The sequence below is a fragment of the Dipodomys spectabilis genome, unplaced genomic scaffold, assembly GCF_019054845.1.
Source record: "Dipodomys spectabilis isolate Male_0828 unplaced genomic scaffold, ASM1905484v1 ptg000352l, whole genome shotgun sequence".
NCBI lineage: Eukaryota > Metazoa > Chordata > Mammalia > Rodentia > Heteromyidae > Dipodomys > Dipodomys spectabilis.
In genome coordinates this window covers 356,593-644,950 of record NW_024871029.1, presented here as the reverse complement: position 1 = coordinate 644,950, position 288,358 = coordinate 356,593, and positions in this window count along the sequence as shown.

The following is a 288,358-nucleotide window of genomic DNA, read 5'->3' as shown; positions in this document are numbered from 1 at the left end:
ATATAAAAAGGGTGTTTTCTGTTTAAAATAAGGGATTGAATCTGTAACAAAACATTAGAAATTGTGCTGGCCTGCTTAACTGAAGCAGCAACTTCAAGGGAAGCAACGGCATTTACAACATATAAGGAATCAGAAAATAAGTTAAAAGGTTGATCAAATCTTTTAAAAACTTCAAGCACAATCATTCAACAGCCTGCAGAACATTTGGCTGAAAATGAAGGACCACTGGTTGTTGGTGTCCTTGAACAAAAAAGGTGCCTTGTCCAGACTCTGATCCATCCGTAAAGATGGTCAAGGCATTAACTAGGGGTTCCTTTGAAGTAACAACAGGGAAATACACTAAATTTTTACTAATAATAGCAAGCAAAGGATGTTTAGGATAATGATTATCAATTACATTGGGAAATGAGCAAACAAGAACCGCCCAAGTATCCACAGTAGCGGCCAAAATCTCAACTTGTTCACGGGTGTATGGAATAATTAACTTATCTGGAACCTTTGCAAAGTGTGTTAAACAATATTTTATGCCCAAAAGTGCTTGTTTAGCCACTAATTCAGGAAAATATTGGACTGTCTTTGCTCCCACCGAGTTGCCATGAAGCCACCACAAGGGGCCATTTTGCCACAGAACCCCCGTGGGGTAATTTTTTGTTTTTAATATACACAAATCAATAGGTAATTTTAAATCAACCGGTAAAAGTTGAGCCCTAGACAAAGCTGCCTCAACCTTTTGTAGGGAATTTAGTGCTAAAGGTGTCAGGGATCTAGAGGAGGTGACTTCAGGGTCGCCCTCCAAAATGGCAAACAAAGGTAACAACTCTGACAGAGGGATATTAAGAAATCCCCTTATCCAATTAATATCTCCGGCCAATTGCTGAAAATCATTAAGTGTTTTAAGATGACCAATTTGAATGGAAAGTTTTTGTGGCTTAATCTCAGTGGGGGAAACAACGGTCCCCAGAAATTGAACAACACTAGACTGTTGAACCTTTTCAGGGGCAATAATCAATCCTTTGTCAGCTAAGGTTTTTGACACCCGCCCAAACACTCTATGGAGAATCTCTATCGAGGGTGCAGCCAACAGAATATCATCCATATAATGGATAATCCGCACATTTGGGAAATCTTTCCTAACAGGGGTTAGTGCAGCCCCCACAAACAGTTGACAAATTGTGGGGCTATTGGCCATCCCTTGGGGGAAAACCCTCCACTGATAGCGAGCATCCAGGGTTTCATGATTAACAGCGGGTAAGGTGAAGGCGAAGCGCTCCCTATCCTTCTCATAAAGAGGTATGGAAAAGAAACAATCCTTAATATCTAAAGCTAAAATGGGCCACTCTCGAGGTAACGCAGAAAGTAATGGAAGACCCCTTTGAATGGGCCCCATAATTTGCATCTGGGCATTTACTGCTCTAAGGTCATGTAATAATCTCCATTTTCCAGAGGCCTTTTTAATCACAAAAATTGGGGTATTCCAAGATGACACTGAAGGTTCAACATGCCCCAGCTGCAGCTGTTCCTGGACAAGAGTTTTAGCCGCTTCCAATTTTTCTCGAGAGAGGGGCCACTGAGGAACCCATACCGCCTTTTGTATTAACCAAGGTATGGGTACCGCACCTTCAGTGGAAGCTTTGTTTTCAGAGGCCCCTAAGAAAAAACCCAAACCCTTTCTGTCCTGCTTAGGAAGTGGCTCCATCGGCTCCTTGCGTCCTTGGAGACATCGACCAAGCCCCAAGGCCAGAACAAATCCTTGCTGTTTCATCATATTCTGACTGGCCTCAGAGTAATCATTGGTTAAAGTTAGCTTCAGGTGTTGCTGCACATCTCTTCCCCAAAGATTGACTGGGACGTCTACCACAAATGGCTGCATTTTTCCAACCTGGCCTTCGTCTGTTCTCCAAGTCAATTCTTTTGCACTTAACTGTGGGGCATCAGCATAGCCCAGCCCTTGCAAGGTCTGGGAGGATTTTTGAGTTGGACATTGCTTTGGCCACTCCCCTTTTTGGATGATGCTTCTATCTGCCCCTGTATCCACCAGTCCCTCAAATCTTCTCCCTTCCACTTGGAGAGTTAGCATGGGTCTTTGGTCTAAAGTTATGGACAGGCATGTAAGGTCGACTCCAGTGGAGCCTAGCCCTTTATCTCCTCTCTTTATCTCCTTAGCAGGGAAGTTGCCATGAAGAGAAGGCAAAAGCAGGAGCTGTGCGATTCTATCCCCGGGAGAAATGGACACCACTCCATGGGGGACATGGCAGAGGACCTTGATAGTCCCCGTATAGTCAGGGTCAATCACTCCCGGGAAAATTATTAATCCTCTCATTGTGGAGGAGGAGCGTCCTAAAACTATTCCTACAGTGCCTTCATCTAGGGGTCCTGTCATGTCCGTCTCCACAATCTGGACTCCCATCTGCTGTGTTAATACCAGTCCGGAGGTGGCACAGAGGTCCAACCCTGCGGAGCCTGAGGTTGCTCTTTTTGGCTGGGGGGTTGTTGCGGGTGCTGTCCAGGAGCCGGAGTCTGAAATGCCCCGTAAATTTTTGGGCCCTGGGGACGAGGGCCCTTTTCCCCGTTTTTTGGCTCTTGTTTTGAATCAGTGTTTGGAATAATTTGGGGGATAGGATGTCCATTGATGTCTCTAACTGATCTGCATTCGTTGGCCCAATGCTTCCCCTTTTTACAACGAGGACACACTTCTGGAGTCCTTGGCTGCCTGAGCGTGTTTTGCGCAGGACCACCATTTTGTGGGCACTGCCGTTTAAAATGTCCCAACTGGCCACACCAAAAACATCCTTTTCCTTTATTATCTTTTGTGGCCCTGGCAGCCGACAAGACAGCAGCCGCCAGCCCCGCATTGGTCAGGGGGCCACCCACTTCTCTGCAGGCTCTTAACCAAGCTTCTAGGCTTTGGGTTCTTACTGGGGTAATTGCCCTCTGACATTCCTTGGTGCTTTGTTCAAAAATGATTTGTTGTACAAATGGCATGGCTGTTTCCAGATTTCCTAACACCCCCTCAGCTGTCTCTAGCATGTGGGCAACAAAATCAGAAAATGGCTCATTAGGGGCCTGAGTGATTTTTGTCAGATTGTCAGCTGTCTCTCCCTTGTTTGGGAGGGCTCGCCAGGATTTGTAAAAAAGAGTATTCACTTGTTGATACACTTCAAAGGGATATTCTGTTTGATCTACAGCATAGGGTCCCTGCCTGAGAAGCATATCTACGGTCCAGTCCAGGTGCCCGTCACGGACATTTTGTCTGTATTGGGCTTGAGCCTTGTCTTGAACAATAGACCGGAAATCGAGGAACTGCCCATGATTAAGACAGGTACGGGCTACCTCAAACCAGTCCGTGGGCGTCATAGCATTGACGGTCAGTCTTCGGAGCAGGGCAGTGGTATAATTAGCCGTTACTCCATAAGTCCGGACTGCCTCAACTAAATCCTTAAGCTGTGAGTAGGAAACCGGCTCAAAATTTCTTTCATTAGTAATTGGATTTTTAAAAACTGGAAAGGCGGCCGCCAGCTGCGACCAGGTGCTCCCTTTTATAAAGTGACTCCGCCCCGGCGGGGGGGGGGGGGGGGGGGGGCGACGGGTGAGGGCCAGCTCCTTTCCTCCTTTCTGGCTGCTGCGGTACTCTTATCATTTGGGGACGCCACCCCCCATATCTGTCTGCCTCATTCTCAGCCGCAGCCTCTTCTAAGTCTTCATTATCAGCTGGATCGAGCTGCTCTCCCTCCTCCTCTAACATTTTTTCCTCTGAGTCACTCACAGGATCACTGCGTTCTTGGTCCTGCCCTTCCACATGTAGGGCTGAGAACCGGTTTGAAAATTCCTTTAAAGAAGGGTACAGGGGTCTCCTTGAGACCCCCTCTTTGTGGTCATCCCCACAATGCAGACAGGCACAGAGAACCACCAGAAAGACAAACCACAAAGGAAGCAGCAATGCAAGCAACCAATAGTCCATAGTAAAAAACAGCATACCTAGGGATACTTACCGATGTCTCCTCTCCGTGTGTTGAGTTCTGGCTCCTGTTCAGCCTCTCGCGTGGTTCCCGGGTCTCGTCACCACTTGCGGCAAACGCCTTCTCGGCCAGCGAGGAAGAATGACCACCACACCAGGAGTCTTCTCAGATCACACTTTATTGGAGAGCCTTTGCTTTGATGGGAGAGCTTGAGCGAGAGACCCCGTACAGGAAAATGTGGCCGCTTATACAGGGAATAGGAACACGGGTCGTTCTATCATTGGTCGTCTGCCTTTCACTGTCACCAGGTGCCACGGGATTGGCTGGGGACTCTATGTGGCTCGCGCATGCGCAAAGCCCGGGACCTACAATCCCGCCAAGCATTGCCTAATATGGAGTTGTTTACCTCCAAGCTGCAAGGAAGTGGGCGCCATCCTGTAATGGCGTTCGCCCCGGCTCCCCGCAGAAATTTTTAACTTATCCCTTTCAAAGTAGTTGGATTTAGGTCGTGGAATAATTTCAGAGTAGGTCCAAGTGAAATTTGTCATTACAGTCTAGAATTAAAAAGATATTTGCCTTTTTACACCATTTTGTAAATTATAGTTTTAATATACACAATAATTTGCTTTGAAAATCATCATACCATTGCTACAATGCACCTTTCAGCCCTGAAACATACACATCTATAGAAAAGTTTGATGAGTTATCAAATATCCTAATTCTTTATTTCATACTACACATGGTACACACAAAATGAATCGTCATCACGTACAAACCTAAACAACATGAAAACACTGAAATATAATTACTATATAGCTAAGAGTGCTTAGGTTTCAATGATTTAGTTGACAATTTCTAACATTAAAATATGCATATAAAGCTGAAATGGATGATTTTAACAAAGTCAGAAATATCTGCAGGTGTTTGTCTTCAACAAGTAATTAAGAATAATTATCTGTATACTTACATATAAATTAATATACATTCATAGTCAATTTTATAGAGTTAATTGAGAAAATGAAAAATCATTCCACTGATTGCATTAACCAGACACTACTTTATTTCAATTGAAATTCAGGCAATGAAAAACACTTTAAAATCATGGGTACATTTCCAAGTGGATTAGAAAATGAATCCAATTATATTTTTTGGTAAAATAAGCTGAAATACATTTCTCTAGTACTGAAATGAGTAATAACAGTATTCGTGGGTAGATTGAAAGATATCTGAAAATTGAACATGACACTGGTAAATATCCTCAAATAATTACGTGCTCCAAAGACCTTATAGATCCATGAAAAGTTGGTAATTGCCAACTGAGAAAATGAAGAGTCATGATGAGATGCTGACTTTCCAAACAAGTAGCAAGGGAGTTGTCCATGTGGTATGCTTACATTGTTTCTGTAATATAGTTCCACATAATATCTATATGTCACATAACAAAACTGAAAATAGTATACTTTTTAACGCAATCATGTTCAAGTGTATATTTTGTCATGCAATGCAATTATTTTATTATTTATATGGAAAAAGTGAAATGTTATTTGAAATGCACAGTAATTCTTTTCAAAAAATTTTTTTTGTAAACATAGCATACAGAGGGGTTACAGTAAAATGAGCAAAGTATGAATACATTTCCTTGAGTATTGTTACTTCCTCCTTGGTTTGTCCCTTACTATCCTTTCATTCCCCACCTTTCAAACTTCTCCCTGCCCTCACCCAAGTTTTAAAGTTCATTTTCAAACCAGTGTCTTGTATATCTCATTGTTACAATGGGTCAACCTGTGTCATTCTTTCAGCTCCCTTCTCCTTCCAAAATTAGAAAAACTTATGTACAAGATGCAGGGCACCAACATCAAATACGGTTTATTCTGTGGGTAAAGTACATAAAAAAGAAACAAAAAGAATCAGACAGTACATTTTAGATAGGTTAAAAGCAATAGCAAGAAATAAAACACAATTAGTGTCCCAGTTTTGGGGTTCATTTCACTTAACATCATCTTACATGGTTATATGTGCATAGCTCATCCTTGATTTATCTAATTATTGCAGATAAGGGAAATCATGGGACCTATGTTTCTTTGGGCCTGGCTAACTTCACTTAATATTTTTGCAAGTCTTACCATTTCCTAACAAATGAGGCGATGCCATTCTTTCTGATGGAGGCAAAGAATTCACACACACACACACACACACACACACACACACACACACACACACACACACACACACAGAGATGCGGAACAATTTCTATTTTCGAGGGCAAATTGCTTTATTCTTTCATTTTAAACTCTTCAACATTTTTAAAATTTACTAACTCAATGCATGCTTAAGATGGAACGTGAATATACAAGTACTTGTAGAATCATTTTGTGCTTTTCTCTGATCAATATCTTTATCTTAATAGAATTAAAGAAAGATGGCTTGCTGGAACCAGCCGGCAACGAAAGGGACTCCTGATTTAGGGTCGAGGACGGAAAAATAAAGACATAAGACAATGGAAGGGGTCGGGAGGTCGGCAGCTCAAGACTGCAGCCCTGTTTATTTTTAACTCTCCTTATTTAGACTATTAGAAGTCAAGAGGTAACCTAAGGTCACCATAGTGCAGAAAAGCAAGGAAAATTTTAATAAAAACAAGGGTGCAGAAAGAAACAAGACAAGGTCAACTGATAGAAAGTAAAACAAATTCTACAGACATAGCAAGGCAAACCCGGACACCTGGTGTTTTTCATGAAAGCCAGTTCCTTGTACGTGCCTTTAAGTGAGCACAAGGGTCAAGATGACCTTGGAGCTTTACTGTTGGCTCCCAACATCTTCCCCATCTTTTTTTGAAGAAGCGAACCCGCCTGACTTAGGTTGGGTGGATCACCTTGTCTGCCTTACCCGTCATCGGGAACTTCTTCAGAGCACAGCTGAAAGCCCTGTCTTAGGTTGGTCAGACTGGCACCCCCTCTTACCCGTCTCTGGCTGCAGTTCCTCTCGGGGGGAATTCATTTATTTGGAGCTTGATCTTATGTAGCTGGCTGGCACTTAGAGAGTTTTGCAGTGCATGTATAATCAAGGAAGTCATAGAAAACCATCAACAAAAGCATTCCCAGGCCAAGCAATGTCATTAGCAATCCTTTAACATAAGTCAGGGAAGGGATATAGCAGTGAAATTGTTTAAACAGTTTTTTAACAGTTTTTGCCACTTTAGAGTACAGAGGTAGGGTTTGTGTAGTATTATGAGCAAACTGATTAAGATAATGGGCAGTTTCAACATTTTGTGTTAGTGCCACAGCAGCTGCCGCTGCAGAGGCAGCTAACAAAATAAAGGCCAAAACATCAACTACAAGTAGCCCAACAAATTGAAGAGGGTACATTAGTTCTTTCAATAGTTTTTAACACCTGAATACCAAAATCTTTATACCAAGTTTCAGAAATATTTACAGGAAGCATAACAAAAGATGGTTGTCTAACAATAAGTATGGATTCAGTTATGCTGCTATACAAGCAACTAGTAAAAGAACAATTAGAACAAGTAACATTAAAATAATTAGCTCCTACAGAGATATTAAACGGTCCATACATAATGACATGGGGTGGTGATACACAATTTATAATATTTTTTAAAAAGGATGAACTGGGCCAGGTTATGTTGTTGAGTGCAGCTACCAGCATCCAAACATGATGTTGAGGATGCCCATTCATCCACCACAGTCCAAGATTGTACTTATTAGTAAGATTAGCTCCAGACCAGTCCATTAATTAAGAATTAGTTCCAGAAATATTGGTAACAAATGGCTGCACATGCCTACACCATATTGGATGAGGCTCTCCTGTAGATTTTACTACTTATGAAGAATTAATGCAACGGGGTATCCTAAAGGATGGAGTAAAATTTGCATAAACTAAGTGCCTAGTTGGCAAAGATGTCATATGTATATTGTACATTTGATTTTTGTATGAGTCATGGATTACATAAAAGAACAGCCTGGAATGGAGCTTTTAAAATTGGTGGTAAAGCATAAAGGAGTTCCAATGTTTGAAGCTGAGATATCTCCCATCTTGGTGTGCTGGATGAAGGGATCAGGGGCTGTACTGTATGCTGATCTATTGACATGAATGAGTAGTTCAACTCCCTCCCAGATCGCTGGGTGCACAATCGGGGGATCCGGCATGTAAGCCCAAGGTGTCAGCGTTTGTGTCATCTGAGTGAGTCTCCACAATCCTAACACAGCGTTCAGGCAACCAGCGGGCGTCATTTTCTTCCTGCGAGAAAACACAAACATGTCCTCAACCCCATGTTAAAACCAGATCAGGCCCGTACCAAGCACCTGTTAAAGGATCCTTCCACTTAACATGAGCAAAAGCTCTTTGCTCTCTTTTTTCCCAAAAACGCTGTGCTGCAGAAAGGCATTACAATCTAAGTTAAAAAAATTTAGTACAAAGCAAGAGAAAGAATATTAACAGGAGAGATGAGGTATAATTCCCCACCTTTTAATTTAAAAATTTGATGTTTGAGCAAACCATTAGCTCATTCAACAATTCCTTGACCTTGAGGATCATAGGGAATACCTGTAGTGTGAATAATTTGATAAGATTTACAAAAATTTTGAAAAGCTTGTCAGACATATCCCAGACCATTATCAGTTTTACTATGTTTAGGAAGTACCATAGTGGCAAAACAGTGTAGGGAATGGGCAATACAGTGTTAGTCTCCCCGGCAAGAGGAGTAGCCATAATAAAATTAGAGTAGGCATATGGTAATATGGACACAGCAAAGCCATCCAAAAGATGGAATCAGGCAGGAGTTTAGTCTACTTTTTCCATGGAGGAGGTGGTCAGGGTAATGATGTAGTTTTTCTCCAGGTGACTGTCAGGCTGTAGCAGCAGCAGCAGTAGGGTCTCTCAGTGGCTCCAAGGGACTGTCACACCTCGTGCTGGGCTGTAAATTTCTACACAGACTGGTTAAGGATACAAGTAATACATAGGCTTGGCACACTGTGGCCCCACTAGTTTTTAAGACTATTTAGACAATAGCCCAGTACAATTTACCAAGAAGACAACTTTTTTAACTAAATAGTTCTGTTAATAAGGCTGATTTTCTAGGCAGATATAGAGCGCTCAGGCCTATACTACTATTTTTCATGTCTTTTTCTTTTGTGTGTGTGTGTTTGTGTGTGTGTGTGTGTGTGTGTGTGTGTGTGTGTATTTTGTCGCCCTTTTTTTTATGACTCTGGTTCCTTGTTCTAAAAAGGGGATGATGGGCGAAAATTCATCTTCTGTAACTTTTTTAAGCTGACTCAGGGGTGTTGATCCTACCTAGCCAGGAACCTATAACCTTAGTCTATTTTACAAAGAGGTTAGCAGGGTTAGATGTCTTTAAGAACAATATTTTAACTTTTGATAAATGCACAGACTTTTTCTTTCTTTCTTTCTTGGCTACAGTAGTGTAGCTTGTTTAGCACTTTGGTTTGTAAAAGCATCTTTAAGAATGTGACCTCTAGTGACCCTAACAATGCCTAAGTCACCTGTGCAGGCCTTTAGACAGATGTTAATAGAAACACACTCTCAGGTTTACAAACTTTTTTCTTGAACAGCTAAATTTTATGTAGCTAGTGTTAGCTCAAAAGTTACTGTCAATTAGGGCTTTTGGCACATACAGGGGTTGGGATTTAAACCATCCCTCTCATTTTATAGCTTTAGCGCTTCAGTACTATCATAGATTACTAACAAGTTTCTGTCCCTACAAAGTAGAGAGTCATGGATATTAGGCATGCTTACAAACTATCTTTCCATGACCTCCTGGCTCTGACCAATTTTTGAAGGGTCCTGCACAAATGACTCTAAGATCTGACATTTTTGCCAACCAAGCAGTGGCTTATTGTCTCTGGATGCTCCTCCATTGCTCTTGTCCCAGGAGTGTTTTCTCTACACTGAGATAAATGCCTCATTTGCATTTCCCTTAGCTGGTCGCTGGACTTGAACTCGAGGCCTGAGTGCTGTCCCTCAGCTCTATAATTCAAGGCTAGCACTCTGCCACTATGAGTCCCAAAGCAACTCTGCTTGCTCTTTTAGCACTCTGCTGGCTGAGTAGAGGTGACAGTCTCACAGGGACCTTTTTCTGTCCGGGCTGGCTTTGAACCAGTTTGCAGATCAATGAGTCTTATAAAAGGCCACTTTACTCCAAATAAAAGCAACAAGGTGGTCAACATAGAAGTAGCTTTTAAGCATGCTTTTACCTGAAACTTGTTAAGAGCCAAAGTTACATCTGACAAACTTATAAGAATCCTCTGTGCTTTGCTCTTGGCTTGCTGGAAACTTAAAAAACCTATAAGAGCAAACTGGATTAGCAATTAAGCAATTATTTTGCTAATCCTAATTTTTTCACTTTGAGGCAAATGTTAAGAACAATTTTACTTTTAAACTTTATATCCAAAAATCCATTCCTATTTTTTAAGCCTCCTATTCATCTCTTTTATTATTTTATATTTTAGTTTTTAGTTACATTAAAAAAAATCCTTTAAAAGCTTGAGGCCAGTGTCATTCATTGTCTCCTGGCTGCTTGTTTTAAAACAGATACACATTAAAACTTTTAAACTTAATTTTTTTTTAATGCAAGTATTACTATCACCATCACTGTACCAAGAAGTTAAACTTAACACATTTATGACTTTTAAAAACATATCCTAATTATAGAACATCATTGAAAGCAAGTCACATTATACAAAAACATTTTTTAACACTCTTTTTAAGTCCAAGGGGCAGTTTTAGCAATACTAATCAGATCATCAAATGACTAATTTTTACCATCATGTTTCTAGTATTTATCTGTAGAGAAAAAGGACAGAACAAAGCTGGGCCACTTGGCCCCTCCTGTGGAAAGGGCACGCACCTAATCTCACTCTTTAGGGTAAGATGAACTGCGTTTGTGCCGGCTTGTCCTCTTTTACCATGCGTGGACTCCTCCCATGTCCCATCCCACCATGTATGACCAGCTGAACTGCACTTATGCCTGTTTACCCCTTGTCCTTAAAGATAGGTCTTTTGTTGGCTTTTAAGTTTTTTTCCTTTTCTTATCTCTTGGTTTTTGAATGAAAATGCACAGTTTTAGACAGACAGAACAGGTAATGTCTTTGACAGTGTTAAACAAAATTTTGTATTTAAACTTTTAATATTTATCCCCAAATATTAGCCAAGGGAACTAAATTTTAAACAGCCAATGCATTTTTGTTAAGCCAGATAACTTGATTACAGTGTAAACAGCCTTATGCATTTTAAAATACCAGATTTTTTTTTAAGTTAAAGAATCCTTAAAAAGTCATTTAAAACAATGGGAAAATTCTTTAAAATTTTTGGTAATGTCCAAACCTCATAACCTTTTGAATTTTAAACTTAAACTCACCTAATTGTTACAGCATGTTGATAATTTTTATCTTGAACATGTTCACAAACACATATAAAACACACACAGATCTTAAAGCATGCAAAAATCAAAATCAGTTGTACGTACATTTAAAACTGGTACCAATTCTAAAACAGAACTAGACAAGACAACAACCAAAGGCTGAGTTGGGGGCTAATGGGCCCCCAGTTTATCCCTACCTCAGAAAACATAGCAGAAAACACACTGAAGTAAACAAGACAGACAAGTGGCCACAAAGACAAAATCAGGTCTCAGTGAGTGGGGCAACATCTCACCACCATTCACAAGTGAGACTCAAACCCACTTAGCAGGGGACTCAGACCCGGGGACTCGGACCCCCTTACTTACCTCCGGAGGATTTTTCTATTAGATTCCTGCAAACATTGACCCAGGGGCCTTCCAAGGTGGAGGAGAATTTGCAGTCATCTTGGGGCAAGGGAAAGAAGTCCCTAATGGCTGTCCCCTCAGATTGACAGGTTCTCCCCCATACTGAGACCCCCTAGGCCATGATGCGAGGCTAAGATCTTGCTAGTTTCACTTGCAGGTGGTCAGTGGCAGTTTTATCTGGCTGTGATTTCTCCCTGCCAGCCCTTTTAAGTTATTGTTAGATCCTCCAGGTTTTTCACCCCCCACGACTCCCCTACATCTGGATCCAGAGAGGGTGGAGGAGGTGGCAGTGAAGGGTAGAAAGGGGGTCAGTTTAAAGTGTAAGTAAAAAAGAAGGAGCTAGAGAGAACAGATATTGAGGGGGTGTTAGCCAGTCTCCTCCGGGCTCTCGCATCAGGATGAACCTGAGAGACGAAACATTCCAAGAATTCCAAAATATATACACACAAACATTGAGATAAAACACATTTACAGCATGTGCATTGTAGGCTGTCAGACAGAAGGTGCCAGACTACAGACGGGCTCAAATGTCCGCACTAGTGGATAATTTAACCTGATGGGGATCCGGGGGATGTCTCTCACCGGCCCAGTTGGCTGTCTTATAGTGCGTCTGCCAAGACTTTTGCCAACTCCAATACAGAACCTGCAGGCTACACAGATACCAGACAATTACAAAGCAACAATGTTTTAACTTACAGGCAATTTGCATCATAGTGTCCCTGAATCCTTTATTCCATTTTTTTTCTAAGTTTTAAAACTAATGGTTCCTTCCTCCAGGAACCAGGGGTATACTTCCTCAACAAAGTGAAAGAAACATTCTAACTGACTCTAACTTTCACTCCTTGAGCGTGAAGCATACCCTAGAGAGTCTGCACGTATAACGTGCGGCTGTTTCCTTGCCCCATAATTTCTTACTCCTGACTATACTATCACCCACTCTTTTTCCAGACGCGTCCTCTTACCTTAGCGGGGTCCTCTGCCTTGATCCCAGGTTTTCAGGGTCCCTTTTCGGGCTCACTTGTCGGAACCAGCCGGCAACAAAAGGGACTCCTGATTTAGGGGGCGAGGACGGAAAAATAAAGACATAAGACAAAGGATGGGATCAGGAGGTCGGCAGCTCAAGACTGCAGTCCTGTTTATTTTTAACTCTCCTTATTTAGACTATTAGAAGTCAAGAGGTAACCTAAGGTCACCATAGTGCAGAAAAGCAAGGAAAATTTTAATAAAAACAAGGGTGCAGAAAGAAACAAGACAAGGTCAACTGATAGAAAGTAAAACAAATTCTACAGACATAGCAAGGCAAACCCGGACACCTGGTGTTTTTCATGAAAGCCAGTTCCTTGTACGTGCCTTTAAGTGAGCACAAGGGTCAAGATGACCTTAGAGCTTTACTGTGGGCTCCCAACAATGGCTCATATAAAATTTTGAAAAGGCATCTAATTCCATTGTATGTGTATATACATACATACATATATAGATATAGGAATATACACCACATTACCCTGATCAGTTTCTATACACATATATAAATATATGTATATATATATATACACATATATATATATATATATACACATACATATATATATATTTATATGATCAGGAAAATGATCAGTCTATATACACATATATAGATATATGTGTATATATAAACACAAAAATTTCAACAGATGCATTGTTACTTAACCTGTGAGACAATGTCTTTGTATATTGTTATCTAAGCTATTTTAGAGCAAGCTCAAACCACTTCCCTAATCTCAGGAAAATGCTTGACTAATTGTTCATCTATACTTAAGCTAACAGAAGAGCTACTTCATCAGCTCCCAGGAGTCTGTGACATGTGGTTTGAGATAGGGAGAGAGAACATGTTCCCTCTCCAGCCCGACATGCCAAGAGCTTTTCACATACACAAACACAGTCCTCAGAAAATCCTGAGGTGGGAGCCTGCATCATTCTGCCCCTTCAACAGACACCCTAAGTCTTCACAATTTCCTTCTTTTTTCTTTTGTTTTAAAAGTAAAGTTCTTCACAGTCATCATAAAAGATTGCATTGGCTTTATAAAAATCAAATGTAACAGTACAAGTACAAACAAAATAATAATTATAATTCCCATACCACTAGCAGTATGTGAAATGCTTTGTAGTATTCCTTTCAGATCCAATCGTTTCAACTTTAATAAACGTATCAGCAATATTAGAAGCATCATCATTTGCAAATTGTTTACCAAAAATATCATGTAACTTAGCAATCAATTGAGCGGCAGTAGAATTTTCAGATAATGCTGTATTACATTCCAATCATGTATAGATTTATTATATTTTACATTAGTAATGCAGAAGTTAGTAAAAGTCCAATCACATTTCAATAATAACTGTATTTTCACAACCAATATTTTTTTTTCTGTCCAAGAACATTAATCTGTGTTTGTAACTAAGCATCAATTTCTACCTGCTAGACTCACAATTCATGTGAATCCCAGTGCCAGTCTTCCACAAAGTGTTTAGTTTGTAAGGAAGTGTGTAGGGCAATTCTAGTCACCGCAGCAACAGTGGTAATAGAATTAAGCTTAATTGGAGCCAGCTACAATGGCTCCAATTATACACTTTGTATGTTTTAGCAGTTTGGTAAAAAAAAAATTCAAAAACAACACTATCCAGGGGATTTGGGGACCATTGGCTTCCTAATTAAACAGGCAGCCAAATATGAGTTCTTTGCAGTAAAATCATGATACTATCACTGTCATTAAACTTAAGAGAGGAATTAATGCAAGAATACAAGCAACAATTAAAACAAGAAATAGTAGGAGAAAATGTAAAATTTCCTACTAGAAATACATAAGGCAGAGGTACACAGACAGTTACATCATAAGATTTGTACAAAGTAAAATTATCAGTGGACACAGAGTTCGCCATCCCCGAAAACGATCCATTTGATAGTATCATGGGTTTTAGCACTGCAGAGACCTTCCAAGGATGAGTTTGAACATCAGTGGGTGCAGCCATGAAAGTCAATCGAGCATCTGTAATGCCTCCATCTTGCCAGGCCATTAATCGAGCTCTGGTAAGTGATCTATTAATGGCATCCAGCATTGTAATAAAATTAGACAAATCACATCTGGAAGTATTCCATTCTGAACATGTTTTAATAAACTGTCCAAAACGTCCCCAATCAATAAAATTATTGAACATTTTCCCAAATGTTCCTCTACAGTCTTGTCACACAATGGGCTGATATTTTAAATCAATATAAGTAAAAGCAGGGCACATAGGTAAGGATAACTCGCCATCAAAGGTGACGCTTTCCCAGCTATTACTAATGGACAAAGTAGTTAATCGCTGTAGCTGTGTTCTAGAATTGGAAGTTCCTTCCTACGTAAGACCCAATGTTGCTAATTCGTAGCTAAACACAGAGGAGGACCCAGACAAACAGGGAAGCAATGAGTATAGTAAGTAAAATTAAAAAAGATAACCATCATCCTTACTGTTAAATGTCAAATTATTCCAAGGGGGAGATAAAACAGCAGGAACGGTATTGACGGTTATATCCATGTCTCCCCAAACTACAGGTTCCAATAAATGAGGGTTAGGAACAATGGCCCAATAACTTACATTAGCATTAGCATGGGCAGAGTTTACAGTAAGCAGGGCACACATGGCCCCGGAACAAGTTCTCCGCAGTGACAGGTTTACCAGGGCATCGTAACATCTTTTGTCCTTCTCCAGTCAATTTTTTAACCTGCCTTCAGGTGGGCAGCAGGGGAGCCAGCTGATGGCTGACAGCGACGTGGTCCCAAAGCCAAGTGAGCCATGGCCTGCACGGGGATTTCTTCTTCAACTAGTGGCTGATTCCTTGCATAATTCGGGGCTGTCCTCACTGGGCTGCGTCTGTATCCATCGGGCAGGAAGCAGTATTGTTTGCCATTCTGTGTAGGCACAAAACTATATCCTCACCCCTTATGTAATAATGTTCCTGGCTGCCATTCTGCGTCCAATGTAATCTTACTCCATACGGGAGCATTTAAATAACGTTTTTCTGATATTTGTTCAAAATGGCGCTCAGCTCTAGTTAAAATATCTCCATGTGGTAAGTTTAAAAATTCAGAACAAAAAGAGCATGATGTAAAATTATTTTAGGATTTTTCATGGAAAACCACAAAATATCCATAACGTCGTCCAATCTTTTCCTTCATTTTAATTTTTTAATTTGTTGTTTTAGTGTGCCATGAACTCGTTCAATAATGGCTTGACCTTGGGAGTTATATTCTATTCCTGTAATACGTACCACATCATAAAGTTCACAAAACCTTTTAAATTTGATAGTTTTATAGGCTGGTCCATTATCAGTCTTTATTTTGGCAGGCACTCCCATAATGGCAAAAGCTTCCAATAAGTGTTCTATTACATGGTTAACAGTTTCTCATGTAAGTGCAGAAGCCCAAGCAAATTTGGAATAAGTATCTATTGTAACACGTACAAAGGAAAAACGGCCAAAGGCTTGTACATGGCTTATATCCATTTTCGAAAACTCATTAGGTTGTAATCCTCGAGGATTTACTCCAGCAGGTACAACTCTCAAATGCATTGGTCTGCAAATAGGACTTTTTAATCATTTATTTAGCTTGAGAATAAAGTAATTTATAATGCATATGTAAATGGTCAGAATTTGTATGTAAATGAGCATGATCCTGCTCAACAGAAGCAAAACTAACTAATTATCAACCTGATTATTGCCATACACGAGATACCCAGGTAACGAAGTGTGAGCCCTGATGAAAGTTACAAACACTTAGGCATTACATTGTTGCAGTAATGCTTGTAATTGTTCAAATTATTGATTTAGCAGGGATATAGATGAATATGTAACAACAGTGACTATATTAGTCACAACTCCTACAGCATAGACAGAATCAGTAACTATATTAATATCTCCCACAAAGTCTTGCAACACCTTAATAATAGCAAAAAGTCCCTTCTGTGGAACTGATGCAAAAGTAGTTGTTTGTACCCAATATTAATTTTTTGTCCAATAAGCACTCTTTGTTTTGGAGCCATCTGTAAAAACAGTAAGAGCGGTGGGAATAGGGGCTTTGGTAATTATATCATTAATGACATATTGTTGTTTACGCAAGCAATCCCACAATCTACCTTTGGGAAAATGATAGGAAAATTGTCCAGTAAAATTTACGAATGCTATTTGTACCATTTCAAACATGTTTAACAAATATTCTACTTGGTCTTTTGGCAAAGGAAAAACAATTTCAAATAAACCCCAATAGATTATATACCCATTACCTGGCCTGTAGAATGATAATTGCTAACTGTTGTTTATGAGGCATAATAGTGTTCGTAAATCTATGCTGTGTATAAATCCACTTTAATGGTAGCTCATTTTGTCCTATAATTTGGGTATTTTTATATATCCAAAGTATATAAATTTATGGGTTGATCCAGTGTTACTCTATGTAAAATACATTTCTTTTATTCTCAGCTCTACAACTTGTAATTCTCTTTTAGCCTCCTTAGTTATAGTTTTTTTGCTATGTAAATCAGGCTCCCCTTGTAACAATGAAAACAAATTATGTAATTTATAAGTAGGAATTTCTAAGGCTGGTCCCATCCAATTAATATCTCCTAGTAACTTTTGAAAATCCTTTAATGTATGTAATTGATCACATCGTAAAGATATTTTTTGAGGTGTCACTATTTGTCTAGAAATATTTTACCACCGTATCTTTTATATTTTTTTAGGTGCTATTTCAATCGTGATAAAAATTTAACATAGGGTTTATTAGGTTTTTGAATTACTTTAGTCCAGGAGCCAGAAGGCTGTCCTACTGGCCGAATTCTTTCCCATGCCTCAATACCTATGTCTTGTAACTGCTCATGAATCTATTCAGGAGAGTTCACTTGCATATGAGCATCTGAATATTGATCTGGTCCACTCAACATGGGAAAGGTTTTGACCTGTAGGCGTGGATTACAGCTGTGTGCATTTTGTCTAGCCCTTTCTGTACATAACTCAGTAAACCACATTTGCCATTGTAGGTATTTAGGTTCCTTAAGCAAGGCTGTACAAAGCATCTTCCAATTCTCAGGAGGAAAATTATTATAATGTCGGGCAAGCCCATTAAGCAATTCCTTAACATTATGAGACTGAGGTCCGTATAACTCAGTAAACCACATTTGCCATTGTAGGTATTTAGGTTCCTTAAGCAAGGCTGTACAAAGCATCTTCCAATTCTCAGGAGGAAAATTATTATAATGTCGGGCAAGCCCATTAAGCAATTCCTTAACATTATGAGACTGAGGTCCGTATAACTCAGTAAACCACATTTGCCATTGTAGGTATTTAGGTTCCTTAAGCAAGGCTGTACAAAGCATCTTCCAATTCTCAGGAGGAAAATTATTATAATGTCGGGCAAGCCCATTAAGCAATTCCTTAACATTATGAGACTGAGGTCCGTATAACGTCAATGCCTTCTTAAGTTTACCAGTGTCATCAACAGCAACACCTTCATATCTGGCTGGTTGAGCTATACCATTCTCATATCTGGTTGGTCGAATTAACGGATAAGAAAAAATAGGCATTTCATCATCAAACTCACTGTCTGAGCCCTCTCTTTTGTGAAGGAGTGACGCTGTAAAAATTGCATAGGCAAGCAGAGAAGCCGAAGACTGCTTTACTTTCACTTTCTCAGATTCTCCTTTCACTCTGCTAATTTCTAACTCCATATGTTGTAAATTTGATAACATCAATTCCATTTTCTCATACATTCTATTTACTCTTTAGTTTGTTCCTTTTCAGCCTTCTTTACCTCTTGTTTTTTCTCTGTTAAATGCAATACATCCTTATCTATTGCGTCCTTAACCTCAGAGCCCAGTTGTAAATCTACAATAGAAGGGGCCGCCTTTTCTTTAAGTCTGCTATTAATCTTTCCTCATTTAAAGCTTTAAAAAGGGTGTATAAAATAGCCCAAATGGACCAAAATTTAATAGGAATCTTTTCCCCTTCTTGAACAGCTCTTTCTACATTATACTTGACTCATTTCCAATTATCAACATCTAACGTCCCTTTGTTGGGGAACCAAGGATTCCATTCCCTAATTACTTTAATGCACATTTCTATGTCAGAAGGAGAAATAATTACACCATAAGCAGCAAGTAAATGTTTAAGCATATGTAATTACAGAGTAGACTTAACTTGTCCTATCACCCTGTAATTAAAAGCACTTACCTGAATATCCCTTCCTGAATTCAACAATGCAAGATCCCTGTTCGGGCGCCAATTGTCAAAGTCTAAGGTGTTGGGGTCCCTGGGTAAGGGTCACCAAATCACCAGGACAGAGGGGATGCAGGGTGCAAACAGCAATTGCCACTGCATGCTGTGCTTTATTGTGAGTGGATATTTAAACATAAGCAAGCATTATATTTGACAAGATTTAGTCAGGAGACATTCACACAAAAAATTTCAACAGATACATTTTTACTTAACCTAGGGGAAAATGTTTTTATATATTATTATCTAAACTATTTTAGAGCAAGCTCAAACCACTTCTCCAATCTCAGGAAAATGCTTGACTAGCTGTTCATTTATGCTTAAGCAAGCAGAAGAGCTACCTCCTCAGCTCCCAGGAGACTGTGACATGAGTTTTGAGATAGGGAGAGAGAACATATTCCCTCTGTAGCCTGGCATTCCAAGAGCTTTCCACATATTCAAACACAGTCCTCAGATAATCCTGAGGTGGGAGCCTGCATCATTCTGCCCCTTCAACATAGACCCTGAGTCTTCACTATTACTATGTGGATTTCAAAGGAAAATGCAAGATATTCCATATAGGGAGTGAATAACGACTTAAAGGCTCTTATGTGGGCAAAAGTAATTCTTACACTTTTTCTAAAATGAGTATACAAGTGAAGTTGGTGCAGTCCCTGAGTTCTTCACTTCAAGGATAATCCTCTACTACTTGGGCAACAGTGCCACTTCCAGTTTTGAATTTCTTAATTGGTGATGAAAGCCTCATAGAGATTCCTGCAGGGCTGCCTTGAAACCTGATCCTCAGATCTCAGCCTTCTGAGTTGGTAGGATTGCAGGTTTCTAAACTATCTACATTAGGCTTTTTTCTCTTTTTCCCTAGTGTGTTGATAGTTTTTCGGGTTTATTCGGGACTTTCATTCACATGAATTCTATGAGGTAGTTATGATTTTCCTCAAGGATAATACTCTATAGTATTAGATTTTGTGGAGATTCATTCTAGAAATGAATTTCAGAAAAATTATTCCCTTTATGAATCTGTAAGGAGATTCTCATATGTCAAATGCTTGAGATACTAGATCACCATCATCTTCAACTAGTCTGGCTCATTTCCAAACCCAAAAATCATTTCCACTCCTATTCATTTTCTTCCGCATGGAGGATGAAAAACTCCCTAACAACAAGAATAACATAATGTTGATCATATATTGTATTGATCCATACAGTTGAAAGCAGTATGAGTTTTAGTTCTCCCTATAATCTTCATGAATGAGAAATTTAATTATATGATGGAAGAATAAACTTCCCAGTCCTCCTCAGTAAGCACATTCTTCACTATAGATACTGCCAATTCATTGTTTACATATCATTGGAATACTTTTGACATAAAACAGAGAATTGAATTCAATTTCTCTAGTATACATATTACTTTTAAAGGGATAGAATACATGAAGCCCCAATGCAGAGATAGGCAAACCTGTCTAAGTACAGGCTAACCTAAATAAAACATAGTCTGAAGTTGAATAAGCTTGTGTTTTTCAGCCTTGATAACGAAAGAAAATATTTGAACATATCAATGAATCTAGAATCCATTGTCTCACTAATAAAAGGATGAGGGCCAATATTGACAAGCAACACAAATTTCATGATTGCCAATGGAATAGATTTTTGCAAGAAATTCCTAGGACGACCAATTGCTGTTTATTGTTGCTGTATTTGTCATCTTACCATGTTAATGAGAGAGACATTGTTCTGTCATTCCACTAATTTGAAAATACAATCTATTTTGCAACCCTAGATGGACAAGTTCATTCTAGCAATTACAATCCTTTAATTTCCTAAGTACTCTCATTAAGATATTCAGTACTTTTTGCAGTTATATATATTTTTTGATTTTCCTGTCTTCATCATATTAAATGCTTTTCATGTTTTATTCAGAAATGTGAAATTTGAAATCTATATATGTATATTTGGTTAAAAATTAGCTCTAAATTAATATAGATCTTAGTCAGTAATATAGATCTTCTTGATATGCAAATTGTACATCTTCTCAACAATTTCATAAAATATTTTGTTTTGGTTGGTTGTGGCCTAGAACTCTAGGATTGGGAATTGTCCCTGTGCTCTTAAGCCCAAGGAAAGCAATGTACCACTTGCACCACAGCATCACTTCCAGTTTTCTAGTGGTTAATTGGAGAGCAAAATCTCACAGGCTTTCCTGCCCAGGTGGGCTTTGTACCATGATCCTCACATCTCAGCCTCCTGTGTAGCTAGGATTATAAGCATGAGCCAACAACGCCTGACTGCATCAAATATTTTTATAAAAGTGCTGTGAGAGAATTCAAACCAATTAGCTATATATGCAATATTTCATATGGCACCTATCCAAGTATATATATTGATCAATTACTAGGTGAAGATTCTTCCATTCACATTTCACTATTTATGAGATTTGTGAACCTGAAATGAAATGGGCATAAAACATTTTTATCCAACGTAATAGTGTCATTTATGCCTTCCCAGGATCGAAATTGAAGATAAGAGAATGAGAAGAAAATTCAGATAAGATAATTCTGATTTGGCATAGTTTGGCTGATGACATTTCTAGTGAATCCACACCAATAACAGTGTCACCAGGTCGTAAAGCAATCCTAAACTTCCTTTGTAGTGAGCAAAATATATGAGTATGTAGAACAGAAAGTTTGTTGTTCATTTATCCTATTTCTTTACATTCAATTTTGAAAGATATTAGTGTGTCATAGGAAAACCACCTTTTCTTTACATATTGTTGCCAGAGGATTTGGTTGTGCTCCAAACAAAACTTGGGATAGGATGTTCCAATGACAAAGAGAGAAACACACATTTCGTTGAGGTGTTAGATTAGAGTGGCTCTCACTTTCTACATGGATTTGAAAAAAGCAGAAGATTGACCAATGTAAGATCCATAAAGGGGTTTGTGTTCAGTGCTTATGCATTGTTTTGCTGTGGGTAGCAAATAGTGGAGATAAAAGACTGTATGACTCTTCATCCCTGGCTAGTGATAAAAACTGTTACACAGATCTCAAACTCACTCATACATTGATACGATTTCTACATGAAGAACAAATGCTAGGTTCTATAAAACTATTTTATCAAAGTTGGCCTCCATTTACTGAAATATTGATCCCTCATACATAATGTATAGAAAGGATGAGTGAAAGGATATTTGAGTCATACAAAATGGTCGATCATGGTCTGCATCTTCTTCACAAAATACAACCAAATTATCTCTCCTACAGCACTAAAACACAGGATCAAATTAGGAGAAACAATATTGTACACACAATTCTGTCAACCTTTAAATTTTGTGAAGTTTTTCATCAAACTAAGAGGAATAATTTTGTAATCAATTTCTTAAATATGCAAAAAGGTACACATTGAATCTCTTCATGTTACCAGTCTATTGCTGTGGCATGAAAGTTAAAAGATTCAATCTCAATTCCAAGTCATATGAAAATACAATCGATGTCTTAATGTGTTAATGTTTAAGAATAAAATTAATTTACATTTGGCCATTAGGCAATAGTCAGTAAAAGGAAACTACCACTAATGTTTGGGAAATATGGCATACGCAGTGTGACATAATTGCTCGCACAAAACATCTTGCCTATGCTCTGCTTGGAATAGAGTTCTAGAAATACAACTCTAGATATACACAAGTTGGAGTTCCATTGTCAAAGTTTCCATTACATTCTGCTGAGATTCCAAAAGAAATACAAAAATCTGTCTTGACATTTTTGCCCACATACTCACATCATTTGAATACATTTACAAAAATGATACCCAAACTTATTCATGAATAATACAAGTTTTGTACTTCCAACAATTTCCAAGGAAACAATATGTTTCTGAATTTCACTACACTATATGATCTTCTGATTTTTATCACAGGCAACTGCAGGATCCGCAGAATTCTGAAAAAGAAATTACCAATGGAACAAGCAATATACTGGAGAATATATAAATCTTTTCTATTCCTCCTTTTTTAACGTATACATTACTTTAGGAATCCTGATGAAAATGTGTACTTACTCAAATAGGAAAGGTGGTACATAGAGTGTGTGTGTGTGTATTTGTGTGTGTGTGTGTGTGAGTGCATGTATGTGTGTGTAACTGTGTGTGTGTATAAAATTCCAAGTATTTTTTTTAAATCTCCTCTCAAAGATTTTTCATATATTCTCAGGAATCTTTGGGTGTATTGAGACTTCAATATTGATACTGAATTTGTTATAATAGTCAGTGGCCTTTTCCTTTGTTGAAATATCTAGTGCTATGAACAAAGTACAGGAAATGAAAGTATTTGGTATCATATTAATAAGTATATCAATATAATATTAATATTATATCATATAATATATGATAATATTAATATATTAATATAGTATTAATAATGTGGGTTTTTTTCAACTCCCCTTATTGGAATTACTGAGGAGTTGAGGCATTTCAATAATACTCTGGGTAGAACAAGAGGACATGCTTTGAGACAATTTTCACAAGACCAACATGGGAGAGAATACTTAGAAAACATGATTTGTTTATAAATGTTAAAATCTGACAACATCTCAGCAATACAAAGAACATGGACACTTAGGTATTGATAAAAAGAGAGGATGTTTTCTAAGTGTCTTCTGTGAGAGACATCATCATTTCTTTGATATGACAAATAAAGCTCATGTTATCATGATCCTAGGACTTTCAGTCCAACTTTTTCTTCTCTCCATTGAGTCAAACTGTAGGACAATGTCCAACTTCCTATAGTTAAATTAACTGTATTTCATTTCAATTGTAATAAAATTCAGTACATTTGATCTATAGATTGGCTTTTCCCTGTTAATGAACAGCATGCAATCTGATCCTCATTCTCATACGTTCTGATAAGTCACCAGTGTTTTCTATTTCTTGCATTGTTTTCCAGTAGGCTATGACACACAAATTACTTTGGTTAACATTTTTCAATGCAACTAATAGACATAAATGTAGATGCCAGATTTGAAAAAATTAAGCAAATTGTCCAGATGAAGAATACTTCGATTGCATTCTTCATAGTTGATGCCTAATGATAGTGACAATTATAAATAGTGCCCATTGTAAGTATTGGGAAATTAAAACTTGATATAACAATGTGACCATGAAGAAAGAGGAAAAAAAAATCAGTGAAGTTGTATTCTATACAGTGACCTTCAAAGACTTATGAACAATTAGAATTTGTACGTAGAAAATTCAGGCAAAATATGCACACAGGCTTAGTGACAGGGAAAATGATTTAATGAACCTTTGTTTTAATGGAAATATTAGAGTCAGAATAACAGGGAACTGTCTGAAGCTTCTGCCTTAAAATGGATTCTCACCAATCACAGTTTTCTGAAGGAAATATCTATAAATCAATTGGTGATAGAAAATTTATGGTCCCTCAAAAATCTAGTGTACATATATTTCTCAGCAAATATACACATTTTCAGTTTCTTGTCCATTAGTTTATGCCTGGACAACACCCTAGCACAGTCACAAAATTTAGTGATTCATTATTGCTCTACTCACCAAATATAGGATTCCATTTTCCAGCCATGAACATTTGTGGAAAGTGTAGAAATTGAAAACAAATGCTATGTTCCTTCATTTGTGTTGGTCACTGTCTGGAAAGGCAGAAATAATCAATCTCTTTATATGGTTACATATTTCCATTTTAATATGGTATGTGATAGGTTTCTCCTTACTTTTATTCCTTGAGGCTTCTATAAGCTCTACATAATCCAGCAGGTATAGAAAATGCTTAGGTTTAGAAAATGCCTAGTCTGTTCTTGTCCAGGATTTCATGTAAGTACTAGTGTTGATATAATATCAAGAATTGTGCTCATGTTCAAATTTTTCTGCAAAAATTGCACCCAATATTTTATATAATTCAATTAGAAAAATACCACTGTCTTTATATGTACATCACCAGAAACAACCTGATTTCAAAATGACCATATCTGGTAATTATCTTCTGATTTCATATATCTAATATATTCTAACTACAGTCTTCTAACTTTCATTCACAAGTTAGAGCTTCATAAATTACACTTAAAAAACAATATAAGTAGCAGCCAGAATGTTTACATTTTATTATTCCTTCATGTGCATTGCATTTTCACATAAAAGATATGTATAACACTGGTTTGTATAAACAACGAAAGTCTTTATGGGAAAAAACAAGTATTAATTAACGATTTCCCTCATTTATAAAATTGATTGCTAAAATTGGTGTGGCATTGGGAAGTGTTTATAGCACATCAATACTTTCAAAAGGTGCAGGTAGTAGAGATCTTAGCGTTTATACTAATTGTATATTAGAAGATTGTAATTTATCTTTGACACAAGGTACAAAGAATGATCAAAAACATAATTCTAAAATTATCATGAAGTAGCATTTTAAAAAAATCTATCATTACACTGATCTAAAGCAAACTGATATCCAATGTGTATGGTTCCTGTTCCTGTGTGAAAGAAATGCTAAGTTAGAGACCCTTCCTTTATGTCCTTTTTTTCATATTCTTTATATTGTTTGTTGGCATATTTTGTAAATATTCAATAGGCAATTTCCATTCCTTCTTCATTCTTTCATTATTAAGGTTGTGGAGATATCAAAGTATTGGCCATGATAAATCTCACCTAACATTAAGCATAACAAAGAATATTTGAAAGAAAAATTTGAACACTAATACAGGTTAGTGTTCAAATTCAAATTAATGCCTGTTTTTACCTTTTATAATTCATTATCTCAAACGATGATCAATCAGTCAAACCATATTTGGGTCTTTTTAGTAAATTGATTTTGAACCAAACATATTTGAATGAAATTCCATGTCTTCAATATTATTCATCCAACATACAGAAAAGAAATTATACAAAATACATGAAAATATGAAAAAATGAATGATCTTACATTCATCCAGAAAATTGCATGACAGCTGTATTGGGGCAGGGAGTAATTTTATGTGCAGTATCTATGCTTCAGTAGGATCTGCAGAGTATGTTTCTCGAGGCAAATTTCAATCTTTCAATAAGTTATAAATTCCTGTTCGTTTCTCCTTTGTTCAGGCGTATTCGATTGTTACCTTCAAATAAATGATCAACACAAAACTGACCATTGCACGCAAATGTTTGATTTCTCTGTATGTGGTAGAGGTAGCTTTATAACAAATAATTTTTATATTGCAAGTTATTTGCTCCCTTTAAGTACTCAAATGAGAACACACAGTACACACACACATACATATACATATAAACATATATGTGTGTGTGTATATATATATATATATATACACATATATGTATATGTATATGTGAAAATTTGAGCAGGCTGTAAGAGTTGATTATTAGAATATGTCATTAGACATTAGCCTCTGGTACTTCCTAAATACTAAGTCAAACACTTTGTTAAAGTATTATATTTTTTTTTCTTGTGTGAAGGCTGGAATTGCATTGATTCACACAGAAAAGTGAAGAGCAATCGTACTGAAATAAAATTTTAACTTTTACCTCATGTTTATTGATATCTACAATGACTTAATAGCTCCAGAAAAAATTCTTATTAAATATATTCTGATTTGAAAAGTGAAAACAAAAATCATGAAATTAGAGTAATGGAGAAAGATGGTGGAGGATCAGCTGGAAGCTAAGAAAGATCTCACATAGAAACCAGTTTTAGGGGCTGGGAAGGTGGCTCAGTGGTAGAGCGCATGCCTTGCATGCCAGAGGCCCTGGGTTCAATTCCTCAGCACCACATAAGCAAAAAGAAAAAAGCCAGAAGTGGAGCTGTGGCTCAAGTGGTAGAGTGCTAGCCTTGAGCTGAAGAGCTGAGGGACAGTGCCCAGGCCCAGAGTTCAGGCCCCATGACCCGACCAAAAAATAAATAAATAAAAAAGAAACCAGTTTTAGGGTGTAGTGAAAAGTCGAAGTCTAGAGAGTCATACCAATCATGCCATCATAGTACAGAGAGATTGACCACAGATGAAATATCTAAGTGTTCATATCCATATCTGAGCAGTGTGTGTGGCAGTGGTTGCAAAGCTGCTGCCTTGGCCAACGTATCAACAGAAGAAGACTCTTGATAGTACATAACAAAGTGGTAAGAACCTAGGTAACTAAAGGAAAGGAACATTAATCTCACACATTCTTCATCATATGGAAACAGGTTTGTAATATGTGCTTGAGACTTTTTGAACAGAATTTTTAATTAATTGATTTTGAACTTCATAATTTGGAAAAGTTCTCTATACAATTCCATCGAAAAATGGCATCTCATCATTAGGCAGTGAATATTTAGAAGCACTTCTGTGAAACACTATGCATTGTATATACATATATATACATACATATATGTATATACATATATATACATATATATATATATTCAATGTTATATACAAATATTGTGAAAACTTCTCTTCTTGTTTTATTTTATTTATTTTTCTTTTCTTTTCTATCATGTAGTTTAGACTCTGGATTTGGGCACTTTCCCTGTGATCTTTAACTCCAGGCTTCATCCCTGTCACTGGAACCATACGGTTTTCTGGTGGTTATTTGGAGAAAAGGATCTCATGGAATTGCATTCCCGGCTGGCTTTGAACTGTGATCCTCAGATCTCAACCTCATAAATAGCTAGTTTGACAGGCATGAGTTACCAGCACTGAGCTATTTTCTTTTCTTATATACCACAGTCATAACTTTGAAATAATCCTCCAGTATTTAAACAACACAGAAGAAATTTTGCATCATTTCCAAAGAGAAGATTTGTATTGAAGTGTTGCATCCAACTTTCATGTTGTTTCCTCCTGAAGAGGAAACCTAGAAATCAATATGACAGCAAAATGAAAATTTTCAGAGATAGGTAAAGCTAAAAACCATAAAAAACCATAATCATGTTCACAAAATTGTTGAAGATATTGTGGGAAAGTCTTTTGAGTTGAACTGGATTCATTCATTTCAGTGAGATTACATTAGTAGACAATGAATTTCATTTTTATCCACTGCATTTCAACAACAGATTTACCTCTAAAATCTATCTATCTTAGTTATAAGATTAGACACAATGAACCATATTTCTCAATGAATATTCCTGTTTTGAGGAAAATTACTTCTGCAAGCAATTAGTTCTACTGAAAGGAGAACAAAATTCACTCTTTAACAACTTTCGCTATCCCTCACTATCCTCACATTTATCCTTGTAATCCTCCTTAAGACACTCGGAAGTAATTCCTGCTGGATCTTAAGTCCAGGTGGAAGAGCATGGTAAGTTTTGAATAAATAACATGATATTGATAAAGTACATGTCTTCAGTAGGCAATCAGGAATTTTGAAGTGTTATTATGATGAAGGCTCTTCTACTACCCTATATTCACCCAGTTGTAGGTCTAATTTATAATGAATAAATTTCTGATTTCTCCTTCTGCCATTAAAAATAATTTAATCTGCACTGGTACTGGATGCAGAAATTAAACCAGAGGGAAGTGTAGGCACAGGTAAAGTGATATAAACAGTAGTATCTTTTTATACATGAGTTAAAAGAGGTAGAAAAGCCACCAGTATTTGATTCAATTAAACAATAGCCTAGTTTTCAGGAAGTCTAAAAAAAGATAGGGCATGATGTGGTCTTCACTTTTAAAATTTGTTCCTACAGGTTGGGATTCAGGAAACTGAGTAATCTTGACAAAGAAATGATCATTATATTAATGATTTAGTAAATGTAGCCCCATCCCAAAGGCAAATGGAAGCAAGTGACCACAGCTCTTGAGATACCTACTTGATGTTAACCCTTCTCTCTCCTGAGGGTAAGGTTTCCTGCTCTGCATTGTGGTCTGTAAGGTTTCCTGCTCTGCATGGTGGTCTACTTTACTTTGATACACATCAAAAATCTCAATTTATTTTCACTATCCTAGCAGGTACTAGTTTATATTCTTCATTACCCTCCTGGATATAAATAACAAACTTTTTCCTCAATTTTCTAAAATCAGTGGTTTGACTTCTTAAAGGTCCAGTATCCTATACTATTTCCTATATTTTACTGAAAGTGCAACCAAGTACACCCTTAAGATGTTTTGTACCTAGGGAACTGTAATTGAAATCTCTGAATGTGAAATCTCAATATTCACTAGGTTTTCTCACATTTATATTAAATATTTTGTAGGAACTTGGTAAGCCATACTTCTTAGCAGTTCATCAAGTTACAAGATTGTGGTAAAATTTGAGTTAATCACATGATACTGGTCAAAGCACTTGCATAATTCTCCAATGAGAGATTGAGAATTTTGTGTGGTTAATGTTGTCACAAATAATCTAGAAATGTTTACCAACTTCTTTAATCAAAATAGATATTCATTTTTTTCTTTATGAGAGAATCTGTTGCACAGATCAAGCTAACATTTCTGTCAATTTGGCTATCTTCTCAATATTCTCTAGTTCCATGGAATCAAAGGAATAAGCATATACTAATTTTGGTGGAACAACAGTCTAATAGGAAGATATAGGTAAACTTCATTTGTATCACAAGTACCACCAAAACTTAGGTCCAGTAGATATTTACAAATGTTGATTTGCTATATCTCTGTGCATGTAATCAACACTACTTTGTGCTATATCAATGGCCTTTCTCTTAGAATGACTGAGTTAATTTAAAGAGCTCCTTCAGTTTTCCATTCTCTCATTCATAAATCTAAATGCAAATTATGATGATACCTTTTTCTGCATAATTAAATTTTCCACTAATTAGTGGAATATTTTCTTCCTTGCAAATCTTTAAAATCCGAGCCAACCCACCGGTTGAATGAAATTGAACAAACATATTTAAAAGGTACATAATTTTTATTTTCTCTTTCATTTTTTACAAACATTTGTTTGTATTTTTTTATAATTCACTAACTGTTTAATGACAATATACCCGTTCATATCCTGCTCAAAGAAAATATCACAGGATAGTGCCTGAAATCAAATGTCATATAGCATTTAAAATGAGTATGTTGTAGCCCCAAAATTTGTTGATACAATCAAATACTGTCACAAACGCCAGGAAAAGAAATGCAGCTTTCATCTGCAACTCACTTACTTCTGTGAAACCAAAAAACTAGCATTTTGTAATGACTAACAAGCATACTGTTCACAACAAACTTTTTCCTTCCTAACTATAAGCACAATTTGGGTTGAACTCTAACTCTCTAGTTGAAGAAAAACATTATACATGGGTTGATAATCACTATCACAGAAGATTTTAAATGGAATGAGTACACCAAATATCTTTCTCATGCTTGTTTGCATAATTTATATTTTCAAGAGGAAATAAACTATTTACACTTTAAAATTTACTCAATTCATGCTTAAGAAGGAATGAGAATATCTAAGTAGCACTAAATATTTTTTGGTTTCCTTTAGTCAATAAATTTGGCTTACTAGAATCTATGCAAGTATTATTCATATGAATTTTTTGAAAAACAATACTGTTTATTTCAAATAAAAAATTTAAGTGCTTTTCCATGTAAATGGTGTGAATGGCATTGAATGACAAAAAATTCACATGAATATGATCACCTTAAAGTAATATGCTATTTTCAGTTTAGTAATGGTACAAAAAGATTGTAAATGAAACAATGTAATAGAAATAATGGAAGGAGCACTGGCATATATCACATAGACTATAACTTCACTACCTCTTGAGAAAGGTAGTGTCTGATGATTACTCTTCATTTGCTCATTTGGCAATTAGCAACTTTTCATAAATCTACAAGTTGAACAGAGCACATAATTATTTGAGGATATTTCCCAGTGTCATTTTCAATTTTCAGATATGTTTTAATCTACCCATGAATGTTCCTGTTACTCATTTCCAAACTAGAGAATGTATGTCACATTGTTTTATTTAAAAAAACATGTAAATATGGCTTAACTGAATTCCTTTGTCAAAAAGCCTCGATTTAACTACTTTACTCATGATATTAAAGTGTTTCTCATTGCCTCAAGCGTAAGTATATGGTGAATGCAATCTTAAGAATAATTTCTCCTTTTCTATACTAACTCTATCCAATTTACTATGGATTTATATAATTTTATATCTAAGTAAATAGATAATTATGTTTAATTGTTGAACACACAAACACCTGCAGGTATTTCTGGCTTTGCATGCATATTTTAATATATTACGAATTGTTAACAAAATCATCAAAATATGTGCATGATTTCTTATATGGTAAGCTCCATTCCAGTGCTTTCTTTTTGTTTCATTTTTTTATGTTGAGGATATTTCATTTTGTGTGTAGGTCCTATAGTATGACATGAAGAATTAGGATATTTAATACCTCATTAGAATTTCATATGGATCTATATGTTCCATACAGAAAATGCACAGTGACTCTGGTATGATAATTTTCAAACAAAATTATTTTGTACATGAATATTCTAATGTACAAAATGATGGGAGCATTTAAATATCCTTTCTAATTGTTATCCACACCACTCAGCTATACCATGATATACTGTGAAGCCTGGCCATGATCTAAATTCAAATTCTTTCAAAGGAAAGTATACATGTCTTATGGATCACAGTAAGGTTGTATTGCTTCATGGATAGACACAATTATATTAGACCTAAATTTCACAATATTTTGAATTAATGTGTATCTCCTTCCCCCACCTCAATCTTCATCCATTGTAACAGTGGGTTCGTCGATTTGAATGAGTTCAGAGAAATTTTTCAAGCTGGAAGAGCATGTGAATAAGTGAGCTCATCAAGGTGGAATTCCATCATGAAACAACTTGTGTTATTTACACGCTGCATAGTCTATTCATTTTTTAAGTGTGTTTTTGGTAGGGCAATATATTTGTGTGTTTGTATGTGTTTAGGTATGTGTTTGAGTGTGTATGTGTGGCTAACATCTTCGAATCAAAAACTACATTACGAAATCATACTAACATATGTAAACACCATAATAGATCATTTGGTATAATTGTTTATATGTTGGCCTCAAGAATAGATTTTATAAGAAAGAAAAAGTTGACAAATTCCAGCATTAAATTCAAGTCTTTTTAATATCTTCCTCAGTATCATTATCTATTCAATTCCATTTAACCTCATATATTGTTACCTAATTTACAAGATGTAAATTAGATCTTATTAGATATAGTTATATGTAGTATGGCAAAATGTATTGATCTACCAGGGTTGACTCCATATCTTACCTATGGTAAGTAATGATACAATGTTTCTAGTCGTGTTGGTATATTTATTGTGTCCTAAAGTGTGATACTTTGGATCAATGCCACATCAGAGAGGAATTCTCTTTTTAATTTATGAGGAGCCTCAGAGTGCTTCCCAAGGTAATTAAACCTTTTCTACGTTCATACAGCAGACTAACAGTATTCCAATTTGGTCACATACCTCCATCTTTTGATATTTCTTTTCTAATTATGGCCTATTTTAACAGGAGTAATTAGGAAATATCAATATAGTTGTGAATTTCGATAGAAATGGTTTCAAATTTGCATACAAAATTGATGGTAAGGCAAGGAAGCCCTGTTGTTCTTTATTAGCAGTATGTTAAGTTTGATGCAGAAGCGACTTGAACAGTCACATATCCAAATATTATATTTAGTTGTTGATTTTTTCCTAGGTAGACATTTGTGTATTTAATAGTCATATTCAAGGATAACAATATATTAACAGATAGGACAATATATTACAAAATTTAAATACAGTATTAATATTGAAAATATATAATTCAAAATAAGATTCATTAAGTAGCACAAATAAAGTAAGGTTAAACTCACAAAAAGATCCACTGTGAGGATAGAATAATTATCAGCCATTATTCAAAACAGTTCACTGAATTTTTTTTTCACATCCCTTCCCAGCCTCCCCCTGCCCCCCCAATCCTCCCCCCCCCCACCAAAGTTGTAAAGTTCGTTTTCGACATGACAACTTGTACTTCTCATTGTTGCAACGGGTCCATCTGTATCCTTAAACGACTTGTTTTTCTCCTTCTCCTCCACAAATTATACCGAAATCAAATATAGTGAAAGCAGTTCACTGAATTTTTATTTCAACAAATATCTGACCAAAATTCAAGGAAAATTGAAAATGTGACTAGAAGATGGGCCACTGTAGCGGTGTCATAACGACTTTAAACAAGTTTATATTTCCTATCAAATTTTGTGTATAGAAATTCATGTTGTAAAAAAACACAAATGGTTTGATGTACCATGGAGTTATGTTGATTTCTATTATGAACGGAGATGTTAAACATTTCTTCATTCACCTACTTGCCATTATTATTTCATTCTCAGAGAAATCTCTTGGATACTTAACACCACATTTAAATTAGGTAGTTGTATCTTGGAGAATTTGTTTTTGTGGTGATTTAATTTCATGAGTTCTGAGGTCCTTTGCATGTTGTATAGTTAGATATTCAATAGATGGTCTCCTAAACTGTTGGTTTGTATTTGTATTTATCTTTCTACCTCTAGCTATTACTATGAAAAAGTTCTCTAATTGAAAGCCATGCCATATGTTCAGCCTTTCTTTGATTCATTGTGACTGGATTTTTATTTAGAAAGTATTGACCTGGATATCCAGGTTGATAGGGCATCCCCTATTCCATACTAACATATTTCATGATACATAAACTTACTTTGAGGTCTTTGATCCATTTGGAGTTGGCTCCGGTGCAAGTTGATATATAAATGTCTACTTTAAGATTTTCATGCAAGTATAGCTATTTCTGTATATGCCATATTTAGAAGAGTCTCCTTTCCCTCTCTGGTGATATTGGCTCGCTTATAAAACTTTGGTGGCTATACTCTCTGGGATGATTTCTGTGTCTCCAATGTTATTCCCTTGTTCTTTGCACCTGTTTATGTGCCATTTCAAACTATATATATATATATATATATATATATACATATATATATATATATATATATGCATGTATATATATATGTATGTATACATATTTTATATGTGCATATATCTGCATACATGTGTATATTTGTATGCTTTGTGAGTTTGTGTGTGTTTCATAATAGCGTTTGGTGTGTGCAGTACTGATATTCTTGGAGCAATGTTTTTCCTGTTAAGAGTTGCTTTTGTTTATTCTGGTTCTTTTTTTCTATGAGATTTTTTTTATTACTTCTTACTTTTCATTAAATAATATTGTAGGGATATTGATAGTTACTGCTTTGAATTTGGAAGTAGCTTTGGACAGTGTTCCAAATTTCTTGATGTGAATACTTCCAATCCAGGATCCTATGATGTTTTCCAGATTTTTAAATATGCTTAAATATCTATTTTCAGATGTTTAATGTGGTCCTCATAGAGGTCCTTCATTTCCCTGCTTAAGGAAAGTCCCAGATATTTTCGTTTGGAGACTATCATGAAAGATGTTGATTTTTTAGTTTACAATTTATTCTTCTCTTTGTGGGCATACAGAAACGCTGCTGATTTCTGTGAGCTCATTATAAACTCTGTTACTTTGCCAAAAGTTTAGAACAGCCACAGGGAATTAGCATTGTATCCTATAAGAGTTACTCAATATAGGATTAGGTTATCTGCAAAGAAAAACTGTTCCAATTTTTCTTTCCCTATTTGTATCCCCTTTTTTGTTCATGCCTTAGCATATTACTACAGCTAGGAATTCCAAGTTTAATGAAGAGGAGTAGAGAGCAACAATTTATTCTCTCATTCCTGATTGTCATGGAAATGTTTTTTTTTTCCTTTTCACGATTAAATGGAAGGTAGTTATAGCATTATCTACGGTCTTTATTATATTTAGGACTATTCCGTGTTTTTCTATTTTATCCATAGTTGTCACAATACATGTGAGTAAGACCTTATTGAATATTTTGTACAGCTACTTGCATGATTCTGTGATTCATGTCCTTCTCCCAACTGATGTTTGAATTACATGGATTGACGTGAATACATTGAACCATTTCTCCCCCTCTGTTATAATTTCCCATTTGTCAGAGTTTATGGATTTTTTTTATTCATTCTTCATGTCAGCTATCCAAAAGTTTACTGAGGTTTGTACTTATGTTCATGCAAGAAATGTGTCTGTAGATCTTTAATTGATGAATCCATATCAGGTTTTTAGTTGAACAGTATGTTGGCCACATACAGAAACTTCATCCAAAAGTTCCTTGCACATTTCGTCATTATACTGGGTTGTCATTTGAAGAACTTACAGAAATCACCTGTTAATTCTTTTTGTCCTGGCTTTATTTTGCTGTTATTTCCCAATATTCCCTTATCTCTTTTGAATTTTGACTCTACTGAGGTTAAATATCTCATCTCTGGTTTCATTTATTTGGGAGCAAGCTCTGTCTCCCTCTCTCCCTAATTCTCTCTCGTCTCATATATACTAAAGGTCTTCCAATTTTGTTAATTTTTTCACATAATCTACTGTTCGTTTATTCAATTCATGTTATGGATTTTAGGATTACCATTTTTTATTCTAATTTATTATTACTGTAACCATTTACTTTGTGAGATATATAGTGGAGAAAGGACTATATAAATTGTTTCAAAATCTCTATAATTAAAAAGATCCAGAGATGAAGAATACTCCTGCTGTAAATGTCCTCTACCTGAGACTAATTATCATTATTTCCAAGATACTAGTTCCTAGATAGAATAAGATAAGCCCCAGAAACCTATATTCCATATTGATCTATGCAGAAGAATGGGAGGAAATTTTGTTGTTACTGTTATCTATTTTTAACAAATAAAAGAAAAATAAAGGCATGTTATAACCAAATAAGCAAACACTATCCAACCGTGAAAACAGCAAATTTTAGTGTATATTTGCTTTATGTACTAATTTCTGATGATAGAAATTCACTTCTCAGTACTTGACCTACATCATTTCAACATGGTGTTTTGAAGTACAAACAATATATATTAAGGATTGTATTATAGTTAGTTTGAAATGTCAAAAAATGTGATTGTAGGTTAGAATGCTATATGTAAATTGAAGTGACAACAAGTAAAAAAAGCACATTCCAAAAAGAAAGAGGAATACAACCTCTACCTATGTAATTTACTATACAAAAAGTAATATCTGATTAATGGTTTTTGACTAAGCATTTTATATTGCTTATTATCTTGGATATTGTGATTCTTTGTAAGTTGTGTGTGTAAGGGAGTTTTGTTGAGAATAAATCTTTTGTTCTAATTTTCAGGTAATAAAGTGACATCTCATGCCTGAAAATGAATATATAAGTGTAGCTGCACATTAAAATGATAGTTTAGGCTAAAAACTATTCCAGAATGAAGGCATAACGCATGCATAAAATTCTGTATTCCAAGAAAAATAGAATTGGTGAAACACGTGGTAAATCATGTTCCCATTGGGGATATCATTATGCAAAAATTTACTTTCCATGTTCAATGTGCAGTGGGTAAAATAACAAAACTGATTGAATTTTCTAAATTCCCGACATAGGAATTTCAAAATTATTTGGTTCTAAAAGTCCCTGAGATGTATGCTCTTCTAATATAGCACAAGCTAGTCATATTTTTTCCTCTGTAAATGTCTGGTTACCTCCATGAAGCATTACAATTAAGAAGTTTTCTGCAAATTTAACTATAATTCCATTGAACATTTTAGCGTCAATGAGTCTGAATTACCTTTAATAATTTTTATGAAAATTTTCTACAATTAATCCTTAAATGTAATTCCTTGTAATTCCTCAATGACCATAAGAAGAAATAAAGCTCTAGCTAAAGTTGGGGCATGAAACTGACAACTCCTCCTACCTATGAGTACACATTTACAGTAGTATTTCAAAGTTTATCTGTAAAATTAATCCTATTCTTTATGAAGGAGTTACATGCTATAGTGAAAATGTTGTAGGCCTTATATTTTAGAGTTGATGCTATAGTTTTAGGACACTATACAAAGATTCCTATCTATTTTATATAAAACAAAGTTTAAAATAAAGTCAATTTTTTCATGTTACATTGCAACATAATTTTGGAATAAAATTTCTCAGAGAATGATCGTCTGATTTTATGATCCTAAAGAATGTTGACATCATTTCACACGAAAGAATTATGATTTTGTATAGCAGAACATTAATTGTTACCCTCTCAATACATAATTCCAATATACAATTTATGATGAGCAATAAATGCTATATAGGTAATGAGAGCACACATGTATATATATATACATGTATATATATTTCTTGAAAAAGGTATATTCTTTGTTACTTCTTCAAGTAAATTAGATTTGTTATTGGCAAGAAGAATGATATGTGTGTAGTGTGAATATTTAAGCAATATAATAGGGGTTGCCACATTTCCATTCAGCCAGTGCTATATATCTGCTGCTACAATTGAAGATACCGTTTTACATTTTTAGCTTACTCTTCCAGCCACATAAGAGAAGTTCAGGATTTCAAGTATCAACTACAGTACATAAAATTTTAGGCCCAACTGTTGGTTGACAACTTTCATAAAAGACCAGTCTACAGATTGTCTACACACACACTTTGTGACTCCAAACTATACTTTTCAAGCTTAAATTATTTTCTTGCTCGATAAATGGTAGTAACCCACTGTAAAATATACTACAATTTTATTGCTAGACAAAAAGGGGTGATATATACGCATAAGAAATGAACAACCTGAAGAAAAATACGTTTGGAGAATTGTTCAAAATACGGAAAATTCCAACTAGGCATAAGTGTCTCAATATTAGTAGAGTTGTCATGAAATTCATCATATAAAAGAATAGTAACAGGACATTAAACCTTGTCGGATATTCCGTCCCATATTTATGTTTCAGTTGACAAAAGAACAAGTTGATCTGAGAATAATGAGGTCATGAACTGGAAATAAGCATTCTTTGCCTTATCAGAATCACAAAGACAAATCTCAAAACACACATTCTAAAATGTGACAAAAGTTTTGTTTTTTTAACACTGGGAATATTTTCGTCCTGCTTTTGGAGGGGATCCTGCTTTACCTTACTGAATCTGATTTACTTTAGAGATACCAATGAAAATATATCGTTTTGTGTACCTTCAACATTCTATTTTTGTAAGTCAATTGGCTCTTGGATATTTCTAGATTATTAATTAAAGAACAGATATTATTCTTCTATTTCCACATTCTCATGTCTGTTTTGATGGTATGTGCAGCAACATCAGAACACTTCTCTTCATATCTGTTTTGAAACCAACATTATCAAACCATTATAAATACAAAAATCACAGCTAATCACCATATATTTTTGAAAACAAGAAGATATTCATATTTATGTTATTGTGCAGTTTAGAATCACTGCATATATGTATCAGAAAGTTGGTTACCTTTAGAGAGAGCATTCCAACAAGAGTCTTTGAGTGTCAATATTCTCAAATTTTCCTTTTCTTTCATTTAGGAATCTCCATTAAGATATTCTTGTATAAAATTTCCTATGAGCGTGCTGGTGCCTCACATCTCCAATCCTAGCTACTTAAGAGGGTGAGAATTTTGGATGTTGGGTCAAAGCCAGCAGGGGAAACACCAGAACACAGAATGCATCATAATAATTCAAAGTAGTAGAGTATTGCCTTGAACAAAAAGACATTAGAGATATTGGAAGGGTCCTGAGGTCAAGGCAAATTACCTATATAAAAGCATACCTAGTATATATCAGAAGATGACAGTTGAAAAAAAAGAATTCCAAAAACAATTTATTATCGATAGTGACTATTACACATCAGTAAACATTTCACAGTTTCAGACAATTTCAAATATGTGTGTGAATTTTTTCTCTGTCAGCTGTTAGCAAGAAAAGGTACTCAAAATATGGGTACTACACTCTAGGCCTGGAAAGTTATAAGAACTAAGTGCCACTTTATATCTCGTTTGATTGACTATATAATAAACACCTACAATGACTCTTTCCCTCTGTCTTGTAGTAGTTTGACAATACCATAGGGGATTTAACATTACATGAGAACTGGATATCATTTTCCCTTCACAATCCTTAAATTTCTTGGAAGATTTTTATGATATCACATACCTCGATGTCATAACTTTAGGCATAGCTTTTACATACTTTATATATATTACACATTGTAAAATATTTTCTAACTAAAGATACCTTTATTAAGATATTTATATTACCAAGGAAGTACTTCTTTTCTTGCTGCATAAATTTCATTAATGAGAATATTATTGTGCACTCCAGTCTCCCTGTTTTTGGGGCTGAAATGTAACACTGAAGTTTATTTTCTTGTGCTGGGAATATTTGTAGGAAAGACAATAATTAATTCTGTAAAACAAACCAACCTTCAAAATAAGAGTGATGTAAAACACTTCTAAGTAAGTATATACACTATGATCCTAGTTTGCATGAAATAGAGGTGAAGTAAAGACCAACAGCACCCCTTTATTGAAGCTTAGCAGAATTCCAGTGAATTTTATGATGAAAATCATAGTACTCAGAAGTGGAATCTTCCCTTCTGTCTTTGGACAAGAAGGGGAATTTTCACTTGACATAGGCTGGCTTGTTGTTGAAGGACCTGAGATAAAGAAAGGGAAAATGATTATGTCAATACAGCAATAATTGGCACCCCACATAGTGGAAAGAGTGGAAGTGACCAGCACAAATAACATGTCCATTTGATGGAAGGGCTTCCTAGTAACTTTGGTGTGTCTACTTATCTTTCACACAAACAACTTAATGTGCCCATAAGTTATCAATCTTCAAGTGTGTACCTGTTTATATTAATTTTACTTGGATCTAAATATTACTCATATTCAGCGTTTTTCTCAATATCAGCTGTTGTCTCCCTCAAAGTTCTTTGTCACATGATATTTTTTACATTTGATTGAAAGACCAGGCCACTCTACTCTGAAGTGTAGTATTGATTCTATAATGGAATTATAGCAACAATACCTAAATGTCTATCCTGATTTTCTGGCAACTCCCCAAATTTAAGCATTAATCTTTGTTAGGAGGCTCTTTGGAAATATTTCCTAGCAGTTATTTATAGTAGTAAGATAAATATCAAATTATACTTTGGAAAAATGATTTTATCTGGGTACAAGAATTTTCCTATAACCATACATTTCATTACCTTCCTGATAATTTTCAGGTATAATTCCAACTGTGATCCACTATGTAGAATTGCTCTACCAGATTCATTAAACAAAATACAGAAATAAAACAAATTTTTATTAAAAATTGTAAAAGTTATCTTCATATTTCTGTGAATTTGGCTGCTTATCATTCATGTACTGTGCACCAATTAATTGCTCTGTTTTAATTGAGAAAACAGTACTAAATTTTAAGGTTAAAATATATACCAACAAATATGGGAAAATCTTCGTGTCTAAAACAGGATTAAAAAAATAGTACACACACCACACACACACACACACACACACACACACACACACACATGTACTATGCCCTGAGATAATATTTCTATTTTCTTCATGTCAAAATAGTTTCTAAATATTTACCTAGAGGAGACATAACAAGACCTTTGATTGGAGGAAAACAGGAAAGCATTTAAACAGCTTCTTCAATAATCAGTCCTACCATGCTTGCAACAACTCTGGGAATAGGAGTACAGTTTTTATAATCATGTTGGAAATAAAATGGAAAATAAAATAAATAGTACACAAGAAAGTAATGAAGACAAAAATCAATTAGGGTTGATACTAAGGATTCACAATCACCTAATTTGTGAAAAATTACTTAATTATCAATAACCAAATAGCTATTGCAATTCTGAAAAAGGAAACATATTTCATGAATAAACACAATATGAGAACAACTCCCCAAATAAACTTGTGTTAACTACGTATTAGAAAATCAGTTACATTTTATATTACCTGTACTATTTCTTGAATTATTTATTCATTCAATTAATATCTTGCATGAGAAAGGGTAATCATTAGCTGGATGTCTACCAATGTAAATGCCCTAGGAGAGCACACACGGTGTTCAGATGAAATTCCATAGGATCAACATTCATGCAGTTAATTGTAATTATACTCACATATTGTTTCTTTAGTTGTACATGTTATGTGCATCTGACCTAACAAGAACAACAATGTATGAGTGGATACAAAATCACCAACTATTTTTATTTTCAGATGAAGCTAAATTTACTCATTAAACTTTATTCAAACTTCTAAGAGTTGGTTTAATTTGAGGCACCATTACATTTGCTGAATCTGAAATACTCTTGATTGTCCAAATTTCCTAGAGAGAAAATCCCCAAAGGCAGTTTGCTTGGGGAATATATACACACATATGTATATGTATACATACACACACATTTGGTATAATAATTTGGTATTATAATTTATAACATTTCCCAGTGATAAACTTGGTAACACTGTTTAATAAGACTCCATAAAATTCAAATATTTCATACTGATACCAAATATTATGGTCAGCTTTAACTGTTATTTTTTAGGAGGGAACAGTAACAATAGTCTATATATTTGTGTTGAGAGTATGTGTGAGAGTATGTGAGACTTAATTATTATATTCGGTTTTTTTCAAATATTGTTAAAATCATTGATTTGCTTCTTTTTGATGAAGTGTGTTAATGTGTGTATATTCAAACCGTTTGCTATGTTTGTGTCAATTTCTTCGTGTAATTCTCTCATGCATGTTTCTGAAGTATTTGGTTTGATATAGTACAATGTTGTTTCAACTTATGCCTCCTCGGTTGGAAAAACAAATTTTTTCTTGCAATAATTAGGGAAACATCAATGTTCCCATTATTTTAATGTAATTAACACAAACATACATAAGTGAAGTTTGGCACCTTGCAATATTACTAAAATCATTTTTTAAATGATTTCTCCCTACATGCCTCACTTCTTGTCATGCAATTAAGATAAAGATAAGTTCTCTAACGTCTACAGGGTTTACAAATATTGATGTTCCCATTCACTTAAGTTCTGATGATACAGGTAAGTTACAAACAGTTTTCAACAGGAGTCTCTCTTTAGAGACTCCTAATGTTGCACTGTTCAATTGTAATATTCATATCTATATATGAAATTAATACGTTTGTGAAAAAAATAATTCTACATCATTCTATATCTTTCCCTATTAACAATATGTACTGTGATTGTACTTTACAAAAGTTTGCATGTTTCATACTTCCAAATGGAAACAAAGCGGTTCTCTGATTAAATATAGAGGCAGCGTTATGCACATCTTTTATAATTATGTTTAAGATTTTTGGACCATACCATTTGAAATTTTTTTGATTATTGATATAATTCTTGAATGAATTCCTTAGTCTTCTCATCCAGAATATACATTGCTTCACACTGTGATGTGCAAGAGCTTAGGAAATGAGCAAATAAGTACAGAATATACATAAAATCATAAATAAAGTAATTCCAGGGTTAGTAAAATTGTATAGTATTTCTTCATCACATCCTGAATTTTGAAAGAGTGTAATCCCTGACAATACTCTCAGTTTTATCAATGTGATGTATTTCCGAAAGTTTTATAAAATTGTGGAGACTGTGTGATCACCAATCTGCAGGTTTGAAAAGTTAGCCCTAAATCATAGAACTTATGCAATGACTAGTATTATAATTATTCTGTGTGACAAATAACAACAGGGGATCCTATGTAACAGCAATACTCAAGATAATATGATTTGTACAACATTGGGGTTAATGAGTGAATAGGAAGGGAGAGAAAAATGAGGAAGGGGCTATCAATTTCAACAAGGACTGGACTCATTACTTGAGTAACTATATCCCCAACCTAGGTCACTATGACAATAAAATTTAAATAAAAAAGAAAAAAATTATACATTAATCATAGAAATGATGGAAAGACTAGTGTTACGTCACATATTCAACGAATTTTTAAACAGATGATAATGACAACATCTGTTAATAATTCTTTGAATTCCAATTTTACAATTAGTTTCTTTTTGCATATAGAAAATGAACAGAGCAGAAAAGAATTTTAGGCTAATTAAAGAACTGCTATTTTTAGAATTCTTATATCTATACCGACCTCTAGGTATATCCTTGTCAGTTATTTCCAGCAATCCCACTTTTGGGCATTTACCCAAATGATCACAAATAAGACCATACTAAATCTACCAGCACAGCTATGTTTATTGCAGCATTATTTACTATAGCTAAAATACGGAACCAGTAGATGAATGGGTCAAGAAATTGTGGTAATATATACCACACATGGGAATTCTATGCTTCCATCAGAAAGAATGACATCGGCCCATTTGTTAGGAAATGGAAAGACTTGGAGAAAATTATGTAAGTGAAGTAAGGAAAGCTCAAAGAAACATAGGTCCCATGGTTTCCTTTATGTGTAATAACCACTATAGGTCAAGGACCAGCAGAAAAGCTCAGAAGTTTATATTAAAAGAGCTGGGCACCGGTAGCTTACGCCTATAATCCTAACTACTCAGGAGGCTGAAATCTGAGCATCGTGGTTCAAAGCCCCCAGGGCAGGAAAGTCCGTGAATCTGTTTATCTCCAATAAACCACCAGGAAACTGGAAGTGGCGCTGAGCTCCAGTTACCTCTAGCACTAGCCTTGAGCTAAAGAGCTGAGGGACAATGCTCAGGCCCAGAGTTCAAGCCCCACGACCGACAAAAAAGAAAGAAATTAACCCCAAGATAGGGTCACAACTGTTGTTTTTTTTTTCTTCCTTGCTATTGTTACAACCACATTTACAAGGCCATGTGAATTTTTTATTGCTTTGTATGTCCCTCCCCCCGGTATAACCAGTGATTTCACTGTATTTAATGTTGGTATAATTGGGGGAGGGGAAGGGTAAACAAAATATTTAAATAGCTATAGAGGTTGACCCTTGCAACAATGAGATGTACAAGATAGGTGAGGGTGAAGTGTCGGGTTGGGGAGTTGTAGTTGAGTAAGGACAAGGAATGGTAGGCTAAAACAAAGGAGGAGGTAACAATGCTCGATAAGAAATATACTCATTATATTGCTCAAGTAACTGTAACCACTCTGTACAATATTTCACAATAAAAAAACGTATTTAAAAAATAAGTATGCTATGTGGGAATTTCATAAATTTTAGAAAAATATTCCACAGCACGATACAACTGTGGGCAAATTGCACTTCCACCCACCCACACCACCCAAAGAAATGGTATACAAAGCAAAGTTCTTGAGAAGTTCTTTTAGCCAAATACGAACCACAATTTTAACTCTATCTCTGTTACTTTCTTTCATTTTCTTGTCACTTGAATTAATTACTCTTTATATTAAAATTGATAATCTATACCTACTTTTGGATGGAGATGGTACTATAATAAATGTGTGGTGGTGTTGTTATTCTTATTTTTCTTTTTAGTTTTCTTTTTTTTTTTTTTTTGCCTGAAGGCACTTTCATTTCAAAACAACAATGTGAGCTTCTCATTTCATACCATTTTTCTTCTGGAAATAAACAAAATAAAAAGAGTCAATAGATTCAATTTCCATGAGATTATCAGATTATCATCATAGATTAATAAATACTGATTTTTCAGGTCCCATGTATCTTTTAAGTCTGTTAAAAATGTATTTGTTAAAAATAATAAAATACACATAAAAGATGGTCTTTTAGAGCAAAGATTGTCACTGTCTTTGTAGATCATTTGAAAACCAATTGTATACAACAAGTTTCAAGAAACTATACATATGAGATTTCAAATATTTGACTCTTACTTTGGTATATTTACTATCATGGTTTTAAGTCTTTTCTGATATCACATACAGATATTGTTTTACTCATGTTTTACTGTATTGGTTATTAAGAAGAAAAATAAAAATAAAAATATTAAATTAGTAAAAATTTTAATAGCATCTATGTACATATAACCATATAAGGTGATGCTAAGTGAAATGAACTCCAAGAACTAGACATAAGAGGTTTTAATTTGTTGTTGTTGTTCTCAATGTACTACGTGATTTCTTTTTTTTTTCTTTTGTGTTTCCCCCCTTCTACTTTATCCACTGATCTCACTGGACCAAAATCTAATGTTGTATATACATTTATCTGTATACATATTGTATACACACTTATCTGAACTAGGGAAGGGAAAGGAACAACAAAATGGTGAAACAAAGGATGAAGGGGGAATCTATGCAATAATGATACTCACAAGAGAATATGTTGGAAAAGATCTGTACAACTTTGGGGGTAAAGGAGGGAGAAAAGAGGGGAGAAAAATGAGGGAAGAGGTAACAAATTAGAAATGTACATATTACCTTACTTATGTAACTGTAATCCATCTGTATATCACCTTGACAATAAAAGAAAATGAAAAATATATCAATGCCCTAAATATTTCTAAGGAAGTATTTTTTGAAGTATAAACCCAAAATACCATTCACTTTTTCATTCAAGAAAAATTGAGTGTGGCTCTGTAACTTTTGGTTCTTAGTAATTTTTAACATGTGATATCAGCAATAGAGTGGTTTTTATAGCAAAGACTTTTTGTTTTTTACCATTATGCTTCTTGCTTATTAGTCAGCTGTCATCCTGTTGAGGATGCCCCCATATTGGACCTATGCACTGAAATTCCAGCTCTGACAGTTGATTTGTATGGAGGGACCTGCCACTCTAGTGCCTCAAAGTGGAAGGTAATTAGTTGTAGGTTCTCTTTTACTATTGTTATTTAAAGGTGTTATATAGAGGTGTTATATAGAGGTGTTACAGTTATATAAATCAGGTAATGAGTACTTGACTTTTTGAACAGTGACACTCATTCCCGTATTTCTTCCAAGATTTTCCTTCCCAACCTCTCCCTATAATTTGTATGGTTGATTTTCTATGTATTTTCTAGTGCGCATTACTGGTACATTTGCTCACCCTTTGTACCAACAATTCTGTGGGATACATACATTTATAATTGGTAACCAAGACAATTCACATATTCTTATCTGTCATATAATAGTTTTTAACACATATTATTTGTTCAAACAAGTTGTTGCTTTAGTGAATATTTAAAATATCAATCACTTCTCAAATGTCTTTTTTTATTGTCAAAGTGGTATACAGTGGAGCTATAGTTACATAACCAAGGTAATAATTATATTTCCTGTGGAACTTGTTATGCATTCCCTCATTTTTCTCCTACTTTCCATTCCTCGAACTACTCCCAAGCCCAAGTTGTACAGATCATTTCCAAGATATTTCCTTGTGAATATTTCCTTTGCTTTTCCCCCCAACTTTGTCATTTGTCTCACCATTCTGATTTTCTTCTTCCCATTCCTAATTCAGATAAACATATACAATACTAGGCTCCCTTATGACTCAGTGATCCCACTTCTGAGTATTTACCCAAATGACCACAAACAAGGTCATACTAATGCTTCCACATAAGCCACAGTGCCACTTCCAGTTCTCTGGTACTTTTTTTTCTTTTTTTTTTTAATTTAATTTAAATTTTCTTTGTGAACATACTGTACAGAAGAGTCTCATGGACTTTCCTGCCTGGGCTGGCTTTAAACCTCGATCCTCAGATATGATCCTCAGATATGCCACTGGCATCCAGGTTCTGATGTATTTTTGGAATCATATTCTATGCACATAAGATATGTCAAGTATATTTAAAACAGGAAAAACTTTTCTTCCCTTAGTACCATTATATTTTGTCTTTGAAAATATACATGAATAATTTTAGACTTCATTTTTTTGTAAATCTCATTTGACTCTCAAATACAGTTGAATTTACATCATGATAAAATTTCTCAAACCAGGGGTTTAATGTTGACTTAGTTTCAAGCCTTAAAGATTATTACAAGTAATGTACTTCAGGGGACAAAGTAGTTTCACAATCCAGAGTACTGATAGCCTTTCTTAATTATACCTCCATCCACAATAGGAGGCAGGATGATTTCTTTTAAATACGTTAAAGTCCTGCTGTTGCATATTAAAATTACTTTTCATTGTAATCAGAACTTTTAACCTCCTGATATTTAAGGCCACTTAAATTTTAGCTACCAAGCTACAATCTTCAGTGTGAAATTAAATTCTAGACTGTTATTCTTTTTTTGCTTAAAAGTAATATATCAACCAAGATGTACATAAATATAGAGACTTGCTTGTCTTGTTACATACTTAATATTTTGTGGAATTTGATTTTTTTTTAATCTTTAGGTATATTTTGTTTAGTTTCAGTTTATTTTACTGAGTAGTTAGTCAAACTTTAAGAAAAGTTGAGTAGAATGAGATTTAGTGAATTAGAAATTATTAATGGGAGCAAAATTCATAAGGGCATGTATTTTATGCAAAATTACTATGATAATTTTCCATGTTTATTTTTGAAAGTACCAACTTTATACATTTGGACTTACTGTTTGTCTAGAAAATATGAGGCCCTTGGTTTTTTCTCAGCACCAAAACCTAAAGAACAAAATAAAAGAAACTTCTTTGTGCTTTGCTAAAATGTATTTTATATAGACACACACGTATACTCAATAAAGGTACTAATAGGTATACAGAATATAGTTATACAAACAGTTATAAATAATAAAATAATCAGATTAATGAAAACATTAAAAAACATAATTATCTTTAAAGCTAACACTATAATTAAAATATCTTTTTTTTCAAATTAGCTCAGTCTGATTATTAATTTTGACTAGAATTTAGATAGAATTTCTTGTAAAGTTGATTTTATTCACGGAATGTTAAATGTCCATATGGAAACTGAAATTTTTTGACACATATCCAGATGATTGACTATATCAAAGTCGACCAAATTTTTACTTTGGATTCTCATTTTGTCAAGAAATTACATTTGTCATCCTAGCATATCTATTTTCAGCAGTTCTTTCATTCAGTGATAAATTGGGATCCAATTAATTTGACATATGTTGCTTTGGGTTTTCTTGACAAATTGAATTGCAATCTATACCACGCAGACTTAATAATAATGATCATTACAATATTTATTGCCTAAAGAGAAATGTTCAAATTTAGGTTTCAGGCCCATTGTTTGACAGAAAAGAAATCCAATGCTGCATGGAAGGGAGTAGCATATCTAAGACCACATAATTAACTAAGAACAAAACTGAAATGTCTGGTGACTTGCCTGCATGTATGTGCATGTGCTTATATTTGCTTGCCAGTGTGATAATATAATTTACAGTTCACTTTTGAAAATAAATATCCAAAACAGATTAAACTTAAGGTTTTCCAAGAAAAGTATCAGCAAAATTTCTCCACAGTTTCTACATAAAAGTAAAAACAGTCAGGCCTTTAATTTCTCTAACTTTTACCTCATTATTCATAAATTGAACTAATTTCTGAAGGATTATATAATTTATGCTATCCATATAAGTATGGATAGCACATCTGGGGAACACATTCACAGATGTTTGAAGACATTTCATAGTGTTGAACATGAACAGCAAATGCGTGCCGCTTTGTACTGTAAACTTCCTGGGTACCCATCACTATACCTTGAAAGATTGAAATTGGGGCTATGTCCATTTTACAATATGCTAACTGCTAATTCTGCTTCTGTAAACCTGCTTGCGCTAACACTGACTCTTCCCCTCCCAGAAATAAGTTAAAAAGTTACAAAGTCCAGATGGAGGCCCAGGGACAAGGTCTGCAAACATAGATAAAGAACAAACAGTATGTTCTTCTAAATTCCTGTTTAGAAACTCTCAGCAAGGGACTCAAGACAAGGACCATCTGGCGAGCCCAGCAAACTAGGTCAAATGTCAACCAATCACGAGCCTGTAACTATGTGGACTCCCCACCAGGGAAACCTCCCCCTAGAGAGCCAACCAGTTTACGACTAGTGTTACAAGACTTCCCACACAACAAAATGATTGCTGGAGTATATGATAATTTTTAACCTGAGCCAATCCTGGGGAGCCTGGGGTCTTATGCTAATCTTGTGGTTTTTGTCTTTAAAAGTGCCTGTAACCACTGCTGGGGCTTCCAGTCTGCCTTGGACAGGGAGCCCGTTTGCCCAAACGCCTAATAAACTCCTCTTGCTTATTGCATCTGCTGGTTTGGAGTCTTGGTTCTTGGGGTGCCCTCCCGTTGAAGAAAGCATCCCAGTGAGTCTGGGGGCTTTCAACCTGAACTTAGAACAAAATAGTAAGGCTTTGGGTACTAAAATAACTTTCCAATTGATTATTTTTCTGGGTGAAAGGATATTTTGTTACATTAGTTACCCTTATTCAGAGAAATAGTTAAGAGTACAATATGATAGACAGCTGTCAAACAGGTTGAGAAAGATACGGTGGTAAGTCTTTAAAAGTAGTATGGTTCAGTCTCAGAAATTATAATCAAGAATTTATTAGGAGAAATATATTAGTGTAAGGAAATAATTGTAGAGGAAAGTACATAATCTAGTAAAATCATGATGACATATGAAACACAATAGCTTGAATAAAGCTCTGTACAGCTTACATTCAGGATATAGTCAGAATTAATATGAATTGATCAACAAAGCATTTGGCCTGCACAAGAAAATTAAGTACTGTAAAAAACTTCCATATAATATGCATTCTTGTGTCCAATGTAAAGCAAAATTAAACCACTTGCCCAATATGTCCATAAGTAATTAGCAAGTGAAGGACCCATGAAAAAGTTCTGGAAGTTAATTAATAGAGATTACTAACTGGATTAAATTATTAGTGCTGGCAAATATAGTGTGTGTCTTTGTCCAAATACATATGCATGGCTTAATGATATCTAATTCTACTTAAGAATGATTCTGTAACTCTTGTTTCAAAATTCCTACAGTTTTTTACAAAGTGGAGAGAAGTCAGTACAATTAATCTGTGCAAGATGATTAATACTAGAATCCTCAGAATTTACTCTCCTGCATAGCTCGGAGTATAGGATTGAAATATGTATGTTTTAGTAATATTTATTGAAGATCTTTGAAAAAAATGAGTAAGATGATCTTGATTGGATAGTGGATAAAGAAAGACATTTAATGGAAAAGATAATGAAATAGACTTGCATTTTGATGGCTTCAATCTGGATTTATAATTCTGATGAATTTAGCCACATGTTTTTAGAGATGAACTGCTGAATCATGAATTGTGATGGGAAAGATGATGATTATGTATGAATGAAAACACACGTTTTCATTTCAAAGGTAATATTTGAAACTCTGGGAATGAATAGTGTGCTGAAAGAAGAAATACCCCAAAGTAGAAACTGTCAAAAACTGTAAGGGCCTTTTGTTGTGTTTCTTTTTTTGTGAAAAGAATTAAAAGAAAACTATTTTGAAACAAAGGAGTGAAACAAGGATAGACCAGTATCATCAAAAGTTTTTTTTAAACATGGTTTACTTTTAAATATTAGTAATGTGTGCAATACAGTGAAATCTGACAGAACAATTGATCTTGGCTAATGTGCGCCCATGGGTGCTCCTAGGACAGGGTCATAACATAGAGAAAATTAGAGGTAAGAAAAAACTCTAGATGTACAAAGCATCCAAATCCTCTACCAGATCATAAACAATTCTTAGCTATTGTCACTAAGCAAAGAAACATTTGGCAAAACAAAAAGCTAGAGAAAACTGAAACTATCTAAATATTAGAGTGCCAGAATTTATATTTATAAATATATAGATGTAAAACTTGTAATGAGTATAATATTATCATTCAAAAATTGGGCACTAATATACACTGAGGCAAGAATCTTTTGAAATTACATCCACAGTTCAGCCTAAACTTGTCCTCTCAAAAGACAGTCATTCTTAGTATTCAGGCAAAAAATATTAAACCATGTATTTAGAATTACTTAAAGTGAGGAGTTTATCATTGTTTATAATGCCTTTTTGTAGCACAGATTTTTAATTATAATTGAATATTTATTAAATGACATATAATTCTATCAGAAGCATGTTAGGTTGATTTCCAGACTTAATTAATTTAAATAGAGAATTTCCTCACTATACTTGCTTTTTTCAATCTTTGAATCTCAAATCTTGTAAACAACATGGCACATGATTAGTGCTGAGTAAGTATTATGTTGAAATTGAAGAAAATAATAGTTCATTGTGAAGTAATGGTATTTTGACTTTTGCTCTGCATTTACATATGTATTCTTGTGTTTTTTCTCAGTGTTTTAAAAAGTATTTTAATTTACCTTTAAAGCAAAAACATATGATAGCAGAGAGTTACATTTTAGTAGTCCAATATTTATGGTTTAAATAATGATGCGCTAGCCATATTGTTTTCTCTGTGTTGGTGTGGAAAAGTCATTGGCTTTTATGGGACTAGAAGGAGATATTATCTAGTATTATCTAGTATTTACTACAGATGGTTGAATAATTGTGTGTATAATAACCCCATTGTCATCGTTCTTCGTAAAATTTATTGTGATAACTGTCTTCTTTTTCTGGAATGCACAAGCCATTTTCTATATAAATATCTCCCTTCAGGTGGAAATAACGAAAATCAGACATATTAAAATGCAGACAATGTTAACTTTATAATTTATAATCAAAGTTGAAAACTGCAATCAATTTATAATAGCTCTCTGATAGAATATAATCATCATAATAAAAATCAATTCATTATTATAGGATTTGCTCTAATTCTTTACATATTAAAATTTTTACTTTTCTTAAATTGTATATGTTTTGAATTAATTTGCTTTGCCAAAATTCAAAACAGTTTGTATTTAATGTAACTTTTAGTTTTTGTCTTATTTTATCTAATTTCAGCTTAGAAAACACTCATAACCCTCAAAGAACTGTTTCTTACTTTCAGTCAAAACAAAGCCTACCTGAATTGGATTTCTTTCCAACAGAAAAGTGTGCATATATATGTACAAACGTAGTCCAAAGTAGCATTTTATATGAGTAAATTAGTATTTCTATATATTTATGTAATTTTAAGCCTGAAGCATACACAAAAACTATTGTTTGCCCTACTAAAGCTATTTGGAGCTTTCACTGGCAAGAAAAAAAGCCTAAGTATTCCTCTACTGTACATCAGTTTTTGATAGATATATTTTATATATTTTAAACATATATTCACATTTTCTGTGAAAATCTGTAACTTTATGGAAAAGTAGAGAAAAATTAAAATTTATTTTTCATATATATAGTTTTAGATGACATATTGCTTGCTACATTACAGCACTCCCATCCCTGGTTTTTCACTGCTCAATGAAAATAGTTTATTAAAAAGTCTTTAAAGTAAAACTAATGCAAGTTTACATTATCACTTACAGAACTCGTCTAACCGGCCTCAAGCATAATTTCTTTTCTTTCAAAATTATAATAAAATATTTTAGTCTTTTCAAATCTTTTAAGTAGAACTAGCCTTCATTTTATTTTTTTTTCTTCTCTTTTTTTTCTTCTCTTTTCGTTATTGTGAAAATACTGTACAGAGTGGTGTGGTGACAATTACATGGGCAAGGTAATGAGTACATTTCCTATCTTGTTGAGTGGTGTGGTGACAATTACATGGGCAAGGTAATGAGTACATTTCCTATCTTGTTGCCTCCTCCTTTGTTTCCCCTTCCCATTCCTTCCCATATGCTCTCCACTACCCGCCAATCCCCGCCTCGTCCCATAGTCACCACAGTCCACAAGAAATTAACCATTCCTTTTTTTAAGTTCTTGAGAAGGAAATGGTTATTTCAATAGTTAGGTGGAAGATGGGAAAATAGGATGTTTGCTAGTTAAATAATGAGGTGGCCTTGGACTTTCTTTGATATTTTCCTCTGACAGCACATATTCAAGGTCAAAAAATGTGTAGGGGTTAAGTCAGGTGCTGGTGGCTCATGCCTGTAATCGCAGCAACTCAATAGGCTGAGATATGAGGATCGTGGTTCAAAGGCAGCCAGGGCAGGAAGGAACGTGAGGTTTTCATTTAAAATTAATCACAAGAATAATGGAAGTGGGCTGTAAGTCTAAGTTGTAGAGTTCTATCCTTGAGAAAAAAAGCTCAGGGAGATTTTCAAGGCCCAAAATTCAAGTCCCATGACCAACAAAGAAAAAAGAATAGAAAAATAATCATATGGACCTTATTTAATTTTTTTTATCACAACCATCTACTCCTCTAAAGTGCCCATTGTGACTGCCTATTTATTATCATAGACATCCACGTGATTTTCAGATATACCTTTCTGACTGGACCAAACCCACAGTAAAACATAATGAATGTTTTTTCAGACATGTACAAGGCATTGGTTCCACTCTTCTCAAATTTTTCTATTTGCTTTCAGCATGCTACATTAAAATAATGGTGATGTTATGTTGACATAGAAACACTCCTTAATGTCAAATTATATCCCCTTTTGGAATACTCTGCTCCATTTACCCTTCCACCTTAAGGCCTTTCCTTAGCTTTCCTCTTATGTGGAACATACTGCTCCACAGTTCTGCATATGCTTGCTTGTGTATCACAGTTTGGGGAAAAGCATTCCTTAACCACTATAAATATTTAATGACTAACTCAACTTGTTTAGAATTTATCTTCAGGGGGTGTGTAAAATAAAGTAACAAAAAAGACTAAAAAATAAATTAAATAAGCCTTCCAGTGTGTGAATTCTTGGTTTGTGGTGGAAGTTTAATTCGATTTGGAATAGAATCAAGATACAAGTTGGTCATACTTCTAATTAATCTCCTACAAATTCAGTTCAATTTTACTTTCTTGCTCTTTTGGTTGTTGCCTCAAAAGCAAAGGTAGCTAGTAAATGTCCATTTTAGTTGATAATTACAAGGTTACAGTTTTCTGCTGTAAGTTACAGTAGACACCTACATTATCAGAAAACAAAATTTCACATAATTCCTATAAAATTTAAAGGAATATTAGCATTTTAATAAATTCCAGACTCATTAAATTCAGTAATGCAAACATACTTTAGACAAAGCAGAAAAAATATTTTCTAAGTCTCTATCACTTGGCATTTCCATGGTAACTTTTAATCTAGAGCCAGAATTCAGTCAGTTATTATTAGAAATGATAAAGCAATATTATTAAAGCATTGTTGAGGTTTCCTAAGGATTTTACTCTACCTATGTTTTTGGTAATTTTCTAGTGTCATGCTAAGAGAAAAAAGACGCATGACATTATTACTTGATTTTGTAAATCATCTAAAAATGTCAATGAAAACATTTTGTTAACTTTTCTGTTAGCATTTTAAAAATAGATGAACTGCATATGATTGGTAAATATCACAGTAACAAATGATCACCATAAGAAAATCTCATCTTAGCTTTTCTTCCCACTTTAGGGAGAAGTTTTATGTATTTTTGTTACTTATAATTTGCTGCTAGGCTTAATTGGAACTTAACTTGCTATAAGAGGTACTATAAAATACCTCAGCTAATAAAATTTACTTATTAAAAAAAGAAGTTTTATGGAGTATGCAATGTTATTTAACAGATAATCTGGAATACAATAAAAATCTAGTAAGTACTCATAAGCTTCATTTTGTGGAAAGTAGCAGAAAAATAAAAAATATAAATAAATAAAAGAAAAATATAAATAAATAAAAAAAGAAAAATACAGTAGGTACTTTTGCATAAAGGTGAGGAATACTTAAATGTTCTTCGTGAGTTGAGCTTTTGTTTCACTGCATGCTATGTGTCCTCTTTAAGCATTTTAAAACTATTTCAGATCTAAAATTATTCAGAATTTCTACTGTATAAAAATGGAAATTTGCATAAAGTGATTTACACTTTAGAACACAAGGACCATGGAACATAATAATTCTTATTATCACTTATGAATGCCAATTCAGATGTATTTTGATTGTAACTTTTGTAAGAATATAATGAATGCTTACTAGATGATTCATATTTTTGAGAATATGTGACCAATCTTAGACAAATTAAGTTATCTCAATGTTTTATCAACATGAAGTTAAAATGCAATGAATAAAATCTAAAATGAGTTTTTAAAACAAACTAAAAGAAATCAACAAAGAAATATTTTTAATAATGACTTGCATAATCTATGATCTGTTTTCCCTTATAAAGTTAATTATATCAATTTGAAACACCTGTTATTGTTATATGTATTTATTTTACAGTATTATTAGTTTGTTAAGGTTATATATATTTTATCGTAATATTTATTAAAATGAACTTTGCAAGCCTTTAGCTTAACTCAATCATTGGCTTGATATTCTGAATAATCTTTACATGAAACTTCTACTACTGAACAGAGCTAATTCTATAAATTATTTTTTCTGTTATTGTTGTTAATTCACCTGAAAAGGATTTAGCAAAGCAATTCCCTGATTTTATGATACTCTGTCTAAAAGACTACAACTAAAGATCTTTGTAGACTAGATAGTGCCAACGTGTAGTTGTCCAACATATTCTACATGAAGGATAGCATAGGTATCAACTGTGAGTTTAATCCTCATCTCTTTTTAACATTAACCATCAGCTTATTATTAGCCTTGAATGATTATTTCTCATAGCTTTTGATTTGTCACAATTATATTACAGATATTGGTAAGATATATAAATTATGTATAATATATCAATTATTGGTAATTATAATATAAATTAGGTAATGCTATATTCAAAACACATTTATTTATTTATTTATTTTTATTTATACTGTATAGTGGATTTAGTACTGGAGCTTGACCCCTGGGCTTCGCACTTGGGGGCTTCTTGCTTGGCTTTTTCCTACGACTAGAATCCCATACCACTGAGCCACACTAGGACTTCTGGATTTTTGCTGCTTACTCGGTGATAGAAGTCTCATGATGTTTTCAGCTCAGGCTGGCTACAACTCTCAATCTGCACATTTTAGCCTTCTGAGTAGCTCAGAATAGATATGTGAGTCCCCAATGTGCAGCTTATTTTCCACATTTTAAACCATTCATAGGTAATGTTCTTAGCTGTGTCTTTCTTGCTCTTCATGTTATTCTTTACTTCATTTTCTTGAAATTGAATTTCTAACAATTCTAATATGAATTTGATAGATTTGAATTTCATATATTTTTAGTTTGTTATTTCTCCTGTATAATTGAGGGGAAGACTTCACATAGATGAAAATAGTAATGAGGAATGCTGTTCTCTGAAAGGTTAAGTTCAATCTTAGAATCGCTCACACTAAAATTTCGCATTGTCCAACCTTTCTTTCATTTCTTCTGTCACTGGGACTTTTTAAAGAAAATTTCAGTCTGTGCAAAGGAGACCTAGAATTTCTCATATTCCATCCAGCAATGTTTTCAGAGTGTCTACTTTGACACCAAGGTCTTGATCCATTTGGAGTTGATTCTGGCACAGGATCTAAGGTTAGTTTTCTACAGGTGATTAACCAATTTTGCCAGCACCATTTACTGAAGAGGCTGTCTTTCTTCTATTCTATTTTTTTAGTTCCATTATTGAAGAGTAGAGGTTTATAGGTCTGTGGTGCATTTCTGGGTTTTCAATTATATTCCATTGGTCCTGAGGTGTGTTCTTGTGCCAGTACCAAGCTGTTTTGTTTACTATAGCTTTGTAGTAGAGTTTGAAATTTGGTATTGATATTCCTCCAGCAGTGTTCTTTCCGTTGAAGAGCTCTTTTGCTATTCGGGGTCTTTTATTGTTCCATATGAATTTTTGGATTGCCTCTTCTATTTCCTTGAAGAATGAGGTTGGAATTTTGATAGGTATCAAATTGAATTTGTAGGTAGCCTTGGGAAATATTGCCATTTTAACGATGTTGGTCTTTCCAATCCAGGAGCTTGGGAGTTTTTGTCACTTTCTAAATTCTGTTTCAATTTCATTTTTCAGGTTTTTAAAAGTTTTCATTGTAGAGAACCATCACTTCTTTAAGTTAATTCATAGGTATTGGAAGTAAATGAAATTTCAGAGCTTCTGCATGGCAAAGGACATAGCTATAGAAAGCCCACAGATTTGGAGAAGATCTTCACTCGGCATAAAACGGACAAGGGTCTGATATCTAAAATATACCTGGAATTCAAAAAATTAAATCCCCCAGCAATAAATTCTCAAAGAAACAACTGTCCAATAAATAAGTGGGCTAAAGACTTAAAGAGAAACTTGTCTGGAGAGGAAAGAAGGATGGCCAATAAACAAATGAATAAATTCCTAACCTCCTTAGCGATAATAGAACTGCAACATTGAGATACCAACTCACACCTGTTCGAATAGCTATATTCAAGAACTCTTATAAGAAATGTGATACCAACATTGAGATACCAACTCACCCCTGTTAGAATGGCTATAATCAAGAACTCTAATAACAATAGATGCTGGAGGGGATGTGGACAGAAGGGAACTCAACTGCATTGTTGTGGGAATGTAAACTTGTTCAACCACATTGGAAAGTAGTATGTCGTTTCCTCAGAAGCCGCCACATAGAGCTCCCCTTTCACCCAACAATCCCATTTTTGGTCATTTTCCCAAATGAACACAAACAAGACAATACTAAAGGTACCAGCACAACTATGTTTACTGCAGTATTATTTACCATAGCTAAGATATGGAACCAACTCAGATGCCCCTCAGTAGATGAATGGACCAAGAAAATGTGGTGTATATATGCAATTGAATTCTATGCCTCCATCAGAAAGAATGCCCTATTTGTTAAAAAATGGAAAGACTTGGAAAGAATTATATTTTGGTAGGAATTAGAAAGAATCCTATTCTGTGATTGAATTTTAATTCAAACCTCTATATTTAAATTCTTGTTTTCTGGAAATTGAAGATAATCGTCCAGCTTTATCTTAAGCCTATGTTATATCTTGACCAATTTTACCAAAAAAAATTACGATTTTGCTTTTTAGTATGTAGTTTCTGGTTCTGTTGAGGTCAGGAGTGGGTCATATTTCATATTTTTTCTCATGGCACAATCTTGTCTCTGTTATGAGAATAATTGCCTTTCTTGTATGACAGGGAAGAGAAACATGAGTACCAAGCCCAAATTTCTTAAGTTGACAGCAAGTATGAGTTTTATGGGTGCTAAGGCATATGATCTATTCACTTCTACCAGTGAGTTAAGATTTTTTATTCTACATCAGATAGCAAAATTTCACCCTTCCTCAGCTGAAACAGACAGGAGTTTGCATTCTGAGCACAGTATGAATTACATATATCTGAACATGTGAGCACATTTTCCTATAGAGGAGTGGTCAGTGAACTCATATATCCATTGCTGAGGTACAAATGAGATTTTTGGAATAAAAATTATCCAGAAAACTGTCCAATCCATCCTTTCACTTTCTAAATGTCATTAAGATCTACTGAGATTTCTCATTTTCCCAATAGTGCAGGTTAATTATGTGGAAAGCTGTCATTCCTTTTATTTTTACTAATTATAATTGCCCTATATATTTAATCACATACACACATACATACATACACCCATTCACACACACACACACACACACACAGTCACACACACACAAGGCTCTCATCTAAATTACTCATATCCATTTATTCCTTTGTAGTACTAACCATTACCTACTGACAGAGTAGCAGAATAGAATCATTTCTGTTTGTTACATTAATAAAATAAAAAGCATTTGTGTTAAGTAATGCTGTTAAAAGGTATATTGTTGTCAGTACCCAGTAAAATGTCAGATATTACCTTTAATACATGTATAATATACTAGGAGCATTCAACAAGAGTGATTATATTCATATCATCTAAAATCTATACTTTTGATCATTAAGTGTAGATTTCTGTTTCAGGAGTTCTGAATTAAGTAGATTTAACTTGCTGGCAATTATTTCTTTATTTTGATTCTTTATTCTACTCTGTTGAATATAATTGAGTGGATTATATCTCAATTTATCATTAATTATACCAAAGACCTTAACAAATTATAAATTCATAAGTTTTTAAAATTCTTTTAATCACTCATGCATTCAGTAAATAATTATTTCTTAAGTTCTAATCAACTAGTGCCAGTCCAACCCATCAACAAAAAACAAAGTTTGACCTTAAAAAATGGAGATGGGATATTTTGCCTGGACATCATTTAAAAATATGCTGTATATGTAACCCCCCATTTTTGTTTAAATTAAAGAACACATCAAAAGGCATTAGAGTATATAGAAATTACTTTGCCAACAAATTCACAAAGGTTTTTGTTGTATTTTATCACTATTATGATTGTCAATGCCTCCAACATCTACATCTCTGATCTCATCTCTATCTCTACAGTTTTCCCTTTTCTAAAATGCCCTATGAAAATAACTATATGTAAATTCAATATGTTAGTTTTATATATAAAATTATAAGTACATGTATAACCGATTGTGGTTTCACACACAGCGTAATGGATTTGTAATTTCCTGTGTGCAATGACAGTCCACTGTCTTCTGTTGCTCAATCAGTAGCATTCCACAGTACCAGATTTTTCACCCTGAAAAATTGGCTGAAGGAATATTTACATTTTTGTTTTGGCACTATTAGGATTGCGCTAAACAGTCACTTGCAAATTTGTTATTTCAAAGAAAATATCTCTTATATCATTGTCATAAATTAGATTTCAGAAGACTTTTTAAAATTTTATCATAAAGATGCTGTACAGAGGGGCAGGTGTAAAGTAATGAGTACATTTCATATTGATCATTGTTTCCACCTCTTGTTTTCTGGACAGAGTACTTTCAGGTTTTGAAAGAAAAAGCTAATAACCAAGTACATGTTATTACATTCCTCCCTACATTACAAGAGTACAGATATTTTTCATATCCTAGGCAGCAATGAAAATTTATCATTTCTCCAAAATATTTTAATGAGTTAATAATACAATCTGATTGCCATTTTAATTTTAATTTCTCTAATAAATAAAGAAAAATAATGATGAACCTCTTATCATATAATCGTATAACTATTTGATTAGTTATACCAATCTTTTTCTATTATTATTATATCTTTAAATTGTTTACTGCCCTATTTTTAATTCCCATAGTCATCACTGATAATGTAGAAATTCTTGATTGATTTTCCCTCTTGTGTTCTTGCACTTGGTCATTCACCATATCCACATAGAATACATGCCAAATCTTGTTTCTGGGTCTCACTGAAGCACTACTCAATCAGAATCCTGAAAAGGTAGGACCCAGAAACTTAAGTATTTTTCTAGACAGAAATGAGTTTAAGGAGCACAGTGAAACAACACTGCGATTCTTAGTCTTTCTAAAACATTAGTCTTTCAAAATAATTACAATATTAAATTCTGGCAAATGCCATATCATTTTTTTCAGAAGTTGAAAAGCATGAATAAAAATAGACCTATGGATCATGACTGGAATCCTAGTTATTCGGGAGGCTGTGATCTGAGAGATTGCAGTTCAAAGCCAGGATGACCCAGGTAATTTCTAAGGAGTTTATCTATAAGTATAAGCTAATAATGCTAGAATTAAAGGTATGGTTCAAGTGGAAGAGGAATGTGTTTGAGTGGATAAAGCTCAGGGACGTTGCCCAGATCCTGAGTTCAAGCCTAGAGTTGGAACAAAAAGAAAAATAAAAGAACTAAAGTTTAGTGATTTTTATATGTCTCAGAATTTACTGATAACTTCTGTTTATGAACAAGGTATTTGGAAAATGTCATTTTCAAAGCCCTCAACCCATAAACTATTTCCAGCATATTTGTACTTTAAGACAATCCATAATATTTTCATCAATACCCTGACCCTCCCACAGAATCCTTTTGATAAAATTCTAACCCAAACTTTTCTAAATTACTGTTGGTTTCTGGATACTGGTCCATTATTTTTCTATTAGCAAATATCAAATGTCGTTTGTACGATTTCAGTTGTGATAGGAAGATGAAAGAAGTTGAGGACATTAGATCTTGAAATAAAAACCTTCCTTTATACCTGTACTCAAACTAAGTACTGGCCTTTCATTTATTTATTTTTGCCTGAATGTTGTACATATGCTCAACTTACCTAATAAAAGTTGATGTTCTCCAGCCTGTTTATTTTTGCCAGTATTTTTCTGTTTCTGTTTCTTTCTTTTTTGCTGGTTAATTAAAATTTGGAAAACTTTTCTGCTTGAACTAGGTTTGAGTAAAAACTCCTGCAGATCTCATTTTCCAGAATAGCTCAGGTTGCAGGCATAAGCAATTAGCTTCAAGCTAATAAGTAAGTTTCTTAAAAGGAAATCTGCTAGAAGATAGTGATTGACAGGCTCATGAGCTACAGCACTTTAAAGACATCTCACATAAGATTATAGTGCTCATGTAAGCCATGAGGGTAATCATTATCATGGGATAATCATTAAAAATAGTCAAAATTTACTTCCACTGTTTATTAAGGCAAGAAGTGTAAAAATTAAACCATTACTGCTAAATATATTGATGATTATGTTTTAAATAAATTTGTGGACTAGGCTACTGGAAGGCAGATAGTAAATATTTTCATCCTTTGCTCATTATATATAAAAGTTTAAATAAATGATAAATGACCCTTGAATTCTTGCACAGGTGATACTGAGGAAATGAGGTAGCTGATCTGAGATCTAAGAAGCTATGAAAGAATATTTTAGAAAGGAACACAAGCTTCCCCAAGGAAAGACAATTTACATCCTAAATTACTGAAGTTAAACTTCATACGGTATATTAAATCCAGGATCCAAGTAATAAAGACTCATAGTAGATTTTGTTGGGAATGTATTAGATATAAAACAAGTGTAAGAAATTTATCTGTACAAGATTTTTATTAGAGATGATGTGCCTAGGACTCATGGCCTAGAAAAAATGTGCCTCTTGCTGGATGAAAGCAGCCCTTGAAATGAAAGTTACCTGGAAATAGGGGCTTTTTTTTCCTATTTAGTACCATGCAGTGTTACTTTAGTATTTAGCTTTCCCAGCCACTGGTTATTAGATATTTAAAGTCCAATTGCTCCTCAGTCTAACTCACACCTATTTATCTCAGCTGATGCCATTATTTTGTTCCTGTATGCCTGAAGATAATTTTAATGTTGTCATATATTTTCATGCTTTTTCTTGTCATTGCTCATATCACTGCATACTTTCCCTCCACACATGACACACTTGTTATGTATATGATTTTCATTGTGCTATATTTGTCCACTTCTCTTAAATGTACTCATTTTAGTGCAGTTTTCTCCCTTCGAATGTATGTAAAGATGTACATCTTTATGTGATAGAGATGTGCATCATCAAGATGGTGGAACGACTTGAAATCTCATGTTATTGCCTAGCTAAATATATATGTCCAAAGAAGGGAGTATAAAAAACTGCTGGGTTATTCCTACTTAGGATTTATTTGATGCACTGACTAAAAAGCAAAGAACAAACAAACAAACAAACAAAAAAGACATGTGAATTTCTTGTCCTATTTTCTGTATCTTTTTATACCTCTCACATCCATTATTCAGCACATGTTTGTTGTTGAGTAAGCACCGATATTCACACAATGAATCCTAAAAACTGATATTCTTGACTATAATCTCAACTGCAATTCGAAATTAGTTGATATGAGGTTATACTAGAATTATGTAGTCCTTAAACCCAATAAGTAGTAAAAACATTAAAAACAGTAAATAACAACAGTAAGCAACAGTAAAACCGCACTCAAAGAGTCCTATAAAGGTTGTCCTATAGGATGTCCTATAAAGATTGAATTTATACTGCCCTAAATCACAGGCCTAAGAAGCTGAGAGAAGGTAATAATTGATGCTTTTTTTCACCTTTAGAGACAGCATGATTCTGTCAGTCTTGTCATCTCAGCTTTATAGGCTGCCAAACTATGAGACAATATATTTCAGTTTTTTAAGCTACATATTTGTTCTTAATCTTTCTTAAGACTAAATATCCAGCTTATAGCCTACTCTTTTGGAAGTTCTAGTAAATTAATAAAGCATTTATCCAAAATTCAAAAAATAATCCACACTTAGGAACTCACTCCTAAACTTCCCTTCTTCCAAGCTATGAATCCATTGGTAGCTCATCCATTTTGGTCTTCAGTTAGAAATTTTATCCCATATCTCCTGTCAATAGTAAGCCTATTAACTGTGTAGTTTATCATGAGTTTCCTATTCTTCGGAATCCAGTTTCTCTATCCATAATCTTCATCAAGATTTTCTATATTTAAATTTTGAGTTACTAATGCTTCCTGCTTCATTTTCCTTAGCATGAACTGCAAAGCAGTGTGTATCTTTTTGGTCCATATAAATTATTGTCCTATGTTTGTTTCAGTGCTTTCTTGTAAAATTCTACCTCAAATATAGGATATTTCAATCCTACTATCCTAGGAAAAGGGAATCACAGAAACACCTGGACAAAGAAGGAACTAATTCAACAATGATATCCACTAAACACGATGTTGGAGTGAACTTTACAATATGGGTGAGAGGGGAGTAGGAAGAAGTAATCAAGAAAAATGATGGGGCAACAGTAAAAAAAAAAAAAGACACGTACACATTACCTTACTTATGTAACTGTAAATACCCTGTTCATCATCCTTACAATATTTTTTGAAATCTTACTCCCAATTTTTCTATTATTTTAATTTTTATATTCATGAACACTTTAATTCCCAAATCTAGGTATCCATTATTCCTCTTAGGTGTATAACTTCTCTTAAATAAGCCACATTATAATTCCTAGAATCTTTTCCTTCTCATTCCCCACATCTTCGCTAACTTCCTGTTTTGAGCAAAGAAAAGACTGGCCCTCATACAAGCAGCTTGATGTCTAGAAAAATTAATTTACCTGAGCCCTGTTGGTTTAGTATAACACAAGCTAATCATTATTGTTCCCTTTTCCTAAGAACTTGTACAAGTAGATATATCTGTACACATCAGGATCACTGGGAAGAAACTTTCCGTTGGGAGACACTGAATAGCTTCCGATTAATAAAGAAGGTAAGTCAGGTACCAGTGGCTTACACCTGTAGGTCTAGCTACTTTTGAGCTTGAGAGCTAAGCATCAAGTATCCAGTTCGAGCAATCAAATGAGGTACTTAGAAAAGTGAAAGAAGGAAAGAAAAAAGAGGAAGAAAGAAAGAATGAAAGGAAGAAAGAACAAAAAGAAAGAAAAATAGAAAGTATGAGTGAAAAGAAAAAAGTATGAATGAAAGAATGACAAAGAGAAAAAAGAGAGAAATAAAAAAGAGAGAAAAAGAGGAAGAAAGAGAGGGAGGGAAGAAAGGAAGGAAGGCAGGCAGGCAGGCAAGCAGGCAAGTGTGATCCAAGGGAAAGAATGACAAGGCTTAGCAACAAAAAATTAAGTTAATATGAGGCCCTGAGTTCAAACATCCATATAGTCACCTAAAACAACCACAAAACAGAATGTAAAATATGAGTAAAATTAGATGATACAATATTTAACTATGATAAATATGCATGTGCTGTACAATAATTCTACTTAGTGTTAAATCCATGTAATCAAGTTTGGCTGTTGCTAGTATCTTAAAGTTACTATGCTGGCAGGCTGCTTTCACATGAGTTCCAGATACATATTTTCAAACATTCATTTATAAGTTGAACCAGATATGCCACATGTTCCTCAAATTCTGTAAATTCAGAATTCATTTTGTTCCAAAACCCTGATAGTTTTATCAGTCTGTGATTTATAGGATATTTTTTTGGGGGGGGGAGTTCAGTCATGGGCCTTGAAATCTTGGCTTGAGCACTGTCCCTTGTTCTTCAGCTCAAGGCTAGCGCTCTACCCTTTGAGTACAGCGCCACTTCTGGTTTTCTGGTGCTTTATTTGAAACAAGATTTTCACGGACTTTCCTGCCCGGGCTGACTTTGAACAGCAATCCTCAGATCTCAGCCTCCTTAGTTGCTAGGATTATAGGCGTGTGCCACCGGCACCCAGCTTGTGCGGTATTTGTTCTTCTCTCTTTGGGGTGTGCCAGGGCATAGACTCAGGGCTCCTGGGTCTTACAGCTGCAATTCTACCCCTTGAAATATACCTCCAATCTGACATTTTATTACTTAATTGAAAGGAAATCTCACAGAATTGTTTTGCTCCAACTAGCTTAGATACAAGAACCTCAAGGCCTCTGCCTCCTGAAGATGTAGGTTTATAGGCAAGTGGCTTGCTTTATGTTGACTTGAAATTTCAGTCTATAATGCGTTCAGATACAAGCCAGAAATATGGAGTCAGCTTTCTTACTTTGCCATTCCTACATGTAAAGTGTGTCAGATGTACTTTTGGAGTATTTTTGCTATCTTCCCAATTAATTTTTACCAATTTCATCATTTTATGCATTGCTTTCACAGTTTTACTTCTAAAAAGCTATTAATTAAGATATCTATAAAGCTAATGACTCTGCCTTACGGAATAAACTTTTTTTCATTGATTGACTGATGCTTTGATAACTTATTCTAGTGCTTGCCCGTTGGTCTTGGGCACTATTCTTGAGCTTTTGTGCACAAGGCTAGTGTTCTACTGCTTGAACTATAGCACCACATCTGGCTCTTACTATGATTTATTGTAGATAAGAGAGTCACAGTTTTTTCTTGCCTGGCTGGCTTCCAACTCCAATCCCTAGATCTCAGCCTCCTGAGTAGCTAAGATTACAGGCTTGAGCCACTGGCACCTGGCTGTAATATACTATTAGTACTGTAATGACAATGTTCTTATGAGTCTATCTTCTTGTTTTAGCTATGTACAAAGTCACATGTTCTCTAGCTATGCTTATCTACCAATAATTTCCTATATGATACTTCATCTCTGGGAGAAACATTCCAAGACTTATTATAGATACATACAAGTCAGGTACCCAACTTCTACTGTATTCTTCAGAATTTTCATTACTGTGAGAAATACTTTTGAGAAACAGTTTAATTGTAGAAAAGATTTATTTTGGCTCATAGCTTCAGAAGTTACTGTTGCATTGTCAGTAAGTGCATACCTTTCCAGAGTAGATGTGCAGTGAAGCAAAAAAAAAAAAAAAAAATGACAGAAGGGTTAGGAGTGCCGAACTTCACACATATAGAACAGAGAGGAAGTAGAAAGAGGAAGAGAAAGAGGGAGAGAGTGAAGGAGAAGGAAAGGAAGAGAAAGGGAGGCCGAAGGAAAGTGAGAGAAGAAATTCCCTTTGAGAAAATCCTGAGACATATTTTCTTTACCTCTTTCCATCATCTCCCAAAAGTTCCATCAAATTATCAATCCATTTATGGATTAATACCCTGATTCGGCCAGAATTTCATGATCCGATAACTTTTCAATGATCGGATCCTTTAGTAGGTATAGAGTCTTTTGGCTTACATCAAATGTTTTATTTTCCCTTAATACACACAATAAATATCCATACTGTGAGATTAGCAATAGTGACTAATAGTAAATAGAACAAATAAACATTGTAATAAAAGTTGCATGAATTTGATCTCTCTTCTTCAAACTTATTGGTCTTTACTAATGGTTCTTTTATTTGCATAAATATATACATATATACATAAATATATGTTTTATTCTTCAAATATATAGTATGTATAATATATGTTGCATATGTGGGTATATATGTGTTTGAATTACATGTATTTACTGACTAAGTGTTTGAATTCAGGGCCTTATACTCTCTTATACTCTCTGTAACTTCAGCCACATCAGTTTAGATTAACTTTACAAGGGCTCACACTATTTGCTCAGGCTTTCAAGGATTATGATTCTCCCACTTATACTTCCCACATAACTGAGATTAAAGGCTAGAAAAGCATGTTTAGATTATTTGTTGAAAAAGAACTTGTTAAGATTAAAAAGCTTTAACTGGGCTGAAGATGGGTTCCTCATGTTTTGCATATAGTAGCTGGGTTCATAGTTGGTGTGTATTTGTTAGATACAAAGGTGCCTTTGAAGAGAAGTAGGGAGAATGTCTGATTTTTTATATTGGTATAACCCATTAACTCAAGGTTTCATTCAACTCTGATTATGTCTTCCCAAAAGTTTGATGTCTTTGTTCTTTTAACTATCCACCTTTATGCTATGCTTATAACCTTAGTACTATGCAAAACTCTTGCAAGAATTTTATTTTTCTTTCTTCAGATAAACACATGCAGAAGACTCCTTCTTGCCATGGAATTTAGCAACTTTAGAATATGTTTGTTTTTCTTTTTTACTATGTCAAGATATTTCACTTTTTCCTTTATAGTAATTACATTTTGTTTGATGCCATTAAGAGTATCATACTCATTTTTGGATCACGATTAAGTATAGTAGCAGTGATATGAACACAGACACTGATATGATTGCTAAGTGACTAGCAGATTGTAGTATATATTGCATTATAATGTTGAAAAAAGTAATGGTTCACATCTAGAGCAGGATCCATAGAGATGGGCCAAACTCTCTTGCTTTAGTCAGAATACTACATGATTTCTAACATGATTTTTTTGTTTGTAGGATTATCAATTTAGTTATTTTGGAACACTGTTAACTGTAAATAATAGAAACTACAAAAATTAAAGTTGTGAATAAAGTACAATTTTTGCTTACTTTTAGTAGTATTGTAGCCTCTAGACATAACAGTATTATTCCAAATTTTACTGAAAAATCTTTGTTAGGCCTCCTTTTTAAAACATGTTAGTATCCGCTGCCAATATTTGGAAGTACTAAGATTTTTGAGTAATATCCAGCTTAGATTGCAAATGTGTTACATATTATGTGAATTTTTACTAGTTAGGTGATTGATTTTGCATTTTTAATAACCGTAAAATGATCAATTTTAAGCTCAAGTCCTAAATCTTTAGTATTCACATAGAAATGGCAACATAGCAGTGGTAAACAGTAGCTTTTAATATTTTTAAAATAAATTTCTTACACAAATTTCTGTTTAAAATTCATCACAGTTTTGAAACTATGGAGATAATAACTTGTTTGTGTAACTCTTAACAATATTGGTGAAATAATGACTTGCAATCACTAGCAGCTAACGTCAAACCTCTCTTCAACTCATTTATTCTTTATTTAAACTAGGCTAAGTGTCCTGACTTACTACTCTCAACTGATGTAATTTAAGCCAGCCTTAAACCAAGAACAAGTTAAAAACTTATCAACATATTAATGTCAAATTAAGGCAGTTATGGAACAAATCATCACTCCTCAAGATCGGCTCTCTTGAGGTGATGAGGCCACATTGAGAACTACCATGACAAAAAGTGAATCATGTAAAGCAATTTTTCTAACAGCTGGTTATCAAATTTGGTTTGCCTACAAAATCACCAATGGATGTTGAAAAAAATCACAGAAGCTGATTTCATTATTCATCAATGGTGAAACCCACTCATTTGTATTTTTTTAATCTCCAAAAAGGGCTTTAAAATGTTGGTTGAAATGACAACACAGATGATACTTAACCTTTATACAGTGATCTTCTTGTGAAAGTTACTTTATCTTATTTACTTTTTTTAATTGGTATTTTATGGAAAAATAATGTATAGAGGGGTTACAGTTACATGAGCACAGTAATGAGTGTATTTCCTATAAAGTATTGTTGCACCCCCTTTGTTTTCCCCTTCGCTCCAACCTCCAAAACTGCATTCCCCACCCCCCAAAAAATTGTATGTTTTTCTACATATTGTCTTGTATATCTCATTGTTACAAAGGGTCAACCTGTATCTTTATTTAAATATTTTGTTTTGTGCCTTCCCTTCCCCAAATTATGGAAATGTATATACAAAATGCAGGGCACTGGCATCGAATATGGTGAGAACAGGGGTTATACTGTGGGGGAGGAACATACAAAGAAACAAAAAAAGCACATGGTACATTACAAATACGCGAGAAACAGTAGCAAGCAAGAACAAAAATACACTTGTGTCCCTATTTTCGAGTTCATTTTGCTTAACAGTATCTCATATGGTCATATGTTCATAGCTTTTGAACTTTTCTGCTTGTCCCAGACATATACTAAATTTCAAATCAGGGAAACCATAGGGCCTATTTTTCTGTAGGCCTGGCTACTTGAATTAATATATTTTTTATGAGTCTTTCCATTTCCAAACAAATGGGGTGATACTATTCTTTCTGATGGAGGGAAAGAATTCCTCTGTGTGGGGGGAGTTGGGGGGGGTGAGTGGGTGTGAGAGAGAGAGAGACATTTTCTTGATCCACTCATCTACTGAGGGGCATCTGTGTTGGTTTCATATCTTAGCTATGGTAAATACTGTTGCAATAAACCTATTTGTGCTGATAGCTTTAGTACAGTCTTGGTTGTGATCATTTGGGTAAATGCCCCAAAGTGTGATTGCTAGGTCTTAGAGGAATTCTATGGGGAGTCTTTTGAGGAACCTCCATAATGCTTTCTAAAGTAGTTTAACAAGTTTACACTCCCACGGACAATGCAGTAGAATTCCCTTCTGGCCACATCCCTTTTCAACGTCTGTTGTTATTAGAGTTCTTGATTCTAACCAATCTATCTTGGGTGAGGTGGAATCTAAAGGTTGTTTTTACTTGTATTTCTTTTATCTTTCTCAAGAACAAGATAATTATGGATTTTTTCCTATCATTCCCTTAGTATAAGTCAAAGATTATTTTACACTCAAGTGACCACTTCCTTCCTCAATTTTGCCTTTTAAACTTCTTTTAACTATTACAACACCTACAGACCCTACTTTTGCCAGGTTAATTTTCACATCTTAGGTGATTCTTCAAGGAGCACCCTCATAGCCTTCTCTTGCTATCTGAAACTTCCTATTTTTAGAAAAAAATTACAGATTTGTAAGTGCAAAAGATTTTGAACTTTTTCGAGGCTCAGAGAATTTGATATAAGCTGTCGCCAGAGAGAAGATCAAATATTTCCCCCCTCCCCTCCACAAATTATACCGACATCAAATACAGTGAAAGCAGGGGTTTTACTGTGTGGGAGGGACATACAAATCAACAAATAAATAATCTTATAAATGTGTTAGAAACAATTTCATGAAAGTAGAAAAAAAGAACATTTGAGTACATATCTTAGGGTTCATTTCCCTAACATCACCTTATCTGACCTTTTCTCTTTGACTCAGACATATACTAGATATTGCAAATAAGGGAAACCATGGGACCTATGTTTCTTTGGGCCTGGCTTACTTCACTTAATATAATATTTTCCAAGCCTTTCCATTTCCTAACAAATGGGGCAATGTCATTCTTTCTGAGGTGGACCCATTGCAACAATGTACAAGTCGTTATGTCGAAAACGAACTTTACCACTTTGGTAGAGGGTGGCGGGGATGATTGAGTGGGGAGGGGGGGGGACAATAGGATGGAATGGGAAGGGGAAACAAAGGAGAAGGCTACAATGCTTGATAAGAAATGTACTCATTATCTTGCCCATGCAATTGTAACCCCTCTGTACACTATTTTCACAATTAAAACAAAAAAAAAAGAAGTGGTAGTGTGTTAACCTTGAGCAAAAGAGCTCAAGGACAGTACCCAGGCCCAGAATTCAAGCTCTGTGACTCAAAAAATAAATAAATAAATGAATAAATAAATAAATAAATGAAAAAAGATCGAATATTTCATGTCGATTTTAATAAGAAGACATATTAGCTATTGACATTTTAAAAGTTAAACTTCAGATAATGAGGTTAAGAGGCACAATCTATAAAATGCAAATAGTGAAGTACTACATATTTTTTCTCTCCTTTTGTGAATATTTATTTCCTTATATGACCTGTATTTGTTATTTTCTCAGTATTTTGATGGCACAATAATTAATAATCTATCACACAGTATAATGGTATTCACTCTAATATATGATAAATGGCAATAGTTTACCATTTTCTGGAGAAATATTACAAGTGATGTATTTTTACAGCGCTATCATAACGTGAGATTTGTGATATTTTCGGCATTGAACATCCTTTAATTACAAAATAAAAACAATTAAAATTGCAAGTGCTGCTTTTTTGAGTTACATATGGACTATCTATCTATCTTTCTATCTATCTATCTATCATCAATCTATACATACATAGATTTAAAATCAAACAAATATAAAAGGTAAGGGTTGAATGTTATTTTTTTACATTTCTCCTAAATATCAGAAAAGCTTATAAAAGTGTCTAATGTGTTCAGCTTTGAGGCCTCATCTGATTACTCTTTCCTTTGTACATTTTTATTGTAAAAATATTGTACAGAGGGGTTACAGTTACATGAGCAAGTTAATGAGTACAGGTTGAGCATTTCTTCATGTGTCTATTGGCCTTTCTTATTTGCTCTTCAGAGAAGTTTATCTCTTAGTCTTTGGCCCACTGTTTTATTGGGTAGTTGTTTTTTTGAGTATTTGTTGTTGGGAGATTTAAGTTTTTGAGCTCCAAGTATATTTTAGATATAAGACCCTTGTCCATTGTATGTCTAGAGAAGATCCATCTATTCAAGGGCAGTGATGTCAGATCTGTGCCAGAGGTCACCACAAACCGAATTTTTCTAGGATGGGACCCAAAGCCCTAAATCTCATTCCATTACTGTGAATGCCAGTTATCTCTAAAGCTCCCTATTCCCTGCACCTCATCCATTCCCTCTTCCCCAGGGATTCCTGATCCTGGCAAAGGGCTCCCTGCTGTGCCTGTACTCCTATGGTTGAACTGGCTGCAGCATGGCGCTAGGCCTTTCCCCAGTGGTAATCCAGTGGGTGTCCATGGCCTCCTTGATATTGATGGAGGTAAAGGAAAAGGAGGAGGAAGAAGAAGACAAGAAGGAGGAAGGGAGGGGCCCCTCGTACCCACCAACCCGTCCCCTGAAACCTACCAGGTGTACCCTAGATAAGTCAAATAAGGCCCTAAGCACACTGTGGAGAAGATCACAAAAAATGCTAACCATCGGCAGCCTGTTTTCCCTTTCCTCTCCTTGGCATTTGTGTACATTTATTCCCACCCTCCTTCAAGTCCTGAAAGAGTCTGGGGCTAGATAAAGCACTGGCAGGCCTTGATTTGGCAATACCGAATAGCCTGGAGTCAAACTTGTGATCCAGTAGCCTTTAAATTCCCTCCCACAAATACAGGACCAGTTACTGGTATTTGCCGGGCAGTAGGTCCCCCATTCGCCAAGTCAGAATCCAGTTCCCTGGACATCCACATGGCCAGTGAAGACCCAGGAGGGAAATCAAGTCAGTTTAGAAACTCCAGGTTGCAGCAATGTGTGATGATTGTGAACCAAAGAGTTCCCTCCACAGTATGTCATGATCACAACTCCTACCTCATCCATTATTTCACTTCTTTACTTCCAGCTTACCCTTCTTTTTCCCCCTTTCATTTCTTTCTTTTTTCCTTCCTTATGCTCATTTTTATTCCCTCCTTCCTTCTCATTTACTTCCCTTCCTTGATACCTTCCTTCTCCCTTCCCTCCATTCATTCCCTTCTTTCTTCCTGTGTTCTGTCCTCACTTCAAAAAGGCATTTGATTTGTCCACACATAAGAATTGAAAAGACGTTTATTTGTCTTAGCCATGGAGTATTTCTTGTAATTGTATCTGCAGGTATTTGCATGGTATCCCTTTATATTTTATTTGCCTACTATACAGCATGTATCCTTTGATAGGATACAACTCGTGGAATAATTCCTCTTTGTGCTTTGTTTTTAGGCATCTCTTCACAGATTTTGAAATGGAGATCATTAAATTATTGCAATATCATTATAAAGTAAATCTAATAGGGATATTCTTTTCTACACAACTGTATGAACTCTTTCTTCTTATTTTCATTAATGTATGATACATCCATGAATATTTTACGAGAGATATTTCAGAACCTCTGCAAGGCATAGATTAGCCTGAATGGGGAGCAGTAGAGAAAAATTTGAAGAACAGGACCATAATCATTCAAGTAATAGACTGACTGGAGTCACACTTTAAAGGTTCAACTAACTTTGAATGTGTTGAGACAGAGTGTCCAAGCATAATTTGTGAGGTTTGTATAAAAGGATCAAGTTTCAATAGAAATGGAAGTGGAAGCAATCATGATTTTTTTAAAATAACTAATGATGTGCTCTTATTAGTTTTTGAATATGTCTAAAGCTACTATTGAAACTCTTGTTCATATGCAGAATACAGAAATATATATTCAGATATTTTCTTATTTCTTAGCAGGAATTATTGTTAACAAACATGAGTTCAAACCATTTCTCATTGTTTTAGCTACATCTTACATATATATATTCTCAATCAAATGAATTCATTTTAATTTCTACTTCCTTTTCACCCTTACCTTGAATCAAGAAGTAAATCCGGTGTTGATGTCTTTATTGGAATTCACCATATCAGTTTCCACATAGACGTGGAAGTATGGAAACTTCATTCATCAAATCAAAATCGATATTTGTTTCCCAACAGAGGACAAGTCATACTTCATTATTCACTGTCCTTACATTTACTTATGTATAGCATCTTCCATTACATGTATTGTTACAATTGTACAGCCTAATAAATACATAAGAAAACTGTAATGATATTAGACCTTTTATACAAACTTACAACAAATATCTATTCCATACTGAAAGGCCATGAAAATCTTAATGGGATTTTTCAATCAACATTTTGAGGTATATTTCTTACTATTTAAGTTTTTCATCCATCTAAATAATTTATAGGTGTAATTTCATCTGAACAAGGATTCTGATAGATCTTTTGAAAACCTGTGGTAGCAAAAACCTGGTTCTTTTGTGTGTACATTCAAAACGAATTCTACTGAGGGGGAAAATGCAGTTTGTGAACATAGCATGGTTTTGTGCAGAAAATGTGAAATTTTTCAGGCAACAGGATATGCATCTTTCGGTAATTTCTCAATATATGTCTAAAATGTTTCAAGAAAAGTTGACCATAACTATCAAGTATAACAAAAAACACTTTCATGTAACTATATTTTATGACTGTGTTCATTTTTTACTTGTGTTCAATTTGACCCACATACTTATAGTTGACTTGGCACTGTGGTCTACAACTTTCCTCATGCAAAATGGAATGGTCTGAAACATATTTTAGGAAGATCCACCTTTTCAATAATTGTTAGCAGGATTCCTATTCAATGAAAACAGTTGAATTACTTGGGTAAAGATGAAGAAGTTAAAGTTCTGAGAATGTGTTTCATACATACTATTGGTTTTGAAATGGAAAAGTTTCTTGTTTTGGGGAATATTTGTGAACCTAGTGCATAATTTCAAATGTTTCTTGGTTTTCCTGAAGAAATAGCATGCAGGTATGAATTTAACATTAATTTATGAGGGATAGTTTGGAACCTGTAGACTCAGGGAAACCTTTGCCTATTGTAGTCTAGTCAGGATGTGAAGAGAACAGATCTACCAACACATCTTTATATAGACTATAAGCCAATTTACATATGTATCCATGTGTAAACTTATGAAAATTAAAATAGTGTACCAATACTCTTCTCCTTAATTCAACCTGTGAAATTGATGTACAGAGTGATTATAATTATGTATGAAAAGCAGTGGATCATTTTCTTGACATATGTTACCTATCCCTCATTTTTCTTACACTTCATTCTGCTTCAAATCTCCTTTGACCATGTTGTAAGTGACATTTCCAAGATGTGGATTTGGTTCTTCCTTTGTCCTCCATGTCAAAATATTGTTGGCCTTCTTGCTTGCCCTATTCAGATTAAAGTTTATACAATCCCCAGCTACCAAAATCAAATATAGTGACAACAGGGAGAAAACCTATAAAAATAAAGGATAAAAAGCAAGAAGAAAGTAGTAACTTTTCATAGTATATTAAAAACACCAACAATGATAAACCTCTTGTTTCAGTAGTTTGGAGTTCATTTTGCTTATGCTAACTTTCTTGTTCATATGTACATAGCCATTAAACTCTTGCAGTTCTCTTCTAGATTGAAACTGGATATATACCAATTAATATAAAAAGAAAAACCAGGGCACCTGTATTTTAAATGTCACTTTTAAAGAAAAACTTATGACCCTTCACTGGGTAAATTGAAATTGAAGCAGGATAAATTCAGAAAAATGAAAAAAAATCAATAAATAGTTTTTGTAATACTGGTTAAATGCCTATAAAAACTTAAAAGTTATATTATACATCATCCTGCATCAGAACAAATTCCAAATGAATCAAAGACCCAAGGTAATGGAAAATACTGTGAATGGAAGGAATAGAGAAATATTAGGGCTCATTAGAACACGTTGCAACTTTCTTATTATGGAAGCGTAACTACATCAACTCAAAGGAAAGCTACACAAATAGTATTAGTTGAATCTGCAGAGCTTCTTCATGACCAAGGACATAGCTAAAAATGTAAATAAAAAGCCAGGAGACTGGAAGAAAATCTTCACAAGCCAAGAAATAGAAAAGGTTCTTAAAGTTGAAATATAATGAAAATTCAACCCACATCCTAGCTATGGTTGCAATAAGCATACTGGTGCTGGGAGACTTAGTATGGCCTTGTGTGTTATGGTTTGCATAAATGCCCGAAAGTGGGATTGTGTATCATAGGGAAGCTATATGTGGAGTCTTTTGAGGAACATCCATACTGCTTTCCAAAGTGATCATGTTCAGTGCATATTTTGTCATTCAATGCCATTATTTTATCATTTATATGGAAAAGCAGTGAAATATTTTATTTGAAATACACGGTAATTCTTTTCAAACAATTTAATTTTTTATTGTAAAAATAGTGTACAGAGGGTTTACAGTTAAATGAGTAAATTAATGAGTATATTTCTTTCAGTATTGTCAACTTTTCCTTTGTTTTTCCCCTGCCACCCTTCCTTCCGTCCCTCCTTAACACATCCTTCCCTCCCCCCCAATTTTTAAAGTTCATTTTCAAAACAATGTCTTGTATATCTTATTGCTACAATGGGCTAACCTGTATCCGTGTTTCAGTTATTTTGTTATCTCCTTTCCCCTCCCCAAATTAGAAAAATGTATGGTGCAGGGCAGTAGAATCAAATAGTGAAAACGGGTTGTACTGTGAGGGAAGAACACAAAAGAGAAACAAAGAAATCACATTTTAAATACGTTGAAAACATAGCAAAAAAGAGCACAGAAGTTGTGTTCCTGTCTTGGGGTTCATTTCATCTCACATCATCTTACATAGTTATATATACATAGCTTTTGAACTTTTCTACTGTCCTCGACTTATAATAGTTATTGAAAATAAGTAAAAGCATGGGACCTATGTTTCTTTGGGCCTGGCTTACTTCACTTAATATAATTTTTTTCAAGTTTTTCCATTTCCTAACAAATGGGTGGAAGCCATTTTTTCTGATGAAGGCATAGAATCCCTAATAAGTGTCTCTGTGTGTGTTTGTCTGTACACACACAAATATATATATATATGAATGGATCAGGAAAATGTGATATATATAGAAATATATATATATAGATATGTAAATGCAACGGAATAAGATGCTTTGTCAAAATTTTATGTGAACCAAATTTCTTTAATTGCATTAAAATAAAGGCATTAATCAGAAAAGCACAAAATAATTCTAGAAGTACTTCTATATTTACTTTCTATCTTGAGAATGAATTGAAAGAAAATTTCAAAACTGTTGACTTTAAAATGAAAGTATATATCAATATACCCTCTTGAAAATAGAAATTGTTCAAACAAAAATATGAAGGATATCAGATCTATTTATGCATTTAAAATCTTCTTGTGTTAAATAGTAATTATCACCCCCATATGTAATGTTTTTCTTTCTTTTCAGAGTCCAAATTGAATTCAATATATTGCTTGCAGTTAGGAAGGAAGAAGTTTATTTTGAACAGTATGCTATTTAGTCATTGTATATGGTTTGTTTACTTTTGGTTCATATAGTTCTGAAGACAGGAACTCATATTTTGAATATTTTACCAATATCATGTCATTTATCCAAATCATAACAAGTTCTTTCCCATGGCCTAAGAGGAATTAGTTCAGTGTTTCTAAAGGACATTTAGAAGGATAAATGTGGAGATAGTGAGGGATAACGAATGTTGTAAAATTGAAATTTTGTCCAGCCTGGAGTAAAAGTAATAACATACAAAATAAATTTTTCTTTCTTAAATGAGTACAAGAGAAATATATTTCATTAGATATAAAATTTTCATTTGTCTAACCTTATAACAACGTGGTACATTATAGCACAATTTTACAGTTAAATTTGTTCTTGTAAAGCATTAGTGACAAATGAAAAACACTCGCTTTAAAATAATCTTACTTCCATGAGTGAATCCAGTTTAACTAAAAAGAATTTCCTACATTATTTTCAACAATTTTTCTAACATGGTTATTGGTTTTAGCTCTATGTATCTCTGAAAATTTCCATTTCCCAGAATCGTTGATATCTGGGTTTCCTCTTCAGGAGGAAGCAACAAGAAATTCGGATGGAAGTGGTTATTGCAAATCTTCCCTTCAGAAATGAAGTAAAATTTCTTCAGTGTTGTTTCAATATCTGAGGGCCCTCCCCCCACAACATTTTATACTTGACTTGCATTCCTGGGCCAAAACATCCTACTGCTAGACCTAATAGCCTTTGAAGCACACTTTAGGAAGACATACCTTCCCAAAGTATTTTATTTGAGGTTATGAATCCTATGTACTTAGTAGTGAAGTATTTGACTACAGAAGAGGATGTTTACATGTCAGAATTTTGCTCTTATTTTTGATAGATATTAAAATGTTAGAGTTTCAGATTGTGGCTTATTTGACCAACAGGATTTTGCCTTGTTTATAACTTGAATTCTTTATTTAGATTGCTACAAATGATTGAAAAAATGATTTCAACATTAATTTGTAAATGATGCTTGAAATCTGGAGACATAGGGTAAATTGTATCATTTCTATTCAGGTTGGAATGTAAAGAGATAAGAACTATTTCCACATGTCTGTATATGGACTGAAAACCTATCGACATGAGTTTTTATGTGCAAATTTATGAGAGTTGAGAGACATGTATGTATCAATATTATTCTTTTAAAATCAATCTTATGTAAAGGTGATGTATGGATTCGACTTTCATATGTAACACAGTTAAGTACTTTTCTCGTCGTATGTTCTTACCCACTCCTCATTTTTCTCACATTTTTCTTGTGTCTCAAACTTTCCACCAGGTATAAACTTTACTCCCAGCATTCTGTTTTGTGAGGATTGTTGGATTGGTTTGTCCTTTGTCCTTTCTCTTAGATTTTATTGTTCCCGTTCCCTTTTCTAATTTGGATTAATGTACATGTATTACACAGGGTACTAAAATCAAATACGTGACCACACTGGTTAAAATAGGAAATTAATGTAGAAACACAAGTGAAAAAATAGCTTCACATAGTACGTTTAGAAAAACTGCAACAAATTTCAAAGGAAGATGAAGGACAAGAGGTTGAGGCCTCAGATCGTCATTGACATCTATTTTAGGGTTCTACTAAAAAGTCCAAGGCTAGGCAGATATACCTAGAGGTGCTATCATAGTACAAAGCGTTTTGCCATAGAGGAAAATCAAGAACTTGCAGGTGTCCACAGCTGCAGCTGCCTTATCAACAGACAGTCTGGGGCAAAGATTCCAAAGACCATGTACAAGCAGATTCTATTCACTGCCAGCATGAACTTTCAAGAAGTTTTTGTCTTCATTTTGCTGACCACAGACCGTCACAGACTGTGGAAGGCCCAGAAACGAAAGGAAAACAGTGGTGGAAAGGTAGCCCTTTGTCAACCACTGGAGTAGAAATTCACAAAGACCACGCCAGAGCAGCTAGCACATAATTCAGAACATGGAAGAAGACAATAACCATTCAAAAGGTCAAAGTAACCTGAGCTGAGTGGGCTCAGCTCCACTCCCCGTGAAATTGCCCTACCACGGCAGAGGCCTCTAAAGAAGAAAGTCCCAAGAAAAGCAAGATATGAGAGACATCATCCAATAGAGGTCTTTCTGCTTTTCTTGCTCTCCCTGAAAATCCTATTCCTGTCAAAAATTCGAGAAAAGATTCTGAATTGCTAAAACAATCTCAGGAGTTCATAAACACTATCTGCCAGTTCAATCTGTTATCTTCAATGCTAAAGAAGGAGAATGGAAGGTTCAAGTCAAGACATGGCTGACAGCAGATTTATGTTTTTGGTGATCAACCTTAATGGGCTAATCAGTACTTGACTCAAAATGCAGGTTAATGTGTGAAGCTAGGAGTATTATTGTTATTGTGTTAGCAACAGTTGAATTATTACTGTAAGAAAGAATGACATTGCCCCATTTGTTAGGAAATGGAAAGACTTGGAAAAAAATATATTAAGTGAAGTAAGCCAGGCCCAAAGAAACATAGGTCCCATGGTTTCCCTTATTTGCGATAACTAGTATATGTCTGAGTCAAGCAGAAAAGGTCAGATAAGTTGATGTTAGCGGAATGAACTCCAAGATAAGTATTCAAATGTTTTTTTGTTGTTGTTGTTGTTTTTGTTTTTCGTTTCATGCACTTGTTTCTATCATATTTATAGGATGATTTCTCTGTTGCTTTCTATGTCCCTCCCCCACAGTATAACCCATACTTCCACTGTTTTTGATGTAGGTATAATTTGTGGAGGGGAAGGGAAAAAAACAAATCATTTAAAAAGGGATACAGATGGACCCATTGCAACAATGAGATGTACAAGTCGTTATGTTGATAAACGAACTTAACAACTTTGGTGGGGGTGGGGGGAGGATTGAGTGGGGGAAGGGGAGGAGGATGGGAAGGGATGGGAAAGAGAAACAGGGGAGGCAACAATGCTTGATAAGAAATGTATTCGTTATCTTGCCCATGTAATTGTTACTCCTCTGTATGGTGTTCTCACAATACAAAAAAAATGAAAAAAATAAAAATAAAATTAAACAGTAAAAATAAATGAACAAAAATTACTGGCATCTAAAAACAAAACAAAATAAAACAAAAAAACACCTCAGGCTATATTTGTATCTATATTTGACAGCTGAATTGGGTATATTTTTGATGTATTGTTTGGAAAATTTGCAAACCAAACTGGCATAATTTTTCTGCTTCTAATGATGTACTTTTATCTTTTTCATATTAGGATGTAGAACTAATTTGAGATTAATTTTAAAATTAATCTTCAAATTCAACATTAAGTTGCAGTCCTGTCTTGTTACACTCCCAAGTAGGGACAGAGTCACAGTGCTATAGCTGTAACCCTTCAACTAAAAGGGCAACTTTAGGGGATATATTTGACATTCAAAGGGGAATCTGGAAATCCTTGAGTTTGACTGAGTTATGATTTAGAAATGAACCTGGTATATTTATAAATTTGTGCAATCAAATAAATAATGAACCAATGTTTTTTACTGTTAAAATATATATACCTATATAGGTATATGTAGGTATAGGTATATACCTATATAGGTATGTATATATATACATATATACATATATGTATATATATATACATATATGTGTGTATATATATATATATGTATAGGTATATATAGCTATAAATGTATATATAGATATAAATACATATATATGTATATATTTTACAATAAAAACATTGGTATATATACATTTATATATGTATAAGCATATATATATATATATAGAGAGAGAGAGAGAGAGAGAGGGTTACATTTACAAGCGCAACATAATGAATCCATTTGCTATCAAGTATTGTTACCCCTCTCCTTGATTATCCCCTACCAATCATTCACAACCGCCTTCCCCCAATTTTTCCCTCCTCCCCCAGCACCCAAAGTTGTAAAATTCATTTTCAACCTAGTGTCTTGTACATCTCATTGTTATATTGGGTCATACTTCATCCTTATTTCAACATTTCTTTCTTTCTCTTCCCCTTCCCAAATTAGAAAAATGTATTTACAAAATGCAGGACACCTGAATAAATACAGTGACAAAAGGGGTGGTACCATGAGGGAAGAACAAACAAAGAAACAACAAAAAAACTTACTACATTATATGTACGTTAAAAAAAGAATAAGAAGAAAGGTAAAAATCTCTTCTGTACCTCTCTTAGGTTTCATTTCGCTTAGCTTCAGGTCAATTGATAAAATATACATAGATTTGGGCCTCTTGTACTTGTCCTAGACATATACTACTGATTGCAGATGAGGGACACCATGGGACCTAGTTTTCTTTGGATCTGGCTTACTTAACATAATTTTTTTTCAGTTTCCTAACAAATGGGCCAATATAGTTCTTTCTGATGAGACATATATACATTTACAGCACATTTTATTCATCAATTCATCTAAGGGTATCTGGGTTGGTTTGATATCTTAGCTATGGTGAATAATGACTCAATAAATATATATGTGCTAGTGGCTTTAGTATGGCCTTCTATATGATCATTTGGGTAAATGCCTAAAATTGGTATTGCTGGGTCCCAGCAATCTTACAGGAACTTCCATATTGCTTTCCCAAATGGGTCAAAACTTTTACACTGCCACCAGCAATGCAATAGGATTCCCTTTTAACCCATTTCCTACAGCATTTGTTATTATTAGGTTTCTTGATTATAGCCATTCTAGCGAGTGAGGTGGAATCTTAATATTCTTTTGCTTTGCATATCTTTCTTGACTAGAGAATTTGGGCATTTCTTCATGTGTCTTGGAAGTTCTTATTTCCTCTTCAGAGGAGTCTATCTTTATGTCTTGAGCCATTGTGGGCCATTGTTTCTTTTAGGATATGTTATTGGGGGATTTAATTTTGTGAATTTTAAGTACATTTTAGATATGAGACTATTGTCCATTGTATGGCTTGGAAGATTTTCTCTGAATCTGATGGCTTTCGAATGATCTTGCTAGTTTTGTAATTTGCCATACGGGAGCTCTGCAGATTCTTCACTCAAGGCTAACACTACCACTTGTGCCACAGCACCATGTCCAGTTTTCTGAGTGGTTTAGTGCAGATAAGAATCTCATGGATTTTCCTGCCCACGCTGGCTTTGAACTGTGATCCTTAGATCTCAGGCTCCTGAGTAGCTCAGAATAAAGTCTTGACACCACTTGTTGTGTTTTTGATTGTTTAAGAAAATTTGGGGCATGCCAAGGAGCCCTAGACTTTCTCCTATTCTTTCCTGTAATATATTCAGGGTGTCTGCATTGACTTCAAGATCTTTGATCCATTTAGAGTTAAATTTGGTGCACGGTGATATATGAGGTACTAGCTTTTTTTTTTTTTTTTTCTACAGGTGGTTAATCAATTTTTGCCAGCACCATTTACTGGAGGCGGCGTTTCTTCTATTTTTTTAGCTTCCCTACCAAAGATTAGGTGACTATAAGTCATTTCAGGGTGTTCAGTTCTATTACTTTGTTTCAGGTCTGTTCTTGTGTCAGTACCAAGATATTTTGATTACTATGTCTTTGTATTATGTCTGAAGTTTCATATTGATATTGATCCAGTACTGTTCTTTCTCTTAAGACTTGTTGTTGGATTTTTTTCTTTTTTTATACTGGGTACTTTCTTGTCCCACACATATTTTTGGATTATACCTTCTATTTCCTTGAAGAATGAGGTTGGGATATTGAATTTTTAGATAGCTTTTGGCAGTATTTCTATTTCACAATGTTAATCTTCCCAATCTAGGGGCTTGCGAGGTTTTTCCACTTCTTCAGTTCTGCTTTAATTTGCCTTTTCCAGTTTTTAAGATTTTCATTCTCGATGTCCTTCACTTTTTAGTTAACTCTTAGATACTTTTTGGTGGAGCTATTAGAAAAAGACTTGTTTCCTGTTTTCAGCTGTCCCTTCTCCTTTTTGGAATGCAGGAAAGGACTTGATATTTGAGGGTCATTTTGTATCCTGCTATTTTACCAAAGTTTTGAACCAGTTCGAATAACAATGGTGGAGTCCATGGCGTTCTTTAAATACAAGGTCATGAATCTGCAAAGAGGGAGAGTTTAAATTCACCTTTCCAGACTTGTATCCCCTTTATATTTTCATTTTGTCTTCTTACTCTTGCAGTCTAATACTAAATTGAAGAGAAGTAGAGAGAGTGGACATCTTTCTTTTGTTCCTGAAATTATATGAAATGGCTTTAGATAGTCATCTTTTAGTATAATGCTGGCTATAGATTTGTCATACACAGCCTTTATTATATTGCAGAATTTTCCATGAATTCTTAGTTTTTCCAGAGCTTTCATCATAAACTTGTGTTGGAACTTGTTGAATGATTTTTCTGCATCTATTGAGATAATCATGCCGTTCTTATCCTTGCTCTTGTTCATTTGACAAATTATATTAATTAATTTGTACATATTGAACCAGCAATGCATCCATGAAATGAATCCTGTTTGATAGTATTGTATCATTTTTTGGTGAGTTTTTGAAGTCTATCGGCCAGAAGTTTGTTGAGGTGATTGTCATTGATAGTTATCAACATAATGGTTCTCTTTCTTTGAAGAGTCCCTGCCTTCTTTTGGGATGAAGGTCAGATGGCTTCATAGTAAATTTCACTTGGTAGTAAACTTTAACTTTCAATTTCATTGAAAAGTTGGAGTATTCTTGTAAATTCAGCTTTGAAGGCCTTGTAGAATTCAGCTGTAAATACATCCGGTCCTCTATTCTCTTCGGTGGGAGGACTGTTATATCTGTTTCTATTTTTATGCTTGATATGGGTTTCTTAAGTTGGTTTAAATCATCTTAGTTTAGATTGGGCATGTCAATATTTGCAGGAAATTCATCCATTTCATCCAGATTCTAAAGCTTATTAGCATAAATGTTTCAGAAGTATTCCCATATAATGTTCTGAGCCTTTTGTATGGTTGTGTGATGATGTTTCCATTCTCATTTATGAGTTTGTTTATATGGCTCAGTTCTCTTGTGTTTCTGGTAATGTTTGATAAGAGTCTCAATTTTACTTATCTTTTGGGAACCCCAACACTTTGTTTCATTTATTCTTTGTATAAATTTTTTGACTCTACTTCATTTCATTTTGATTAATTTTAATTATTTCTTTCCATATACTGAATTAGGGTTTAGCTTGTTGCTCTTCTTCATGGAGTTTCAGGTTCCTTGTTAAATTATTGGTTTCAGATCTCTCCAATTAGATGATGTAGGAACTCAGAGCTATGCTTCTGAGTACTGCATTTTCTCTGTCCCAAATGAAATTGGGATTTGTGTGTTGATTTTTGTTATATATCATGAACACTTGGATTTTCTTTCTAATCTCTTCTATAATCCATTGGTGGTTCAACAGTGTGTTCTTTAGCCTCCCTTTGTTGCAGAAATATTTTGGTGGTTTTTGGTGTTGAATTATAATTTTATTCCCTTGTGATATGTAAAGGCTGGGTAAATGTTCAATATTTCTGAATTTGATCACTTTCACTTTTTCACCTAAAATGTGGTCTATTTTGGATACTGTTCCAACTGCTGTGGAGAAAATGAGTATTTTGATGCTGTTGTTAAAAATATTCAATAGATGTCTGTTAAGTCTAGTTTATCTATGCAGTTATTTAGGTCTGAGTTTTCTCTGCTGAGTTTTTGCTGGGTTGATCTATCCAGCAGGGATAATGGTTTGTTAAAGTCCCCAAGAAATAATGTCTTTCTATCTACGTGTGATTTTAGGGAAATTAGTCTGCTTTTGGATAAATTTGTGTGCTCCATTTTTGGTGAATAGATATTTGGAATTGTAATATTGTCCTGAGGAGAGATTCCTTATTAGTATATAGAGACCTTCTTTAGCCCTTCTGGCTAATTTTAACTAGAATTCTATTTTATCTGATATTAGGATCTCAACTCCATCCAGTTTTTGTGGGATGTTTGCTTGGTAGATTTTCTTTCAGCATGTCACTTTCAGAATATGTTCGTTTATGTGGCCAAGGTGTGTCTCTTGAAGGCAAGAGATAGAAACTTCTTGCTTTTTGACACAACTAAACAATATATGTCACATAATTGGAGATTTAAATCCTTTAATATTGAGAGTTAGGACTGAGAGGAGTTTGGTACTTCCTGTCATGTAACTTATCTTCTTGGGGCAGTGCCATGTGGGATCTTCCTATGCTTCTTGGATTCTCTGTTTGGGGGAAGTTTCTTGTCCTTTATTGCACTGTTGTGGGTTTTCTGTTTACCGCATCTTTAATTACCTTTTGTAGGAATGGTTTGAGGGAGATATGTTGTTTCAATTTTTATTTCTGGTGGAAGTTTTTTATGTGACCCACCATTATGAAGGCGAGTTTTTCTGTTTACAGTATAATTGATTGATAGTTGTTTGTCTTTATGGCGTGGTGTACATCATTCCAGGCTCTTCTTACTTTAATTGTCTCTGCTGAGAAATCTGAAGTTTTTATGACTGTTTTCCCTTTATAGATGATTGATCTTTTGCTTTGATGGCTTTAAGTATTTTTTCCTTGGCCTGAATTGATCCTGTGCAGAATATTATGTGACAGGGGGAAGAATGCAAAACTGGATCACCATATAGAAATCAATTATATGTTACATCACATAAACAAGAGCAAGGACAAAAGCCATATGATTATCGCAATAGATACAGAAAAAGGATTTGACATGATCCAACTCCCCTTTATGAAGAAAGCAATGTCTAGGGAACAATTCTCAATACAATAAAGGCTCTGTATGACAAACCTATAGTGAACATTATACATTATGGTATAAAGCTAATGCCATTTCCTCTAAACTCTAGAAGAATAAAGGGATATCCACTGTTTCTACTTCTCTTCTATACAATAATAGAAGGCCTTGTTAGAACCATTAGACAAGATACAAACATAAAGGGGATCCAAATAGGGAAAGCTGAAGTAAAATCCCTCCTTTGTAGATGACCTGATCTTGTATTTAAAGCACCTAGTGACTCCACTCCCAAGTTATTCTAGGTGAGTTGAATCTTTACCAAAGGGTATAAAATTAACTCTCTAAAAATCAATGGCTTTCTTTTATGCCAATAATGAGAACAGCACAGTTGTAATCAGGAAAACAACTCTTTTGTAATAGGCACAGGGGAAAAAAAATCTTGGAATTAAAGAAGTGAGGGACCGTTATGATGAAAAGTTTAAAAACCTGAAAAAGGTAAATTAAAGGAGAATTAAGGAAATGGAAAAACCTCCCATCCTCCTGGTTTGGAAGATTAACATCATAAAAATTGCAATAATTCAGAAGACTATCAACAGATTCAATGCCCTATTATTATCCCATCCTCATTCTTAAATGGATTAGGATGACATCCAAAAATTCTCATAGATCAATAAAAGATCCCAAATAGCAAAAATAATCCTTAGCAAAAAAAAAATTGCTAAAGGAATTACAAGACTCCAAACTCTATGACAAGCCCATAATAATCAAAAGAGCTTAATACTAGTACAAGAACAGACTTCAAGAATAATGGAATGGAACCAAAGAAACAGAAATGAACCCACAGACCTATAGCCACCTAATCTTTGATAAGGAAGACAAAAAAAATGAATGGAATATAGACTTTCTCTTCAGTAAATATTTACAGAAAATTGTATAAATATTGTAGAAAACTAAAGTTAGAACCTGATATGTAGGGCACATGGTCAGCAAAGATGATGCTGAGAGGGAGTTGAGTGGGCAGAGCCCAATTTGTTCAGTGCATAAACAGCTCTTGGAAGCTTAGGTGCATGATAAGGTGTGACCTTTACAGTGATTGGTTGGTTCCTTTATCTCACCTCCCATGCCACTCGGTCTTTTGCTTTAAAAAGTTCTTGGTGTGTGGTAATAAATAAGTGTGGTAATAAACAAGTGACTTGAGTCCCCCTTGCATCTGATTGTCGCCAGGGCTAAGGTAGGTTGGGGACGAACGAACGGCCCTCTTACCTTTCCTCAAACTCATTCATATTCCATGGGATGGATGAAGACCGTACATCTAGCACCCAACATGGGGCACAAAAGAAAAATACACTGGCCGAGGCTAAGCCGTCTCTCAAGGTAAGTGAAACCCTTAGTATGGGTAATGCTATTTCACAGAAGAAGGAGGAGGAGGCAACATTAGGCCTAGAGGGAGTAAAGGAAGACTTGGGAAGTGAAAAGGAAAATGAATAGGTCAAATTCGACCAAGAACGCACTGAAACATGCACAGTAGAAGTGAAAATGAGGGTGAAAGTTACCCCCCCTGACTCGGGTGCCCTGATGGTCCTAGGCCCCCACCCTATTCCCACGATTGGGGGGGAGGTAAAGTGCCCTATGTGACCCTACAGAGGGAGCTGTGAGACCCAGACCCTTACGGACCTTCCACGGAGGGACCAAGGACTGGGGAAGTAATCTGTGTGAAGTCCTACTCTGTAAAGGAAGGGCCACCTGGGAGACCAGACCCTGGGCCACAGGATTTGCTTCCCTAAGCATATTCGGTCAATCTGGCACCAGGAGCTTACAGACCTTTGGAATGTTATCCATCAGAAGCTAAGGATCTTAAAGAGCTCCAAAGGCAGTGGCAAACTTTCCTTGGGCCCAGACCCTATTACAAGACATTGCTTATCACCCATGTGTCCCTAAGGTCTGGCTGGATGTGGCCAAAGCCGTCCTCACCAGTTCTCAATTTATCAAGTGTTGCCCCTTCTTTAAGGAGGAATGCAGAGTGTGGGTGGAGAATATCCGGCAGGCTCAACCTGCAACTGACAGAGGTAAAGCAGGCTCTATGTTTGCAGCCTTTGAGGAACAACAAAAAACCCCAAGCCAACAAAAATTTCAACCTTGTCAAGTGTCAGCACAATATAAAGAAACGCCCACCATAATTATGGCCCTTCAGGACATTCAAAAGCCCTTTAATTTGTATTCTGATAGCCTATATATATGATTACCTTGCTCCCTCATATTCCCCAGGCATATATTAAGCTGGATGAAAATCCTATTTCCCTTCTTATGGTTACCCTTAAGGGCCTATTAGAAGAGCAAGGAGCCCCTATTCATATTCAACATTTGAAAGGGCATTGAAAAGTTCCTGGGTTTTTATCCCTAGGTAATAATTGAGTGGACTAGTTAGCTACTGGCCCACAAGCATTACCACCGTTACAACCACCAGGGGTAAATCCCAGAGGCCTTAATCCTAACATCCTCTGGCAAATGGATGTTACTCATTTCCTAACCTTTTGTAAGTTTAAATATATCTTTGTCTCTATAGATACCTACTCAGGAGCATGTTTGGCCACAACACATACAGGAGAAAGAACTAAACATTCACCAGCACATTTTCTTCAATGCTTTGCCACCTTGGGTCTACCAGCACAACATAAAACTGATAATGGACCCTGATTTGTTAGAAAAGCAATGTCAGAGTTTTTTTTTTTGACAAATGGCATATTAATCACACTACAGGAATTCCCTATAATCCCCAAGGCCAAGCAATTAAAAAAAGAAATCAATTTCTTAAGGAGCAATTATTAAGACAAAAAGGGAGAGTTAGCCCCATATACAGTTACAGATAACTTTGTTTACCATTAACATTTTACATTTTTCAAAAGGGGCAACTGAATCCAGATCAGAAGCACTGGGGACAGCTAAACCCTAAGCCTCAAGTGAAAGTCAGGTGGAAAGATCTCCTGACACAACAATGGAGAGGACCTGACCCCTTAGTTATCATGGACAGGGTATTTGGATGCATTTTTCCGTAGTGGAGACAGCCTCCATTTGGATCCCTGCCAGGAATCTTAAGTTTTTACCCATTTCCTTTATACAGGATGCCCAAATATAAAGTAACCAAGAAGGAAAGAAAATGGCTATGGTGTTGAGGCTTATGTTTAAAGGAGGGAAAGCTAAAAAGATAACTACTAACCATCCCCAAGGGCAACTAGCTCTTGAGAAGCACTTGTGTTCTTTAACAATTGCAGATGGGGATACTCCAGTTGTTGGCTGTCCTGACCCTCAGCATCCCGGCAATGGCCCTACGGAATCTGCATCAACCTCAACGGGTGACCTGAGCAGTGATCAGCACTGGCAATGCAGAAATCATCAATAGCACCACAAGAGAAGCTGTCCCTTTGACCTGGTGACCTGACCTTCATTTTGATCACCACCCTATGTCATTATGTATGGACCGTTGAAATTTCTGTAGGAGCTAATTATTTTAATGTTACCTGATCTAATTGTTCTTTTACTAATTGCTTGTATAGCGGCTTTACTGAATCCATATTTATTGTTAAACAACCACCTTTTGTTATGCTTCCTGTAAACATGTCTAAAACTTGATATGAAGATTCTGGTAATCAGGAGCTAAGACAATTGAAATAATTAATGCGCCCTCATCTATTTGTTGGGCTAATTATAGCTGGTATTTTTGCCTTTAGTTCGTTAGCTGCCTTCACAGCCTCAGCTGCTATGGCACTAACACAGAATGTACACACTGTCCATTATGTTAATCAGCTTGCTCATAATACTACACAGGCTCTACACTTTCAAGGCTGTGTTGATGACAAGGTAGAACAAAAACTAGAACCATTATATGAGTCAGTATTATCTTTAAAAACAAGTCCCCACTCTGCGAACTTTACAGTGAGTACGTTGTTATGCCAGGTTTGATTTTATTTGTGTGACCCCTCATTTATAACTTGTCTTCAGACCTTTTTCAACCCCACAGGCAAATAGCCAGATTAGAACAAGCCCCACCTCTGGACTCTGAAGTGGCAAAGACTGCTATCCCATCCCTGACTAAATGTTAAAGGACTTCTAATGATATTGCTTGTCATGGGAATGCTTTCATTGATGGTTTTTCTATGCCTTCTTGCATTATATGTGCACTGTAAAGTCTTATGAGTTTAGCCAGCCAGTTACATAAGATCAAGCTCCAAGTAAATAAATTTCCACGGAGAGGAACTGCAGCCAGAGATGGGTAAGAGGGGGTGCCATTCGGGTCAACCTAAGACAGGGCCTTCAGCTCAATGCTAAAACATGTGTTAAAGAACTATCATCTTTTTTTCCCCCATTCTCAAGTATAGAATTTGATTGATGTAGGCAGAAAAGTGAAAAGCAATTAAACTGTAGTCAAACCTTAATGTTGATCTCATATTTATTGGTATCTAGAAGGACTCAATCACATCCTGAAATTGTTGTCAAATACATTCTGATTTGAAATGAGAAGACAAACGTCATGAAATAAGAAGCATACAAGAGGATTCTAAATAGAAAAGCTCTAAGGCAAAAAGAAAAACACAAGCCCAGAAGCAAAACCAAAACAAAAATTAAGGACTATTCTTCAATTACATTGCAATGTCCAACCAAGGAAAGGGGTAGTTTATCAACACTAATATTGGTGGTAATTCATTCAAGGGACAAGAAAATGAGCGCAAGTAACTTGCAAATATTGTTGAAAGTGGGATCATATTTAACTAAACAAAGTTCTCAGCAATTTTGCTTTGTACAACATTTCTTTCTGGAGGGGTTTTGTGTTGGATGGGGCAATTTTCCAAGTGCTGAAACAGGCTGTGAATAATTCCTAAAATTTGTGATTTATAGTATAATAGTATAATTTTTATGTATTTATGTATTTATTTATAGTATAATTTTATGTATTTCTAGGACCAACAGGGATTTTAAAATATCACAATCTTAAAATATTCAACATGTGTTTTTTTTAAAAAAACAAAACAAATTAAAAAAACAATTGTTTTACTGTAAAGGTGCTGAACAGAGGGATTACGGTTACATGAGTAAGGCACTACTTATCGGTCAATTTTACACTTTCACTTGTTGATCTACTCATCTACTGAGGGGCATATAGTTTGGTTCTATATCTTAGTTATTGTGAGTAATTCTGCGATAAATATAGTTGTGTTGGTACCTTTACAAAGGCCGTGTTACTAATCACGTATTTAAATGCCCAACAGTAGGATTGCTGACTCACAGGAGAACTCTATGCATAATCTTTTGAGGAACCTGTATACTGTTTTCCAGAATGTTTGAACAAATTTTACATTCCCAACAAGAGTACAGTAGGGTTCCTTTTTGGCCACATCCCCGCCTAAGCATCAGTCATTACCAGATTTCTTTATTGTAGCTATTCTTTTTCATTTCTTTTTTGGGGGGAAGGGGAGGAGCAGTCATTGGTCCTGAACTCTGGGCACCGGGGCTGTCCCTCAGCTCTTCAGCTCAAGTCTAGCGTGCTACCTTTGAGACATAACACCACTTTTGGCTTTTTTTCTGCTTATATGGTGCTGAGGAAACGGACCCAGGGCCTCAAGCTTGCAAGGTAAGCGCTCTCAACCACTGAGCCACTTTCCCAGCCCATCTTTATTATAGCTATTATAACTGGGATAAGGTGGAGTCAATATTTTTTGATTTACAATTATTTTATGGCCAGAGAAGTTGAGCATTTCTTCATATGTCTAATGAATATTCTTATTTCTTCTTCAGAGAAGTCTCCCTTTAACCTTTAGCCCAGTTGTTGATAGGGAAGTTGTTTCTTCGTGAGTTTTTTGTGGAGGATTTTATTTTTTGAATTTTAAGTATATTACAGATATGAGACCTATGTCTGTTGTACAGCTAGTCAATATTTTCTCCCAGCCTGTGGACTTTCTATTGATCTTACTAGCTATGTCCTTTGCCATGCAGAAGCTCTGCAGATTCATGCAATCGCACTTGTCCAAACACTATTTGATTTGTTTTGTTTCTGGGTTCCTATTAAACAATTTCGATGTGTGCTAACAAGCCCAAGAATTTCTTCTATTCCTTCCTATAATGTTTCCAAGGTTTCTGCTTTGTTTTCAGATCTTTGATCCACTTTGTTTTGACGAAGGATGGTACATGAGTCCAATTATAGTTTTCTACAGGTCTTTAAGTATTTTTTACAGCACCGTTTACTGAATAGACTGTCTTCCAATCTATGTTTTTGGCTCCCTTATTGAACATTAGCTCATTATAAGTCTCTGGGTTCATTTCTGGGTCTTCGGTTCTATTCCATTGGTCTTCCCAGTCCAAAACCCCAACCATGCTCAACCTCAGTCCCAGCATGTGTTCCCTCATTTTGTTGTTCCTCCTTCAATTCAAGTAACTCCTGCAATTTAAATCCTTTATACTACTTTAACCTATTTACATTTCCATGTTACTAAGAATTGTTGATTACATACACCATCAGAGAGATAGTACATCCAGCATAATAAAGGTCTAAAAGGTATATGCTATTTTGGACTTGTGCTACAAATGAAGCTTACCTATGCCTTCCTCATTAGAATTTGGTTCCATCGAAATTAATATATCCTCATTACTTTGATTCCATGGAACTCATTGGTGAATATTGTAAGGACACACAGCCAAATTGACAGAAAGGTCAGCTTGATTCTATGCAACCAATGTCTCATACAGAAAAACATTTGAGCATTTTAGATTCTGATGAGTGAAGTTTGTAGGACATTTCTAGATTATGGAAAGCAACATTAAACAACTGACAATTATTCTGCAAAATTCTCAATCACCCGCAGTGGCCCAGTAGACCTATGAAGATGCCTTTACTGGTATCATGTCATTTACCGAAAATATACCACGTTTTTGCAACTTGATTAACAGCTAGGAAGTATGACTTAACAAGCCCTGACTTAAGATTTACAGTAAAAATATGAGGAAAGTGAGGGAATACTGAGGCTCTTATTGAGAGTTCTATTGCAGTTCCATAGGTAGACAATGTCTTCAGTGTGTAATTGCTTTGACTTACACTAATTAAAGATTATAGGAAAATTAATTTGTCAGAAGTCAAACCACTGAATTTTATAGAAACAGGAGACAATGTATGTTATTTAGATCTGAGAGAGAAATGAAGAACATAAACTAGTACATGTTACAAGATTGAAAATAACCTATTAGATATGTGCCAATATAAATTATACTCATCAAGCAGAGCATGTAACCTTACCACTGAGAAAGAAAGACATACATCAAGCAGGTATATCAAATGCTGTTTTCCCTTGCTTCCAGTGTGCCTTTGGAATGGGGCTACACTCTATCATAATTTCTTTGTCAAGTTTACTCAGTTTATTTAATACCACATTACATTATGGTACATGAATGGCTCCCAGAAAGAAAAAATTTCAAAAGTGAAGAAAGACCCGCAGCATGCCCTGTTTTTCCTTTTAGACTTCCTGAGAACTGTGTTGTGGTTCCGTAGAATTGAACTCTGGGTGGAATTCTTACCCTTCTTAACTCACATATAAAAATATCCTACTGCATATATCTATTTTCCCATGCCTACCCATCATCTAGGTTTCATTGGTACACTCATTGCCTGTGCACTTTTAATTCCTTTAATACCAGTATGCATCTGAATAGGAAATCAGAAATTTGGACATTATATATTAGGCCTCAATCAGGATGCTTCTAGGGCGGTAAAACACTCTCTCAAAAGACTCCTCAAAATTCTCCATTGTCTATTGAAGACATGTACTCATATGAAGAAGCCCTTACCACTATCATGTCATTTATCCAAATCTTACCATACCATCAGGCATTACTTCAGAGTTTCTTAAGGAGGATTGAAGGATGAATGTCGAGTTAGTGAGAGATAGTAAAAGTTATGAAATAGTAATTTTTTTCTAGCTGTGAGTAAAAGTAAATGTTTACAAATAATTGTCTTCTAAAATCGAATATTAGTTGAAAAATATTTTACTGTGTATATAGGAAATAGGCTGTAGAATCTGTGTGTAACCTTATAAAAAGACACAAATGATATCATACTTTTAGAGGTAAATCTCTTTAAAAGTGAAAAACACTGCCTTGTAAAAAAATCTTATTCCATGAATGAATCCAGTTCAATTTAAAAGAACTTCCTACATTAATTTTGTTCTACACATTTCTGAAATTTTTCATTTCCCTTCCTGATATCTGAGTTTGCTCTTCAGGTGGAAGCGACATGAAAGTTGGAATGAAAACTTCAATGCAAATATTGTCTTTGGAAATTATTCAAAATTTGTTCAGTGTTGTTCAAATACTTCAGCATAATTTCAAATTTACTACGTGGTACTATATTTTCAAAGAGTAAGAAAAGCCAAGTGCTTGTGGCTCTTGCCTGTAATCCTAGCAACTCAGAAATCTGATATCTGAGATTCGTAATTCAAAGCCAGCCTGGGCAGGAAAGTCCATGAGACTCTATCTCCAAATAACCACCAAAACCGAATACCCGAAAGTGGCCCTGTGGCTCAATTGGAAGAGCTCAGGCCTTGACCTGAAGAGGAAAGGACAGCCTCCAAACCTAGAGTAAAACCCCATGAAAGACATGTTATGAACAAAAATAGCAAGAACAAAAGCATTCACAATATCTCTCAGTATCGTTGAAAGTATACAAGCTTTGTGTTAGGCATAAGTACTTCAAAATACTCACTGCCTTATAATGAGAAGCCATCTTTCGATGACAATATATATAGAGGTATGCCAAATTAGAGTTCAAAATCAATCAATTCAAATTTTCCTTCAAATATTCTGAATGACATATCACAAATGTGTTTCCATATGAAGTAGAATATGTGAGATAAATTTCCTAGATCAATATCTAGATTCTACCCAGTATACTGTATACTATCCAGAGTCTTCCATGAATAACTTACTAAAAAACAGACCTTTATAAACTTTGTGAATATTGAGACTCCAAACGGAGAATGGAATTCTCTCTTTTCTGAAAATACCAAGTGCCCATTAATTAGCAAGCCCAGCTGTTTATTGAAGAAACAAAACCGAGGAAAGGACTATTTCCGACATTCTAAGTATAAGTGGACCCATCAAAATAGGTATCTTTGCCTGGGACTATTATGTTCCATTGCATTTAATATTGCTGTGGAACATAGTAAAAATATGAGAAAATTATAGGGATATTTGATTCCTCATCCAAACTTCCTGTCAATATCTAAGGCGTTGGAGTCCCTGGGTAAGGGTCACGAAATCACTATGACAAAGGGATGCAGAGTGCAAACAGCAATTGCCACTGCATGCTGTGCTTTATTGCTGGTGGGTATTTAAAGACAAGCAAGCATTATCTTTGCCAAGATTTAGTCAGGAGACATTTACACAAAGAATTTCAACAGATACAATTTTGCTTAAACTATGAGTCAATGTCTTTGTATATTTTTATCTAAACTATTTTAGAGCAAGCTCAACCCACTTCCCCATACTCAGGAAAATGCTTGACTAGTTGTTCGACTCTGCTTAAGTAAGAAGAAGAGCTACAGCCTCAGCTCCCAGGAGTCTGTAACATGTGCTTTGAGATAGGGAGAGAAAACATGTTCCCTCTCTAGCCCTGCATCCAAGAGCTTTCCACATACACAAACACAGTCCTCAGATAATCTTGAGGCCAGATCCTGCATCATTTTGCCCCTCCAACACAGACCCTGAGTCTTCACAATTTCCCATGAAACTCTGTGTTCCAAACACAAGAATTGGTAGGAAATTGATCGGTTCCGGGAAGATGGCGGAGGAGAAGCTGGAATCTGAACAAGCTCTTGCATAGAAAACAGTTTCAGAGTTCCAGTGAACAGTCCCAAGCCAGAGAATCACACCAAGTGTGCCATCACAGGACAGAGAGTTAGCCAAGAGAGGGGAAGCCAAGCAGACACATCTGAGCGTCTGCCAGCAGCTGCTGCTGCGGCGGCAGGGTCGCAGCAGCGACCACAGCCGCGGCCATACCTGAGCACTCACACAGAGAGTCCGGGATGAAGGAGCCAGACGCAGCGGACGAGCGGATTCTACTCAACACCAGCAAGAACCGACAAGGAGCGGACAACTTCATCCTGCACTTTGCAGACCAGAGACGACCCAGGATCCAAGACTCGGCGTGAGTAGCCCCACTTCCTCACTCCTTCCCAGGGAGCAGAGGAGGGAAGGCCACCCCTCCCCCCCCCCCAGCACCGGTGATCTCCATCTTGGATACCGACAAAACTCAGAGGAGCGGCTAGCTCCAGCTCAGGCCTTGGAATAAAACGAGTCATTTAGCAGGTCACAAGAACTTAACGGCGAAGTGACCTCACAGACTCAGTTCCATCCAGGGAAAAGTCACCCAGCTCAGGCGCCAGCCATCGGAGTGGCTCTCCTCACCAGGTAACCAGAGCCAGAGGCTGCCCCTCCCTCTAGCAGCCACCACAATCAATTGAAAAACAGAAACCCTGAGAATGGCTCCAGGCTGGGTGCTGTGAGTTTTTTTCACAAAATAGCCCCAGGGAAAAGCTACTGTTTGTTGAAAGGCCTCAACTGTACCCAGAACCTAGCCCCATGACTCCATCCCCCTTTTTTGTGATTCTCAAAGCAGATCACCCTCCCAGTAAACTAACCTGGGAGGGGGAATCTCAAAATCTTGGGTAAAGCAGAGCATTTTTCTGCCTGTTCCAACAAACTGACTTAAGAAACCAATCAAGCCACAGGACCTCAAGCTGACCAGAGACTCCAACCACACTCTGGTTACAGACAAAAGGGAGATACAGGACTCTTCCCACCCCTCTCCCCCCCAAAAAAAAAAAAAATCAAAGACCTTTTTTTTTTCTTCTTCTTCTTCTTCTTTTCTTTTTTTCTTTTTTTTTGTTTTGTTTTTTTTTTCTTCGTTTTTTGTTACCTTATATATATAAAAAATTTTTTTTTGCTTTTCTAAAACTTTTATTAATCTTTAATTTTTGCCTCTTCTGAAAAAATAATTGTTTTCCATTAACTTTTCTTTTTTTTCTTTTCTCTTCTTATAATTTTTATTTTAGGAATATGTGAATGTGTGTTTTCCTTTCTTTTCTTGTCTTCTTTCTCTTTTTCTTTCATTCTTAATTATCTTTTTGTTTTTTGTCTAGCTCTACTGAACTTCTGATCTTTTCTTCTCACTTTCCTATCCTTTCCATCTTTTCCTCTTTGTTCTTCTTTATGTGACTTAACTCTTGTCCTGCACATCCTCAGATAAACCCATAGTTAACCAGTAGACCCTACCCCCCATTGTGTACACACTTAACCCACAATCTTATTACTCAATTCAAAACCTCTGAGACTTAAATTCATTAATAGCAGTACTACCTCTTTATACCTATATAATATTTTAAGCATTTTTTTAAAGTTTTCCACATCTCCTCTATGTCCCTCCCTTTCTCTCAACATATTCATATTCCCCTATAAATAGATGGTCTTTTAATCTCTAAAATAACATTAATTTTTACATTTCTATTTTTTTTCTGGTCTCTTTTCATTCCCCTTTCCCTTTCTTCTTTCTCTCTCTCTCTCTTCTTGCATCCTACCCAACCTATTTCCTGCACTGTGATTAGGACATAGTTAACTCTCCCTGTGCCTCCCAACACCAATCTATTCCTATTTTTTACCCACATCTCTCCCTAACCCTAATAATTTCTGGTTTTCCAAATTCTTCTCTGCGGTTCGAAGTCCTTTAACATATAGTTGTTTGATGTCGAATAGATGTATCTGTTGAACTAGATTGTATCTGTAGACTATTGACTGTACAAATGCAAACTTTGGTTGATGGTTGCCTTAAGATAGTGTTCTAGCACAAAACTGGTGCTATCTTCATCTCAAATGGGCAGAGTAAGCCGGAAAAACACAAGAAAAATGGCAAATTCGGGTATCTCAATTCCCAATCTTGATAATCAGGGGTTAGAACAGATAATGAATAATCCAGAGGAGAGTTCCCAAACAGCACTACAAACACTGCTGGCAAACATGATAAATGAAAAGTTTGACAATGTACAAAGGACTCTGTATGAGCGTGACAGGGAGAGAGAGGAGGCATCCCAGAAGTTTATACAGGAATATCATAAGCGTGAGGAAGCTACTCAAAAACTGATACAGGATTTGCGTGAACAACTTGAGAATACTCAAAGAGAAAGGGAGGAATGGCGTGAGCAGGCTGAGAACACTCAAAGAGATCTGCAGGAATCCCATGAACGGGAGGAAGCTAATCAAAGAGTAATACAGGAATTGAGAGACCAGGTAGAGAACACACAAAGATCACTAAAGGCATTCATGGAATCCATTAACAAAGAGCTGAAGGAAGTCAGGGAGACCACAAAGGGAATGCTGAATGGAACCCAACAGAAGGAATGGGAGCCCAAAGAAACCATAACCAATCAACTAAGTGATTTGAGGACAAACACTGAACACCAAATTAAGGAAGTAAAGAAATTCATACAAGACCTAAAACAGAGCTTCAACAAAGAACTTGAAGCCATCAAAGCTGACCAACTAGAAGGAAAAGAGATAAAAAACAAAGTAGAGAGTCTTGACAGCAGGTTAGACCATGCAGAAGATCGAATCTCAGGGATTGAAGACAGCCTAGATATTATAGAGAAAGAACATACAACCATCCAAGACAAGTCCAAGAAATATGATAGATCTATCCAACACCTGGAAGACACCATCAGAAGGCCTAATCTAAGGATAATGGGTGTAGAGGAGCACCTAGAAACAGAAGTTAATGGTCTAGGAAATTTGTTTAACAGGATCCTACAGAGAACTTCCCAAACATGCAAAAAGATAGGCCTGTCCAGATACAAGAAGCCTTTAGAACCCCAAATAGACCAGACCAGAATAGGACATCCCACCGCCACATTGTAATCCACACAGGATCAACTCAGAACAAGGAAAAGATCCTTAAAGCTGTCAGAGAGAAAAAGGTAATCACTTATAAAGGGAAACCAATTAGAATCACCTCAGATTTCTCAGCAGAGACAATCAAAGCAAGAAGAGCCTGGAACGATGTATGCCATGCCCTAAAAACAAACAACTATCAACCAAGAATACTGTACCCAGCTAAACTCTCCTTCATAACTAAAGGCCAAATAAAAACCTTCCATAGCAAAGAAAAAGTGGAACAATACATCTCCACCAAACCAGGCCTACAAAAGATTCTTAAAGATGTCCTACACATAGAAAACCAACAAGACCGCAATAAAGGCCAAGAAACTGCACCCAAACTGAGAATCCAAGAACCATAGGAAGAACCCAGTTTTCGCAGCCCCCAAAAAGGTAGATAACATGGCAGGAACTCCCAAATACGTCTCAGTGCTATCTCTTAATGTTAACGGACTGAACTCTCCAATTAAGCGACATAGACTGTCTAGTTGGATTAAAAAACAAGACCCTTCTATCTGCTGCCTGCAGGAGTCACATCTTGCCCGTAAAAACAAACACATTTTCAATGTTAAAGGCTGGAACAAAATCTACCAAGCAAACGGACCGCATAAACAGGCGGGAGTTGCAATCCTAATATCAGATAAAAATAGACTTCAAATTAAAATTCGTGAAAAGAGATAAAGAAGGTCACTACATACTAATTAAAGGATCTCTCCCTCAGGAGGATATTACAATTCTAAATATCTATTCACCAAACAATGGAGTACCCAAATTTATCAAAGAAACACTACTTTCCCTCAAATCCCATATAGATCCAAAGACATTAATAGTTGGGAATTTTAACACACCACTCTCCCCACTAGATAGATCAACTCGGCAAAAACTCAACAGAGAAACCACAGATCTAAACAGCTGCATAGATCAACTAGACTTAACAGACATTTACCGAACATTTCACCCAGCAGCATCAGAATACACGTTTTTCTCAGCAGCACATGGAACATTTTCTAAAATAGACCACATTTTAGGCCACAAAGCAAACTTGTCTAAATTCAGAAACATTGAAGTTATACCTTTCATTCTCTCTGACCACAAGGGAATAAAACTAGAACTCAACACCAAAAGCCACCAAAGAAAGTCCAGTATCACATGGAGGCTGAACAACACACTGCTGAATCATGAGTGGGTCATGGAAGAGATTAGAAAGGAAATTCAAATGTTCATGCTATTCAACAAAAATGAACACACAAATTACCAGCTCCTCTGGGACACAGCAAAGGCAGTACTCAGAGGCAAGTTTATAGCTCTGAGCTCCTACATCAACAAATTGGAGAGATCTGAAACTAGCAATTTAATGACGCATCTAAACCTCCTTGAAAAAGAGCAGCAAGATAAACCCCAATCCAGTAGACGGAAAGAAATAATCAAAATTAAATCAGAATTAAATGAATTAGAATCCAAAAAAACTATAGAAAGAATCAACAAAACAAAGAGTTGGTTCTTCGAAAAACTTAACAAAATTGACAGACCCTTAGCAAATCTTATCAGAAAAAGAAGAGAACACACCGAAATTAATAAACTCAGAGATGAGAATGGAAACATCACCATGGAAACAACCAAGATTCAGAACATTATAAGGGAATACTTCTCAAAACTTTATGCTAATAAGTTTGAGAACTTGACAGAAATGGACCTCTTCCTAGCAAATATTGACATGCCAAAACTAAAGCAAGATGAGTTAAACTATCTTAACAGGCCCATATCAAGCATTGAAATAGAAACAGCAATAAGAGACCTCCCAGCCAAGAAAAGTCCAGGCCCAGATGGTTTTACAGCGGAATTTTACAAGGCCTTCAAAGCAGAGCGCACACCAATTCTCCTCCAACTCTTCAATGAAATTGAAAGAGAAAGCTCACTACCGAACACATTCTATGAAGCCATCATAACCCTCATCCCAAAACCAGGCAGGGACTCATCAAAGAAAGAGAACTATAGACCCATTTCTTTGATGAACATTGATGCAAAACTTCTCAACAAAATTTTGGCCAACCGACTTCAACAATTCATCCAAAAAATCATACACCACGATCAAACAGGATTCATTTCAGGGATGCAAAGCTGGTTCAATATACGCAAATCAATTAATATTATTCATCACATCAACAGGAGCAAGAATAAGAACCACATGGTTATCTCAATAGACGCAGAAAAAGCATTCGACAAGATCCAACACCCCTTTATGATGAAGGTTTTGGAAAAATTAGGAATCCATGGAACATTCCTCAGTACAATAAAGGCTGTATATGACAAACCTACAGCCAGCATTATACTCAATGGTGAAAAACTAAAGCCATTTCCTCTTAACTCAGGAACAAGACAAGGATGCCCACTCTCTCCACTTCTCTTCAATCTAGTGTTAGAATGCCTAGCTACAGCAATAAGACAAGATGCAGACATAAAGGGGATCCAAATAGGGAAAGAAGAAATAAAACTCTCCCTCTTTGCAGATGACATGATCTTGTAATTAAAGAATCCCATAGACTCCACTCCCAAATTACTTAAGCTGATTCAAAACTTTGGCAAAGAAGCAGGTTATAAAATTAACCCCCAAAAATCAATGGCTTTTCTGTATGCCAACAATGAGAAAAGTGTGGCTGAAATTAGGAAAGCAACTCCATTTGTAATAGCCCCACAAAAAATAAAATACCTAGGAATTAACTTAACTAAAGAAGTGAAGGACCTCTATGATGAAAACTTTAAAATCTTGAAAAAGGAAATCAACACAGAACTTAAAAAATGGCAAAACCTCCCATGCTCCTGGATTGGAAAGATTAACATTGTGAAAATTGCAATACTTCCCAAGACTATCTACAAATTCAACGCAATACCTATCAAAATTCCACCCTCATTCTTCAAGGAAATAGAAGAGGCAATCCAAAAATTCATATGGAACAATAAAAGACCCCGAATAGCAACAACGCTCCTCAAGGGAAAGAACACTGCTGGAGGAATATCAATACCAAATATCAAACTCTACTATAAAGCCATAGTAATCAAAACAGCTTGGTATTGGCATAAGAACAGACCTCAGGACCAATGGAATAGAATTGAAAACCCAGAAATGAACCTACAGACCTATAGCCATCTAATCTTCGATAAGGGAGCTAAAACAATAGAATGGAAGACAGACAGCCTCTTCAGTAAATGGTGCTGGCAAAACTGGTTAACTACATGTAGAAAACTAAAGCTAGATCCTTATATATCACCCTGCACCAGAATCAACTCCAAATGGATCAAAGACCTTGAACTCAAAGCAGACACTCTGAAAACATTACAGGATGGAATAGGAGAAACCCTGGGTCTCCTTGGCTCAGGCCGAAATTTTCTGAATAGAGACCCGGAAACACAACAAATCAAAGAAAGGCTGGACAAATGGGATTGTATAAGGTTGCAGAGCTTCTGCAGGGCAAATGACATAGCTAGCAAGATCAATAGAAAGCCCACGGATTGGGAGAAGATCTTTACTAGCCATACAACGGACAAGGGTCTCATATCTAAAATATACTTGGAACTCAAAAAATTAAACCACCCAACAACAAATCCTCAAAGAAACAACTGCCCAATAAGTAAGTGGGCAAAAGACATAAAGAGAAGCTTCTCTGAAGAAGAAAGAAGGATGGCCAATAGACACATGAAGAAATGTTCAACATCCCTAGCCATAAAAGAAATGCAAATCAAAACAACATTGAGATATCACCTCACTCCAGTTAGAACAGCAAAAATCAAGAACTCTAACAACAACAGATGCTGGAGGGGATGTGGACAGAAAGGAACCTTACTTCATTGTTGGTGGGAATGTAAACTTGTTCAACCACTTTGGAAAGCAGTATGGAGGTTCCTCAAAAGACTCCACATAGAGCTCCCCAATGACCCAGCAATCCCACTTTTGGGCATTTACCCAAATGACCACAAACAAGGCCACACTAAAGCTACCAGCACAAGTATGTTTATTGCAGCATTATTTACCATAGCTAAGATATGGAACCAACCCAGATGCCCCTCAGTAGATGAATGGATCAAGAAGATGTGGTATATATACACAATGGAATTCTATGCCTCCATCAGAAAGAATGACATTGCCCCATTTGTTAGGAAATGGAAAGGATTGGAAAAAATTATATTAAGTGAAGTAAGCCAGGCCCAAAAAACATAGGTCCCATGGTTTCCCTTATTTGCAATATCTAGTATAGGTATGAGTCAAGCGGAAAAAGTCAGAGAATGTGATGTTAGGAAAACGAACCCTCAAATATGTATTTTAATGTTTTTGTTTCATTCATGCATGTGTTTCTAACGCATTTATAATATTATTTCTTTGTTGCTTTGTATGTCCCTCCCCCACAGTGTAACCCCCGCTTTCACTATATTTGATGTCAGTATAACATGTGGAGGAGACGGGGACAAACAAGTCGTTTAAGGATTCAGGTGGACCTGTTGCAACAATGAGAAGTACAAAATGTCATGTCAAAACCAGCTTTACAATGTCGGTGGGAGGGAGGGAAGGGGGGTATGATTGGGTGGGGGGGAGGGAGGAGGCTGGGAAGGGAGGTGAAGGGTAAACAAAGGAGGAGGCTGCAATGCTTGGTAAGAAATGTATGCATTTTCCTGCCCATGTAATTGTAACCCCTCTGTACAGTATGTTTTCAAATAAAAAAAAAAAATTGGTAGGAAAAATCCACAGGTTTTGTAAATCTATTAGTTTTGCTACATATTTTTCAAGATAGAAGATTCTAATGTATCTCAATATTTCTAATGTGCTATCTAATTTGCAAAAGGATTCTGTGACTTCTTTACAATGCCTGTGGCATGGCAAAAGCAGATTCTTTCGTGGGTACATAAAATATCAGGCAATATATATTAGTTTGTGGGGTAAATGTACACATTATGAACATACCATACTTTTGGACATAGAATTTGACATTTATGAGGCAAGCACACGTGCATCATTTGAGAATTACCCATTATATTTCAGAAATATTCAAGATTAAGCTGTTACTTTCGGCTGTAATTTATGACACTTTAATTAAACCATATCCGATGAATCCAATGTGTTTTTTTTTTTACCTTGTGTGTAATTTGCCCTGCAAATCAGTCACCAACCGTGACTGATTTGACAATCCTTGTCCACAACATTCCTCCTACTGAATAAAATAGCTTGTTCGGGATATTTTATGAAGCTATACCATGCAAAAAAAATATATTAGAGGTTTGGATTCCTATTTAATCAATTGAATTGAAGTATCTGACTAAAGAAGAGGAAGTTTCACATGTAAGAATCTTGTGCATATTTATGATAGGTGTGAAAAGCTGAGGGTTTCTGAATATGGACATATTTGGGTATCAAGATTTCTCCTACTTTGCAATTTCTATAATTATCAGGAATTTGTTAGAAATATCTAGAAAAAATTAATTTCAACGTTGATTTATAAATAATGGATTGGAATATGTAGACTATGGGAACCCTTTGCCTTTTTGATTAATATATTTATGCAAAGAACTATATTCCCATGTCTATATACATACTACAAATCTATCAACATGAGTATCCATGTATAAACTTGACAATTGTGAAGAGTGTATTTATGAATATATTTCTTATTAACTTAATCTTATTGTCAAGATTATGCACAGAGGGATTAGTCACATATGTAAGACCATGAGAGAATTTTCAATTATATGTTATTATCCACTCTTAATTTACTCATACTTTTTCTTCTATCTCAAATCCCCATCCCCTCCAACAAGGTATAAAGTTTGTTTCAACATGTTGTTTTGTGAGGATTGCAGTTGCATTGGTTGAAACTTGGTCCTTTGTCTCAAATTTTATTAACTTCCCTTTCTTAATTTAGATTAATGTGCATGTAATATACTGGATAAGTAAATCAAACAGAGTGACAACACTGTATAAAACAGGGAAAATAAAGGAAAAACACAGGAAAGAATTTCACATAGTGCATTTAAAAAATAGCCACAAAGAGATACCTATTGTTCCTGTATTTTGGAGTTCATTTTGCTTAGCCTAATCTTCTATGATTATATAAATATTGAGGTACTGTAATCCTTTCCTAGAATTGAAGAGGACATATTCCAATAAGGGAAATCATGCAGCCCATGCTTGTTTGGGTCTGGCCCACTTTATTCATATGATTATTTTTCTTTTTATTTCATTACCAATTAAATGATGTCATTTTTCTTCTATTGAAACATTGTGCATTTACTCCACATTATCTTGATCCATTAATCTCTCAGGCATCTGAAGTGGTGGTAAATAATGCTGCAGTGAACTGCATTCTAATGGGGTGCACTGGAATCTCAATATTGACTTGATATGCATTGAATTTATTGTCAGAGATGTTGAGCATTTCTTCATAAGTCCTTTGGCCCTTTTCAATTCTGCACCAGTGAAGTCTCTCTTTAAATATTTAGCTATCTTTTTATAGGGTAGTCTATCGTTTGGAATAAGGGGGGATTAATTTTTGAATTATCATTGTATTACAGCTCCATGACCCTTGTCTGTTGATTGGTTAGTGAAGATCTTTTTCCAGTTTGTTGGCTTTCTATTTATCTTCTTAGTTATGTCTGTCATCATACAGAGGTTCTGCAGGTACACAAAATCCCATTTGTCCAACCTTTATTAGACTTCATGAATTCATGCATCTGTAATAAGAAATTATCAATCTGTTCCAAGGAACACTAATATTTCTCCTATTCTTTCGACTAATAATCTCAGCATATCTTCCTTTACCCTGAGGTCTTTGATTTATTGGGAATTGATTCTGGAACGGGGTGATATATAAGTATCTAACCTTAATTTTTATAATTTTTATTGCTGTTCAATCAATTTTGCCATCACTGTTTATTGAATATTGCTTCTTCACATTTGCACATTTTTTCTGCTTAAATTTCAGGTGATCTAGAGGTGTCATAAAATTTTTCCTCTAGAAGTATCATTTAAAATGTAGGTACCATGGTTTTCCTTATTGCAATAATTGGTATATGTCCTGTTTCACCCTGGAAGAGGATTGAAATAGCTTAATAGCTATGGACATATGTACATAGATTAGGCTAAGCAAAATGATCTCCAAGATATGGAAAGAAATGTATTATCAATGTTGGTGTTTTTCTTACAATATTATGAAAAGCTGTTTGTTGTTGTCTTTATTTTCTTATGGTATTTCCCTTTATGTCAGTTGATTTGATTTTGTTAGCCTGTGCATTGTATACATATTAATCTGAATTACGGCAGGGAAAAGGAACAACAGAATCTTGAGACAGAGGACATAGAGTGAACCAATGGCCCAACATTCCTCACAAGACACCATGTATGAAAGGAAATTGACATCTGAGCAGAGATTTGAGGTAGAATAATGGGTAAGCAAAATGAGGAATATTATAACGTGACAACAAATCAACTCACTGAATTATATACATAATTATAATCACTCAGTACATCTCTATGAAAGTAAGGATAAACTAAAAAGAGAGTATACTATTTACATTTAGGCTATGTTTCATTAGTTTGCACATGGATAAATATATAGATTGATTTATACTCCATATACAGACAAGGAGATAGCTGTTTTTCTTACATTCCTACATGAATAGAAAAGGTTTCCCTGAGTCTATAAGTTCCCAAACATCTTTCACAAGTTAATATTTAGTTCAATCCTGCAGAAAATCAAAAAAGTATTTGAAATTATCAACTAGGAGGAACTTGCTGCTCCAAAATGTCCATAATCAGAAACTATCCTATTTTAACACTAATAATAAATATGGGCAACATTCTCACATCTTTACTTTCCTCATCTGTACCCAAATAATTGAAATCTTTTGATTGCATATGAATCCTAGCAATGATTTTTTTATATGTTGTATTAACCTAAAATATGCTTCAAAGACTGTTCCATTTTCATTAGGATTATTGTGGACCACAATGCCAAATTGATTATAAGTATGTGGGGGCATTTATATTGGGGCAAATTACACACAACTGTAAATGAAGATAGAGTCATCAAATAGTTTCCTGAAATTGTGTTACATTTGACAGTTACAATCCACACTTCTTTCAACATTATAGAATATATATTAAGTTATCAAATGATGCATATCCTCTTGCCCTACACATGTCAGAGTCTCAGCAGAAAACTATGTTATCTTCACAAAATGCATGTAAAAAAAAGTTTTGCAGATAATTTGTGTCTAAATTTTAAAAAACCTGGTTTTTCCCTGCCAGAGGTGTAGCTAATTACTTACACTGTCCTTCTGCAGAGGAGATTACACATGGAAATTATTGAGATGAATGAGAATCTTGCATAGTATGAAATATCTTTCAGAAGTTTTGATTGAAAAAAGTCATCAAAATTTTTATGGCCATTCTTTATGGAAACAGGTAAGTTAATGTAAAATTGGTATTAAGGATTAAATATTATGGAACTTTTGTTACACATTTATTAGGCTCTACAAAAGTAAGAAAAAATGAAATGAAAGATGATATTCACAGGAAAATGAAATATGAAGTGTGATATGTTCTCTACAGGGAAATATGTGTACATTTCAATTTGATGATTGTGGTTTCCATACTCCAAACGTACTATGTATATATGGAACTGGACATGGTGAATTCGAAAACAGTACATAATCTAATAAAATTAGATAGGGTTATTTGGCAGTAAAAACCAAAATGAATTCATTTGGTTGAGCGAGTGTCACAATATATTTATTAATGTAAGATATAGGAAAAACAACGACAAATGCTATGAACTCATGGTGTGTCCCCTGACTGATTCCTGTAAAGAAATAAGAGAAAACAATATTATTTTATTTTTCATGGAAACGATCCAGACCTATATTTCTGAATGGACAAGTAACAGAAATATATGATCACCAAACAAATCTGAATTACATATATGTAATGATAAAGGTAGGGTTTGCAAAATCTTAGTCTACTATAACAGACAAATCAGCAACTAGTAGCTTGGTCTCTAAAATTGTCACAAATTAGCTAATCACATGTCCTATTATCTAAATTATCTCTCTAAATTATCTATCACAGTTCTCTAGTACTATCTCCTTCTTAGAAGCCAGAATACTTATAATTCCATAAGTAAGACATATTACTATAAGGGAACAGGATTAGTATTACCATGTAGTCACCTTAAGTGAATTAACTCCCTTTGGAATTAGGGAAATATCACTACCTCTTCGAATATTATGGATTCCAAAGATAAAATGCAAGATGTTCCATATAGGGAGTGAATAACATCTTAAAGGCTCTTACGTGGACAAAAATAAATCAGATACTTTTTTCAAAGTGAATATACAAGTAAGTATGGGGCATTGTTGATGAACATTGAATTACTTTTTTGTCTAGTTTTCCGGTTAGGTCATTGGCCTAAATCTCTGAGGTTAGGGTAGTCCCTGAATTCTTCAGCTCAACGATTATCCTCTCCCACTTAAGCAACAGTGCCATTTCCACTTTTGAGATTGTCAATTGGTGATGAGAGCCTTATAGAGAATACTGCAGGGCTGCCTTGAATCTTGACCCTCAGATCTCAGCCTCCTGAGTTGGTAGGATTGCAAGTTTCTAAGCAACCCGCATTAGGATTTTTTTCCCCTTTTTCCTTGGTGTGTTGATAGTTTTTTGTGTTTGTTCAGAAGTTTCATCCACACTAGAATTCCACCAGGTAACTATGATTTTCCTCAAGGAAAATTCTCTATGATATTGGATTTTGAGGGGATTCATTCTAGAAATGAATCCTTCACTTTATGAATCTGTGAGTAGATCCTCCTATGTCAAATGCCTGGTACATTAGACTACCATCATGATCACCTGGATTGGCTCACATGTGGTTTCCAAACCCAAAAATCATTTCCCATCATTTTCTTCTTCATGGGGGACAAGAAACTCCCTAACCACAAGAATAAACATGTAATGTTGATTACATATTGTATTGATTTGTACAGTTTGAAAGCAGTATGAGTTTTAGTCTTGCCTATAATCTTCATGAATGAGAAAATTAGTCATAGGATGGAAGGGTGTAGTTCCCATTCCCATTAGTCTTCCTCAGTAAGCACATTCTTCACTATATAAACTGCTAATTCATTGTTCACTTATCACTGGAATACTTTTGACATGAAACAGAGAATTGAATTCAATTTCCTTAGTATACTTGCTATCTTTTCTGGGGTAGAATACATGAAGCCTAAACACAGCGAAAGGCTAACGTAATTACAACATTGTCTGAAGTTGAACGAGTTGTGGTTTTCAGCACTGACCCGAAAAGAAAATATTTGAACATAACAATGTATCTAGAAACCATTGTCTCACTCAAAACGTTGAGGGCTAATATTGACAAGTAACACACATTTCATGATTCCAAATGGAATAAATGCTTACAAGAAATTACTAGGAAGACCAATTCCTGTTCATTGTTGCTGCATTTGCCATCTTACCACATCAATAAGAGAATTTGTTGTTTTGGCATTTCATTAACTAGAAAGTACAATCTATTTTGTGATCCTAGATGGGCAAGTTCATTCTAGCAATTACAATCCTTTAAACAATTTCCTAAGTACTCTCATTACAGATGCAGTTACTATTTTTATTATTATTGTGAAAATACCATACAGAGGGATTACAATTGCATGGGCAAGATAGTGATTACATTTCTTATCAAGAATTATTGCCTCTTCCTTTCATTCCCCATACCATCCATTCCCCTGTCCACATCACCACCCTCCACCCCGCCAAAGTTATAAATTTCATTTTTTCGACATGACGTCTTGTACATCTCATTGTTGTAATGGGTTGAAGTTATATATCTACTTTTGATTTTCCTATCTTCATCTTATTAAATGCATTTCATATTTTATTCAGAAACATGAAATTTGAAATCCATTTATTATTAGCTAGTTAAAAATTAGCTTTAAATACATTTCATTGATATAGATCTTCTTGATATACAAATTGTAAATCTCAAGGATTTCATTAAATATTTTGTTTTGGTCAGTTGTGGGGCTTGGAGGTTTCAACTCAAGGTGAGGACTATACAATTTGAGATATACCACCACTTCCAGTTTTATAGTTGTTATTTGTAGATATCACAGACTTTCTTGCCCAATGTGGCTTTGAACTGTGATTTCAGATCTCAGTATCCTGAGTAACTAGGATTACAGGCATGAGATATCCATGGCCAGATCCATCAAATATTTGTATAAAAATGCTGTGAGAGAACTCAAACCAGATATGTATATGTGCAATATTTAATTTATAACTTTGGGAATTATGATATGGTACCTATTGAAAGTGTATATATTGATCAATTACCAGGTGAAGATTTTTCCATTCACATTTCACTATTTATGAAATAAGTAAACCTGAAATGATGAAGTAGGCATAAAACTGTTTTATCTGAAATAACAGTGTCATTTACTGCTTTCCATGATTGAAATTGAGAAAAAGAGAATGAGAAAAACATTCAGATAATATAATTCTGATTTGATATACTTCGGGTGATGACGTTTCTTATTGGTACTAATGAATGCACAGCAATCAGTGTCACCAGATTAGAAAGCAGTCCTAGACTTACTTTGTAGTAAGCAAAATACATGGGTATGTAGAACAGAAAGTTCGTTGTTCATTTCTTTACTTTCATACATATGTACATTTATCCTATTTCTTTACTTTCATATATATATATATATATATATAAAATATGTTATATATAATGTATTTATTATATATTATATATATGTATATATAACTCACTGAAAATTTGAGCAGGAGGTAAGAGTCTACATATAGAGTATGTCGTTTGACATTAACCTGTGGTACTTTGTAAATGCTAAATCGAACACATTGTGTTAAAGAATTTTCACCTTTTTTTTCTTGGGTGAAGGCTGGAATCACATTGATTCATGAAGAAAAGTAAATAGCAATTAAACTGAAATGAAAACTTATTGTTTATCTCATGTTTATTGATATCTATAATCATAATAGCACCAGAAAAATATTCTTGTCAAATACATTCTGGTTTGAAAAGTGAGGACTAAGATCATAAAATTAGAGGTAAATAGGAAGAGGGTGGAAGAATAGCTGGAGGCTAAATAAGATCTGACATAGAAACCAGTTTTAGAGTTCTAGTGAAAAGTCCAAGTCTAGAGAGTCACACCAAGTGTGCTCTTATAGTACAGAGTTTAGACAGCAATGAAATATCCACGTGCTCATATCCAAATTTGAGCACTTTCCAGTGTGTGAAGCAGCAGTGGCAGCTGATACCATGGCCTATATAAAAGAGAGCCCAGGAAAGGCGTCAGAAGGGATCTGGGAGTGGATTCTACTCACTGCCAGGAAGAACCAACAAGGATTGGAAATCTTCATCTTGTTGACTACAGACAGTTGCAGATTGAGGACAGCTGGGAAATGAAGAGAAAGATGTGTGTACCCCCACAACAAAATCCTAACTCCTTCTCACAGAGCAGTGGTGGGTTGGAAGGTAGCCCTAAACCCATCAGTAGAGAAAAACTCCATCTTCGATACTGACAAATCCTGGCCAGAGCCATCAGCAGGTAATTCAGCCTTTGGAAGAAGACAGTAGGAGCCATTCAACAGGTCAAAGTAACTTGAACTGCATAGCTCAGCTTGCCCCAGAGGAAAGTTGCCCTTTCCAGGAAAAAGAAGCTCAGCCCATGGAGAAGTGAGTCGCTTTACTGGGTAACCAAAGCCAGAGGCTGCCACTCTGCACTGCAGCATAGGGAGCAGATCTGGTGGTAAAAGGAAAAAAAAAAACCTTAAAACTCAGTAAACATAAATCCTGAGAATGGCTCCATCCTGGGCGGTGTGAGTGTCTCAGAAGCTAGACCCTTAGGGAAAAAATACTGATGTCTCAACCCTGCCCACAACCTCTTTTGTGATGATCAAAGTAGATTTCTCTGCCACTATCCTTGAAGAAAGGTCATAAAATCCCTGGGAAGGCAGAGCTTCTTTGTGCCTGTTCAAACTGATTTAAGACACCAATCAAGACCTAGGACATTCAAACAGCACAGGAAACCAGAGACTCCACCAAAAGACTGGTTATAGACAGAAGGGAGAGACATGCACCCCCCCTTCCTAAAAAATTCAAAGAACTCTTTTCTACCTAAATTTTAATTTTTTAACATTTTTTTCTTTTTCTTTTTCTTTCCATCACTTTCATTTTAGGTTGTGTTTTTTATAATTATTTTCACACCTTTGGTCCTTGGAGGTTTTTTTTTTTTCATGACTTAATTGCTTTTCTTTTTATCCATAGAATATGTTTCTTCTATTATTAGGCCTTATCTTTCATTGTGTGCATAGTTAATTCAGATATCAGTCACAAATTTCACAAACACTCCAATTTAACTCCTTTAATTACATATTATATCTTTATGCTTATATAATTTTAATGTTTCATTTTTAAATTTTTTAAATTTTGCTTTTTTTTGATCCTTTTATCTTTCTCTACTCCTTTCCTTGTATACTGTCTGCTCTCTGAATCCTTTACTCCTTTTCCATCCCCACATTCCTCTAATCTTATTTTCTCACCACAATGCTTCCTAAACCTATTAATTTCTGTTATACTCACTCCACTTTGACTTTCTTAGATCAGAGGTTCATAGTTGTTTGTTGTTGAACTAGATTGTATCTCTTTTACTAGATTGTATCTGTGTTCATTTTGAGTGCATCAAAAAATCTGTGCAAATACAGAGTTATGGTTGATACTTGCTTAAAATAGTGTACTAGCACTACCCAAAGGTGAAGAATGAGTCATAGGAAAACAAGAAAAATGTCAAGTCTAGTAATCTCAACTCCCCTCATGATAATAAGCAACAGAGCAGTTAATGAATAATACAGAGGAGCAGTTAATGAATAATACAGAGGAGAGTTCACAAAATGCTCTACAAACATTACTGGTAAACATACTGAATGAAAATATTGAAAGTTTGAAAAAGGTGTGAGTGTAATGTGCCTAACCAAAGATTATTACAGGAATTATGTGAGCATGATGAAGCTAACTAAATACTAATAAAAGAATTTCATGACCATAAGGAATATAATCAAAGATAAATAAGGAATTGCATGAGCAGGATGAAAATAAGCAAAGATTAACAAAGGCATTTGTGGAATTCCTCCAGAACGCTGGAGGGATCGATAGGGGCTTCAAAGGGAATGCTGAATGAAACTCAACAGCGGGAAAGGGAGTCCAATTAAACTGAACTAAGGTTTGGAAAATTAATACTTAAAAGCAAATCAAAGAGTAAGGGAATCCAGTGAAGACCTAAAATACACCAACAACGAATTTGAAGCCATCAAATTTGACCAATTAGAAAGAAATAAAATTTTTAAAAGAGGAGAAAGCCTTGGCAGTAGTTTAGCCCATGCAGAAGATCGAAATTCTGGTATTGAAAACTGCCTGGACATTATAGAGAAAGAACAGACAAATATTCAAATAAAATCCAAGAAAAGTGATAGGTCAATTTCTTATTGAGAAGACAACATCATAAGCCCTAATGTGTATAGAGAAAGGCCTAGAGAAAGAAGTTAAAGGTTTAAGTAAATTATTTATTAATTTATTTAATTTTCTTTTTCTTTTCTTTTTTATATTGTGAACATACTATAAAGAGGGGCTACAATTACATGGGCAAGATAATGAGTACATTTCTTATCAAGAATTGCAGCCTCCTCCTTTGTTTACCTTTCACATCCCTTCCCAGCTCCCCCACCCAGTCGTCCCCCCCCCCACCAAAGTTGTAAAGTTCGTTTTCGACATGACAACTTACACCTCTCATGTTGCAACAGGTCCATCTGTATCCTTATTTAAACGGCTTGTTATTCCCCTTACCCTCCACAAATTATACCGACATCAAATATAGGGAAAGCAGGAGTTATACTGTTGGGGAGGGACACAAAGCAACAGAGAAATTATCATAAATGCGTTAGAAACAAATGCATTGAAGAAAAAAATATTTAAATACATATCTAAGGGTTCAATTTCCTAACATCACATTATCTGACCTTTTCTGCTTGACTCATTCATATACTAGATATAGCTAATAAGGGAAACCACGGGAGCTATGTTTCTTTGGGCTTGGCTTACTTCACTTCATATAATTTTTTCCAAGCCTTTCCATTACCTAACATATGGGGCAATGTCATTCTTTCTGATGGAGGCATAGAATTCCATTGTGTATATATACCACATTTTCTTGATCCATTCATCTACTGAGGGGCATCTGGGATGGTTCCATATCTTAGCTATGGTAAATAATGCTGCAATAAACATAGTTGTGCGGGTAGCTTTAGTGTGATCTTGTTTGTAAACATTTGGGTAAATTCCCACAAGTGGGATTGCTGGGTCATAGACGAGCTCTAAGTGAAGCCTTTTGAGGAAACGCCATACTGCTTTCCAAAGTGGTTGAAAAAGTTTACATTCCCACAAACAATGAAGTAAGGTTCCCTGCTGTCCAAATCCCCTCTAGCATCTGTTGTTACTAGAGTTCTTGATTTTTGCCATTCTAACTGGGGTGAGGTGGTATCTTTATTTTTATGACTAGGGAGGTTGAGCATTTCTTCATGTGTCTATTGGCCATCGTTCTTTCTATTTCAAAGAAGTTTCTCTTTAAGTCTTTAGCCCACTTATTCATTGGGTATTAGTTTCTTTGTTGTTGGGGCATTTAATTTTTTGAGTTCCAAGTATATTTTAGATATGAGACCCCTGTCGGTTGTATGGCTAGTGAAGATCTTCTCCCAATCCACAGGCTTTCTATTGATCTTCTATTGATCTTCCTAGCTTTGTTCTTTGCTTTGCAGAAGCTCTGCAACTTTATGCAATCCCATTTGTCCAACCTTTCTTTGATTTCTTGTGTTTCCAGGTCTCTATTGAGAAAATTTCTGCCTGTGCCAAGGAGACCTAGGGTTTCTCCTATTCCATCCTGTAAGGTTTTCAGAGTGTCTGCTTTGACTCCGAGGTATTTGATCCATTTGGAGTTGATTCTGCTGCAGCGTGATACATAAGGATCTAGCTTTAGTTTTCTACAAGTAGTTAACAAATTTGCCAGCACCATTTACTGAAGTGGTTGTCTTTCTTCCCTTCTATTTTTTTAGCTCCCTTATCGAAGAATAGAGGGCTATAGGTCTGTAGGTTCATTTCTGGGTTTTCAATTTTATTCCATTTGTCCTGAGGTCTGTTCTTGTGCCTGTACCAAGCTGTTTTGATTACTATGGCTTTATAGTAGAGTTTGAAATTTGGTATTGATATTCCTCCAGCAGTGTTCTTTCCCTTGAGGAGCGTTGTTGCTATTCGGGGTCTTTTATTGTTCCATATGAATTTTTGGATTGCCTCTTCTATTTCCTTGAAGAATGAGGTGGGAATTTTGATAGGTATCACATTGAATTTGTAGATAGCCTTGGGAAGTATTGCAATTTTCACGATGTTAATGTTTCCAATCCAGGAGCATGAGAGTTTTTCCCATTTTCTAAGTTCTGTTTTGATTTCCTTTTTCAAATATTTAATTTTTTCATCATAGAGGTCCTTCACTTTTTTGATTAAGTTAATTCCTAGGTATTTTATTTTTTGTGGGGCTATTACAAATGGAGTTGCTTTCCTAATTTCAGCCACAGTTTTCTCATTGTTGGCATTCAAAAAGCCATTGATTTGGGGGGGTTAATTTTATACACTGCTACTTTGTCAAGGTTTTCAATCAGCTTTAGGAATTTGGAAGTGAAGTCTATGGGATTCTTTAAGTACAAGATCATGTCATCTACAAAGAGGGAGAGTTTTATTTCTTCTTTCCCTATTTGCATTCCCTTTATGTTTGCATCTTGTCTTATTGTTGTAGCTAGGCATTCTAATACTAGATTGAAGAGAAGTGGAGAGAGTGGACATCCTTGTCTTGTTCCTGAGTTAAGAGGAAATGGCTTCAGTTTTTCACCATTAAGTATAATGCTGGCTATAGGTTTGTCATATACAGCCTTTATTGTAGTGCGGAATGTTCCATGGATTCCTAATTTTTCCAAAATCTTCATCATAAAAGGGGTTTTGGATCTTGTCAAATGCTTTTTCTGCATCTATTGAGATAACCATGTGGTTCTTATCCTTGCTCCTGTTGATGTGATGAATAATATTAATTGATTTGCGTATATTGAACCAGCTTTGCATCCCTGAAATGAATTCTGTTTGATTGTTGTGTATGATTTTTTGGATGAATTGTTGAAGTCGAATGGCCAAAATTTTGTTGAGCAGTTTTGCATCAATGTTCATCACAGAAATGGGACTATAGTTCTCTTTCTTTGATGAGTCCCTGCCTGGTTTTGGGATGAGGGTTATGATGGCTTCATAGAATGTGTTCGGTAGTGAACTTTCTCTTTCAATTTCATTGAAGAGTAGGAGGAGTATTGGTGTGTGCTCTGCGTTGAAGGCCTTGTAGAATTCCGCTGTAAAACCATCTGATTCTGGACTTTTCTTAGATGAGATGTCTCTTATTACTGTTAATATTTCAGTGCTTGGTATGGGCCTGTTAGAATGGTTTAACTCATCTTGGTTTAGTTTTGGCATGTCAATATTTGCTAGGAAAAGGTCCATTTCTGCCAAGTTCTCAAACTTACTAGCATAAAGTTTTGAGAAGTTTTGAGAAGGATTGAGAAGGATATTCTGAATTTTTGATGTTTCTGTAGTGATGTTCCATTCTCATTTCTGAGTTTATTTATTTGGGTGTGTTTTCTTCATTTTCTGATAAGTTTTGCTAAGGTCTGTCAATTTTGTTAATTTTTTCGAAGAACCAACTCTGCTTAGTTGATTCATTCTATAGTTTTTTTGGAATCTAATTCATTTAATTCTGATTTAATTTTAATTATTTCTTTCCATCTACTGGATTGGGTATACCTTGCTGCTCATTTTCAAGGAGATTCAGATGTGTCATTAAATTGTTGGTTTCAGATCTCTCCAATTTGTTGATGTAGGAACTCAGAGCTATAACTTGGCTCTGAGTACTGCCTTTGCTGTATCCCAGAAGAGCTGGTAGTTTGTGTGCTCATTTTTGTTGAATAGCATGAACATTTGAATTTCCTTTCTAATTTCTTCCATGACCCCCTCGTGGTTCAGCAGTGTGTTGTTCAGCCTCTATGTGTTACCAGACTTTCTTTGGTGGCTTTTGGTGTTGAGTTCTAATTTTACTCCTTTGTGGTATGAGAAATTGCAAGGTATAACTTCAATGTTTCTGAATTTGGACAAGTTTGCTTTGTGGCCTAAAATGTGGTCTATTTTAAAAAATGTTCCATGTGCTGCTGAGAAAAATGTGTATTCTGATGCTGCTAGGTGAAATATTTGGTAGATGTCTGTTAAATCTAATTGAACTATGCAGCTGTTTAGATCTACAGTTTCTCTGTTGAGTTTTTGCTGAGTTGATCTATCTAGTGGGAAAAGTGGTGTGTTAAAATCCCCAACAATTAATGTCTTCAGATTTTTGTGGGATTTGAGGGAGAGTTTCTTGGATAAATTTGGGTGCTCTGTTGTTTGGCGAATAGATATTTAGAATTGTAATATCCTCCTGAAGGAGAGATCCCTTAATTAATATGTAGCAACCTTCGTTATCCCTTCTCACGAATTTTAATTTGCAGTCTATTTCATCTGATATTAGGATTGCCACTCCCGCCTGTTTATGGGGGTCGTTTGCTTTGTAAATTTTGTTCCAGTCTTTAACATTGAAATATTTTTTTTTTCGGGCAAGAAGTGACTCCTGAAGGCAGCAAAAAGAAGGATCTTGCTTTCTAATCCAAGTAGACAGTCTATGCCGCTTAATTGGAGAGTTAAGTCCGTTAATGTTGACAGATAGGACTGAGAGTTATTTGAGAGTTCCATGTTATCCACCTTCTTGGGGCTGCTGCTACTAGGTTCTTCCTATGGTTCTTAGATTCTCAGTTTGGGTGCAGTTTCTTGGCCTTTATTGTGGTCTTGTTGGTTTTCTACATGTAGGACATCTTTAAGAATCTTTTGTAGGGCTGGTTTGGTGGAGATGTATTGTTTCAATTTTTCTTTGCTATGGAAGTTTTTTATTTGGCCTTCAGTTATGAAAGAGAGTTTAGCTGGGTACAGTATTCTTGGATGATAGTTGTTTGTTTTTAGGGCATGGCATACATCATTCCAGGCTCTTCTTGCTTTGATTGTCTCTGCTGAGTAATCTGAGGTGATTCTAATTGGTTTCCCTTTATAGGTGATTAATCTTTTCTCCTTGACAACTTTCAGGATCTTTTCCTTGGTCTGAGTTGGTCCTGTGTAGATTATAATGTGAAGGTGGGATGTTCTATTCTGGTCTGGTCTATTTGGAGTTCTAAAAGCTTCTTGTATCTGAATAGGCCTAACGTTTTGCATGTTTGAGAAGTTCTCTGCTAGAATTCTGTTAAACAAATTTCCTAGACCATTAACTTCTGTTTATAGGTGCTCCTCTACACCCATTATCCTTAGATTAGGCCTTCTGATTGTATCTTCCAAGTGTTGGATACAACTATCATATTTCTTGGATTTATCTTGGATCATTTTTTGTTCTTTCTCTATAATATCTAGGCTGTCTTCAATCCCCGAGATTCGATCTTCTGCATTGTCTAACCTGCTGTCAAGACTTTCTACTTTGTTTTTTATTTCTTTTCTTTGTAATTGGTCAGCTTTGATGGCTTCAAATTCTTTGTTGAATTTTATTTTAGATCATGTATGAACTTGTTTTCTTCCTTAATTTGGTGTTCACTGTTTATTCTCAAATCACTTAGTTGATTGGTTATGTTTTCCTTGGACTCACATTCCTTCTGTTGGGTTCCATTCAGCATTCCCCCTGTGGTCTCCCTGGCTTCCTTCAGCTATTTGTTAATGGATTTCATGAATGCCTTTAGTGATCTTTGTGTATTCTCATCCTGCTCTCTCAATTCCTGTGTTACTCTTTGCTTGGCTTCCTCCCGTTCATGCGATTCCTGTAGTTCTCTTTGATTGTTCTCAGGCTGCTCACACCATTCCTGCCTTTCTCTTTGAGTATTCTCAAGCTGCTTACGCAAATCCTGTATCAATTTTTGAGTAGCTTCCTCACGCTCATGATATTCCTATATACACTTTTGGATTGCCTCTTCTCTCTCCTTATCATGCTCATACAGAGTCCTTTGTATGTTTTCAATCTTTCATTTATCATGTTTTCCAGCAGTGTTTGTAGGGCTATTTGGGAACTCTCCTCTGGATTATTCATTATCTGTTCTGTCCCATGATTATCATGACTGGGAGTTGAGATACCCGGACTTGCCATTTTTCTTGTGTTTTTCCGGCTTACTCTGCCCATTTGGGATGAAAATACCAACAGTGTTGTGCTAGAACACTATCTTAAGGCAAGCAACAACCAAAGTCTGTATTTGCACAGTCAATATTCTGAAGACACAATCTAGTTCAACAGATACATCTATTCAACATCAAACAACTATATATTAGTAGGCTATAAACTGCAAAGAAGAATTTTGGGAAACCAGAAATTATTAGGTTTAGGGAGAGATGTGGGTAAAAAATAGGAGTAGAGTGATGTGGGAAGGCACAGGGAGAGTTTACTAAGTCCTAATCTCAAAGCAGGAGATAGATTTGATAGGGTGAAAGTAGAGTGAGAACAAAAAAGAAGAAAGAGAAAGGGGAAAATAGAGACCAGAAAAAAAGAAAAGTAACAATTAAAAATATTATGCACATAAAAAAACAAAATATTCAAAGAAGAATGTGGATATAATGAGAGAAGGGAGGTATATAGAGGAGATGTGAAAAACTCAAAAATAAAAATACTTAAAATATTATATAGGTATAAAGAGGTAGTATTGCTATTAAGGAATTTAAGTATAAGAGGTTTTGAATTGAGTAATAAATTTGTGGATTAAGTGTGTACACAATGGAGGATAAGGCCTAATAATCGACTACTGGTTTATCTGAGGATGTGCAGAACAACAATTAAGTTACATAAAGAACGGAAGAGAAGAAAAGGTTAAAATGATAAGAAAGAAAGAAAAAAGATCAGAAGTTCAGTAGAGCTAAACAAAAAACAAAAAAAAAATTTTAAAGGAAAAAAAAAGAAAGAAAGATGCATACACACATACACCCCCTAAAATAAAAATTATAAGAGGAAAAAAAGTTACTAGAAAACAATTTTTTTTCAAAAAAGGTAAAAATTAAAATTTAAAAAAAATTTTAGAAAAGATTTTTTATTAAAGGTGAAAAAAAGGAAAAAGGAATTTTTTGATTTCTTTGTGAGGGGTGGGAAAAGTCCTGTATCTTCCTTGTGTCTGTAACCAGCTTCTTGTTGGAGTCTCTGGTCTGCTTGTGGTGTTTGATTTTCTTGTGGCTTGGTTTGTTTCTTAAGCCAGTTTTTTGAACAGGCAGAAAAATGTTCTGCTTAACCCAGGATTTTGTGATCCTCTTCCCAGGCTAGTTCCATGGGAGGGAGATCATCTTTGAGTATCACAAAAGAGGAAGATGGCTTTTTCTTCAAGTTTAGAGATGCTGTGATGAGGCAAGGTTCTGGGTAGAGTTGAGGCCTTTCAGCAAAGTGTAGCTTTTTCTGGGAGCTAGTTTGTGAGAAACTCACAGAGCCCAGCCTGGAGCCACTCTCAGGGTTTATGTTTACTGAATTTCAATTGATTGTCCAGGCTGCTAAAGGGAGGGGCAGCCTGTGGCTCTGATTACCCAGTGAAGAAAGCCTCTCCTGGTGCTGGTGCCTGAGCTGGGTGGCTTTTCCCTGGGTGGAGCTGAGTCTGGCAGCTCAGGTTAGGTTCTTGTGACCTGCTAAATGACTCTAGTTTTCTTGCAAGGCCTGAATTGGAGCTAGCAGCTCTGCCCAACTTTGTCAGTATCCAAGATGGAGATCTCCAGTACTGGGGGGTGAGGGGTGGCCTTCCCTCCTCTGCTCCTTGAGAAGGAGTGAGGACGTTAGGCTTCTACTCACTCCAAGTCTTGGTTCCTGGGTTGTCTCTGGTCTGTGAACTGTAGGATGGAGATGTCCTCTCCTTGTTGGTTCTTGCTGGTGTTGAGTAGAATCTGCACGCCCGCCGCATCTGGCCCCTTCATCCAGGACTCTCTGTTTTTCAGGTATAGCCGCTTCAAGTGCTCAGATATGTCTCCTTGCCTGGATTTTCCTTCTTTGGCCTAACTCTCTGTCCTGTCATGGCACACTTGGTGTGTTTCTCTGGCTTAGGACTGTTCACTGGAAATCTAAAACTGCTTTCTATGTGAGAGCTTGTTTAGCCTCCAACTTCTCCGCCATGTTCCCAGGATGATCCAAGAAAATTATTTAGTAGGAGCCTCGCAGTGAACTTCCCAAATTTCAAAAAAAAAAAAAAAATTCCAAGAAGCCTTTAGAACCACCAATAGACCAGTCCAGAACAGGATATCACACGATAATATTGTATTCCACATAGGATCTAATGAGACAAAAAAGAGGATCCTTAAAGCTATTATGGAGAAAAGATCAATCACCAATTATGTAAAACCATTCAGAATAAATTCAGATTTCTAACTAGATTTAATTAAAGCAAGAATAGTCTGGAATGATATATGCAATGTCCTACAAACAATTAACAACCAGGAACACTGTATCCAGTTAACCTCTCCTTCAAACATAAGGTCAAATAAACATTAAAACCATATATCTCCACCAATCCACCCTACAAAAGATACTTAAAATATCCTACATCTAGAAATCCAACAAGAACATGTTAAAGGCAAAGAAATAGCTCCAAAACAGAAAATCTAAGACTCACAAGAAGAACCCATTTGACACAGCTCCAAAAACACTGGGTAACTTCCAAAAAGCTCTCAGTCCTAACTCAGTATTTGTGGACTAAACTTTTCTTGTAGGTGACATAGATTTTCTAATTAGATAAAAAGCAAGATGTTTCTATCTGCTGCCTTCAAAAGACACTCCTTTCCCACAAAAATAGACATATTCTGAAAGTAAGAGGCTGCAATAAAATCCATGAAGCAAACGTCCCCCAGAGCCAAGCCAGAGTTATAATCCTAATTGCAGATAAATATAGATTTCAAATTAAAACTAGCAAGAAGAGTTAAAGAAGGTCAGTACATGCTAATTAATGAATCTATCCTTCAGGAGGATATTACAATTCTTAATATCTATTCACCAAACAACAGAGCACCAAGGTTTATCCGAGAAACACATTTCCTAAAATCAAACATTTATCCAAAAACATTAATATTGGGGAATATAATACATCATATTCCCCACTGGATAGATCATGTCAGCAAAAACTCAACTGAGAAATCTCATATCTAAAAAACTGCATAGATAAACTACACTTAAAAGACATCTACCAAATAATTCACCCAGCAGCATCAGAATACACATTCGTGTCAGCAGCAGCAGACAGAATATGCTCAAAAATAGCCCACAGTTTAGGCCTCAAAGCAAATTTGTCCAAGTTCAGAAACATTGAATTTATGCCCCACATTCTCTCAGACCACAATGGAACAAAATTAGAATTCAACACCAAATGCCTTTAAAGAAAATCCTGTAACACATGTATATTAAACAGCACACTGTTGAACATCCGTGGGTCATGGAAGAGATTATAAAGGAAATTCGGGATATTTAACAAAAATGAAGACAAAAAGCATAAGCTCCTCTGGGATACAGCGAAGTTAGTAGTCAGAAGCAAGTTTATGGCTGTGAGTTCCTACATCAACAAACTGGGGAGATCTATAATTAAAAATTTAACGAGTCATCTGAAGCTTTTTGAAAAAGAGAAATAAGCTAAACCCCAATACACTAGGTGGAAAGAAAAAATTAAAATTAATCCCAATAAAATGAATCTGAGACCAAACATACCCTAGAAAGAATCAACAAAACGAAGAGTTGGTTCTTTGAAAAAAATAACAACTTGACAGACCTTTAGCAAATTTTATCAGAAATAGAAGAGAACACACATATAAACAAATTCGAAGTTGAAAATGGAAAAAACAACACAGAAAAACGTTTCAGAACATTTTAAGGAAATACTTCTCATACCTTTATGCTAATAAATTCTAGAATCTGGAAGAAATGAAAGAATTTCTAGCAAATACGGACCTTCCCAAAGTAAACAAGAGTACTTAAACAAGTGTAATCGACCCATAACTAGCATTGAGCTAGAGACAGCCATAGCAGTCCTCCTACCCAAGGAAAGCACCGGAAAGAATGAAATTACAGCTGAATTCTACAAGACCTTCAAAACAGAACTCACAGGAATCCTCCAACTCTTCAATGAAATTGAAAGTGAAAGTTAAGTACCAAAATCTTTCTATGAAGCCATTGTAAACCTCATCCTATAGTCTAATCAAAGAAAGAGAAATATAGAACCATTACTTTGATGAATATCGGTGACGAACAGCAAAATTTTGCCCAATGGACTTCAACAACTCACCAAAGAATGATATACCACTATCAACAGGATTTATTTCAGGGATGCAAAGCTGGTTCAATATATGCAAATCAATTATATAGTACATCACATCAACAAGAGAAAAGATAAAACCAAATGATTACGTCAATGGAATGTTGAAAACCATTTGACTTGGTCCAACAACCTTTATGATGAAAGTTCTGGAAAAACGAGGAATTCATTGAACATTCCTCAATATAATAACGCCTATCAATGCTAAAACTACAGTGAGCAATATACTTAATGCCAAAAAAGATAAAGTCATTTCCTATACACTCAGGAACAAGACAAGGGTGTCTGCTGTCTCCACTTCTCTTCAATTTGCTATTACAAGCCATAGCAAGATGCAAATATAAAGGTGACCCATACAGGGAAAACAGAAGTAAAACTCTCCTTCTGTGCAGATGACGTGATCTTGTATTTAGAGAATCCAATGGTATCTACTCCCAAATTACTTGAGATGATCAGAAAGTTTGGCGAAGTACCTGTATACAAATTTAACCCTCAAAATCAATGGTTTCTATATGCAAACAGTGAGAAGAGTGTGGCTGGAATAAAAAAAAAACTCCTTGTAATAGCCCCGCAAAAATAAAATACTTAGGAGTTCAGTTAAATGAAGAAGTAAAGGACCTCTATGATGAAAACCTTAAAACCTGAAAAAGAAATTAAAACACAACCAAAGAAGTGTGTGTGTGGGAAACCTTCCATGCTTCAGGAGGTGGAAGGTTAATGTGAAAATGGCAATACTCTCCAAGGGTATCTACAATTTAAATACAATATTGGTCAATATTCCAACTTCACTTCATTCTTCAATGAAATAGAAGAAGCAACCTAAAAATTAAGGAACAATAAAAGACCCCAAATAGCAAAAAGACTCCTTAGAAGAATGAATAGTGCTGGGGGATATCATTACCAAATTTCAAACTCTACAACAAAACCATAGTAATGAAGACAGCTTTGTACTGGCACAAGAATCTACCTAAGAACTAATGCAATAGAATGGAACACAAAGAAATGAACTCACAGACTAATAGTCAACAAAATTTCCACGAGAGAGAAAAAAAATAGAATTGAAGAAAGACAGCCTCTTCAGTAAATGGTGCTGGCAAAGTTGATTAAACACCTCTAGAAAAATAAAGGTAGATGCCTATGTATCACCCTGTAATAGAACCAAATCCAAATGGATCAAATACCTTGGAGTCAAAGCAGAAACCTGAAAACATTGCAGGATGGAATAGGAGACACCCTAGGTGTCCTTGACACAGGCAGAAATTTTCCTAATAGAGACACAGAAACACAGCAAATCAAAAGAAGTTTGGGCAAATGAGATTGAATGAAGTTGCAGAGCTTCTGCATGGCAAAGGACATAGCTAGCAAGATCAATAGAAAACTCACAGATTGGGAGATCTTCACTAGACATACGATGGACAAGTGTCTCATATGTTAAATATACTTGGAAATCAAAAAAAATGAAATCCTCCAACAACAAATCATCAAAGAAACAGCTCCCCAGTAAATAACTGGGCTAAATACTTAAACAGAAACTTCTCTGAAAGGAAATAAGAATGACCAAAAGACACATGAAGAAATGCTCAACCTCTCTAGCCATAAAAAAAAAGCAAATCAAAAGAACATTGAGATTCCTCCTCACACCAGTTAGAATGGCTATAATCAAGAACTCTAATAACAACAGATGCTGGAGGGGATATGGATAGAAGGGAACCCTACTGCATTGTTGGTAGGAGTGTAATCTTGTTCAACTACTTTGGAAAGTACTATGGAGGTTACTCAGAAAACTCCACATAGAGGTCCCCCGATGAGCAGCCATCCCACTTTTGGTCATTTACCCGAATGTGCACAAACAAGTCCATACTAAAGCTACCAACACAACTATGTTTATTACAGCATTATTTACCATAGCTAAGATATGGAACCAACCCAGATGCTTCTCAGTAGATGAATGGATCAAGAAAATGTGGTTTATATACCAATGGAATTATATGCTCCATCAAAAAGAATGAAATCACCCCATTTGTTAGGAAATGGAAAAACTGGAAAAAAATTATATTTAGTGAATTGAGCCTGGCTCAAAAAATCATAGGTCTTATCATTTCCCTCACTTGCATTTACTAGTATATGTCTGGGATAAGCAGAAAAGGTCAGATAAGATAATGGTAAGCAAAATAAACACGAAGATAGGGACACAAGTGGTTTTTGTAATGCCTCTGTACAGTATTTTCATAATAAAAATCTTATTTAAAAATTTTTGAACAGATTCTTGACATTATTTAAAATTTTCACTTTTCAAAGATACATATGCATGAAATATATTTAGAGCTATATTTTTAAGCAGAAACACATGGATTTCAAATTTAACATTCCTGTATAAAGTGTGAATAATACATTGGATATGGTATAGATTGGAAAATCAAAATAAGATGTATAACTACAAAAGTTATGCTATTTCTTAGTGAGTATTTTTGAGATTGTTTGAAGAATCGTAATGGCTAGAATGAACTTGTCCTTCTAGGGTTACAAAATAGATTGTATGTTTGATTTTATGGAATGTCAAAACATCAAGTCTCTCTGACATGGTAATGCATCAAATACAGGAAAAAGTGAATAGTAATTGGTTTGCACTTAAGCAATTTGGAATCACATAGTTTGTCTTGCTTGCCAGTATGAGACCTCGTTCTTTCTAAAAGAGAGACAATGGATTCTAGATGTATTGATATTGTCAAGTATTTTCATCTCTGATCAGACCAGAAAAAAAAAAAAAAGCAAAAAACAAGCTTGGTCAATGTAAGACCAAGCTGTATTTATGTGAGGCTGTCATCACGGCAGGGTCTCATATATTCTGCCTGTGAAAAGGGAATAAGCATACTAATTAATTGTATTTAATTTTCTGCTGTATGTCAAACATATTAAAAAGTTATGTGATGGATGAATTGGCGGTTAAGAAAGTGCTAACTGAAGAACAGTAATGGGAATTGATAAATTCACCCTTGCATATGATGACGATTTTCTAATTCATGAAGATTATAGAGAGGACTAAAACTCATCCTGTTTACAAAATGAATGGATCAGTGTTTGATCAACAGAATACATTTATTCTTGTAGTTAGGGATTTTCTCATCCTTTGTCATGCAGAGGAAAAGGAATATGTTATGAGAAATGATTTTTGGGGTAAAAAACCACACTTGAGCCAGGCCTGGTTATAATGTTGTAAATTCTAGCATCTCACATATTTGACATATGAGGTTCTAATTACAGATTAATAAAATTAAGGAGTTTGTTCAGATTTATTTCTGACATTAATCCTCTCAAATTCGGAAACTATAGAGCATTATCTTTAAGGAAAATCATAGTTTCTCATAGACCCGAAATGTGCATGAATGTCGGGAACACACAAGCCCCAAAATCATCAGCACATTCTGGATAATAGAAAAAAGCCTGGTATAGGTTACTTAGAAACCTGTAGTAGGCTTAGATCTCAGGATCAGGTTTCAAAGAATCCCAACAGGAACATTTGTCACATTCTCATAACCAATTTTCCACCTGAAAATGAAGTGGCACTGTCAATTAAGTGGTAGACCATTAGTGCTCTAAAGAGCTCAGGGAATGTGCCCAAGCGAAATAAAGCCCAAATGACCAACGAGAACAATAACCAAAGCCAAGAATATATGCAACATTTATAAACAATGCTTCATACTCACTGGTATTTTCAGTCTCTGAATTTTTTCCTTCCACATAAGAGCCAGGTAGACTTCATTCAATCCGTACTTGTACTATCATGTATTTTCTCTCTGAATTTCAGAGAGTAACGTTTGATGGAGCAGTGATAGGACTACTAAATCTGTTCCCTCATGCAAGGATGTCTTACTTATGGAATCATAATTGTTCTGGCTTCTAAAAATTGGATGATACTAGAGAACCTGTAAATTCATGAGAGAATCTTTGACAATGTAAGAGAACATGTTACTTGATTTGTCTCTTAAAGATTTATCCAACCCTATCTTTGTCATTATATAATATATGCGAGCTGATTTGTGTGGGTGATCAGATATCTGTCCTTTTGGAAATGTAAATTTTGCGTCTGTGTGTGTACAAATTGAAATGGTGTACAATTTTTCCTCACTCTGTTTCAGCACCCATAAGTTGAAAAAGGACATATTACTGTGATTTTTGGAATTGAAATATGAATATATTTTTCCTCCCTTCAATTCTTCATTTTACTCAATCATGATAAAAATTAATCACAGGTTGTCAAGGTTTTTTTTTTTAATGTGTCTTCCTTGGTAATGAGCATTGAATCCATGTTTGGGCCATTGATATATGGATGGAGCCCTTAACCTCCTCTCAATCCCAGCAATATATTCCAAATGTTGGTGCACTTGTGATCTCCAGAGAATGAAACAATCCACCGAGGCATAAACAGTGGAAGATGGACAAAAGAAGTTTATTTACACTATTTACATCAGAAATGGGTCTTGAGACTATCTTTTCCTGGACTAGATACCCAGAACCAACAGCAGCCTCAACCACCAACCTTCAAGCCTCCAATAAGCAGTCCTTACCCCCCTCCCAACCTTTATTAGTTGTTCTACAAACCTTGAAACCTCACACCTCCAAAGCTACAAAGTGGAAGGCATTTCCCCTTTCTTCCCTTCCTCTACCGCAGGCCTCCTCTTTCCACAAGCCTGCCCTCTTCTGCTTTGGGAAGCACCTCTCCACAGGCCTCTCTAGAGGAAGGCCCCAAATGGCCTCTTGAAGAGGCCCCAAATGGCTTCCTCAAGAAGCCCCAAATGATCTCTTGAGGCTTGCCCTGTCCTCCACAGGCCTGCCCTGATCTGGCAAGCAATCCCCTCTTAACATGTCTATTCCATTCCTACTCTTCCCCTTCCTCCACGCTAATTCCTACTAATCCCCTAACGGTTTTCTCATAATTCCCCTGTAACCTCTCCTCAGTCCTTTAGTTTTCCTCCTACTCCCCCCTCAGGGTTCCCAGTTTCTCAGGACTGTTTTCCTCAGGACTGCACCTGGTCTTCTCCAGACTCCCCTCTACTTAGGACTCTCAGTCTCCTCTGGACTCCTCTCTCGTCAGGGTTTTCCTGTTTTTCTCTTACTCCCTCAACCTCCTCCTCACTGCTTCTCTGACCTCTGATTTTTCCCCTACTCCCCCCTAGGCCTCTCAGCACTCAGTTTATATATATCCAGATCGGCTGATGCCCTTCCCCACTCATGGTTTCAAACCAACATTCATGATCCTCCCCCAAGCTGCCCCCTCCACAACCCACCCCATCTAATAGCACATCCCACCCCTTTCGGCAGCATGGCATGCCCCTCCGGCAGTGTCCCATGGGGCAGTGACGTCAGCTTCTCAAAGCTCTATACTGTGTCCTGGTCTATGGAGCTTGCTTCTCGATGCCCTCCACCCTCCAGCTGGCCAGACCAAGTGGCCAGGCTGACTATTGGACCATGCTGATTATCACGGTCCCACGGGGTATTACAGTGTGGCTCTGACATAAAATTCTCCTACCATATATATTTGAGAAAATAATTTTAAGGTAGAAATATTACCCTAAGTTAGTGGAAATTTTCAATGATCATTTTAAAGTCCAATAGTTTAGTGTTCATACTGAGACTGCTGTATATATTTATCTGATACCACTTCACAATGTAATGGTCACTTCAAAAGGGCATTTGATTTGTCCACACATAATGGGAAAGCTGTTTATTTGTTTGAGCCATGGTATATTTCTTGTAATTGTACCTGAATGTATTTGCACGGTATCTCTTCATATTTTACTTGCCTACCATAAAGCATTTTTCCTTTGCTAGGATACATCTCATGAAACAATCACTATTTTTGCTTTGTTTTTATGCATCCTTTCACAAATATTAAAATTGATCTCAAATATCATGTTGATTTAATTTCATTGCAATAACATTATATAGTAAGTCCACTATGGATTTTCTTTTCTATAAAACCACATGAAATATTTATTCCTATTTTCCTGGATGCATGACACATCCATGAATATTTTACAAGAGACATATGTCAGAACCAGTTCGAAAACATAGCTGAGACTGAATGGGTGACATTAGAGGAAGTTTTGGAGAACTGTACGATAATAGCTGAAGGAATGGATTGACAAGGGTCACAATTCAAATGTTCAACAACAGTTTGACTGTGTTGAGACAAAGAGTGTTCAAACGTAATTTGTGAGAAGGTTTGTATACAACGATCAAATTTCAATGGAAATGGAAGTGAAAGCAAGCATAAAATCTTTTGAAAATAATTGATGATGAGCTCTTATTAGTTTTTGCAAGGCAAGTGCTCTATCACTGAGCCACTTTCCCAGCTCCTCTTAATAGTTTTTGAATATCTCTCAAACTACTGGTGTTCTTGTTCATATGCAAAATTCAGAAATATAGATTAGGGTCTTTTCCACAGAAAGTAAAATAATATTGTTTCTCTTATTTCTTTGCAGGAATCATTCTATAAACAAATCATGAGTTCAAACAATTTCTCATTGTTTCATCTACATCTTATATTTATAAATATATTATGATGCTCACTCAACCAAATGAATTCATTTTAATTTCTACTACCTATTCACCTTTACCCTCAATCCAGAAGCAAACCCCGGTGTTTATGTTCTTATTGGAATTCACCAGATCACTTTTCGCATACATATGGTAGGGTTGGAGTATAGAAAATTCAATCATCAAATCGAAATCTTCATTTGTTTCCCAATAAAGAACAAATATTATTTCATTTTTCATTGTCCTTAAGTTTGTCTGTGAATACCGTCTTCCAATTCATATATTGTTATAATTGCAGAGCCTAATAAATACATAAAAATGTAATGATATAAGACATGCAAATCTTGTACACACACATGTGGATATATACATATGTGTGTGGATATATACATATGTATGTATATATATATATGTATATATATATATATAGTTGGTGGTGGTGGTGTTGGTGGTGGTGGTGGTGGTGGTGGCGATGGTGGGGCTTGAACTCTGGGCCTGATTGCTGTCTTCAGCTCTTCAGCTAAAGTCTAGAGCTCCACCTCTTGAGCCACAGCACCACTTCTGCTTTTCTGGTCGTTTATTGGAGATAAGAGTTTCACGGACTTTTCCTGCCCAGGCTGGCTTTGGACCATGATCCTCAGATCCAGCCTCCTGAGTAGCTAGGATTACAGGCGTGAGCGACTGGCGTCTGATTCTGAATTATATTTCTTACTATACAAGTTCTCATCCATCTCAATGAATTCCATGTGTAATTTTATCTAAAGAAGTATTTGGGGAGTTCTTTCCAAAACGTCTGGCAGAAACAAACAGGTTAATGTATATGTACACAAAATAACATTCAAAACGTATTCTTTTGAGGGAGGAATTGCAACTTGTGAAGATAGCATGATTTTGTACCGAAAATGTGATATTTCTAACAAAAGAGGATATGCATCTTTTGGTAATTTCTCAATATTTTTTCTAAAATGTTCCAAGAAGATTGTACTGTAACTGTCTAGTGTAATAAAAAACAATTTCATGGAACCTTATTTGATGACTGTATTCATATCCAACTTGTGTGTAATTTGTCCCATATATATATGCCCTCACATTTTTTTTGTTAAACTCCTTTATTGCGAAAATACTGTACAGAGGGGTTATAATTACATGGGCAAGATAATGTGTACATTTCTTATCAAGCATTATAGCCTCCTACTTTGTTTCCCCTTCCCATCCCTTCCCATCCATCTCCTGCCCCTCCATCCAACCCTCCCTCCCCCACCAAAGTTGTAAAGTTCGTTTTTCCACATAACGACTTGTACATCTCACTGTTGCAATGGATCCACATATTTACATTTGCTTTTGCACTGTGGGCCACAACATTCATGATGCAAAATGGAATAATTTTTGAAGCATATTTTAAGAAGATCCGTCTCGTCAAAAAGTGTTGATAGGACTTCTATGCAATAAATCAGTTGTATCTCTACGCTACAGGTGAGGAATTTAAAGATATGAAAAGATGGCTCCTATTATTGCTGTTGAAATGGGAGAGTTTCTGATTATGTGCATATTTGCACACCTTGTGTTTAATTTCAAGTATTTCTTGGTTTTCCTTCAGAAATAGTGAACAGGAATGAATTCAACAGTAATTTTTGAAGGATAGTTGGGAACCGGTAGACTCAGGGAAACCTGTGCCTTTTCTAGTCCGATAGGGATGTGAAGAGAACAGATCTATCAACACATGTCTGTATAGAGACTACTAACCAATCTATATACTATCCATAACTAAACTTATGAAAAATAAAATAAATGTATGTATCAATAGTCTTCTTTTTTCTTTTTTCTTTTTTTTTTAATTTTATTTTATTTTATTTGAGAACATACTGTACAGAGGGGTTACAATTACATGGGCAGGATAATGCATACATTTCTTACCAAGCATTGCAGCCTCCTCCTTTGTTTACCCTTCACCTCCCTTCCCAGCCTCCCTCTTCCCTCCCACCCAATCATACCCCCCTCCCCCCCCGCCGACATTGTAAAGCTGGTTTTGACATGACATTTTGTACTTCTCATTGTTGCAACAGGTCCACCTGAATCCTTAAACGACTTGTTTGTCCCCATCTCCTCCACATGTTATACTGACATCAAATATAGTGAAAGCGGGGGTTACACTGTGGGGGAGGGACATACTAAGCAACAAAGAAATAATCTTATAAATGCGTTAGAAACACATGCATGAAAGAAACAAAAACATTAAAATACATATTTGAGGTTTCGTTTTCCTAACATCACATTATCTGACTTTTTCCGCTTGACTCATACCTATACTAGATATTGCAAATGAGGGAAACCATGGGACTTATGTTTCTTTGGGCCTGGCTTACTTCACTTAATATAATTTTTTCCAAGTCTTTCCATTTCCTAACAAATGGGGAAATGTCATTCTTTCTGATGGAGGCATAGAATTCCATTGTGTATATATACCACATCTTCTTGATCCATTCATCTACTGAGGGGCATCTGGGTTGGTTCCATGTCTTAGCTATGGTAAATAATGCTGCAATAAACATAGTTGTGCTGGTAGCTTTAGTGTGGCCTTGTTTGTGATCATTTGGGTAAATGCCCAAAAGTGGGATTGCTGGGTCGTTGGGGAGCTCTATGTGGAGTTTTCTGAGTAACCTCCATAGTACTTTCCAAAGTAGTTGAACAAGTTTACATTCCCACCAACAATGAAGTAAGGTTCCTTTCTGTCCACATCCCATCCAGCATCTGTTGTTGTTAGAGTTCTTGATTTTTACTGTTCTAACTGGAGTGAGGTGATATCTCAATGTTGTTTTGATTTGCATTTCTTTTATGGCTAGGGATGTTGAACATTTCTTCATGTGTCTATTGGTCATCCTTCTTTCTTCTTCAGAGAAGCTTCTCTTTAAGTCTTTCGCCCACTTACTTATTGGGCAGTTGTTTCTTTGAGGATTTGTTGTTGGGTGGTTTAATTTTTTGAGTTCCAAGTATATTTTAGATATGAGACCCTTGTCCGTTGTATGGCTAGTAAAGATCTTCTCCCAGTCCGTGGGCTTTCTATTGATCTTGCTAGCTATGTCATTTGCCCTGCAGAAGCTCTGCAACCTTATACAATCCCATTTGTCCAGCCTTTCTTTGATTTGTTGTGTTTCCGGGTCTCTATTCAGAAAATTTCGGCCTGAGCCAAGGAGACCCAGGGTTTCTCCTATTCCATCCTGTAATGTTTTCAGAGTGTCTGCTTTGAGTTCAAGGTCTTTGATCCATTTGGAGTTGATTCTGGTGCAGGGTGATATATAAGGATCTAGCTTTAGTTTTCTACATGTAGTTAACCAGTTTTGCCAGCACCATTTACTGAAGAGGCTGTCTGTCTTCCATTCTATTGTTTTAGCTCCCTTATCGAAGATTAGATGGCTATAGGTCTGTAGGTTCATTTCTGGGTTTTCAATTCTATTCCATTGGTCCTGAGGTCTGTTCTTATGCCAATACCAAGCTGTTTTGATTACTATGGCTTTATAGTAGAGTTTGAAATTTGGTATTGATATTCCTCCAGCAGTGTTCTTTCCGTTGAAGAGCGTTTTTGCTATTCGGGGTCTTTTATTGTTCCATATGAATTTTTGGATTGCCTCTTCTATTTCCTTGAAGAATGAGGGTGGAATTTTGATAGGTATTGCGTTGAATTTGTAGATAGTCTTGGGAAGTATTGCCATTTTCACGATGTTAATCTTTCCAATCCAGTAGCATGGGAGGTTTTGCCATTTTTTAAGTTCTGTGTTGATTTCCTTTTTCAAGATTTTAAAGTTTTCATCATAGAGGTCCTTCACTTCTTTAGTTAAGTTAATTCCTAGGTATTTTATTTTTTGTGGGGCTATTACAAATGGAGTTGCTTTCCTAATTTCAGCCACACTTTTCTCATTGTTGGCATACAGAAAAGCCATTGATTTTTGGGGGTTAATTTGATAACCTGCTACTTTGCCAAAGTTTTGAATCAGCTTGAGTAATTTGGGAGTGGAGTCTATGGGATTCTTTAAATACAAGATCATGTCATCTGCAAAGAGGGAGAGTTTTATTTCTTCTTTCCCTATTTGGATCCCCTTTATGTCTGCATCTTGTCTTATTGCTGTAGCTAGGCATTCTAACACTAGATTGAAGAGAAGTGGAGAGAGTGGGCATCCTTGTCTTGTTCCTGAGTTAAGAGGAAATGGCTTTAGTTTTTCACCATTGAGTATAATGCTGGCTGTAGGTTTGTCATATACAGCCTTTATTGTATTGAGGAATGTTCCATGGATTCCTAATTTTTCCAAAACCTTCATCATAAAGGGGTGTTGGATCTTGTCGAATTTAATGACACATCTAAACCTCCTTGAAAAAGAGCAGCAAGATAAACCCCAATCCAGTAGACGGAAAGAAATAATCAAAATTAAATCAGAATTAAATGAATTAGAATCCAAAAAAACTATAGAAAGAATCAACAAAACAAAGAGTTGGTTCTTCGAAAAACTTAACAAAATTGACAGACCCTTAGCAAATCTTATCAGAAAAAGAAGAGAACACACCCAAATTAATAAACTCAGAGATGAGAATGGAAACATCACCACGGAAACAAGCAAGATTCAGAACATTAATAGGGAATACTTCTCAAAACTTTATGCTAATAAGTTTGAGAACTTGACAGAAATGGACCTCTTCCTAGCAAATATTGACATGCCAAACCTAAAGCAAGATGAGTTAAACTATCTTAACAGGCCCATATCAAGCATTGAAATAGAAACAGCAGTAAGAGACCTCCAAGCTAAGAAAAGTCCAGGACCAGATGGTTTCACAGCGGAATTTTACAAGGCCTTCAAAGCAGAGCTCACACCAATTCTCCTCCAACTCTTCAATGAAATTGAAAGAGAAAGCTCACTACCGAACACATTCTATGAAGCCATCATAACCCTCATCCCAAAACCAGGCAGGGACTCATCAAAGAAAGAGAACTATAGACCCATTTCTTTGATGAACATTGATGCAAAACTTCTCAACAAAATTTTGGCCAACCGACTTCAACAATTCATCCAAAAAATCATACACCACGATCAAACAGGATTCATTTCAGGGATGCAAAGCTGGTTCAATATACGCAAATCAATTAATATTATTCATCACATCAACAGGAGCAAGAATAAGAACCACATGGTTATCTCAATAGACGCAGAAAAAGCATTCGACAAGGTCTTCTTTTTTCTTAAACTTATTGTCAGTATGATGTATGGAGTGGTTATAATTATATATGGAAGGCAGTAAATCATTTTCTTGTCATATGTTACCGTATCCCTCATTTTTTTACACTTTATTCTGCTGCAAATCTTCCCCACCCCAGTTGTTAATACTATTTTCAACATATTGTCTTGTGAGGAATTTGTGGCATTCATTCACCCATTGTCTTCTAGCTCAATTTTCTTTATTCCCTTTCTTTGCCCTCTTCAGATTATTGTTGGCCAATCCACAGGCTACCATTTTCAAATAACATCACAAAATAGGAGAAATCCTACCAAAATTGAAAGAAAAAAAGGTAGAAAAACAGAAATTTTTTCTTAGTATTTTTTAAAAACACCAACAATGATAAAACATGTTTCTTGGAGTTCATGTTGCTTACCCTACTCTTCTTGTTCATATATACATACCCATTAAGCTATTGCAACCCTCTTCTAGGATGAAACTGGACATATACCAATTAAGGCAAAAAGAAAATGTAGGACACCTTTATTTTAAATGTCACTTCTAAAGAAAAAAAAATATGACCCTTCATAGGTAAGCTTAAATAGAAGCAGGATAAATGCAATAAAACAAAAAAGCAATATTCAATAATTCTTGTTGTAATACTCATTAAAGGCCTATAAAAACTTAAATTAGATCATACATTACCCCATGTCTAAACAATTTCCAAATGACGCAAACATCTTCAGTTAAAGGAAAATACTCTGAATGGAAGCAATAAAAAATTTTAGTAGGGCTCTCTTAGAACAGGTTCAAACTTTCTTATTACAGATGCACAAATCCATCAAGTCAAAGAAACTTCAGACACATTGTATTGGTAGAACCTTCACAGCTTCTTCCAAACAAAGGGCATAGCTAAGAAGGTAAATAGAAATCCAAAAGCCTGGGAGAAGATGTTCACTAGCCAAGAGGGAGAAATGGGTCTTAGAGCTGAAATATAATCAAAATTTAAAAAGTCACTGACACACCCCCTGCAAAAATCCCTAAAGGTAAGCCCACTCTATGAAAAGAAGTCTATTTAAAGATAGACTTCACTGTGGCTAATTGAGAATGGCCAAAGTATATATGAAGAAGTTCTCAATATCTCTGACAATAAATCAAGGCAAATCAAGTCAACATTGATAATCCACCACATTCCATTAGAATGGCAAAGTTATATTCATTCCTCAGGGAAAACCATGAACCATCCCAGATGCCAGAGAGCAGATGAATGGATCAGAAAATGTATAAACACAATGGAATCCTATTTTCCATTAGAAAGAATGACGTAGTGCCATTTGTAAAGAAATGGAAAGACTAAAAAATAACACAAACAAACATAAGCTCCATGGATTCGCTTATTTCTAAAAACTGGTATTTGTCCATTTTAGTCCTAGAAGAGGATCACAATAGCTAAATAGTAATATATATATATATATATATATATATATATATATATATATATATATATATATATGTATGTATGTATGTATGTATATGTATGTATATGTATATATGTATGCATATGTATATAAATGTATATATATACATATATGTATTTAACATATATATTTGTGACAATAGAATATTAGGCTAAACAGAATAAACTCAAATACAAAATCAGTTGATTTCTGCTTATTTTTTTAGTTAGTATGCAAAGCTATTTCTTTTTACTTGTATTTTTTCTTTATTTTCCTGTTTTGTACAATGTTGCCACAATATTGATTTGGGGTACACACTGTATTACATGTAACTTAATGAGAATTAGTCACAGGAAAGGGAACATCTACATGTGAGACAAGAGACAACAAGAACAATCCCAACAAAACAACACGTTGGGAATAAACATTACATCTGATAGGAGGGAATGGAGATTTTAGGCCATAAAACAGTGTGGGGAAAAATGAATGAGACAAGTACTCATTCATTGCTTATGTAATTTTCATCCCTCTGTTCATCATCTTGACAAAATTCCATTAAAAAGTAGAGTATTGATACATACACACTTCTCAATTCTCATGAAGTTAAATGTAGATACTTAATTAGATGAGTTTGTATTACATATACAGACATGTGGAAATAGTTCTGATCTCTTGACATTCCTGAAATCACAGGAAAGACACAGGTTTCCCTAAGTCACCTGGTTCCATGTCTGCATTAAAATTAATGTTGAAATCATTTTTGTTCAATATTTCTGTAGGAATCCCAATGCTCATTTGAAATTGCAAACCAGGAGAGATTCTGATGTTCAAATATGCTCAAATCAGAAACCCTTACATTTTCACAGCTATCATAAATGTGAGCAAGATTCTCACATGTGAAACTTCCTCTTCTGTAGTCAAATACTTCAATTCTTTTGATAATGTAGAAATCCTAACCACTAATAAATTTTTTTGGCAAGGAAGTTCTTCCTAAAACAGTTTAAAGAAAATTCATTTTAGCAGTAGGAATGTTGTGGACCAGGAATGAAAAATTAACTATGAAATGGTGGTGTGCATAAACACGAGGGGCAATTTACACACAAGTTGAAAACAAACATTCATTGGATATGTTTTCATGAACTGGTCTTCTCAGAATATTTTAGCCAAAAAATTCTCAAATGATGCATGTGTTCTTGTATGATAAATTGCAGATTCTCTGTACAAAATATGGTATCTTCAAAAAGTCCACATTGTCCCCCAAAACTACTAAATGTTGGCTGATAATGTATATATCCCTGCAAGAATCTATTTTTCCTTGCTACAGGCAATGTGAAGAAGTCATAGATTTCTTCTACAGGTTAGATGACACATGAAAAATATTGAAATGATGTAGAATCTCGTGTCTTGAGAAATACGTTGCAAAACAACCATAAAATTTCCCTAGCCCTTCTACTGTTTGCAAAAAAGTTGATGGGGAATTTGTATTAGGGATCAAATATCATTATACTTTTCTTATATTTTTGTTATATTCTACATTATTAAGTGAAATGGAACATATTATTCCCAGAGAAGCCTAACTATTGTTAGGGGTCTACTTACATTTAGAAGTTAGACAAGAGTCCTTTCCTCAGGTTTATTTCTTCATCCAACAATGTAGGAATGCTAATTAGTGGGTATTTGGCTATCTCAGATGTGTCCCTGAAAGATGCGCTATGGCTTGCATACCCTTCATTTCCACATTTTGGTAGTTTGAATGTTCTCCAGTTTGGCCCCATCATTTATTGTGTAAAATAGTCAAGCTTCTTGACTTCCCTAAGATCAGAAAAAAAGCTGATGCTTTTCTATCTGACTTAACAATTCCCTGTAACTCTTGTCCCTGTCATTGCCGGACAAAACAGTCATTAAACTTTTGCATTCTCAGGAAACACATATTTCCAAATTCCATGTTGGGTCTCAACATACCCCAAAATTTCTTTGTACATTGGTAAACATCAGCTGTCAGAAAGACATTCATGGAAGATTCTTGACAGTATATAACACATTGTTAAGAATCAAGGCATTTGTAGGAAAGGGCCATTAATATCACACATTCTAGTTCATATGGAAACTCCTTTGTAATATGTTTCAGATTTTTGGAAGGAAAATTTGAATTGTTGATTCTGAACTTTGTAATTTGGCAAAGGTCTCTTTCCAGACATACAAAAAACGCTGTTTTATCATAAGGAAGTGAGTAATTTGAAACACGTCTGCCAAACACTATGCTTTGTAGACCTCCAACATTACACAGAAATATTGTGTGAATTCTTCTTTTCTTTCTTCTCCTTTCTTTTGACTGTCTTGGAGTTTGTACTGTGGGTTTGGGCATTGTCTCTGCACACTTTAGCTCAAGGCTTAGGCTCTGTACTTTATGAGGGAGCACAACTTTCAGTTTCTGGTGGTCATTTGAGAAAAAAATTCTCATGGACTTTCCTGCCCATGCTGGTTTTCAACCACCATCCTCAGATCTCAGCTTCCAGAGTACCTAGGATTACAGGTCGGAGTCACCAGTGCTCAGCTGTTATTACTCTTCTCTAATAAAATACAATAGTAGTAAGTTGGAAATTATCCACGGGTACTTAAACAACATTGAAGAAATTCCGCATCATTATCAAAGAGAAGATTTGCATTGAAGTGTTCCATTCCACCTTCATGTTACTTCCTCCTGAAAAGGAAACCTAGATATCAATGATGAAGGAAAACGAAAATTATCAGAGACATGTAGATCTAAAACCAATAGCCATGTTCACAAAATTATTCAAGGTATTGTAGAAAAATCATCTTTCAGGGTCTGGGAAGGTGGATCAGTGATAGAGCGCTTGCCTTGCATGCAGGAGGCCCTGGGTTTGATTACTCAGCCCCACATAAGCAAAAAAAAAAAAAAAAGTCAGAAGTAGCGCTGGGCCTCAAGTGGTAGAACGCTAGCCTTGAGCTTAAGAGCTGAGGGACGGCGCCCAGGCCCAGAATTCAGGCCCACAACCGAACTACCCCCCCAAAACATTCATCTTTCAGCTAAAAAGAATGCACTCATGTAAGTAAGATTACATTATAATAACCAGTATTTTTTTCATTTTTAACTATTGTATTAGGAGAAAAGATATACCTCTAAAAGCATGTTAAAATTTACCTCTTTGTTATAAGATTAGACAAAGTTTCTTCACACTATTTCTTATCTACACAATAATACATATTTCTCATCAAATATTCCCTTTCTGAAGACAATTTTTAAGCAATTACTTTATTCAGGGCTGGACAAAACTCATTGTTTAACAATGTTCACTGTTCTTCACTATCCCCACATTTATGCTTCTAATCCTCACCTGGAAATGAATTCAATGCTTCCACCAGAAAGAATGACATCCCCCCCATTTGTTAGGAAATGGAAAGGCTTGGGAAAAATTATATTAAGGCATGTAAGCCAGGCCCAAAGAAACGTAGGTCCCATGGTTTCCCTTATTTGCAATAAATAGTATAAGTTGACACAAGCAGAAAAGTTCAAAAGCTATGTACACAGGATGATATAAGATGTTAAATGAAATGAACCCTTAGGTAGGGATATAAATTGTTTCTACTTTCCTGCTATTTTTTAAGATTCTAAACTGTACTATGTGATAAATTTGTTTCTCTTGTATGTTCTTGCCCCAAGGTATAACCCCTGTTTTCACTGTATTTGATGACAGTGCCTGACATCTTTTATGTACATTTTTCTAATTTGTGGAGTGAAGGGAAATAACAAAATGCTGAAATAGTTTACTAGTTGACACATTTTAATGATGAGATGTAGAAGACATAATATTGGAAATGAAATATACAACGTGGGGGTGTGGAGGAAGTTGGGGAAGTGAAGCTGAAGGAGTTGTAGGGGAAAACAGAGGAGATAACAATGTCAATAGGAAATATACTGATTACTTATGTAATAGTCACCCCTCTCTATTTTTACAATATTTTTTAAAATGAACTGAAGTAGTCCCTGTTGCTTCATAGCCCAGGTGGAAAAGCATATTAAGTTTTGGATGAATGACATTGTAGTGATAAAAGCTTGTTCATATGAGTACATGTATTCAGTAGGTGTCAAGTATTTTGAGGGGTCATTATGAAAAAAGGTTTTCTAATGCCTTTTATGCACACAGTTTTTAGTCTAATTCACAATATATGAATTTCTAATTTTCTGTTCTTATGTAAAATGCCATTAAAAAAGAAAAAAACCTGCACTGGCAACCAGTGCACCAATCAAACCAGACAGAACGGTTGTCACAAGCAAATAGATATAAGCAGTATGTTCCTTTTATACGTGAGTTAGAGATGGTAGAAAAGCCACCAAGTGTTCAATTGTACTGAATAGTAGCAGAGTTCTCAGGCCATCTATAAGGGAAAAAGTAGCACATGCTGCGCCACCTTTGCTTTTAACATTTGTTCCTGCAGGGAACCATTGACTTGCCATAAGGCGGGATGATATTCAATAAACTGAGTAACCAGGACAAAGATATTATGGTTCTATCAATGATTGAGTAACTGTAGCCCTATCCTGAAGGCACACTGCTGTTGAGATATCTATTTGATGTTAATTTTTCTCTCTCCAGGGGATTAGGTTTCTTGTTCTGCTTGGTTGTTCACTTTACTTTGACACACATCAAAAAGGCTCAATTTATTTCAATCTCCTAGCATGTACTAGTTTATTTACAAGATGTAAACATTAAAGAAATGGTTATATGTAGTATGCCAAAGAAGACTCATCTAACCAGGGTTGAGTCCATAACTGAGCTATATTAAGATAATGATAACAATGTTCATAGTCATGTTAATATATTTATTGTGTCCTCGTATGTGATCCTTTGGATCAACGCAACGGAAAAGTGTGCTGATTGATAGAGGAGCTCCATTTTTGATATATGAGGAAACTCCAGAATGCTTTCCAATGTGGTTGAACTTTGTCTACATTCATACAACAGACTACAACCATTCCCATTTGATAACATACGTGCCAGTTTCTGATATGATTTCTTTTCTAAAGGTGTCCTATTTTAACAGGAGTCATTAGGAATCTCAGTGTAGTTTTCATTTGCATTCCTATATTCCCGGAAGTATTCTTTTTTCAAATTTGCAGACAAAATTGAGGTTAATGCAAGGAAGCACCTTTGCTCTGTATTAGCAATCTTGTAGGTTAAGAATGATGCATATGCTACATGAACAAGCTTATATCTAACCATTATTATTAGTAACATTGTTTCTTCTTAGTAGGAATTTGTATATTAATCACCACATTCAAGGATAACAGACTATATCAAAAGATAAGGTAATAGAATAAAAACTTAAAAGAGACAATATTAATATGAAACATTAAATTCAATACAAGGTGAATTAAAGAGGACAGGTTATACTCACAAAAAATCGACTGTGAGGATAGAGTAATTATCAGCCATTGTATTAAAAAGAAGTACACTTGAATTTTGGGTTGAACAAACACCTTACCAAAATTAAAAGAAAATTATCCGAAGAGGCTGGAAGATGTGTCACTATCTCAATATGTCTCAGAGCCTTAAAACAAGCTCATATTTCTTATGAGTTTTCATGTATACATATTCATGGTGATTGAAACAGCAGAGCTTCTCCGTGGCAAAGGACACAGCTAGCAAGATTAAGAGAAAGCCCACAGATTGGGAGAAGATCGTTACTAATCATACAATGGTCAAGGGTCTCATATCTAAACTATACTTAGAACTCAAAAAATTAATTCCCCGGACAACAAATTGTCAAAGAAACAACTGCCTGGTAAATAAGTGGGCCAAAGTTGTAAAGGGAAACTTTAGTGAAGGGTAAATAAGAATGTCCAATAGATATATGAAGAAACGCCCAACCTCCATAGCCGTAAAAGAAATGCAAATACAAACAAAAATGAGATTCTATCTTATCCTAGTTACAATGGCTATAATAAAAAAAAAAATCTAGTAACAACAGATACTGGAGGAGATGTAAAAAAAAGGAACCCTACTGCACTCTTGGTGGGAATATAAACTTGTTCAAAGGCTTTGGAAAGCTGTATGGAGGATCCTCTAAAGACTCCACACAAAGCTCCACTATGACTGAGGAATCCCACGATTTGGCATTTACCCAAATGATCACAAACAAGACCATACTAGAGCTTTATGTTTATCGTGGTATTATTTACCATAGCTAAGATATGGAACTAACCCAGATGCCCCTCAGTACATAAATGGATCAAAAAATGCCATATATATATAAGATATATATTATATTATATATGTTATATATATATATATATATATATATATATATATATATATATATTCTAAGCCTTATCAGAAAGAGTGACATCACTCCATTTGTTAGAAAATGGAAAGACTTGAAAAAAGTTATATTGAGTAAGACAGGCCCAAAGAAACATAGGTACCATGATTTCCTTTATTTGCAATGACTAGTAAAAGTTTAGCACAAACAAAACTGTCAAAAGCTATGTATATATGTCCATATAAGATGGTGTTAGGTGAAATAAACTCTGATTGGGACACAGTTTTTTTCCCCCTTGCTATTTTTTTAAAATATATTTAAAATGGTTTCTTTGGTATGTTCCTCCCCTTCGGCATAACCCGTTTTCACTATATTTGATTCCAGTATCCTGCCTCTTGCATATATATTTTTCTAATTTGGGGAGTGGAACAGAAAAAAAAATTCTTACAATGAGATACAGATTGACCCACTGAACAAGGAGATGTCCAAGACTCTATGTTGAAAATGAAATTTATATCTTCTTGGGAGGGAGTAGTTGGGGAGGTAAGGAAGGAAGCAATGGTAGGAAAAAAAGAAAGGAGGAGGCAACAATGCTTGATAAAAATGTACTCATTATATGGCTAGTAAAGATCTTCTCCCAATCCGTGGGCTTTCTATTGATCTTGCTAGCTATGTCATTTGCCCTGCAGAAGCTCTGCAACCTTATACAATCCCATTTGTCCAACCTTTCTTTGATTTGTTGTTTCCGGGTCTCTATTCAGAAAATTTCGGCCTGAGCCAAGGAGACCCAGGGTTTCTCCTATTCCATCCTGTAATGTTTTCAGAGTGTCTGCTTTGAGTTCAAGGTCTTTGATCCATTTGGAGTTGATTCTGGTGCAGGGTGATATATAAGGATCTAGCTTTAGTTTTCTACATGTAGTTAACCAGTTTTGCCAGCACCATTTACTGAAGAGGCTGTCTGTCTTCCATTCTATTGTTTTAGCTCCCTTATCGAAGATTAGGTGGCTATAGGTCTGTAGGTTCATTTCTGGGTTTTCAATTCTATTCCATTGGTTCTGAGGTCTGTTCTTATGCCAATACCAAGCTGTTTTGATTACTATGGCTTTATAGTAGAGTTTGAAATTTGGTATTGATATTCCTCCAGCCGTGTTCTTTCCGTTGAAGAGCGTTTTTGCTATTCGGGGTCTTTTATTGTTCCATATGAATTTTTGGATTGCCTCTTCTATTTCCTTGAAGAATGAGGGTGGAATTTTGATAGGTATTGCGTTGAATTTGTAGATAGCCTTGGGAAGTATTGCCATTTTCACGATGTTAACCTTTCCAATCCAGGAGCATGGGAGGTTTTGCCATTTTTTAAGTTCTGTGTTGATTTCTTTTTTCAAGATTTTAAAGTTTTCATCATAGAGGTCCTTCACTTCTTTAGTTAAGTTAATCCTAGGTATTTTATTTTTTGTGGGGCTATTACAAATGGAGTTGCTTTCCTAATTTCAGCCACACTTTTCTCATTGTTGGCATACAGAAAAGCCATTGATTTTTGGGGGTTAATTTTATAACCTGCTACTTTGCCAAAATTTTGAATCAGCTTGAGTAATTTGGGAGTGGAGTCTATGGGATTCTTTAAATACAAGATCATGTCATCTGCAAAGAGGGAGAGTTTTATTTCTTCTTTCCCTATTTGGATCCCCTTTATGTCTGCATCTTGTCTTATTGCTGTAGCTAGGCATTCTAATACTAGATTGAAGAGAAGTGGAGAGAGTGGGCATCCTTGTCTTGTTCCTGAGTTAAGAGGAAATGGCTTTAGTTTTTCACCATTGAGTATAATGCTGGCTGTAGGTTTGTCATATACAGCCTTTATTGTATTGAGGAATGTTCCATGGATTCCTAATTTTTCCAAAACCTTCATCATAAAGGGGTGTTGGATCTTGTCGAATGCTTTTTCTGCGTCTATTGAGATAACCATGTGGTTCTTATTCTTGCTCCTGTTGATGTGATGAATAATATTAATTGATTTGCGTATATTGAACCAGCTTTGCATCCCTGAAATGAATCCTGTTTGATCGTGGTGTATGATTTTTTGGATGAATTGTTGAAGTCGGTTGGCCAAAATTTTGTTGAGAAGTTTTGCATCAATGTTCATCAAAGAAATGGGTCTATAGTTCTCTTTCTTTGATGAGTGCCTGCCTGGTTTTGGGATGAGGGTTATGATGGCTTCTTAGAATGTGTTCGGTAGTGAGCTTTCTCTTTCAATTTCATTGAAGAGTTGGAGGAGAATTGGTGTGAGCTCTGCTTTGAAGGCCTTGTAAAATTCCGCTGTGAAACCATCTGGTCCTGGACTTTTCTTAGCTGGGAGGTCTCTTATTGCTGTTTCTATTTCAATGCTTGATATGGGCCTGTTAAGATAGTTTGCCTCATCTTGGTTTAGTTTTGGCATGTCAATATTTGCTAGGAAGAGGTCCATTTCTGTCAAGTTCTCAAACTTATTAGCATAAAGTTTTGAGAAGTATTCCCTTATAATGTTCTGAATCTTGGTTGTTTCCGTGGTGATGTTTCCATTCTCATCTCTGAGTTTATTAATTTCGGTGTGTTCTCTTCTTTTTCTGATAAGATTTGCTAAGGGTCTGTCAATTTTGTTAAGTTTTTCGAAGAACCAACTCTTTGTTTTGTTGATTCTTTCTATAGTTTTTTTGGATTCTAATTCATTTAATTCTGATTTAATTTTGATTATTTCTTTCCGTCTACTGGATTGGGGTTTATCTTGCTGCTCTTTTTCAAGGAGGTTTAGATGTGTCATTAAATTGTTAGTTTCAGATCTCTCCAATTTGTTGATGTAGGAGCTCAGAGCTATAAACTTGCCTCTGAGTACTGCCTTCATACAACGGACAAGGGACTCATATCTAAAATATACTTGGAACTCAAAAAATTAAACCACCCAACAACAAATCCTCAAAGAAACAACTGCCCAATAAGTAAGTGGGCGAAAGACTTAAAGAGAAGCTTCTCTGAAGAAGAAAGAAGGATGGCCAATAGACACATGAAGAAATGTTCAACATCCCTAGCCATAAAAGAAATGCAAATCAAAACAACATTGAGATATCACCTCACTCCAGTTAGAACAGCAAAAATCAAGAACTCTAACAACAACAGATGCTGGAGGGGATGTGGACAGAAAGGAACCTTACTTCATTGTTGGTGGGAATGTAAACTTGTTCAACCACTTTGGAAAGCAGTATGGAGGTTCCTCAAAAGACTCCACATAGAGCTCCCCAATGACCCAGCAATCCCACTTTTGGGCATTTACTCAAATGATCACAAACAAGGCCACACTAAAGCTACCAGCACAACTATGTTTATTGCAGCATTATTTACCATAGCTAAGACATGGAACCATCCCAGATGCCCCTCAGTAGATGAATGGATCAAGAAGATGTGGTATATATACACAATGGAATTCTATGCCTCCATCAGAAAGAATGACATTTCCCCATTTATTAGGAAATGGAAAGGCTTGGAAAAATTATATTAAGTGAAGTAAGCCAGGCCCAAAGAAACATAGGTCCCATGGTTTCCCTTATTTGCAATATCTAGTATAGGTATGAGTCAAGCGGAAAAAGTCAGATAATGTGATGTTAGGAAAACGAAACCTCAAATATGTATTTTAATGTTTTTGTTTCTTTCATGCATGTATTTCTAACGCATTTATAAGATTATTTCTTCGTTGCTTTGTATGTCCCTCCCCCACAGTGTAACCCCCGCTTTCACTATATTTGATGTCAGTATAACAAGTGGAGGAGATGGGGACAAACAAGTCGTTTAAGGATTCAGGTGGACCTGTTGCAACAATGAGAAGTACAAAATGTCATGTCAAAACCAGCTTTACAATGTCGGTGGGGGGGGGTGGGGGGGTATGATTGGGTGGGAGGGAGGGGGGAGGCTGGGAAGGGAGGTGAAGGGTAAACAAAGGAGGAGGCTGCAATGCTTCGTAAGAAATGTATGCATTATCCTGCCCATGTAATGGTAACCCCTCTGTACAGTATGTTCTCAAATAAAATAAAATTAAATTAAAAAAAATGTACTCATTATCTCAATCATGTAACTCCTGTGCACAGTATTTTTAAAATTAAAAGATCATATAAAAAGACATTCATGCTGATAATAAACACAATCTTTTTGATGTACAATGGAGTTATTTGCATTTCTATTATGGCCAGAGATATTAAATATTTCTGCATGAATCTATTGGTCATTCTTATTTCATACCCAGAGGATTCTCTTGAATAATTTAGACAACATATAAATGGGGTGACTTTTTCTTAGTAAATTTGATTTTTTTTAAGTTTTTTTATTGTAAAAATAATGTACAGGGGGGTTACAGTTACATCAATCATTGTTGCCTCTTCCTTTGTTTTGCCCTACTATCCCTTCCCTCCCTCCTCCACTACTACATTCTCCCTTCCCCAACCCAACCCCAGCCTTTGTAAAGTTCATTTTTTCAGCATAGTGTCTTATACATTGTCAAGTTCATTTTTCAACATAGTGTCTTATATATCTCATTGTTAAAATGGGTCAACATGTATACCTATTTAAACATTTTGTTTTTTCCCTTCCCCTCCCCAAATTAAGTGTATACAAAAGATTCAAGGCAATTGTATCCAATGCAGTGAAAACAGGGTTTATAATGTGGGGGACTATAAAGGAAAAAAAATCATATGCTATACTCTAAATACATTAGAAACAATACCAAGAAAGAAAAACCAGTTGTGTCCCTACCTTGGGGTTGATTTCGCTTAGCATTATTATTTCTGGTCATATTTACATAGCTTTTGACATTTTCTACCTGTCCTTTTCTACTTATTGCAAATAAGAGGAACCAGGTAACCTATGTTTCTTTGGCCTAGGCTTACTTCACTTAATATAACTTTTCCCGTCTTTCCATTTCCTAACAAATGGAGCGATATCATTCTGATGGAGGCATATAATTCAATTATATATATTCAATTATATGTATATATATAGAGATACATACATATATACATACATATATGTATACATATGTACACATAGATATACATACATATATATGTGTATATATATATGTATGTATATATACATACATTCTTGATCCATTCATCTACTGAGTAGCATCTGGGTTGGTTTCATAGCTTAGCTATTGTAAATAATGCAATAAACATAAATGTGCTGGTAGCTACCATGTGGTCTTGTTTGTGATCATTTGGTTAATTGCTCAAAAGTTGGATTGCTGGTTAATAGGGAATCTCTATGTGGAGTCTTTTGAGGAACCTGCTTTCCAAAGGGTTTGAACATGTTTACACTCCCACCAAACAATATAGTAGAGTTCTCCTCTGACCACATCCCCTCTAGAATCTGTTGTTATTAGAGTTCTTGATTATAGCCATTATAACTGGGGTCAGGTAGTATCTCAATGTTGTTTTGATTTTCCTTCTTTTATGGCTAGGGAGGTTGAACATTTCTTCATGTATCTATTTGCCATTCTTATTTACTCTTCAGAGACATTTCTCTTTAAGTCTTTAGTCCACTTATTTATTTGGCAGTTCTTTCTTTGAGGATTTGCGAATTTGTCATTGTGGTGATTTCATTTTCTGAACTCTGTGTCCCTTGCATGTTATACAGTTAGATGTTCAATAGATGGTCTCCCAAATCATATGTTTTGTACTTGTATTTATCTTGCTACCTCTTATTACTGCCATGCAAAAGTTCTCTAGTTGAATGCAATCCCATATATTCAACCCTCTTTTGATTCATTGTGACTGGATTGATATGTACTAAATCTTGACCTGAGTATCCAGATCGATATGGCATCCCCTATTCCATGCTATTATATTTCATGATACATACACCTACTTTGAGGTCTTTGTTTGATTTAAACTTGGTTCCAGTGCAGATTGGCAAACAAAGACCTACTTTCAATTATTCATGCATGTATAGTTATTTCTACCTTCATCATATTGAGAAGAGTTTCCCTTTGCTCTATGTAATGATTTTGGCACCTTCATCAAAATTTAGGTGGCCATAAATCTCTGGGATGATTTCTCTGTCTTTAATGCTATTCCGTTGATCTTTAGGCCTGTTTATGTGCCAGTTCTATACTTCTGACTTTTTTTGTATGTGTGTGTATATTTGTGTGCATACAAACGTTTATATATACATGTGTGTGTAGCTTTGTGCATGTCTGCATATATGTATACATATATGTGTGTGGGTGTGTGAGTTTGTATGTATTTTGGGGTGTTTTGTGTGTTTAATAATAGAGTTGGCAATGGAATATTTATAATCTTGCTATATTTATCCTGCTAAGGGTTGCTTTCTGATTCTTCTATATTTCCATTTGACTTTTTTGATTACTTCTCTTTCATTAAATAATTTTTAGGGATATTGGTTGGTGCTGTTTTGAATTTGTGGTAGCTTTTGAGAGTTTTCCAACTTTCTCAATGTCAATACTTTGAATACAGTAGGATGTGCAGTTTTCCCATATTATTAAATAAGTTTTAATTTCTATTTTCACATGATTAATGTGTTCCTCACAGAAGTCACTCTCCTGATTACGTGAAGTCCTAGGTATTTTCTTTTTAAGGCTATCCCAAATGAAGTTGCTTTTGTAGCTTAAGCTTCATTCTTCTCATTTTGGGCATAGAGAAATCCTGCTGATTTCTGTGAGTTAATTGTAAACTTTGTTACTTTGACAAAGGATTAGAACAGAGAAAGGGAATTGTAATTGTTTGCTACAAGCCTTTCAATTGAGGAAATAACCTGTGAACTCTTTTTTTCCACTGGCTTTTCTCAATATCCTCTTTTGTATCTTGACTCTGTCATGAGGTTAAATATCTCATCTCTGGTTTCACTCATTTGGGTACATTCTTTCTCTCCATCCCTTTACCCTCTCTCTCTCTTCTCTTAGGATTGCTAAGTGTTTATCAGTTTTGTTAATGTTTTTTTTTCACATAACCTACTGTTGGTCCTTGTTATGGTTTTTAAGGTTGTCATTTTTAATTCTACTTTAATTATAATCACTTTTAGCTATGTATTCCCATGGTGTATTTATTTCCTTTTCCAGTTCTATTTAGTTCAGACCAGGGAAATCAAGGAGACATAAACAAGAATAATTCTAAGATTTCTTTTGATGACTAGTCAGTAAAGTTTATTAGTTTTTTCTATTACATATGTTAAGCAAACATTCTACGGAAGAGCTGTGGCCTTCCAAAACATGCAGTCTTATTTGTTTTGCCATGACACTCTGAATGGTGCTGCAATTGTCCAACTGGTCCAATAACTAATTGATCGATTTTTCTAAATTCATGATATAGGAATTTCTAAGCTGTTTGAACCTAAAAATATCAGAGATATATGTTGTCATAGTACAAGACAAAATCTTCATATTTCTCGTTAGTTAAGGGTCTAGCCACTTCCATGACACATACCATTAAAAAGGTTTCAGCAAATTTAAATAGAGTTCTATTGTCAACATTATAACTTCATTGAGTTCAAAATACATTCAATGTTTTAATGGAAATTCTCTGAAATTAACCCTTACATATAATTCCTTGCAAGTTCTCAATCAACCATGTAAAGAAAAAGATATAGATAGAATGGTGACATCAAACTGAGAACTCCTCCTACCTAACAATATACATTTACAATAGGATTTCAGATGTTCTTTCCTACTTTTCAATTTTTTTCTATTTTTGACGAAGGAGTTACATATGCTAGTCAAAAATGTAGGTTTAATATTTTAGATGTGGTTCTAGAGTTTCATAAAATTATACAAAGAATACTGTATACTTTAATATACTTCAATGTGTGATATAATTAAATCCTATTTTGTTTATTTCATTTTAATATGACTTCACAATAAGACTACAGTCAATGATCTTCTGCTTTAATTATTCTAAAGAATGTTGACATAATTTCACATGAAAAATATGACTTAGCATAACAGAGTATTGATTGATGTACCCTCAAGAATATAATTCCAAGATAAAAATTATGATGAACAATAAAATAATATAAAGTTATTGAGAGCACATCCTTATGAATGTATAATTGAAAAAGATGTATATTCTAAGTTACTTCTTAAAGTAAATTAGGTCTTTATTGGCAAGAAGAATGACATATGTGCAGTGTGAAATCTATTTGGAAATTTGTGGAAAATTCAGAAAATTCAAACAAGGCACATATCTCCCAATAATAGCATGGTTGCCATGAAATTCAAACTATAAAAGAATAGTAACTGTACTTTATAACTTCTTGGGTTGTCTGTCCCATTTTTTTTTCAGTTGACTGAAGCACAATGTCTGGGCCTTAATCTCCTGGTCTGTGCTTTGAACTGAAAGCTTGGGATTTGAACTCTGGGTATGAGCTTTGAATTTGATGTCTTGCTTTTCAATTTGTAACTGGGGCCATGAACTGGGTGACCCAGACTTGAATTTGGACCTGGAACTTGAACTCATAGAATGAATCTGAAACTCTGGGCCTGGGTTTGAACTCACAAGGTTGTCCTTGAACTCACAGATTGGGCCTTGATATCACAACATTGAACTACAGGAGGTAGAGTGGGACCTAGGACTGCAACATAGAGCCTAAGACTTAAACTCACTGTGTGGGCCTTAAAATTGGACCGGGGTTTGAAATCTAGGCCTGGGCATTGCATTGCAACCTGAGCCTTGAACTCAGTCCTGGGCCTTGAACTCTCAACCTCACACTGGAATTGGGGCATGGACCTTGAACTCAGGGCCTGGGACTTGAATTTGCAGGCTCTGTCTTGAAGTCTTGGCCTGGGCTTTGAAATATAAGACTGAGACTTGAATTTGGGACCTGGAATGAGACCTCTCTGCACAGGACTAAAATTCAGAGCTTGGGCCTTGAACTCAGTGCCTAGGAGTTGAACTGTTGGCCTGGGCCTTGAGCTATCAGCCTGAGACTTGAATTCAAGGCTTTGGACTTGAATTCACATTCTAAACAATGGACTCATGACCTTGGCCCTGAACTCATGACCTGGGAATTAAACAGTGGCCATGGACCTTCAACTCAAGGGCTGGCCCTTGAACTCAGTGCCTCCGAATTGAATTCTCAGCCTGGAATTTTTACTCATGGCCTGGTACTTGAACTCTTGGCCTGGGATTTGAACTCTTGGCCTAGACTTTGAACCCTTGGTGTTGGAATTTAACTCCTCTCCTGGACCTTGAACTCATAGCTGGGGTATTTAACTCAATGCTTATGACTTGAATTCATGGACTGATCCTTGAACTCAAGGCCTGGCACTTGAATTCAGGACCTGGGTCTTCAACTCGCCACTCAGGCCTTGAAGTACATAAGTGGATCTTAAACTCATATCCTGGTCCTGATACTCTGGACTTGGGCATTGAACTCCCGGACTGGGCCTAAAATGAACAATCTGGGCCTTGAATTCATGAACTTGCACTGGATTTGGGGACCTGGATCTGGAACTAACTGGGAAGGGGACATTGGGACTTCAAATTGGGGCTGGGGTTTTAAACTGATGAGCTGGGTCATAAATTCATGGGCCCCACTATCAACTTCTTTGCTTGGAACTCAAAGTTGGGATTTAAACTCAAGGCCTGGGTATTGAACTTTGGGCTTGGACTTTGAACTCAAAGCCTGGAAATTAAAATCAGAGACTGAGCCATGAATTATCAGATTGGCATTTGAACTGGGGCCCTGGACCTTGAATTTAGGGCCTGTGACTTCAACTCAAGGCTTGACTTAAAACTCAAAACCCAAGCTTTGAACTGTTGTTTAGACCTTGAACTTTGTGCCTGGGACTTGAACTTATAGCTGAAATGGAAAGTCTAGGCATGGGCCTTGAACTCACAGCCTGGGGCATGAACTCATAGCCTGGTAGTTTAACTGGGGCCCAGAACCTTGAAATCAGGTTCTGAGGTTTGAAATCATAGTCTGCAACTTGAACTCAGGGCCTACAACTTGAAGTACAAACCTGGGATTTTTACCATGGAGTCATATGGTGCCTTATCTTGGGCAGGCCTTTTCAGGCATAAGCATCATCTATACTGCAGGCTCCTAGCACTGTGCATGCATATCCTGGGGTCCTTGGGTCTGTTAGTACTGGTGATCCTGCTACTGCAATACAGCATTAGTATTGAGTGCTCATAGTACTGTGTATATGTACCCTGAAATCACTGGGTCTGATAATACCAGAGAACTTGCTGAGGTGCAAGATGCTCGGGATGCACCTCTGTGCTGTATAATCACGTGCTCTTTTGTTATAACACGGTATTTTCTGTCAAAATGAAAAGAAATAGGATAAATGAATAGCAAACTTTCTGTTCCTTTAACCCATAACATTTCCTTGCTAGTTTTGAATTGCCCTCTGACCTGGTGACCCTGTGATAAAATTCAAGTATGATTTCACTAGTACCGATAAAAAATGTCATCATTCAAAGCACTTGAAATCAGAATTACCTTATGTGAATGTTCTTCTCATTCTCGTTTTTATTTGTTTATATATTTGCATGTCTTTTTTTTCTCATTCTCTTTTAATGAATTTCAATATGGGAAGGCGTAGATGACAGGGTTATGTCAGACAAATCCTTTTTGTTCCCATTTTCAGGGTTTCAGCATTCACTCATTTCATCAATTTTGAAAGTGTGAAGTTCAAGTATTTCAAATGGTAAATGATCAACATATTCACTTGTGGGTGGGTATCATGATTTCATTCTGATATTGATTAATGATATATTGTACAAATAACTACATGGTTTGGATTGTCTCTCTGCATTTGTATAAAAATCTTTAAGGAGATTCTTGAGATAACTAACCATTTGTAGTTCAAGAAGATCTGCATGAAATAAATGTATTTAGAGTTAATTTTATACTTTCTATATATACATGGATTTCAAATTCCACATTCTTATATGAAATATGAAAACATTTAACATTGTGAAAATAAGAAAAACAAAATATGATATATAACTTCAAAAGTTAGTGTTTCTCTTGGTGAGAGTATTTATGAAATTGTTTAAAGTATTGTAATTGCTAGAATATAATTTTCCTTATAGTGTCACTAAAATGATTATATCTTTGAGTTTATGGAATGTGAAAACAACAAGTCTTTTACTGACACAGTAAGGTGGTGAATACAGGAACAAATGAACAGTAATTAGGCTTTACAGGAATTCTTCCTAAGCACTTATTTTATTTGGAATCACGTAATTTGTGTTGGTTGTCAATATTGGGCCCCAACATTTTATAAGTGAGGTAATGGATTCTAGATCTGGTCATATTTTCACTTATTTCCTTCTGGGATCAGTACAATTCTGGGATCAATTCAGTATTTTATCAACAGAATATATTTATTCTTGTGGTTAGGGAAATTCTCATCCTCCATGAAGAGGAAAGTGAATCAGACATGGAAAATGATTTTTGTGGTTGAAAAACAAAGTCTGAGCCTGGACAAGTCACAATGCTTTTAATTCTAGCATCTCAAGTGTTTGACACATGAGGCTCTCATTGAAAATCAGTGAAGTCAATGATTTTTCTCGGTTTCACTCAGGGAATGAATCCCCTCAAAATGAAATACTATAGAGCATTATCCATGAGGTAAATCATGTTTGCTTGTAGACCTCTAATATGCATGAAAGTGGGCGACAAACAAGCAAAAAATGCCATCAACACCGTATGGATAACAGAAAAAAGTAGCCTGTTAGAAGTCAATTAGAAACCTTAGAAGGCTGAGATCTGAGGATCAGGTTTCATGGCAGTACATTAGAGCCTCTATGAGGCTCTCATCACTAATATATCACCTCAGAATTAAAAGTTGAACTATTGCTCAATTGGTAGATCATTAGCTTTGATGTGAACAGCTCTAGGCTTGCACCCAAGCCCAGAGTTCAAGCACAATGACTACCACTATCAACAACCAGAAAAATAAATATGATGAAATATTCATTAATAATGCCCCACACTTAACAGTATTTCCAAAATCTCTGAATTATTTTCACCGAAATATGGGCCATTTCGATTTCATTCACTCTCTATTCGGACCATCTTACATTATATCTTTGAATCTCAAAGGGTAATGTTTGATGGGACAGTGATATTTCACTAACTTTCTTGGTTGTTAGAAAATTTAATGTGACTCCATGTTAATACTAATCCTGTTTCCTTATGCTAATATGTCTTATGGAATCATAATTTTTCTGGCTTCTAAAAAGTGGATGATACAAGAGAATCAGAATTAATGGGGAGAATCTGTGACAATGTAGAAGACCTTTTTGCTTGTTGACTTGTCTCTTAAAGTTTTAACCAACTCTATATTTGTCATTATATGTATGTGAGTAGATTTGTATGTGTAATCAGGTATTTTTTTATTGGTCCATTTGTAGATGTAAATATATGTGTATGTGTGAGGGGGATGTGCATGTGTGTGTAAAGAATAAAATGGTATCACAATTGTTTCCTAATCTGTTTCAGAACCCATAAAGTGAAGCAGGGCAAATTTCTACAATTTTTGGAATTTAAAACTGAGAAGATTTTATCTGCCTTCAATTCTTGATTTTATAATAAGGATTGAAACAATGATTGTGCCATTGGTTTCAACCTCTTACCCTGGACTCTATCCTAGCCAAGTATTTCAAATATTGGGGTGCCTCTGACATAGAATTCTCTAAGTCATACATATTTGAGAAAACAATCAACAAAGAAATGTAACCTAAGTTAATAGCAATCTTTTCAATGTTTATGGAAATATTTTCATGTTCATCATGGCCTGATGAATATATTTACCCGATAACACTTCACAATGGTATCTGATTTGTCCACTTATAAGAATGTAAAAAAAAGTTTATCGGCTTGAGCAATGGCACATTGCTTTTAATTGTGCCTGAAGGTATTTGCATGCTATTCCTTCATGTTTTACTTGCCTAAGCATGTATCTTTGGTAGGATACATCTCATGTAATAATAACCTTTGTGCTTTGCTTTTTTCATTCCTTTACAAATATTGAAATGGAGATCAAATTATCATGTTGCTTCAACTTAATTGCAATAATGTAATATGGTAAATTTATATAGATTTTCTATCCTATATAGCCATAAAAGTATTTTTTCTTATTTTCCTGGATACATAATATATCCATAAATATTTTATAAAACACATGTTTCAGGACCTGTGCCAATAATTGAGCCTGAATGAAAACGTTAGAGTAAGATTTGAAGAAATGGACCATAATCATTAAAGAAATAGATTGACTGATGTAACATTTCAAATATTCAATGAACGTTGAATGGGTTGAGAAAGAGTCCCTAATTATAATTTTAATAAGGTGTGCATATACTGGCAAAGTTTGAATGGAAATAAAAAGAAGCATGAAACATTTTTACAATAATTGGCTATAATCTATTATTCATTTTTTGCATTTCTCTTGCCTACTGGGGAATTTCCTTGATCTTTATAGGCAGGAATAATTCAGTGAGCAATACATGAGTTGAAACCATTTCTCATTGCTTTACCTACATTTTAAATTTATAAAGATATTGTACAGCACACTAAACCAAATGAATTCATTTTGATTTCTAATACCTATTCAACCTTTCAAATTTTATTAGAGTACGGAATGTTATCCTTGAATCCAGAAGTAAACCCAGGTGTTTATCTCTTTATTGGAATTCACCATGTCAGTTTCCATGTAGACCTGGAAATGTTGAAGAATGGAAACTTCAATCATGAAATCCAGATCAGCATGTTTCCCTCTAGAGAACAAATTAAACTTCATTTTTCACTATCCTTAAGTTTTCCTGTGAATTTCATCTCCCTTTTCTGTTATTGTAATAATTGTAGAGCCTAATAAATCTTTAACAAAAGTTAAATGATATATTATCCCTTATATTAATCTGACATTAGCTATTCCATAGAGAATGACCATGAATATTTCAATGGGATTTTTCAACTATAATTCTGAAGTACATATTTTACTATACAATGCCCTCATCCATCTCATCTGAAAAAGGATTCTGCGAGTTCTTTCTAAATCTTGTGTGAAGGAAAAACCAGGTGCAAAAAATGCACTTTGTGAAGATAGCAGTTTTGTGCAGAGAATATGATATTTATACGGCAAGAGGATATGCACCTTTAGTAATTTCTCAGTATATTTTTAAAAGGTTCCAAGAAGAGTGGCTGTGACTGTTGAGTATAACATAAGACAATATCATGAAACTATATTCCATGACTCTACATTCATTTTCAATTTTTTAAAATTTTCCCCACATATATATGCCCCACATATTTATAACTGATTTTTCACTGTGGTCCACAAGATTCCCGATACAAAACGTAATAGTGTTTCATGTATATTTTAGGAAGATCCACCTTGTCAAAATTGCTGGTTGGATTATTATGCAATCAATGAGTTGAATTATTTGGATATATTTAAGGGAGTTTAAGATTTGAGAATGTGGCTCATATTTATTATTGGCTTTGACATGGGAGAGTTTCTGATTATGGGCATATTTGTGCATCTAGTGTGCAATTTCAAATGTTTCTTGGTTTTCATTCAGAAATTGTGAGCAGGAATGAATTCAACATTAATTCGTGAAGGATAGTTTGGAACCTGTATATACAAAGAAACGTGTGCCTTTTCTATTTTGGTAGGGATAAAAAGAGAACCAAACTATCAACATGTCTATATATGGAATACAAAGTAGTACATACATATCCATTTGTAAACCTATGAAAATTAATAGAGGTGCATAGTAACACTGTTCTTCTTTGTTAAATCTTATTTTAGAACTGATGTACAGAATGGATATTGTTATGTATGTAAGGCAGTGAATCATTTTTTCTCATATGATACCCTATCCATCATTTTTCTCAAAACTTATTTTGACTCAAGTTTCCCCATCCCTGTTGTAAATGCCATTTTCAACATGTTGCCCTGTGAGGAATATTATAACAGTGGACAACATGTGCCCTATAAATATTGCGTGGCATTGGTTCTTCCTTTGCCCTCTCAAACTTGTGTTGTTACTCTTCCAAGACCTATTCAGATTAACGTCTATACAACCATAGACTACCAAAATGAAATAGAGTTGCAACAAGGGAGATACCCTATGGAAAATAAGGTTAAAAAACCCAAAATGCTACAATTCTTCATAGTATTTTAAGAGAAACCCAACAGTTATAAACCTCTTTTTCCTTATTTTGGAGTTCATTTTGCTTATCCAATCTTGTTTATTAATAGCTATTAAGCTATTGCAATCATCTTCTTGAATGAAACTGAACAGATACCCATTATTAAATAAGGGAAACCATGGTACTCAAGTAGATAAAGAAAAATTCATGTGCCTTCACTAGGTAAGTTCAAACTTAGGAAAAATACATAAAAATTTTAAAAAGCATTATAAAATAAATGGCACTGCTAAAATTGTTTAAATATGTATAAAAATAAAAGTTACACCCCTACATATCAATCTGTTTCAGAATAAATTCCAAATGAATCAAAGACCTCAGGTAAAGGAAAAATAATCTGAATGGAAAGAATACAATAAATACTAGAGCTCCTTAGAAAAGGTTGAAACATTCTTATTATAGATGCTTAAATGCATCTAGTAAAGAAAGGTTTGAAAAATGGCACTGCTTAAACTTGCTAGGCTTCTTCATGATAAAGCCATAGTTAAGATAGTAAATCGAAAGCAAAATAGACAAGGAGAAGATCTTCACTACCCTTGAAATAGATAGTTCTCTCTTTTTTGTGGGTGGTGGGGCTTTTACTTTGGGCCTGAGAGCTATCCCTCAGCTCTTCAGCAAGGCTAGAGCTCTACCACTAGAGTTACAGCGCCACTTCCAGTTTTCTGGTGGTTTATTGGAGATAAGAATTTCACAGACTTTCCTGCCCAGGCTGGCTTTTAACTGTGATCCTCAGATCTCAGCCTCCTGTGTAGCTAGGATTACAGGTGTGAGCCACCTGCGCCTGGCACTTATACCTGAAATACGAAAATTCAAAAAGTTAAACCCCCCCCAAAATTCAAACAATAAAGCCACCCTATGATAAGAAGGCTATATATTTAAGGAGAGATTTCATTGAGAATGGCCAAAAGACATATGAAGAAATTGTCAACATCTCTGAAAATAAAATCTATGCAAATCAAGTTAACATTGCAATTCCTATGCATCCTTTAGAATGGCAAAGTTATCTTCACTGTAACAGTATTTACCATAGGGAAAACAAGGAACGACCTCAGATGTTTTAGAATAGATTAATGGGTCAAGAAAAAGTGTTTTATATACACAGTGAATTTCTACATTTCAATAGGAAAGAGGGACATAGTGTCCCAATGGTAAGAATATGGAAAGACTTGCAAAAAATCATATGAATTGAAGGGGGACAGACCCAAATAAATATAGGCTCCATGATTACTCTTATGTGCAAAATTTAGTTTATGTCCACTGTAGTCCCAAAAGAGGATCACAGTAGCTTAATAGCAATATACATATGACTTTAGAAGATAAGGCTAATTAAAATGAACTCCAAGCTACAGAAAAATAGGTTTCTCTTTTTTTCAATGCACTACGGGAAGCTATTTCTTTCTTTTATTTTCCTTTTTTTTCTTTCTTTTGTTTTTGGTTCGTTTGTGGGGCCTGAAATCTGGGCCTGGGCGCTGTCCCTCAGCTCTTCAGCTCAAGGCTAGTGCTCTACCACTTGAGCCACTGCGAGACTTCTCTTTTTTCTTTTTTGCTTATGTGGTGCTGAGGAATCAAACGCACTGCATCATGCATGCATGGCAAGCGCTAAGGCACTGAGCCACCTTCACAGCCTGCTATTTCTTTTCAATTGCATTTTCCTTTATTTTCCTAATTTTTAAATACAGTGTAGTCACTGTATTTGATTTTTGCATACTGTGATTTACATGTTAGTTAATGAGAATTAGGCACGGAAAGGGAACATCAAAATCTGAGACAAAGGCTAAAGGAAGAACCGAGCAAGAACAACCCCAACAAAACAACAAGTTGAAAATAAACTTTACAACTGTTGAGAGGGGATGGAGATTTGAGGCTAAAGGAAAGTATGGGTGAAATGAACAGTAGGTAAGAACATAATGACCAGAAAAGTACTCACTGACTGCTTATATGCGTAAATGTAATCCCTCTGTACATTCCCTTGACAATAGGATTACATTAAAAGGAATAGTATTGTGCAAGACGTTATGTCGAAAAAAGAACTTTACAACTTTGGCACGGGGAGGGTGGGGGATGGGGGAAGAATGGGAGGGAGATGGGAAGAGATGAGAAGGGAAACAAAGGAGGAGGTAACAATGCTTGATAAGAAATGTCCTCATTACCTTGTCCATATAATTGAAACCCCTCTGTAAAGTATTTTAACAACAACAAAAACAATAGTATTGATACATACATGCTTCTCAATTTTCATAAATTGCCACATAGGTAGTTACAATGATGGGGTTGTGGTACATATACAGACATATGGAAATGGTTCTGTTCTCTTTACATTTCTAAATCAATAGAAAAGACACAGGTTTCCCTAACCCACCAGGTTCCATGTCAACATTAATATAATGCTGAAATTATTTTTGTTCAAATATTTCTTTACGAATTCCAATAATTATCTGACATTGCAAACCAGGAGAAATCCTGGTGATGAACTATGCCCCAAATCAGAAATCCTCATATTTTCACACCTATCATAAATGTGAGTAAGATTCTCACATGTAAAACTTCCTCTTCTGTAGGCAAATAATTCAACTCTGGTGATTATATAGAATCCTAACCACTAATGAATATTTTTTGGCAAGGTAGGTCTTGCTAAAATATACTTCAAAGGGTATTCCATTAAGGAATATCAATGTTGTATACCAGAAATGCCAAATTGTGGTGGGGAGGCACATAAATATGAGGGGCAAGTTATATACAAGGTGAAAACAAAGTTGGATTCATCGGATCTGGTTTCATGATCTAGTGTTGAATAACAGTCCAAAGTTGGAGATTAATAATCTTTGAACATTTTAGCAATGTGCAGGAAAATTCTTAAATGATGCATTCATTCTTGTCTGATAAATCTCTCATTCTCTGTAGTATCCTCATAAATAGAACATTGTCCCCCAAAACTAAGAAAATTTGGTGGATATTTTATACACATTAGCATTGGGAAGAAGTTACAGATTACTTCTTCAAATGAGATGACACAAACAAAATACAGAAATTCTTTAGAATCTTTTGAGAAATGATTGATTTGTTGTTTTGGGGTCTGTATTAAGGAAATGTCACCTTATATCTAGGAGAACTAGGGTTTCTCCTATTCCTTCCTGTAATGTTTTCAGGGTGTCTTCTTGGCCTCTGTGGTCTTTGATCCATTTGGAGTTAATTCTGGTGCAGGCTGATATATAATGATCTAGCTTTACTTTTCTACAAGTGATTAACCATTTTTGCAAGCACCACTTACTGAAGAGTCTGTCTCTCTCTCTCTCTTTTTTTAGTTCCCTGTTTGAAGACTAGATCGCTATAGATCTGTTGGTTCATTTCTGGGTTTTCAGTTCTATTCCATTGGTCTTCACGTCTGTTCTTGAGCCAGTACCAAGCTGTTTTGATTATTATGGCTTTTTGGTAGGTTTTGAAATTTGGTATTGATATCCTCCAGCACGGTTCTTTCTGTTAAAGATCATTTTTGCTATTCGGGCCTTTTATTATTCCACGTTAATTTTTTTATTGCTTCTTCTACGTAATTGAAGAATGTGGGTGGAATATTCATAGGTATCGCACTGAATTTGTAGATAGCCTTTGGAAGTGTTGTCACTTTCACAATGTTGATCCTTCCAATCCAGAAACATAGCAGGTTTTTCCACTTCATAAGTTTTTCATTCATTCCTTTTTTTCAGGTTTTTAAAGTTTTGTTGTAGAGTTCCTTCACATCTTTTAAGTTAACTCGTAGGTATTTTATTTGTTGTGGGGCTATAACAAAAGTAGTTGCTTTCCTGATTGCGCTCTTTTCATTTGATTTTTGAGAGTTAATTTTATACCCTGCTACTTTGCCAAAGTTTTGAATCAGCTCGAGTAAATTGAGAGTGGAGTCTGTGGGATTCCTTAAATACAAGATTATGTCATTTGCCAATACGCAGAGTATTACTTCCTTTTTTCTGATAAGATTTGATAAGGGTCTGTCAATTTTGCTAATTTTGTTGAAGAATCAACTCTTTGTTTTGTGGTTCTTTCTATGTCTTTTTTGGATTCTAATTCATTCAGTTCTGTTTTCATTTTAATTGTTTCTGACTACTGAATTGGGGTTTAGCTTGCTGCTCTTTATCAAGGAGGTTCAGATGTCTCATTAAATTGTTGGTTTCAGATCTCTCCAATTTGTTGATGTAGTAACTCAGAGCTATAAATTTGCCTCTGAGTTCTATTTTCTGTGTCCCTGAGGACCTGGTAATTTGTGTATTCATTTTTGTTGAACTTTATGAACATTTGAATTTCCTTTCTAAACTCTTCCATGACCTAGTGGTGGTTCAACAGTATGTTGTTCAGTCTACATGTGTTATAGGACTTTATTTGCTGGCTTTTGGTGTTGAGTTCTAATTCTCTTGTAATCTGAGAGAATGAAGGGCATAATTTCAATGTCTCTGAATTTGGACAATTTTGCTTTGTGACCTAAAATGTGTTCTATTTTGGAAAATATTCTGTGTGCTACTGAGAAGAACGTGTATTCTCATGCTGCTGGATAGATGTCTGTTAAATCTAGTTGATCTATGTAGTTGGTTAGATCTGAGGTTTCTTTATGAGTTTTGCCAAGTTGATCTATCTAGTGGGGATAGATGTATAATAAACTATCCAACAATTAATATCATTGGATCTATGTGAGTTCTGAGGTAAAGTAGTGCTTTGTGGATAAATTTGGGTGCTCCATTGTTTGGTGAATAGACTGAAAGCCCATGGATTGGACAAAGATCTTCACTAACCACACAATGGATGCGGTTCTTATATCTAAAATATACTTGGAACTCAAAAAATTAAATCCCCCAACAACAAATCCTCAAAGAAACAACTGCCAGAAAAATAAGTGGGCTAAAGACTTAAAGAGACATTTGTCTGAAGAGGAAAGAAGGATGGTCAATAGATAATTAACAAATGCTCAACTTCTCCAGCTATAAAAGTAATGCAAATCACCTAACCCCAATTAGAATGGCTATAATCAAGAAGTGCAGATGTTGCAGGGGCATGTGGCCAGAAGGGAACCCTACTGCATTGTTGATGGAAGTGTAAACTTATTCAACCATTTTGAAAAGTAGTATAGAGTTTCCTCCAAAGAATTCACATAAAGCTCCCCTCTGATCTAGCAATCCCGCTTTTTGGTATTTACCCAAATGATCACAAACAAGGCCATAGTAAGGCTACCAGAACAACTGTTTATCACACCATTATTTACCAGACGCCTGTTAGCAGATGAATTGGTCAAGAAAATGTGGTATATATACAAAATGGAATTCTATGTCTCCATGAGAAAGCATGACATTGCCCTATTTGGTAGGAAATGGACTTAGAAAAAATATATTAAGTGGCATAAGTGAGGCTCAAAGAAACATAGGTCCCATGATTTTCCTTATTTGCAATAACTAATAAATGTGAAGGACATGCAGAAAAGGCAAAAAGCAATATACATATGACTATATAAGTTAATGTTGAGCAAAATGAACCCCAAGTAAGGGACACAAAAATATTTGTTTTTCTTTCTGCTATTGTTTCTAACGTGTTTTATTGTAGCATTTTACTTTTTTGTTTCTTTATATTTTCCTCCCTTACTGTATAACCATAGTTTTAACTGAATTTGATCTTGGTGCCTTGCGACTGTATATACACTTCTCTAATATGGGGAGGGGATGGGAATAAAAAGAAGATGCTTAAATAGAGATACAGGTTGACCCATTATAACAATGAGATGTACAAAACATTATGTTGAAAATGAACTTTACAACAAGGAGGGCAGTTTTGTTGGTGGGAGGGAAGGTATAGTAAGGGGAAAATAAAGGAGGAGGCAACAATGTGCAATAGGAAATGTACTCGTTAACTTGCTCGTGTAATTGCACCCCTTCTGTACAACAGTTTTACAATAAAAATGTACAAAAAAGAGAAAAAAAAATCATTGCACAATTATGTGGTTTAAAAACCTGTAAATTTTCCGACCCTTCTTCTCTTTTGATAACAGAAGTTGATGGGAAATTTGTATGAGGCTTCAATATCATTATACTTGTCTTATATTTTTATTTTGTTTTACAGATATCATAAATGAAATGGAACTTATTATTCCCAGGGAAATGTAACTATTTTAATGGGACCACTTACGCTTATATGTTAGGAGAAAGTTCTTTCCTAAATTTCTTTCTTCATCCAAGAACTTGGGCATGTTAATTAATAAGCACTAGGCTATGTCCAAAGTATCCCGTGACACCTTCTTTTGGTTTGCATGACCTGCAATCCCACATTTTGTTTGGTTGAATATTCTCAAATTAGGCACAATTATTCACTGGGTACAATACTCAAGAATGTTGACTTTCCGTAACATCAGAAAAAACAAAATCATTTCTATCCGATTTGAAAATTCTCTGTAATAAGTACCATACAGTCATAAGACCTTTGTTTTCAGAAGAGACAGAATTCCAAATTCCAGCTTGGTGTCTAAAAATTCCGAGATTGCTTAGTCCATTGGTAAATATCTGCTGTCAGTATGTCATTCATGGAAGGCTTTTCATAGTACATAGCAAACTTGTCATAATCTAGGTATCTAAAGGAAAGGAACATTAATCTCATACATAATTGACCATATGGAAGAATATTGCAATATGTTTTTGAGAGTTTTGGAAGATAGTTTTTAATTGATTACTTTTGAACTTTGAAAATTGGAAAAGTTCTCTATACAATTCCATCAAAAAATGACGCCTCATCATGAGACTGTGAGTATTTTGAAGCACTTCTGCCAAACATTATGCTTTGTTGACCTTCAATGTTACACTCAAACGTAGTGAATGCTTCTTGTCTGTTTTTTTTTTTTTTTTTTTTTACTTTTCTATCATGTGGTTTGTACTCTGGACTTGAACACTGTCTCTGTGCTTGGCCTGTGCTCTTTACCTCAAGGCTTCAGCTTTGTCACTGGAACCAAATTACACTTACTCTTTTCTGTTGATTATTTGGAGAAAAGAGGATCTCATGGACTTGCATTCCAGGGCTGGATTTGTACTGCAATCCTCAGATCTCAGACTCCTGAGTAGCTAGGTTTACAGGCATGAGTCCCCAGCACTGAGCTCTTCTTTCTCTTCTTATATATCACAGTTATAACTATGAAATAATCCTCTGGTATTTAAAGAACACTGAAGAAATTTCACATCATTTTAAAAGAGAAGATTTGCACTGAAGTGTTCCATCCAACTTTCATGTTGCTTCCTCCTGAAGAGGAAACCCAGGTATCAATGAAGCAGCAATTAGGGAGCTAAAACAATAGAATGGAAGACAGACAGCCTCTTCAGTAAATGGTGCTGGCAAAACTGGTTAACTACATGTAGAAAACTAAAGCTAGATCCTTATATATCACCCTGCACCAGAATCAACTCCAAATGGATCAAAGACCTTGAACTCAAAGCAGACACTCTGAAAACATTACAGGATGGAATAGGAGAAACCCTGGGTCTCCTTGGCTCAGGCCGAAATTTTCTGAATAGAGACCCGGAAACAACAAATCAAAGAAAGGTTGGACAAATGGGATTGTATAAGGTTGCAGAGCTTCTGCAGGGCAAATGACATAGCTAGCAAGATCAATAGAAAGCCCACGGATTGGGAGAAGATCTTTACTAGCCATACAACGGACAAGGGTCTCATATCTAAAATATACTTGGAACTCAAAAAATTAAACCACCCAACAACAAATCCTCAAAGAAACAACTGCCCAATAAGTAAGTGGGCGAAAGACTTAAAGAGAAGCTTCTCTGAAGAAGAAAGAAGGATGGCCAATAGTCACATGAAGAAATGTTCAACATCCCTAGCCATAAAAGAAATGCAAATCAAAACAACATTGAGATATCACCTCACTCCAGTTAGAATGGCAAAAATCAAGAACTCTAACAACAACAGATGCTGGAGGGGATGTGGACAGAAAGGAACCTTACTTCATTGTTGGTGGGAATGTAAACTTGTTCAACCTCTTTGGAAAGCAGTATGGAGGTTCCTCAAAAGACTTCACATAGAGCTCCCCTATGACCCAGCAATCCCACTTTTGGGCATTTACCCTAATGTTTACAAACAAGACCACACTAAAGCTACCAGCACAACTATGTTTATTGCAGCATTATTTACCATAGCTAAGATATGGAACCAACCCAGATGCCCCTCAGTAGATGAATGGATCAAGAAGATGTGGTATATATACACAATGGAATTCTATGCCTCCATCAGAAAGAATGACATTGCCCCATTTGTTAGGAAATGGAAAGGCTTGGAAAAAATTATATTAAGTGAAGTAAGCCAGGCCCAAAGAAACATAGGTCCCAAGGTTTCCCTTATTTGTAATATCTAGTATATGTATGAGTCAAGCGGAAAAGGTCAGATAATGTGATGTCAGGAAAATGAACCCTTAGATGTGTATTTTAATGTTTTTTTTCTTTCATGCATGTGTTTCTAACACATTTATAAGATTATCTCTTTGTTGCTTTGTATGTCCCTCCTCCACAGTATAACCCCTGCTTTCACTATATTTGATGTCAGTATAACTTGTGGAGGAGATGGGGAAAAACCAGTTGTTTAAGGATACAGGTGGACCTGTTGCAACAATGAGAAGTACAAGTTGTCATGTCCAAAACGAGCTTTACAACGTTGGTGCGGGGGGGTGGGGGGGGGGGAAGGAGAAGGATTGGGATTAGGGGGGGAGGGGGGAGGCTGGGAAGGGATGTGAAGGATAAACAAAGGAGGAGGCTGCAATGCTTGGTAAGAAATGTACGCATTATCCTGCCCATGTAACTCCTCTGTACAGTATGTTCACAAATAAAATTAAATTAAATTAAAAAAAAATGAAGCAGCAAAATGAAAATTTTCAGAGATATATAGAGCTAAAAACAATAACCATGTTCACAAAATTGTTGGTGATATTGTAGAAAAATTTTCTAAATTTGAACTGGATTGATTCATTTCAGTGAGATTACATTAGTAGACAGTGTTTTTCATTTTTATCCACTGCACTTCAACAACCGATTTACCTCTAAAAGCCTGCTATCATTTACCTCTTTGTTATAAGATTAGATACAGTGTATACAGATTATGTCCTATCTATACAATGAAACATATTTCTCAATGAATATTTCCCTTTGAAGAAAATTATTTCTGCAAGCAATTACTTCTAAACGTAGAACAAAATAAACTCTTTCACAACTTTCACTATCCCTCACTATCCCCCCATTTATCCTTGTAATCCTCTTTAAGAAACTCTGAAGTAAGTCCTGCTGGGTCTTAAGTCCAGGTGGAAGAGCATGGTAAGTTTTGGAAAAATAACATGATAGTTATAAAGTACATGTCTTCAGTAGGCAAGCAGGAATTTTGAGAGGTCATTATGATGAAGCCTCTTCTACTTCCCTATATTCACCCAGTTGTAGGTCTAATTTATAATATATGAATTTCTGATTTCTCCTTCTCCCATTAAAACTAATTTAATCTACACTAGTAATGGGTTGAGTAATTAAACCAGCAAGAAGGGTAGGCAGAGGCAAAATGATATAAGCAGTAGCATCTTTTTAATATGTGGGTTAAAAGTGGTAGGAAAGCCACTAAGAATTCAAGCCTACTAAACAATAACACAGTTATCAGGAAGTATAAATGGAAAAAGAGCATGCTGTGGGATCTTCCCCTTTAAAATTCGTTCTTGCTGGGAATCTATCACTTGAGGTGAAAGGAGGAGTGGGGTTCAGGAAACTGAGTAATCTTGACAAAAAAATTTATCATTATATTAATGATATAGTAAATGTAGCCCCATGCCTAAGGCAACTGGAAGCAAGTGACCATTGCTCTTGAGATACCTACTTGATGTTAACCCTTCTCTCTCCTCACGGTAAGCATGGTGGTCTACTTTACTTTGACACACACCAAAAAAGCTCAATTTTTTTTCCATATTCTAGCAGGTACTAGTTTATGTTTTTCATTACCCTCTTGGATATTAATAGCATACATTTTTCTCAGTTCTCTAAAATCAGTGGTTTAAGCTTCTTACAAATCCAGTGTCCTTTACTATTTCCTATATTTTACTGTAACTCCAACGAAGTACACCCTTAAGATGTTTTGTACCTAAGGAACTGCAGTTGAAATTTCTCAAGGGGAGTCTCAATATTCCCTAGCTTTTCTAACATTTATATTTAAATGTTTCATAAGAACTTGGTAAGACATGCTTCTTAGCTGTACATCAAGTTACAAGACTGTGGTATAATTTGAGTAAATAACGTAATACTGGTGAAGGCACCTTCGTAGTTCCACAGTGGGTGATTGAGAATTTTGTGTGTTGAGTTGCTTAATATTGTCACATATAATCTAGAAATGTTTATAAACTTCTTCAATCAAAATAGATATTCAATTGTTTTCTTTATGAGAAAATTCGTCGCATAGAATCAAGCTGATATTTCTGTCAATTTGGCTATGTATCTTCTCAATATTCACCAATAAGTTCCATGGAATCAAACCAAAAAGCATATGCTATTTTTGATGGAATAACACTCTAATGAGGAAGATATAGGTAAACTTCATTTGTAGCACAAGTCCTACAAAAATTTGGGCCCATTAGACATTTACAAATGTTGATGTGCTATTCCTCTGTGTGTGTAGTCAATACTACTTTGTGCCATAGCACTGGCCTTTCTCTTAAATGACCGAGTTTCACGTAAAGAGATCCTTCAGTTTTCCATTCTAACACTCATAAATCTCACTTCAAATTATCATGATAACATTTTCTATCATGTTAACAAATCAAATAATTTGCACAATATTTTCTGCCTTGCATTTGCAAATCTTTAAAATCCTTTCCAACCTACTACTTGAAATCTGGCATTTCAAACCAAATTGAACATGTGTAAAAGGGGCACCATTTGTTTGTAAGTATTGTTTCTCTCTGTTTAATGATAATATAGCTGTTCATATGTTGGTCAAAGGAAAATATCACAGGATTTTGCCTGAACTCAAATCTCACCTAATATTTAAAATGAGTATCGGTTACATCTTAGCAATAAAATTTGGGGACACAATGAAATACTATCACAACATCAGGAAACAGAAAAGCAGTTTTCATCTGGAACTCACTTAGTTCTGTGAAACAAACAAAAAAATACACAAATGTTATATAATGACTAACAAGCATACTGTTTACAATAAACTTCTTCCTTCCTAAATATAAGCACCATTTTGGATTGAACTCTGACTCGAAAATCATTATAAATGCGTGGAATGATTACAACAAATATCGTTCTCATACTTGTTTGAATATTTCTATTTTCAAGAGAGAATATCTGTATATTCCCTCATTTTTAACCCTTTACACTTTTAAAATTTACTCAATCAACTCATGCTTAAAAAGAAATGTGAATTTTTAAGTAATCTTGGTGTTGTTTCTAACATATTTATGAGATTATTTTTTGGGGGGGGGGAGGGGTCCGGTCATGAGGCCTGAACTCTGGGCCTGGGCACTGTCCCTCAGCTCTTCAGCTCAAGGCTAGCATTCTACCACTTGAGCCTCAGCGCCACTTCTGGCTTTTTTCCTTTTGCTTATGTGGTGGTGAGGAATCAAACCCAGGGCTTCAGGCATGCAAGGCAAGCGCTCTACCACTGAGCCACCTTCCCAGCCCTGATAAGGTGATTTCTTGTTACTTTTTATGTCACTTCACAACAGTATAACCCCTGTTTCAACTGTATTTGATGTTGGTATAACTTGGGGAGGGGCAGGGAAAAATCAAATTGATTAAATAGGGATACAGGTGGACTCATTGAAATAATAAGATGTACAAGACACTGTTGAAAATCGAACTTTACAACTTTGGCGAGATGGGCGGTATGGGAGGGCAGGGATGGTAAGGGGAAACAAAGAGGCAACAAAGCTTGATAAAAATGTACTCATTACCTTAATCATGTAATTGTAATCCCTCTGTATGGTATTTTCACATAAAAAACAGTAATAATTATAAAAAAAGAACTACTTTTTTGTTTCCTCTTGTCAATACCTTTGTCTTACTAGGATCAATGCAATAGTGTTCATATGAATATTTTAAAAGCATTACTGTGTATTTCAAATAATGAATTTCACTGCTTTATATGTAAATGGTATGAACAGCATTGAATGACAAAAACTTCACATGAATATGATCACATTAGAGAAATATACGATTTTCAGTTTAGTAATGCTAGAAAAAAGATTCTAAATGGAACTCTGTCATAGAAACAATGGAAGAAGTATTGACACATATCACATACACTGTAACCTGGCTACTTCTTGAGAAAGACAGTGTCTGATGATTAATACTCATTTTCTCATTTGGCAATAACAACTTTTCTACATCTATAAGTTGAACAGAGCACATAATTATTTGAGGAAAATTGTCAGTGTCACTTTCAATTTTCAAATATCTTTTGATCTACCCATGAATATTCTTGTTACTCATTTCCAAACTAGAGAAATGTATTTGACATTATTTTATCAAAAATATGTAAGTAGAGCTTAATTGAATTCCTTTGCTGAAAGGCCTCAATTTAAAACCTTTACCCATGATATTAAAGTGTTCCTCATTGCCTCATATATGAAGAATGCAATCAGAGGAATAATTTCTCATTTTCTCTACTAACTCTATCCAATTTACTATGAATGTATATGATTTTATATGTAAGTATACAGATAATTATCCTTTAGTTGTTGAAGACACAAACACCTGCAGATATTTCTGACTTTGCGAAACTCATCCATTTCATCTTTGCATGCATATTTTTAAATATTAGAAATTGTTAACAAAATCAACTAAATGTGTGCATGATTTGTTCCAACATAAACTCCATTCCATTTTTCTTTCATTTTATTCAGTGTTTTGGTTGCTTCATTTTGTATATAAGTCCTTCAGTATGATAAAAAAAATTAGGATATTGGATACCTCATTAGATTTTCATATGGATCTATATGTTCCATACAGAAAGATTCACAGTGACTCTGATATGATCATTTTCTAATCAAATTATTTTTACATGAATATTCTAATGTACAAAATGATGGGAGCAGTTAAATATCTTTTCAACTTTTTATGCAAACCGCCCAGTTATACCATAACATACTCTGAAGCCCCGCCATTCTTTCAAAGGAAGAAGTTATAAAAGTAGACATAAGTCTACATGACTTATGGATCACAGTAAGATTGTATTGCTTTATAGATAGACACAATTATATTAGATCTAAATTTTACAACATCTCAAATTGAATTAATGTGTCTCCTTTTGTTTTCTTTACCCAATCTTCATCCACTGTAACAGTGATTTTCTAGAGTTGAATAAGTTCAGTAAATATTATACAAGGTAGAAGAGCATGTGAGTGAGTGAATGAAAAACCCCTCAAGGTGGGATTCCAACCTGAAACAACTTGTGTTAGCAACACGCTGCATAGTTTATCCATTTTTTGAGTGTGTTTTCGGTTTGGCAATATGTGTGTGTGTATGTGTGTGTGTGTGTGTGTGTGTGTGTGTGTGTGTGTGTGTGTGTGTGGCTAACATGTTCTAATCAGAAACTATGTTAAGAACCATAATTGATCATTTGGTATAATTGTATATTTGTTGGTTTCAAGAAATGAATTTTTAAGAATGAAAAAGCTGACATATTCCAGCATTAATACCAGTCTTTTTAACATCTTTTTCATCAGTATTATCTACTGAATTCAATTTGCCCTTATTTATTGTTATCTAATTTGCAATATGTACACATTTTGAGATATGGTTACATGTAGTATGCCACAATATATTGATCTATCAGAGTTGGTTCCATACCTTAGCTATGGTAAGTAATGATACAATGATCATACTCGTGTTGGTATTATTGTGTCCTAGAGTGTGATGATCATACTCGCGTTGGTATTATTGTGTCCTAGAGTGTGATTCTTTGGGTCAGTGCTGCATCAGAGAGGAGCTCTCTTTTTTAATTTATGAGGAATCATTAAGTGCTTTCCATGGTGGTTGAGCCTTGTCTACATCCATACAACAGACTAGCAGTATTCCCATTTCATCACATATCTACTAGCTTATTTATGATTTTTTCCAAATAACTTCTATTTTAATAGGAGTAATTAAGAAATCCAGTATAATTGTGATTTGAAATCCTCTTTTTGACAGAAATGGATTTAAATTTGTAAACAATATTGTTAGGGCAAGAAAGCCCCTATTTTTCTTTATTAGCACTATATTAAATATGATGCAGTAGCTACTTGAGCAAGCAACTATCTAACTATTATTAGCTAAATTGATTTTTTCCTAGCTAGGCATTTATATATTTAATAGCCACATTCAAGGATAACAGAATATATCATCATAAAGGATAACAGATTACAAACTTAAAATACGGTATTAATATTAGAAATATATAATTCAAAATAAAAGCCGAGCACCATTGGCACATGCCTGTAATCCTAACTACTCAGGAGGCTGAGATCTTAGAATCCCAGTCAAAGCCAGCCCAGGCAGGAAAGTTCATGAAAAAGTCCATGGAAAGTCCACTAGAAAATTGGAAGTGGCGCTGTGGCTCAAGGTGTAGAGCTCTTGCCTTGAGCTGAAGGCTGTGGGATAGCACCGAAGCCCAGAGTTCAAGCCCCACAAGTGAAAAAATATAAAAGTAAAATGCATCAAATAGCACGAATAAAATAAATTTATACTTACAAAAAGATCCACTGTGAGGAATGAATAATTGTCACCCATTGTATTCAAAACAGAGCACTAAATTTTTGATTCAACAAATATCTTACCAAAATTCAAAGAAAATGATAAACATTGACTAGGAGGTGCATCACTACAGCGATGTGTTCTAAAGCCTTAAAAGAAGATCGTATTTCCTCTCAAATTTTATGTACAGAAATTCACATTGAATATAAACGCACACATTTTGATGTACACTGTTCATTTCTATTACGGACAGAGATGTTGAACATTTCTACATTCATCTATTGTCCACTCATTTCATTTACAGAGAAATCTTTTGGATTCTTCAGTCCACATATAAATGGGGTGGTTGTGTCTAAGAGTTGTTATTGTGGTGATTTAATATCATGAGCTCTGGGGTCCTTTCCATATTGGGTAGTTATATATTCAATAGATGGTATCCCAAACTCTATGTTTTGTATTGAAATTATCTTTCTACCCCTGACTATTGCCATACAAAAAGTTCTCTAGTTGAATGCAATCCCATATATTCAGCCTTCGTTTGATTTTTTTGTCACTGGATTTTTATTTAGTAAGTTTTGACTTGGGTGTCCAGGTCAGTAAGTCATCCCCTATTCGATAGTATCATATTTCATGATACATAAACTTACTCTGAGGTCTTTGATCCATTTGGAGTTGGTTCTGGTGCAAGTTAATATATAAAAATTGATTTTAAGTTTTTCATGCATGTATAGTTATTTCTGCATGTAAGATATTTAGAAGAGAATGCCTTCCCTGTATGTGCTGCTTTTGGCTCATTTATTTTAAAAAATTGGTGGCCATAGGTCTCTGGGATGATTACTATGTCTTCAATGCTATTCCATTAGACTTTATGCCTGCTAATGTGCTAGTTCCAACTTACATAATATATACACATATCTGTATACATGCATATATTTATGTGTGTATATGTGTGTATATATCTGCATATATGTGTATGTATGTATGTATGTTTCGTGTCTTTGTGTTTTATAATAGTGTTTGATATGCAGTATTGATATTCTCGGAGCAATGATTTTCTGACTAAGAAAAAGTTTCTATATTTCCATGTAACTTTTTTTATGACTTCTTTCTTTTCATTAAAAATATTGTAGGCCTGGGTGCTGGTGGCTCATGCCTGTAATCCTAGCTACTCAGGATACTGAGATCTGAGAATAGAGGTTAAAAGCCAGCCTGGTCAGGAAAGTCTGTGAGAATGTTTTCTCTAATAACGTACTCAAAACCAGAATTGACGCTGTGTCTCAAGTGGTAGAGCACTTGCCTTTAGCTGAAGAGTGCAGGGACAGCACCTCATCCTAGAGTTCAAGCCCCACGACGGACCCAGCCTCCAAAAAATATATTTTAGGAATCTTAATTGTTACTTGTCCGAATTTAGAGGAAGGTTTGGACAATTTTCTAGATGTGAATACTTGCAATCCAGAACCATATCTTGTTTTCCACATTATTAAATATGCCTTAAAATCTATTTTCAGATATTTATTGTGTTCCTCAGAAAGGTCCTTCATTTCTCTGTTTAAGGAAAATCCTAGATATTTTATTTTGGAGGCTTTCACAAAAGATGTTGCTTTTGTGGTTTAAGCTTTATTCTTCTCATCGTGGACATACAGAAATGATGCTGATTTATGTGAGTTCTTTGTAAACTCTGTTACTTTGCCAAAAGTTTAGAACAGTCATAGAAAATTAGGATTGTAGCCTATAAGAGTTACCTCAATAGAGGAATATCTCCAAAAAGTGTTTCAATTCGTCCTTCCCTATTTGTATCCCCTTTTTGTTTATGCATTAGCATATTACTTCAGCAAGGAATTTCAATTTAATGGAGAAGGGGAAAGAGCAACGATTTATTCTCATTCCTGATAGTAGTGGAAATGGTTTTTGTTTTTCACTATTAAGAGGAAAGTATTTGTAGAGTTGTCTGTGGTCTTTATTATATTTAAGAATATTCTATGTGTTTCTATTTTCTTCTTAGTTGTCATAATAAATGTGAGTGGGATCTTAATGAATGCTTTTGTACAGCTATTTGCATGATACTATAATTCATGTGCTTCTCCCTATTGATTTGAATTACATGGATTGAGTTGCATATATTGAACCAACTTTGCCCCTCTGGTAGGATTCCTCATTTGTCAGAGTTAGTGGATTTTTTTTATTACTGGATTTTTTTTACTAGTTCTTTATGCCAGCTATCCAGAAGTTAACTGAGAAGGATTGTATTAATGTTCATGCAAGAAATGTGTCTACACATCTTTCATTGATGAATCCATATCAGGGTTTTAGTTGAACAATATACTGGCCACATAAAGCAACTTCATAGCAAACTTTCCTTGCCCGTTTGATCAAAGTTTTTTTGTATTTTTTATTGTGAAAATACCATACAGAGGGGTTACAATTACATGAGCAAGATAATGAGTACATTTCTTATCAAGCATTGTAACCTCCTCCTTTGGTTCTTCTTCCCATCCCTTCCCATCTCCCACTACCCCCTGCTCCCCAACCCCCTCCCACCGGCCAAAGTTGTAAAGTTCATTTTTTGACATAATGACTTGTATATCTAATTGTTGCAATGAGTCCACCTGTATCCCTATTTAAAGGATTTTTTCCTTCCCCTCCACATATTATAACAACATAAAATACAGTGAAAGCAGGGGTTATACTATGGGGGAGGGATATACAAAGCAGCAAAAATCATCTTATAAATATGTTAGAAGCAATTGCATGAAAGAAAAAAAAAACATTTGAAGAATTATCTTGGGGTTGATTTCACCTAACATCAACTTACCTGACCTTTTCTGCTTGTCTCAGACATGTACAAAGCAGACACTCTGAAAATGTTGCAGGATGGAATAGGAGAAACCCTAGGTCTCTTTCGCACAGGTAGAAATTTTCTTTTTTTATTGTGAAAATACCATACAGAGGGGTTACAATTACATGAGCAAGGTAATGAGTACATTTCTTATCAAGCATTGTTCCCTCCTTCTTTCTATCCCGATTTTCTATCAACTCCCCAAATTTAAATATTAATCTTTGCTAGGAAGCTCTTTAGAAATATTTCCTATTAGTTATTTACAGGGCAGATAAATATTAAAATATTTATTGGAAAACTGATATTATTCAGGCACATGAACTTTCCTGTAACTATACATTTTCAGTACCTTGTTAAGAATTTCAGATATAATTCCAACTATGATCCACAATGTAGGAATGCTCTACCAAATTCACTGAACAAAATACACAAAATATACAATTGAAACAATTTTTATTAAATATTTGTAAAAGTCATCTTCATACTTCTGTGAATTTGGCTATGTATCATTCATATGCTATGCACAAATTAATAGCACTGGATTAATTGAGCAAACATTATTAAATTTTAAGGTTACAATATATACTGAAGAAATATTGGGAAATCTGCATATCTAAATCAGGATTTAAAAAAAATAGTACTTATGTATACTTATATATATACCATGAGATGATGGCTCTATTTTCTTCATGTCAACATAGTTTCTAAATATGGACCTAGAGGAGACATCGCAAGGCCTTTGATTTGAGGAAAACAGGAAAGCATTTAAACATATTCTGCAACAATCAATCCTACCATGCTTGTAGCAACTCTGGGAATAGTAGTACAGAAGTCAAACACATTTTCTTACAATCATGTGGGAAATAAAGTGGAAAATAAAATAAATAGGATGTGAGAAACAGTAATGAAGAAAAAACTTAATTAGAGTTGATACTAAGGATTCACAATCACCTAATTTGTGAAACACTACTTAATCATCAATAAACAAATAGTCATTGGCAATTCTGGAAAGAGAAGTATATTTCAAGAACAAACACCATTTGAAAAACAACTCCCAAAATAATCTTTTGTTAACTAAATATTGGAAAATAATTGAAATTTTACATTACCTGTACTATTTTTGAATTATTTATTCATTCAATTAATTTATTGCAGTCGAATGGTTAATGATTTCCCGGATGTCTTCCAATGGAAGTGCCCTGGGAGAGCACACACACTGTTCAGATAAAATTCCATAGGATCAACATTCATGCAGTTCATAGTAATCATGCTCACATATTCTCTCTTTAGGTATATGTGTTATGTGCATCTGACCTAACAAGAACAACAATGTTATTCTTATTTTCAGAAGAAGTTAAATTTACTCATGAAACTTTATTCAAACTTTTAAGAGTTGGTCAATTTGAGGCAGCCACTATATTTGCTGAATCTGAAATATTCTAGATTGTCTCCAAATTTCCTAGAGAAAAAAATCCCTAAAGACAGTTTGCTTGGGGAATATATATATATATATATATATATATATATATATATATATATATACATGTATATATATATATACATATATATATATATGTATGTATGTATGTATGTATGTATGTATGTATGTATGTATAAATATATATATTCCCCAATAATAAGCTGGCAACACTAATTAATGTTACTCTATGATAATTCAAATAGTCTACCCTAATACCAAATAGCATAGGCAACTTAAATTAAATTATATTTTTTTAGGAAGGAAGAATAACAAGAGTCTATATATTTGTGTTGAGAGAATGTGTGAAAATATAAAGGCCAAGTTAATATTTTCATTCTTTTCAAATATTGCTTAAATCAATTATTTGCTTTTTTTGTGATGAACTGTGTTAATCTGTGTATATTCAAATCTTTGTTTGTGTCAATTTCCTCTTTCTTATGAATGTAATTTTTTCTTATGCATGTTTGTGAATTATTTGATTTGATATGGTGCAATCTTATTTCAACTTATACCTCCTGGGTTGCAAAAAAAAAAATTTCTTACATTAATTGGGCAAGCAACAATGCTCCCATTATTTTAATGTGATTAACCCAATTATACATATGTGCAGCTTGGTACCTTGAAATAATACTTAAAATAAATCATTTTTACATGACTCCTGTCAATATTTCTCACTTCTTGTCATGCAATTAGGATAACCACTAAGTTCTCTAACGTCTATAGGGTCTACAAATATTGATGTTACCTTTCACTAGAGTTCTGATGATACAGATAAGTTAAAAACACTTAACAGGAGTCACTTTTTAAAAACTAATATTGCACTGTTCAATTGCAATATTTTCATCAACAAATGAAATTATTTATGAAAATAATACTAATTCTACATCGTTCTATATCCTTCCCTTTTATCACTACTGTGACTGTTAATACTCTACAAACAATTGAGTGTTTCACACTGCTTGGTGAAAAAGCGATCTCTGATTAAACATATGGGCAGCGTTATGCATGACACATCTTTTGTAATTATGTTGACGATTTTTGGATTATATCACTTCAAATTTTTTGAATGTTGGTATAATTCTTGATTGAATTCATCTTAGTCTTCTCATCCAACAATATACATCACTTCACACTATGATGTGCAAGAGCTTAAGAAATGAGCAACTGAATACAGAAGTCACATTAAATTATAATTAAAGTGCTCCCAAAGTTAGTAAAATTGTATTGTATTTCTTCATCACACTGATTTTTGAAAGTTTGTAATTCCTGATAGCATAGTCGGTTTCATCAATGTGATCTATTTCCAAATGTTTTATAAAACTTTGTGGAGGGTTGTGTGTTCACCAGGATACAAAGTGTGTAAAGTTAGACCTAAACCACAGAACTTACACAATGCCTAGTGTGAAAATAATAATGTATGACAAATGACAACGGGGATCCTATGTAACGGCAATACTCATAAGAATATGTGTTGGATATAATCTGTAAAATATTGGGGATTAATGGGTCATGGAAAAGAGAGAGGAAAATGAAGAAGGGGTAACAATTTCAACAAAGATTGGACTCATTACTTATGTAACTAAACCCCGCCGATCCAGGTCATTATAACAATAAAAGTTAAATAAGAAAGAAAAATTAGAAGAATTATTATTAAATTATAGAACTGATGGGAAGAATAGTGTTATATATCATATTTAGCTCTCTTTCAAATAGATGATAATGACAATGTCTATTCATAATTCTTTGAATTCCAATTTTGCAATTAGTTTCTTTTTGCATTTACAATACAAACAGTACAGGAAATAATTTTAAGCTAACCAGACAACTGTTATTTTTAGAATTCTTGTATTTATACCGATCTCTATGAATATCCTTACGGTAATTTCCAAATTACAGAATGTATGGTAAGGTCTTTTCACAGAAAATATATAAATACCATTTTATATACAATGAATACTGTTCTTTCATTTATGTACTACTTTTTAGTACCTAATAAATCATTACAAAATTAGATATTCTAGAGAAAATTCATGTGGTCATGTATGCTCCACACAGGGATGCACACTGATAATGGAAAGAGAACTTTCAACACAACTTTTAGTCATGAATACACTACTGACATAGTTTTGACAGAATCATTCTATCACAGGTGACTGCTGAGTTAATGGGTGAAAGTTGTGTGATGGATTTAGATTTCAGTACTTATTCGTAGTAAAATACAAGCTTCAAATAGAGAGAACAGATGTAATATATTTTAAGAACGTGATTTGTCAAATTATTGAACCTAGCAATACATGTAATTATACTATGTGCTGAAATTCATAAATTTTAGAAAATATTCAACAGCCTGATACAACTGTGGGCAAGATGCATTTCCACTCACACACACCACCCAAAAAAGCAAAGTTTTTTAGAAATACATTTAGCCAAGTAAAAATCCCAATTTTAACTCTAAGTTTCTTTCTTTCATTTTCTTGTCACTTGAATGAATCACTGCTTATATTAAAAGTGATAAACTAGACCTACTTTTAGATGGACATTGCACGGTAATAAAAGTGGGGTGTTATCATTTCTGTTTTTAGGTTTTTTTTCTTTTTGCCTTAGGGCACTTACATTTCAAAACCACAATGTAAGCTTCTTATTTTATAACATTTGTTTACTTATTTCAAATCAGAATGTATTTGAATGTATTTGTAGTTTTCAGGGGATTAAGTCATTCTGAATATCAACATTATATTTGACTTCAGTATAATTGCTTTTCACTTTTCTGCATAAATCAATCGAATTCCATCCTTGAAAATAGGAAAAAGATGATCATTCTTTAAAAGTTTGTTTGACTTACCAGTTAGTAATTCACACAGTTTAATATTAAACAGAATATTTTCTACACCAATTTTACATCCTACTCATATAGTTACATGTATAAAGTTATAGGGAATGTTATAGTTACATGTATAAAGCTACCTCTATGTCATACATACCAATAGGGCATTTGCATAACATATGCAGTTTGTTTTGGTTTTCTGTTGGTATATTTTTTGCCTCGTATTGTTTTCTTAAATCATTTTCTTCAAAAGACTCCGTATAGAGAAATCACATTTATGTCAGTAATGAATGTATTTCTTGTTGAGCACTGTTATCCCTCTTTTGCTTTTTTCTACTATCCTTTTCCTCCTCCATCTTCACCACGCTTCCTCCATCCCAAAGCTGAAAAACTGTGAGTATCATTATGGGTCATCCTGTGTTCTTAAAATCTAGAAGTACAAAGGTAAAAATGTTTCGAACCTATCTTGAATTTCATTTCCTGTACCTTCACTTTATACTATCCATCTATCTCGCTCTTATTTCTATCTATTTCTCTATATATATCTAGCTATCTTTCTATCTCTCTACTTTTATCTATCTATCTGTCTATCTATCTATCTATCTATCTATCTATCTATCTATCTATCTATCTATCTATACCAGCTTTTCTACTCATCTGATAAAATTATCGTAGATATATGCTAATTATAGCAAATAAATGATCAAATTTGTGTTGATGGATTGGAAGGGACAACTGACATAAGACAAAACAACGACAAAAACAGTATTTTAGCCAGGTGCCAATGGCTCATGCCTGTAATCTCAGCTGCTCAGGTGGCTGCGATCTGAGGATCCTGGTTCAAAGCTAGCCAGGGCAGGAAAGTCCATGAAATTCTTATCTCCAATAAACCAGCAGAAAACCAGAAGTGGTACTGTAGCACTAGTAGTAGAGGGCTTGCCTTGTGCTGAACAGTTTAGGGACAGTGCTCAGGCCCAGAGTTCAAGCCCAACTACAGACAAAAAAAAATCACAGAATTTTAAAACTTACTATATAAGTCATATTAAGAAGAGATAAACATTGTCTCGAGAAATTACACTTATAAGCGTTAGTGAGATAAATTTATTACCTGCTAAATTACAATTTGGTTGAAAATTGCAAAATCATACATTTCTACTCTTTTCCATGTATTTTGATATCATTGGTTTCCTGTCCTTTGGGAATGATAAAATTGGAGATCTGAACCTTTGTTCAAAACCAGTTCACTATATGGACACAAAGATTTTTTGAATATATATTATGAGATAGCGAATGCTATTATATTGAGATAATGAATTATTTGATATATTATTTTATTCTATTATGAGATAATGAACTCAACAAAGTCATAACTAGCACAAATTCAAATTCAGATCTAACAATTTATAATACAAATTTGAATATATATATTGTATTCTTTTTTTTTTTTGTGGATTGTGAGACTTGAACTCTGGGTCTGAGCACTGTCCCCCAGCTCTTCTGCTCAAGGCTAGTGCTTTACCACTTGAGCTGCAGCACCACTTTCACTTTTCTAGTTGTTTAATGGAGATAAGTGTTTCATGGATTTTCCTGTCTGAGCTGGCTTTGAACCTTAGAAGTCAGCCTCCTGAATAGGAAGGATTACAGGCCTGAGCCACCGGCGCCCAGCTCAAATTCTCATTTCAACTACACTTAGTTATGCTTATTTTCATGGGATCTTCATCAGGGCCAATATTTTGAGATTTCCACTTCCATAGTAATAAACACATGAAGAAGAGTTGGGAATTGCTTGTAGAATATAAAAAAAATACAAACAAACAAAATACATGAACTATGAAGGAGAAAGGGAATCACAAAAAACTTTTTATCTTTCAATCTCTGTCAGAGAACAACCGGAAAAATAAATATCTGATATTATTTTCCTTCATATCCATTCAATGATTGTTTTTAAAATATTTATTCATAAGAATTTTAGAAAAAACTTTTGTTCATTTTTTCTTACTTGAGTCAAAGAAAAATTACAATCTCCTCGTGTACAATTTGGACAAATGCTAAGAACTCTATTAGCATGAAAGTAATGAAGCACAAGCTACCCAAGGTCATGACAGTTTTAATAATTTTACACAAGTTCAATCACTAACTATTACTTCTTTTCCACATAGAATCTTTCATTGCTCTTACAAACTGGTGTTATGCCTATTTTTCTTTCTGAAAATATTTGTTTTCAGACAGTATTGCACATGAATAAATAACAATGAAAACAGTCCTGTTGCTAATTGACTAGTATGTCAAGCATATGTTCTGAATATCTAACTTGTGAAAAGAAAGTTGGAATATTGTAGTTAGAGTATAGGTTTAGATATGTGAATTCAGAAAATAATCATCAGACATGGTGATTTTGAAAACAGGTTGTTTCTGATGAGGTGTTTATTTAGACAACACTATTTTACCTATTGAACAATATAAAAATGACTTCAATTTTTAAAGCAAACATTGAACATGAATACACTTCTTTGTATAGATTCAACAATACTATTTACATGAAATCCTGGAAAAGATCCCTCTCCTCCTGTTCCTCCTCATCTTCACCCTCCCACCCTTTTCTTCCTCCCCATCCACTTCTTCCTTTTTCTCCTCCTCCTCCTCCAGTTCATCCTCCTCCTCCCCGCTCCTTCTTTCCATCTTTCCTTACTTTTTCCCATTCTTCCCTTTTCCTTCTGTCTTTCCCTCCCATTTTTCCTTCCTTCCTTCCCTCTTTTCCTACCTTCCTCCCTTCTTCCCTTCCATCCTTCCTTCCTTCCTTCCTTCCTTCCTTCTTTCTTTCCTTCCTTCCCTCCTTCCTTCCTTTCCTCCTTCCTTCATCACTTGTTTACTTACTTCCATTTTTCTTTTCTCCCTTTCTAGATATTCTTATTTCTTCCTAATCTTATTTAACATCTCCTAGCATCCATCCACACATCATTTCCTTCTTTCCTTACTCCTTCCCCTCCATGACCCACACAAGCATGAAGATATTAACTTAAATTCGTGGTCTGGGACTTGAAGTTGGGGCTGGGATTGGAACGAATCCATGGGCCTTTAACTCAAAGGCTGGGACTTTTACTCTCTAGGTGGGATTTGAATTCATATCCTGAGCCAGAAACTCTGGGCCTGAGCCTTGACCTCTCAATCTGGGCTTTGAAGTTAAGGTGTGCACTTGATTTCATGGCCTGGGAATAGAATCCATAGCCTGTTCCTAGAACTAGTGCTTAGGACCTTAGCTTTGATCCTAGGCATTTAGCCGATAGCCAGGCATTGAATTCCAGTATGAGCCTTAAACTCACAGCCTGGGCCTTAAATTCATGTCCTGACACAAACTTCTGACCTGGGATTGAAATAGGGACCTGGGACCTGATCTGGATCCTTGTCTCAGACTAACTGCCTGGGATTTGAACTCTAAGCCAGTCCCTTGATATAACTGCTTAAGCCTTGAATGTTAAGCAAAGGTTTTGAACTCTTTCTGGAACTTGAATTTGTGGCCTGGGTCCTGAACATTGGGCCTGGGAATTGAACTCACATCTTGTGCTTTCAACTAGGGGTCTAGGGCTTGAACTCAGTTCTGGGCCTTGAACTCGGGACCCTAAGTCTTGAATACGGTTCTTGGACCTTGAATTAGGAGACTTGACAATATTCTTGATCTTCTCTGTGTTCAAGGCTGGTGCTCAACCACTGGAGACACAGCTGTCTTTCTATATTTGTTCCATGGCCAGAGAAGGATTTTTATGTTTAGGTTTATTTTTGAATCATGAATCTATGTTTTTCTATAAGAGAATTCAAACTACCTGGCTTCATATCTCTCGTATTTTGCTTACTTGTTTGTTTGTTTCCCCTTTATTTGTATTTCCCTTTATCTGAAATGGAAGGGCTGTGCTGGGAGATGGGGAGTGTGTTATATGTGCTTTGGGGGGGAGCTCTCTACACTTGTATCCTTTCAACAGAAAGGCAGGAGAGGGCATTATCAGGCTTTCCAGCCTGTCAGGGAATAAGTAAGTGGACAGGGTACAGAGACAGGTGTACCAGAAAAGAAAATAATGGCAAGGGCAAAGTATGAACCGCACAGAAGCGTAGAGTTGCACATGCATGCACACACACACAGAAGACTGAGAGAAGTTTCTAGGACAAAGCCTAGCTTTGCATAAGATGTTATCTACCATGCTAGTTTTTTTTCCTCCAGCTTAGGGTTGACGGATTCAAATTGACCCCAGACCTTGTCCACATACACCTCACCTTCCCCATGTCCAGAGGCCAGCCTGCCCTGTTATGGGAAGATGGAACAGCTCCAAAAATTACAGGTTTTATGTTGTTGTTTTTGTTGTTGTTGTTTACCTGTTTTCTTCTATCTCAGGAAACATAATGGTTTCCAGCGAGAGGCTCTTTTTGAATTGGAAGAATCTCCCTCTTTCTTCGCTTCTTTTTCTTCCTCTTCCTTCCCTCCTCCCCTTCCTCTTGTTTGTCCTGCTGCTTTCTTTGTGGAAAAGCCTCAACATGATTGTTTGTTTTTTCAAACTGTTTTGCTAAGTATTTGCTTCTTGCATGGGGCACCCAGGGTCCTCCCTTAGTGAAGCTGAGTGCATACAGGAAGTCAATGGTGGCTTTTATAGCATGAGCCAGGAGACAACCCTGCCAGAAGGGTTGTCTCTCTCTTGCCTAAGGGAAAGGAGCCTCAGGGAGAGAATACAAAACATACTCAAGAAGAAAGAAACTGAAGGAAGGCATGGGAGGAAGAGAAGAAGGAGGGAAGGGGAGGCAGATGAAGGAAGAAAGAATGGAGGGTAGGGAAAGAGGGATAAAGGTGGTAAAGGGAGGGACGAATGGAGGGAGTGGAGTAAGGAAGATGGCAAGAAAGGAATCCAGAAGGCAAAAGAGATGGTAGGAAGTAGAGAAGGAAGGAGAGAAGAGAAGGGGGAGGGAAAAATGGAAGACAAAAGGAAGGATGGAGGTGGCAAAGATGTAAGGAAGGAAGAGAGGAAGGGAGTAAGGATTAAAGGAATAGAAAAGGGCATGGTAAGAAAGGGAGAAGAGAGAACAGAAGGAAAGGAGAGAGCAAAGAAGGAAAGAAGAAAAGAGAAAAAGGCCAGGAGAAAAGAAGGAAGAAGGGAAGGATAGAAGAAAAGAGAGACGGAAGGGAGGAAGAAGGAAGATGAAATATGAAGTATGAGGGAGGAAGGAGGGGATGAAGGGAGGGAGGGAGGGAAGAAGGCAGAAAGGAAGAGAAAAAGAAGGGAAAGGAGGAAGGAAAATAGGAAAGAAGAAGAGAAAGGAGGGAGGGGAGAAGGCAGGTAGGAATGAGGAAGGGAAAGGAAGAAGGAAGGTAATAAGGGAGGGAGGTAAATGGGAAGGAAGGTGGGAATAAAAATGAGTGAGGAAGGAAAGAAAAAAGGAAGGGAGGGAGAAGGGGGAAGAAGGGCAAGCTGGAAGTAAGGAAGAAGGGAAATAAGGGATAAGGGAGGAGTTGTGATCTTCACACACTGTGGAAGGAGCACTTTGGTTCACAGCCCTCACATTTCCCTCTGGGATGGGGTGTCTGAACATATATTGGTTTCCCTCCTGAGTCTCGCTGGCCATGTGGATGTCCAGGGAACAGGCTTGTGACCTTGGGTCTGGAGGCCTAGTGCCTGGCAAATACCTGTAATGCCGGCTCAGTATTTGTATAAAGGAATGTAAAGGCTAATGGATCAGAAGTTTTACTCGAGGCTATTTTGCACTGCCAGTTCAAGGCCAGCGAGTGTTTGATCAAGCCCGGACACATTCTGGGCTGGAGGGAGGGCGGGAATAAATTTACAATAATCAAGGATAGGAAATGGAAAACAGCCTGCTAGTGGTCAGCATTTGAGATTTTCTCCACAGGGTGAACAGAGTCTCCTTGGATAATCCACAGTGCTCAGAATAGATGTGTGCTGGGGGTAGGGAGCGGGGACTGGGAGCAGCTCGTCCCCTCCTTCTCATCTTCCTCTTTATCCACCTCTTCCCTTCCTTTACCTCCATCGACCCCAGGTTGGCTATGGACACACACTGGATTATCATTGGGGAAATGCCTAGTGCCATACTGCAGCCAGTTCCACCATAGGAGTCAAGGGACAGGAGGAAGCCCTGCATCAGGATCAGGAATCCTTGGGGAGGAGGGAATGGAGGCAGATGCAGGGAGTAGGGAGTTTAAGAGATACATGGCATTCACAGGAATGGAACGAGATTTAGGGCTTTGGGTCCCATCCCAGGAAAGATTCTGTTTGTGATGACCCCCTGGCGCAGATCTGACCTCACTCAGAAAAGATGGGTTGGAGACTGGTTGGGCTTTTGGTTGGTTGTTGGGTTGATTGGGTGGTTGTGACTGACATGGTAGTTTGGCTAATTAGCCAGAGCAACTCTTGTTTTCTCATTTGATAGCTCATATAAGAGTCTCTATGAACCTTGTGTCCAGGTTCATATAAAATGATACTCGGATGTCAGACTCCTTCATTGATATGATTTTGTACATGAAAAACCAGTATGAGGCTCCATGAATTTTTTTCATACTTTGCAAACATACATATATTCAGAATTTTAGCCTCCATACACCCAATAAGTTTACATACATATATATACATATATATACATGTACATACATATACATGTACATACATATATATGTACATATATGTGTGCATATATGCATATATGCACACATATATGTTTAATGAATTATGCAAAGGGTGATAGGATATACGAATACAACCCAAATGATGGGTCATCACCATTTACAAAATGCACCAGCAGAAACTGTGTCTCTCATACAGCTCTAGAACTTACAGTAGTAATGTTAAATTAATAACTACTTAATTTTCTACACCCAGTTCTGTCAAACTTCAAATTCTGTGCTTTTTTAATCAAACTAAGAACAATTCTATAATCAATATCCTAGATATAGAAAGAGACAGAATTAATCTCTTCAATTTATCAGTTTATAACCATAGCCTGAACCCTAAGGGGTTCAAGTTGAACCCAGTTCATAGGACATCCACTCTATAGTGGATGTTTTAACATATTAAAATTTAACCTTTAAGAATGTCAGTAATTTAAATTTTCGCCATTATGCAATGGTGAGTAAAAGGAAACCACCTCCAAAGTTAATGAATTCTGGCAAACACAGTTTAAAATAATTTTCTAACACAAAACTTCTTGCTTATGCTTTTTCTAGAAATACAAAAGTTGAACTTCCACTGCAATAGTTTCCATTATATTATGCTGAGATTTCAGAAGATATATAAAAGTCTGTCCATGGCATTTCATCCCATACACTCTCTGATGTCACTGACATATTTTCCAACATTTACCTTAACAAAAATACCAAAATTTAACGGTGAACTGAAGACTGTATGTGGTACCAACATTTTTCACTGAAATATTATATTCCTACATTTCACCAGATTGTATGGGAACCAGCAGGACCTAATTTTATGATTTTTATCATGGGAAATTTGCAAGAAAATCTCACGATCAATAGATTCCTCTGAAAATGAAAATTATATTGGAGAAAAATCAATATATTATGGAAAATACAAATCTTTGCTGTTAATCCCTTTAAGACCTATAGAATATGTTTGGACTCCTTATTAGGAGAATGAAGATTAAATTATAGCAGAGAATTACTGTGGAAATTTATTTCTGATGTACTCTCACATGTTTGAAATTTCAGAGTCCCTCAGGAGTAATGCTGTGTAGAGATTTCTTTAGTGTAAAGAAAATCTAACAGAATGTATTCATCTCTAAATTTTTCTGGAGCTTGACAAAGATGAACTGAAATACTTTGATTTCTCTATGTCATAGAGGCTGCTTTTCTTCCATTCTATGTTGTTGTTTTTTTTTGGTTCCCTTATCAAAAATTAGGTGGCTAATGCTGTGGGTTCATTTCTTTGTCACCAGTTATATTCCATTGGTCGTCAGATCTGTTCTTGTGCCAGTACTAAGCTGTTTTGATTACTATGTCTTTGTAGTAGAATTTGAATTTTGTATTAATATTCTTCCATCACTGTCCTTTCTGCTAAGGATTCTTTTGGCTATTGGGTTCTTTTATTTTTGCATATGAATTTTTGGATTATTTGTCCTATTTCCTTGAAGAGTAAGGTTGGGATATTGATAGTTACCTAATTGAATTTAAAGTCTTTGGCAGTATTGCCATTTTCACTATGCTAATCCTTCCAATCCAGGACCATGAGTGGTTTTTTCCACTTCCTTAGTCGGATTTAATTTCCTTTTTCAGTTTTTAAAGTATACATCATCGAGGTCCCTCACTTCTTTAGTTAACTCCCAGGTATTTCATTTTTTGTCACATACTTTCATCTAGTCATCAACTACTCCTTCTTTCTAAGTTGTTCTGCCAAATATCAGCATTCTTAGTACACTCTATGAAGCTGCAATAAATCATCTTTAAATATTATTTTCTTCACTTCTTCAATTACTTTATTTCATAGTGATAGCTAGAAAAATTTGAAAATGCGTTCTTTGGGAAAGAAAAATTCTGCATTATTTGTGCTTTTAGAAAATGCTTCTGCTCATGAGTGGTTCCCAGTGAACAATGATGCAATCTCATTCCAAGTATAAATATTTCTAGTGCAAATTTTCTACTCAACATTGATTCAGGTTATGTTTGTATGCTGTCTGTACATAAAACTTTCATGTACATTCTTGGTCACCATTCTGACACAAAGTTGATAACATTCTACTAAAGAAAGACTTTGTGTGAAAATGACAGTTTAGTTATTGTTTATAAGACTGTAGAGTTTTATGTTTATTAGAGGTTAATTTCAAAACAAGGCATTTTTAAAAACTATTTAATTACTGACCCTTATGTTTCTTTGCCTGCCTTGGAGCTATGCTTTATCTTTATATAAATATCTGCATCATTCATATAATAAATTCATATTGATTCCAAGTAAAATGGGCTAAGATTTCTCAAAGCAAGTACTAGCAAATATTAAATAAAAAGAGCAGGGAAGAGAAAGTTTTCCAGAAGTATTTTATTTGTATATATCATATATTTTTATTAAAAGATATTAATGTTATTATATAATGTTAAAAATAAACATAGAATATATAGAGACAAATCAGAGCATGTGTGGGTTTATGTATACATATAGGCTTTTGCATTTAATCAAAATTGTATAAATTACTTATAAATATCCTGGAATATAATTAATAAGCAGGTTTATTAAAGTCAATTAGGTATAACTAAAAATATAACTAAATATACAAATTCAATCATTTAAAATAGGGAATGAAGCCGGGTCGTGATGGCTCACGCTGGTAATCCTAGCTACTCAGGGGGCTGAGATCTGAGGATCGTGGTTCAAAGCCAGCCCAGGCAGGAAAGTCTGAGAAATTCTTATCTCCAATAAACCACCAGAAAACGGGAAGTGGCTCTGTAGATCCAGTGGTAGAGTGCTAGCCTTGAGCTGAAGAGGTGAGGGAGAGTGCTCAGGCTCAGAGTTCAAGCCCCATGATCGACAAAAAAAAAGTGGGAGTAAAATGTGTATTGACATATAGATGGTATTGTCTAGTATATGTCACTGTTCTAGTATTAGGTTCATTGCATATCATTATTTTCAATAAACATGAAGCAATTTCATACCAAAATCTCCTTCCACCGGTCTTTAGTATTATACTGAGGAAACTTTGGAACTATGGAGAATTAAATACGGAAAATGGAAGTATGTATTATTCAGTGGCAACTTCCTTTATTAAATATCTATTGTATATTAACAAAGAAATGGTTATAAAAGCATTTGGTGTTACAATAATATGGAAATGATATTGTGGGTTTCCAAATCTGCCTGTTTGGAATTATTGTTTTATGAATCCAAAGAAACTGAATAATTTCAATATTGTTATGTATATGGTTTCAGGTGATTTAAAAAGACTGACATGGGAAAGAAGAATTAGAAGCCTGTTCATTTTTTAAATGGAGAATCTGGAAACATCTGTGAGCAATCCAAATAACATGAGCACTTAGGTACTGATAAAAGAAGGGATGGTATGAGTGTGCTTGATGCCTCCTGAAATTAATAATACACAAAGCAGAGCAGGAACCCTCTCTGAAGTACACAGAAATGATTCCCATCATAAAGCTTCTCAGAAGCATTGATCAGATTTGTATCTCTATTTTGGGTGTGTTCATCATTCTTGTGTGCTCAGGTAAGAATCAGGATCTCAGAAATTTCAGTCCATCATGTGCTTCAGTCAATTGAGTCCATGTATAATACAATATCCAACTGCTTCTTATGGTGCAATGATATAAAATTCATTTTAATTTTACTAAAATTTAGTACATTTGAACATTATATGGAATTTTCCCTGTTTTTGACCAGCTGCAATCTGATCCTAATTCTCATTACTTCTCCTAAGCCAGTGGTATTTTTTCTCTTTCTTAGTGCTCCAATAGACTTCTCCACACAAGTTACTTTTGCTAAGACCATTTTCCAAACAAGTAAGAGATATAAATTTAGAAACAATGTTTCAAAGAATTCAGCGCATTGTACAGATGGAGTAGAATTCCACGGTTTTCTTCACAGAAGTTGCCTACTGATTGTGACAATTAGAAATAATAAGGGCACATGGTATCTTTTGGGAAAATATAACTTGATATGAAAGTGTGACTCGTGAAAAAACAGGAAACAATCACTGAAGTTGTATTCTAGTCAGTGACATTGATGTATTTAATAAACATTTGGAATTTGTACAAAGAACATTCCGTCAAAAGGCGCACAGAGGCAGGGAAAATGATTTAATGAAAATTTTTCTTTGTGGCAATACTACTATCAGAATGACAGGCAACAATCTGAATAACATCACAAAATGAATATTAAAAACTCACAGTTTTTTGAGGTAAACATCGATAAACTGATTGGCAGTAGGGAATATTTGGGCCCTCTAACATCAAGATTGCATCTATTTCTCAACGATTATACAGGCAGTTAGTTTCTTAAAAAGGTGTTTTATGCCTGGACAAAAGTCTAGCACAGAGTGAAAATGTAGTCATTGATAATTGCTGTGCCCACAAACAGGCTTCCTTTTCCTGCCGAGAAAACTTATAGAAAAATGAGCAAATTTGTGTTTCTTAGTTTATATTGGTCACTGTCTAGAAGGGCAGAAATACTCAATCTCATTATATTCACACATCTTTCCATTTTAATATGCCTTGTTAGAGGTTTCTCCTTATTGATTCCTTGAGACATCTTTAGTCTCTACACAATCCAAAATAAAATGAAAATGCTTCAGTTTACCTGTAGACTCTGAAGGATTTCATTAAGTATTAGGAATAACCCAATCACAAGAATTGTAGTCATTTTCAAAGGTTTCAGCAAAGATTGCACCCAGTATTTTATATTTTGTAATAGGAAAAATAACACTGCCACATAAAGGGGATCCAAATAGGGAAAGAAGAAATAAAACTCTCCCTCTTTGCAGATGACATGATCTTGTATTGAAAGAATCCCATAGACTCCACTCCCAAATTACTCAAGCTGATTCAAAACTTTGGCAAAGTAGCAGGTTATAAAATTAACCCCCCAAAATCAATGGCTTTTCTGTATGCCAACAATGAGAAAAGTGTGGCTGAAATTACGAAAGCAACTCCATTTGTAATAGCCCCACAAAAAATAAAATACCTAGGAATTAACTTAACTAAAGAAGTGAAGGACCTCTATGATGAAAACTTTAAAATCTTGAAAAAGGAAATCAACACAGAACTTAAAAAATGGCAAAACCTCCCATGCTCCTGGATTGGAAAGATTAACATCGTGAAAATGGCAATACTTCCCAAGGCTATCTACAAATTCAACGCAATTCCTATCAAAATTCCACCCTCATTCTTCAAGGAAATAGAAGAGGCAATCCAAAAATTCATATGGAACAATAAAAGACCCCGAATAGCAAAAACGCTCCTCAACAGAAAGAACACTGCTGGAGGAATATCAATACCAAATTTCAAACTCTACTATAAAGCCATAGTAATCAAAACAGCTTGGTACTGGCATAAGAACAGACCTCAGGACCAATGGAATAGAATTGAAAACCCAGAAATGAACCCACAGACCTATAGCCATCTAATCTTCGATAAGGGAGCTAAAACAATAGAATGGAAGACAGACAGCCTCTTCAGTAAATGGTGCTGGCAAAACTGGTTAACTACATGTAGAAAACTAAAGCTAGATCCTTATATACCACGCTGCACCAGAATCAACTCCAAATGGATGAAAGACCTTGAACTCAAAGCAGACACTCTGAAAACATTACAGGATGGAAGAGGAGAAACCCTGGGTCTCCTTGGCTCAGACCGAAACTTTCTGAATAGAGACCCGGAAACACAACAAATCAAAGAAAGGTTGGACAAATGGGATTGCATAAGGTTGCAGAGCTTCTGCAGGGCAAATGACATAGCTAGCAAGATCAATAGAAAGCCCACGGATTGGGAGAAGATCTTTACTAGCCATACAACGGACAAGGGTCTCATATCTAAAATATACTTGGAACTCAAAAAATTAAACCACCCAACAACAAATCCTCAAAGAAACAACTGCCCAATAAGTAAGTGGGCGAAAGACTTAAAGAGAAGCTTCTCTGAAGAAGAAAGAAGGATGGCCAATAGACACATGAAGAAATGTTCAACATCCCTAGCCATAAAAGAAATGCAAATCAAAACAACATTGAGATATCACCTCACTCCAGTTAGAACAGCAAAAATCAAGAACTCTAACAACAACAGATGCTGGAGAGGATGTGGACAGAAAGGAACCTTACTTCATTGTTGGTGGGAATGTAAACTTGTTCAACCACTTTGGAAAGCAGTATGGAGGTTCCTCAAAAGACTTCACATAGAACTCTCCTATGACCCAGCAATCCCACTTTTGGGCATTTACCCTAATGTTTACAAAAAAGACCACACTAAAGTTACCAGCACAACTATGTTTATTGCAGCATTATTTACCATAGCTAAGATATTGAACCAACCCAGATGCCCCTCAGTAGATGAATGGATCAAGAAAATGTAGTATATATACACAATGGAATTCTATGCCTCCATCAGAAAGAATGACATTTCCCCATTTGTTAGGAAATGGAAAGGCTTGGAAAAAATTATATTAAGTGAAGTAAGCCAGGCCCAAAGAAACATAGGTCCCATGGTTTCCCTTATTTGCAATATCTAGTATAGGTATGAGTCAAGCGGAAAAAGTCAGAGAATGTGATGTTAGGAAAACGAGCCCTCAAATATGTATTTTAATGTTTTTGTTTCTTTCATGCATGTGTTTCTAACACATTTATAAGATTATTTCTTTGTTGCTTTGTATGTCCCTCCCCCACAGTGTAACCCCCGCTTTCATTATATTTGATGTCAGTATAACATGTGGAGGAGACGGGGACAAACAAGTCGTTTAAGGATTCAGGTGGACCTGTTGTAACAATGAGAAGTACAAAATGTCATGTCAAAACCAGCTTTACAATGTCGGTGTGGGTGGGGGGAGGGGAGGTATGATTGGGTGGGGGGGAGGGGGAGCCTGGGAAGGGAGGTGAAGGGTAAACAAAGGAGGAGGCTGCAATGCTTGGTAAGAAATGTATTCATTATCTTGCTCATGTAATTGTAACCCCTCTGTACAGTATGTTCTCAAATAAAATAAAATTAAATTAAAAAAAAACAAAAAAACAAAAAAAAAAGAAAAATTACACTGCCTGAATATGCACATCAACAGAAACAACCTGTTTTCAAAACTACCATATCTGGTGATCATCTCATGAACTCCCATATGTAAACGATATTATAAAGACAATTTTCCAACTTTCTTTTACAATGTAGATCTTCATAAAATGTGCCTAAAGAACTAGTCCAATTAGCAGCAGGAATGCATATAGTGTATTATTTATTCATGTGTAATACTTTCTAAAACTAAATTGTAGTTTTGAAAGAAAAATATATATTAGACCAGTTTATATGAACAATGTAAGAATTTGTGTACAAAACAAGTAGTACTTATTGATTGCACTCATTCCTAAAAGTGATGTCTAAAATTGGTAAAACCTTGGATAGGATTTTCTTATGGGAGTTCAGTACTTTCAAAATGTGCAGGAAGTAACGATCTTAGCATTTATCCTAATTGTAGAATAGAAAATTGTAATTTATTTTTGACTCAAGTAAGAAAAAATAGTCATAATCATTATTCTAAAACTCTCTTGAAGAATAATTTTTGAAAACCCCAAATTCCATTAATCTCAAGCAAAATGATATTGGATATTTGTGCTTCCCATCACTCTTTCAAAGAGGTGGAAAGATAGAGAATCTTCCTTGACTCACTTTCTTCTGCATTTTTCATGCATTTTGTTTATTGGCTTATTTTGTTAATATTCAATAAGCAATTTCCACCTCTTTTTCATCATTTTATTACTGGATAGTTGAATATCAAAGCACTCTCCATAATGACTTTCACCTAAAATTAAGGATAACAAATGATAATTGAAAGAGAGTTTTGAAACCAAACTGATTTGAACAAAGTTTCAGGTCTTCAATTTAATCACCACCAACGTACAGGAACCAAAGATATTAAAATACATAAAAATATTATCTTTCAATCTTCACCCAACTTACATGATTGTTGTAATTGGCATGTCATAATTTTATGTGAGGTAATTATGCCTGGACAGCATATATTGAATGCATTTATTGAGGAAGGTTTTAACTTTTCTTGCTATTCTGGTGAAGTAAGTTTCATGATCCTGTTTGTGTCCCTTGTGTTCAGAATTATATGGATTGTCATATGTACACTTCTATCATTTATTTTCAATAATTAGCATATGTTTAAAATAACCTTGTCAGATGAACAGAAAACCTCAAAAAATATATACATATATATACACATATGTATGTGTATGCATATGTATATATGCACAAAGCCATATACATAAATACACATGTATAATATATACATAAAAGTATAAAATATAATGGTAAGCAAAATTAACCCAAAGATATTCAAACAAGGATTCTTTTTGTTGTTGTTCTTGAGTATACTGTACCATTTGAGTTTTTGTTTCTATTTTATTTTCCTCCTTCTATTGTAGATCCCTGTTGTCACCGTATTTGATTTTGATACCTAACAAGGATATCCATAGGGACTGGTGTAGAAAATAGAATTTGGAAAGTAACACTTGGCAAATTTGTCTAAAATTCTTTTATGTACTCTTTGTCTTGTATATCAAAAAGAAAGCTAATTTCAAAATTAGAATTAAAAGAATTATTAATAGATAATGTCACTGTCATCACTATGAAAATGAATTCTGTATGTGATAATGTAACACTGGACTTTCCATCAGTTTTGTGATTTAGGTCTACCTTTTGTTAAATTTCAATTTTATTCTCGAGGTAAGATACAGAGGGTTATTATTAAATCTGTAAGGCACTGAGTAAAATGCTTGTGATACATGTTATCACCTTTCTCATTTTTCTCTCTCTTTCCATTCTAATATCCCACAACCCACGTTGTAAAAATCATATCCACCCTATAGCCTTTTGTGTATTGCTATTACGTATGCTGTTACCATATTGTTGTAACACTAGCGATTTCATAAATTATATGGTTTAGTTCTACTTTTTTAAAGTTAGCATTATGGTGAAAAAACAAGCTTCTGCAAATGTTTATAACACTTTTAAAATATATCTCATTCATAAGACCAAGTGTACTATCAGGAACTGCAGTCTTTAAAAAATTATGTCAGGATGTGATATAAAAATACAATAGAACATTACTAAAATTGGAAGTAATTTATTCATGTTTTTATATGAGTACTCTACTCCTTTACATATTTCTTAAACTTTGGCATATCAAAATGTGAAGATATGAGAATATGAGAAGACTGATATGAATTGACTAAAGAATTATTCAACTATACAAATTTTGAAGTGATATAATAGAAAAAGCTTCAATATATTTACAAAAGATACATCATTCATATCCTGCCTCTGTGTTTCATCAGACAAAAGCTTTTTTCCTTTAGGGTGTGTGAAAAATGCAAATGTTTGTAAAGTAGTCACAGTCATAATATTAAGTGATAATTGGGAAGATACACAGCGGTATACAATTAGCTATATTTTCATAAATATATGAATGTCACCTGTCCATGTGAATATAGCAATTCAAGAGGGCAATATGAGGAGTTTCTGAAAACTGACTTCTGAAAGGGGACATCAATATTTGCAACCTGTGCAGATGTTAGACAATATAGTGTTTATCTTAGTGTATTCCAGGAAGACAGGAGTGTAGGCAGGAGTTAGATAAAAATATAATTTACTATAAGAATTCTTGCAAGATGCCGTACTTCGCATATGAATGTAAGGGTTATTACTATTACAATAATGGGAAAATCGATGCTTCCCTAATTAACGTAAGAAAAATTCTGTTTTTGAAACCTAAGGATTATAAGTTGAAAAAAAGATTGCACCATATCCAACCAAATACTTGAAAAACATGCATAAGAAAGATTTGCACAAATAAATTGATATGAGCCTAGAAAGGTTTAAGAATATACATATTATCAGGGTTCATCATATAGAATTAAAAAATGATTCAAACAATATTTGAGACAAAATGGAAAGTCTCTATTTGGCTTCCATATTTTTACAAGTGCTCTCCAATCAAATTTCTAAACTATGTTTATTCTTACCTCAAAGAAGAATTATAATGCAAACAGAGAATTATCTTCGGTATGAGATTATGGAATTTGAATTATCATGGAGTCATTTTAAATGGTGTTACCTACGATAATAATTGGGAAATATCGTTTGGCAAGCAAACGGACTTTGGGGATTATTTCTCTAGGAAATTCAGAGAGAAGATGGAGGGTATTTCTCATTCTGAACCTGGAGTTCTGACTATCATTGACTAGCTGGTGGAAGTTTGGATAATGTTTCCTAAGTAGATATATCTTCCTCTGAAAGGAAACTTAGCTAGGAATTTATATCCACTAATAAACTGTTTTTCTTGTCAGGTGAGAAGTGTATAACATATCACCTGAAGGCAAAATATATTGGTAAAATTAATATGAACTACATGAAGTCTAGATCCTAAAAATGGAATGGCATCTGAACAGTCTGTATAATCTCTGAGGAGACATACATTGGAAGAATTCCAATGAAATATCAATCTATTCCATGCAAAAATTAAGTAAATAAATAATTCAAAAAATGATACAGGTAAAGAAAATTGTTGCTAATTTTTGAATCGTTAACACAAGATTATTTTGGGATTAATTCTCAAATGGTGTTTATTCATTAAATATGTTCCCTTATTAAGAATTGTTAATGACTATTTGCTTTTTTATTATTTAGCAGTTTTCACCAATTAGGTGATTGTAAATCCTTTGTGATTACCAGAAGTGATTAATATTTTTCTTCCTTACTGAAATCTGTGTGCTAATTTCTCATTTTCCACTTTATTTCAGATATTATTCTAAGTAAATAGGCCTGCTTTATGTATTTCTATCTGCAGGAATTCTTCCTATGTTATAGCACTAATTATTGCAGAAGATGTTTAAATATATTCCTGTTTTTTGTTTCACAAATAAAGGGCAGTATTATGTCTCCTGTAGGTCCATGTTTAGACATAATATTGACATGAAGAAAATAGAAATACTATACAAAGATATAATGTATCTATGAATAACTACTAAATTCACTTGAAGTCCTGTTTTAGATGAGAATTCCCAGAATTTCTTCTGTATACCTTTTGACTTTTTTGTGGTGTTAATCCAGTTAATTGGTGCATAAGAAGGAAAAGAAGCCAAGTTCACAGAAAGGTTCAGATGAATTTTAAAATAACCGTGTTAATATACATTTATATATCTCTCTTTCACTCTCTCCTCTCTCTCTCTCTGTGTCTCTTGTGTTTACTGAATTTTGTAAAGCATTTCCACATTGTGGATCACAATTCAAAATTATGCCTGAAAATTCTCAGGAAGGTACTGAAACTCTAGTCATAGGAAAGTTCACTTTCTGGATAATATCATTTCTCCAAAATACACTTCGATATTAACTTGTTTGCCATAAATTATTGCTATGAAATATTGCTAAAATGCTTTCTCTAAAAGATTAACCAACACATTTGGAGAGTTGACAGAAAATTTTTATAGAAATTTAGACATGTTTGCTAAAATTCCATGATGAAAAAAATACTTCACTTGAGAATATAGTGTCCTGGCATTTCAATGAAACAAAGAAAATAGGATGTGAGAATGAACTTCAAGGGAGACAAGAGCTGATACTCAGAAAAGCTCTGAACATGAGTAATGTTTAGACCCAAGAGTAATATTAATAGCATATATGGGTATACACGGTACGATAACTGGTGTGGGTGCATAAAGGAGTCTGCTGAAAATAAGAAGACACATCCAAAACAGCAGGAACCCCTTCACTCAAATAGACATTTCATTTCCAGTGGTCACTTCCTGTGCCTCTTTTGTGTGAGACTCCAATTACTGTGCTACTGATATAATGTTTCCAGTTCCTGATCTCAGGTGCTTCATCACCAAGGAAACTTATGTGAAGTGAAATGCTACTTTCTGGCCCAAAAAATGAAGGGAAATTTCCTTTTCTGAGTGCTAGGATTTCCATCATAGAATTCACTGGAATTCGGCTAGGTTTCAGTAGAATTGTGGTGTTGTGTGGTGTTGATGTCTTCTTAATTTCTAACTACGATCCTATGGTTTATACCTACATAGAATTGTTTTTATGTCACTCTTGTTTCAGTGTTCTATTTATTCTAGAGAAGTAGTTGTCCTGTTACCTAAAAATATTCACATCAAAACATGATATCTAGATTGTTATACTTCAACCAATGAAGTATGTCGACTGGAGCACAGTTTACTCATCTCATTAATGGAATTTTTCAGAAAATACTGAAGTAACTGCTTACAACTATAAATATCTGTAAAAGTGTATCCTTACTGTGGAAATATTTCTCACTATGTAAGTTATAAAACAGTATGTAAAAGGTGTGTTTTATTAGAATATGCGATAGAGGTAAATGATACCAGACCTTTGGATATAAAACTCTTAGCAGAAGCAATCCAAAAATTCATATGGAACAATAAAAGACCCCGAATAGCAAAAATGATCCTATCAGAAAGAACAGGGGTGGTGGCATATCAAGGCCAAATTTCAAACTCTACTAAAGAGACATAATAATCAAACCACTTCTTACTGGGACAAGAACAGACTTTAAGGACAATGAAATAATACTGAAAACCCAGAAATGAACCGAAAGATCTATACCCAGCTAATCTTCGATAAGGGAGTTAAAAAAATTTGAATAAAAGAAAGACTGCCTCTTCATAAATGGTGCTACCAAAATTGGTTAAACACCGGTAGAAAAGTAAAGCTAGATCCTTATATATCACTCTATACCAGAATCAACTTCAACTGAATCAAATACCTCAGAGTCAAAGTAGACACCCTGAAAACATTACAGGAAGGAATAGGAGAAACCCTAGGTCTCCTTGGTACAGGCCGAAATTTTCTTAATAGAGAACCAGAAACACAACAAATCAAAGAAAGGTGGAACAAATGGGATTGCATGAAACTGTAGAGCTTCCCTGGCAAAGGACATAGCTTAACAAGCCATTGGATTGGGAGAAAATCTTTGCTAGCCATAAAACGGAAAAAGGTCTCATATCTAAAATATATTTGGAATCCAAAAAATTTAATCGTCCAACCCCAAATTCTCAAAGAAACAACTTACAGATAAATAAGTGAGCTAAAATCTTAAAGGAAACTTCTCTGAAAAGGAAATATGAATGGCCAACATACGTATGATAAATGCTCAATTTCTCTAGTGATAAAATAAATGCAAATCAAAACAACATTTTGATACCACCTCACCCCAGTTAGAATGGCTATAATCAAGAACTCTAATAACAACAGATGCTGGAGGGGATGAGGTCAGAAGGGAACCTTACTGCATTGTTGGTGGGGGAGAAAATTTGTTCAGTCCCCTTGTACAGCAGTATGGAGGTTCCTCAAAAGACTCCAGGTAGAGATCCCTTATGACCCAGAAATCCCACTTTTGGGCATGTACATAAACGATCACAAATAAGGCCATACTAAGGCTTCTAGGAAAACTATGTTTACTTCAACAGTATTTACTACAGCTAAGATATGGAACCAACCCAGGTGCCCCTCAGTAGATGAATGGATCAAGGAAAATATATTAAGTGAAGTAAGCTAGGCCCTCACAAAACATAGATCCCTTAGTTTCTCTTATCTGAAATCATTAGTAAATATATAGGACAAGCAGAAAATCTGAATTTATGTACATTTGACTATGTAAGATGATGTTAAGTGAAATGATGTAAGATGATGTTAAGCGAAATGAACCCAAGATAGGGAGACAAATAACTTCCTCCCTTGCTATTGTTTTTAACATTTTTATAATGTACCATTTGATTTTTTTTTGTTTCTTTCTATGTTCCTTCCTCATGGTATAACCCCCGTTTTTACTGTATTTGATGTCGGTGACTTGCATCTTGTATACACACTTCACTAATTGGGGAGGGGAAGGAAAAAACAAAATTCTTAAATAACAATACAGGTTGACCTATTGTAACTATGAAATATACAAAATACTGTGTTGAAAATGAACTTTACAACTTCAGGGCAGGTGGTGAGGACTGGGGTTTGGTAGTTGTGGTGGGGGAAGGAAAGTGATGGCAACAATCTTCAATAGGAAATGTACTCATTATCTTGCTCATATAACAGTAACCCCTCTGTACAGTATTTTTACAATTAAAACAAACAAAAATAATTTTTAAAAACTCGTCAGATAATAGAGGAATTAATGGTAAGGGAAAATGATGGTCATTTCTCATACATCACAAATCCCCACACTCCCCCAGGGATATTCTCAAAGCTACTACTGAGTAAGCTTATTTAAAAATAGCAAGTCACAGGGAAGTAATCAATATAGGTATTTATAATATATTTTCCTAGGTGTTGTGTATTTGTGCACTGCATGCCTTTGCAAAAACTGATTCTATATTTCAAAATGTGGCTTCTGGAACAATTTACCTATGACAGAAGGAAACAATTCACAATGATATTTCAAATTTTCTGAAATTCTTTGTGAAATGTTTAGTGATGAGTAATACCCAATGGATCCAGTGTTATCCTTTCAGTATTAACTTTTTGCAATTGGCATTTTCTGGTACATACCAGATAAGCGGTACTATAGGTCATTTGGCTTGAACTCAGGGTCCTTGAAGTATATCTCTACAGTCTTTTTATTCAAGGCCATACTCTACTCTTTTGTGCCACTGTAACCATTCCAGTGTTCTTGTGGTTAGAGATAAAATTCTAATATACTTTCCTTCCCCTGGTGGCTTTTACCAAGCATCCAAAATTCTCAGCCTCCTGAGTACCTAGGTTTGGAGATATGAGCAACTAGCATGCAAATATGAAATGTTACACAAGAATATGTTAAAGAAGTTTCTTAAATAAACAAAAAGGAAACTAGGAATATTGAAACTCAAATCTGTTCTTTTTTAAAATTTAATTTATTTTTTCTTTATTTTCTTGTGAAAATACTGTACAGAGGGATTACAATTACATGAGCAAGATAATGAGTACATTTCTTATCAAGCATTTTTGCCTCCTTTTGTTTACCCTGTTATTTGAACTCTGTTTTCAAAGGTATCAAATTTCCAGGTACAAATGTGAAGTGATTTTGAATCTTCGTGTTTTCAAAAGCATAACACCATTATCAATGATTATTTTATCTACATTGGTTTGATAATGCAGTTTTATAAACTGATAGGATGAGCACCATTCTTTTCTTGCTGTAGGAAGTAAGAAGCAATATTGAAAAAAAACCATGAAAACGTTATTGGAATGTGGAAATAGAAGGGTAATATTTGTTCATGATATAATAATCTCAATCATCAAGAGCCATACTACATAAATTGTGTTTGGATGGGGAAATTTTGTTGTCTACTTAAGAAAACTCTACTCACTAAACAAAAGTGGATTCCATCTATAAGAAGAATGAAAACATTCCTATTATTGTTTTTTTTTTTTACAAACAATTATCATCTTTTAGACTGTCTTCTTTGAGATTTGTCTTTGTTACTATGATAGGGCCAAATGCTCATTTTCAATTAATCTCAGAAATCTCAAATCAACTTGTGATTCTAAAACATATAATAATGTCACAGGCTACCAAACAATCTGAACATTCTATCACTTTTCTTTATATACTAAATTTCATGGCACTATGTTAGTATTAAGAGACAGAAGCCTTGATGAAATTTTCTGTATTTTGCACAATTCTCCAAATCAACTTGAAGAATGCTTTGCAAATTTTTCTAATATAGTAATTAAGTCGCTTGAACAGTTTCACATTGACAGTAATTAATCTAGAATACTTTAATATTAATTGGACAAGATTGTCTTTCTAATTGAGCAAAACCAATTTCTCCTTTTACTTTATCATGGAAATAACCAAACTGTTTGTTTGTTTGTTTGGGGGCGTTATCTTCTCTGTGTCTGTAATCAGTCTCCTGGTGGAGTCTCTGGTTTGCTTGTGGTGTTTGTTTTTACTGTAGTTTGATTGGTTTCTTAATCACTTTGTTTGAACAGGCAGAAAGAAGCTCTGGTTTACCCACAACTTCATGACCATCCCCCCAGGCTAATTCAGTTGGAGAGAGATCTGCTTTGAGTATCACAAAAGAGAGAGATGGCTGTTTCCACTAGCTTGTAGTTGCTGTGATGGGACTAGGTTGTGGGTAGGGATGAAGCCTGTCAGAGATCAGTAGTTTTACCTGGGGAACTAGCTCTTGAGATACTCACAGAGCCCAGCCAGGAGCAATTCTCAGGATTTATGTTTATTGAAATTCAATTGTGTGTGTGTATGTGCGTGAGTGTGAGTGTGTTACTCCTCAGTAGATGAGGATCAAGAATATGTGATATATATACCTATATATATACACCTATATATATATATTTATGTATATTTAAATATTTATTCATCCACAATATCTGGTGTTCTAGAGTTGAATAAGTTTATTGTAAATTATTCAAAGCACCAGAGGATGTGAGGGAGTGGATGGAACTCTTCAAGTGGGATTCTTTCCTGGAGCAATTTGTGTAGTAACACGCTGCATAGTCTATTCATTCTCTTTTATGACTTTTATTGTAACATTATTGTGCAGGGGGTTATAATTACATGAATAAGGTAATGAGTACATTTTCTATGGAGCCTCCTATGCCTCTATCAGAAAGAATGACATCACCCAACATGGTGGGAAATGCAAAGACTTGGAAAAAAATATATTAAGTGAAGTAAGTTGAGCCCAAAGAAACATAGGCCACATGGTTTCACTTATTTGCAATAACTAGGACAAGTCTAGGACAAATAAAATAGGTCAAAGGCTATGTACATATGACTATATAAGATGATGGTAAGTGAAATGAACCCAACGATAGTGAAGTGACTTGTTTTTATTCTTTCTTGCTATATATATTTTTAACACATCTATAATGTACTGTGGGATTTTTTTTGTTTCTTTCATATAATCTTTCCCCACATTATAACCCCTGTTTTCACTGCATTTGACATTGGTGTCCTGCATCTTGTATATACATTTTTCTAATTTGGGAAGGGGAAGGGAAATAACAAAATGCTGAAACAAAGATATAGGTTGACCCTTGTAACAATGAGATGTAAAAGACACTATGTTGATAAGGAACTTTCCAACATGGGTGGGGGATTGTGGAGTTGGAATTGGAAAGGGAAGGGTTGCCAGGGGAAAAAAACAAAGGAGGAGGTAACAATGCTCAGCAAGTAATATGGTCTTCTACATTGTTACAAATTCTCTCATCAATTCACAGGTTCTAGAGTATCATTCACATTTTAGAAGCCAGAAAAATTATGATTCCATAAGTAAAACTTATTAGTATAATGTTAAAGGATGTAATACCATGGTGTGACATTCAATGTTCTAACTGATGAATGTAAGGAAATATCACTGCCCCATCAAACATAAAAAATTTCAAAAAGAAAATGCAAGATAATATAAGTAGGAAGTGAGTAAAATCTGTCTCTTATGTGGATGAAAATAATTCAGAGATTTTGTAAATTCCAGTGAGTATGGGACTTTGTTGATGAATATGATATTAAATACCTATCTTTGGTTATTCTTATTGGTCATTGGGCTTGAACTCTGGGCTTGGCCATAGTCCCAGAGAACTTCAGAGCTGTATGCTCCACCACTTGATCAACAGTGTCATTTCCAGTGTTGAGGTGGTAAATTGGTGATGAGAGTGTGACAAAGGTTCTTGTTGGACTGCATTGAAACCTGATCCTCAGATCTCAACCTTCTAAATGTTCCTAAGTGACCAGGCTTCTTTTCTCTGTTATCTGGAGTGTGTTGATGAATTCTCTCCTTGTTCCTGACATTCATGCACAAAGAAGGTCTTTGAATAACAATGATTTTCCTTAAGGATAATGCTCTATTGTATTCAATTTTGAGGGGATTAATTTCAGAAATAAATCTGAGAAAAATCCTTGACTTTATTAATCTGTAATTATATCATCATGTGTCAAATGTATGAGATGTTAAAATTAACAGCATTAACACCAGGCCTGGCTCGTGTGCTTTTTGCCACCAAAAATCATTTCCCATGACCTATTCGTTTTTCTCTGTATGTTGGAGAGTGAGAAGCTCACTAAACACAGAATAAATGATTTCTTATGATCAAATACTGCTATGATCCGTTCAGTTTGAAATTAGTATGAGTTTTAGTCCTCATTATAATCTTCATGAGTTAGAAAATTATCATCTGATTCAAGAGTGAACTTAACTATTCCAATTAGTCCTCTTCAATTAGCACTTTCTTCACTCTATTAACTGTGAGTTCATCCTTGACATAACATTGTACGATATTTGATATAGAGCTGACAAATGAATACAAATTCCTAGTATGTTCACCACCTTCTCATGGGAAGAATATATGAGGCCCAACTGTGATGACAGGACCACGTAAATACAACTTGGTCTTAAGTTGAATAAGTTTTTTTGTCAGATCTGATCAGTGAAAAAAAACTTTAACATATCAATATATCTAGAATCCGTTGTCTCACCTATTGCTGCATACAAAATATGTGATTCCAAATGGAATAATTTCTTCTTTTAGTATTTTTATTAACCTTAATCAGTTGTAAAAGGGAATTTTATTTTAATATGTCCATTTATGAATACAAAACATCTTGATCAGAGTCATCCCTTCATTATGCTCCCTTCCCATTCTTTTTTTTTTTTTTTTTTGTCGGTCATGGGGCTTGAACTCTGGGCCTGAGCGCTGTCCCTCAGCTCTTCAGCTCAAGGCGAGCGCTCTACCACTTGAGCTACAGCGCCACTTCCGGTTTTCTGGTGGTTTATTGGAGATAGGAGTCTCACTGTCTCTCCTGCCTGGGCTGGCTTTGAACCGCGATCCTCAGATCTCAGCCTCCTGAGTAGCTAGGATGACAGGCATGAGCCACCAGTGCACGGCTCCCCTTCCCATTCTTAAAACATGTACATAAAATATTTCAAACATATTCACCCTCCTTCACCCTCTCGCTTAGCTTGTCCTACTTTCACTAGCACATACACCCTGGTCAAAAGTTTTAAACTCCTAATATGCATAAGTGCATATATATATATGTATACACACACATATACACATATATACACACAAATATATAATATTATATGTAATATATATAATACATATATAATATGTATATAATACATATACAATATAATACAGATTATATATGTTATATATATTATATATGTTATAAATTATATGTTATATATATTATACATATAATAGTATATATAATTTAAAATACATCTTACTTTTTAAAGAGAGCTTCACCATGGTGTCTCACACATGCATGTACTGTACTTTAATCCCATTGGTCATGCATTTTTATATACATATATGTGCTTATGTATTGTTTCATATCTTGGCTATTGTGAGTAGTGCTGTAATGAATATTGATGTGTAGGTGTCTAACTAATCGGTTAACTAGGGATCAGGTGGACCCATTGCAACAATGAGATGCACAAGTAGTTATGTCGAGAAACAAATTTGCAATAATTTCTTACAAAGAATTTCAAGCAATCCCAATTCCTGTTCATTTGTTCCTGTATTTGTCCCCTTACCCTGTCAGAAAGAGAGACTTGTTTTTTATCCATTACATAAAATCAAAAATACTATCTATTTTGTGACCATAGAAGGACAAGTTCATTCCAGCAATTATAATTTTTAAACAATCTCATAAATACTCACTAAAAGATACAATCACTTTTGGAATTACATATCTTATTTTCATTTTCTTATATATGACATATCCAATGTTTTTTCATGCTTATACAAGAATGTGAAATTTGAAATCCATGTATGTATTGTTGGTTAAATGATAACTCTCTATATTTTATTAATATATAACTTTTCAATGTGCAAATTGTAAGTCATCTCAATAATCTCCTCACATACTTTTATACTAATGCAGGCAGACAATTCAAAACATGAAGGTATTCCTACAATATTTATTAATCAATTTCAGAATTAAGACATGATACTCACCTGCAAATGTTTACATTTTTCTATTACCAGGTTAAGATTCTCCCGTTTACAAGGAAATCTACCATCAGAGTAGGGTTCTGGTTCGACTGGCCTACAATAATTTGGATTGTATTTTACAGAGCAGGCTTACCTACATCATCTTTAAGGAATGTTTTGTCCATACAAGTTGTGAAGTTGTGATATGTTTATTAAGTTGATCTTTTGGAACCACTTTAATGAGCATGGAATGGACAAGTTGTCAATTTGGCAGCAGTATCATGATGATGCTGTGAAACAAAATTTGAAATGTGAAAAAATACTTTGAAATTTTCTCTTTAGATTACTTTGGACACAATGCCTACCATGGATCTTGATACCACAGTTTGGGTGCTGTGCTAGGGCATGCTTTTGCAGAGTACTAGACTTCTAGAATTTTAGCCATAGCACCTCTTCTGTCTATTCTCATTTGATAGTGGAGATAAAAGTCTCTATGATTCCCCTGCCTGGGCTGGCATACAAAAAATTACACAGATCTCAAACTCTCGGTTTGAGGAACCAGTGGTAGCCTCTCTAAAATTTTAAATCGAACTTCAGTAATGTACATATATGCTCAATTTTAGCCTATGTTTACTCAGAATGGATTACTTCTATAGAATTTATAACTGCATAGAAATGGTGATTGAATATGTATTTGAAAATATCCAAAATAATGGGCCATCCCATGTGTCTACCTTACAAAACACACCAGATACTGTGTTTTCACTATAGCTGTGGAACTTACTGTACAAGGGTTACATTAACAAAATAATAATTTTCTACCCACAATTCTGTCAGCCTTCAAATATTGTGAAATATTTCTCAAAGAAATTATTCCCTAAATAAACATCTCCCATGTTATCTGTTTATGACCACAGCCTGAAAACTGAAGTATCCAAACAGAATTCTAGGCCATATAATAATACAGTGGGTGTCTTAACAAAATAACATTGAAGAATGTGATTAATTTACATTTGAGTCATTAGGCAATGGGGACAAAAAGGCAACCACCTTTATGTCTGTGAAATATGGCACACACAGTTTGACATAATTGCTCACACAAAACATCTTGCCTATGTTATGCTTTGAATAGAACTCTAGAAATAAAACTCTAGAAATACACAAGTTGGATTTCCATTGTCTTACTTTCCATTAATGCTGCAGGGATTTCAGAAGAAATACAAAAACTTCTCCATGACAATTCTGCCCACACTTTGTGTTTCCAACAATTTATCTTAAAAATGATACTGAATTTTTTCCATGGACTAAAGAAGTTAGGTAATACCAACATGTTCCAAAGACATATTATCTTTCTGCATTTCACCAAATGGTATGGGAAACTGCATGACCTGATTTTGTGACATTTAATCTAGGGCACTGCAATGACCTCTCAGGATCCACAGATTCTTCTGCAAAAGAAAAATACCTCAGGGGAAAATCGATATATTCGGTAAAATACAAATCTGCACTGTTATTTCCTTATGAACTATACCTTAACTCAAGAATACCTATTTGGAGAATGTAGATTCAAAATAAGTTTGAGTATTACTTTGGAATTTAACTTCTGATGAACTCTCAGTTCCTATTAGGTAGCTCTTACGTATTATGAAAAGTATTCATTCTAGTTAAATGGTATTAACGTGAGTCAAATGGAACTGTTAGCTTGTGTTATCTTCTGAAAGCATACATAAACTGAGGGCCCTTGATTTAATTGTTTTCTTTTTTTTTTGTCGGTCGTGTGGCTTGAACTCTGGGCCTGGGCGCTGTCCTCCAGCTCTTCAGCTCAAGGAGAGCGCTCTACCACTTGAGCTACAGCGCCACTTCCGGTTTTCTGGTGGTTTTATTGGAGATAGGAGTCTCACGGTCTCTCCTGCCCAAGCTGGCTTTGAACCGCGATCCTCAGATCTCAGCCTCCTAAGTACCTGGGATTACAGGCGTGAGCCACCAGCGCCCAGCACGATTTAATTGTTTTCTTACATTTCAATCTAGAAAGTGACTATAATTTATTTTCTTTTTTACTGTTCCATCTACCATATCAAAAGTGAAAGTTATAATTTTCAGCATGTCTAAAATTTCAGCCTCCATCAGGAGAAATTCTACTATCTTTTTCTCTCTGCTCCAATATACGTTTGGTGATTCCAAAAACGTAAAAAAAAAAAAAAAATTGAGCCGGCCATTTAAAATAATTTCTCCAAACAAACACATAAACATATTTACATTATTCCATTTTTCCAGGCAAGTAAATATCAAAAGGTTCTGGGGATAAAAGAATTCTCTGGAAGAAATCATGACTAAATACTGCAAAATCATGTCTTAAATATTGTGATTTCCTCACCGATATGAAAAACAACACAGTCGAACCTATTCATCTCTAGTACTTTTTGTTGTTAGACACAGGTGAATTGAAAGACATTGATCTCTCACAGATTAAAATCAGTCATAAAAGCAATAGAAATGCATGACTTTTGAACAAAACAAATTACATATTTTTCAGATATTTGTTTCTTCATCATGGAAAACAATTAAAGCATGACGCTTCATGACAACTTTGAGCGAATCTGGAAAAGGTTTTCAACAATATGACTGTATGAAATAAGAAATTATGAATTCCCCTTTACAAATATCCAATACCTCTTAAAAATATACACTCATCTGAAGGAAGAGTAGCCATTTTTATAGATACGTTTTGACTTCCTACTCAGATTATAATTACAGTGGGGCATATGATTCAGGTAACTGCTTCTTAAAGAAGATCTGTATAACAAAGGAAAGAAATCATTTGAGACTCAATAAGAATCAACCTCTGAGATTGGGGCTGTGGTTTAATAGAGAGTTCATTTCAGTAGTACAGTACAGTGGCTATGAAGCAGAGCCATTAGACATTAAACATGATTGCTTTGACCCACATAAAAGTGAAGAGATCAGAAATAATTTTAACTTTCGCCAGAGTGGAAATTTCTATTTTCTGAAGTCTGAGGAAGTAAAGAATTTTCATTATTTTACCCATGGAACAATACTGCCTACTTGGAGAACATTATAAGAACTATATCTTGGGACTTCAGGGGTAGAAAGAGAGAAATATCTGACTCACATACCACATACAAAAGCCAAAGAGATAATTTACATGTATAAGGCGTAGAAGGAGGAAAAGAGGGCAAGGAACTGTTACCCGTCTCCTTCAGTTTACTGGATTCACCAAACAAGTGCAGGATCTCTTCCTCCTCATCATGAACGATGTACCACTAGGTTTTACCCAACAGCTCCTTCTATATAGTGTCTTCTCTGGCTATATAGTGTCTTCCTTATTGTGAGGTAGGGCATAAAACTCAATTTCCGTTTGATGAACTTAGGAGACTCTGCCACACTTTTTCATATGACAATGGAAATTCTCACTTCCGGCCTGCATCAGGAAGATAAAGTCCCATTTCCCTATAGTGTACTGTGGTGGACTACAATTCAGTAAAATAGATATGTGTGAGTATTCAGTAGAGGAATAATGTAATGCATGGCTCACAGATTTAATCTAGACATTAGCTAGTGATTCTTTGTAAGTTGTTCTGCCTAGATATCAAAACACTTTGTATGCTGTATAGCACCATAATAAATCAATCTTTAAATAATATTCTTTTCTTCCTTACGAGATAGATTAACAAAGACACTTCTACAACTTATTCACTGTCTGCCTAAAACGTTCCTTTTCCTTCCTTGTAGATATGCTTGACCCTTGTATGTATCTTTTAATTCACATTTTTGATTAATATCCTTGTAAAGTAAGACTAATGTAGTTTTGGCTTTCTCAAAGCAATTAGTCACAAATATACCAAACCAGCAAGAGGAAGACAAGTTCTCAGAAGAATTTTTTTATTCATATACCACATATTTTTACTTATACAAATTCTAATGTTACTATATATTATAAAATACAAACAAGATATAGAGAAACCTGTGTCATTGGGTGGGTTTATATATGTACATATGCATTATTTAATCATATAGTTATATACATATTCATTCTTTAATTAATAATTATATGAACTAAATGCAAATTTCCTGGAATATAACTTATGATTAAAGAATTTTCAAATCAATAGAGTATATAGACAGGTTTATGTAGAATACATGATATTCAACTAGATTTTAATAAAATATGAAGTAATTATGCAAACTTTTGAAAAGCTGAATTGAAGTGTTACTGATATATAAAATATGCTGCATAATATATGACACATTTCTAGTATTATGTAGATTGTGTATCATTATTTTTCATAAATACCAAGTAATTTTGTTTAAAAACATACCAAAGATTTTGGGGTATAAAATTAGGAAATTTTGCAAGTATTGAGACTTAAATAAGGATGCTGGAATTTATGTATTCTCAGTGGCAAGATTCTTTATTAAATAATTAGTGTACAAGAACTAACAGTGGCGATTAAATTAAATTACTTGTTTATACAATGATGAGGACAAGATATTTTGTGTTTAAAAATTTGTATGTTTGGAGTTGCTCTTTTATGAATCCTTTTCTATGGGACAATAGAACATGGTTTGAGACAACTGAAACAAACTGACATGGAAGAGAAGAAATAGAAAGCCATAACTGGTCTTTAAGTGGAGAATTTGGCAACATCTCTAAGTGAAACAAAAAACCTGGACACTTAGGTACAGATAAAAAAAAGTATGGTATGGGAGTGCTTGATATCTCATGAAGTTGATCAGGCACACCAAAGCAGAGTAGGATCCCTCTCTGTTGTAGTAGAAACGATTCCCATCAAAAGGCTTCACAAAAGTAATGATCAGTTTTTGTATGTGTCTATTATGTGTGTGTTCATCATGCTGGGAAATGACAAACAGTGATCATGTAAGACTCATGATCTTAGGACTCTTAGGACAACTTGTGTTTCTGCCAATTGAATCAAAAATTAGGATGTTATCCAACTCCTCCTTATGCTTAAATGAACTACAATTCATTTCAATTGTACGAAAATTCAGTGCATTTGATTTCTACGTGGTATTCTTCCTGTTCTTGACCAGCATGCAATCAGAACTTCATTCTCATTTCTTCTGTTAAGACAGCACTGTTCCCTCTTCCTTTCATTGTGTTCCAGCAGGCAACTATATACAATGTACTTTGACTAACAACATTTTCAAGTATAAGTAATAGAGATAAATTTAGACACGAGGTAGGAAGGAATTAAGCACATTTTACAGATGGAGTAGACTTTGGTTTTGTTCATAGATTTGCCTAATAATACAATTACAAATAGTAAACATTGCAGGCATTTGTAAAATATAACTTAGTATTGTATTATGGCTCATTAAGAAACAGAAAAATGTCACTAAAGTTTTATTGTAGTAGGTGTCATTTAAGCACTTATGCAATTTGAACTAAGAATATTTAGCAAAATTCATACAGGCATAGATGCAGGAAAAATGATTTAATGAATCTTTTCCTTCGTGGCAATACTATACTAAAAATGAGAGGGAACTATCTCAAACACTGTTCCTAACTGGATTCTCACCAATTCCAGTTTTCTGAGATACATATCCATGAATTGATTGATGATAGAGAAATTATGGTCCCTCTAAAATTGAGGCACGCATATGTTCCCAATGATTATATTGATATTCAGTTTCTTGAAAAGTAGTGTTGTGCCTGGAAAAGAGCGTAGCCCATAGTCACAAAATGTATTCATTGATAATTCCTCTAATCATGATAAGTAGGTTCCTGTTTTCCTGCCATGAACCATTTTGGGAAAATGTAGAAATTTAAAAGAAAGGTCATATTCCTTTATTTTTGTTGTTCACTGTCTGGATGGGTAGAAATACTCAAGCCCTTGATATTGTCAGATATTTCCATTATAATATGCCTTGTGTTAGGTTGCTCCTTCCTATGTTGATTCCTTGACACTTCTGCAGTCTCTACATAATCAAATATAAATAAGAGATTCTGAGATTCATAGGTAGACACTTTATACCAGGATTTTATGTAAATATTCGTGTTGAATCAATCCCAAGAATTGTAATTACATTCAAATATTTCTGCAAACATTTCACACAATATTTTATATCATTCAATAAGAAAAATACCATGATCTAAATAGGCACATTAACAGAAACAAGCTGTTTTCAAAATCACCGTATCTGTTGATCATCTTCTGAATTCACATATCAAAATTGTATTCGAACTGCATTGCTCAAACTTTCTTTCAATAGACAGATCCTTATAAAATGTTCTTGAACAAGCAGATCATTTTAAAAAGAGTTCTAAGAACAATTTTCGGTGTTACTGTTCCCAAAGTCTCCTCTTTGTTCCTTTAACAATTTCCAATAAGATATCCTTATGTGAAATTTCATAGCTGAGTACTGGTGGATCACACATCCAATCTTAGCTAACTTAGGTGGCTGAGACTGTTGAGTGGTTGATCAAATCCACCAAGGGAAGTAAAGCATTTTAGCATCTTCTCTCCACTTGACCACTAGAATGCCAGAAGTATCACAGAGGCTCAAACTAGTAGAATGGTGGCCTTGAGCAAAAAGAGCTTAGAGATATAGGAAGGGCCCTGAGTACAAAAGACTTTATGGTGTTTCTCAGAAGATGCCAGTTGCAAAAAGGGGAATGATAAAAGATGACATTAACTTCTACCAGCTATTAAACATAAAAATATTTGACAAAGTGTTTCCAACAATTTGAAATATGATTGTGAATTGATTCCTTCTGTCATATGTTATTAGGAAAATTCTACAAAATATGGGTAACACATTGGAGTCCTAGAAATATATAAAAAGTAACTGCCATGTCAGATCTGTTTTTCTTTGATTTACTATATTATAAAAACCTATAATGCGTACTTCCCTATTTTTGCTGTTTTCCCATGTAGTAGCTTTGAGAAAATCCCAGAGGGGTTAGTATTATTCTAGAGCATGATTTTACATCCACAGATCTGATATCATTTTCCTCTGCTATTTTCAAAGACACACCTTTCACATACTTTGTTTTGTACAGTACATGCTGTAAAATATTACCTCAGTAAAAGTTACTTTATTAAGATATTTATATTTGCAAGTAATTACATCATTTCTTGCTAGATAATCTTCATTAAAGAGAAAAGTACACTGCCCTCCATTAACCCTAAGTGAATACTGTGATGAAAATCATTCCTTTTTTGTCCAGAAGGCAGTATTTCAATTGACACAGTAGGTGTGGTGCTGAAGGACCAGAGATCCTGAACGCATACTGATATGTCATTGTTACAGTAAGCATGGTCCCAAACAAAAGAGATAATGGAAGTGACCACTGCAAATGAATTTATTTGATGGAAGGGCTTCCTGTTGTCTTTGGTGAATCTACTTAACTTTAACAAATACCTTAATGTGCACACATTACTTTCACTCTTCCCAACTGTACTCATTTAAATTATTCCTTTTATTCCTCGATCTAAACACTACTCATATTCAGAGCTTTTCTGAATATCAGCTGTTGTCTTCCAACAAGTTTTATAGGTTTAATTGAAATGCCAGGACATTAAAATGTTAAGCATTGTTTTGATCATGGAATGATAGCAACAATCACTAAATTTCTGTCTAATTATTCCATCAACTCCTCAAATTAAACCTGTAATATTAACTAGGAATCTTTCTAGCCATTTTTCCAAGCACTGATGAATAAAAAGCAGGAAAGAAAGCATATTTTTAAAAAATTGACATTATCCAGTCAGATGAAGTTTCCTATCACAATACATTTTCAGTAGCTTCCAGAGAATTTTCAGGCATAATTTTTCAAAATTATGTGATCTAAAATGAAGAAAAGCTCTATGAAATTCGGTAAACAATATTTATATATATAGAGAGAAATAAATTTTCATTAAAAATTTGGTTGTAAAGTCATCTGAATAGTTCTAAGAAAATGTTTGCTTCTCTTTCATATACCCAAATAATAGCACTGAGGAAATTGTGAGAAGTCTTCATATCTATAACAGTACTTCAAATAAATTTAGTAGTTATACTCATGTCCTATATCCTGAGAGAATATTGCAATTTTCTTCACGTCAACATAGGATACTTCCAAGTTATAAACTTAGGCAACACTGTTTAGATACTCCATAGTAACTCAAAGCTTGAAACCTTCTACTGAATATGATTTGTTGTTTAAATTATTCTTCTTTTAGAAGGGAAGAATAATAGTCTAGAGACTTGTGTTGTGTTAAGAGAATATTTGAAATCAGTGAGGTCAAATGAATCCTGTGGGTTTTCTGTCCAAATAATGCTTTAAACATTGTTTTTCTTCTTAGTGATGAACTGTTAATGTATTTCATGCCAATTTATTTGTCTAAGTCTGAAATATTTGACATGGTGCAATCTTGTTTCAAGTTATACCTCCTCACTTGCAAAAACAAAAATTTTCTTATATTAATTAGGGAATCACCGGTTGTCCCATTATTTTAATGGGATTAACTGAAACACAGATAAGTACATTATGGTACCTCGCAATAATATTTAAATTAATCTATTTTATACTGGACTCCTGCCTACAACTTTGCCTTCCTATCACCTACTTTGGATAACCACTAAATACACAATTGGCAAATATTGATGTCCCCATTCACTAGAGTTCTCAAGATACAGATATAATTAAACAACTTTAACAGGAGTCAGTCTTTAGAAACTCCTATGATTGACCTGTAGAATTGAATTATTCACACAGATAGGTGACATGCATATATTTATGAAAATATAGCTAATTATTTGACATCATTCTGAAACTTTCCTGATAATACTACATACTGTGACTGTTATTGCTTTGCAAGCATTTGCATTTTTCATAGCTCCTAATGGAATCAAAACTATTCTTGGTTTGATCATAGGGGCAGCATTTTATATGACAATTCTCCTGTAATTATATTGAAAGTTTTTTTTAATACATCACTTCAATATTTTGCATATGTGGCTTTAATTCATGTCAATTCATATTAGTCTTCTCATCAAAACAATGCATATTGCATCACACAGTGACTTGCAAGAGTTTAGGAAAGGAGCAGTGGAGAAAAGAGCATTTAAGAAACTCATTTAAAATCATGAATTTATTGCCAAATTGGTAAATTTTATTGTACTTTTATACCACATCCTGCCATAATTTTTGAATGTCTTTGAATATATATAATTTTCAATATTTTAAATATATGTAATTCCTGATAGTATGCTTGAGTTAATAAATGCAATATATTTTGAAAAGTGTTATAAAAATGGGCTTAGACTGAGCATTCACAAAATATTATATTGGAAAAAGTTGATTGAAAGTTCATATAACAAGAAATGGGAATGCAAATAACAATGGGGGAACATATGTATCAACAATACTAACAAGACATTTAGTGGCTTATGACCTGTAAAACTTGTGGAGAAAGAAAAATGAGAAAGGAGGTGAAACGTACACCAAGAATTGTACTCTTTATCTTTCTTACTTCACTGTACCCCCCTCTACCTAACTGTGACAATAATATTTAAATCAGAAAGGAAACATAGACCTAAATCATAGAAAAGATGGAATAATTAGTGCACATTTCACATATTCAACTCAATAAGAAATGGAGAGAATGACAATATCTATTAATAGTTCTTTGAATACTAGTTCTGCAATTAGCTCCTTCTTCGATACACAAGACAAAATGAGAACAAGGGAACCCTATTGCATTGTTGGTGGGAATATAAACTTATTTAAACACTTCGGAAAGTAGTATGGGGGTTCCTCGAAAGATTACACGTAGAGCACCCCTATGACCCAATATCAATGTCTAAGGTGTTGAGGTCCCTGGGTAAGGGTCGCAAAATCACCAGGACACAGAGGATGCAGAGTGCAAACAGCAATTGCCACTGAATGCTGTGCTTTATTATTAGTGGGTATTTAAAGACAAGCATGCAGTATCTTTGCCAAGATTTAGTCAGCAGACATTCACACAAAAAAATTTCAACAGATACAATTTTACTTAACCTATGAGAAAATGTGTTTGTATATTTTTATCTAAACTATTTTAGAGCAAGCTCAAACCACTTTCCCATACTCAGGAAAATTCTTAATTAGCTATTCATCTATGCTTAAGCAAGCAGAAGAGCTACTTCCTCAACTCCCAGGAGTCTGTGACATGTGCTCTGAGATAGAGAGAGAGGACATGTTCCCTCTCTAGCCCGGCATGACAAGAGTTTTCCACATAAACAAACACAGTCTTCAGATAATCCTGAGGCCTTAGCCTGCATCATTCTGCACCTCCTACACAATTTTCTTCTTTTTTCTTTTGTTTTAAAAGTCAGGCTTTCCATAGGGTCATCATAGAAGCTTGCATTGGTTTCATAAAAATCAAATATAACGGTACAAGTACAAACAAAATAATAACAATCATAATTCCCTACCACTAGCAGTATGTGAAATGCTTTGTAGTATTCCTTTCAGATCCAACCCTTCCAAATGTTTAATAAATGTATCAGCAATATTAGAAGTCTCATCATTTGCAAATTGTTTACCAAAAATACCATATACATTAAATTGTAACTGAGCAATCAATTTAGCAGCAGTAGAATTTCCAGATATATACTGCTGTATTACATTCCAATCATGTGTAGATTCATTATATTTTACATTAGTAATGCAAACAGTAGTAGATTTCCAATCACATTTCAATAACTGTTTTTCCACAACCAATAAATTTTTCCTAACCATCCCACCATCTGTTTAAAAACATTAATCTGTGTTTGTAAATGAGGTGCAATTTGTACCTGTGAGAACCACAATTCATGTGAATCCCGGTGCCAATCTTCCACAAGGTGTTTAGTTTATAAGGAAGTGTGTAGGGCAATTTCAGACACGGCAGGAACAGTGGCAATAGTAATTAAGCTTAAAATCTCAGCTACAATGGCTCCAATCATATGCTTTGTACGTTTTAGCAGTTTGGTAAAAAATTCAATAACAACAGTATCCAGGGGATTTGGGTACTATTCTCTTCCTAATTTAACAGGCAGCCAAATATAAGTTCTTTTTGCAAAATCATAATACTATCACTGTCATTAATATCAAGAGAGGAATTAACACAAGAATACAGGCGACAAACAAGAAATAGTATAAGAAAATGTAAAATTTCCTACTAAAGATACATAAGGCAAAGGCTCACAAGCAGTTACATGATAAGATTTGTACAGAGTAAATTATAAGTGGACACACAGTTCACCATCCTCAAAAATGATCCGTTTGATAGCATCACGGATTTAAGCGCCGCTGTACCCTTCCAAATATGAGTCTGAACAGCAGTGGGTGCATCCATGAAAGCCCATTGAGCATCTATAATGCCTCCATCTCCACAGGCCATCAATTGAGCTTTGATATGTGATCCATTAATGGCATCCGGCATCCTACTAACATTAGATAAGTCACATCTGTTAATATTCCATTCTGAACATGTGTTAATAAACTGTCCAAAAGATCCCCAATTATTAAAATTATTAAACATTTTTCCAAATTTTGCTCTAAACTCTTGTCACACAAAAACTTGATATTTTAAATCAATGTAAGTAAAATCAGGGCACATAGGTAAGGATAACTTGCCATCAAAGGTGACACTTTCCCAGCTACTATTAATGGACCAAGTAGTTAATCACTGTAGCTGAGTTCTAGAATTGGAAGTGCCTTTCCTAGGTAAGACCCAGTCTTGCCAATTCATAACTAAACACAGAGGAGGCCCCATACAAACATGTTGCGACTACCTCACCAGCAATGAGGACACGACCGGGGATTCTTCTCAAAGCAGTTTATTCAGGAACCTTGTTTGTTAGCTTCTCCCTCTCCCCCCCCCCCCCCTTCTGGTTATTAGCCTCCTGGATGGCCAATCCCGAGGTGCCACGTGGCATATACCATTAGGGTGGCAAACACGGAAGCAAGCCAGTAGCCAAGCTATAGCCATATAAGGAGTTGTTTTTCACAGAGAGCACTCACCATCGGGAAGGTGGAAGGCGGAAGCCAGCACCATCTTTGGTCACAGCTGCGCCACCCGTGCCATCTTTGATGGCTCCCGCAGCTCTCCACACAAACAGGCAAGGAATGAGTATAGTAAGTACAATTAAAAAGCTACCATCATCCTTATTATTAAATGTCAAATTATTCCAAGGATGAGATAAAACAGCAGGAATGGTATAAGCGGTTATATCTATGTCTAACCAAACAATGGGTTCCAATAAAGGTTTGTTAGGAACAAAGGTCCAGTAATTTACATTGGCATGGTCAGAGTTTACAGTAGCAGGGCGTACTTGGCCAGGAACAATTTCTCGGCCATGACAGGTTTATGAGTGCATTGTAACATCTTTTGTCCCTCTCCAGTCAACTTTTTAACCTGCCCCCAGGTGGGCAGCAGGGCAGCCAACTGACGCTGATGGCGACGTCATCCCAAAGCCAAGTGAGCCATGGCCTGCACGGGGATTTTTTCTTCCTCAACTGGTGGCCGATTACTTGTACGATATGGGGCTGTCTTCACTGGGCCACGTCTGTATCTATCGGGCAGGAAGCCAGTATTGTCTGCCATCCTGTGTAGACAAAAAAAACCATATCCTCGCCCCTTATGTAACAATGTTTCTGGTTGCTATTTTGCATCCAATGCCATTTTAATCCATACGGGAGAATTTAAATAAGGTTTTTCTGATATTTGTTCAAAATGGGGGTCAGCTTTAGTTAAAATATCTCCTTGTGGTAAGTTTAAAAATTTAAGAACATAAAGAGCCTGATGTAAAATTGTTTTAGGATTTTGCATGGAAAACCACAAAATATTCATACCTTCATCTAACCTTTTCCTCCTTTTTAATTTTTTAGTTTGTTGTTTTAGTGTGCCATGAACTCGTAAAATAATGGATTGTCCTTCCGGGTTATATTCTATTGCTGTAATATGTACCACATCATAAAGTTCACAAAATCCTTTAAATTTGATACTTTTATAGGCTGATCCTTTATCAGTCTTCATTTTGGTAGGCACTCCCATAATGTCAAAAGCTTCCAATAAGTGTTTTATTACATGTTTAACAGTTTCTCCAGTAAGGGTAGAAGCCCAAACAAATTTGGAATAAGTATCTATTGTAACATTTACAAAGGAAAAACAACCAAAGGCTTGTACATGGGTTGAAAACAAATTATGTAATTCATAAGTAGGAATTCCTAAGGCCGGTTGCATCCAATTAATTTCTCCTAGTAAATTTTGAAAATCATTTAACATATGTAATTGATCACGTCCTAAAGACATTTTTTGAGGTGCCACTATTTGTCTAGAAACATTTCCTAAATATTTTACCACCGTATCTTTCTGTATTTTTTCAGGTGCTATTATTAATCCAAAATCTTTAAATATAGAGGGTAAGCATTGTAACATCATTTCTAAATCTCCCATATCTGTTCCTGCAAATAAAATGTCATCCATATAATTAGAAATATAAATATGAGGCCATTTTTGTCTAACTGGTTTTAAGGCCTTATCAACATATATCTGACACATGGTTGGAGAGTTCATCATTCCTTGGGGCAAAACCTTCCATTGGAAGCGCTGATGAGGGGCTTGATGATTTATTTGTGGTAAAGAAAAGGCAAATCTTTTAAAATCTTTTACATGTATAGGAATGGTTAAAAAAAAGCAATCTTGTTAATCTTTTATTGGCCAATTTTTAGGAAGCATGACATGCTTCCTACCAGGTTGTAAAGCCCCCATAGGGTCCACGGATGCATTAACTCCTCATAACTCATTCAGCAATCTCCATTTCCCTGATTTCTTTTTAATAACAAATATTCGAGAATTCCATGGTGACATACACGGCTCAAGATGTCCTTTGATAAATTCTTCTTCAACTAATTGATAAGCTGCTTCTAATTTCTCTTTTGGTAAAGGCCATTGTTCAATCCAAAAAGGTTCCTCAGATTTTCATAATATCTTTATGGGCTTCATATAAAAATGTTAAAATTGAATATAAGCTCCCCATTGTTCCAGTACAGCTCTAAAAATTATGCTACCTTGAACTTCCATAATACAAGGTTTAAGGACAGCTGTCTGTCCACTTTCTGAGATTATAGTAACATAAGACACCACTTCTCCTATAGAATTTACAAGAGTATTGCTAACTCCTTTAATATTACAGGTGATTATTTCATATAATAAATGATCAGGCCATTCATTAGTGTTAATAATTGTAATATCTGAGCTAATATCTATTAGTCCTGTATCTTAACCTGAATATTAATTTTAATCTTAGGCTTAGTAAAATGAATAGTCCAAACACATTTTGTTGGTTAGTACTTTCAAATCCCCCAATGCAGGGTGTAAATGACTTTCCAATAGATATATATGGTAATAACAAAATTTGAGTAATTTGTTCTCCCTTTTTAAAGGAAATATCTGCAGCAGCTGACATTAAAATTTTTATTTCCCCAAGATAGACAACATCGATTATTTCCAAATGTACTCAAACTCCTTTTCCATTAAGACGGGATCTACTGGTCAATAGGCCAAATGTTCCTTCAAGGAAAGGCCCATACCTTCCGGTAAGAATTTTTTGTGGCTCATCACCACCTTTCAAAATAAAATCTTCTAAGGCTGGTATGTCCACTGCGGCTCTGTGGGCTGTGGCAGGGAAGAGGGAGAAAATGGTTGGCTGCCCTCGGTTATTAATTCTGGGTCCCGGGGCTGCCCCGATGGAGAGTTTCCCTGCATAGAGTAAGCATCTTTTATAGGAATTCCTTTATTGTCTATTTTTGATCTACACTCTCTTGCCCAGTGCTTTCCGTTTTTACATTTAGGGCAAATTCCTGGTCCTTTCTTGTTAACATCAATAGCCTTTTTAAAACTTCTTCTTTATATGTCCCATTTGACTACATCCAAAACATTTTAGATTAGAGGGTTTGGTTTGTAAAGCATGCCAGGTAGTGGCCATAGATTCAGCAAACAACTGCATAAGCCGGGATTCGGATGTAAAGTCTTTACACGCCCTTACATATGTATTTACATCCCCAGATTCTTTAATAGGCAATTGGGCTCGTCTACAGTCCTCATTAGCATTCTCATAAGCCAACATGCCCAGCACTTGTTGCCGCACATCCTCTCCCACAAGAGTACATTCCAAGGTCAATTTCTATCGTGATAAAAATTCAACATAGGGTTCATTATGTTTTTGAATTACTTTAGTCCAACAGCCATAATGCTCTCCTACCAGCTGAATCCTTTCCTATATCTCAATACCTATGTCTCCTAACTGCTCATGGATCTCTTCAGGAGAGTTCAATTGCATTTGAGCATCTGCTATTGTTCTGTTCCACTCAACATGGGAAATGTTATGGTCTGCAAGTGCTCTATGCATTTTGTCTAGAACTTTCTGTACATAACTCAGTAAACCACATTTGCCCTTGTAGGTATTGAGGTTCCTTAAGCAAGGCTCTCCAAAGAACCTTACAAAATTACATCTTACAAAATTATTGTAATGTCGAGCAAGCCCATTAAGCAATTCCTTAACATATTGAGAGTGAGGACCATACAAACTTACTACCTTTTTAAGTTTACCAATATCATCAACAGCAACACCTTTATATCTGGTTGGTTGAGCTATACTATTCATAGGGGGTGGTCGAATTACAGGATAAGAAAAAATAGGCATTTCATCATCAAACTCACTGTCTGAGCCCTCTCTTTTGGGAGAGAGGGTCAGTGTAAAAATTGCATGGGCAATCGGAGGAGCCGAAGGCTGTTTTACTTTCACTTTCTCAGATTCTCCTTTCACTCTGCTAATTTCTAATTCCATATGCTGTAATCTTAATAAAGTCAATTCCATTTGCTCAGACATTCTATTTACGCTTTCAGTTTGTTCCTTTTCAGCCTTCTTTACCTCTTGTTTTTTCTCTGTTAATTGCAATGTTTTCTTATCTATAGCTTCCTTAACCTCAGAGTCCAATTGTAAATCTACAATAGAAGGGGCAGCCTCTTTCTTTAAGTCTGCTATTAATCTTTCATTATTTAAAGCTTTAAAAAGGGTATGTAAAATAGCCCAAATGCACCAAAATCTAATAGGAATCCTTTCCCCTTCTCGAACAGCTCTTTTTACATTATACTTTACTCGTTTCCAATTATCTCACGTCCCTTCGTCAGGGAATCAAGGATTCCATTCCCTAACTACATTAACACACATTTCTATATCAAAAGAAGAAATAGTTACACCATAAGCAGTAAGTAAATGTTTTAACATATGCAAGTACGGAGTAGTCTTAACTTGTCCCATCACCCTGTAATTAAAAAGTACTTACCTGAATATCCCCACCTGAATTCGACACTGCAGGGTCTTTGTTCAGGAGCAAATTGTCAACGTCTAAGGCATTCGGGTCCCTGGGTAAGGGTAGTGAAATCACTAGGACACAGGGGATACAGAGTGCACACTGCATGCTGTGCTTTATAGTTAGTGGGTATTTAAAAACAAGTAGACATTATCTTTGCCAAGATTTAGTCAGCAGACATTCACACAAAAAATTTCAACAGATAATATTATTACTTAACCTATGAGAAATGGTCTTTGTATATTTTTATCTAAACTATTTTCGAGCAAGCTCAAACCACTTCCCCATACTCAGGAAAATGCTTGACTAGCTGTTTGTCTATGCTTAAGCATGCAGAAGAACTACTTCCTCAGCTCCCAGGAGTCTGTGACATGTGCTTTGAGATAGGAAGAGAGAACGTTTCCTCTCTAGCCTGGCATGTCCAGAGATTTCCGCATACACAAACATAGTCCTCAGATAAGCCGAAGGCCAAAGCCTACATCATTCTGCCCCTCCAACACAGATCCTGAGTCTTCACAACCCAGCAATCCCACTTTTGGGAATTTACCCAACATATCACAAACAAAGCAGTACTAAAGCTACCAGCACAACTATGTTTATGGCAGCAGTATTTACCATAGCTAAGATATGGAACCAATCCAGATTGCCCTCAGTAGATGAATGGATCAAGAAAATGTCCTATATATATATACACAATGGAATTCTATGCCTCCATCAGAAAGGACATTGTCCCATTTGTTAGGAAATGGAAAACATGGAAAAAAAATTATATAAAGTGAAGTAAGCCCAATGAAACATAGGTCTCATCGTTTCCCTTAGTTCCAATAACTAGTATATGTCTGAGACAAACAGAAAAAGTCAGGTAAGCTGATGTTAGGTGAAATGAACCCCAAGATAAGTATTCAAATGTTTTTTTTCTTATCTTGCGATTGTTTCTAACATATTTATGATTTCTTTGTTTCTTTTTATGTCCCTCCCCCAAGGTATATCCCCTGCTTTCATTGTATTTGATCTTGGTATAACTAGTAGAGGGGAAGGGCAAGAACAAACCGTTTAAATAGGGATACAGGTGGACCCATTGTAACAATGAGATGTACAAGTCTTTATGTTGAAAAATGAACTTTATAACTTTTGCTGGGCAGGGGCTTGGGGTGGGATATGATAAAGGATGGGAAGGGGAAACAAAGGAGGAGGTAACAATGCTTGATAATGTACTCATTACCTTGCCCATGTAATTGTAACCCCTGTATGGTATTTTCACAATTAAAAAAAAGAATTTTAGGTTACTTAGCCACATACTATCTTTAAACTTTGATGTCTATATAAATCTTCGGAGTATCCTTGTTAGTTATTTCCAGTTTACAGAATGTATATTAAGGTCTTTTGCACAGAAAAAATATATAAATATTTATTTGTCAGATTTCTTTGCAGTAACCACTCCAGCCCAAAAGATGCAGATGATATTTGAGCATTTCTCATTTCCAAAACTGAGTTTTAATAAATTCAGAATAGTTTTATTTTTCCCACACGTTCAATCTGAACTTTTCTTGCATGGGCATGCTTATCATTTTCAGGGAGCCAGAGAATGGTTCCTCATAATTCCTTCAAAGCAAAAACCAAGATTCTTTTTTTCTCACAATAAGTTAATTTATGTTCATAGGAATTGTAATGTAAGGGTAATCTATCTAGCTATCTGTCTGTCTATCTATCTATCTATCTATCTAGATTTTCCATTCTTATTTCTTTTTCAGAGTTTACCTTTCAGTCTTTAGCCAACTTATTAATCAGGCAGTTGTTTCTTGAATTTTAAGTATATTTCATTCATATATTCATTTCATTTTTGTGTCAGTCATGAGGCTTGAACTGTGGGCTGGGGTGCTGTCCCTGTCCTCAAGGCAAGCGCTTTACCACTTGAGCCAAATCGCTACTGACAGTCTTTTAAATGCTTTATTGAAGAGTAGAGTCTCAGGGTCTTTCCTGCCCGAGATGGCTTTGAACCATGATTCTCAGATCACAGAGTCCTCTCTAGCTAGGATTACAGACATGAGCCACTGGTGTCAGGTATATAATTATATTGTAGATATGAAACCTGTGTCCATTGTATGGCTAGTCAGATCTTCTAATCTGTTGGCTATCTATTGATTTTTTTTTTAAATTGTATCCTTTGCCGGGCAGAAGCTCTATAGTTTCATGTCCAACCCTTGTTTGATTCTTCTGCCTGTGCCAAGAACCCTAGAGTTTCTCTTATTCATTTCAGTAATGATTTTAGGGTGTCTATTTTGACATCAAGGACTTTGATCCATGTGAATGTGATTCTATTGCAGGGTGATAGAGGGGGATCTAGCTTTAGTTTTCTACAAGTGTTTAATCAAGTTTCCCAGCACCGTTTATCGAAGAAGCTGTCTTCCTTCCATTGTATTTTTGTGTCTCCCTGATCGCAGATTAATTGGCTACAGATCTGAGAGTTCATTTCAGGGTCTTCATTTGTATTGCATTGGTCCTCAGGTCGGCTCTTGTTCCAGTCCCTAGCTGTTTTAATTTCTTTGTGTTGGTTGTAAAGTTTAAATGTGGTATTGATATTCCTCTAGCACTGTTCTTTCTGCTAAGGATTGTTTTTGATATTCAGGGTTATTTATTCTCCTAATGAATTTTGGGGTTGCTTTTTCTATTTCATTGAAGAATGAACTAAAAATGGAATATTAAGTATCGCATTGAACTTGTAGATAGTTTTACTTCTTCTTTCCCTATTTGGATCCCCTTTATGTTTGCATCTTGTCTTATAGCTAGGCATTTTAATACTAGATTGAAGAGAAGTGGAGAGAGTGGACATCCTTGTCTTATTCCTGAGTTAAGAGGAAATGGCTTATTTTTTCACCATTAAGTATAATGCTGGCTGTAGGTTTGTCATATACAGCCTTTATTATATTGAGGAATGTTCCATGGATTCCTAATTTTTCCAGAACCTTCATCATAAAGGGGTGTTGAATCTTGTCAAATGCTTTTTCTGTATCTATTGAGATAACCATGTGGTTCTTATCCTTGCTCCTGTTGATGTGTTGAATTATATTAATTGATTTGCATATATTGAACCAGTTTTGCATCCCTGAAATCAGTCCTGTTTGATCGTGGTGTATGATTTTTTGGATGAATTGTTGAAATCGATTGGCCAAAATTTAGTTGAGAAGTTTTGAATCAATGTTCGTCAAAGAAATGGGTCTATAGTTCTGTTTCTTTGATAAATCTCTGCCTGGTTTTGGCATGGGGGTTATGATGGCTTCAAATTTTTTTCTTTCATGCATTTGTTTCTAGCACATTTATAAGACTATTTATTTGTTGCTTTGTATGTCCTCCCCCACAGTATAACCCCTGCTTTCACTGTATTTCATGTCGGTATAATTTGTGGAGGGGAAGGGGAAAAATAAATCGTTTAAATAGGGATACAGGTGGACCCATTGCAACAATGAGATGTACAAGTTGTTATGTCGAAAACGAACTTTCCAACTTTGGTGCGGGGGGCGGGGGAGGATTGGGTCGGGGAGTGGGAGAAGAATGGGAAGGGATGGGAAGGGAAGGGTAAATAAAGGAGGGGCTACAACACTTGATGAGAAATGTACTCATTATCTTGCCCATGTAATTGTAACCCCTCAGTACAGTATTTTTACAATAAAAAAAAAAGAGCTATAGATACCCTTTGTGAATATTGTCATTTTCAAAATGTTAACATTCCCAATGAAGGAGCATGGAGGTTTTTTCTCTGTGTTAGTTCTGCTTTAATTTCTGTTTTCAGGTGTTTAAAGTTTGCATCATAGAGTTCTTTCACCTCTTTAGTCATTCGAACCCCAAGGCCCTTTATTTTTTGTGGGTCTATTATAATAGGAATTTTTTTTCCTGATTTAAGCCACACTCTTCTCGTTGTCATACAGAAGAGCCATTGATTATTAGGGTAAATTTTGTATCCTACTACTTTGCCAAAATTTCTGATCAGCTGAATATTTCGGAAATATATTCCATTGGATTCTGTAAACATGACATCATGTCATCTGCAGAGAGGTAAAGTTTTACTTCCTCTTTCCTTGTTCAGATTCCCTTATGTTTGCATCTTGTCTTATTGTTCTACCTAGGCCTTGTGATAGTATATTGAAGAGAAATGGAGAAAGTAGACATCCTTATCTCGTTCTAAATTGAGAGGAAATAGCTTTGTGTTTTTTCCATTACATATATTGCTGGTTATGTTTTATCCTACACAGCCTTTATTATATTGAGGAATGTTCCATGAATTCCTAGTTTTTCAAGAGCTTTCATCATAAAGAGGTGTTGGATCATGTCAAATGATTTTTCTGAATCCATTGAGATAATCATGTGCTTCTTATTTTTGCTCTTGTTAATGAGATGAATTATATTAATTGATTTGCATATATTGAACCAGCTTTGCATACCTGAAATGGATCTTGTTAGATAGTATTTTAATATTTTTTGGTGAGTTATTGAAATTGCTTTGTCAAAATTTTGTTGAGGTTGTAATCAGTAATCATCCAATAATGAATCCAATAATGTAGTTCTCTTTCTTTGACGAGTTCCTGTGTGTTTGGGGATGAGGGTTACCATGGCTTCACTCAAGAGTTGGAATATTCATTTGTGTTCTATTTTAAAAGCCTGGTAGAATTCAATTTATTCATTGCCACATTTGATAGCAAAATGAAAGACTTGGAAAAAATTATATTAAATGAAGTAAGCCATGCCTAAAGAAACATAGATCTCATGGTTTCCCTTGTTTGCAATGACTAGTACATGTCTCAGACAAGCAGAGAAGATTGAAGGTTATGTACTTATGGCGGTATGAGATGATGTTAAGTGAAATGTACCCCAAGTCCGGGACACAAGTGTTTTTTCTTATGCTTTATGTGAGCCTTTTGTTTCTTTTGTATGTTATAATCCTTGTTTTAACTGTATTTGATTCTGTGTTTTGCATCTTGTATAGACATTTTTGTAATTTGGAAGGGATAAGGTGGAATGCTTAAATGGGGATGCAGGTTTAGCTATTTTTATGACGAGGTTTATAAAACTCTATGTTGAATATGAACTTTACAATGTCGGGGTTGGGGAGGATGAGTTCAGGAGGTTGGAAGAGAAGTGATGGCAGGAGAAAAATAAAAGAGGAGGTAACAATGCTTGATAGGAAATGTACTTATTACCCTACTCATGTAACTGCAACCCTTCTGCACAGTATTTTTACCACAAATATATATATATATATACGTATATATATATATACATATATATATACATATATATATGTATATATATATATATATACGTATATATATATATACGTATATATATATATATATATATAGAGAGAGAGAGAGAGAGAGAGAGATTTGTTCAAAAGAATTCAACTATAAATCCAGCCGGTACTGACCGTCTCTTGGGTGAGAGGTCTGTCATTGCTCTTTCTATTTTGATGCTTGTTATGGGAATATTATGTTGGGTTAAGTCATCTTGTTTAATTAGGGTATGTCAGTATCTGCTATAAATTCATTGATTTCTTCCAGAGTCTCTAACATATTAGCATAAAATTTTGAGAAGTGGTCTATTATAATGTTTTGAATCTTGGTTGTTTCTGCAGTTATGTTTCCATTGTCATTTCTGAGTTTGTTTGTGTTGTCTTCTTTTTCTGATAAGATTTGCTAATGGTTGGTCAATTTTGTTAATTGTTTCAAAAAACAATCTCCTTCTTTTGTTGATTCTTTCTATGATTTTTAGACACAAAATATTTTGATTTAATTTTAATTAATTGTTTCCATCTACTGGATTGCGGTTTAAATTGTTTTCCTTTTTAAATTAATTTTAATACTTTCTTTTCTTCTACTGGATTGGAGTTTAATTTGTTACTATTTTCAAAAAGGTTCAGATGCCATGTTAAATTTTTAGTTTTATATGTCTCCGAATTGTTGATGTAGAAACTCAGAGCCTTAAACTTCCCTATGAGTAGTGCCTTTCTTATGTCTCAGAGGATCTGGTAATTTGTGTGCTGATATTTGTAAAATATTGTGAATATTTGAATTTTCTTTCTAATCTCTTCCATGACCCACTGGTGCTTCAACAGTGTGGTGTTCCACCTCCACTTGCTACAGGATTATTTTTTGGTGATTTTTTTTTTGAATTCCTATATTATTCTCTTGTGGTCTGAGAGAACGCATGACGTAATTTCTATGTATCTGAATTTGGATAAATTTGCCTTGTAATCTAAAATGTGGACTATTTTCGAGAATGTTCCATTTGCTGCTGAGAGTACTGTGTATTCTGATGCTGCTGGGTGAAATATTCAGTAGATGTCTGTTAAATCTAGTTGATCTGTGCAGGTGTTTAGATAGTAGGTATCTCTGTTGTGTTTTTGCTGAAATGATTTATCCAGTAAGGATTGTTATATGTGTTAAAGTCCCAAACAATAAAAGTGTTTGGATCTATGTTTGATTTTAGGGATAGAAGTGTTATTCAGATAAATTTGGATGCTCCATAGTTTTGTGAATAGATATAAAAGTTGTATCCTCCTGAAGGAGAAATTGCTTAATTATTATGTAGTGACCTTCTTTATCTCTTCTTTTTAACTTCAATTAATAACCTATTTTATCTGATATTAGGATTGTAACTCTGGCTTGTTAATGGGGGGCATTTGCTTGGTGGATTTCATTCCAGCTTTTTCCTTTCAGAATATGTTTGTTTTTGTGTCTCTAGCAGGCAACAGATAGAAGCATTTTGATTTTTGATTCAACTAGACTAGCTATGTCACTTAATTGGTGAGTTAAGCCCATTCATATTGACAGTTAGGAATGAGAGGTTTTTGGTAGTCCCTGCCACGTTATCTACTTTCTTGGGAGCTGTGCTAACTGGGTTCTTCTTTTGATTCTTGGATTTCTGTTTGGGAGCTGTTTCTTTGCTTTTATTGTATTCTTGTTGGTTTTCTATATGTAGGATATCTTTAAATATCTTTGCTAAGGCAGGACTGGTAGAGATAATTTTGTTTCAATTTTTCTGTGCTTTGGAAGATTGTTTATTTGACCTTCTTTTATAAAGGAGAGTTTAGATGGGTACAGTATTACTGGTTGTTTGTCTTTAGGAAATGACATATCATTCCTTTGTCTCTGCAAGCAAATCTTATTGGTTTGCCTTTATAGTTGATTCTGATTGGTTTGCCTTTATAGGTGATTGATCTTTTCTCCCTAACAACTTTAAAGATCCTTTCTGTGGTCTCATTTGATCCTTTGCAGAGTACAATGTGATTGTGGAGTGTCCAGTTCTGATCCGGTCTATTTTGGCTTCTAAACACTTCTGGTATCTGAATGGGCCTATCTTTTTGCAAAATTGGGAAGTTCTCTGTTAGGCTTCTGTTAAATAAATCTTCTAGATTTTTAACTGCTGTCTCTAGGCTCTCCTCTACACCAATGAGCCTTAAATTATGTCTTGTAATGGTGTCTTCTCAATATTGGATAGATCTATGTTATTTCTTAGTTTTTTTCTTGAATACTTGTCTTTTTTTTCTCGGTAATGTATAGACTGTCTTCACTCAGAGAGCTGAAATTTGCATGGTCTAACTGGCAGCGCTTCCTTCTTCTCTTTTTTTTCTTTCCTTTCTCTGTAATCGGTTATATTTGATGGCTTCAAATTTGTTGTTGGAGCTTTGTTTTAGATATTGTATTCACTTTTTTAACCCTTAATTTGGTTTTTAGTGTTCATTCTCCAATTCCTTAGTTCAGTGTTTATAGTTTCATTAGACTTTTCATGTTGGGCTTCATTTAGCATTCTCTTTGTGGCCTCTATGGATTCCTCCAGTTTTCTGTTTGTGAATTCCATGCATGCCTGTATTAATCTTCACTTATTGTCATTCTGCTCATGCAATTTCTGTATTAATCTTTGATTAGCTTCTTCATGCTCACAAATTTACAGTATTAGTCTCATCACCCTCACCTAATTCCTATAATAATCTGTGGTAAGCCTTATCACATTCACAAGTTTTGCAGGTTTCTTTTGATTCAACATGTTAACAGTAAGATTTATAGATTATTTTGGGAAATCTTGTCTAGATTATTTATTAAATTCCTTATAGTTGCATGTTTTTCATGAAGGGAGTTGAGATTCCTGGATTTGTGTTTCTCAGATATCAATCATTGTTCAACATATCTGGGTATGAAGGAAAACCAATTCAGTTCTAGTACCCTATTTTAAGGCAAGTAACAACTAAAACCCTGTTGCACAGATTGTTTGCTTCAGTCAAAAGGAGTACATAAACAACCTAGTTCAACAGATGCAATCTAGTTAAACCACAAACAACTATGGACAAATGATCTAAGAAAGTCAAAGAAGGAGTCAGTGGAATAGAAATTAAGAGGTTTAAGGAGAATTATGGTGAGAAAAAAAGATTAGGAGAATTAGGGAAGGGAAAGGAGTGATGGATTGAGAAAGAGGAAAGTATATAAGGAAAGGAGGAAAGAAAGAAAAAAATGGAACATGAAAAAATATAAAAAGTTTTAACTGAAAGAGATAAAAATATGTAAATATAAACAGATAATAGTTCAACGAAAGAAGTTAAATCTGAGAGTTTGTGAATAGAATCATTGATATCAGAATTAAGTATGCACACAATGAAGGATAAGTGCTAATATTTGTAGATGAGTATATATCTGGAGATGAACAGAAAAGCCACTAAGTGACGCAAAATGAAAACTCAAAAAGATCAAAATGGAAAATAGTAAAAGCAATTTTTAAAAAACACACACCTAAAATCAAAATAATGACTAGAAAAAATTTTATTTTTTTGTGAAAATACCGTACAGTGGGGTTAAAATTACATGACCAAGGCAATGAGTACATTTTTTTTCAAGCATTGTTGTCTTCTCTTTGTTTCCCCTTAACATACCTTCCCATTCCCCTCACCCCCACCCCATCCCCGCGCCAAAGTTATAAAGTTTGTTTTTCGACAAAACGTCTTGTACATCTCATTGCTGTGATGGGTCCAACTGTATCCCTATTTAAACAATTTGTTTTTTCCCTTCCCATTCACAAATTATAAAAATACCAAATACAATGAAAACAGGGGTTATACTATGGAGGAGGGACATACAAAGAAACAAAGATATATATTATAAAGATGTTAGAAACAATAGCAAGAAAGAAAAACCATTTGAGTTCTTACCTTGCGATTGATTTTGGCCAACATCAACTTGACTGACCATTTCTGCTTGTCTCTTACATACACTAGTTATTGCAAATAAGAGAAACCATGGACCCTCTGTTGATTTGGGCCTCTATTACTTCACTTAATATAATTTTCCAAGTCTTTCCATTTCCTAACAAATGGGGCAATGTCATTTTTTCTGATGGAGGCATAGAATTCCATTGTGACTATATACCACATTTTCTTGATCCATTCATCTACTGGGTTGGTTCTATGTCTTAGCTATGGTAAATAATGCTGCAATAAGAATAGTTGTGCTAATAGCTTTAGTATGGTCATGTTTGTCATCATTCAGGTGAATTCCCAAAAGTGGAATGGCTAGGTTATAGGAAAGCAATATGTTTTTTGAGGAATCTCCATACTACTTTCCAAAGTGGTTGGACAAGTTCACACTATCACCAACAATGCAGTAAGGTTCCCTTCTGCCCACATCCCCTCCAGCATTCCCTCCATGCCAACAGTCTCAATAATTATTTAAGTGGAATGAATATTTTATAATATAAAAAAATAAGAATTGTCTAAAGGGAAGTTAGAGCACATCAGAAAGTAATTTCCACAGTAATACTCTTTGTCCTAATTAGAATCTTCATTCTCCTAGTAGAGATTCCTAAAGTATTGTATAGTTCTTAAAGGGAATAACAGCAAAAATTTGTATTATTGCCATATTTTCCTTTGTTCCCCAAGGTATTTTTTTTTTCATTTTCAGAGGAATCTGTGGATCCTGAGAAGTTACAGAAGTGTCCCTATAATGAAAACACAATATCAGGTAATGCAAGTTCCTATTCCATCTGATGAAATGCAAAATTAATATTTCAGTGGAAACTGTTGGTACCACTGTACATGGATAAGTTAGGGTATCTTTCTTAAGGTAAATGTTGGAAAAGCATGTGAATGATGTGAGATAGTGTGTGGAAGAAATGACATGGAGAGACTTTATTTCTTCTGAAATCTCAGCAGAACGTAATGTAAACTATTACAGGCAAAGTTCAACTTCTGTATTTCTAGTGCAGAGCATAGGCAAGATGTTGTATTGGACAATTATTTTAACCAGTCTTTGCCAAATTTCACAAACTTTGGATGTGGGTTCTTTTTACTCACCGTTGCCTAATGGCGAAAATGTAAATTACTGACATTCATAAAGGTTAAATTTTAATATATTAAGACATGCACTCTATTATTATATGACCGGAATTCACCTTCAATCCTTTAGGTTTCAATCCCTGGTTTTTAACTGAAATCATGGAGAGATTCATTGTTTCTGTTTCTATATCTAGGACATTGATTACAATATTTCTTTTAGTTTGATCAAAACTTCACAGTATTTGCAGGTTGATAAAACTGTGTGTAGAAATAGTTTTTCCCTAACTTAACACTGCTAGAGTAAGTTGTAGAGATGTAGGAGAAACAGTTTGAGTTATTGTCGTTTTTAAAGAAGACACCTGTGATGAACCAACATAAGGGATATTTTCAAATATCCTTTTTTATCATACTTTGTGTACATTCATCATGTATATATAAGTAAACCTTATTTGAGTAAACAGAGGCCAAAATCCTGAATATATGTAAGTTTATAAAGTTTGATAAAAAAATTTCATGGATCCTCGCACTGATTCTTCATGTATGAAATCATATCAATGAAGGAGTTTGAGATCTGAATATCATATTTTGATGGAGCCTGGACACAAGGTTTGTAGAGACTCTTAGGTGAACTATCAAATGAGAAAAGAAGAGTAGCTCTGTCGAATTAATGAGATTACCAAGCCACCCACCAATCACCCAATTAACTCACCAACCACCCGAATAATCCACTGCCCAACAAGTTGACCAACTCATCTTTTCTGAGTAAGGTGAGATCTGCACCAGAGGTCATCACAAACGGAATCTTGCTTGTGATGGGACCCAAAACCATAAATCTCATTCCATTCCACTGACTGCCAACTATCTCTTACCCTCCCTACTCCTTCCCTCCTCCCTCCTCCCCCTCTTTCCTTGAGCATCCTGATCTTGGTACAGGGCTTCCTGCAGGCTCTGGTCTTCTACGACTGAACTGGCTGCAGCATGGCTCTAAGCCTTTCTCAGTTAGTAATCCAGTGGAAGTCCATGACCACGTTGAGGACAATGGTGGTGAAGGAGGAAATGGGGAATGAGGTGGATGAAGAGGAAGAAGGCAGCTCACTCCTGTACCCCCTACCCGCCCTGAATCCTACCTGGGGCACTGGGTATAAGTCAGACAAGGCCCTAAGCACATTGTGGAAAATATGACCAACAAAGAGCCTCGTTTTCCCCTTCCATCCCCTTGCCATTTGTGTAATTTATTCCCAGACACCCCCAGAAAAAGCTCAGGACTGCATCAAGCACTGGCTTGCCTTGAACTGGCGATGCAAAATAGCTGGAGTCTACTTTGTGATCTTTTAGTCCTTAAATTCTCCACCACAAGTAAAGAGCCAGGATTTGCCAGACACGAAGCCACCAAACCTAAGGTCAGAATCCAGTTCACTGGACAAGCAAAAGGCCACCAGGCCCAGGAGGGAAACCATGTCCATTCAGACACCCATCCAGAAGGACATGTGAGGGCTGTGAACCAAAGAGCTCCCTCCACAGTGTTTCATGATCACAACTCCTCCCTCCTTCCTTAATTTCCTTCTTCCTTACTTCCAGATTCACCTTATTCATCCCCTCTTTCTTTTTTTCTTTACTTCCTGCATTTCGTTTTTTATTCCCTACTTCCTTCTTATTTGACTCCCTCCCTTACTACCTTACTTCTTCCTTTCCCTCACTCCTTTCCCTATCTCCTTCCCTCCTTCCTTCCCTCTTTCCTCTATCACTTTTTTCCTTTCTTCACTTCCTCCTTCCTTCTCCTTCCTTCATTCCCTTGTTCTTTCTTGTCTTCCCTCCTCCCTCACTTCCTTATACTCTTCCTTTCTGCCTTCTTCCTTCCAACCTCTTCATACCCTCCTTCCTCACTCTTATACTGCCATTCTTCCTTCTTCCTCACTTTCTTCCCTCCTTCCTTCTTCTGACCTTCCTTTCTTACTTATTTTCCTTTGCCCTCCTTTCTTCTCTTCCTTCCTTCTTTCTTTCATTCCTTCATCACTCCCTTCCTTCAACCCTCTCTCCTCCTCCCTTCCTTTTTATTTCTTTTTCTACTTCCTCCCTTTCTTCCCTCTTTTCCTACATCTTTGCTCCATCCTCCTTCCTAGCATGGTCCCTCCTTCTTTTTTTCTTTCATATTTCCCTGCTCCTTCCCTTCCTTCCTGCCTTCTCTTCTGTCTTGCTTTTCTGGCATCCTTTCTCCCCAGCATCCTTGCTCCCATTCTTCCTTCATTCCCTCCCATTTCCACCTTCTTCCCTCCTTCCCTGCTCCTCAGCCTCTCTTCTTTCATCTTCCTCCCCTTTCTCTCCTCTTTTTCTTCTTTCCCTCTACTCCTTCCCTTTCCTTCCTTTCTTCTTCTTGACTGGGTTCTCTGTCCCCTCCCCCTGAAGCTCCATTCCTCCTAGGCAAGAGAGAGATCCCTGCCATAGAAGGGAAACTACAAGAATAAACCTGCCCTTCCATAATAGGCCTCCTGTATGCACTCAGCTTCCCTAAGAAGGAATATGGATGCTTCAAGATGCAAATCTTTAGTAAAACTGTTCCGAACAAACAAACCAACAACAATCATATTGAGACTTTCCCACACAGAGAACAGGAAGACATAGATGTGGAGGGCTTGTCACTGGAATCTGGTCTTTCTTGAGAAAGACCAAACAGGAAAACCACAACAACATAAAAAAAAAAACCACTCCTGTATTGTATTTATGTGTATTTTGGGCAACGCTTTGACCTTTACATAGAGGACAGGCCAGACTCTGGACATAGGGAAGGGGGTTCGTGAGGTGTATGTTGATGAGTTCTGGGGATAATTTAAATCGCCCAACACCAACCCATGCAAAGGAGCTGGCGTGGTGGTGAACACCTTGTGCAAAGCCAAGCCTGGTTCTAGAAAGTACTGTCTGCCTTGTGTGTGTGTATACACAGTGCACCTCTATGCTCGTGTGTGGTACATATTTTAGCCCTGCCTCTTTTTCTTTTTGTGCACAATTGCCTCTGTGCCCTCTCCACCTACTTATCCCCCGATTGTCTGGAAAGCCTGATAATCCTCTTTCCTGCCATTCCATAGAAAGCATACAACTGTAGATGGCATCCCCCCCACACATACCTTATACTCCATCTGTCTTCTAGCCTAGCCTCTCCACTTTCAGACAAAGGAACATACTAACATATAAAAGGAACATAAACAAATAAAATACAGGAAACATGAATCCAGATGGAATTTCTTCTCTTGGAGAAAAAGTAGATTCGTGATTAAAAAACCAAAATAAAAATAAAAATCCTTCTCCTACCATGGAACAAACACAGGAAAACAGCCATTCCTGAAGTGGTTGAGCACCAGCCCTGAGGATAGAGAATCTCAGCAACATTGACCTGTCTCCAAATTCAAGGCCCTGGACCTTTATTCAGGGCCTAGTTCCCAAATACAAGGCCCAGAAGTGATTTCAAGCCCCAGGCCCCTAGTTCAGGCCCCAGGCCCCTAGTTCAAGGCCCAGGCTGTAAGTTCAACTATCAGACCCCACACTCAGGGCCCAGGCCACGAATTCAGGCCCCAGAAATGAGAACAAGGCCCCATAAACATGTTCAAGGCACTGGCAGTTAGTTCAAGACACAGCTTGAAGTTAAAGGCACAGTCTATGAATTCAAGGCCTAGGCCCTATGTTCAAGGCAAGCACTACAGTTCTAGTTGCAGGCCCTTATTTCAATCCCATTTCACAAGTTCAAGTGTCAGGATATGAATTCAAGGCCCAGCTTATGAGTTTATTGCCAACACCTGACTTAAATGCCTAGTTGTGAGTTAAATGCTTAGGATCAGAGCTCAGGTCCTAAGTGCTACTTCTAGGAACAGGCCCAGAATTCTATTCCCAGGACTTGATATAAAGTGCAGGCACTGAGTTCAAAGCACAGGTTTTGAGATCAAGGCTCAGGTCCAGAATTTCAGGCCCAGGATATGCATTCAAATCCCCAGTGGAGAGTTCAAGACCCAGCCTTTGAGTTAAAGGTCCAGGTCATTAATTCAAGTACAAGCCCCAATTTCAAGTCCAAGGCAATGATATGAAGTTCAGAACTTCATGCTGGGATGGGGCCGGGAGGGGATGTGAAAATAAAAAAGGGAAATGATGTGTGCACGGATGCTAGGAGATAGATGGTAAATAAGAGGGTAAATAAGATTTCCTTTTCTCTTGAGAAAAGGAAAAAGGAAGGGAGGAAGGAAGGAAGAAGGATGGAAGGAAGAAAGAAGTGGGGAAGGATGAGGTAGGCAGGGCAGCAGAGAGGAGGGTAGAGGTGAAGTGAGGGAACGAAAAAAGAAAGGGAAGAAGGGGATAGAGAAATGGGAAGGAAGGAAAGAATGAGGAAATTAAGAGCAGGAAGAAATGGAGGAGAAAAGGAAGGGGAGGAGGAGGAAGAGGAGGAAGAAGAGGGAGAGGAGGTAAAGATTGAAGAGAAGGAGGAACAGAAGGAGGAGAGAGATATTTTCCAAGATTTCATGTAACTATTAATGTTGGATCAATTCCAAGGTTTGTATTTATGTTTAAAATTTGCTTCAAATATTGTAGCCAATATTTGATATTATTCAACAGGTAAAATACTGCTGTCTTAATATGCATTCCACCAGAAAAAAACAGTTTTCAAATCCACCATGTATGCTGATCATCTTTTGAATTCATACATCTAAACTCTACCCTAACTACATTGTTCCAAATTTCTTTCACAACACAGATCTTCAGAAAATATGCTTGAAGAAGCAGTCCCATAAGCAATGGGAATGTTTTCAGTGTATTATTTATTCATGTGCAATTATGTCTGAAAACAAATTATATTTTCAGAAAGAAAGATAAGCATAAGACCAGTTTTTATGAACAATGAAAGACTCTATGTGGAAAAGAAGTATTCATAAGTAATTGAAATCAAGTGAGAATTTTTAAAACTGATATGACCTTGGGTAGCTTGTGTTTATTACACATCAGTAATTTCACAAAGCACAACTAATAGAGTTCATAAGATTTATACAAATTGTACACAAGAACATTGTAATTTTTTATGACTCAAATGTGAAGAAAAATCAGCAAAAGTATTTTCCTAAAATTCTCATGAAGTTACATTTTTGAAAAACCAGCATTGCATTGATCTGCAGGAAAATGTTATAGGATAGTCATTTTTCCCTTACTCTCCGAAAGAGATGGAAAGATACACAGCCTTCCATGACTTCCTGTTTCATAGATCATGCATTTTGTTTGTTGGGATATTTTGTTAATATTCAATAAACAATTTCCATCTCTTCTTCATGCTTTTATTATTATGGTAGTGAAAATCAAAAAGGTTTGGTCCTGATGATTATCACTTGAAAATAACATAGCTAAGTGTAGCTGAAATGCGAATTTGAACTTTTAATATAGATTGTTAGATTTAAATAGATGCCAGATATTATATTGTTGAATTGAGTATCTCATAATTAATCAATCAAATAATGTTTGTTTCCCTTTAGTTAAGTAGTTTTGAACAAATGTTCAGATTTCCAATTTTAATCCAAAAGGACAGGAGACAAATGATATCAAAATAAATGAAAATGTCGAAATATATGATTTTGCAATCTTCAACCAAATTATATGATGGTGGTAATTAAGAAGGTTATTACCTGCTCAATTTTATCTCATTAAGCCATAGCAGTATCTACTGAATGTATTTATCAAGATAACTTTAATCACTTTTTAGTGTGATTCCAATACTACGTTTTAAAAGCCTGTTTGTATCCTTTGTCTTCAGACTTTTTGCTTGATCCCTTCCACATGATTAACACAAAACTAATCATTTATTTGCTATAATTAGCATATGTGTATGGTATTTTTTAACAGAAAAGCTCAAAAATATATAGATTGGTATGGATAGCTAGAGATTTAGATCATATATTATTACATAAAGTGATGCTATGCTTAATATAATGATATTCCAAGTCTTTCTATTTCCTAACAAATGGGGCAATGTCATTCTTTCCGATGGAGGAGTTGAATTCCATTATCAATCAATCTATCTATCTATCTATCTATCTATCTATCTATCTATCTATCTATCTATCTATCTATCTATTTATCTATCTCTCTATCTATCTATCTCTGTCTCTGTCTCTCTGTTTCTGTTTCTCTGTGTCTCTGTCTGTCTGTCAGTCGGTCTGTCTGTCTGTCTGTCTGTCTGTCTCTCTTTCTCTCTCTCTCTCTCTATATATATATATCACTTTTTCTGGTTTCTGGTTTGGTTCCACATCTTAGTTATGGTAAATAATGCTGCGTTATACATAGTTGTGCTGGTAGCCTTTGTATAGCCTTGTTTGTGATCGTTTAGGTAAATACGCCAAAGTGGGATTGCTAGGTTATAAAGTATCTGTGCTTTGAGAAACCTCCATACTGCTATCCAAAGTGGTAACACAAGTTTATCCTCCAACCAACAATGCAGTAGGGTTTTCTTTTGGACACATCCACTCCAGTATCTGTTGTTATTCAATTTATTAATTATAACCATTCTAACTGGGGTGAGTTGGAATCTTAATGTCATTTTGATTTGCATTTCTTTTATGACTAGAGAAATTCATCATTTCTTCATGTGTCTATAGGACATTCTCACATCCACTTCAGAGAAGTTTCTCTTTAAGTCTTTATGCCACTTGCTTATTGGACAAGTGTTTCTTTGAGGTTTTGTTGTTGAGCCAAGCCCAAAGAAACATAGGCCCCATGATTTCCCTTATTTTCAATAACTATAGAAGATGATGACAAGCATAAAAGGTAAAAATCTGTGCACATATGACCATATAGGATAATATTAAGTGATATGAACCCCAAGATAGGGACATAACTTGTTTTCACTTTCTTACTATTGTTTTTAATGTATCTAAAATATACTTTGTGATTTTTTTTGTTTCTCTTGGATGTTTCTCTTTTATGTTATGTTTCTGTTGTATGTTTCTTCCCTGTTTTCACTGTAATTAATGTCGGCGCCCTGCATGATTTATATACATTTGTTTCATTTGCGGGGGGTAGGCAAATAACAAAATGTTGGAACAAGGCTACAGGCTGTCCCATTGTAACAATGAGATGTACAAGACTCTATGTTGAAAATGAACTTTACAATTTGTGGTAGAGGGGGAAGTTGTGCAAGTGGGGAGTGAAGGGATGGTAGAAAAAATAAGGAGGTAACAAGGCTGGATAGGAAATATACTCATAAACTTTCTCATGTAACAAACTCCTGTATATACCATTTTATATTTAAAAAAAAACTAGTGATGCTATTTGAAATGAAACTCAAGATAAGTAGAGAATAGTTTTCCCTTTCTTGTTTTTTATTTTAATATAATATATTGTATTTTGTTTCTAGTTTTTGTTCTCCATCCTATGGTATATTCCTGTTGTCACTGTGTTTGATTTACATACTATTTTGTGTATCAATTTCTGTAATTTGGGAGAGGGTCAGAAAAGTAACACATTCTTGAATTAAAAACACAGAATGACCCATTGGAGTAATGATACTCACAAAACATTATATTGGAAATGAACAGTGCAGCTTTGTAGTGAAGGAGGAGTAGTAAAGATGGAGGAGGGAAAGGATAGTAGAGGAAAAAAACAAATGATGGGGTAACAATGCTTAACAAGAAATTTACTCATTATTGACATAAATGTAAACTTTCTGTGTAGCAGCTTTTGAAGAAAATATTTTTTTAAAACATGAGGTTAACAAATACCAACAGAAAACAAAAAGGAACAGATATGTCATACAAATATCGTATTATTCCGTATGAGGTAGAGATATATTTATCACATATAACAATTATTGCATCGTGAGATTTTTGCTCTTTTAAAGTGCTCAATGTTTCTTGAAGGATGTTGAAAATGTGAGCAGGATTTAAGTTTGTTGTAGACTACATAATGATATTAAACTGTATTACTTACTAAATGCTAAGTCAAACAAACTGTTAAAGAATGATTATTTTTCTCTATTCTCAAGGATGGAATTCGATTGATTTATGAAGGAAAGTGAAAACAATTAACCTGACATCAAATATAATATTAACTTCACAATTATTGATATTCAGAATGACTTAATCCCCTAAAAATTCTTGTCAAATACATTCTGATTTGAAATGAGAAAAATGTCATGAAATAAGAAGCTTTCATTGTGGTTTTGAAATGAAAGTACCATAAGGAAAAGAAAAATTTATAAAAACTATATGTATGTGTGTGTGTGTGTGTGTGTGTGTGTGTGTCTGTGTGTGTGTGTACATACATATATAACCCCCATGCAAACTATATATGGGGATTTTCTCTTTAGGAAGTTCAAAGAGAAAATGGAGAGTATTTTAGCTTCAGTAAATATAGTGCTGCTTCAAACTGACTAACTGTTATAAGTTTGAATAAAGACTTATGAGTAAATTTACTTTCATCTGAAAAGAAACATAGCTGATGATTTTATATATGCTCATATACTGTTATTTTTGTTAGGTCAGATGCACATAACATGGGCAACTCAAGATAGAATATATGAGTATAATTTCTATTAAATTCATGAAATGTAGATCCTATGGAATGCCATGTGAACAGTTTGTGTGCACTTACATTGAAGGATATCCAGTTAATCATTACCCATCTCATGCAATAAATTAATGAAATGAATAATTAACTCAATTAAAAATAGTACAGATAGGGTGTTCTGCGAAGGATGGCGGAGGAGAAGCTGGAGGCTAAACAAGCTATCCCATAGAAAGCAATTTTTGTGCTCCAGTGAACAGTTCTAAGCCAGAGAATCACACCAGGTTGACATCACAGTACAGAGAGTTAGGCCAGAGAGGGAAAATCCAGGCAAGGAGACAGATCTGAGCACTTCCAGCAGCTGGGGCTATGGCGGCGTTGGCTGAGGCTATAGCAACACAGAGAGTCTAGGACAAAGGCACCAGATGCATCAGGTGAGCGGATATCTGTTCAACACCAGGAAGAACTGACAAAGAGCAGACATCTTTTCATCCTGCAGTTCACAGACCAGAGACGACCCAAGAACCAAGTTTCCAGAGTGAATAGAAGAGTGACACCATCAGTCCTTCTCAGGGAGCAGAGGAGGGAAGGCCACCCCTCCCGCCCAACATTAGAGATATCCATCTTTGATACTAACAAAGGCCCACTTGGGTAGCTAGCTCCAAATCAGGACTTCGAAAAAAACAAAAGAGTCATTTATCCAGTCACAGGAACCTAACCTGACCGGCCAGTCTCAGCTCCACCCAGGGAAAATCACCGAGCCTGGGCCGAGCAAACTCCACCAGCTCCACCAGCCCAAGGAGCGGCCATTTTTCACTGGGTAAACAGAGTCAGAGGCTGCCACTCCACAGAGCAGCCTAGACAATCAGTTGAAATTCAGTCATAAACCCAGAGAATGGCTCCAGGCTGGGCTATGTGAGTGTCTCAGAAGCTAGCCCCTCTGGGAAAAGATATTGTTTGCTGAAAGGCCTCAACTCTACCCAGAACCTAGCCTCAACAACGCATCTTCAAACTGGAGGAAACAACCATCTCCCTCTGTGATACTCAAAGCAGATCTCCCTCCCATTGAACTTGCTTGGGAGGAGGATCACAAAATCATGGGTAAAGCAGAGCATTTTTCTGCCTGCTCAAACAAACTGATTTAAGAAACCAACCAAGTCACAGGAAAATAAAAAAAGCCAAGCAGACCAGAGATTACAAGAGACTGGTTATGAACACAAGGGGGATACAGGATCTTCCCATCTCCTCCCAAAAAACCAAAAAACTCTTTTTTTTGTACCTTTTATAAAAAAATTTTTAACTTTTTTATTTTTAATTTTCAACTTAGAAAATTGTATTTTATTAACATTTTTTTCTTCCTCTTATAATTTTTATCGTAGGGGTAAATGTATAAGTGCTTTTCTTTTTCTTTCTTTCTTTCATTTACCTCTAACGACCTTTTGATCCTTTTTGTCTTCCTTTCTTTCTCATTCTTTTCACTTTTTCTTCTCTTTCGTTCTTCTTTGCGAGACTTAATTGCTGTTCTGCTCATCCTCATATATACCCATAATCGATTATTAGACCTTATTCCCTGTTGTGAACTGACTTCATCCAGAAATTTATTACTCAGTTCAAAACGTCTTACACTTAAATTCTTTAATAGCAGCAGTACCTCTTTATATCTATATAATATTTTAAGCATTTGTATTTTTGTTTTTCATGTGTCCTTTCTATCCCTCACCTTCTCTTGGCCTATTCCCGTTCTTCACTGAATAGTACGTTTTTAAATTTGCATAATTTTAACTGTTTCACTTTTAATTTTTATTTTTTTATTTTTTCTTGTCTCTTTTTTCTTTCTCTTTCTTCTTTTTTCTCGCTCTACTATCATTCTATCCAATCTATTTCGCACTCTGAGCTTAGGACATATTTAAATTAACTCTGCCTCTACTTTTCCACATTCCTCTATTCCAATTTTTATACATATCTCTCCCTAATCCTAACAATTTTTGGTTGTCCAAATTCTTCTTTGCAGGTGATACCCCATCAATACATTGTTTTTTGATGTTGAATAGATATATCTATTGAACTAGATTGTATCAGCAGACTTTTGACTGTGCATCTATAGACTTTGGTTGATGGTTGCCTTATGGTAGTGTTCTAGCACAAAACTGGTGTGACTTTCATCCTAAATGGGCAGAACAAGCAGAAAAAAACACAAGAAAAATGCCAAGTCCAGGTATCTCAACTCCCACTCATGATAATCAGGGTACAATACAGATAATGAATAATCCAGAGGCGAGTTCCCAAAAAGCTCTACAAACACTACTGGTAAAGATGGTAAATGAAAAGATAGAAAACATGCAAAGGATTATGTGTGAGCAAGATAGAGAGAGGAGGCAAACCAAATGTTAATATAGAAATATCAGGAGCGTGAGGAAGCTACTCAAAGATTGATACAGGAATTGCATGAGCAGCTTGAGAACACTCAAAGAGAAATAAAGGAATGGTATGAGCAGGCTGATATCAGTCAGAGAGATAGGAATTGCAGGAGCTAGACGAGAACAGACAAAGAGAAAGTAAGGAATGGCATGAGCAGGCTGAGAAGACTCAAAGAGAACTACAGGAATTGCTTGAACATGAGGAAGCTAATCAAAGAGTAATACAGGAATTGAGAGAGGGGGATGAAAATACAGAAAGATCACTAAAGGCATTCATGGAATCCATAAACAGAGAGCTGAAAAAGTGAGGGAGTCCACAAAGGGAATGCTGAATTGAACCCAACAGAAGGAATGGGAGTCCAAGGAAACCATAACCAATCAACTAAATGATTTGAGAATAAACACTGAACACCAAATTAAGGAAGCAAAGAAGTTCTTACAAGATCTAAAATAAAGCTCCAACAAACAATTTGAAGCCATCAAAGCAGAACAATTAGAAGGACAAGTAATAAAACAGAAAGTAGAAAGTCTTGATAGGTTAGACCATGCAGAAGATCAAAACTCAATGATTGAAGGCAGCCTAGATTCTATAGAGAATGAACATATAACCATCCAAGACAAATCCAAGAAATATGAGAGACCTTTTCAACATTTGGAAGACAACATCAGAAGGCCTAATCTCAGAGTAATGGGTGTAGAGGAACACCTAGAGACAGAAGTTAATGGTCTAGGAAATTTGTTTAACAGGATGCTACCAGAAAACTTCCCAAACGTGCAAAAAGATATGCCTGTTAAGCTACAAGAAGCTTTTAGAAGTCCAAGTAGACCAGACCAGACCAGAACATCCCACCATCACATTATAATCCACACAGGATCAATTCAGACAAAGGAAAGGATCATTAAATCTGTCAAGGAGAAAAGATCAATCACCTATAAAGGGAAACCAATTAGAATCACCTCAGATTTCTCAGCAGGGACAATCAAAGCAAGAAGAGCCTGGAATGATGGATGCCATGCCCTAAAGACAAACAACTATCAACCAAGAATACTGTACCCAGATAAACTCTCCTTTATAACCGAAGGTCAAATAAAAATTTACATAGCAAAGAAAAATTGAAACAATATATAAGCTCCACCAAACCAGCCCTACAAAAGAATCTTAAAGATGTCCTACTCATAGAAAAACAACAAGACCACAATAAAGGCCAAGAAACTGCACCCAAACTGAGAATCCAAGAATCATAGGAAGAACCCAGTTGCTGCACCCCCAAGAAGGTGGATAAAATGGCAGGACCTCCCCAATACCTCTCAATCCTATCTCTTAACATTAACCTGTAGACTCTTTTTGCAGATTTCTTTCAGTATTAGGATTGAATCAACCATAAGAATTGTATTCATTTTAAAAGTGTCTGCAAAGATTTTATCCAGTATTTTATATCATTCAATAGGAAAAATAATAATTTCTGAATACGTACATCATTAGAAACAACCTGTTTTTTAAACTACCGTATCTGGTGATCATCAGCTGAACTCACATATCTAACCTATTTTCTAACTTCAATTTTTCAACTTTCTTTAACAATGCAAATCTTCATATAATATGCCTAAAGAACCAGTTCAGATAGCAACAGGAATAGTTTAGTGTAGTATTTATTCATGTGTAATAATATTTTTTTAGAAAGAAAATTCTGTATAACACCACTTTATTCGAACAATGCAAGACTTTATGTGCCACACCAGTAGTACTTAATGATTGCACTCATTTGTAAAATTGATTTTTAAATTGATAGAACCTTGGATAGCATTTGCTTATGGCATGTCAGTATTTTCAAAACGTTCAGGAAGTAGATATCTTAGCATTTATCCTAATTGTATAACATAAAATAGTAATTTAACTGCCTTAACTAAGACAAAAATGAGTCAAAATCATGATTCTAAAATTCTCTTGAAGAAGTATTTTTGAAAACCCAATATTGCATTGATCTCAAGCAAAATGATGTTGGGTATTTGTGCTTTCCATTGCTCTTTTAAAGAGTCAGAAAGATAGCAAGCCTTCTTCTATTCACTTTCTTCTGCATATTTCATGCATTTTGTTTGTTGGCTTACTTTGTTAATATTCAAAAAGCAATTTCCATCTCTTCCTCATTATTTTATTACTAGGGTAGTGGAATCTCAAAGCATTGGCCATGATGACTTCCCTGAAATTAATATAACAAGTGGTATTTAAAAGGATGATTTGGGCTATCAATATAGATTCTTAATTTTGAATTCATGCCCGTTATACATTGAGGAATTGTTTATCTCAAACTACAATATATCAGACTACACTTTTCGTGTCTATTTACTAAATTAGATTGAACCAAACAGATATGAACAAAAGTTCATCTTCATTTTAATCATCAAAGTACAGATAACAAAGCATAACAAAATATATAAAATTATGTAAAAATGAATGATTTTGCAATCTTCACACCATTTACATGACATTTGTAACTGGAGAGGTTATAATTTTATGTGAGGTAATTATGCCACCTAAACACCATATACAGAATACATTTCTCAAGGCAGGTTTTTAACTCTTTTTAGTGGGCTGGTATAGTAAGTTTTAAAATCCTGTTTCTGTTCCTTGTGTTCAGAATTATTTGTTGTATCACTTCTAAACCATCAAGAGAATCCTGATGAATAACCTTGTTAGTTGAACAGAAAAAGCTCAAAAGCTCATTTTCTCTTTGTCTCTCTCTTTATGTATACAAATATACGTACATATGTATATATATATACATATATATAAATTTATACATATACACATATGTATATAAACATAAATATAACTACAAAATATGGTGGTAAGTAAAATTTTCTAGAAAATATTGACACAAGTGGTTTTCCTTTTCTTCTTATTTTTACTGTACTATGTGAGTTTTCTGTTTCTATTTTATTTCCTTCCTCCTATTGTAGATCCCTGTTGTCAATATATTTGATTTTGATACCTGGCATCTTGTTTATAAATTTATTTAATTTGGGGAGGGGAAGGAGAACAAAAAAACCCTGAAAGGATGACCCACTGCAATAATGATATGAAGCAATTTTTTCGAAATGAACTTTAAAAATTTAGGGTGGAAAGGAGTAGTTGAGATGGAAGAGGGAAAGGACAGAAGGAGAGAAACAAAGGAAGGCATAACAATGTTTATAAGCATTTTATTCATGACCTTACTGTTGGAATTGTAATTCCTCTGCACAATATGTTTACAAACAATATTTATAAAGGCGTTAAAAAAAAAAACCCATAAAACTGATCTTGGCATCCAAATGTCTGATTACTTTCTAAGTGGTAGAGGTAACTTTATCACAACAACCACTTTTGTAATGAGATTTTTTTTACTCTTTTTAAGTCCTGGAAAAGAAAATAGCACTTCATGAAGGATATTGCAAATATGCGCAGGATGTAAGAGTCAATACACACAATGTACCCTTTGACTTTAGACTCTACTTCTTCATAAATGCTAAATTGTGAACTTTTTCTGGTCTCAAGGGTTAAATTTGATTGAATTATGAAAAAAAGTGAATATCGATTAAACTGAAATAAAATATAATGTTTACTGAATATTTATTGATAGTGAGAATAACTTTTCATATGTTAATCCTTTGTCCTCTCTCACAAAATTATGTTTTTCCCTTCCATGCCCTATTAGTATTAAAGTTTAAATAATCCACATGCTACCAAAATCAAGTATCGTGTCAACAAGGTAGAAACCCTAACAAAAATAAAGGGAAAAAAAAGGAGAAAATAGAAAGTTTTGCATAGAATTAAAAAAACCCACCAACAATGTTAATCCACTTATTTCCATATTTTGTAGTTCATTTTGCTTACCCTAATCTTCTGGTTCATATGCAGATAGCAATAAATCCACTTCTAGGATGATACTGGATATACACCAATTAATACAAAAAGAGAAAACAGGCCACTTATATTTTAATTGTCATTTCTGAAGAAAATTATGACCCTTCATTAGGTAAATTGAAATTGAAACCGGACAAATGCAGAAAAATGAAAAAGGAATATTCAATAAATAGTGTTTGTAATACTGGTTCAATGCCTCTGGAAAATTAAAGTTAGACTATATATCACCCTGGTTCAGAAGAAATTCCAAATGAATCAAGACCTCGAGGTAAAGTAAAATACTGTGAATGGAAGGAATTGAGAAATGCTCGGGCTCCATAGAACAGGTTGAAACATTCTTCTTATAGACAAATAAAATCATCAAGTCAAAGAATCCTCAAATGACTTTGGTTTTCCTTAATTTTTATATATTTTATACAATGTTGTCACTGTATTTGAATTTGGTACACTGTGTATTACACGCAAGTTAATGAGAATTAGGCATGGGAAGGGAAACATCAAATCTGATATAAAGAACAATGGGCAAACCAAAGAACAACCCCAACAAAACAATACGGTGGAAATAAACATTACGACTGGTGGGAAGGGATGGAGATTTTAGGCCATAGAACAGTGTGGGAAAAGTGAACATTTTACAAGAAAAGTACTCATTCATTGCCTTACCTATGGAACTCTAATCCTTCCGTACATCACATTAACAAGATTGCATTATTCTCATGAATTTACACTAGATACTTAGGTCAATGGGTTTGTAGTAGATATACAGATATGTGGAAATAGTTCTGTTCTTTTGGCAATCCTAAAAGCATAGAAAAGACATAGGTTTCTCTAAATCACCAGGTTCCAATCAACATTGAAATCATTTTTGTTCAACTAGTTCTGTAGGAATTCCAATACATATTTGAAATGGCAAACTAGGAGATAGTCTGATGCTCAAATATGCCCCAAATCAGAAACCTTCACATTTTCATACCTATCATAAATATAAACCAGATATTCACATGTGAAGCTTCCTCTTCTGTAGGCAAATCCTTCAAGTCTTTGGTTACATAGGAATCCTAACCACTAATATATATTTTTGTCAAGGGATATCTTCCTAAAGTATGCTTCAAAGACTATTCCATTTAGCAGTAGCAATGTCGTGGATCAGGAATACCAAATGAATGATAAAATGTTGGGTGGCGTGCATAAATATATTAGGAAATTTACACACAAGTTGAAAACAAACCCTCATAAACTAGTCTTGAATTACAATCAAAAGTTATAATCTTTCTTGAACATCTTAGAAATACACCATAAAATTCAAAAATCATGCACATATTCTTTTCTAATAAATCTCAGATTTTCTGTCCAAAATATGATAACTTCATAAAGTGCATTCTCCCCCAAACTAATAAATGTTGGCTGGTATTGTATGTAATCCTGCAAGAATCTATTTTTCCCTGCCACTCTCAAAGTGAAGAAGTCACATAAGTTTTCTGCAGATTAGATGACGAATGAAAAATATTGAGATGATTTAGAATATTGTGTCGAAAATACGTTACAAAATTCGGTGGTTTAAAAACCCTTAAAATTTTCCTACACATTTTTCTTTTTGGAACACAGAAGCATATGGAAAATGTGCATGATGGAAGCATTTAATTGTATGTTTCTTATAATTTCATTATATTCTATAAAAATAAGTGAAATTGAACATATTATTCTCAGATAAACTAACATTTTTGATGGGTCCACTTAAATTTAGTACTTATGAAACAGTCCTTTTCTTAGATATCTTTCTTCACCTAAAAACTTAGGCATGCTAATTAATGGGCATTTGACTATATCCAAGGTGTCCCTGAAAGATGAGATTTTTGGATTTCATGACCTTCAATCGCACATTTTGTTTGCTTGTGTGTTCTCCAATTAGGCAAAATTATTCATTGTATATAGCAGTTAAGATTCTGGACTCAACTTTAGATCAGAAAAAAGCTAATTCTTCTTAATATGTCTTGAAAATTCCCAGTAAGTCATGTCTCTTTCATTGAAGGGGAAAAAAAAGAAAAACATTTACATAACTTTAGCGTTCTAAGGAATGACAGAATTCCAAATTCCATGTTGGTATCTCAATATTCCTAAAGATTCCTTTGTGCAGTTTTAAATGTCTGCTTGACAGCGTGGAAGATACTTAATAGTACATAGAATACTGGAAGAATCAAGATATATGTTGGAAAAGGCCATTAATCTCACACATTCTCCCTAATCTGGAAACTCCTTTATAATTTGCTTGAGATTTTTTGAAGGAAGATTTTGAATTCATTGATTCTGAACTTTGTAGTTTGGCAAAACTCTCCATACAATTGCTTCGAAAAATGTCGTCTCTACATAATGCATTGTGTATTTTGAAGCACTTTGGCCAAACACTATGCTTTGTAGACCCTCAATGTTACACAGAAATATTGTGAATGCTTCTGTTCTTCCTTTTTTTTTTTTTTGTCTGTCTTGGGGTTGGTATTCAGGGCTTAGGCTTTGTCCCAGTGCAACTGAGCTTAAGGCTTGAGCTCTGCCACTTGAGAGAGCGCCACTTTCAATTTTCTGGTGGTTATTTAGAGAAAACAATTCTCTCGGACTTTCCTGCCCCTGCTGGCTTTGAGCCCCATCGTCAGATCTCACCTTACTGAGTACAGAGTATTACAGGCCTGAGCCACCAAGTGCTCAGCTGTTCTTACTCTTCTCTAATAAAATACCATAGTAGTAACTTTGAAATTATCCGGGGTTATTTGAAGAAATTTCACATAATTTCCGAAAAGAAGATTTGCATTGAAGTGTTCCATTCCACTTTCACGTTGCTTGCTCAGGAAGCGGAAACTCAGCTATCAATGAGGAAGGAAAATGAAAAATTATAGAGACATATAGATCTAAAACCCATAACTATGCTCGCAAAATTGTTCAATATATTGTAGGAAACCTTCTTTTGAATTAAACAGGATTCATTCATTAAAGCTGGCATTATTCAAGGCTGGCAGAACTTACTATTTCACAATATTGTCTATTCCTCATTATCCATACACTTAATCTTCTAATCCTCATTAAGAAACTGAAATATTTCCTGCTGCCTCTCCGACCAGTGTAAGAGCATGGTAAGTTTTGGAAAAATGAGATGATAATGATAAAAACTCCTTCATATAAATACATGTCTTCAGTAGGTGATTGAGAATTTTATGGGGTCATTATGAAGAAAGGACTTCTGCTGCCCTATATTAACCCAGTTTTAGGTCTAAGTTATAATATATGAAATTTTTATTTCTTGTTTTTATGCACACTGCCATTAAAAAGAATAAAAACTGCACTGACCATTAGTGTACCAATCAAACTAGAGAGAAGGGTAGACATAGGCAAATAGATATATGCAGTAGGATTTTTTATATGTAATTGGAAAGGATAAGAAAGACATCCAGTGTTCTATTCTACTGAACAATAACACAGTTCTCAGGAAATCTAAAAGGGAAAGCAGAGCATTCCATGTTTTCCTCACTTTTAACATTTGTTTCTGCAGGGAACTATTCACTTGCCATAAGTTGGGATGATGTTCAATAAACTGAGTAATCATGACAAAGAAAATATCCTTGTATCAATGATAGAGTAACTGTAATCCCCAAGGGCATACTGGAAGCAAGTGACCACTGCTGTTGATATACTTACTTGATGTTAGCACTTCTCTCTCCAGAGGATAAGGGTTCCTGCTCTACATAGTGGTCTCCTTTACTTTAACAAACATCAAAAAGGCTCAATTTATTTTCAGTCTTCTAGCATGTAATAATCAATGTTATTAATTTTCTTGAACATAAATTATATACTTTTGTCCTCAGTTTCTCTAAAGTCAGTGGTTTGACTTTCCACAAGTTCAGTGTCTTATACTCTTTCCTATATTTTACTGTAACTCCAAGCAACTACACACTTAAGATGTATTCGACTTGTGGAAATTTCTTCAGTTGAAATCTCCAAAATTGAATCTCAATATTCTCTCATTTCCCTCACTTTCAACTTTAAATCCTTCATAAGAAACATTTAACAGAAATCACACTTCTTGCTTTAATCATGTTAGAAATCTCTGGTATACTTTGAGTAAAAAACATGATATTGGTTAAGGCACCTTCATAGTTCTACTGGTGATTGAGAAATTTTGTGGGGTGATTTTCAATTGTTTAATGCTGTCATCTATAATCAAGAAATGTTCTACAAACTTCCATTATCAGAATATAAAATGAGAAAATTGGAAGCAGAGAATCATGTTGACATTTCTGTCAATTTGACTGTGTTTCCTCTTAATATTCTCCTATGAGTTCCATGGAATCTAACAAATAAGCATATGCTATGTTCGATGGAACAATGTTCTAATGAGGAAAGTAAAGGTAAGCTTCATTTACAGCACAAGTATTACAATAATGTAGGCCCTTAAGACCTTTACAATGTCTGATGTACTATTTCACTGCTCATGTAGTCAACAATACTTGGTAGCATGGCAATGTCTTTTTTCTTAGGATGACTGAATTTAGTATAAAGAGCTCTTTTCATTTTCCATTCTATCATGCTTAAATCTCACTTCACTTGAAGATGACACCTTGTTCTGTCATGTTCTCACATCGAATACTTTGCTAAAATATTTTATCCTTAAAAGTGTAAATCGTTAAATTCTATCCATCCTATTACTTCAAGTCTGGTAATTCAAACCGAAGTGGAAAAAAAAGTTTATAAAAGCATAATTTTAATTTTCTTCTTGATGCTTTACAACCATTTGTTTGTAATTACTATTAATTATGCTTTTTCATGGCAATAGTGAATTACTTTAATGAGTATCTGTATCTCACAAAGGAATTATGTCCCCAAATTTGGAGACACAGTACTATGAAAACAAAGCACAACAGAAATGTAGTTTTCATCTGGAACTTATTTGCCTATGTGAAAAGAAAATAAACAAAGAAAATACAAAGACTAACAAGCAGTTGAATAACAAAATATTCATATGATCACCTTAAAGAAATATACAATTTTCAATTTCATAATGTAAAAAGAAGAGCCTTAGTGGAACTATGTCATAGAAACAATGGAAGGAAGCCCCTGGCAACTTGTTATAAAAAACTCTTCATTTTCTCATTTGGTATTTATCAACTTTTCATGGATAAGTAAATTGAGAGCAAATAATAATTTGAGGATATTCTGGGTAAGTAAGTTGAGAGCACATAATAATTTGAGGATATTTGCCAGTACCTTTTTCAAACTTCACATACCTTTAGATCGACCAATGAATACAAAGGTTATTTATTTCCAAACTAGAAAAATATATTTTACATTATTTTTATCAAAAAACTTGTAAATAGGGATTAAATTCCTTTGTTGAAAGACCTCCATTTGTAATCTTTACCCATGATTTTTTCTCACTGCCTCAATTGCAATAAGTATATGCTGAATAAGTAAGTATAGGCTGAATACAATCAGAGGAATCCTCCTATATTTTCTCTAATAAGTCTATCCAAATAGCAAGGGGTGTATATGATTTTATATGTAAGTATACAAATAATTATCCTTAAATAGTTTTTGAAGACACAAACACCTGTAGATATTGCTGGTTAGGTTTTAGGAATATTGATTGCTTTGAAATTGCAAGTAGCTTTCAACAGTTTTCCAAATATCTCAATGTCAATATTTACAAAACAGGAGCATGTGCAGATTTCCCATGGTATTAAATATGCTTTAATTTCCATTTTAATAGAGGTCCTTCACTTCTCTGCATCTGTCAAGTCCTATCTACTTTGTTTTGGAGGCTATCACAAAAGGAATTGCTTTTGTTGTTTAACCTTCATTCTTCTCATTTTGGGAATACAGAAATGCTGCTGATTTCTGTGAGTTTGTTATTAACGCTGTTTCTTTGCAAAAAGATTAGAACTGCTACAGGGAATTGTAGTTTGTAAGTGATTGTGATTGTAGTTTGTAAGTCTTTCAATAGATGATCAAGCTATCTACAAAGAAGTAGAGATTCATTTCTTCTTTCCCTATTTAGATTCCCTTTTTTATTTATGCTTTACTGTATTGCTTCAGCTAGCAATTTCAATTGTATACTGAAGAGGATTAGAGAGCAGGGATTCATTCTCTTCTTAATTGTAGTGGAAATGTATATTTCTTTTCATCATTAAGCGTAGGGTAACTGCCATCTTTATTATATTGATGTATATTTTGTGGGTTTCTATTTTCTCCATAGTTGTTATATAGGGCTTAGGCTCTTTTTGAATGCTTTTGCACAACCATTTGCATGGTTCTGTGATCGATGTGCTTCCTATTGTATTGAATTACATGGATTGATGAATATATTGAACCAACTTTCCCCACTGGCATAATTCCTATTTGTTCAGAGTGTGTGGGTTATTTTTTAGTTCTTCCTGTCTGCTCTCCCGAAGTTTATTGAAAAGGTTTGCACCGATGTTCAAGGAAGAAATATTTCTACAGTTCTTTCATTGATGAATCCATATCTGGTTCTGGTTGCACAGTAGATTGACCTGGTACAGCAAGTTCAATGACCCTCAAAGGTTTTGATGAAAATTCTCAGCAATTAAATCTTACATATAATTACCTGTTGGGCTGGAAAGGTGGCTAAGTGGTAGAGTGCTTACCATGCAAGCCTGAGGCCCTGGCTTCAATTCCCCAACAGCACATAAGCAAAAGGAAAAAAAAAGCCGGAAGTGGAGCTGTGGCTCAAGTGGTAGAGCGCTAGCCTTGAGCTGAAGAGCTGAAGGACAGCGCCCAGGCCCAGAGTTCAGGTCCCATGATCGAATTCAAAAAAATAAATAAATAAAAACAAAAAAAGAATATAATTACTTGCAATTCCTCACTGCACCACCAGATGAAATAAAGATACGATAGAAGGGTGGCCACAAACTGACAACTCCTCCTACCTATTAGTACACATTGGCAGTAGGATTTCTCATTTTATTGGGAACTTTTCAATTTGCAACTTTTTTTCTAGTTTTTTGTGGGAGTATACGGTTGTGGGGTCTGAACTCTGGGCCTGGGCGCTGTCTCTCAGCTCTTTAGCTCAAGACTAGTGCTCTACCATTTGAGCTACAGTGCCACTTCTGGCTTTTTTCTTTTTTGCTTATGTGGGGCTGAGGAATCGAACCCAGCGCCTCGTGAATGCAAAGCAAGCACTATACCACTGAACCACCTTCCCAGCCCTTTTTTTCCTATTATTGATGGAGTTACATATTCTAGTCAAAAGAATGCAGACTTAGTACTTTTGAGTTGGTTCTATGAATTTAGGAAATGATACAAAGAATGCTATATATTTTTAAATTAATGTGTGATATTATTAAGTCCATTTTAGTTTCTTATTAAATTTCAGTATGATTTCAAAATAAGGCAACTCAGACAATGATCTGCTTTAATGACTCTAAAGAATGTTGACATCATTTCATATGAAATGAATTATGATTTGGTATGTGTTGATTGTTACGCCCTCAAGTTTATAAGTCAAAGATACATATTATGATGAGCAATAAAATGATATATAGGTAATGAGAGCACACACTATAAATGTATTCTTGCAAAAAAGTGTATATTCTAGAGTACTTCTTCAAATACCTTAGGTCTTTATTGGCAAGAACAATGACATATGTGCAGTGTGAAATGTGTGAAATATTTAAACAATATTATATGGTTGATAATTCTTCATCCAGCCAGTACTATTTATATGCTGCCAGAATTGAAGACATGATTTTACAATTTTTCCTTTCTCTTCACTCACATTAGAGAATATCAGGACTTTGAGTATCATCCAGAGTACATAAAACTTGAGGCCCAATTGTTCTGTCTGTTTGTCCACTTTCATATAAAGACCCATTTTCAGATTTTCTATTACCACACACACTTTTGGACTCCAAAGTATAATCTTCAAGATTATTTTATGTTTTTTTGTGATAAATGCTACTAACACACTGTAAAATTTCTCCCAATTTCATTACTAGACAAAAAGTGGAACAGAACTAAAGTGTGTTATGTAGGCATAAGTACAAATAATCCAAAGAAAAATGTAATATCCGTTTTGAGGATTCTGCAAAATACAAAAAGGTTAAACATGGAATATGTCTCATAATATTAGCACAGTTACATGAAATTCAATATATAAACGAATATTAACCATTTATTTAACCTTGACAGGTAGTCTGTCCTATTTTTATGTTTCAGTTGACTGAAACACAACTTGACCTGAGAATTTTGAGATCATGAACTATTAATGAGCATTATTTGCCCTATCACAATGACAAAAACAAATCTCAAGGGACGTACTACACAAAGTGAAAAGAGTTAGTAATAAAAAAACAAAAAAACTAATTAAAAAAAACAAAAACAAAAACAAAAACAAAAACAAAAAAACCCAGTGGAATCTTTCTTCCTTCTTATGGATTTCCCGCTTTACCTTTTTTAAAATTTTTTAATTTAGGAGATAGGAATGAAAATTTATCATTTTGTTCACCTTCCAAGTAGTATTTGTATAGGCTACTGGGCTCCTAGTTACTTCTAGATTATCAAATAATGAACAGAAATTATCTTTCTATTTCCATATTCCCATGGCTAATGATTATAGTTTTTTATTGTAAAAATGCTTTACAGAAGTGCTACAGTTGCATAAGCAAAGTAATGAGTAAGTTTTCTATTGAGCATTGTTGCCTACTCCTTTGGTTTCCTCCTAACTTCCCTTCCCTTCCTTCTCCACAACTACCACATCCACTGAAGTTGTAAAGTTCATTTTCAACACATTGTTTTGTACATCTCATTTTACAATGGGTCAACCTGTATCCTTATTTTGTTTTTTTCCCTTTTCCTTCTTGAATTAGAGAAATGTATATACAAGCTGCAGGACAGACACACCAAGTACAGGGAAACCATTGGGGAGGAATGTACCAAGCAAGGAAAAATCACAGATGAAAGGTCAGGAGTATGGCAGAGGAGAAGTTGGAGGCTAAACAAGCTCTTGCATAGAAAACAGTTTTAGTGTTCCAGTGAACAGTCCTAAGCCAGAGAGTTTGGCCAGAGAGGGAAAATCCAGGCAAAGAGAGTTGTGAGCACTTGCCGGCAGCCATGATGGTGGCAGCAGCGCAGCAGCCATAGTCACCATATCTGCAGCACAGAGAGTCCGGGACAAAGGCAGCAGATGCAGCTGGTGAGCGGATTCTACTTAACCCCATTGAGAACTGACAAGGAGCAGATATCTTCACCCTGCAGACCACAGACAAGAGATGACCCAGGAACCAGCACTCCAGTGGCATGAGTAGAAGCCTGACATCCTCACTCCTTTTCAGGGAGCAGAGGAGAGAAGGCACCCATCTCCTACCCCAGTACCAGAGATCTCCATCTTTGATACTGACAAAGGTTCGGCTGAGGTGCCAGCTCCAACTCAGGCCTTGGGAGAAAACAAGACAGTCATTTAGCAGGTCACAAAAACCTGCCCAAACCTGCCAGGCTCAACTCCACCAAGGAAAAAGTCACCCAGCCCAGTCAAAGGGAAATCTGCACCCAAGAGTGGCTTTCTTCATTGGGTAAACAGAGCCAGAGACTGCCACTTCATACAGAAGCCTAGACAGCCAATTGAAATTCAGTAAACATAAATCCTGAGAAAGGTTCCAGGCTGGGCTCTGTGATGTCTCAGAAGCTAGCGCCTCAGGGAAAGCTACTGTTTGCTGAAAGGCCTCAACTCTACCCAGAATGTAGCCTCATCTCATCATCTCCAAACTAGAGGAAACAGCCATCTCCCTTTTTGCGATACTCAAAACAGATCCGTCTCCCATTGAACTAGCCTGGGAGGACAATCACTAACTCCTAGGTAAAGCAGAGCAATTTTCTGCTTGCCCAAACAAATTGACTTAAGTAACCAATCAAGCCACAGGAAAACCAAACACCACAAGCAGACCAGAGACTCCACCAAGAGACTGGTTACAGATATGAGGGAGATACAGAATCTTCCCATTGCGCCCCCCCCCAAAAAAAACAACTGAGAACTTTCTTTTTTTACCTTATTTTTAATTTTTGTTTTCTATTTTTTTCTTTTCTTCCTCATATAATTTTTATTTTAGGTGTATATGTATGTGCTTTCCTTTTTTATCTCTACTGACTTTTGGTCGTTTCTTTTTTTTTCTCATTCTTTTCACTTCTTCTCTTTCATTCTTTTCTTCGTGACTTAATTGCTGTTTTGCTCACCCTCAAATATACCCATCATCAATTATTAGATCTTATCCTCCATTGTGTACACACTTCATCCAGAAATGTATTACTCAATTAAAACCTCTGAAATTTAAATTCCTTAATAGAAGTATTACCTCTTTATACCCATATAATATTTTTAAACATTTTTATTTTTCTAGTTTTTCATGTCTCCTTTCTATCCCTCCCCTTCTCTCATCCCATCTCTATTCTTCTCTGAATTTTACTACTTCAGACTTGCAGTTTTTAAGGGTTTCACTTTTTAATTAAAATTTTTTCTTTTTCCATTTTTTTCTTTTCTCTTTTTTCTTTTTTCCTTATTCCTGTTTTTTTCTTTTTCTTTTTTCTTTTTTTCTCTCTCTGCTATCATTCTGTCCAATCCTTTTCCCTCATTGAGATTAGGACATGGTTAATTCCACTCTCCCTCACCTTCCCACAACACTCTAATCCTATTTTTTTTCCAGATTTTCCCTAAACCTAATGATTTCTGGTTGCCAAATTTTGCTTTGCTGTTCTTAGGCCATTAAGACATAGTTGTTTGATGTTCAATAGATTGTATCTCTTGAACCCTATTGTATCTGCAAACTTGACTGTCGAACTATGGACTTTGGTTGATGCTTACTTAAAATAGTGTTCTAGGACAAAACAGGTGTTTTCTTAACCCAAATGAGCAGAACAAACCAGAAAAACACAAAAAAATGGCAAGCCCAGGGATATTCAACTCCCACTCATGACAATCAGGGGACAGAATAGATAATGAAGAATCCAGAAGAGAGTTCCCAAAAAGCTCTACAAATACTACAGGTAAATAGGGTAAATGAAAAGAGTGAAAACCTGCAAAGATCTCAGTGTAAGCATGATAGGGAGAGAGAGGAGGCAAACCAAAGATCAATACAGGAGTCTTATGAGCATGAGGAAGCTACTCAAAGATTGATACAGGAATTTCGAGAGCAGATTGAGAACACTCAAAGAGAAATAAAGGAATTGTATGAGTAGGTTGAGACAGTCAAAGAGATAGACAGGAATTGTGTGAGGTGGCTGAGAACAGACAAAGACAAAGTCAGGAATGACATGAACAGGCAGAGAACACTCAAAGAGAATTATAGGAAATGCATGAATGTGAGGAAGCTAATCAAAGAGACAAACAGGAACTGAGAGTTCGAGATGAAAATAGACAAAGATCAATGGAGGCATTCATGGAATAAATCCCAGAAGACAAATCCAAGAAATATGATAGAAATATTCAATTTTGGAAGACACCAACAGAAGGCCTAATGTAAGGATAATAGGTGTAGCGGAGACAGAAGATAATGATCTAGAAAATTTAACATGATGCTCTCAGAGAACTTCCCAAACATGCAAAAGGACAGGCATTTTCAGATACAAGAAGCTTTTAGAACTCCAACTAGACCAGACCAGCACAGGACATCCTACCTTCACTTATGATCTGAAAAGGACCAATTCAGTCCAAGGAAAAGATCCTTAAAGCTGTCAAGGAGAAAAGGTCAATCACCTATAAAGGGAAACCAATTAGAATCACCTCAGATTTCTCAGCAGAGACAATCAAAACAAGAAGAGCCTGGAATGATGTATGCCATGCCCTAAGGACTAAAAATTATCAACCAAGAATACTGTACCCAGATAAACTCTCCTTCATAACCGAAGGTCAAATAAAAACCTTCCATAGCAAAGAAAAATTGAAACAATATATCTCCACGAAACTAGCCCTACAAAAGATTCTTAAAGATATCCTACACATAGAAAACCAACAAGACCACAATAAAGGCCAAGACACCGCACCAAAATTTAGAATCCAAGAACCATAGGAAGAACCCATTTGCCATAGCCCTCAAGAAGATGGATAAAATGGCAGAAATTCCCAAATACCTCTCAGTCCTATCTCTTAATATTAACGGGCTTAACTCTCCAATTAAGCAACATAGACTGTCTAATTGGATTAAAAAGCAAGATCCTTCTGTCTTCAGGAGTCGCATCTTGCCCATAAAAACAAACACATTTTGAATGTGAAAGGCTGGAACAAATCTACCAAGCAAACGGCACCCATAAACAGGCAGGAGTTGTAATACTACTATCAAATAAAATAGACTTCAAATTAAAATTAGTGAGAAGAGATAAAGAAGGTCGTTACATACTAATTAAGTGATCTCTCCTTCAGGAGGATATTACGATACTAAATCTCTATTCATGAAAAAACGGAACACCCAAATTCAACCAAGAAACACTACTTTCCCTCAAATCTCACATAGATCCAAAGACATTAATTGACAGGGACTTTAATACAGCACTAGCCCCACTTGATAGATCAACTCGGCAAAATCTCAACAGACAAACCGCAGATCTAAACAACTGCATAGATCAAGAAGATTTAACAGACATATACCGAATATTTCACCCAGCAATATCAGAAGACACGTTTTTCTCAGCAATACATGGAACATTTTTCAAAATAGAACACATTTTAGTTCACAAAGCAAACTTGTCCAAATTCAGAAACATTGAAGTTATACCTTTGCATTCTCTCAGACCACAAGGGAATAAAATTAGAAATCAACACCAAAAGCAACCAACACGTGGAAGCTGAACAACACACTGCTGAAGCACAAGAGGGTCATGGAAAAGATTAGAAACACAATTCAAGTGTTCAGGATATTAAACAAAAATTAGCATACAAACTCCCAGCTCCTCTAGGACACAGCAAAGGCTGTACTCAGAGGCAAGTTTATAGCTCTAGGTTCCTATATCAACAAATTGGAGAGATCTGAAACAAACAATTTAATGAGACATCTGAGCCTCCTTGAAAAAGAGCAGTAAGATAAACCCCAATCCAATAGACGGGAAGAAATGATGAAAATTAAATCAGAATTAAATGAATTAGAATCCACCAAAAGCATAGAAAAAATTTAAAAAAAAAGAGTTGTTTCTTCGAAAAAATTAACAAAATAGACAGACCCATAGCAAATCTTATCAGAAAAAGATGAGGACACACCCAAATAACTAAACTCAGAGATGAGAATGAAAACATCACCACAGAAACAACCAAGATTCACAATATTATAAAGGAATCTTCTCAAATCTTTATGCTAATAAGTTTGAGAACTTGGCAGGAGTGGACCTTTACCTAGCAAATATCAACATGCTGAAAATGAACCAAGATGAGTTGAACCATCTTAACAGGCCCATATCAACTATTGAAATAGAAACAGCAGTAAGAGACCTCCCAACTAAGAAAAGTCCAGGATCAGATGGTTTTACAGCAGAATTCTACAAGGCCTTCAAAGCAGAACTCACAGCAATATTCCTCCACCTCTTCAATAAAATTGAAAGAGAAAGTTCACTACCGAACTCATTCAATAAAGCCTTAATAACCTTCATGCCAAAACCAGTCAGAGACTCATCAAAGAAAGAGAACTATAGACCCATATCTTTGATGATGAACGTTGATGCAAAACATCTCAACAAAATTTTGGCCAATCAACTTCAACAATTCATCCAAAAAATCACACACCACGATCAAACGTGATTCATTTCAGGGATGCAAAGGTGGTTCAGTACATGCAACTCAATTAACATAGTTCATCACATCAACAAGAGCAAGGATAAGAGCCACATGGTTATCTCAACATATGCAGAAAAAGCATTTGACAAGATCCAACACCCCTTTATGATGAAGGTTCTGGAAAAACTAGGAATCCATGGAGTCTTCCTCAATACAATAATAGCTGTATATGACAAACCTACAGCCAGTATTATATTCAATGGTGAAAAATAAAAGCCATTTCCTCTGAACTCAGTAATGAGACAAGGATGCCCAATCTCTCTACTGCTCTTCAATCTCATATTACAATGCTAGCAACATCAATAAGACGATGTAAACATAAAGGGAATCCCAATAGGGAAAGAAGAAGTAAAACTCTCCCTCTTGCATTTCAAGAATTGCATGGACTCTGCTCCCAAAGTAATCAAGATGATTCAAAACTTTGGCAAAGTAGCGGGGTATAAAATTAACCCTTAAAAAAAAAAGGCTTTTCTGTATGTCAACAATGAGAAAGGGTGGCTGAAATCAGGAAAGCAACTCCATTCCCCACAACTAATAAAATACCTAGGAATTAAATTAACCAAAGAAGTGAAGGAACTCTACATTGAAAACTTTAAAAACCTGAAAAAGGAAATCAAAACAGAACTTAGAAAGTGGCAAAAACTCCCATGCTCCTGGATTAGAAAGATCAACATTGTAAAAATGGCAGTACTTCCCAAGGCTATCTACAAATTCAATGAGATACCTATCAATATTCCAACCTCATTCTTCAAGGAAATAGCAGAGGCAATCCAAAAATTCATATGGAACAATAAAAGACCACAAATAGCAAAAACGCTCCTCAACAGAAAGAACAGTGCTGGAGGAATATCAATACCAAATTTAAAACTCTACTACAAAGCTATAGTAATCAAAACAGCTTGGTTCTGGCACAAGAACAGATCCCAGGATCAATGGAATAGACTTGAAAACTCAGCACTGAACCTCAAGGCCTATAGGCATCTACTCTTTGATAAGGGAGCTAAAAAATTAGAATGGAAGAAAGACAGCCTCTTCAGTAAATGGTGCTGGTAAAATTAGTTAACTACTTGGAGAAAACTGAAGCTAGATCAGTATATATATATAGATATATAGATATATATATATCACCTTGCAACAGAATCAACTCCAGATGGATCAAAGACCTTGGAGTCAAAGCAGATGCTCTGCAAACATTATAGGATGGAATAGGAGAAATCCTAGGTCTCCTTGGCACAGGCAGAAATTTTCTTATTAGTGACCAGAAAAACAATAAATCAAAGAAAGGTTGGACAAATGAGACTGCATGAAATTGAAGGGTTTCTGCTTGCAAAGGACATAGCTTGCAAGATGAATAGAAAGCCCACGGATTGGGAGAAGATCTTTACTAGCATACAACAGACAAGGGTCAAGTATCTAACATATACCTGGAACTTAAAAAGTTAAATCCCCCCAAAACAAGTCTTCAAAGAAACCACTGCCCAAGAAATAAGTGGGCTAAAGACTTAAAGAGAAACTTCTCTGAAGAGGAAAGAAGGATGGCCAATAGACACATAAAGAAATGCTCAACCTCTCTAGCCATAAAAGAAATGCAAATCAAAACAACATTGAGATACTCCTTCACTCCCTTTAGAATGGCTATAATCAAGAACTCTAATAAAAACAGATGCTGGAGGGGATGTGGACAGAAGGGAACCTTACCGCAATGTTGGTGGGAGTGTAATCTTGTTCAACCACTTTGGAAAGCAGTATAGAAGTTCCTCAAAAGAGTCCACATAGAGCTCCCGTAGGACCCTGCAATTCAACTTTTGGGCATTTACCCAAATGATCACAAACAAGACCACACTAAAGCTACCAGCACGACTTTGTTTATTGCAGCATTAGTTACCATAGCTATGGAACCAACCCAGATGCCTCAAAGCAGATGAATGGATTAAGAAAGTGTGGTATATGCCTCCATAAGAAAGAATGACATTGCCCCATTTGTTAGGAAATGAAAAGACTTGGAAAAAATTCTATTAAGTAAGCCAGGCCCAAAGAAACAGAGGTCCCATGGTTTCCCTTATTTGTAATAACTCGTATATGTCTGAGTCAAGTAGAAAATGTTAGATAAGTTGATGTTAGTGGAATGAATCCCAAGATAAGTATTCAAATATTTTTTTGTTTTACCTTTCATGCAATTGCTTCTATCATATTTATAAGATGATTTCTATGTTGCTTTATATGTCCCTCCCCCACAGTATAACCCAAACTTCCACTGTGTTTGATGTTGGTATAATGTGTGGAGGGGAAGGGGAAAAATCATTTAAATAGGGATACATGTGGACCCATTGCAAAAATGAGATGTACAAATCGTTACGTCAAAAAGAGAACTTATCAACTTTGGTGGGGAGTAGGGGAAGGATCAGGTGCAGGGAGAGAAAGAAGTGATGGGAAGGGGAAACTATGAGGAGGCAACAATGCTTGATAAGAAATGTACTTGTCATCTTGCCCATGTAACTGTAACTCCTCTGTATGGTATTCTCATAATAAAAAAAATAAGCAAACTATACATTGTAAATAGGTTCCAAACAGTAGCAAGGATAATAAAAATTCATGTTGCTATTTTGGGGCTCATTTCACTTAATATAATCTTATATGAACATATGTATTTAACTTTTGGCCTTTTCTGCTTGTCCTACACATGTGGTATTTATTGCATATAAGGAAAACCATGTGACCTATGTTTCTTTGCATCTGGCTTGCATCACTTAATATAATTTTTCCAAATGCGGCAATATCATTCTTTCTGATGGAGGAATAGAATTCCATTACATTCCATTATATATATAACATTTTCTTGATCCATTCATCTACTGAGGGTCATTTCGGTTGGTGCCATATCTTAGATATGGTAAGTAATAGTGTAATAAACGTAGTGGTGCTGGTAACTTTATTATGTCCTTGTCATGATCATTTGGGAAAACGCCCAAATGTGTGATTGCTCCATTATAGTGGAGCTCTATGTGGCTTGTTGTGAAGAATCTCCATGCTGCTTTCCAGAGTTGTTGAAAAAATTTATACTCCAACCACAATGCTACATCCTCTCTAGCACCTATTAGAGATCTTGATTATAGCAATTCTAACTGGGTTAAGGTGGAATGTCAATGATGTTTTGATTTGCATTTCTTTTATGGCTAGAGAGGTTGAGTACTTCATTTATCTACTGGCATTCTTGTTTCCTCTTCAGAGAAGTTTGTCTTTAGCCCACTTATTTATTGGTCAGTTGTTACCTTGAGTATTTTTTGTTGGGGGATTTAGTTTCTTTCAGTTCCAAGTATATTTTTGATAGATACCCTTGTGCATTGTATGGCTAGTGAAGATCTTCCCATCTGTGAGCTTTCTATTGATCTTAGTAGCTATGTCATTTGCCCTGAGAAGCTCTGCAGCTTCATGGAATCCCATTCGTCCAACCTTCCTTTAATTTGTTGTTTTTCTGGATCTCTATGAAGAAAATTTCAGCTTGTGCCAAGTAGAACTATGGTTTTTCTTATTCATTCTTGTAATGTTTTCAGAGTGTCTACTTTGACTCCGAGGTCTTTAATCGATTTGGAGTTGCTGCTGGTGCAGGGTGATATATAAGGATCTAGCTTTAGTTTTCTATAAGTGATTAACCAGTTTTGCCAGCAACATTTACCATTCTATTTTTTTAGCCTCCTTATCGAAGATTAGGTGGCTATAGGTCTATGTGTTCATTTCTGGGTTTTCAGTTCTATTCCTTTGGTCCTGAGGTCTGTTCCTGTGCCAGTCCCAAGCTGTTTTGATTACTATGGCTTTGTAGTAGAGTTTGAAATTTGGTATTGATATTCTTCCAGCACTGTTCTTTCTGTTAGGGATTGCTTTGCTATTCGAGGTCTTTTATTGTTTCATAGCAATTTTTATATTACTTCTTTTATTTTCTTGAAGAATGAGGTTGGAATTTGTAGATTGCCTTGGGAAATATTGCCATTTTCAAGATGTTGATTTTTCCAGTCCAGGGACAGGGGAGGTTTTTCCAGTTCCTAAGTTCTGCTTTGATATCCTTTTTCAGGCTTTTGAAATTTTCATGTTAGATATCCTTCATGTCTTACTTAAGTGTAATATATTTCTTTCCTGATTTCAGCTGTGCTCTTCTCATTGTTGGGATACAGAAAGACTTTGAATTTTGAAAGTTAATTTTATACCGTGTTGGCCAAAGTTTAATATCAGTTTGAGTAATTGGTGAGAGTAGTCTGTGGGATTCTTTAAAGACAAGATCATGTCAGCTGCAAAGAGGGAAAGTTTTACTTCATCTTTCTTTATATGTGTCCCCTTTACAATCATATCTTGTCTTATTATGCAGCCAGGCATTCTAATACTAAATTGTAGAGAAGTGGAGAGAGTGGACATCCTTGTCTCATTACTGAGTTTAGAGAAAATGGCTTTAACTTTTTACCATTAAGTGTATTGCTGTCTGTGGGTGTGTCATATACAGTATTATATTGAGGGATGTTCCATGGATTGCTACTTTTTCTAGAGCCCTCATTTAAAAGAATCTTGTCAAATGTTTTTTTCTGCATCCATTGAGATAATCATGGGTTTCTTACCCTTCTCTTGAGATGTTGAAATATAGTAGTTGATTTGTGTATTATGAACAAGCTTTGCATCCCTGAAATGAATCCTGTTTGATTGTGTTGTATGATTTTTTTGATGAGTTGTTGAAGTTGATTGGCCTATTTTTTTGAGAAGTTTTCAATCAATGTGCATCAAATAAATAGATATATAGACCTCTTTCTTTCATAAGTTCCTGCCTGGTTTTGGGATGAGGCTTACGATGGCTTCACAGAAAAAGTGAAATTTCCCTTTCAATTTCATTGAAAAGTTTGAGGAGTATTGATGTGAGTTCTGCTTTGAAGGCCTTGCAGAATTCAGCTGTAAGCCCATATCTGGCACTGGACTTTTCATAGATGGGAGGTCTCATTGCTATTTCTATTTCGATACTTGGTATGGGTTTGTTAAGTTGGATTAACTCATCTTGGTTTAGTTTCAGCATGTTGATATTTGCTAGGAATAGCCCATTTCTTCCAGATTCTCAAAATTATTAGTATAAACGTTTGAGGAGTATTCCCTATTACTGTGCAGAATCTTGTTGTTGTTGTTGATGATTTCTATCTCCTAGTTTGTTTATTTGAGTTTGTTCTCTTCTTTTTTGGTAAGATTTGCTTAGGATCTGTCAATTTTGTGAATTTTTTTCATAGCACCAACTCTTTTTCGTTGTTGTTGATTCTTTCAAAGGTATTTTTTGGATTCCAATTCATTCAATTCAGATTTATTTTAATTATTTCCATCTACTGGATTGGAGTTTAGCTTCTGCTCTTTTTCAAGGAGCTTCAGATGTCTCATTAAATTGTTGGTATCAGATCTCTCTGATTTGTTTATGTAGGAACTCAGGGCTATAAACTTGCTTCTAAGTACTTCCTTTGCTGTGTCCCAGAGGAGCTAGTACGTTGTGTGTTCATTTTTGTTAAGTACCTTGAACATTTGAATTTCCATTATAATTTCTTCCCTGGGCCACTGGTGGTTCAACAGTGTATTTTTCAGTCTCCATGTGTTACAGGACTTTCTTTGTTGGCTTTTGGTGATGAGTCCTATTTTTATTCCCTTTTGATCTGAAAGAATGCAGGACATAACGTTAATTTTCTGAATTTGGACGTTTGCTTTGTGAGCTAAAATGTACGCTCTTTTCGAAAATGTTCATGTGCTGCTGAGAAAAAATTGTTTCTGATGCTCCTGGGTGAAATATTGGTTCTATGTCAGTTAAACCTAGTTGCTCTAGGGAGTCGTTTAGATCTATGGTTTCTCTGTTGAGTTTTTGCCGGGTTGATTTATCTATGAGGAGAGTGGTGTGTTAAAGGTCCCAACAATTAGTGTCTTTGGATCTGTGTGAGATTTGAGGGAAAGTAGTGTTTCTTGGATAAATTTGTGTGCTCCTTTGTTTGGTGAATAGATATTCAGAATTGTAATATCCTCTTGATGGAGAGATCCCTTAATTATGTAATGCAATGTAATGTAAAATGTAATTATGTAATGTAACAACATTCTTTATCTTTTCTCAGTTATGTCTATTTTATCTGATATTAGGTTTGCAACTCTTGCCTGATTATGGGGGACATTTGCTTGGTAGATTAAATTCCAGTCTTTCACTTTCAGAATGTTTGTTTTATGGGCAAGGTATAATACTTGAAGGCAGCAGATGAAGGATCTTGCATTTGAATCCAACAAGACAGTCTATATTGCGTAATTGGAGAGTTAAGACCGTTAATATTTAAAGTTAGGACTGAAAGGAATTTGGTAGTTCCTGCCATGTTACCCACCTTCTTAGGGGCTATGACAACAGGGTTCTACCTATGGTTGTTGGATTCTCAGTATGGGTGTGGTTTCTTGGCCTTTTTTGTGGTCTCATTGGTCTTATATGTGTAGATCATCTTTACTAACCTTTGAAGGGCTGGTTTGATGTAGATACATTGTTTCAGGTTTTTTTTTTTTGCTCTGGAAGGATTTTATTTGACTTTCCATTATGAAGGAGAGTTTAGTTGGGTAGAATATTCTTTCTTCATAGTTATTTGTCTTTAGGGCGTGCCATACACCACTCCAACCTCTTCCTGCTTTGTCTCTGCTGTGAAATTTGAGGTTATTCTAATTAGTTTCCTTTTATAGGTGATTGATCTTTACAGCTTTAAGGATCCTATCCTTGGTCTGAATTGATCCTGTGTGACAGTGTGATGTCCTGTCTGGTCTATTTGGGGCTCTAAAAGATTCTTCTATCTGAAAGGGAGTATCTTTTTGCATGTTTGGACAGTTCTCTGCTAGGATCCTATAAAACAAATTTCCTAGATCATTAACTTCTGTCTCTAGGTCTTCTTCTATACCTATATATAATATCCTTATAATATCTATAATATCCTTAAATTAGGCCTTTTCCTGTTTTTTCTTTTCCTTATGTCAATTAGATCTATCATATTTCTTGGATTTGTCTTGAATAGTTGTCTTTTTTCTCTACAATGTCTAGGCTGTCTTCAATCCCAGAGATTTGATCTTCTGCATGGCCCAACATATTTTCAAGTCTTTCTACTTTGTTTTATGTTTCCATTTCTTCTAATTGCTCGGCTTTGATGGCTTCAAATTATTTGTTGGAGCTTTGTTTTAGCACCTGTATGGACTTCTTTACTTCCTTAATTTGATGTTCAGTTTTTATTCTCAAATCACTTAGTTGATTTAATAATGGTTTCCTTGGACTCTTTCTTTTGTGGTGTTCCACTCAGCATTCCCTTTGTGGTCTTCCTGGATTCCTTCAGCTGTTGTTTATGTATTCCATGAAGGACTCTATTGATCATTATCTATTCTCATTCTTCTCATGCAATTCACGTATTACTCTTTGATTAGCTTGCTCACATTCACACATTATCTGTATCACTCTTTGACTGTTCTAAGCCTGCTCACACAATTCCTATATTAATCGTTCATTAGCTTCCTCATGCACATGAGCTTCCTGTATTTTTTTATTTAATATCATTGTGCTCACAAATTAATCTTTGATTAGCTTAGTCTCATTCCCTATCATGCTCACACTGAGTCCTTTGCATGCTTTCCATCTTTTCGTTCACCATGTTTACCATTAGTGTTTTAGAGCTTTTGGGGAACTCTCCTCTATTAATCAACTGTTCTGTCACATGATTATTATGAGTGGGAGTGGAGATTCCTGGACTTGCCATTTTCCTTGTGTTTCTCTGGCTTGGCCAATTGGGTATGAAAGTAACACCAATTTAATTCTAGAACACTATTTTGAGCCAAGCATCATCCAGAGTCCTGTAGTTTTAGATATTCATTGATGAAGGCAAAATGATGGCAGATGCAATCTATTTTAACAGACACAATCTAATACATCAAATAACTACGTATTAGTGGGCTAAGAGTGTCAAAGTGGGATTCAGCAGAACAGAAATTGATAGGTCAGGGAGAATTGTGATGAGAATTAGGATTAGAGGAATGTGGAGAGGTAAAAGGAAAGAGTAAATTTTACCAACTTTAATTTCAGAGAAGAAATGGATATAGCAGAATGAAAAAAGGAGAGAGATAAAGAAACCATAAAATATGAAAATATAAAAATTTAAATTAAAAATGAAACTTTTAGAATATTACTGATGCAAGGAGAGAGGTAAAATGGGAAAATGGAAAAAAAGTAAAGAATAAAAAGAGAAAAATAACTTTTTTGGGGGGGAGTCCAGTCGTGGGGCCTGAACTCTGGTCCTGGGCGCTGTCCTTCAGCTCTTCAGCTAAAGGCTAGCGCTCTACCACTTGAGCCACAGGACTACTTCCAACTTTTTTCTTTCTGTTTATGTGGTGCTGAGGAATTGAACCCAGGGCCTCAGGCATGCAAGGCTCTACCACTGAGCCACCTTCCCAGCCCAAGAACAATTTTTTTAAGCTTTAAAATAAATTAGGTAGACAAAAGAGATCTTTGATGTTTGGGGGGTTTGGGGAGGATCTTTTATCTCCCCTGTGTCTATAGCCAGTCTCTTGTTGGATTCTCTGGTTTGCTTGTGATGTGTAGTTGTCCTGTGACTTGACTGTTTCCTTAAGTCAGTTTGTTTGAGTAGGCAGACACCTCTCCCTTACCCAGGACTTTGTGATCCTCCTTCCTGTCTTGTTCACTGGAAGAGAAATCTGTTTTGAGTATCACAAAAGAGGGAGGGTGTGGTTTTCTCTCACCTGGAGCTGCCTTGATAAGGCTAGGTTGTGGTTAGGGTTGAAGACTATCAGCAATCAGTAGCTTTTCTCCAAGATTCTAGCTTCAGAGAAACTCACAGAGCCCAGCATGGAGCCATTATAAGAATTTATGTTTACTGAGTTTCTTTTTCTTTTTCTTTTTTTTTTTTACTCTTCCTGATGCTGATTCTGTGGCCTAGGCTGCAGTGGGAAGGGGCAGCCTCTAGCTCTGTTCACCAAGTGAAGAAGGTCACTCCTCTGGGGTGACTTTCCCCTGCATGTGAGCAGGGCAAGGCAGGTTCCTGTGATCTATTGTATGGCCCCTATTGTTTTCTGCCAAAGACATAGAGCTAGCTGCTCCGGTCAGACCTTTGTCAATATCAAAGAGTTCCTTCTGGTGAAGGGGAGGAACTACCTTCCCACTGAGGCTCCAATAGAAGTGAGGGTGTCTTGGGGTTACTCACGCAAGCCTTTAGGTTTCCAGGCTGTTTGAGATCTGCGATTAGCAGCATGAAGATTTCTGCTCCTTGTTAGTTCTTGCTGGTGGTGAGTAGAATCTGCTCACATACTGTGTCTGGGGCCTTTGTATCTGTTGGTATGGTGGCTGTGGCTGCTTCTATGGCCAACAACAATACCTAGGACACTGGCAAGTGCTCTGATCTATCTCCTTAACCAAGCTGTCTGTATTTTCCCTCTCTAGCCAAACTCTGTATTGTGATAGCACACTTGGTGTGATTCTATAGCCTAGGACTGTTCACTGGAACACTAAAACTGCTTCCTACAGAAGAGCTTGCTTAGCCTCCAACTTCTCTGCCACCTTCCTCTGGACTTCCCATGTCTGTTTTGATGATATTGTCTCAATATTGCATCTTTCATCACATGTCCTGCAGTATCACATTGCTTCTCTTCTTATTAGTTTATAAAACTGCATTTTCAAAGCTGTATAAATGGAAGTCAGTGGTATTCATGTTACAGTTTTGAAAACAAGAATTTATTTACATTTAGTCTCATGTGAAGTTCAGAATCACTGCATATGTGTATTAGGAAGTTTCTACCATTTAAATGAACATTCAAATCACAGCTTTTGAGGGTCATTATTCCCAAGTTTTCCTTCTTCTTCATTTAAGAATCTTCATTAAAGTATTCTTGTGGTAAAATTTTGTGGCTGATTACTTGGTTCACATCTACAATCCTAGCTTCTAAGGAGGCTGAGAATTTGGATGGTGGATCAAAGTTACCAGGGGAACGAAAGTATTTCGGAATCTTCTTTCCAATGAACCACCAGAACAGAGAAAGCATCATAATGGTTCAAAGTAACAGAGTGCTGGACTCTAACAAAAACACCTTAGAGATATAAGAAGGTCCCTGAAGTCAACTCCAATGACTTATAAAAAAGCCTATCTGGTATGTATGAGAATAAGCCAGTTGCAAATTTAATCTTAAAAGCTGGCATTATTGCTCACGTCTATTACACATAAGTAAACATTTCACAAAGAATTTCTCACAATTTGAAATATGATTGTGAATTGTTTTCTTCTGCCATGTGTTATCAAGAAAATTTCCACAAAATATGGGTACTACATGAGAGGCTGGGAAAGTTATAAGGACTAACTGCCATTTCCTATCATTATTTGACTTGTATAGTGAGTACTTCCCTCTGTCTTCCTCTTACTCAGCAATGGCTTTGAGAAAATCCCAGGGGGGATTAGCGTTTTATCAGAACTTGACATCATTTTTCTTTCACATAAATTCGTTAATGTTTGGAGAATCGTTTTACATCAAAAGTGGATATATAACTACATCTCATATTCTTTTCTTTTTTTGGTACAGTTGTGGAGCTTGAACTCAGGGTGAACATACTGTCCCTGTGCTCTTCAGCTGAAAGCAAGTGCTCTATCACTTGTGATACACACCAATTTGTGATTTTCAAATGGTTTCGTGGAGATAAGAGTCTCATGTACTGTCCTGCCAGTGCTGGCTTTGAACTCTGATGCTCAGACCTCAGCTTCCCGAGTAGCTCAGAATACATGGGTGAGCCACTAGCACCGGGCTCCCAGTTATATTTTAAGACACAGGATTTATTTATTTTTGATATATTACAAGGTTTAAAATATTTCCTAAAATATTAATATAGTTTTTATGAAAATCATCATATAATATAATAGTAACAGTACATTAAATTTTGTTGGTAGGCCATCCCATTATCATATTCCATTTGACTTAAGCACAAGTTGATCTGAGAGTCCTGAGTTCATGAATTAAAAATAATCACACTTTCCCCTATCACGATCACAAAGACAAATCTCAAAGGACATAGGTGACAATTTTTTTAAAAATCCCAAACACTGGGAAGGTATTTTAATGAGGGATCCTGGTTTAATTCACTGATTCCAATTTACTTTAGGAAATACCATCGAAAATGTATTGTTTTGCACATCTTCCAAATTCTATTTGTATATGCCATTTGCTCCTTAGATATTTCTAGATTGTCCACTAATGAGTAGGTAATATCTTTCAATTTCCACATTCCCATGGTTTTTTTTTGATGGTATTGTCTCAAAATTGCACCTTTGCTCCTATCAGCAGCAGCATCAGAATGCTTCTCTTCCTATCATTTGAGAAAGCTGCATTCTCAAACCTGTATAAATGGAAAAGTCACTGCTTGGAAAACAAGAAGATACTCACATTCTTCTTTTGTGCAGTTCTGTCACTGCATATGTGTATCAGGAAGTTTGCTACCATTTAAAAGAGAGTTAAAATAATTTTCATTTCATTTCATTTCATACATTTTATTTTCCTTCATGTAGGAATTTCCATTAAGATATTCTTGTGTAAAATTTCCTACCTGGGTGCTGGTTGTTCACACTTCAATCATGGCTATTCAGGATGCTGATAACTTTGGACGGTGGGTCAAAGACAGCAGGGTAAGGAAAGAATATTAGAATCTTACTTCCAATGAAACACCAGAACACAGGAACCATCATATTGGCTTAAAGTAGTAGAGTATTGTACTTGAATAACAAGACATTAAAAATATTGAAAGGGGCCTGAGGTCAAGCCTAATGACCTATACAAAAGTATATCTGGTTTGTATCAGAAGATGCCAATTGCAAAAAAAAAAAAATCATATTAAGGGTAGGGCCTTTTATGCATCAGTAAGCATTTCATAAAATTTCAGACAATTTGAAATATGTTTGGGAATTGTTTTCCTCTGATATGTGTTATCAAGAAAAGATCCACAAAATATGGATAATACATTCTAGACCTGGAAAGTTATAAGGACTCCCTGCCACCTCATGTCTATATTTGTTTGATTTACTATATAATAAACACCTCTATTGAGTACCTCCTTCTATCTTGCTCTTATTCCGTAGTAGTTTTGACAAAATCCCAGGGAATTTAGTGATGTATCAGTACTTGATACCATTTTCCCTTCAGAATTTCTTAAATTTTGGAGAACAGTTTAACATGAACATGTATGATATCATTACCTTGATGTCATATTCTAAGACACAGGTTTTATACAATATTTTATAAGTTACACAGTGTAAACGATTTCCTTCCTAATCTTTATTAAGATGTCTATATTTGCTTGCAAGTAATTTATTTCTTGAAAAAGATTTCATTAATGAGAAAAGTATACTGTGCCCTATTGACCCTGTTTCAGGGGCTTATATATAAAAATCCAGTTGTTTTTTTTTTTCAGAGAAGATTTTTAGGGAAGAAAATAATTAATTCTTTAGAACAAATAAACCATAGAAATAAGAGTGATGTAAAGCACTTCTACATAGATATAAATAGTATGATCCAAGTTCAGATAAGTTAGAAGTTAAGAAAATATCAGCAGCATCCTTCTATTGAAGCCAAGCAGAATTCCAGCGAATTTTATGATGAAAATCATAGCACAGAGAAATGGAATCTTCCGTCTTTGGGCCCTATGCCGGCATTTCACTTGTCATAGGCCGGCATGCTGATAAAGGACCTGACATCATGGACAAGAAAATGATTGTGTCAGTACGATAATAATCGGCGTCCCACATAGAGGAAGCATTGGAAATGACCACTGAAAATAAACTGTCTATTTGAGGGAAAGGCTTCCCGCTATCTTTGCTGAGTATACTTATCTTTAGCAGACACCTTTATGTTAACAATCTTACCATATATACTGGTTTACGTTATTCATTTTAATCTTAGATCTAAACATTACTCATATTCAGAGTTTTTCTGAATATCAACTGTTGTGTCTTAGAAATTCATTCTCACATGCTATTTTTATGATTCATTGAAATGCCAGGCCACTATACACTGATATGTACTATTGATACTATCATAGAATTATAACAACAATGCCTAATTTTCTATCCTGATTTTCTGTCAACTCCCCAAATTTAAACATTAATCTCTGCTAGAAAGCTCTTTAAAAATATTTTTCGTGGCAGTTATTTATAGCAGGCAGGTAATTATCAAGTTATACTTTGGAAAATGAAATTATCGAGGCACATGCAGTTTCCATTAACTCTACATTTTTCAATAGCTTCCTGACAATTTTTGGGCATAATCTGAACTGTGATCCACAATGTAGAAATGCTCTATAAAATTCTCAAAAAATGTACACTTTTAAAATATTTAATAAAAATTTTTGTAGAAGTCATCTGAATATTTCTGTGAATTTGGCTATTTATCTTTTATTTATGAACCAGTTAATAGCACTGGTTTATTTTAGCCATCATTACTAAATTTTATGGGCAAAATGTATAAAATTGAAAAAATATTGGGAAATACCCATATCTACAACATTCTTTCAAAAAAATAGTACAATGCCCAGAGAAAATATTTCTATTTTCTTCATGTCAACATAGTTTCTAAACATGGACCGAGTGGAGACATAGCAATACCTTTGAAATCAGGAAGACAGGAAAGCATTTATACATCCTCTGCAATAATCAATCCTGCCAAGCTATTAGCAGTTCTGGTGATAGAAATACAGAAGGCAGACTCACGTCTGTATTCCTAGCTTCTCAGGAGGCAGAGATCTGAGCATCACAGTTCAAAGCCAGCCCAGGCAAGAAAGTCCATGAGACTCTTATCTCTAATAAACCACTAGAAAACCTGAAGTGGCACTGTGGATCAAGCAGTATAGTGCATGCCTTGAGCTGAAGAGTGCAAGGACTGTGCCCAAGCCCAGAGTTCAAGCCCCACAACCAACAACAAAAAATATAAAGAAAGAAAAGAAAAGAAAAAGAAAGCAATACAGAAGCCAAACACATTTTTTCAGGGTCATGTGGAAAAAAGTGATGAATATAAAAAGTACCACACAAGAAATAGTAATGAAGAAAAAAATTAATCAGAATTGATAGTGATTAAGGACTCATAATCACCTAATTTGTGAAAACTTACACAATTATCAATAACCATATAGTCATTGACAATTGTGAAAAAGGAAACATATTTTTATGAATATACACCATTTGAGAAACAACTCCCCAAATAATCTTGTGTTAACTAAATATTGTAAAATGAGTAAAATTATCTGTACTACTTTTGAATTGAGTTACTTGTTAATTTAATTAATGTATTGCATAGGAGGGGATAATGATTACCTGAATGTCCTCCAATGTAAGTGACCTGGGAGAGCACACACACTGTTCAGACAGCATTACATCAAATCAACATTTCATGCAGTGAATAGTACTTATACTCATATATTCTATATTTAGTTGTACATGTAATGTACATCAGACCTAACAAGGACAACATGTATAAGTGGATATAAAATAATAAGCTATCTTTCTTTACACTTGAAGATAAATTTACTCATGAAACTCTATTTAAACAGTTGGTCAATTGAGGCAGCACTACATTTGATGAAGCTGAAATACTCTCTATTTTCTCTCTGAATTTCCTAGAAAGAAAATCCCCAAAGATAGTTTACTTGGGGAATTCATACATACATACATACATACATACATACATACATATATATGTATATGTATACATATATAATATACATGTGTATAATTTATATAAAAACAAATTAAACTTATACATTATATGTATATTATATATATGTATATATACATATATATGCATACATACATACATAAAATTTCCCAATTAAACTTAGGTAAGAGCATTTCATGTAACTCCACGAAATTTCAAATATTTTAATCTCATACTGAATATAATTTCCAGCTTAAATTACAATTCTTTTAGATCCGAAAATGTAGTGCTTCCTAATTATGACCACCTGGTAGAAGTTTGGATAAAGTTTCCTAAGTAAGTTTATCTTCATATGAAAGGAAACTTAGCTGGAGAATTTATATCCAATAATATTTGTTATTCTTGTCAGGTGAGAAGAACATAAAACATCACCTGAAGAAAAAATATGTGAGTAAAATTAACATAAATTACATAAAATCTAGGTCCTATGGAATGTCATCTGAACAGTCCGTATACTCTCTGGAGACTTCCAATTAATTATCACTTTATTCCACGCAAAATTTAAGTAAATAAATAATTCAAAAAATGTTACAGGAAAAGAAAAATGTCACTAATTTTTGAATAGTTAACACAAGATTATTTTGGGATTTGTTTCTGAAATGTGTTTATTCATGAAATATATGTTTTTTTAATCTTTACTTTGTGAGGGGGTCCGGTCCTGGGGCCTGAACTCTGGGCCTGGGCGCTGTCCCTCAGCTCTTCAGCTCAAGGCTAGGCTCTACCAATTGAGCCACAGCGCTACTTCTGGCTTTTTTCTTTTTGCTTATGTGGTGCTGAGGAATCGAACCCAGGGCCTCAGGCATGCAAGGCAAGCGCTCTACCACTGAGCCACCTTTCCAGCCCCTATGTTTTCTTATTCAGAATTGTCAATAACTATTTGCTTATTGATGATTAAACAGTTTTTCACCAATTGGATGATGGTAAATCTTTTGTAATTACCAAATGTGGTTGACTTTTTTCTTCTTTCTTGGTTACTGCATAGTAATTTCTCATGTTCCACTATATTATCCATATGACTCTGAGTAAATATGCTTGCCTCATGGATTTCTATCTCCAGAGTTGCTTTATATTGGTAGTACTGATAATTGCAGAAGATATTTAAATCCATTCTTGTTTGTGCAAATCAAGGGCATTACTATGTCTCCTATATATCCATATTTTGAAACAATGTTGACATGAAGAAAATAGTAATATTATCTCAGGATATAGTACTTACGAATAACCAGTTTTAGTGAAGTAGATTTCCAGGATGTCTTCTATGTACATTTTTTCCTTAAATGTTAATATTTTTGTGTGGAATTAATCCAATGCTATTAATTGATGCATATGAAGGAAACACAGCCAAGGTCACAGAAATGTTCAGATGGATTTTATAACCAATTTTTTTAATAGAAAATGTATTTCAAAATATATATTATGTTTACTGAGTTTCCTAGAGCATTTCCTCATTGTAGATCACAATGCAAAATTTTGCTTGAAAATTCTCAGCAACTACTGAAAATATGGTCATAGTACAGCTCACCTACTGAATATCATTTTTCCACAATATACTCTTATATTAAGCTATTTTGTAGAAATAGCTGCTAGGAAATATTGCTAAAGAGCTTCCTCTCAAAAAATTAAATTTTACATTTGGGGAGTTGACAGAAAATCGGGATTAATATTTAGACATCGTTGCTAAAATTCTTTAATAGAAAAACTAGGTCACTTCAGAGTATTGTGACCTGGCATTTCAATCAAACTTAGAAAATATGATGTGACAATGCTTGGTAAGAAATGTACACATTATCCTGCCCATGTAACTGTAACTCCTCTGTACAGTATGTTCACAAATAAAATTAAATTAAATTAAAAAAAAAAAAAAAGAAAATATGATGTGAGAGTGAACTCCTAGGAATACAACACAGGTGAATATGAATAATGAGTAATGTATAATTCCAAGGGTAAAATGAATAACATAAATGGATACACACAGTATGGTAAGTGATGGGGGTTCATTAAGAGATCTAGTGAAAATAAGAAGACACACCAAAAGCAGCATGAAGCCCTTCCTTTCTTTCCTGATTTCAGCCACACTCTTCCAATACTTTATATACAGAAAAGCCATTGATTTTTGAGGGTCAATTTTGTATCCTGCTGTTTTGCCAAAGTTTCTGATCACATCAATAATTTGGAAGTAGAATCCATTGGATTTTTCAATATGAGATCATTTCATCTGCAAAAAGGGAGAGTTTTTTTCATCTTTCCCTATTTGGATTCCCTTATGCTTGCAGCTTGTCTGATGGTTCTTTTTAGGCCTTGTAAAAATAAATTGAAGAGAAGTGGAGACAGCGGACATCCTTGTCTCATTGATAAGTTTAGAAGAACTGGCTTTATCTTTTCAATATTAATTATATTGCTGATTGTAGGCTTATCATACAGAGGCTTTACTATTTTGAGGAAGATTCCATGAATTCCTATTTTTTCCAGAGCTTTCATCATATAGGGGTGCTATACCGTATCAAATGATTTTTCTGCATCCATTGACATTGTAGCTCTTGTCCTTGCTCTTGATGTGATTAATTTTTAATTGATTTGCATATATTTAACCAGCTTTGCACACCTGAAATCAATCCTGTTTGATAGTGTTGTATCGTTTCAGTTTTTGGTGAAAATTTTGTTGAGAATTTTTTGATCGATATTCATCCAAATATAATTCTATTTCATTGGTGATTCCCTGCCTCGTTTTGGGATGAGGGTTAAGATGGCTTCATAGAAACAGTTCAGTAGTGGTTTCACTTTCAATTTCATTGAAGGCTTGGAATATTCCTGTGAGTTCTATTTTGAAGGCCTGGTATAATTCAGATGTAAATCCTATTCCCCATTTGTTAGAAAATGAAAAGACTTGGAAAAAATTATATTAAGTGAAGTAAGCCAGGCACAAAGAAATATAGGTCCCATGTTTTGCCTTGTTTACAATGAATACTACATATCTAGAACATGCAGAAAAGGTGCAGTATATGATGTTTTTGTTTCTTTTGTATGATCTCCATGTTATAACCCGCTTTTTACTGTATTTTATTCCGGTGTTCTGCATACATTTTTGTATACCCATTGTTATGATTAGATTTATAGGACTCTATGTTAAATACAAACTTTAAAATGTAGGGGTTGTGGAGGAATTGTGTAGGTGGGAATGGATGTGATGGTAGGGGAAAAACCAAGGCGGTGATAAAAATATCGATAGGAAATGTACTCATTACCCTACTCATGTCACTATAACCCCTATGGACACTATTTTTATAATAAAAATATATACTAATTTTTTTAAAAAAAGAATTCAGCTATAAAACCATCTGGTCCTAGCCCTTTCTCCGGTGGGAGATCTATTATTACTGTTTCTATTTCAATGCTTTTTATCACACTATTAAGTTGTTTTAAGTCATCTCGTTCAGTTTGGACATGCTGATATTTGCTAGAAATTCTGAATGTTGGTTGTTTCTCCAGTGATGATTCTATTGTCATCTCTGAGTTTGTTTATATTGGGATGATCTCTTTTTTTCTGATAAGGTTTGCTAGGGTATGTCAATTTTGTTAATTGTTTCAAAGACTCAAGCACTTTTTTGTTGATTCTTTCTATCATTTTTTCAGACACAAATTGACTTAATACTAAGTTAATTATTTTTTTCAACTACTGGATTGCAGTTTAGCTTGTTTCTTGTTTTCAAAAAAAGGTTCAGATGCCTCATTGAATTGTTGGTTTCAGATCACTCCAATTTTTTGATGTAGGAACTCAGAGCCATAAACTTGCCTCTAAGTAGTAACTTGCTAGTGTCCCAGGTAATTTGTGTGTTTATTTTTGCTAAATATCCTGAATATTTGAATTTCCTTTCTAATCATGTCCATGACCTACTAGGGGTTCCATGGTGTGTTGTTCTGCCTCTATGTGTTACAGGAATTTCTTTGGTGGAATTTTGTGCTGAATTCTGATTTTATTCTCTTGTAGTCTGACAGAATGCAGGACATAATTCCAATGTTTCTGAATTTGGAGACATTTGCTTTATGACCTAAAATGTGGGCTATTTTCAAGAATGTTCCATGTCCTGCTGAGAAGAATTTGTATTGTGATGTTGCTGGGTGAAATATTCGGTATTTGTCTGTTAAATCTAGTTGATCAATGCAGTTGTTTAAATGCATGGTTACTCTCTTGTGTTTTTGCTGGGATGGTCTATCCAGTGGAGATTGTGATGTATTAAAAGACCCCCAAAATTAATTTGTTTGAATCTATGTTTGATTTTAGGGAAAGTAGGGTTTTTTCTCAGATAAATTTGGGTTCTCTGTTTTTTAATGAATAGATACTAAGAATTGTACTATCCTCCTTAAGGAGAGATCCTTTAATTACTATTTAGTGACCTTCTTTATCTCCACTGGCTAATTTTAATATGTAATTTATTTTATTTAGTATTAGGATTATAACTCCAGCCTATTTTTGGGAGCCATTTGTTTGGTAGATTCTATTCCAGCTTTTTATTTTCTGAATACAAGTTTGTGGTGATAAGGTTGTGTCTCTGGAAGGCAGCAGATGGAAGCTTTTGGCTTTTTATCCAACTAGAAAATACTTTTCGCTTAACTGGAGACTTCAGTTCATTAACATTTGGAGGTAGGACTGAGAGGTTTTTGATAGTTCTTGCCATGTTACCCACTTTCTTGGAAGCTGTGCTATCTGAGTTCTTCTTTTGATTCTTGGATTCTCTGGGAGCTGTTTCTTTGCATTTATCATATTCTATTCATTTATCATATTTCTATGTTTTGGACATCTTTGTATCTTTTGTAAGGTTGGATTGCTGGAGATATATTTTTCAATTTTTCTTTGTTGTGTAAGGTTTTCATTTGAAGGAGATTTTATATGGGTACAGTATTCCTGGTTGATAGTTGTTTGTCTTTAACACATGACATATTATTCCAGTCTCTTCTTGCTATAATTGTCAATGCAGGAAATGTGAAAGTATTTTGATTGCTTTCCCTTTCTAGGCGATTGATCTATTCTCCCTAACAGATTTAAGGCTCCTTCCCTTGGTCCCATTTAATTTTTTGCAGTTTACAATGTGAGGGTGGGATATCCTGTACTGCTCCAGTCGATTAGGGGTTCTAAAAGCTTCTTGTATCAGAATGGGCTTATCTTTTTGCAAGGCTCCTGTTAAATAAATGACCTAGATCTTTCAACACTGTCTCTTGGCAATCCGCTATGTACATAAATTAGGCTTGTTGGTGTCTTCTCAATAGTGAATGGACCTATCATATTTCTAGGGTTGGTCTTGAAAACTTGTCTTTTCTTTCTCTATAAGTATAGGCTGTTTTCAATCCCAGCGCTGAATGACTGCATGGTCTAACCTACATCGAGGCTTACTATTTTGCTTTTTTGACTCCTTTCATTCTAATTGATCAGATATGATGGCTTCAGATTCGTTATTGGAGCTTTGTATGGACATTTTTACTCCTTAATTTGTTTTTTTTGTGTTCATTCTCCAGTCCCTTAGTTCAGTGGTTATGGTTTCATGGGACTCCATTTCCTACTATTGGGCTTCATTCAGCATTACTTTGTGGTCTCTATGGATTCCACCAGGTTTCAGTTTGTGGACTCCATGAATGCTTCTATTAATCTATTCTTATTGTCACACTGCTCACACAATTCCTGTATTAATTATTATTTTGCGTCCTCATGCTCAGGAAATTCCAGTATATTATTCTTCGATTAGACTCATCATGCTCACACACTTTGCAGGCTTCCAATTTTATCATTCAACAAGTTTACCAGCAGGGTTTATAGAGCATTTTGGGAAATCTCATCTGGATTATTCATTAACTGACTTGATGCATGTTTATATATGAGGAAAGTTGAGAGTCCTGGATTTGACATTTTTCGTGTTTTTCTCTGGTTTGTTCTATACATTTGGGTATGAAAGGAAAACCAATTCAGTTCTAGCACCCTATTTTAAGGTAAGCATCAACTAAAACCCTGTAGTTGCACAGATTGTTTGATGCAGTCAAAATGAGTACAGATACAATCTAGGTCAACAGATACAATCTAATTCAACAGCAAACAACTATGGTTCAATGGTCTAAAATTCAAAGAAGTCAGCATACCAGAAATTAATAGATTTAGGGAGAATTGTGGTGAGAAAATAAAATTAGAGAATTGTAGGGAGAATAAAGGAGTGAGCGATTGAGAGAGAGGAAAGTATATAAGGAATGGAGGAAAGAAAGAAAAAAGGAAACATTCAAAAATAAAAGGTTTCTAAATGAAAGTTAAAAATTATATAACTATAAAGAAATATACAATTAAAGGTGAGAGTTTGTGAATTGAGTGATTATTATTAAGTATGCATACAATGAAAGATGAAGTATAATCACAAAGACTGGTGCATATTTAGGGATGAATAAAAGAACCATTAACTCATGCAAAAATAAAGAAAGAAAGAAAGGAGAAGATTAAAAGGAAAAGAGTAAGATGAGTTGAAGAAAAACCACATACCTAATATAAAAATGTTGAAAAGAAAAAAAAAGTAAATTAGGTAGAAAATTGTTTTTTTATTGTTTCTTTTTAGTGGGGATACTTGTGTCTCCCTTGCGTCTTAATCATTTTCTTGGTGAAATCTCTGATTTTTTTGTGAGGTTTGGTTTTCCTGTGGCTTGAGGTCTTTCTGAAATCAGTTTGAGCATCCAGAGAGAAGCTCTGCCTTACCAGGGATTTTATGACTCTTCTTACTTGCCAATTCAGTGGAAGGGAAATCTGCTTTTAGTATCACAAAAGAGGGAGATAACTGTTTCCTCTAGCATAGCGTTGCTGTTATGGGGCTAGGTTGTGGGCAGGATTGAGACCTTTCAGAAATCAGTAGCTTTTTCCTGAGGGTCTACCTCCTATACACTTACACAGCTCAGCCTGCAGCCATTCTCAGAATTTATGTTTACTCAGATTGCGTTTTTATTATCCCTTCTGCCACTGGGTGTGCTGCCTATTATTCATTGGAGAGTGGAAGCCTTTGGCTTTGTTTGCCAAGTAAAGAAAGTTATGCCTACATGGACTGAGCTTCCTTTGTCTAGAAAGAGCAACTTTCGCATGGGTGGAGCTGAGCTATGGAAGTCAAGTTCCGTGTCTTCTTCCAATGGCTGAGTTATGTGTTAGCTGCTCTGGCCAGGTCTTTGTTAGTATCAAAATGGAATTCTCCACGGTTGGTGAGGGGCTACCTTCCATCACTGTTAGTGAGAACGAGTGAGAATATCTTGGGGTAAAAACATGTCTCCCTTGGTTTCCAGACTGTGCTCTGTCTGCTACTGTCTGTAGTCAGCAGTATGAAGATTTCTATTCCTTGTTGGTTTTTGCTGGTGGTGAGTAGAATCTACTCCCAGACCTCTTCTGGCGACTTTATCCTAGGCTTTCTCTGTCGATATGGTGGCCTTGGCAGCAGCTGGCACCACAGCTTCTTCAGACACCAGCAAGTGCCCTAATATGGTTTTGAGAATCTGGATTCTTCCTCTCTTGCTAAACTCTCTGTACTATAATGATATACTTGGTGTGACTCTCTAGACTTCGACTTTTCACTAGAACACTAAGAATAGTTTCTATGCAAGAGCTTCTTTAGCCCTCGGCTGATCCTCCACTGCCTTCTTCTGGACCTTTAATTTCATAATTTTTTGTCCTCATTTTCCAAACCATAATGTATTTGACAAGAATTTTTTGGCACTATTATGTCATTCTAGATATCAATGAACATGAGGTAAACATTGAATTTTTATTTCAGTGTAATTGTTTTTCACTTTTCTTTGTGAATCAATTGAATTTCATTCTTGACATAAGATAAAAACTGATAATTCTTTAACACATTGTGTTTGATTTAACATTTAGGAAGCAGTAGAGTCTAATGTCCAGCAACATATTGTATATATCGACCCTTATTTTCAGTACATAAATATATTCTTCTTTAGAAATTAAAAGTGGCAAGTAACTCGCAATGCACAATTGTTATATGTGCTAAAGCTACATACAAAGTAGTCAGACATTTGGGTGCAATGATCAGTTTTGTTTTGATCATTTGGAAGGGACAATCGAATGAGGCTGAATACAGGAGGCATGAACAGGATTTTCAAACTAACTACGTGATTTACACTACAAGGTTGTAAAACTTGTTTTGAGAAATACAGTCAGTAGATCTTGCCAAGGCATAGTTACTTCACATAATATTACTACCTGCCCAAATACAACCAACATGCAGTTTTCTTGAAGATTGTATGATCATTCATATTGACATATTTTCATGTAATTTGATGTAATTTTTTTTTTGTATTTTGGATGAATAATATTGAGGACAGGAAATTTCCTTCAAATATGTTTTGTCCAAAACCACAATAGGACACAAACATTTTTTGAGTGATTGTAGTTTGAGATAAAAGAGGCATGAATTTAAATCTAAGCACCTATATCAGTATTTCAAATTCTCCTTTCAAATATTTTTTTGTTATGCTTAATTTCAGGTCATAGTTATCAGGGCCAAAACTTTGAGATTTCCAGTAATGTAGTAACGAATGCATGAAGAAGGAATGGAAATTGCTTTAGTATTAACCAAATGGGCATGAATGAAAATACATGAAATATGAAGAAGAGAGTCAAGGAAGTCTCTCTAACTTTCTATTTCTTCCATACAGTGATGGGAACTATATATATCCAAAATCATTTTCCTGATGATCAACGCAATAAGTTTTCAAAAATGCTTCATCATGATAATTTTGGAACTACGTTTTTCATCATTCTTTCTACCTTGAGTCAAAAAAAATTACAATGTTCTAATAAACATTTAGAATAAATGCTAAGGACTCTATTACCTGCACATTTTGAAAGTACGCATGTGCCATAAGCACATGTTTCCCATGGTCATACCAATTTTAGCAATCAAGTTTATATATGAGTGCAATCATTAATTAACACTTGTTTTCCCATAAAGTCTTCCATTGTTCATACAAACCAGTGTTATGTGTATTTTCATTCTGAAAATGTGATTCAATTTTAGCCTGTATTGCACATGAATGAATAATACACTATCAACATTCCAGCATCAAATTGTACTGTTTTTCAAGCATAATGTATGAAGATATAACTTATAAAAACTAGTTGGAGGACTATAAATAGTATAAAAGTTAGACATGTGAATTCAGAAGGTGATCACCAGATACTGTGGTTTTGAAATCAAATTGGTGATGTGCATATGTAGACAGTGGAATTTTTCCTATTGAATTCTATAAAATATTGGTTGCAATCGTTGCGAAACATTTGAACATGAGTACAATGTTTGGGTTAAATCAACACTAATATTTATATAAAATCCTGGACAAGAAGAGACTAGGGGTAAAGCTAAGAATTTTCTATATCTGCTGGATTATGTAGACTATATAGAAGCCTCAAGGAATCAATTTAAGGAGAAACTAATTATACAACATATTAAAATGGAAATTTGTGAAAATACAAACATTGTGTATTTCTGCCCTTCCAGACTGCAACCAATAAAGGAACATATTCTTTCTTTTAAATTGATAAATTTTTTGGTAAGTGTTCATGGCTGGAAAATGGAAGTCGGTATGTAGTGAGTAGAGCAATTATGAATGACTGCATTTTCTCACTCTGTGCTAGGCTGTTTACTGTGCACAAAACAAATGGACAATCAATTGACATGAGTATACTTCCAGAGAAATATATGAACTACTAGATTTTTTGAGGGACCATAAATTTTCTATCACCAATCAGTTTATGGATATTTACTTCAGAAAACTGTAATTGTTGTGAATCCATTTTGGGACAGAGATTTAGATAGTTCCATATCATTCTGACTCTAGGAATACAACAAAAGAAATGTTTCATTAAATCATTTTCCCTGTCACAAGGCCTGTGCACATTTGGCTGAATGTTCTTAGTAGAAATCACAAATATTGAAAAATCATTGAATTCCACTGTCTAGAATACCGCTTCAGTTACGTTTTCCTATTTCTTCATGAGTCACACTGTTATATCAAGTTCTATTTTTCTCATACATGCAATGTACACTATTTGTAATTGTCACTATCATTTGTCAGCAACTGTGAAGAAAAGCAATTGTATTCTCCATCTGGACAATGTGCTTAACCTAGTATCTAAATTTCTCTCAATTACTTGTATTGAAAAATGTTGTTAACAGAAATAATTTGTGTATAGTAGCTTATTGTAAAACAATGAAAGAAAATGAAAACATCCCTAGATTATCTGAAATAATGAGAATGAGGATCACACTGCTTGCTGGTCAGTGACAGCGAGAATTCCATTTAGAGATCAAATATACTGAATTTTAGTACAATGTAGTTCATTTAAGTATAGGAAGAAGTTGGGAATTGTCTTATAGTTTGACTCAATTTAGAGAAGCAAAAGTTGGGCTGAAAGTCCTAATATCATGATTGTTACATGAGTTGTGTTTCTCATATCAAAGAAAGGATAATCACATACAGAGAAGATACTTATAATACCTGTTCATTGCTTCTGAGAACCTTCTTATGGGCATCGTTTCTATGTACTTCAGAGAAGGTTCCTGCACCGCTTTGTTGTGTCTGATTCATTTCCTGAGACATCAAACATTCCCATTGCATCCTCTCTTTTTACCAGAACCTGTGTCCATGTTCATTGTATTGGTGATTTGTTGTCAGATTTTCCATTTATAGAAAAATCTTGACCTTCTAATTCTTCTCTCCATATTAGTCTTGTTAAAATTGCCTGAAACTACATTCTCCTGTTCTAACCATAGCATTACTGAAATGATTCAAGTCTTCAGTAATTGCAATAAGGGAACTTTGAAAATCCACATAATCCTCTCTTTATTATTGTAACACCAAATACTTTCATTTCCTGTACTTTTTTCATATGCAGTAGATATTTGAACAAAGGAATTTGCCACTGACACAAATCCAATATCCATAATAAAGACTCAATACACACACAGATTCTGAGTATATACCCAAAAATCTTTGGAGGGGATTTTTAAATAAAATTCCTTGGAATTTTCAAAATAATGATAGGCATACTAGAGACGCGATATATACTACACACCAAATTTCCTATGTCAGTACACACTTTAATCAGGACTTTCATGTATTTGAATAGTAAGGTTGTATGTTTAGTAATACTGAACTGAATATCATATGTTCCACAAGATCTTGTCAACAGATTTGTTAGTTAACAATTCTACCACCAAAAGTTAGCTTCCACGAAATTTCAAGTATTTTATTTTAGTGACGATTAAATATAACATCAATGCATAAGCCTTTATGTATAATGAAAAACCCACAAATTCACAGATATTTCTCTACCTATTCTGCTTAGATTTCATATTATATAATAATGTTTATGTTTGTATAAATAAAAATATATGATATATGAAAGAAACAATTCTCGGAACTAGTTTCTCTCTAGCTGTTTTGATTTAACATTTGTGAGTAGTAGCTTTGGAAAATCCTAGGCCATTTTACTTTTACTTTACATGAATGAATCTAAGATGTGAATTGAAAGGATACATGCAAAGCATATCTACAAAGAAGGCAAAGGAAGTATTTGCAGAAATTGAATAAGGTCTAATAATACCTTCATTGAAACTACCCTCAAATAAACATATTGATACTTGACATTCCTGTATATGAAGATAAACTCTATCCTACTAAGATGCCAATTGCATGTCAGAATAGAAAAAGAGGATTTGTATGAATTTTTTTAATGTAGAAACAGCATATTTACCTAACATGAATCTATTTGCATTAGTAAACTTGCACTAGTAAGATTTATTTTTGTGATGTGCTAGAATCATTGTTCAGTAGGCACCATTCATTACTGTGAAATTTTCCTGTTGTCGAAAGATAGCTATCAGTAGGAAATTATAAATGCTAAAGAAATGAAGAAAATAATAATACTTAAAAATTGGTTTATTATGGCTGCATAGATCAGAGAAAATGTACTGATGGCTAGGCAAAAGAACTTGATGTATTACGGCTGCTAGGACTCTAGGAAAAATACTTACATCTAGGCCGAAGAAATTACAAAAAAAAATCTCTACTTGATGTCAAGATGAAGAGTTTGGGAAATCTATTCACAATATTCTTTCCAAATCTTGGTAAAGAGAGTATTCTTGTGTATCTCATTGTTGCAATGGGTCCACCTGTATCTCTATTTAAATAATTTCTTTTTTCTCTTCCCTCCAAA